Source organism: Xenopus tropicalis, chromosome 10 (assembly GCF_000004195.4).
Source record: "Xenopus tropicalis strain Nigerian chromosome 10, UCB_Xtro_10.0, whole genome shotgun sequence".
NCBI classification, from domain to species: Eukaryota; Metazoa; Chordata; class Amphibia; order Anura; family Pipidae; genus Xenopus; species Xenopus tropicalis.
Genome location: NC_030686.2, coordinates 38219596 through 38507953, shown reverse-complemented (window position 1 = coordinate 38507953; position 288358 = coordinate 38219596). Strand labels below are relative to the sequence as shown.

Here is a 288358-nt window from a genome sequence, read left to right as displayed (position 1 = left end):
TTTATTGCCATTGTCACCACTCCAAATCGTTGATAAGTGTGCATATTGGCACAGGGGAACCCTGGAGCTACTTCCCAGCTGACAATAACTCTGGTGCCCCCCCCCCCAGTGTCAATATACAAACAAAAAAGGTAAAGTAATCAATACCCTTAGTTTCCAAAGCATTCCTAGGTGTGGATGTTGAAATTTTGAAACATGCCAAGAATGTTTAACGCAGTTTCTACCAATTATAGTAAAAAATGCAATTTTGATGCAACTCCCCCTGGTGGCCACAATTATGCAGGGATTGCAGGAAAAATGCTGCATCCTGGGTAAAAAAAAAAAATGGCAAACTACATCTTAAATTGCACTTTGCACAGCACTTGTGGTCCCTTCAGTTATTGTGGGAAAATTCTCAGTGTAGGGAGTGATAAGGGTGATGTGGCTAGGGCTAGAAGCAGTGTGGGGCCAAGACTTCACAGGAAGACTAGGGACTAAATTTAATGGGCCATACAATTTATGGGTAATTCTCCAAAATACGACATTGCTCCATAGAATTCTCCTAAAAACCATCATATAAGCAACTAAAAATATGTCTTTTGAGTAGTTATCCTTGGATTACTATGTGGCATTGTGTTACAGAATCCCTGTGACATAGGATCCAAGATGGTGATGGGTGAAGGAGGCATCGGAACAAAAGTGATGTGGCTAGACAAACTGGCATATTAATTATAGTGTGTAAGCCAGCATCACTGGTGATGTTGCCCATACCAACCAATCAGCAATTGGATTTCAACAGTCACCTACAAGTTAGAATACAAAAGCAACAATATGATCGGTTGCTATGGGCAACATCACCGGTCATGCAGGCTTACACACTATAATAAATATGCCCCATGGTGTCCATCATCACCACTGTTTAGCTCTGCAACCGAAAGGTGGAAATTTTAAGTTGGGTACAATAGTAGTCACTGTGCACTGGGCAAGGTAAAATTAAAAAAAATACAGATGATTATCTAATTTGGTTGGAAACAAATCAAATATTTAGCTTATTGTTTACTAAAAATTAGATGGCGTCCTCCACAAAGTATAGGAGAAAATTTCTCTGTGAATTATTTGGGGAAATAACATTGCTTCCTCCCTGGACATTAGGGGAAAACGTTCTCCCTAAAATATAGGGGCAAATAAGGTGGTTTCCTTCCTGGAGTATAGGGGGAAATAAGATGGCTTCCTCCCCCGAGTGTAGGGCGAAAAGAGATGGCTTCCTTTCTGGAGTATAGGGGGGAATAAAATGGCTTCCTTCCTGGAGAATAGGGGAAAAATAAGGTGGCTTCCTTCCTGGTGTATAGGGGGAAATAAGATGGTTTCCTTCCTGGAGTATAGGGGCAAATAAGATTGTTTCCTTCCCGGAGTATAGGGGGAAATAAGAAGGCTTCCTTCCTGGAGTATAGGGGGAAATAAGAAGGCTTCCTTCCTGGTGTATAGGGGGAAATAAGATGGTTTCCTTCCTGGAGTATAGGGGCAAATAAGATTGTTTCCTTCCCGGAGTATAGGGGGAAATAAGAAGGCTTCCTTCCTGGTGTATAGGGGGAAATAAGATGGTTTCCTTCCTGGAGTATAGGGGCAAATAAGATTGTTTCCTTCCCGGAGTATAGGGGGAAATAAGAAGGCTTCCTTCCTGGAGTATAGGGGGAAATAAGAAGGCTTCCTTCCTGGTGTATAGGGGGAAATAAGATGGTTTCCTTCCTGGAGTATAGGGGCAAATAAGATTGTTTCCTTCCCGGAGTATAGGGGGAAATAAGATGGCTTCCTCCCCCGAGTATAGGGGGAAAAGAGATGGTTATAGGAGAAAATAAGATGCCTTTCTTCTGAGAATATGCCTTTCTGAAGTATAGGGGAACTTCCTGGAGTAAAGGGGGAAATAAAATGGTTTCCTTCCAAGAATATAAGGGGAAATAAGATGGCTTCCTTTCTGAAGTATGGGGGGGGGGAATAAAATGGCTTCCTCCCCCAGAGTATAGGGGGAAAAAAGATGGCTTCCTCCCCCAGAGTATAGGGGGAAAATAAAATGGCTTCCTGCCTGGAGAATAGGGGGAAAATAAGATGGCTTCCTTCTTGTAGTATAGGGGGGCATAAGATGGTTTCCTTTTGGGAGTATAGGGGGAAAATAAGATGGCTTCCTTCCTGGAGTATAGGGGGAAATAAGATGGCTTCCTTCCTGGAGTATAGGGGGAAATAAGATGGAAATTATATGGCTTTCTATTCAGAGTACTGGGGAAAATAAGATTGCTTCCTTTCTGAAAATGCCATATCTGCCTTAGCCTACAGCTTTTCTCTCTCCTCTGTCTCTATGCACTTCCCCTAGTAACTTCTGTTGTTTTGCTTCCTCTTATGCCCATCAGTGGTATAAATGTAACATATATTAAAGCCATAATATATATAATATATATATAAACATAATATATAACAGCTGTTTGTGTGTTTTTAATACACAATTGATCTTTTTTTAAATAAAACTCGGTGTTGCTGGGCTTTTTTTGTATATATATAACATATATATATACAGTACAGTATATATAGGATGACAGTAAATGCTAAGACTTGCATAAAGTTACTGGCTTGTTGGTTCAGCATCGCTCTCTCCCCCACATACAGAGGACTGGGCTCAGAACAATGGTTTCCATCTTGGCTTTCTGTTCAGAAGGAAATACAAATGAGCATATTATATTTAGCATAGTCATGTATTTATTAGAGAAAGCGCTGGCTTCAGAAATCCTGTTTGGAGGCTAAAGTGAAGCTATACCAACTGAACACTACGTGTTTCCGTAATATATCAGATTTAACAGTCCCTGTGTATAAACAAATAAACTGAGTATCGTTTTATTCCCAGAATTATTTGGAGAACTAGAGGTTGCCTGTCCTGAGCTCTGGGAGGCAAGGGGCAGGGGTGTGCCCACAGCAGGTCCCATAACTGGGGCAATAAAACAATTTCAGACCTGTTCTCTGTTTGCTTACCTCTCCCTTCCACAGGCCCAGAAAGATCCAGCCCTGGAGAGACCTAATGGCAAAAGACTGGCAGAGCTGAGTTAGAAAAGATAACAAATGCTGTTATTCCAATAATCACCATTGCTCTGTGCTATGTATATGTATTTATAATGATTTCCCTGCAATTATTGTTTCTCCATATTCACTCTTGGCTTCTGCTGGAGTCTCATTGGTATTCCTATGGTCTAATCATGGTGTGGTGCTTCCTCCACTATTTGGGGCATTGGGAATGATGGGATATCTTCTAATGATGCAGGGGATTCGAAAAAGTGGGAAAAATAGGGGGGAGTAAAGGAAAGGTGGAGAAGAATAGAAAGACGGGTCAGGACCACAAAAGGGATTGGTTGAGAGGGTACATTGATGTTATTTTCATTGGGAACTGGCCCTCAGACTGCTAGTTTACCTGTGAACCTTAAGTGATCAAGGCACCACTTTCCACATACTTGCTTCAATGTACAGGTACGGGAACTTTTATCTAGAATGCTCGAGACCTGGGGTTTTCTGGATAAGGGGTATTTCATTAATTTGGACCTCAAAAAATGTATTTAAACATTCATTAAACCCAATAGGATTATTATGCCTCCAAACTACTAAGAAATTACTTATATCTTAGTTGGGATCAAGTACAGGTACTGTTTTATTATTACAGAGAAAAGGGAATCATTTAACCATTAAATAAACCCAATAGGGCTGTTCTGCCCCCAATAAGGGGTAATTATATCTTAGTTGGGATCAAGTACAGGTACTGTTTTATTATTACAGAGAAAAGGGAATCATTTAACCATTAAATAAACCCAATAGGACTGTTCTGCCCCCAATAAGGGGTAATTATATCTTAGTTGGGATCAAGTACAGGTACTGTTTTATTATTACAGAGAAAAGGGAATCATTTAACCATTAAATAAACCCAATAGGACAGTTCTGCCCCCAATAAGGGGTAATTATATCTTAGTTGGGATCAAGTACAGGTACTGTTTTATTATTACAGAGAAAGGGGAATCATTTAACCATTAAATAAACCCAATAGGGCTGTTCTGCCCCAATAAGGGGTAATTATATCTTAGTTGGGATCAAGTACAGGTACTGTTTTATTATTACAGAGAAAGGGGAATCATTTAACCATTAAATAAACCCAATAGGACTGTTCTGCCCCCAATAAGGGGTAATTATATCTTAGTTGGGATCAAGTACAGGTACTGTTTTATTATTACAGAGAAAAGGGAATCATTTAACCATTAAATAAACCCAATAGGACAGTTCTGCCCCCAATAAGGGGTAATTATATCTTAGTTGGGATCAAGTACAGGAACTATTTTATTATTACAGAGAAAAGAGAATCATTTAACCATTAAATAAACCCAATAGGGCTGTTCTGCCCCAATAAGGGGTAATTATATCTTAGTTGGGATCAAGTACAGGTACTGTTTTATTATTAGAGAGAAAAAGAAAACCATTTTTAAAAATGTGAATTATTTGATTAAACTGGAGTCCGTGGGAGATGGCCTTCCAGAGCTTTCTGGACAACGGATTTCTGTATTATTGTGCTGATATTTGTATGGTTGCTGTGGACTTTAGCTACCAATAGCCACCTTTTCCAGAGCAAAATACCAGCTTTCCTTTATTTTAAACTTTGTTCCCTATTAATAACTTTGGCACTGGGCATAATTTTTACTAGCCAGGCTAGTAAAATAGCAGCCATGTGGCAACCCTAGTTATCCCTTCTAATAGGCAACTCTACAGAGAAATGTAATAACGCCTCCCAATTGACTTGGTGCTGCCTCTCTAAACCCGCCTGATGGATTGTTGCAGTAGGAGCTGAACTTGTCCTTTAAAAGTAAGCCACCAATTCAGCTATTCTCTGTGGCAATACAATGAATATTTGCTGCTAGGAGATTCCCTTGTTAATGAACTGGTAACAAGGAGTCCAGGGCTGAAATTGCTGTTCCGCAAAGCACCCACAGTAACCCTCAGCGCTGAAGGTGAGCCTTTGGAGGAACAAACAAATATAAAACTAAACCTTCTGTCTTTGTCTTGCCCTACTTATATTCTATGTAACTTTGACATCAGTTAAGAAAATGTTTAATTTAATAAAGGGTTGGAATTTTGTGATCTTAAACTGCAAGTTCATCTGTATTCAGAAAACACAGCATTCTCAAAATCTACCAGCAGGGGTCAGCATTGAGTACAAACAGAAGAGCTCTCAGAAGAACATTATTATTTTCATTCTGCTTGACAGCACTTACTGTGTTGAATACATTCATTGCTGGATATGGCAGCAACAGGATCTTTCTATTAAATAACAGTATTAATATTTTCTAATTATAGGAAACTGTGTACCCACTTTTCTTCTGCTGTTCCTTATGGCCGATCAAACACAGTCGGCAGAAAATTAAGTGTTTTGGGTTGTTTCTGTGCTCCAAAATGATGTTTATGAGAAGGGAAGAACCATTTGACATTTCTTTGGTCAGTTCTTTGGTCAACATTACCAGAACTTCTTTTTCCTCACTAACTTTCTGCTGACTGCAATTTTCCGATGGCCGTGGCCATTCAGCCGATCTGGACGATAGGTGGTGCTGCTGTTTCAAATTTATTATAGCAGTAGTGTAAATACTGCCAATATTTGAATGCAAAAGTGCTCAGCAGAGCTATTTTACCTTAATTCGTTTAGAGGGTTTACATCTCCTTTAATTTAAAGATACAAGTTTCCCTTTAAACCAGGGTGGACAGGCAAAGGCCACAACGTTTGCTATATACATGTAACAGGGCTAAATAAAAGTAACAAAATATTTATCCAGACACATTATTGCAGGTAACGGGGAACAAAAATATTTGCCCTGGGCTCTGCTGGTGGCTCAGTATTTGAACACAGATTTGCCTCAAATCAAGTTTCAACACAAAGAGATAATGCATTAAAAAAAAGTCTGTCACACTTTAACTTGGCTAATCCCTCAGCTCGAGCTCTGGGTTCAGCTGCCTTTAGAGAGTAAAGTGTCTTGGATAAATAATGAACTAAGTGGGAATAAATAACCATCTGACACAAGTGTTTGCTGACTCAGTGATAGCTTCTCCTAGCTCATTAGCTGCTGTGCACCCCTAGGCCTCCATAGTGGTAATGAGACACTAAATAACTCCTATTTTCCTGCAGAATTCTACCTAGAGCCGACAAATACGTACAGTAAGCTAGCAAGGGGCTGTTCCTGCTGAATTGTGCTTAGTACAAGGGAATCACTACTCTTTGTACAGACTATGAGCAAACCTAGGGGGCTGTTCCTGCTGAATTGTGCTTAGTACAGGGGAATACCTATGCTGCCATGGTTTTATGGCATCTCTCTGTACAGGCTATGAGCAAACTTAGGGGGCTGTTCCTGCTGAATTGTGCTTAGTACAGGGGAATCCCTATGCTGCCATAGTTTTATGGTATCTCTCTGTACAGGCTATGAGCAAACTTAGGGGGCTGTTTCTGCTGAATTGTGCTTAGTACAGGGGAATCCCTATGCTGCCATAGTTTTATGGTATCTCTCTGTACAGGCTATGAGCAAACTTAGGGGGCTGCTCCTGCTGAATTGTGCTTAGTACAGGGGAATCCCTATGCTGCCATAGTTTTATGGTATCTCTCTGTACAGGCTATGAGCAAACTTAGGGGGCTGTTTCTGCTGAATTGTGCTTAGTACAGGGGAATCCCTATGCTGCCATAGTTTTATGGTATCTCTCTGTACAGGCTATGAGCAAACTTAGGGGACTGTTCCTGCTGAATTGTGCTTAGTACAGGGGAATCCCTATGTGCCATAGTTTTATGGTATCTCTCTGTACAGGCTATGAGCAAACTTAGGGGCTGTTCCTGCTGAATTGTGCTTAGTACAGGGGAATCCCTATGTGCCATATTTTTATGGTATATCTCTGTACAGGCTATGAGCAAATTAGGGGGCTGTTCCTGCTGAATTGTGCTTAGTACAGGGGAATACCTATGCTGCCATAGCTTTATGGTATCTCTCTGTACAGGCTGTGAGCAAACTTAGGGGGCTGTTCCTGCTGAATTGTGCTTAGTACAGGGGAATACCTATGCTGCCATAGTTTTATGGTATCTCTCTGTACAGGCTATGAGCAAACTTAGGGGGCTGTTCCTGCTGAATTGTGCTTAGTACTTTCCATGAGAATGTATATTTCCTGCTTGGTTTGTGTAAAACAACAGCAGTCTCATTTGTTTTATGGGATTGTAGATAATATGGGGTCATTTACCTAAGGAAGGAAGTGTTCAAAATACTCATTTTACACACTGTCTTCCTTGTATGAAGAATTTCTGCAGTACTTTGCGCATTTAGACAGAACCCAAAAACCTGCAGCAGTGAATACAATGCTGCCTACATTTGAGGCACATATGCCTGCCAGAATAGGGGACGAAGTACGCAATAAATGAGCAATAAGGGGCACACTCTTGCTCCCCTTACTTTTATTAATTTATTTCTTGTTATTTATACGGTGCCGTTGCTTCTATGTAGAACAGCTGTGGGCAGAATCCTGATTTACTTTTCATTTTAAAATAACTTTTGTTTATAAATGCAGCAGTGAAATTTAATTTTAGCCCCTTAAATCTCAGTGTGAATAGAATTATGGGATTAATCCAGCCCAGCAGCCGTCCCAGCACCCAGCAACAACTATGACACATTGTTCCGTAGCAATGCAGTGATTTCTGGGATAAGACCGGCCCTGTGAAGGAGCACTGTGTGGCCCCGCTCCGGGAAATGGCCCTGAGTTAATATGGTTTCCTCTGCGCAGAGTGCAGGTACAAAGGTCTCTCCTTATCCCTTATCCCTTCACTTCGCCGTCTCATTCTATCCCACACTCAGGACAGATTTAGCGAATCCACCGCACACATAAAAAAGCAAATAAACGAGCGTTTAAATCCTGACACATTGTCGGTAGGTCCTTGCCGCTCTACAAAAAGTATGTGATTGGTAAATAGGTCTGTTCATGTTGTAATGCTGAATGCAACTGCATATTTTATCCTTTCTGCTATATTTCTGACTCATTCTAGCTAAGAAAAAAATATATGGTACACGTATAGGATCCCTTATCCGGAAACCCATTATCCAGAAAGTTCCGAATTATGGAAAGGCCATCTCCCATAGACTCCATTTTAATCAAATAATTCACATTTTTAAAAATGATTTCCTTTTTCTCTGTAATAATAAAACAGTACCTGTACTTGATCCCAACTAAGATATAATTACCCCTTATTGGGGCAGAACAGCCCTATTGGGTTTATTTAATGATTAAATGATTCCCTTTTCAAGTACAGGTACTGTTTTATTATTACAGAGAAAAGGGAATCATTTAACCATTAAATAAACCCAATAGGGCTGTTCTGCCCCCAATAAGGGGTAATTATATCTTAGTTGGGATCAAGTACAGGTACTGTTTTATTATTACAGAGAAAAGGGAATCATTTAACCATTAAATAAACCCAATAGGACTGTTCTGCCCCCAATAAGGGGTAATTATATCTTAGTTGGGATCAAGTACAGGTACTGTTTTATTATTACAGAGAAAAGGGAATCATTTAACCATTAAATAAACCCAATAGGGCTGTTCTGCCCCCAATAAGGGGTAATTATATCTTAGTTGGGATCAATTACAGGTACTGTTTTATTATTACAGAGAAAAGGGAATCATTTAACCATTAAATAAACCCAATAGGGCTGTTCTGCCCCAATAAGGGGTATTTATATCTTAGTTGGGATCAAGTACAGGTACTGTTTTATTATTACAGAGAAAAGGGAATCATTTAACCATTAAATAAACCCAATAGGGCTGTTCTGCCCCCAATAAGGGGTAATTATATCTTAGTTGGGATCAAGTACAGGTTCTGTTTTATTATTACAGAGAAAAAGAAAATCATTTTTAAAACTTAGAATAATTTGCTTATAATGGAGTCTATGGGAGATGGCCCAGTAATCAGAACTTTTTGGATAACGGGTTTCTGGATAAGGGATCCCATACCTGTATATGTATATATATATATAGAGAGAGAGAATTTCAAGTTACTGTAAAGCTATACCCTGAAACAATGTAGGTCTTTATAAAAAATATATTGCATAAACAGCTCATATGTAAAACCCTGCTTCTCCTAAAACCGTCTTCATAAAAATATACTTTTTAGTAGTATGTGTCATTGGGTAATCCCATTATTTTCTATCTCTGGGGGAGCACACAGACCATCACAAAATAGTGACTCAAGGCAAAAGGGCAATATTTACTGATGTATACACTTCAGTTTGGTAAGATACTTTAATAGGTCACTTAATATGATATAAGCTATGTGTTGGTTAAGTATTCATTTTGGGGGTATAGTTTTCCTTTAAAGGCTGCATTTTTTTCTTTAAGGTGCCATACAAGGCACTGCAAGTCAAAATGTTAATTTTAATATAATCAGACCAGTATTGCAGATTCAAGTAGTATCTCACTGAATCTAAATATTGTTGCTTCCCCTAGCCTGCTGATGGATCCTTCCTGCACAATTAGGCCACAGGCCTGGGTGAGGGTTACACTTTCCTACCTGTTCAACCCATGTGCATAGACTGTAGGCTAAGGGGACATGCCTAGATCAGTGCTTGTCATATCAGGCAACTTGATTGGCCAAATGGTGTATGTGTATACTGTATATACTCGAGTATAAGCCTAGTTTTTCAGCACCCAAAATGGGGTGCCATGGGTCCCTCTAGACTAGCACCCTCTCTCCTTTGTGTGCAAATTAGGCCACCTGCAACCAGACCCTCCAGTGCCATGGCCCGCTCCCACTAGCAATACTTATTTCCCCTTACATCTCCTCCGGGACTGGGTCTGCTGCCAGTTTGCCAATGTGCAATGAGCATGGGGTAGTACTCATATTGTTTTTGTTGACCCTCTTCTCCGCTTACAGAGCTAGTTTACTGTTGAAATATTGAAAAACATATACCCCATTGATGCCTCAATTAATGTAATTTTATTGGTATTTATTTTGATTATTAAAACTTAGCAGTAGCTGCTGCATTTCCCACCCTAGGCTTATACTCGAGTCAATACGTTTTTCCAGTTTTCTTAGGTAAAATTAGGTATACTCGAGTATATACAGTATATAGTAATGGGTATATTTATCTTGCTGTGTTGATGTTGCTCACAGCAGCCAATCAGATGTTTTGCTTTGGTTTTCTAACAGTTGAAATCTAATTGCTGATTGGTTGCCCTGGGTAACATCATCGGTAATGCTTCACTCCACTTTTTACACAGCATGATAAATATACCCCTATGTGTGTACCTGATATTTATCCTAAATGGTCAGCTCTGGTGCCGCACCTCCTGACATACCCTTATCTAGAGTCATCAGCTGATATCAGTGGGGTCAATGCCTGAGAGGTAAAAGCAGATCGTATCCATATAAATATTCCCGTTCTTGCTTTGCCTGAAAAATAAAAGCTCGGGTTTGTTAGCAAATACTTTCACCACAACTGTGCCGGACTCATTCCGAATTAAAAAAGAAAAATAAATAAAAATAGTGAAATATTATCAATATGAGAATAATTACAATTTTTATACTATAATTACTGTTTTAGTACTTTTCTGTGATTTCTTTTTTTTTTTTTTTACCCTGTACAGTATACTTATAGATCTATGGTGGAGAGTAAGGCAAAGCAGTGTTAAAGAAATAATAACTACATCTGATCCCGTACCTACAATCATTCCTCCTTTAGAATTTAGCCACACAAATCCCTGCCCATGTTAAGCCCCTACCTTAGGTTTTCAATGTCTAAATAGAACATTTGGGAGGTGTGTGATTCAGCTAAATGGCGCTACATCCCCAACAAATCTTCCTGGATTAAATATCTCTGCTTACGCCTATATCAAGCAGCTGCAGAGCTCTCCGCCATCTTGTTCCCGTCCATGGCACGTGCAGTCCATTTGTTTAGTTCCTCTCTTCAGAACAGGAAGTGGCATCATGGTAATGTGCATTTGTTTACTTCCTCTCTTCAGAACAGGAAGTGGCATCATGGTAATGTGGAACAAACATTTAGGATTATGCTCATAAGTTGTTAAGTATATATATTTATCTCACCGATGGGCCTGGGTGCTCATGCCCCAGACCTTCAGCTTGAGGGGACCATTTAGGAAATCCAAAAATTGAAAATGGCAGGCACTCCAGGACTTGAAGAAAAAGGTATCAGGCAGTAGACTCCAAAAATTAAAATAAAATCATAAGTTTATTTAATTAACACTAGATGCTACATGGCCTTACGCATCATCCATCATAGTAATGTGCATTTGTTTACTTTCTCTCTTCAGAACAGGAAGTGGCATCATGGTAATGTGCATTTGTTTACTTTCTCTCTTCAGAACAGGAAGTGGCATCTTTGTAAGGTGCATTTGTTTACTTCCTGTCTTCAGAACAGGAAGTGGCATCTTTGTAATGTGCATTTGTTTATTTCCTCTCTTCAGAACAGGAAGAGGCATCATAGTAATGTGCATTTGTTTATTTCCTTTCTTCAGAACAGGAAGTGGCATCTTTGTAAGGTGCATTTGTTTACTTTCTCTGTACAGAACAGGAAGAGGCATCTTTGTAATGCACTGCCTTATCTTCTTAATGTGTGACATCTCTGCCAATATAGGGACTTTTGGGAAGTGTGTGACCTGCCTAAATGACCACTATATCCTCCAAAAATCCTTCTATGGTAACAACTTCTGCTTACCTGGGAAATACATCTATATCAGGGGTTTATATCAGACTTTTTTCATCGGCGATCGTCCGATGACCGGGGGTGTGGTGTGAATGCGTACGGTGCTTTGCGTACGTATGCAATTACGCAGCACTTCCGCATCTCCGGCTTCATCACTGTCTACCTGAAATCCACGGGGTATCGACTGGTGGACCGCGATCGACATCTTGGCCACCCCTGATCTATATCAAGCGCCTCACAGGTCTTGATCAGTATTTAAGGCTATCTACTATCATGGTCCCCTTCATGGCGTGTACAGTACCTTTGTTTACTTCCTGTGTTAAGAACAGGAAGTGGTATCTTTGTATTGCACAATGTAGCTACAGCTGTACCGGGAGCGGTAAGGTTGCTTTTCCTGCCAAGAAGCCAGGTAATAAGAACAAGTGGTTTGCCATTTCTCTGATAATGGTCCCCATGACCTGGTTGGTCATTTACAGATTCATTAATGTGGCCCTGGTGTTTTGGGTGATAAAATAGTGAATTTAGATGTTCGACAAACAAGCTGTATATTTTCTCTTAAATATAACATAGAAAGCCTACAAATAAACAGTATATTTTCCCTTAAAAGCACTGAGGTCAAATATAATACACTGCAAATTTACAGAGCACATAACATGTTGCGTAAAGGTCTGCACAGGGGCGCACCAAATATTTGCACTTCCTTTTGTTGCGACAGAGCCCATTGCTGCTTATTTTCATTCTTGCAGCCTGCTATGTAGAAACAAAAAGAAAAATATATAAGAAAAGCACAACTATAATTATACACTTCATTTAATAATTAAAACCTGCCCTGATGGGACTCATTTGCCAGTAGCTAAATTAAAAGAAGACTTCACCCCCCAGCCAGAAGTTTTATAAACATAAATAAATCTTTCAGATAAGGAATCATTGGCAGATACGTCAACCCTGCTGGCCCTTTTTTCAGGAGCCACGCCCCATTAAGTAATGCTGGGTGGAGTTTAGTCCTTTTCAGTTGAAGAGTTAAAGTTAATTAACCTATAAGATGCCCATGATTTTGGTAAATTTGGCATTTACCCATGTACACCCTTAGTATAAAGCATGTTTAGGAAAAATTGCATCGTGGTTGTATGAAAATTTTGGGGTACGATCCAAAAGTTACGAAATTTTCATATCCGAACCATCGTAAACAGCGCAAAAAACTTTCTGACTTTGAACCTTCAGTTCATATTTTTGGAAGCCTCCCATAGAACTCAATGGCACTCTGCAGCTCCAACCTGGTCCAAGGAAAGTCACAATATCGAAGCTTGAATGAATAACGAAACTTTCGTACTCGTTGCGACACATATGATTTTGTCGCACAAATTGTCGCAAAGTACGAAAAAGTCACGGAAATTAAGGAAAAAGTCGCAGAAAATAAGCACAGTTCTAAAACTTAGAAAAAATAAGAATTTTTAGCATTCAGACACAATTGTACTTTAATGAATAGGCCCCATAGTTTATCCCAGTGCTGTCCAACCTCTGTGGTACTGAGGGCCGGAATTAATGGAAGCCAGTTTTGACCCCTCCCCTTTTTTAAACCGCACCCACTTCAACCATACCCATGTTATCACAAGAGCTTTTAAGACCATACCCACACTAATGGTGGTAGTGCAGCAAATACCCAAATGGTTGGTGCTAACTGTAGGGATATCACCCTTCATTTATATGTAAAAGAATTATATTATGTCATATTAAGCCACACCCTTAAATCCATATGGCTCCTCCTCCCCCGTGGATAGCACAGCAACCCCCAGCACATATGGACCATATAATGAATATTTCCCAATGCTAACAAACCCCTGCATATGTAAAGGTGCCACTGGACAGCCCAGTTCCATTAATTTTCTTACAGTCTCCTGTGCTTTGCTGCCCCTGAAAAGCAATTAACATACCTGGAACTTGATAAAATATTAATGTTTGAGTGTGACAAAGATTTGGCAAACAGTTCAGAGGCAGGCTGCCTTCAGCGTGCATGTGAATATCTAGTCCTGGCCTACGTGTGCTGTTTATCTACTTTTATCTCTCTTTAATTGCTCTGCCAGCCCCTCCCCAAATAGCTGGTTAACACGAGAACAGGGACAGTTGTATGTAGGCACTTAAAGGGAAGCTTGCATCCTTTAGAACAGGGATCCCCAAACTTTTGAGCCACACTCAAATGTAAAAAGAGTTGGGGAACAACACAAGCATTAAAAATGTTCATTGGGTGCCAAATAAGGGCTGTGATTGGCTACTTGGTAGCGCCTATGTGGACTGGCAGCCTCCAAGAGGCTCTGTTTGGCAGGACACCAGTTTTTTATGCAACCAAAACCTGGGGAGCAATATGTTGCTCAGCCAAAACACCCCTTATCACCCCCTTTGCCTTACACCAGGGATCCCCAACCAGTGGCTCAGGGGCAACATGTTGCTCCCCAACCCCTTGGATGTTGCTCTCAGTGCCCCCAAACCAGGGAGTTATTTTGAATTCCTGACTTGGGGGCAAGTTTTGGTTGAATAAAAACAAGATTTCCTACCAAATAAAGCCCCTGTAAGCTGATAGTGTGCATAGAGGCCCCTAATAGCCAATCTTAGCCCTTATTTGGCACCTCCATGAACTTTTATGGTGCTTGTGTTGCTCTCCAAGTCTTTTTACATTTGACTGTGGCTCACGAGTAAGAAAGGTTGGGGATCCCTGCCTTACACTGTAATTGCCTGTAAGCACTTGGCAGGCAATTTCCGGCCACCATTTCTAGAGAAGGGTTGGTAATTACAGTTTATAGGGGGGTAATTTGGGGCTTCTTAAAAATGATCCATCCAAAAAGCACTCTGTGTGCCCTTTACCTTTAGTCATAAACCATTGCTCTGCTAATAAGGAACCAGGGGGAGGTATTATTATGGGGCTGAATTTGCTGCTATGTGGCAGTTGCCAAATGGCTTCAGTAGGTGTCTAAAGCTGTGAAACCTCATTAGTAATTATGTGCAGTGTATGTGTGAATATAAATATATAAGGAGAAAAGTGCAGCTTTTCCCAGGCATCAAGTGCTGGTTAGCTGAGCGCTAAGGGGTGTGCTCTTGTGCCGCTTGGTGCTCTAGCACTTGTGCCCAAGGATAATGTAAATGATCCTTATTAAATGCTAGGGACAAAGAATTGATTCAGGGAGGGGGAACTTGGAAATTAATTAGCTTAAAACTTAGGGGCACATTTACTAAGCAATTTTGAGAAAATGTTGTTTTTTTTTTACTTCTAGATATTTTCGAGATTTACGAATTGGTTTTCACCAGTGTCCAATTTTTCCGATATTATTTCTCGACAAAGTTATTCTGAAATTTTCCCCCCAAAATTTGATTTTTTTTCTAAATTAACTCCCATGGAAGCGAATGTCAGTTTAAGCTCAAATTTTGCTCCAAAAATTTGTGATTTCCAAATGTAAACTCAAAATTGTTGTACGACCAATAACAGCATTATTGTGGCATTTTATATATACAGCAATGATCAAGTTTCATTCGAATTTATACCATGTCGAGTTTATACAACTTTGAAGGCCATAAAGAAATCATTTTAGTAAATCAGCCCCTTAGTATCTTCTCCTTACTCCACTGTTCTATAAGTTTTCTTACCGCAACATTGCCCAGTTAGATGTTAGGACTAGGGCAAGATGGTTGCACAGCAATTTAATGGTTGCTTTGGGGGCTAAAATAAAACCTAGTGGCAGCCAATTAGATGCTGTGCTGCTGAAACGTTTACTATACCTGTATACTAAAACTTGGGATTGAAACAGAACACATTAAATACATATAAAATATGACATATTGTCTGAGCAAAATTTGCCATTTACTTTGCAAGGATTCAGCCCTTAGGCTAGTGATCCCCAACCAGTGGCCCGGGGGCAACATGTTGCTCACCAACCCCTTGGATGTTGCTCTCAGTGCCCCCAAACCAGGTACAGGTATGGGACCTGTTATCCAGAATGCTCGGGACCTGGGGTTTTCTGGATACAGGACCTTTCCGTAATTTGGATCTCCATAACTTAAGTCTGCTAAAAATCATTAGGCTTTTTTTTGCCTCCAATAAGGATTAATTATATCTTAGTTGGGATCAAGTACAGGTACTGTTTTATTATTACAGAGAAAAGGGAATTATTTAACCATTAAATAAACCCAATAGGGCTATTCTGCCCCAATAAGGGGTAATTATATCTTAGTTGGGATCAAGTACAGGTACTGTTTTATTATTACAGAGAAAAGGGAATCATTTAACCATTAAATAAACCCAATAGGGCTGTTCTGCCCCCAATAAGGGGTAATTATATCTTAGTTGGGATCAATTACAGGTACTGTTTTATTATTACAGAGAAAAGGGAATAATTTAACCATTAAATAAACCCAATAGGGCTGTTCTGCCCCCAATAAGGGGTAATTATATCTTAGTTGGGATCAAGTACAGGTACTGTTTTATTATTACAGAGAAAAGGGAATCATTTAACCATTAAATAAACCCAATAGGGCTGTTCTGCCCCCAATAAGGGGTAATTATATCTTAGTTGGGATCAAGTACAAGGTACTGTTTTATTATTACAGAGAAAAAGGAAATCATTTTTTAAAACTAGAATTATTTGCTTATAATGTAGTCTATGAGAGATGGCCTTTCCGTAATTCTGAACTTTCTGGATATTGGGTTTCCGGATAAGGGATACCATGCCTGTAGTTATTTTTCAATTCCTGACTTGGGGGCAAGTTTTGGTTGAATAAAAACAAGATTTCCTACCAAATAAAGCCCCTGTAAGCTGATAGTGTGCATAGAGGCTGCCTAATAGCCAATCTTAGCCCTTATTTGGCTCCTCCATGAACTTTTATGGTGCTTGTGTTACTCTCCGAGTCTTTTTACATTTGACTTTGGCTCACGAGTAAGATTGGGAACCCCTGCCTTAGGGGCAGATTTATCAAAATAAAAAAAAAATAAAAGTTCTATTAATTTCTGTGGGACTTTTAGAAGTGTATTTATAAAAAGAACTTACCATTTGAGAAATACGCTTCTAAAAATCCCATAGCAATGAATAGAACTGGGTGAGTTTATATGTATTTAAGCTCTAAACACACATTTTGATAAATCTGCCCCTCCATTCCCTCCCCCCTAATGAAGACGTGGCAAGAAAACAAGTCTGCTTGCCAGGTTAAAGCACAACAAGGCAGCCCATGGTAAACTACTTCTGTTAATTTTGTTCATTGTGAAACTATAACTCTGAAGCAATCATTAGCAAAGTGGCAGATTTGAACCATAGTTTTAGATAAACAAGGCTCCTCGGGTCTCGGTTACCCATTTAACTGTGCGATTCTATTTGGGAGATTATTCCTAGTTTTAACAGATACTTCATGGAACATCAGTTCCTCGGTAATTCAATTATTTACCTTTTCTGAATACCAGTACATCTTTGGGTATCTTTGGCTTTAAATACAGCTGTGTATAGAAAATTTCCTCTTACTTGCCCTTATATTGTAAACATAAACAAAAACTTGTAATGTTATTATTTTATATATTTGCCTTATAAACAGGGAGATTAGGCACAACATGATTCGGGGAAGCTATGAATTAAAAGGCCAGTATACATTAATATACTGTAACTTAGGCTGATAATACATTCTTTAAATTAAAAAAATGCATATTTCTTTCAAATGCACTGTATAAACAACCCCCCCCCCCCCCCCGTACCTCTTTGTTATGTTTTGGCATACAAATAAGCAGAAGTCCAAAATGCAGTAGCATTAATTGCGCACTGGTAATTTTATAATCAACCTAGCAAGAACCAAACATGGAGTAGCTTCACTTTCCCATTTGCCTAAGTTTGGTCATTTTGGTTATTAAAGTCATAGGCAAAAAGTATGTTGAGCACAAGCCCCTATTGATTGAACTCATGTTGAACAAAAGGGGTGTACAGTCCTGTTAAACTGGGACACTGGAAGGCATTCACCTACATTAGGATTACATTTGGGGGACCTATTTTAATAGGTGTTTAATATAGACAAAGCTGTACCCATTAAAACTGCTAGTTAACAAATATAATTTGGATATTTTTGGGGATGGATTTAGTTGCTTGTACCTGGGGTCATATACAATTGTAGCTATTGCCCCCTTCTTCTTGCACAATATGGCCAATTAGCCCACTTGCCTATAAACTGTAAACCACTGAAACTGACCTCACCATATTTATGTTTATCCTTTATATAATACATGTACCAGCATATTAACTAAGCTTTACATTAGGGACCATTTCACTATGAGCCACGTGAGTTACAAGGACAGCATTGGACACCCAAGCCACCAATGCTACCTACAATTTCAGGTTGGGCATATTTATAGGCACAAATGTAAACAAAGTTAAATCAGTTTCACTATGCTAATCCCTAGGGATATTAAGGACACAGCTAATTGCAGTTCATTATGTCAAAATTAAAAAAAAAAATGTAAAATTGCCTTGTAAAGAACGTTAGCTAAATTGTGTTTGGACTCCCTGAATGTTTAACTAGAGATTGCACAAACGCCTGATTTCCCCATCACTTTCCTTATACTTGATTTCTGATAATGACATCCAAATGTTGCGTAAGTCCTGCTTTTAAAGGGCAAGAAACATAAAGGCTTTTTTTTTTTTTACATGGCATAAACCAACCAGCAGGGTATAATAGAGATCAAATGGAGCTTATAGTTTAAGCAACACGCACACTAGATTCAATTTCATTAGGAGCCAATATTCTTTATGTTCTAAGATTGTGGTTGGAAATCGACATGGGAAGAATATACAAACTCCGTGCAGGCAGCGCCCTGGTCAAAACTGAGCCCCATAGCAATGAGAGTTGATAATATTAAAGGGATGGTTCAACTTTGAGTTAAGATTAAGTGTGTTATAGAATGTCCTATTCCTAGCAACTCTGCATTTGGGTTTTATTATTTCTGCCTATTTCCAGCTTTCAAATAGGGCTCAATGACCCCGAAAGCCAAAATCTAATGCTCAAGCAAGCTACAATTATACTGTTATTTTTTATTCCTTATCTTTCTACGCAGGCCCTCTCATAATCATGATCCAATTTCTCGTTCAAACCATTGCCTTGTTGGTAGGGTAAATAAGACCCTGGCAACCAGATAGCAGCTAGAATACCAAACTGGAGCAAAGATCTAAATAACTGAAACACCATAAAAAATGCAGACCAATTGCAGATTGTCTCAGAATATCATTGTTTATATCATACCAAAAGTTAATTTAAAGATGAAACCGTTTGAGCGCACAAATGGAGCTTAATATGGGTGCATTCTGCTCCCTGGAAGACATTGACATTTAAAGACAAAAGGTGCTATCACTTGCTTACCCCCGTAGCCATCTATAGATGGGTTAAGCACCCCATAACATAAATGCGTGCAGAACCTATTTGTAGTTTGTAAAGGAAATAATATAACCCACTGTTCCATCTTTGATTCTATGATAACATCGAAGGAACTAAACTAAATACAGGTATGGGACCTATTATCCAGAATGCTCGGGACCTGGGATGCTTAGGAAATAATTTGGATCACCCTACCTTAAGTCTGCTAAAAAGAAAACCAATAGGGTTTTTTTTGGCACCCATATGGATTCATGCAGCTAGCAGCTAGTTAGGAGTACAAGGTGCTGTTTTATTATTACAGAGGAAAAAGGTAATCTGGATTCTATGGGAGATGGCCTTAATTCTGACCTTTCTGGATAACTGGTTTCTGGATAAGGAATCCCGTCATCATCATCAAAATTGTGAGTTCTCCAGACTTTAATTTTATTCTAATACAGTGATCCCCAACCAGTGGCTCGTGAGTAACATGTTGCTCCCCACCCCGTTGGATGTTGCTCCTAGTAGCCTCAAAGTAGGCACTCATTTTTGAATTCCTGGCTTTGAGGCAAGCTTGTTTTGCAAATAAAAACATATATACTGCCAGACAAAGCCTCCTGTAGGCTGCCAGGCTTCATAGGGGCTACCGATAGCCAATCACAGCCCAGGAACTTTTTTGCATGCTTATGTTGCTCTCCAACATGTTTTAACATTTAAATGTTGCTTACAGGTAAAAAAGGTTGGAGACCCCTGCTCTAATGGAGCAACAGAAACATCCATGTACAATGATTTCTTTTGAAAGTCTTTCTCTTTACATGGGAATTTATATATAGTGAGCGCTTGGCTTGAACTGTTATAAAAGCCCCTTGCAAAGTTGCTAGAGGCAAAGTTCATTAACTGTAATACAAAATCTGCAAAATATTGCAGAAAAAGTACCTGAATAACCGGCACAATGATGCTTATAGCCAAAGAGTAAGACAAAGATATTTGCTGTAATTGTTCCCTATATGCTACATAAGGCATATACCAACATGCCAGAACTATATACAACTTAAATACACTGTACAAAGTTAAACAAACAGCAATTCTACAGATCAGCCAACACTGCATTTACCACAATCTAGACTTGTCCATAGAAACATGTCTGTTTTGAGGTTTATGGCATCACCATGGTTGAGTGGCTTAATATTCAGGCTTCTCTCTGTAACAGTGTATATTGCTCTAGAGCAGGGGTCCCCAACCATCGGGCCGTGGACCGGTGCCAGGCCGCGGACTGTGCTGAACCGGGCCACCTGGTCTCCCACTGATTTTGTATTATGGTGAGCTGTATTATATTTTATAATGTAATAATAAACAATAACAATAAAGTGCATAATATAAAATGTAATAATGACATTTACATTATATATGTAATAATTAAATTATATACTATGAACTAGTTGTGCCCACCCCCAACCTCGGTCCTTGGAAAAATTGTCTTGCTTGAAACTGGGCCGTGGTGCAAAAAAGGTTGGGGACCACTGCTCTAGAGAGTTAGCTCTCCTGCTGCTCTCACATCTAGTGCCAAACGTTATATTATATTGCTGTACATGCCGAGGCCTGCATTGCAAGTAATATAGTGTCAGAATATAGCTTTTTAGGAGCAATCTGGTACCTATGTTTAGTCAGAGTGTGCTCTAGAATCAGCAGAAGGGCTTGGTCACACTAAGGAAAAGATACTGGATAGACCATAGTACCAGTACAAACACAGTACCTATGCCTCAGCCATTTAGACATATATAAATACGCCATCCATTCTCCATCTTGTCAGTTGTCCTCTGTTCATCTTAACAGAGCACCACACCCAGGGCACAACATATGCATCAAACTTGATACTATTCAGCCATTCCGAAAACATTTTGGGGACCCTACTGCACCAGAATGGGTGACCCTAGACCCCCATTTATGGGGCCTCCACGTTTCTGTTCCCCAAACAGCTGCTTCTGTTGTTATAGCCATTTGACTAGAGATAATTAGCAGAGAGAACTATATATACAACTCAAGTGCGGCCATAAGTTAGGCCTTTATTACCAATGAAATACTCCGATCCAACGAATTTGAAGGGTTAATAGAGAGGAATAAACCAATAAGATATATAGTGTTCCATACACAGTCGCTACAGATGCTTTTATGTTTATTGGTTGGTAATCCTCTTACTAAAACTCAGTACTGAGCAGCCTTTCCCAATACCCACAACTCACCTGCACTTCTTTCATGACCCAAAAAGCAAATCCTTAATATTATCCTCAGCCAGAAGCCCAGTCCCATGTTGCCTCCCTGCACAAGACTGCATGTGTTCCTGCCACGTCCAGAAACCAAACTAAGGAAAGTACAAACTTCCACAATGGATAAATAGGTAGTTACTCTGGAGTTTGGTCAGTGGTCGGAGATCCATATTCTAAAGCGAACAGGACTTTGTCCGCAAACTGGAATTTGAAATTTCATCTGGGCCACGGCAAACGCTTTCCCAGCTTCAAGAAAGCTCACCCGTTCATTTAACAGTTTCATGACTTTTGATCTTTATCGCGTGATAGTCTAATATGTGGGAATAAGACTTGCAGGATCAGAGGTTACAGAGAACGGGGGAGCCAGATTAGGTACAGACATGAAAAATAGGTGGTACCTACACTTATACACAGGCACGACAAAGGAAAATGCCGCTAAAGGGGAAGTAAAACCTTTCTTTAGAAATTGCTACATTTTAGGGTTTAGATTCATAGCATACATTAAAATAATGACTGAATGTTAACTCTTATTTAAAACAGATACATCTTTTTTATTTCATCGTTTTCGCTTCTGTGCAAAGATTTTGTTTACAGTATATCTGAGTTTCTGTTTTGTTTCTAATGATGCAGCAAAGTGTTTTTGCACTTTATGCTGTTTCATGTACACATTGAACGATGGTTGTGAGCTTGTCATTCAGAATGCACACAGGAGGAGCCCAGAGGATGCTAGGAACAAAGGAGTAAGTACTACTCCTTTATGCATAAGTGCAATTTATATAATCGATCTTACTGTGTACAGGTATGGGACCCGTATCCGGAAACCCATTATCCAGAAAGCTCCGAATTACAGAAAGCCAGTCTCCCATAGACTCCATTTTAATCAAATGATGCAGAATTGTAAAACTGATTTCCTTTTCTCTCTATTAATAAAACAGTACCTTGTAATTGATCCTAACTAAGATATAATTAATCCTTATTGGAGGCAAAACAATCCTATTGGGTTTATTTAATGGTTAAATGATTCCCTTTTCTCTGTAATAATAAAACAGTACCTGTACTTGATCCCAACTAAGATATAATTACCCCTTATTGGGGCAGAACAGCCCTATTGGGTTTATTTAATGGTTAAATGATTCCCTTTTCTCTGTAATAATAAAACAGTACCTGTACTTGATCCCAACTAAGATATAATTACCCCTTATTGGGGGCAGAACAGCCCTATTGGGTTTATTTAATGGTTAAATTATTCCCTTTTCTCTGTAATAATAAAACAGTACCTGTACTTGATCCCAACTAAGATATAATTACCCCTTATTGGGGGCAGAACAGTCCTTTTGGGTTTATTTAATGGTTAAATGATTCCCTTTTCTCTGTAATAATAAAACAGTACCTGTACTTGATCCCAACTAAGATATAATTACCCCTTATTGGGGGCAGAACAGCCCTATTGGGTTTATTTAATGGTTAAATGATTCCCTTTTCTCTGTATTAATAAAACAGTACCTTGTAATTGATCCTAACTAAGATATAATTAATCCTTATTGGAGGCAAAACAATCCTATTGGGTTTAATTAATGTTTTATTGATTTTTTAGTAGACTTAAGGTATGGAAATCCAGATTACAGAAAGATCCCTTATCCAGAATACCTTTGGTCCCAAGCATTCTGGATAACGGGTCCTATACCTGTATATGAATGCAATATATATATATATATATATATACACACATTAAAGGGACAATTTACAAGTCTAGGAGCGCTAAGGAACACCCCGTAGTACTCATTCACGGCAGAGGCAATAGTCAACTTTACACTTTGTGCCAAATTGGCAGGTGGTATGAACAGGGCCCCCTGTGGGCGAGAGGGGGGACGTCTATGGGCTTCCCCCTATCCCTCATAAATACAGAACTGCAAAAAGAGAAAGGCTATCATAGGCATTCATACAGATCTCCACCCCGCCCCCCCCCCCAGTCCAAAGAGAGTCCAAAGAGAGTCCAAAACAGAAACACTAAATCTTTTTCTGCCACTGAGTTATCCAAAATGACACTGGCAGATGAGCAGGAGGTTGAAGGGTTCCTGTATCCACTGAGCTTTATTGCACTGGGGCTGACAATTGGTGTGAAAAGAATGTAACCTATTATTGCAGATGAGGGGAAAACCTAGGGACAGTTTATCCAGGAGGGATCCCCAACCTTTTTTATTTGTGAGCCACGCTCAGATGAAAAAAAGTTTTGGTGAGCAACACAAGCATGAAAAAAGTTCCTTGCGGGTGTGAAATAAGGGCTGTGATTGGCTATTTAGTAGCCCCATGGGGAATGCTGGCCTGCAGGAGGCTTTGTGTGGCGTGAAACTATGTCCCAGTGATTCCAAACTTGCCTCCAAGCCAGAAATTTAAAAATGGCACCTACTTTGAGGCCACTGGGAGCAACATCCAAGGGGTTGGTGAGTAACATGTTGCCCCCGAGCCACTGGTTGGGGATCACTGCTCTACAGCTAGCCATCTTCCCTAGTCAGGAGAGTGGCCCCCAGTCTTATGGGCAGATGCTATACCTTCCTATAAGCAAACAATAGTTTTCAGTGCACATTTATACTGCTATGTATTCAAAGTTTGGTGCCACATCATGGCGCTTAATAATGTAGGGTCCTCTGTGGCTGTCCATCTTTCTGCTTTCAGTCGGGAGAGTGACTCCCAATCTGGTGTTGAATTAGGACTAACAGGGCATGAGGGATAAATGCTCCCTCTCTGAAACTGAATGTGTGTTGATAGGGGGCCTGGGGATTATCCATCTCTGAAGCCTTACCAACAACCATAATCTGATACATGAATTAACTGTGTTCCATGTGCAGAACAGGTCCAGGTTTGTGAAATGGATATCAGTACATCACCCAGCTGGAAGCCATGCCTATCCTCCCAAAAGTCCCCGTTTCATTGTATGGTTTGCAGCTCTATAAAACCAACCCTTCCCATAATCCCGTAAGTGACCATTCCTCTCTTCCTTACTATATGCAACAAAGACTATGGAAACCATGGGTAGGATGGACAGAAATGGGTTCTCTTTGGGCTGCAGAGGAGCAGGTGGGTCCTTTTACCTACACAACATCCCACTGCCCTAAACATTACTCAAATGGGAATAATCTCATGCAATGCAATAACAAACAGTTAAATTGTTATCTATGAGCTTAAGGACATTGCAATAGTGATGCTATCTTAGAAGTAATTCTGGCAGCCTAGCCCTTTGCTGATCAATGCTTTCTAACAGACTCTCTCATTACTTCAGCAAATAGTCTGATAGAGAGTCACACACTATCGTCACTTTATTAACCTCACATAGCGCTACCTTTGCCCCACTTACCTTTTCTATAGGGATCATACTTGGTAGTACTGTGTATGGCCTACTGCTGATTCCTTTCCTTTTAGTATTGGCCATACTACTCTACTGTGGTAAATCTCTTGTGGTTCCTCACACTTAAGGTCCCCATACACGTTAAGATTCGCTGGAGTGGATCTTAACTCGATATCCCCACCTATGGGTGGGCGATATCGGGGAGCGTGTAGGCTAATTATTATTATATTGGCGGCAATGGGGCAGTTGGTTCCGGGCCACATCAACGAGCCGATGCGGTCCCCGATCTGACTGAATTTTCTAACCTGGCCGATCGATATCTGGCAGGCCCCTCGTTTCTGCTCCTACATGGGCCGATAAGCTACCGAATCAGTCCAAGGGACCGATATCGGCAGCTACAATCGGCCCGTGTATGGGGAGCTTTAGCAAGGTCTCTGAAGAATGGAGGGGCTCATTTATTGATTCTCTCTCTCTGTCTCAGAATCACTATAACAGGCTAGCACCATCCCTAACCTTATATGCCAAATAACTAGAGTCTAATGCTGTTTTTATTCATTTGAGGTTCAAACCCCACTTTGTGGTCTAAAATGTGGTCAGACCCCTATGCTAACAAGATTACACATATACAGTGGAGGAAATAATTATTTGACCCCTCACTGATTTTGTAAGTTTGTCCAATGACAAAGAAATGAAAAGTCTCAGAACAGTATCATTTCAATGGTAGGTTTATTTTAACAGTGGCAGATAGCACATCAAAAGGAAAATCGAAAAAATAACTTTACATAAAAGATAGCAACTGATTTGCATTTCATTGAGTGAAATAAGTTTTTGAACCCTTTAACAAAAAAAGACTTAATACTTAGTGGAAAAACCCTTGTTTGCAAGCACAGAGGTCAAACGTTTCTTGTAATTGATGAGCAAGTTTGCGCACATTTTAGGAGGAATGTTGGTCCCACTCCTCTTTGCAGATCATCTCTAAATCCCTAAGGTTTCGAGGCTGTCTCTGTGCAACTCTGAGCTTGAGCTCCCTCCATAGGTTTTCTATTGGATTAAGGTCCGGAGACTGACTAGGCCACTCCATGACCTTAATGTGCTTCTTCTTGAGCCACTCCTTTGTTGCCTTTGCTGTATGTTTTGGGTCATTGTCGTGCTGGAACACCCATCCACGACCCATTTTCAGTTTCCTGGCAGAGGGAAGGAGGTTGTCGTTCAGGATTTCACGATACATGGCTCCGTCCATTTTCCCGTTAATGCGAATAAGTTGTCCTGTGCCCTTAGCAGAAAAACACCCCCAAAGCAAAATGTTTCCACCCCCATGCTTGACGGTGGGGACGGTGTTTTGGGGGTCATAGGCAGCATTTTTCTTCCTCCAAACACAGCGAGTTGAGTTAATGCCAAAGAGCTCTATTTTGGTCTCATCAGACCACATCACCTTCTCCCAGTCACTCACAGAATCATTCAGGTGTTCATTGGCAAACTTCAGACGGGCCTGCACATGTGCCTTCTTGAGCAGGGGGACCTTGCGAGCCCTGCAGGATTTTAATCCATTGCGGTGTAATGTGTTTCCAATGGTTTTCTTGGTGACTGTGGTCCCTGCTAATTTGAGGTCATTAACTAACTCCTCCCGTGTAGTTCTAGGATGCTTTTTCACCTTTCTCAGAATCATTGACACCCCACAAGGTGAGATCTTGCGTGGAGCCCCAGAGCGAGGTCGATTGATGGTCATTTTGTGCTCCTTCCATTTTCGAACAATCGCACCAACAGTTGTCACCTTCTCTCCCAGCTTCTTGCTAATGGTTTTGTAGCCCATTCCAGCCTTGTGCAGGTCTACAATTTTGTCTCTGACATCCTTGGACAGCTCTTTGGTCTTTCCCATGTTGGAGAGTTTGGAGTCTGCTTGATTGATTGATTCTGTGGACAGGTGTCTTTTATACAGGTGACTAGTTAAGACAGGTGTCCTTAATGAGGTTGACTAATTGAGTAGAAGTGTCTAACCACTCTGGGGGAGCCAGAACTCTTAATGGTTGGTAGGGGTTCAAAAACTTATTTCACTCAATGAAATGCAAATCAGTTGCTATCTTTTATTTAAAGTTATTTTTTTGATTTTCCTTTTGATGTGCTATCTGCCACTGTTAAAATAAACCTACCATTGAAATGATACTGTTCTGAGACTTTTCATTTCTTTGTCATTGGACAAACTTACAAAATCAGTGAGGGGTCAAATAATTATTTCCTCCACTGTATATAACATTGGTGGATATCCCCAAGTAAATTATTATTCACCCCCAAATCTTTCCCTACTTGGGTTTTAGACTGTTGCACTGAGCCCCCCTGAATGGGGAGGTTTGGAAACAACCACTGGGACTGTGCTGTGCAATAATCCACTATACCACCCATGCTATATGTATTAGTCATACAACAAGCTGTTTGTACTCTCCCGTGTCAAAAAGTAATGGGACTGATAAAATCACGTGCCCTTTCTCTTGCGTGACCACATCCTACAATTCAGATAAAGCCTGACCTACAAAATATGATTGTAGAGTCAAATGAGCAATGAATCTCTGATGTGCCACTAGTAATGTAAATGAATGCAACACCCCATTTGGCATGGCACCCCGTAGTGTAACTGAGCCCTAATTTGAGGTTGAAAGAAACCTCTCTCATCGAAGAAGGTAAAAGCAAATACTGGGTGATTAAAAACATAGCTTGGATTATCAGTATTGTAGGGAAATAAAGGAAGGCAAAGGGCATATTGAATCAATAAAGGCAGGAGAAGATTAGATATAGCTTGAAAGAAGATTTTATGGTTACTGCCAAAATGCACTTAATATGTCACGTTCCAATATATAATTTGTAATTTACGTTTGAATTATAGAACTTGAATAATTTCTATTTCTACTATACTGTACATCTGAGCTAATATCCACACTGCTACTACAGGCACCATCTCTCCCTACTATACCTGCTATCCCACAGCCCCAGTCCCTTCCCAGAGGCTATTATCCCCCCACTGCTACTATAGGCACCATCTCTCCCTACTATACCTGCTATCCCACAGCCACAGTCCCTTCCCAGAGGCTATTATCCCCCCACTGCTACTATAGGTACCATCTCTCCCTACTATACCTGCTATCCCACAGCCCCAGTCCCTTCCCAGAGGCTATTATCCCCCCACTGCTACTATAGGCACCATCTCTCCCTACTATACCTGCTATCCCACAGCCCCAGTCCCTTCCCAGAGGCTATTATCCCACTGCTACTATAGGCACCATCTCTCCCTACTATACCTGCTATCCCACAGCCCCAGTCCTTTCCCAGAGGATATTATCCCACTGCTACTATAGGCACCATCTTTCCCTACTATACCTGCTATCCCACAGCCCCAGTCCCTTCCCAGAGGCTATTATCCCACTGCTACTATAGGCACCATCTCTCCCTACTATACCTGCTATCCCACAGCCCCAGTCCCTTCCCAGAGGCTATTATCCCACTGCTACTATAGGCACCATCTCTCCCTACTATACCTGCTATCCCACAGCCCCAGTCCCTTCCCAGAGGCTATTATCCCCCACTGCTACTATAGGCACCATCTCTCCCTACTATACCTGCTATCCCACAGCCCCAGTCCCTTCCCAGAGGCTATTATCCCCCCACTGCTACTATAGGCACCATCTCTCCCTACTATACCTGCTATCCCACAGCCACAGTCCCTTCCCAGAGGCTATTATCCCCCCACTGCTACTATAGGCACTGACTTTCCCTACTATACCTGCTAACCCACAGCCCCAGTCCCTTTCCAAAGGCTATTATCCCCCCACTGCTACTATAATTTGTAATTTACGTTTGAATTATAGAACTTGAATAATTTCTATTTCTACTATACTGTACATCTGAGCTAATATCCACACTGCTACTACAGGCACCATCTCTCCCTACTATACCTGCTATCCCACAGCCCCAGTCCCTTCCCAGAGGCTATTATCCCCCCACTGCTACTATAGGCACCATCTCTCCCTACTATACCTGCTATCCCACAGCCCCAGTCCCTTCCCAGAGGCTATTATCCCCCCACTGCTACTATAGGCACCATCTCTCCCTACTATACCTGCTATCCCACAGCCCCAGTCCTTTCCCAGAGGATATTATCCCACTGCTACTATAGGCACCATCTTTCCCTACTATACCTGCTATCCCACAGCCCCAGTCCCTTCCCAGAGGCTATTATCCCACTGCTACTATAGGCACCATCTCTCCCTACTATACCTGCTATCCCACAGCCCCAGTCCCTTCCCAGAGGCTATTATCCCACTGCTACTATAGGCACCATCTCTCCCTACTATACCTGCTATCCCACAGCCCCAGTCCCTTCCCAGAGGCTATTATCCCCCCACTGCTACTATAGGCACCATCTCTCCCTACTATACCTGCTATCCCACAGCCCCAGTCCCTTCCCAGAGGCTATTATCCCACTGCTACTATAGGCACCATCTCTCCCTACTATACCTGCTATCCCACAGCCCCAGTCCCTTCCCAGAGGCTATTATCCCACTGCTACTATAGGCACCATCTCTCCCTACTATACCTGCTATCCCACAGCCCCAGTCCCTTCCCAGAGGCTATTATCCCACTGCTACTATAGGCACCATCTCTCCCTACTATACCTGCTATCCCACAGCCCCAGTCCCTTCCCAGAGGCTATTATCCCCCCACTGCTACTATAGGCACCATCTCTCCCTACTATACCTGCTATCCCACAGCCCCAGTCCCTTCCCAGAGGCTATTATCCCACTGCTACTATAGGCACCATCTCTCCCTACTATACCTGCTATCCCACAGCCCCAGTCCCTTCCCAGAGGCTATTATCCCCCACTGCTACTATAGGCACCATCTCTCCCTACTATACCTGCTATCCCACAGCCCCAGTCCCTTCCCAGAGGCTATTATCCCCCCACTGCTACTATAGGCACCATCTCTCCCTACTATACCTGCTATCCCACAGCCACAGTCCCTTCCCAGAGGCTATTATCCCCCCACTGCTACTATAGGCACTGACTTTCCCTACTATACCTGCTAACCCACAGCCCCAGTCCCTTTCCAAAGGCTATTATCCCCCCACTGCTACTATAGGCACCATCTCTCCCTACTATACCTGCTATCCCACAGCCACAGTCCCTTCCCAGAGGCTATTTTTCCACTGCTACTATAGGCACCATCTCTCCCTACTATACCTGCTATCCCACAGCCACATTCCCTTCCCAGAGGCTATTATCCCCCCACTGCTACTATAGGCACCATCTCTCCCTGCTATACCTGCTATCCCACAGCCCCAGTCCCTTCCCAGAGGCTATTATCCCCCCACTGCTACTATAGGCACCATCTCTCCCTACTATACCTGCTATCCCACAGCCCCAGTCCCTTCCCAGAGGCTATTATCCCCCACTGCTACTATAGGCACCATCTCTCCCTACTATACCTGCTATCCCACAGCCCCAGTCCCTTCCCAGAGGCTATTATCCCCCCACTGCTACTATAGGCACCATCTCTCCCTACTATACCTGCTATCCCACAGCCCCAGTCCCTTCCCAGAGGCTATTATCCCCCCACTGCTACTATAGGCACCATCTCTCCCTACTATACCTGCTATCCCACAGCCACAGTCCCTTCCCAGAGGCTATTATCCCCCCACTGTTACTATAGGCACCATCTCTCCCTACTATACTGTACCTGCTATCCCACAGTTATCAATAGAATTCCATTTGCATTTGTTCTAACTGCCTATCAAGCATATCAAATTACGAAGCCTAAATTATGCTATTTCTGTGTAGGGTGTCAGTATGTATAAAATAATTCACAATATGATGTCCCCCGCAGAATGAACCGAAAAACACCTTTTAAATAATAAATATATAAAGAGGTTAAACATTAGCTGAAATAGATAGACTGATAACTGAAAGTCACGAACAGTGGCGTCCAACCTTATCAGTAAGTTTTCATACTGTTCCTTATCAATGCGTTCTGTATCAGAAATGATCTGCTAATGACTTGGGGAACACCAATTATTAAGCAAGTGAGGCAAGTAAAAATCTAACCTAATATAACCTAAAGAAGTACAAGATCTTTGCAAATTGGAATGATGATGGACAGATTACTGAATACTACTTCTAATACCTTGGGTTCCATTCAGCAAGGGCTTAAAAGACTTTATAGATATGAAAGATCTTCTTTTCATTTGAGGCTGATACAGCAGTCTGTATGGTTTAAAAACTTATAGTTACCATATTAAATCATGGGGCACTTTAACATAAAAATATACATCCAAAAAGCTATTCATTGACATTTGATGTAGATATTTGTAGCAATTGTTGAGTAGAGCTGGTTGAGGTCATGTCATTCATTGGGTAAGGTCAAATAGAAAATGGGGTTACCCTGTCACAGAAGATGATGCTCCAGGGCTGATGATTAAATTCTGAAGTCTCTGAGCTGTCATGTAATATAAATGTCAATTAATTACTAATGATCCTTGACGTTTACATTATATACAGTATAGAAATACTACATGTTTTGAGTCAGAACCTAAGCCCCAGTGACAGCAGCCCAGAGCATACAGTGTGAATCAGCAGAAAAGAAAATGGACAGCTACTGGGGGGCATCTCCAGAGGTACAGATTTTTACCTATAAAGGGCTGTGGTCAGTGTTGGACTATGGTACCTGGGGCTCCCACCCCAACCACCATAGTGGCAGAGGTCCCCATCCTCCTCATTAAATCCCTCGCCATGAAACACACACAAACCCTGGCACGTAGTTTCTTTTGCTGCCACTGCTGCAAACTTTGCAGCTTTTGTTATCCCAGAATTCCAATGGAATTGCTGCCCTGAGGATGGGGAGGACTTGGTACTTTGTTTTAATTGTCTGATATGTCAGAACATGCATCATTGTGTAAGCGGGTTTTGAAAAATCAGATGCAGTTTTGCTAAAGATTGTCAGAGTTGGGATTTCCAGCAAATGGTGTCAAGATGAAATCTATACATGATTTTTTAGGTACAAGTAACTACCTCCCGCTTGAAGATGACAGTAGTTCCAGGGTTCCCCCGTGTCAAAAGTCAATCAGTATTCTTTAGGCTTATGTCACATTGGGCATTTTGACCACCACAATCCTTGTCCCACCCTCTTCCTCCATGCTAGCATTCCCTATGGCAGGAACTGCAGTTCAGGACCCCCGACGTGACCATTGTCTGCTTGAAGCTGCCTATACACTGGCTGATATTCTGATTGGTATCTAACTGGTAGGCCCACAGGACAAACATACTTATACAGTGCAAGTGCTCATACAAAATGGCCACCTTTTTATTGTTTCATTCAATTAGCCTGACAGCCTGACTGACTGAAACAACAGGAAGTGGCTCTTCATTACTTCCTCCTCTGTCAATGCACCATGCACTAATCAGCAGATGAAACATGACCAACCAACAAACCAAACAATTTCCATGACTATTGGTCAGGACCAGACATGGATTTGCGGTAATTTTCTGCGGTTCGCCATTCCCAAAGCAGGTGCAAAAATTAGCCACAGGAAAATTCATGGGCCCATTGCTGTGAACCAGCTGCTAGCAGGGAGTGAAGAGGAGAATTTGGATCATCATGGTTTCCTTATTGAAGGTACCAGAGTGTTAAAAAGGCCCAGTGTACCATAGGCCCAAAATGTAAAAAAAGAAAAAGATTTTTCTCCACATTAAAAAAATAGCTTTTTACAGTTTTATCTGCTTTTAAACTTTTTTTTTACATTATCAGTTTGTCGATGTGCCTCATATCAGAGGAGTTCAGTGACCTTGCTGTTGTTTACACAAGTTATATTTTTACTCTAGTCAGGTATTTGTGCAGAACATGATCTGCCTGGCAGAGGAACATGTATTTTTCAACCTTGCGTTCTGTTTTTCTTAACACATATCTTTTATTAGGGCAATTACATTATAAATAGCCCTTTGCTTTATCAAGTAAGGAGTCTTTCGGGTTTGTATAACAGGAGAGGATCTTGAGCTACACTTCCTGCTTGCCGTGCTGCTGGCCCAAAGGCAGACATTTTGCAAGATCAGATCTGATCGCTGGCAGTAATTTCAGGGTCCCTTTAGCAACTGACTTGTGGCAAGCAAATTGGATTAGCCATTTTTGATGGCAAGCACACTGGCACCCAACTTTTGTACTAGCAAGTCGTGATGGATGCAAGTTGTACTGTATATGAGCCCTCTGTTGTCCACTGTAGGGGTCCCCAACCTTTTCTACCTGTGAGCCACATTCAACTGGAAAATGATTTGGGGAGCAAAACAGGTATTACAAAAGTTCCTGGGGGTTCCCAATAAGTGCCATGATTGGCTTTCTGGTAGCACCTATGTAGACTGGCAGCCTATAGGAGGCAGTACCCCTGGTTTTTATGCAATTAAACTTGCCTTCAAGCCAGAAATTCAAAAATAAGCACCTGCTTTGAAGCCACTGGGAACAACATCCATGGAGTTGGTTACGATCCATTGGTTTGGGATCATTGGAACAAGGATCAGTTGCCAGTCCATACAAGGAGACTTCATAACCTACAGCAATAGAAAAATCCCACCAAAAAAAATTGTTGATAGTCTTCGTTGTGGGCCATCATTCATCTTGCTATAGTTTCTTTGTCCTCAGGTTGGCCATGTTGGGTTATTAAGGACAGGGGCAGTCTACCATTTGGGAAACATGCTCTAAGGCAGTGATCCCCAACCAGTCGCTTGTGAGCAACATGTCACTCACCAACCCCTTTGCGGTTGCTCCCACTGGCTTCAATGCAAGTGCTTATTTCTGACTGGGAGACAAGATTTGGAGACATAAGGCAATGTGTACTGCCTAATCTGCCAGTCCACATGGGCCTACCAAAAACTAATCACAGCCCTTATTTGACACCCCCATGGAACTTTTTTCATGCTTGCGCCGCTCCCCAATGTTTTTTATATTTAATTGTTGTTTACGATAAAAGAGCTTGGGGGCCCCTGGTCTAAGGTATTCCTAACTCAGATGGGTCCTATATAGAAGAGACTGCTGGTGTGATTTAGAAACCAAAATGGCTGCTCTTCTAAATCATCTAAACACATAGGAGCGGCTATAATCTAAAGCATTGTATGTGACTCCCCAGTAATCGATGAACACAACTCCCAGCATTCCAAAGAAACTGAGTTTTTGGACCTGTGGCTCAGCAACACCTGGTAAACAACAGGCTGAAGTCTTTATTATGGTTAGTTTAATCTAATAAAATATGATGGACCAGTTAGCTAAATATGTTGAGTTGTTTTAGAGGCATAAGGCAGTTATGGCAGTCACTTCCCATGAATGCTAAGGGTCTGTGTGTATCCATTTTCTGTTTACAGTCAGTCTTTTACTATTTTCACGTCTAAGGCTTCTCCGCCAGCAGAGAAATGCCTGTAACCCTTTACCACAGCTTTGTGTAGGTGTGAGTGCTTTTCCAACCAAATTGGTCACCACAGCATTTTTGAGCGGAAAAACCACTGATGCCTTTATTACTAAACATCCCCAGTTGAAGTTACTGGGAAGTGGGATTCTCTGCTGGTTGAAAAACACTGGCAAAGATTCCATGCCATGTGGGATATTAAGAACTTCCAGGAACCCATCTAACAACAACTTGGAATGGCATTTATGGCCCCTTTATCTTAGATTAGAGCAAAACCTAGCTCATATAGATAAGATGTTTTGTTGCACATTTTTACCAAAGACAACACCTTGACCATCATTAGTTGAAGAAGACACTGCAGACCATCATTAGTTGAAGTAGGTCCTGTGTTCCTTTGGGTGCCAAGGTGTCTAGAGGATCCAGGTGGGCCCTGGCTGATGACCAATTTCATTATATGTCTACACGGCCTATTTTGACCACTGCTTGTTTTTTACCGACTGCAAGGAAAATCTTTCTAACCTTCTTATATATATATATAAATATATGTAGCATCTTTCCAAATATGGAAATATTGTAAGCTCGAGTCCTAGAACTAGATTACATGCAAGCAGCCTTAGATTCCAAGAAAGTGCAAGCTGTACACATTCTTCCCTGACATTTCAGTGTCTTTAATGATTACCTATTTTTAAGGCCCCCATTAGATGAACCCTTCACCTTTAGTTAAATCAGCTAACAGATAAAGCATAACTTGTGCCTGCCCGGCAATTGATACATTTATGTAACGGACAGGGGCGCTGCCACCATGACGTGAGTTGAGAAACTTGCCTTAGGCGAAAGCGCCCGGCAGGTTACCAGGGACGGCAAAAAGCCCAACTTAAAGAGGTGAAATTCTGATTCTTAAATCAGAATTTCAGCTTTTCTGTTCCACTAATGATGCAGCCCACTTTGACGGAAAAAGCTAAGTGCCGGGGGAGCAAGGGGGGTGGCTAGGACCCCTAAGGTGGCACTGGTAACGGGTATATGTGTGAAAGGTACCTTCATCTGTACATTTGATTCTAGCAGCAGTACATACATGTTTCCTGGCCTGAGCAGAACCTTATCTGCAATTGCTGCCTATCAATGGCCATTCACTGAGCCCTGATAGTAGGTTGTTTGGGAATATGTTATTCTAAGAAACTCAATGACTTGCGTCAATAAGATAGGTATCTTTTAAAGATACCCTGCTTATAAAAATTGGTATCTTATCTACATGAGCATTATGCCTAATCATACCTGTGTGTCTGTAAATACATTTTTTAGGCTGCGTATCCATGGAGGATGGTGCTCTTCTTTCACGTTATTACTTGGAAAAACAGGCCTCTGTGAACTTAGGGGGGGGGGGGGGAAAGGCTTCCGGAGATTATTACTGGTTAAAACATCAGTTTGCTACCTAAATTATGGTCAGGCCCACTTAAGAAATGAAATAATGTTACAGATAAATGTTTATGAAGGTCTTCATGCTAGTCCTCCCATCCAATGCTTTGTGTTGGCCCTTGGACTGGAGCTTGGATGAAACCCTTGTCTATGGTGGCATTTTTGCAGTGGTTATAAACATTTGTGCTATTTATATTACAAATAAATAAATTATTTTTAAAAATTTGAATTATTGCCTAGTGATGAGCGAATCGTTTCGCCAGGCATGGATTCGCAGCGAATTTCCACATTTCGGCATTGGCGAATTGTTTCACGATACTTCCGTGAAAATTTGCTGCTGAAAAATTAGTCACACAGAATTTTTTTGTCACGCATCAAATTGGGGGTGGTTGCGTCAAAAAGGGCGCGGTTGCACCAAAACAGGCGCAGTCGCATTAAAAAAGGGCCGATCGCATCATAAAGTGCGATCATCAAAAAAAACGTGCCACAAATGCGTTTCGCTGATTTTATGGCTAAGTGAAACGGGACAGATTCGCTCATCACTATTATTGGCTTAAAGTGGACATTATGGGAGATGGCCTTCCTGTAATTCGGAGTTTTTTAAATAACAAGTTTCTGAGAAAGGCATCCCATATCTGTAGTTAGATGGCCACAAAGCAGAAGAGAACTGCTGCTTCTTGAGAAAAGGGGAAAAGGCATTAGTTTTACTCATTTATGAAGTCTCATAAAAGGCATAAAGCCACCTGCAACTTTGGTTCTACCCCCCTGCAGGTTTAGGGATGATACATCTGGGCAGGAACAACCTGTTCTGGATCCTGCGGCTTTTTATGCTCCTTGCTAATAATTTTATCAAGCCATAAACTGCACACCTTTTCTTTCCTAGAAACGAAGCACTTTTACTGCAACATGGAATTTTCCTAAATAGCCCTACCTACTGTATGTTAATGGCTTTTTGCTTGTATCTCAACAACATAATAAAATACACAATCCCCAAAGAAAGTGTTTTACCATTAACCCCATTAAAAAGTTGCCACCCTTGTGTGTGTGAGTGTGTAGGTCATTTGTCTATTAGGGCACAATCCAGTTGTTGCCAGATGAACAATGGGTTTTTAATGGGTTGTAGCCCCTGGATTGGGGGAGTCCTGCTGCTATGACTCTTAGGTTGCCATCAGGCAAGAGACTGGATCTACAGCAGTGGTTCTCAACCTTCCTAATGCCGCAACCCTTTAATACAGTTCCTCATGTTGTGATGACCACCAACCATAGAGGAGCATTGTCTCGGTTCCTAAGACCATTGGAAATATGTGTTTTCCGATGGTCTTAGGTGACCCCTGTGAAATGGTCGTTTGACCCCCAAAGGGGTCCCGACCCACAGGTTGAGAACTGCTGATCTACAGGAATAATAATGATGACATTAACTAGAAGTGGTTGCACATTAATAGTAGCATCAGGTACAGTGGGTCTACCAAGATGCCTACGGACACATCAACAAACATTTAGAATGGAATTTGCCTGATGTCACCAGTAATTAAATCACAGTAGATCTACAAAGTAATATGGTAGATGAGCTTAAATATAGACATATATTCATCAAGTTCAACCTATTGAACCTATTGTGAAACCTGCATTACTACTGGCTGATCCAGGAGAAGGCGACTTTCTTCTTGATACCAAAAGGGAAATCAGACCAGGTTGCCCTTGAGCAGGTTTAATTTTCTGCCAGTACCACCACGTGAAGAAAAAAATTCCACAACTTCACAGCTCTCACTCTTAGAAACCCTTTTTGCATTTTAAGATGGAACCTCCTTTCTGAATAGGAGACCTTGCCTCCACTGGAAGGATCTAATGATGATTAAAGCTTCATATTTAATGGTCCCCAAACGTATTAATACATTGTTATCATATCCCTCCATAAATGTCTCTCTGGTCATTCATTCCCTTTGTTTTGGATCTGTTGCTGTTACTGTTCATCTCCTGGTGTCTTGTTTACAGAGCCACCTCATGTTGCGTCTTTTATAGAGACTACTGGTGGCCAACATTACCAGCCAACATCAAAGCCACTCTTAAACCAATCAACAAAAGTTATTAGGCATGTTTTAAAATTACTATGGAGGACACTTTTATGCTCCCAGTGTTGGCCGGGGGGGGGAGGGCACCACCATTGGCCCACCACCTGAGTGGCCAGCATGCAAAATGAGCAAATGTTTTAATGTATGGCTAGTGATATACACTTAAAATAAAATAAAAATCGTTATAATCAGTGTTTAGTGATGTCATCAGTTATAATCAGTGCTTGGTGATGTCTTTTCTTTTCCATGACTCACTAATAAAGCTGTGTATTATAATAATTAATGCTTCCCCTGTAAAATATGAGGATATTAAGTCACCGAGGAGCATATGTAGCATAGTCATTGTGCTAAATATAAGTATTATATTACAACCATACATAGCAACAAACAGTAAATGCTATATACAAAGCCGCACCCTGATCTGATTTTGAGGAGCAGCCATATGATAAATGGAAAGTTGGCTGACACAACCCTGCCAGAATATACCAATATACTCACCGCTTCACTACTGAGAATAAACAGGAAATTTACACTCAGTAAAATTGCTCCACCTTTGTGACTTTACCCACAGAGCATATCCACGCTTCACACAAGATAAGGGTAGCTATATGGTTGTGATAAGCAGGATACATCCCACTATGAGTAGCTACCACTCCCCAGATCCAGCCCTCAGTACACCCACTATTGCCATTAGAAATCACTGGGTGCAATACTACTTAGTTGGCAGCCCCCAAGATTATTTCTGTCTCAATAAGCCACGCCCCTCATCTGCCCAGCCCTGCCCCTCATCTGCCCGGCCCTGCCCCTCATCTGCCCAGCCCTGCCCCTCATCTGCCCAGCCATGCCCCTCATCTGCCCAGCCCTGCCCCTCATCTGCCCAGCCCTGCCCCTCATCTGCCCGGCCATGCCCCTCATCTGCCCAGCCTTGCCCCTCATCTGCCCAGCCCTGCCCCCTTTCACCCAAACACACTCACAATACACTTTATTTCAAGCCCATTTCCATAACAGCTCCAACTAATTTGGGGACCCACAAAACTAGACTGTTGCATCTCACCACTCCCATTTGCACCCAAACCCCAATGGTGAAACTAATTGCAAAGTTTGACTTAAGGTGAACATACATAGATTTGGCTACTTCAGTCTGAGCCGACAGCTTATCTGCCTGTGTTTGGGGCACTCCGACAGGCCTACCCGACTAATATCTGCCCAAAAGTCAGTCGTACAGGTTTAAAAATCTCATGATGACTGCATCGGTTTGTTGATGCAGTCCTTGTCCAGATGGCCTGTATCCCTATTGTTGAGATATGATTGTTTGGCCATAGGGCCAAGTCAAGGCCATTATGGGGAAATATCTGCTCATTCTAGCTATCTGTATAACAGAGCATTCTGTCACAGTGGCACAGATCTTATCTGATACCCATTGTAAGCAGCAGTCCTGCCCTGCTTTATGGCTGAGATTCTAGCTATCTGTATAACAGAGCATTCTGTCACAGTGGCACAGATCCTATCTGATCCCCATTGTAAGCAGCAGTCCTGCCCTGCTTTATGGCTGAGATTCTAGCTATCTGTATAACAGAGCATTCTGTCACAGTGGCACAGATCCTATCTGATACCCCCATTGTAAGCAGCAGTCCTGCCCTGCTTTATGGCTGAGATTCTAGCTATCTGTATAACAGAGCATTCTGTCACAGTGGCACAGATCCTATCTGATCCCCATTGTAAGCAGCAGTCCTGCCCTGCTTTATGGCTGAGATTCTAGCTATCTGTATAACAGAGCATTCTGTCACAGTGGCACAGATCCTATCTGATACCCATTGGAAGCAGCAGTCCTGCCCTGCTTTATGGCTGAGATTCTAGCTATCTGTATAACAGAGCATTCTGTCACAGTGGCACAGATCCTATCTGATACCCATTGGAAGCAGCAGTCCTGCCCTGCTTTATGGCTGAGATTCTAGCTATCTGTATAACAGAGCATTCTGTCACAGTGGCACAAATCCTATCTGATCCCCATTGTAAGCAGCAGTCCTGCCCTGCTTTATGGCTGAGATTCTAGCTATCTGTATAACAAAGCATTCTGTCACAGTGGCACAAATCCTATCTGATACCCACACACATTATTGGCGGTGGGAAACCATTTTCGGGAGACTAGTCGCCTGCGGTAGAGCAGATTTATCGTTGGCAACTAATCTCACTATGTGCCATCAGTCTTAATGACTGGAGTGAAGATTATTGAAGCTAACTGTGCCTCATATTTCCAGATCAGAGGGCGAGTGGCACAATGATGGGCATCTCCAATCCACTGACTTTTAAGGTAACTGCCTTGATTCTGACGGTGGACTTTGGGTCAGGTGATGCTCAGTTATCTTCCATTCCTTTGTATTGCAGCTGTTTTCTCATTAGTAATTGAATTAATTTGTTTTAATTGAAGCCACCATTCCATTACACATATGATTCTAGACCCTATATAAAGTTCTAATAAAGCAATCTAACCCTGGGACACACCTGCCCTCCTGTGAAAGCCCCTATGCAGATTCCCAGTGGAAAGGATTTGGGAGATGAAAGGGCTAATAGTTTACTTATCAACATTGCAGCTCTTCTCAATTAGAAAGTATCTCGTTTTCACGCCGACAAACGTTCTGCTCTATTAACTTGGTTGACTAGATATGAAGATCACTCGGGCCCCATTACTTATTTAGAGAATTAAGGCCAATGATTATCGATTTAGGATAGTCTGGGATGACTTTCAATGGAAACACATACATTTTTTAAACTTTCCAATAGATTCTAAACAATTTTAGATAGTCGTCATCTTCTAACCCTGTTGCTGCAAAGCGCTCAGACCAGTAATTATCTGGGTTGTTCCCACTGCATTTTGTGCTGTGCATGTCGGTGATGAGACACTAATCTGCTTCTCAGAGGAAGACACTGTTTCCCACTTTAACGGTTGATCGATTATGGGGTCAATGGTGGTCACATCCCTTGGCTGTTGACAGGGTGGAACATATTGAGCACTGATAGCACTACCAGAAATTGCAAAACTGATCGGAAGAACATTTTGAGCAAATCTTCTATAATTTCAATGGACTATCCATTTATCCATATCAATTTATATGGATAGGCCAATGAAATATATCCATATAATAGTAGCACCGGCCAACTTGTCTAATCTAAACAAGCTCATTTTATGTTTTATTTCATTTGACCCCCCTTATATGGCATTAATTCCAATATGTAACCAGCCAGGTTCTGTAACACTATGTGGATACAGATATTTCAAAGGCAATACGGCCCCATTAAGATACACTTCATATAAAAAACACCTGAAAATGTGAGCACCAGGGGGCGCTAGCACTTGCACTAGACATAGTCATTTAAAGAGACTCCAGACCTAAGGTGCCCGGTAACTGCTACCTGCTGATTCTTTGCTGTTAGACCTCGTGCAAATGTTGTACTAATGACACAAAGCATTACCCATAACAATCAGGTCTCTGCTATGTTTAAATTCCAGTCAATTGTTGAAAATTTAGCTCTGAATTTAGAATTGGTTGCTATGGGCAACTGTGCTGGTGCAATTTTGCACCTCTGTTAGTAAATCATCACCCATGCCATAAGCTATACGTGCCAAATATTTGCTTTAAAAGTATGTTATATGGCGTGATCCATCTCAGCTCATAAATGAAATATTTGAGGTTTTTGCTTATCTTCCTCCCTGATTTGGAATGTTTGTCAGTCAACTGTGTCCTCTTCCCACAGCCCACCTGTCCTTGTGAGGGAGCCAGTAAATGTTTACCCCAGCGCTGCCAGTATACACACCTGAGAACATTACAAGTGATCTGACAATGAGCGGGTTAACCAAATCCATGCCAGAGCCTGCTGGTTTTACCCTTAGCCCGACTCTATGCTTGAAATACAGCTTCTAAATCACCATTTGGAGGGACTGGTTGACCAACCCTACCGGGGACCCAAGAAAAACTCTTATCCAAGTTTACTTCTGATTGGTGTAGGGATAAAATGACATTTTCTTTACTAGAACAAATCTGCTTCGCCCTATTGTTACAGCAAAGTCCTAAATAAAGTTTGTTGTAGGCCAAAACTGGAAAACATGCCCATAAATGCAGAGAACTTCTTGCAAACATTGTAAACATTACACTTGAAACACCCTTTATCTTTATAAGATAGCGAGACTGGAGAAGTGAATGCTGGGACTTGCATGCCTGAGCTTGCCCCAGGGTCTGGCACTATATGGAATATCAGACTGGGACCACATGACTGGCCTTATGGATGGCCCTGGGACATGTATAAAACGGGGCAATGTGCTAAGATGCTCCAGTCGAACCCTGTAGCTTACTGGGACTATGGGACTGCAATGGGACTGCTTCACATGTACATGGATCAGCTAGATGTGTATCAGTTTTATAAATCTAGTTGGACAGGAGCCAAAGATGACCATTCATTTGGTCCTTTCACAGCAGGTTTTGATAAGACCCTATTATAGCCCAGTCACTGGTCTAGGGCCAAACGATCTGATCAGGCCAATTTGGGCAAAGACCTACTCAAATCAGGTTACAACTTATGTGTGAATTCTTCTATTGTCACACTTGTGTTTGAGTTTTACCCCACAAGGCAGAGGAAGTCAGACTTCATGGGATTGGACTCCACTGGTCTGGCACTTGGCATTCCTGTCAATGGCGAGCAATTCCTGGTGGGTGCTGAAGCTATTTAACATAGTAAATTGGGAATTATCCCCTGAATCTCACCCTAATTATTGTCCAGGTCTCCAAAAAAACTTAACTGGGTACTCATAGAGTGGCCATGACCACATTTTGGGAACCACTGCCGTACCTGATTATTTTTCATAATAGCCCAAGATCATTATTCATCCTCCATCAAACCTCACAGTCAACATTATACATTCAGGCAACTGGTGTCCTTTTGGCATTTGCCAAACCCATACTTGGGAGGGAGGTGCCATGTGGTTTCCCCTTAAGGTAGCCATGCACATGCAAATTTCAGCTGCCAATTCAGGTCCTTAACATCAACTCGGCAGCTTATCTGCCCTTGTATGGGGCCCTCTGACAGGACTCCCTGAACAATATCTGGACAAAAATCGGGCAGATGTCAATTGAACAAACTTGGCATGAGGATATAGCTTATTGCGTGCCCAGAACATTCCTTCTCTGTATATTTGTATTTATACATATGGAAGTGAGGTGCCATATTGTTTCCCTTAGACAGTACAGTATGAGGGTACAGCTTATTGTGTGCCCAGAACATTCCTTCTCTGTATATTTGCATTTATACATATGGGAGGGAGGTGCCATATTGTTTCCCTTAGACAGTACAGTATGAGGGTACAGCTTATTGTGTGCCCAGAACATTCCTTCTCTGTATATTTGTATTTATACATATGGGAGGGAGGTGCCATATTGTTTCCCTTAGACAGTACAGTATGAGGGTACAGCTTATTGTGTGCCCAGAACATACCTTCTCTGTATATTTGTATTTATACATATGGGAGGGAGGTGCCATATTGTTTCCCTTAGACAGTACAGTATGAGGGTACAGCTTATTGTGTGCCCAGAACATTCCTTCTCTGTATATTTGTATTTATACATATGGGAGGGAGGTGCCATATTGTATTGATCCTTGCGCACTCTCAGTATTCAACTCTTGGAGTAATCATATTGCTTGCTTACAAAGTAATGTATACCCACACACTTCCAATAAATTGAAAACACACTCTGCTTTATATTTTAGTTTATTTTTCCTTTATTTGTTCCATCACTTTTCCATGGTAACAAGGGTGTTGAATAGACACATGCTTTCACTTGATTGTAGCGCTGTTTGTTGATTGGGTGTTGCAGTAGCTAAGAAGGAGGTAAAACTACATGTCAATTAAACTATAAACAGAGGTAACTAAATCAGAGATAGTCACTATCTGGAAGGAGAGGGGGAGCGAGGGATGGTTTATACATCAAGAGGTGGGTTGATTAAAAATTAACTCTGGGGACTCCACCCTAGAGCACTATAGGCCTTGGAGATAAACTCATCCCTTCCCAAGTCACTCTATTGTAAATCCATTGCAGCAGTGACACCGTGGAATCAATGCGGCTGACGGGTTAGGGGCCAATAACCTCAAAGTGGGGGGTCTGCTGGAATCGAGCCGCTGTTTGCAGATGATAATGAGATTGTCCAAAGCTCTGATAGACATGGATATGGCAGATTATACAGAAGCATTGGATCCAGCTTACACCACTCTGGAATTTGAAAATATGCAAGTTTTGTCTATTGGAACCGGTAAGGTCTGAAGAGAAATACATCTACTTTGTAACCTGTTTTTTTGGGGGTTCAAGCAGCGGCAACTGTTGTGGGCCCAGCATATAATGGAGACTTGTACATCAGCAGGTATAGTAGGGAGAGATGGTGCCTACAGTAGCAGTGGGATAATAGCCTCTGGGAAGGGACTGGGGCTGTGGGATAGCAGGTATAGTAGGGAGAGATGGTGCCTATAGTAGCAGTGGGGGGATAATAGCATCTGGGAAGGGACTGGGGCTGTGGGATAGCAGGTATAGTAGGGAGAGATGGTGCCTACAGTAGCAGTGGGGGGGATAATAGCCTCTGGGAAGGGACTGAGGCTGTGGGATAGCAGGTAAAGTAGGGAGAGATGGTGCCTATAGTAGCAGTGGGATAATAGCCTCTGGGAAGGGACTGTGGCTGTGGGATAGCAGGTATAGTAGGAGAGATGGTGCCTATAGTAGCAGTGGGGGGATAATAGCCTCTGGGAAGGGACTGGGGCTGTGGGATAGCAGGTATAGTAGGGAGAGATGGTGCCTATAGTAGCAGTGGGGGGATAATAGCTTCTGGGAAGGGACTGTGGCTGTGGGATAGCAGGTATAGTAGGGAGAGATGGTGCCTATAGTAGCAGTGGGGGGATAATAGCCTCTGGGAAGGGACTGTGGCTGTGGGATAGCAGGTATAGTAGGGAGAGATGGTGCCTATAGTAGCAGTGGGGGGATAATAGCTTCTGGGAAGGGACTGTGGTTGTGGGATAGCAGGTAGAGACAGTGCCTATGGCAGCAGTGGGGATAATAGCCTCTAAACTAAAATTATAGGGAGATTCAATGATGGTCTATTGCGGGTGAGTGAACCGCTCCGTCGGACATCCGCCTAATAATCAACAGAGCAGTTGGGCCACAAATTGTAATAAATACAATTATGTGGATGTAATTCTTCATTTGACATAAGCATTGGTTGCCCAATAAATAAAAATATCTGGATACACTGCTCATATGACAGTGAGAGCTGTTTTTTTTTTAATTAATAAAAAATCTTTTTTTGTCTTTTTGTGGATGATGTTACATTTGCATTCTGACCTGATGTACTTGGTAGGGCCAGGAATGTTGTTTGACTGTGCATGCTGGGAGTTGTGTGGGTGGTTGTATTGCAGCTTTTATGGCCATGTATGGGGCCCTCTCATGGGCCAAAAGGGTATACATTCCTCGCCCCGATGGCCTGTATCTCAGTTGTTCTGTTCAACCTGATATGGCCCAATTAATGTTGGAAACTAGGGGAAATATCCGCGTGTTTGCTAAGGTTGCCAAACAAGTGGATCTTATAGTGTATGGTCATCTCTTGGCATGTCACTGGGGCTTTGTGCCATAAAATAGTAGTGCTTGCTGATAAATGGGCACACTTTTTTTACCAATTTCATGTATTTAGAGTTTGCTACAGCAAAGTGCAGTTGTATTGGAGAAAAATTGCACAATTTAATGGCATTTTATTTGCCCTCCCAGCCAAAAGGAAGTGGCATATGTGGCACAGTTTTAGTATTGCATGCCGATAGGGTGCTACTACCCACCCCTCTGTTATATCAGGCGCTGCTAGACATTTAGTTTACTATTAAAAAATGTGTTAGACAAGAGCAGTGAGAGGGTGAGATTTACTTTCCTTGTGGTTTCTTGTAAAAGATAGCAGAATGGCTGCCTTATCTCCTTGCTTACACACAAGGCACTTAAGGTAAAGTACACAGCATTCAATCATAGCAAGGTCTATCTCCAACCTATGCCGACCTCTTCACCATAGGCATACAGCACACTGGCTATCAGGGCACACGGGATCCCAAATGTCCCTATTTAAAGGTGGCCATACACAGGCAGATTTAAATTCTCCCTGATAAATAACTGGCGGAAAATTGTCCAGATGTTGAAATTCCCATCGGATTGGGGACCGCATCGGCTCATTGATGCGGTCCTTGGCTGCTCGCTCCTATGCCTATTGTAATTTTATCTTTGGCCATAGGGCCAAACGATCTAATTAGCCCGATATCGCCCACCTTAGGTTTCTTGTCCTCAATACTAACGAAAAGTGCCCTGGCAGTTGCAGAGAGGTGGCAAAAATCTTGAGAGTGTGCATCCAATAGGTGGATTTACTATTATAAGGCACAATGAGGGGCCTGCAGTCTTGTGCCTTTATATGGTCACAGAACCCCTCAGTGACTTCTAATATCCTTACAATTTACAGAAGGGGGTACATTATCCCTTATAATACATGAGAGATACCCTGAGTTCCCTGTATAACTCAGCCTGCAGCCTTGTGCCTTTATATGGTCATAGAACCCCTCAGTGACTGCTAATATCCTTACCATTTACAGTAGGGGGTACATTATCCCTTATAATACATGAGTGATACTCAGAGTTCCCTGTATAACTTAGCCTGCAGTCTTGTGCCTTTATATGGGCACAGAACCCCTCAGTGACTGCTAATATCCTTACCATTTACAGTAGGGGGTACATTATCCCTTATAATACATGAGTGATACTCAGAGTTCCCTGTATAACTCAGCCTGCAGTCTTGTGCCTTTATATGGGCACAGAACCTCTCAATGACTGCTAATATCCTTATCATTTACAGTAGGGGGTACATTACCCCTTCTCATACATCAGTGATACCCTGAGTTCCCTGCATAACTTTTGTGGCTTTTACTCTGAATTTTTTTATTGGTCAAATGTTGTCGGATGTTGAATTTTGTTGGTTTGTATTCTGATTAGTTGCCAAGTTGCAGTAAAGTGCTGGAATGACTTGTTAGGTCAGGGAAATGGCAAAGTGAAACCAGTTCAGCCTATTTGTACCTGCTACAACTAAGGAATCCTGTCACATCATCATAAGTTCTTTTGGGCAGGGCTCTCTTCACCTCTTGTATCGGTTATTGATTGCTTTATATGTTACTCTGTATGTCCCATGTATGAAACCCACTTATTGTACAGCGCTGCGGGATATGGTGCCGCTTTATAAATAAATATTATTAATAATAATCATAGGGATGTATGCCAGGGGCAAAATATAGGTTTTGAAACATCTGATAAGAACATCATGAGAATGTATTAAACAGATTTATGTACAGGCCCTCATTTGTTTAATTACTGCCGCCTCCTATTGGAATTGCCATAACCCTTGTTATCCAGTTGGTGCAGTGGCATCCAAGTAAGGAGTCATCCACAGAGCCCAGTAAAAGTATTATGATCTCACCTGATCATTCACTCTGAGATCTCCATTGCACACATTTGCACTGGCATTTGGCCAGGATATAGTAAATAGGTGTCCCAACTACTGGCAAAGAACCAGTACCAGTAGGATCATAGTCACTATACTAATATGCATGGGGGTAAAAGGTGCCCAGTTTTAGCCATGCAGGGATGCTAATTTGTCTGGCATCCTTTTTAAGATGGTATCAACTACTTTTGGCATTGGATGGGTTCATTGTATTTGAAGTGCCTTTACTAACTACTGGGAAGGCATGGGATGAGTAAAGTCTTGGTTCAGAACATTAAACCCACCCCATGGCACAAAAATGTTATGCTGGATGCTGGATGTTGCTGCAGAACCATCAAGCCAGTTTGCCATCCAATCACATATTCACCTGTACGATTTGGTTAAGAAAAGTACCAGCGTGTCAGGTGGAAATACTCTTGTTCTAAAGGGAAAAACATAAGAAGATATTGACCAATTTGGTGGAAATAGTCCAACTTACTATACCACCAAATTCAAAGTTGGCCAAACACATGAAAGTTCTGCTTTTTTGGTGCTATCACCACACAAGAGGATCTTTGCCTGATTTGGCAACCAAGGTAGTGGAAGAAACCAGGCTGATTTGGCTGGCCGCTGGCCCAATGAATGATGAAGAACAATAGGTCAGAGGGGGAACACATCAACACAAGCTTTTACAATGTGAGTTCATGTATGATATGTGTCATTCATAGCATGGAACATAGCATGTATCCTCTGATTCTTTCCAACCAATGGGAAGTTACTGTTGACCCCTTGCTATTTTTTTTTAGCAAAGGAGTCAATGAGCTTCCCTTCTTTTGGACTTTCTCTGCTGAGCGCCACATATTCTATGCCCAGTTCTATAGCTTTATAGTAACAAGAGCCAGTGAGAGGTAGATTGATGACTATATTTAGCCTGTATGATCTAGTCTTCAGAGGAATTCTTTCAATTGCAAGTACTTGTTCAGTCCTTCCTTGTGAAATATAAATTATGCAAGATATGTTTTTATTTGTACTTCCCCAGTCATTTTATTGGTGTTAATGTTGTCTTTTCCAGCCCACCCCTTGTTGGTGCTACTGGGCCACCCCAGTGTATGACCTTGTACAGGCAGAACACAGTGCCATTTTATTAGTTTGCCCAAGTAGAAATGCTTCTGGTTTTACCTACCTTGTAATCAGCACTTTTATGGCTCCATCTCTCCCTACTATACCTGCTATCCCACAGCCACAGTCCCTTCCCAGAGGCTATTATCCCCCCACTGCTACTATAGGCACCATCTCTCCCTACTATACCTGCTATCCCACAGCCCCAGTCCCTTCCCAGAGGCTATTATCCCCCCCACTGCTATTATAGGCACCATATCTCCCTACTATACCTGCTATCCCACAGCCCCAGTCCCTTCCCAGAGCTATTATCCCCCCACTGCTACTATAGGCACCATCTCTCCCTACTATACCTGCTATCCCACAGCCCCAGTCCCTTCCCAGAGGTTATTATCCCCCCACTGCTACTATAGGCACCAACTCTCCCTACTATACCTGCTATCCCACAGCCCCAGTCCCTTCCCAGAGCTATTATCCCACTGCTACTATAGGCACCATCTCTCCCTACTATACCTGCTATCCCACAGCCCCAGTCCCTTCCCAGAGGTTATTATCCCCCCACTGCTACTATAGGCACCAACTCTCCCTACTATACCTGCTATCCCACAGCCCCAGTCCCTTCCCAAAAGCTATTATCCCCCCCACTGCTACTATAGGCACCATCTCTCCCTACTATACCTGCTATGCCACAGTCCCTTCCCAGAGGCTATTATCCCCCCACTGCTACTATAGGCACCATCTCTCCCTACTATACCTGCTATCCCACAGCCACAGTCCCTTCCTAGAGGCTATTATCCCCCACTGCTACCATAGGCACCATCTGTCCCTACTATACCTGCTATCCCACAGCCCCAGTCCCTTCCCAGAGGCTATTATCCCCCCCACTGCTACTATAGGCACCATCTCTCCCTACTATACCTGCTATCCCACAACCACAGTCCCTTCCCAGAGGCTATTATCCCCCCACAGCTACTATAAGCACCATCTCTCCCTACTATACCTGCTATCCCACAGCCCCAGTCCCTTCCCAGAGGCTATTATCCCCCCCACTGCTACTATAGGCACCATCTCTCCCTACTATACCTGCTATCCCACAGTCACAGTCTCTTCCCAGGGGCTATTATCCCCCCACTGCTACTATAGACACCATCTCTCCCTACTATACCTGCTATCCCACAGCCGCAGTCCCTTCCCAGAGGCTATTATCCCCCCCACCGCTACTATTCTCTACTATTCTCTTCTTGTGTATTTAATATTAGTTGGACATTTTTTGCACATACTAATACTCTTTATAATCCCTTCCTTCCAACAGATACATCCCCCTCAGATGTGACAAGTCTTAATGCCACGAATAGTATCGGTGTTAACTCTCTGTGTGCCATTTGTGGTGACAGAGCGACTGGCAAACACTATGGGGCTTCCAGCTGCGATGGCTGTAAGGGTTTCTTCAGGAGGAGTGTTAGGAAAAACCATATGTACTCATGCAGGTGAGACAGAATTCAACTTCTGATGCCCTAAGTTATATAGATTTTATAAGTGCATAAACATCACCTGACTGACAATATACTATTATTGGTTTATTTGCTATCTATCTCTAAAGGGAAAGGATGGGGGTGATCCAGAGCTTTTATATTTTCCCCCCTCCCATAATTGCTCAAAAACCCCACAAACTAAAAGTGAAGTGATCGGCCTCTTGATCCAGGAGACATTTTACAAGAAACTTTATCACTACAGAGATTAGATGATTTATTTCTCACTTCAGATACTGAGTACACACACCCCGGCTGGGACTAGATAACCACAAGATGAATGTGCCACTTAGTAAATAAGTGTGGGGGGGAACTGATTGTATATTTTCTGATGCTTACAAATTATCCTGAAAACAAATGCCCAGTTACTGCCTTAGTATAGGTCAATTGGACTGGTTTACAAACTTGGGTATCTGGTCAAAAATCGTTCAGTTGAAGTTTGCCACAGAATCAGCTTTGAAAGGAACAGTAACACAAAAAATGGAATTACAATGTACTGTTACCCAGCACTGGTGTGTTTGCCTCTGAAACCCAACCTTAGTATATATAACCAAAGCTGCTGTGTAGCCACGGGGCAGCCATTCAAAGAATAAAAGGCACAGGTTACATAGTTGATAACAGATAAAACGCTATTGTATTCTACAAAGGTTATCTGTTATCTGCTATGTGCCTGTGCCTTTTTTCCTTTGAATGGCTGCCCCTGTGGCTACACAGCACCTTATTTATATAAACTATAGCGAAAAAATGGGGAAAAATCCGCAAAACAAGTTTGATGCGCAAGCTTATTTTCCACAACCGCGCCCAGTTTGACACACGACAAATTTTTCTGTGCCGAATTTTGGCAGAAGTTTCGCAATACAATTCACCAATGGCAAAATGCGGAAATTCAATGCAAATCCATACCAGGCAAAACAATTAGCTCATCACTAATTCTGGCTCTTTTTGAATGGAATTCAATTGATACTGGGTAGTGATGAGTGAATTTTTTTGGGAGGCATGGATTCACAGTGAAGTTCTGCATTTTGCCATTGGCGAATTGTTTTGCAAAACTTCTGGGAAAATTTACCACAAAAAAATTTGATGCATGTCAAAAAAAAGTTTGCGTCAAATGGGCACTGTCACATCACAATAGGTGTGGTCAGGGCAAAATAGGCGTGTGAGACAAAAACAAAAGACACGGGATTCACAGATTTTTTGGCAAAGCGAAACGGGACAGATTCACTCATCACTAGTACAGTACTGGGGTTTCGTAAATTACTGAATCATTATGGACCAATCAGAATTGTGCCTATAATAAAGTTGCCCTTTACATCACTGTACAAAGCAGTTACCTAGAGTGACCAATCAGCAAGGAAACATCGGGTGGGTAACAAGGGCCAAGTGCATTGGTGCTGTGTTAGTAAATGAGCCCCTTGGAGTGTTCATTCTCACTGGAGTTTCCTTCCCATTGCAGGTTCAGCAGACAGTGTGTAGTCGATAAGGACAAAAGGAACCAATGTCGTTACTGCAGGCTGAAAAAGTGCTTCAGGGCGGGCATGAAGAAAGAAGGTGAGGCTGTAAAATCGGGTGGAATGTAGTGAATCTGCTTTATTGGTCATTAACCCTGACGTTGTTTGATTCTCGCAGACAACTGAAACAGCAGAATAGTTAGATTCAAGCTTGCTGGTCGCTTGTAAACTCAACTACATCCATCTTTTGCTTTATGGCACACAGCGCTATGTATGCTGAAGGGAAAGATGGCAAAATGGGGCTTTCTGCAGTGGCTCAATCGCACTGTGTTTCTTTAAGAATCCAGCCTGGATGTTGCTGAACTACAGCTCTAAGATTGCTTTGAACCCTATATAATAGGTTGGAGTAATTGGGAGATTTTGGGTGGAACTACATTGCTGTAGAAGGTTTATATCCCTTTTAATATTCATTCAAAGGTTTGCACCATCGACCAGATGTTAAAGCCAAACTACAACCCCCTTTAAGGTGCATAAATATTATTGGAACTTCCAAATCTGTTTGTGTGCTCACAGGTACCAGTTCCTCACCTCCTTAGGCTCACAGTGTAATCAAAGGGGAACTCCACCCAAACACGGCTTGAGCTTTTTGAAAAGGAAACAATGTCTAGCAACTTTGCAATATACATCAATTTAATAATACACAGCCTTTTCATGATTTTTAATATAATAATATGGTTTGGAGCAGTTACCTAAGCCCCGTCCCCTGCTGATCTGGCTGACTATTTTGAAACTCAAAACACCTGTAACAGTAGTCGACTGTCCTTATCCTACAAATCCCACAATTCCCTGCACATGTGATGTCATTAAGGAAAGGAACATCATAGTGCAATGCATTGTGGGTTATGTAGTTCCTGCATGCTGGCTGTAAAGCTGGCCATACACGTGGCGATCTGACGATATTTTGTGCGACCATCGGTCGCACGAAACATCGTCAGATCCGCCACACACCATTCAGGGCTGAATCGGCAGGTAAGGAGGTAGAAACAATAGGATTTCTACCTCCTTCTGCCGATTCAGCGCTGAAGGGAGATTTTGGTCAGGCGCCTTCTATGGCGCCTGATCAAAATTTTCAAACTGGTCCGATCGGCGAGTCGGCCGATATCAGCAGCTTCCTGCGATATTGGTCGACTCGCCGACATACCATACGTACGAATTATCGGTGCGTGTATGGCCACCTTAAGCTGTGGAGATGTTGTTACAAAATGTTTTAGTCCCTCCTCCCCTGCTAGGATGGTATTTATTTATACATTTTGAAGGAACAGATTACAGTGATAGGTATATTAGGGGTTTTTGTACTGTGTGGTTTATGGTTCAGAAGCCAAGATCCACTTTTAATGCAAACCCCTCCCTTACCCTGTTTAATTGTAAAGTGATGGATTCTGGGGGATGAAGTCCCTTGTTTTTTTTTGCTAGGAAAAGTAATTTTGAATTTTGATAATTCAGCCATAGGGGATTCACTTTTATTTAAAAGACTTGTGGGATACCTATGTCTGCTTTAAAAACTGGAAATACAGCTATAAGAAGACTCAGCTGAGGCACAATAAACAGCTTGAATACACGTGTGCAGTTTTTGCTGCAGTTAAACTTAATGACCGGTGGCACGGGTGTTTTTCCGCTGATGGAAAAACTGCCATTACAAATAACACAGGTCTATTAAAAGTGGTGTAAAACTATTACATGGTATCATAAAAAGGGGTGATGACACGATCTCTTTAAGCAAAAGTACAAACAGTGCCCCTTGTGGTTGCACACAGAAGTGCAAATGCACACAGCAGGACTATTCCGCGCACACAATAACCTATACTGGTGCCCTGTGCGTGCCATAACCATTCCATGCTTCAGTCAATGAACAATGAACTTTCTGATACGTAATAATACGTATAATAAAACTTTCTGATACGTTTAGAACAAGCAGGATGTTTATCCCATAGCGGAGCTGCATATGTGTTCCCAGAAGCCTCACCGCTGTCTGTTAATATTCAATAGATAGGGCATTAGTGCCATAGCCAAATAATACTGAGCAAACACATAGAGGGAACATCACAGAGAGTCTGAACTCAGCAGCTCAGCTGATAACACAGCCTGACCTTGGGGAGGCTCCCTATAGCCCTCTGCTCAGTATCACTGGAACCCAATGACCCGTATACTGCTTAGTCATTCATATATTAGCCAACCTATGTGAGTCATCTCCATGCCTCAGAGGGCTGCAACTGACAGGGGATGCTGGGATTTGTAGTTCACAAGGTTCCTTCCTAATACATTTTGCTGGATAGTAAAACACTTGCATGTATGAGAGTTTTCCTATTTAAAAAGCGAGGCATTTATATAGATTGTAAGCTCTACGGGGCAGGGACCTCCATCCTATTGTGTCTTTGACTCTTAACTTATTGCAACTGTATCTTGTATTTATTTGTATTTATTGTTATATCTATTATTATCTTAATAACCCCCTGTTTGTATTAATGTATTCTACTGTACAGCGCTGCGTACGTAAGTAGCGCTTTATAAATAAAGATATACATACATACATACATTTGTAAGGCTCAGCAAGCAGCCTTCCATGTTTAATGAATTTTGGACAGCAGAGGGTGCTGTTTTCATGAGGGCATAGAGGTTTCCTAATCTGAGCAATCATGGCTGTTTCAGCTGTTATGAATTAACACATTTATGCAGGTTTCCCATGCAGAGTAATCTAAGGCAATATGTTTAATAAGACGGTAATAAAAGGCACTAAGTTTGTCCAGAAGCAATAACTCATAGCAACCAATAAGATATTTGCTTTTAAATTGGTGACCGCTAAATGCTGCCTGCTGATTGGTTGCTATAGGTTACTGCTCCTGGGCAAACTACTGTGTCTTTTTAAGGATGCACAGAACCCTGAATCCTTCATGGAAGATTTCTCCAAATACCAAACCAAATCCTGTATTGCAATCTCTCTTTCAGCTGTACAGAATGAGCGGGACAGGATAAGTACGAGGAGGTCGAGTTATGAAGACAGCAGTTTACCGTCCATTAACGTCTTAATTCAAGCAGAGGTTCTTTCCCAACAGGTACAGCACACTGGCTGATTGATTGGCATTTTTCTGATTATTTTAGCCTCCAGGGGCAGTTGGGTAAAAATGGGACCCATTTGTGCTGAAAAGTTACTGCATTCTGTTACCTTGCATCCAATACTTTATGCACAATTTCTCTGTATATATATAATTTATACATATGGATATTTTGCTGCCCTAGGGTAGTTTTTCCCTTATGCAATACAATACATATTTTATAGTGTCCGTATCATTACTTTACATGCCTACCATTGACTCACATAAACATACTGGGGAGCCTTGGCTAATGAGATACTAAATGAAATATTTCCATTAGCTATCTTTTTTAATACAGCATTATGTCACAGTGACACAGAACCTACCTGATACCCACTGTAAGCAGCAGTCCTGCCCTGCTTTATGGCTGAGATTCTAGCTATCTGTATAACAGAGCATTCTGTCACAGTGGCACAGATCCTATCTGATACCCATTGTAAGCAGCAGTCCTGCCCTGCTTTATGGCTGAGATTCTAGCTATCTGTATAACAGAGCATTCTGTCACAGTGGCACAGATCCTATCTGACCCCCCCCCCCCCCCATTGTAAGCAGCAGTCCTGCCCTGCTTTATGGCTGAGATTCTAGCTATCTGTATAACAGAGCATTCTGTCAGTGGCACAGATCCTATCTGACCCCCCCATTGTAAGCAGCAGTCCTGCCCTGCTTTATGGCTGAGATTCTAGCTATCTGTATAACAGAGCATTCTGTCACAGTGGCACAGATCCTATCTGATCCCCATTGTAAGCAGCAGTCCTGCCCTGCTTTATGGCTGAGATTCTAGCTATCTATATAATAGAGCATTCTGTCACAGTGGCATAGATCCTATCTGATACCCATTGTAAGCAGCAGCCCTGCCCTGCTTTATGGCTGAGATTTTAGTTACCTTTCTGAAAGAACATTCAGTCACAGAAGTCACAGTATCCTATATGACAGTGTTGTCCAACTGATTACATGTAGTGGGCCAATTGCAGCAAGCAGTAGTTGTGCAAAGCTGGATATATCCCACTGAAACGTGGACAAATTTGAAACCCCTGATCACGTGTGTGTTCCTTGCAGATAACCTCCTCAGTGGGGGTGCTGAACACAGACATAAGAGGCAAGAAGATCGCCAGCATCACAGACGTGTGTGATTCTATGAAACAGCAGCTACTGGTTTTGGTGGAGTGGGCAAAATATATCCCTGCTTTCTGTGAGCTTCCGCTAGATGACCAGGTGGGTAAAGGTCCCCATACACTATAAGATCGCCAAGCGAGCGGATCTTCACCCGATATCCGCACCTACGGGTCGACGATATTGGGTAGCAAGTAGCCCTGGGGCCAAACGATCGAATTACATTTGCAGCCATGGGGCAGTCGGTTCGGGGACCGCATCAACGAGCCGATGCGGTCCCCGATCCGACTGGATTTTCTAACCTGGCCGATCGAGATCTGGGCAATTTCAGGCCAGATATCGGTCGGCCAGGCGGCTCGGTTCTGCCCATACACGGGCCGATTAGCTGCCGAATCAGTCCAAGGGACCGATATCGGAAGCTACTATCGGCCCGGGTATGGGGATCTTTACTCCTATCATTCAAAACTGGATATTTGGGTTGTGTCAGTGTCTGGTGGTTAAAGGGCAACTAACACTTAAAAAAATGCCTGTGTGTATGGGCCCCTAATCACACCAATTCTAGATCAGCCACGTAGCGAGATTCCCTTATGCCATTGTTTGGGGACTAATGATTAAACCTCTGTCCTTCCCAGACTTATTTTTTTAGCCAACACTTAATTTGTCGAATCATTAACCTTTGTGTCTGTCCGACCATGTGATGGCAACAGTGATGGGACTTACTCTGCACACACTGCCTTTGATTTTATTGTCCATCTTGCCCATAAATTGTCTTCTTAAATATGTACAGGCCCTGTAAGGAGAGACTTTCTAATTGAGAGATATCTTATTTACTGTATAACAGGCCTGGACTGGCAATCTGTGGGTTCTGGCAAATGCCAGAGGGGCTGCTGTAAGATGCCATAGACACTCACTATTTATTGGGCTGGGGGGGCTGTTTGGGCCTCTGGGTACTTGGAATGCCAGGACCCAGGCCCAGACTGGCAATCTGTGGGTTCTGGCAAATGCCAGAGGGGCTGCTGTAAGATGCCATAGACAGTCACTATTTATTGGGCTGGTGTGGGATGTTTGGGTCTCTGTGTACATGTAATGCCAGGGTCTGTTTTAAATCCCTGTTGTATAAGTAGGATTGTATATAACTTTACCTGTAACACAAAATAACTGTGTGCCCATCCCTTTAGTTAAATGTCTCTCTTATTTTGACAGGTGGCTCTGTTACGGGCACATGCGGGGGAACACTTGCTTCTTGGCGCTACAAAGAGGTCAATGATGTATAAAGACATATTGCTTCTTGGTAAGAAACTGGTATAAATGATTTACTACCAAAAACGTAATGTAAAAATTTATTTAGGTTAGTGTCCCACCAAAACACTTGTAGCAATTCCAGTTAGTACACCTACACCATCATCAACTGGCAAACTGTTGCCAGTGGCGCTGAACTGGAAATTCCACAGTTTTTATAGCCATCAGTCGCTTATACATCTGTATACCACAGAATAAAAAGCCAGACTCGACCAGCCCGCCATCTAAAATCATGTGATATCTATAAATAAATCCAAAAACCCAAAGATCATTCTTTTTTTGTTTCTCCTCACTAGGAAACGACCGAGTTATTCCACGGAATTGTCCAGAACTTGAAGTGGGTCGTGTGGCGGTGAGAATTCTGGATGAACTAGTTCTTCCCTTCCAAGAACTTCAAATTGATGACAACGAATACGCGTGCCTAAAAGCCATCATATTTTTTGACCCTGGTGAGGATGACTCTAAGGCAGTTTTAAGACTTCATTTGAAGCCTAAATTTTGGTCAGGGCCTCTCCATGGCTCTAACAAGGTTACAAATATACTGCTGTATTAGTAATTCAGCCACTATATTCTAGTGCAGCGAAGAAATGTTCGCCCTTAAACCTCACTTTAATAAACCTTTTAGGGTAATGTCCCAAGGGGAGATTAGTCGCCCGCAATAAATCTCTGCTGCCGGGGGCGACTAATCTCGCCCATTCCCTTGATTGCCGATGGAAAGGCTTTTCGGGAGATTAGTCGCCCACGGTAGCAGAGATTTATCTCAAGCAACTAATCTCCCCATAGGTCATTACCCTTAGGTAGGAAAACCTGAAGGGACAAATACACATTCTTTCTTAGTCTCAGACTAAGGCTTCAAAGTGAAGTGCATTTAGGAGAACTCAAGACTCCATGTTTGTTTCTTCAAGGGTGATGCTTTTATATAAGTGATGTTGGCTTGGTTCCTGCACCAGGAGTAAAGTAGAGCTAGCATTATCCTGACACATCTGGAACAAGAACCATATTTGATTTTCACCAGCCTGCACAACATACACCCTATGCCAGCCACACTATCTTGAGAAGTCTTTATCCCCACCCACCAATTCGATTGATCTATTGGCTCAACTAAGCATCTAACAAACTCTTTCCCTTTTTCATACCCCACTCTAGAAACAGCACCTATGTAGACTTCTAATATTTTTATATCTTACTACATTCTGTATGTCAAAATGGATAAACTGGGCAATAAAATATGAGCATTAAAAGAGTATTTATTCTCTTTCAGACGCCAAAGGTTTGAGCGATCCCACCAAGATCAAGAGAATGAGGTACCAGGTGCAGGTTAGCCTGGAAGATTACATCAATGATCGGCAGTATGACTCAAGAGGAAGGTTTGGGGAGCTACTCCTCTTGCTCCCTACACTGCAGAGCATCACATGGCAGATGATCGAGCAAATCCAGTTCGTTAAGCTATTTGGGATGGCCAAGATTGACAACCTGCTGCAGGAAATGCTCCTTGGGGGTGAGTATGTCTTCAGAAATATATGGTTTGGGATCGTCTAATAAAGTCATCCCATTTTGAGTCTCACTAGTGCACCATTTAAGTGCCTGTTACACAGAACCTAGTACGGTCTTTTTCTTTTGACTTACTACAGGTGTTGCTGAATCTTTCTTTGGTAACAGTGAGTGCTCACCTGTATCCATTAATATTTGGACTAACATATCAATTTAACTTCCATTTAGGTTCTGCGAATGAAGCCCCACACACCCATCACCCTTTGCACCCACACCTGGTTCAAGATCATCTAGCAACAAATGTTATTGTAGCCAACAACACACTGCCATCCCAGCTTCATAATGGACAGATGTGTAAGTACTTGTACATTTCCTTTTAACACCTCTGTGACCACTGGTCTACACTTACTCATATGATCAAGTCATAAGAATTCCTTGGCACTGTGAAATAGACTCTCATTAGATCAAGTCACCAGACCATTAGATTCAAGTCAACAGAAAGCTACAGTAAGAATAGGGTCAAGTACTGTGTTTGAAGGACATGGTACAGGTAAAGTGACGAGAAGAGAACAGCATAGCTAGTGAACAGAGCAAGCAACACAGAATCGTGGGAATGGGATTCATTTTGCATGGTTGAGGGCCATGGATAACATTTGTCCCATGGCTAATTCAAGTCTTAAAGATCCTAAATGTAAAATAGGTGTACCCAATATTTAGTGGTCCTTTTCTGTAGCATACTGAAGCAAAATGTTGCTGTAAAGGAAGTGGAGAGCAGAATGACTAGGCAAATAAGTGATTGAAATTGATTTTTCTAGCCAATAGCTACCTTAAAAGATAAAATGTAATATTAATGGTCATTAATATATTTTTTCAGCTACCCCAGAGACTCCCCAACCATCCCCACCTGCGGGCTCAGGGGCAGAGCAGTACAAAATCGTGCATGGAGCCATTGCATCGGTCAACAAACAGCCAACCTCCATTCCACAATCAACCATCACCAAACAGGAAGCTATGTAGGAACTGGCCATTGTACAGATAAAAAGACTTAATGGCTGTGGCTACTTAAACAACAGCAAAGAAAGTTAAAAAAAATGACAAAAACTTTGTTAATGGCCACAACATACTACACCTCTCTGGAGAAGCCTGGGGATTTTTGAAAAATGTTAAACGAAGATGAGGAGTGGGAGTTCTGGTCCCAGCTGCCAGTGATGGGGTTGTCTACAGTTTTTTTTGTGGTTAAGATCTTTTTTTGTATAGTCAGTTTTTTTAAGTTGATAATCTATGGGTATGTATAATACTTTTAAAGTAAGTAAATATATAACATATACAAACAGGTAGATATGAGCTGCCATTATACCTAATGCCAGCTCTACCAAGTCAATGCATCTTCTGTAGAAGCATTTACATCTACAGGGTGTTAAAAGTAAGGATAAAAGAGTTGTTATTGTATTTCTCTCTTATTTTGTCATTTTAATGATCTTTTTCCCAAACTTTCATAAACTTTGGGTACAAAAGTAGGTATATATTTATCGTACTGAGTTTACTACTAAAGTACCTAATGTACAGTACAGCTGGAATGTCTAAATGTTTGCTAAGGAGGCATCTTGCCCGGTTGTTAGGTGACTGGCAATAATTCCAACACCCAAATTTTCTTTCATGTTATAATCTGAATCATTCTAACTGAAATGGAAGAAAATGTCATATATACATACAGTATATATATACTGAAGTAGAAAGATGTCATCAATATATCGTATACTAGAGTCAAACAAAAAGATGTCATCAATATATCATAGTTATACAGTAGTCAAATATAGCTCTTCCCTAATCCCCATTTGTTAACATGAAAAAAAAATGCTGGAAAGAGTATTTTGTAACATATATAAATATTTCTGTAAATGTTTTACTGTTTTACATATAATGTCACCATTTGTTTTCCTAAACAATTTATTAGTGTATGTAACTTCAACATAAATGTACTGTTCTCTGTTACACAGGACACTGGGTTTTCACAAGATGATATATATATTATCATGGTTTCTCTGTATTTCCTCTTCATTCTAGCAAGGTCTCCCCAGACTGCACAAATGTAATTAGAAGAGACTTCTGTGATTCTGTTATAAAGTTATCTTGCATGTTAGACATAAATCATCAGAGAACTTTTTAGGTGCTTAGGGGAGGGTGTTTTCTTGTATTTGGGAGGCTAATTTAAGGCATTTTTGACACAGATTCATTCATATTATCCCAACGCCAATTTCACTTATAATACCCCAGAACATATGGCAGGACAAATGCAGTAGACATTTCATTTATAACACCCACCAGAACAAATTGCAGATAAACCTAGTGGCAGTTTGAAACATAATCCCCCAGAACACATTGCTGGATAAATACAGTACCAACTCCGTATATCAATACTCAAACAATACCTGGCAGGATAAATAATGTTCTATATTGAATATGTCCATTCTGTTTTATAGGAAATTGGTACTGGTTTGGTTTGACAGCCAACCCAAGCCTTTCAAAAGTTAATTAAATCTGAGTTTTTATGTATTTCTACAGTTTGGATACACTGAATCCAGAATTTAGTTGAGGATTAAACCAAATCCCATGTTTTGCAGGATTTTGCCAAATCCATAAGGTGGTCATTCACAGGAAGATTTGCTCGTTTGGCGAGGTTGCCAAGCGAGCAGATCTTCTCCCCACATGCCCACCTAAAGGTGGGCGATATTGGGTTAATTTGATCATTTGGCCCTAGAGCCAAACAATTGAATTACACTGCCAGGCAAAAGCACTGTCAAATCAAGGAACGCATCAACGAGCCGATGCGGCCCGATCCAACAGAAAATCAAACCTGCCTGATCGAGATCTCCCCAACTTTAGATATCAATTGGGTAGGCCCATTGGGGGTGCCCATACATGGGCAGATAAGCTGCCGAATCAGTCTGAAGGACAGGAATCGGCAGCTGAAATCTGCCCTAGTATGGCCATCTTTAGTGTTCAACCAAACCGAATGTAAACCCTAAAAGTTATGCGGCTTTAATGCCACCCAACTGAATTTTACAGCTAGTGGGGAGGCAGTCGAGGCAGGGCCATACATGGGCAAATAAACTACCAACTCAGTCTGCCCATATGTAGCCAGCTTTAGGGTTTAGATTCAATTCTGTATTCAGCTGTAGGAGGACAGATTTGGTGCATCCCTACTAAACATACTTAATGTAATATATTTCGGTGAAATCGTTTTTTTGAATATTTGTGAATGTTACAAAATATTCTTTCAACCTGGCATATTTTATCTTGTGCTTCCCTTTCAGATTTTTGGATGTGGTTTTACACCACATGGAGTGACTGCCTATTAAACTTTTCACTGCCAAATTTTCCACTTCCATTAAACCTAACCGCCCCTCTTCATGTACTCAGGTTGGACAGTACTTATTTGTGAACCCAGGAATATGGGTTAGGTTTGTCAAATCAGGGAGCATGTCGTCACATATGGGGATAACCTTGTGGCCCAAATGGGGCATGCTGGGAGTTAATGTGAAACTAATGCACAGAATGTGCCGCTGCCATGACCTTAATGCTGTTTACTATTCTGCTTGTAAATAGAAATGTGATGTTTTCAGTAATTTATTCTCCAATGAATGCACTGCTTAAATTATTTTTGTACATTGTGATGATTGTTGCAAATTAACAGTTTTCTATGGAAATAATTCAGAGCCTTTTTTTATTAAGAAAGTGTTTAATGTGTTTATTATTGCAATATCATGCTTTGCCTTTCTTGGAAATATACCTCCTCTATTAGTAGGGTTTATGGTTTCTGCCCCCAAACAGTACATTACAAAAGTATTGTTCATTTTAAGCCCACAACATGCCCTCTCTGTATTTTTATATACATAAGGATGGGAACTGCCACATTGCTTGCCTCATTGGAGACATTATAAATGGTTTGTATGCTTTCAATGGAAAGCAATATGGCAACTCATGTGCAAATACTTCTAATAATAAGCTCTACCCTTGTCATGTACTGTTAATAGGTAATATAATAAATAACCATGCTAACACGTTATTTTTGCCTTTATAGTAAAATACTATATATTTTACATGTAGCTGTTTGGCTAATTTTTGATAGTTACTGCATTTGAATGGAAAAAAATATTCCTGCCTATAGTTTATTATGAAATAAACGTGTTATTTTATAATTGTACGTATCTGTGGTTTTCATTCTAGACACCTGTATGAGAGCAGTTCCATTTGGGGTAAGGAGGCTGTAGGCAGTTGCTCAATACAAAATTTAGATAGCTAGAATGTCAGCCATAAAGCAGGGCAGGGCTGCTGCTTACATTGGGTACCAGGATCTCTGCCATAGAGAATATTTCGATGCTAATTTGTTTAACCTAACAAAAATATTTTGCTACCCTTTTCCCCATCATTGTCTCCACTGCTTTTTAGTAACGCCGTCAACTACATTTTTCCTTGGTGCTAGTTTGGAAATAAAACCCCCATAACTGCGGGTTACCGGCGCTTGTGCGCAAATTGTTATCTTTAAAACCCAGGAGAAATATCAGAACTGAGCAAATATTGCAGCCATAAATATCCGTCCCACGGGCGAACGGCTGTAAAACTGAGCTGGTGGCGGATTAAAAGCCAGGGACGTGGCAGTGCTGACTCTGTACTTCTGTACTGGGAAGGATAAGCATGGAATAAACAGGTGAAAGGGGTGATAATCTCAGCCTGGTTGGCATGAATACTAATAAAATACTGGGGCAGAGGTACCCATGCAGGCACGGCACTAACCACTGAGTCCGTTCTTTCTATTCCATATACTAGATTATACTCACTGGTAGCCCCCATATATATATTAGTCTGAGCTCTGTGACTGTGAGGTTTCTCCTGCACATAAGAGCAGGGCTGCAAATGACCTTGGGGGGGGGAGAGGAACCCAATATTGCTGGCACTCGGGGACGGGCAATAATGCTGACTCACGCAGGTTACAAAGTCGAGTGAGCGGAATAACAGTTTGTATTAACTTTCCCCAGAATAAACAGCCCAAACTGCTGGTTTTTAGCACAAGTATTAACAGGCTGCCGGATAGATGTGTAACCAGGAGCAGGTGTGCAAGTAAGGCCGGAGTGTTCTGTGATTCACTGGCTCAATAGGTAAGGGCAATTATCTATCTGCATGTATGTAAAGGGGCTTCCGGCTTGGTGCTGTATTATTTAAGGGGAAATATGCATTCAATTATAATTTGGACAACAGAAGCTATACCCCAAGCGTGTGATGAGCTATATTCTTATCCTGCACAGGGAAACAAAGGGGTACTGAAAGGAAAAAATATGGCAGCTCCTGCAAATATGTATTAATGCAAACATGTAGTAAAAGAATGCCCTGAACACATAACCCTCTAAGCCAGTGGTTCCACAGCTTTTTACCCTAGGGCAGTGAGCCCCAACCAGTGGCTCAGGGGCAACATGTTGCTCTCAGTGCCCCCAAACCAGGTAGTTATTTTTGAATTCCTGACTTGGTGGCAAGTTTTGGTTGAATAAAAACAAGATTTCCTACCAAAAAAAGCCCCCTGTAAACTGATAGTGTGCATAGAGGCTGCCTAATAGCCAATCACAGCCCTTATTTGGCTCCTCCATGAACTTTTATGGTGCTTGTGTTGCTCTCCAAGTCTTTTTATATTGACTGTGGCTTACGAGTAAGAAAGGCTGGGGACCCCTGCCCTAGGGGGCCTGAAGGATTGGGAAGACTAATATCACACTAGGGATGTATATTTATCATGCTGTGTAAAAAATGGAGTGAAGCATTAGTGGTGATGTTGCCCAGGGCAACCAATCAGCAATTAGATTTCAAGCTGGCCAAGCTTTCTATAGCATAGGGATTGCCATTACAATCTTGTCTGACAAGATGGTGATAGGACAGCAAAGAAATGGGTCTTTTAAAGCGCTGTCTGTGACTGCTGGCAAAAAACAGGGCTGTCCTAGAAAAAGTGCGCCACACAGAGTATGCAATTTCAGCATTTGTGTGAGGGATGTGGGGCCTTTAAATTGGTTAACAATTTCATTAAACTTGTTCTCATCATTCTTCTGAGGAAGATGTTTTACCCCCCAAGGCACAGCCACTGGCAAGTAAACCCAGGGCCAATTCTCCATCTCTACATGCCTAAAGGAGCCTGTATAACCTATGATTCCTTTCATTTTACTTCGCCCTAGTTTGCACAAATACACTTTTTTTGATCAAATTGTGAGGAAATGTAGAGTAATAGATTACTGTTAGTGCAATTTTCACTCAGTCTCCTCCTAAACAAGCACTTGTTTCGACCCCAAATGTGAAAAATCTGCCCATTGTTGGCACAAAAACACTTGGGCCCTCTGATGCCACTGCAAAAACAATGGCGTGAAATACTCAAGATTGCTTTTGGTGAATTTCACCCACTGCCTTCTCCTAAATTAGCCATTTTGTACAAAAAAAACCCTACAGATTACTGTCGGCGCCCATTCGATTCTCCTAAATTAGTCCTTACATTGCCCACTGAACCAGAACTTAAAATAAAGTCTGTTTATGAGTAATCACTGGGTGACAGCCGGTGGGGTCCAACACCTCTGTGACACAGGAGAAACCCCTGCCAGCACCGGTCTTCACCGACGCCCTTTTGGGGCCCCGGAACTTTCTGCTACGGAACTGACAAGGAACCTGCACACATTAGTTTGGACTGGAAAAACGAAAAAACTGTCGAAAAAACAAACTCTGACCCTCAACAAGGCACAGCCACTGGCAAGTAAACCCAGGGCCAATTCTCCATCTCCACGTGCCTAAAGGAGCCTATATAACCTATGATTCCTTTCATTTCACTTCGCCTTAGTTTGCACAAAAACACTACTTTTTGATCAAATTGTGAGGAAATGTAGAGTAATAGGTTACTGTTGGTAATTTCACTCAGTCTCCTCCTAAACAAGCACTTGTTTCGACCCCGAATGTGAAAAATCTGGCTATTATTGGCACAAAAACACTTGGGCCCTCTGATGCCACTGTAAAAACAAAGGCGTGAAAAACTTGATTACTTTTGGTGAATTTCACCCACTGCCTTCTCCTAAATTAGCCATTCTGTACAAAAAAAACCCTACAGATTACTGTCGGCGCCCATTCGATTCTCCTAAATTAGTCCTTACGTTGCCCACTGAACCAGAACTTAAAATAAAGTCTGTTTATGAGTAATCAGTGGGTGACAGCCGGTGGGGTCCAACACCTCTGTGACACAGGAGAAACCCCTGCCAGCACCGGTCTTCACCGACGCCCTTTTGGGGCCCCGGAACTTTCTGCTGCGGAACTGACAAGGAACCTGCACACATTAGTTTGGACTGGAATAACGAAAAGACTGTCGAAAAAACAAACTCTAACCCTCAACCTAAAAACACTTTTGAATAGGACTTATTTTAATCTTGCCCTAATTTACACAAAAATCCTTTTGGGGCCCTGGAAACTTCTGCTGAACTGACAAGGTACCGCACACTTTGGCTTTAGGCCCAGAGGAAGAGATTATTTTTGGTCAATTTCACCCAGTTTTCTCCTAATTCTGCTCTTATTGCTCCCCTGAATTGTGAAAAATCTGCCTGACACCCTCAAAGCACAAAAACCTCTCTGCTTTTTGGTCAAATTGGAACAAACACTTAGGCTGCAAGAACTGGAAGGAACCAAGAAAAAAAAAGTATTTTTTCATTCCCTAGAACAAGAGCAAAAAATTGTCAAAAAATATTGGAAGCTGAGGAACTGAGGGCACAGTATACCGCCAACACTAAAGAGCTACGCAAGTTACGCAAGTTACGCAGTCCCCGCTCGCCACGCCCACCAGGCGGCTCCGTGACGCCTCCGTGCGCTTACCTGTGGCGTGACGCCATAATCTCGCGTGATGAGACTTGCGGCTGCGGGATTTTGTGTAGCACAGGAGGCAAGGAGCGGGCGTTTGACAGCTTGTGTGGGAGGTGTAAGTAGCGATCCCGGAGTGCGGGCTGTGGGAGGGAAGTCGGTGCTGTTGGGCAGGATGCAGTTACTTGGAGTTTAGGTAAGGAGGGCGGCTGTCAGTGAGCGGCAGGTTCTTTCCTTCACACAGCTGCTTTCTGTACTGCACGTTTTGTCTCAGAGGGTTGTGTCGGTACAGCTGCACAGGGATAGTGTAAGGTAACGGGTGAGCCTATCTAATAACCAGGACTAAAACTTCTGTTACAAACCAGCAGTACAGTAAGCTGCGTATGGGAACGAACAGGCAGCACCCGAGAAACCCCCCTCCCAACCCTGCAGCTCACTGACAGCAGGAGGCAGGGCCAGCCTTAGCACCCAAACCCACATTTCCCTGACCTGCAGCCTTGTGCCTTTATATGGGCACAGAACCCCTCAGTGACTTCTAATATCCTTATCATTTACAGTAGGGGGTACATTATCCCTTATAATACATGAGTGATACTCAGAGTTCCCTGTATAACTCAGCCTGCAGCCTTGTGCCTTTATATGGGCACAGAACCCCTCAGTGACTGCTAATATCCTTATCATTTACAGTAGGGGGTACATTATCCCTTATAATACATGAGTGATACTCAGAGTTCCCCGTATAACTCAGCCTGCAGCCTTGTGCCTTTATATGGGCACAGAACCCCTCAGTGACTTCTAATATCCTTATCATTTACAGTAGGGGGTACATTATCCCTTATAATACATGAGTGATACTCAGAGTTCCCTGTATAACTCAGCCTGCAGCCTTGTGCCTTTATATGGGCACAGAACCCCTCAGTGACTGCTAATATCCTTATCATTTACAGTAGGGGGTACATTATCCCTTATAATACATGAGTGATACTCAGAGTTCCCTGTATAACTCAGCCTGCAGCCTTGTGCCTTTATATGGGCACAGAACCCCTCAGTGACTGCTAATATCCTTATCATTTACAGTAGGGGGTACATTATCCCTTATAATACATGAGTGATACTCAGAGTTCCCCGTATAACTCAGCCTGCAGCCTTGTGCCTTTATATGGGCACAGAACCCCTCAGGGACTGCTAATATCCTTATCATTTACAGTAGGGGGTACATTATCCCTTATAATACATGAGTGATACTCAGAGTTCCCTGTATAACTCAGCCTGCAGCCTTGTGCCTTCATATGGGCACAGAACCCCTCAGTGACTGCTAATATCCTTATCATTTACAGTAGGGGGTACATTATCCCTTATAATACATGAGTGATACTCAGAGTTCCCTGTATACCTCAGCCTGCAGCCTTGTGCCTTTATATGGGCACAGAACCCCTCAGTGACTTCTAATATCCTTATCATTTACAGTAGGGGGTGCATTATCCCTTATAATACATGAGTGATACTCAGAGTTCCCTGTATATCTCAGCCTGCAGCCTTGTGCCTTTATATGGTCACAGAACCCCTTAGTGATTTCTAATATCCTTATAACTTACAGTAGGGGGTACATTATCATTTACAGTAGTGATACTGAGGAGTCTTTGGCTTTACTTCTTTGGTTTTTAATATTCTGTTTTTGAATGACCCAAATAGGAGGAATATTCTGGTTCTGGGTGGTTGGTTATGCTGTGGGCTCCAGGATTATCTGTTGAATATCTGACTTTTGTGTTTATTTTGATTAATAGTTGACCTCTACTCAATGGCAGAAGACAATGAGACATCCTTAGGAAGTTCATCTGTTTCCACACCCCTTGAAGACCACTCTGCACCTCAGCAGGGTTACGTCTGCAGTCTGAGTCCAGAACTTGTCCTTAAAGCTCGGGAGGAACTACAAGAAAAGCCAGAATGGAGGCTACGTGATGTCCAGGCTCTGAGGGACATGGTATGGAAGGATTACCCCCACCTAAAGACTCGAGTGGATGATTCCTTCTTGCTTCGCTTTCTCAGAGCCAGGAAGTTTGATTATGACCGGGCCCTGCAGTTGCTGGTAAACTATTACAGTTGCCGGAAGGCTTGGCCAGAGGTTTTTACTGATTTGAGACCCTCAGCTGTTAAGCCCGTGTTGGACTCTGGCTTTCTAACAGTCCTGCCTCACACAGACACAGAGGGGCGCCGGATTGTCTGTATCCGTCCTGGTAGGTAGTGACTCATGCTGAGCCTCATTTATAAAAAGAGTGCTAGGTGCAAAAACAGGTGCTGTTAACAAGGTTGTTCACCTTTAATCAGCTCTCAGCATGATGTTAAAAACGATACTGTAAAAAAAATTGCAATTGGTCTTCATTTTTTATTATGTGTAGCTTTTGAATTATTTAGCTTTTTCTTCAGCAACTCTCCAGTGTGGAATTTCAACTGCACTCTGGTTGCTAGGGTTCAGATTTCCCTAGCAACTGAGCAGTGATGTGACTGAGAAACTGGAATATGAATAGGAGAGGCCTGAATAGAGAGATAAAGTAATACAGAACAATAGTTCTCAGGCTCAGTGACCCCCATTTAAAAGCTGAAGAGAGTCAAAAGAAGAAAGTAAGTAATTCAAAAATGGTAAAAACACAAATAATGAAGACTGATTGAAAGGTAAGAATTGCGACTTCTATAACGTACTAAAAGTTAACTTAAAGGTAACCCCTTTAAAGAACAACTAGATGAATATGAAATGCTGGCTTTTACATAGACAAAACAGCATATCATATATGGGGCATTGTAAATGATCCCTCGTATAGAAATTTTACTTCTTTGTTAAGATTTAGTCACACATAATGTGACAGGCGGAGGCCTTTGCAATATCCAGCTGAACAGGTTGGTTAAGAAGAGATTCTGCCAGTATTTATGTCAAGGTCACAATGATCATATTGTTTTCGGCAGGCGGGGTCTGCTGGATACGGCAGGCAGAATGCAAAAATGTTAATGGGCCAGTAACATCTTTCCTAACACTCGTTCTGTGTTATTAATATACATCATTAGAGTTAATAAATGTTGCTGCAGTTCATTACCAGCGTTTCTCTGCCGTGTTTTCATGGTCTTATAGTCACTAAACTCAGCGTGCGCTCCCTTGAGCCATAAATCTTTAAAACACAAAGGACAAACCCCCCCTTCTCTTAAAGTCAGACACTCTGCTTCATTCAATGCACGCAACTTCTAACTGCAATACATCTTTCTAGGGAAGTAACTGACACGCACGCTCTGCCACGTGACCAGTGTTGCAAGAGTAGCATGTTCCAGTTGAAGCAGAAGTAAATACCCTCATTGGTAATGTTTGGTGCAGAGAACCCCCCTCACCAGTGGAACTGTTGTGCCACCTGAAATTTGTCACTTTTGCTCCCAGCTTGCACTGCACTGACCCAGACCATGCACACTAAGCTAGGACTATGGGGCTTGTTCCAGTGCACATATGCCTGCCTGCCAATCAGTGGGCTCCAAACCGGGAACAAAGGTGATGTGGCAGATAAGCCACTTCAAACACCACTATGCTGATTTTCAGGAGGTACACTCAGTGAGTAATAAGTAGGGACGCTCCGAATACACTTTTTTGGATTCGGCTGAACCCCCAAATCCTTCGTAAAGGATTTGGACAAATAACGAATCCTTATTAGCATATGCTAATTTGGTTTTGGAAGGGTTAAATGCTGGCGCGAACTGTGCGCGCGGCAAAAATATTCGGGTTCGGTTTGGCCAGGAGCATGGATTCGGCCGAATCCGAATCGTGCCAAAAATGGCCGAATCTTGGCTGAATCCCGAACCGAATCCTGAATTCGGGGAATCCCTAATAATAAGCAGTGGTGGTGGTGTTGGTGGGAGGCGGGGATACAGATCAAAATGGGGTCTTCTGCACTGGCCCAGAAATGAAAAGATCAGTGGGAGGTTTACTTCCCCTTAAGCAGTTGTGGGCGGTCAGCAACTACATGGACCAGGAACGTTTAAGTCCTGCATGAGTGACCAAGAATATGGTGCTGTCGTTGCTCCTACTATTTTAAAATAGGGTGCCTTACTCACGAATATCTGTCTACTGATTCCCATCTTCCTATTGGCTGTTTCCTGTAGGCTGCTGGATTCCCAGAGATTATCCAATCACAGAGAACATCCGTGCCATATATCTCTCGTTGGAGAAGCTTGTGGAGTCTGAGGAGACTCAAGTTAATGGCATTGTGATCTTAGCCGACTACAATGGAGTGGGGTTGACACACGCTTCTCACTTTGGGCCCTTTATTGCCAAAAAAGTAATTGGAATTCTTCAGGTAGGTGACTAACCCATGGATACAAAGACCTCTTAACAGCATCCCTTTAAGACTTTTATTAAAGGCCATGTCAGTTTGCATATGAAAGCAAGTTACAGAGCAGGATGCACTCTGTTTCCATTTGTACCCCCCAGAATGACATTTTTTTGTCCTTTGCACGCAGGACGGCTTTCCTATCAGAATCAAGGCTGTCAATGTCATTAACGAGCCGAGAATATTTAAAGGCATATTTGCTATCCTGAAGCCCTTTCTGAAAGAAAAAATAGTAAAAAGGGTAAGTGCTGCAATTCTGTTCGGTATTATAGCACGCGGGGTCAGGCTGTTCTGAGCTTGGGAAATTCTGCCAATGATGTAACAACACTAAAAGCTGATGCAAGAGTCAAAGGGTCGGATTCACCGAAGGTCCATATTTCCTCATTTTTAAAGGTAGAATTGTAACATTTGTTTAAAGTGGTAAAATGTGGACCAACTGACTGGAAAAAAGCATCTATTTGCCCTGCTTTTAATGCATGATTTCAAGGTCAAAATGGCAGCTACCTGCAATGCATTGTAGGAACTAAAAGTTAAAAGTTGGTGTTGGTTATTGCTGTTAATATCACTAGCCAACCAGGCTAACCATGGGCTATAACCCTCTTGTCCCTTCCTAGTTCTTTCTCCATGGATCAGACTTGAATTCCCTTCATGCCAACATACCAAAGTCCATCCTACCTGAGGAATATGGCGGCACTGCTGGAAAGCTGGACACCACTGCATGGAGTCAGATACTATTAGATTCTGAGGAAGACTTTGCAGTACATTTTGGCCTGGCGCATCCCACGCGGGAAGGATCGCTGCAGGGCTTTCTCATGAACGATACGGAATCCGATTCTCTGCAGTTCGAGGAGTCCGCGCGGGGTGTGAAATCCCAGCTCTATTGTTACTGAGTTGTATATGATCTCAAGAGTATATTTTGCTAGCGCTTGATTGACCAATGTCTCAGTTATAGCTGTTTATCATTCATTTGCTCTCTCCTTATTCATCCATGTTCCTTGTGCACTGTCTGCCTTCTGCTGCTCATATGCCAACAAAAACTAACTGCCAAAATAAGCCAAAGCATAGTCATCCTTCACATTAAACATAAATTGAGTTAGTTGTAGGGCCTCCATTGTTATTGCAGAGTATGAAATTCAGGTCTGCAAAGCTGGTAGTCTCAAGCTAATACCCAATGTAAGAGGATGCTCCAATCAGAATTCAGCTTAGTCGCCACCATGCTGCCATGGAACATAGGGAGATTACTGTGCAGCTGATAATAGCCTGGAATTGAACATCAGGTTTAAACATGCTGATTTGCAGATATGGGGTTTTAGAGAAAACCATTAGCAATAATGGCATACACAAGGAACAGGGAGCCGGAGTACACAGAGAAGTCTGGATTCTCATTAGGATCATTTTGCATTCATTAGTAGGATCTTGTCAGTATTACTACTAATGGTGCAACACTGTTAATGAACACTGATCCCTGATGTTGCTAGAATACAGCTCTCAGCATGGATGAACCCTTGGTAATATGGTTGTCTGCTGGGCATTATAGTCCAGCAATATTTGGGTAATCCATGTTGAGTTTATGTTTGGCAGTGCTGCACTCAGGGCAATAGTTTAGTGACTGTCTCATTGAAGTTAGTGTTGACACTGGGGTACTCTTTTCCTACTGTTCAGATAGTGTGAAAGACCCTGCTCATATCAGTGTTTTACTTTTTAACTCCATCCTATAGTCACATATTTAAAAAAAAAAAAAAATATGCTCTTGTTTTTTATTCAATGGTTTCTTTAATGAATTGCCTTGTGTATGAATACTCGGCCATATCAGTGCCGTAAAGCCTACCTAACAAGCTATCCACGCTCCCTTTCTGACACAAGTGGAGGTGGAAATGAAGGGAAGTGCTCTCACATTCCTCCTGTTAGAGAAACAATTAGTAGGAGCACTTCTGCTAATTGTTCTAAGGGGGCCCCTAAGGGTGACTCAGGCAAAAGCCCCCTTTTCAAATTGATATCATCCTGCCCGGGATGCATTATTGCTGTGTGCGTTCTAAGAGATTGTTGATTGGTAGTGAGTAAAGTTTACTGTATAAAGCACAAAGTAGGGGCAGATTCCTAATATCTCAGGGCACGGGGGCGTTAGAGACCAAATGAATGGTGGTCTGCTTTGAGGGGGTTGATGCTTTTGGTGACAGAGCAAAAGCCTAAGATGCTTTGCTGGATTTTTGTTTATTATACATGTTCATTAAGGCCTAATGGGGCTGTTTAATTGTCACCCATTGCCTAAACATCTATTATAGGGTTAAGGGAACAGTTGTTGGCCATTGTTTCTCATTTTTTTTATTTCTGTTTTCATGGTTTGGGCCCAACATTCAGATGAGTGCAGTTACCATCTCAGCATTACATTGTGTACTGTTATAAGGCATAATGGCACAAGTATACTTGGCAATGCCAGGGGGCACTTTAGTACCTGTACAGGTTATGAAACAAAAATGTGTCAGTTGGTGCCTAACACACCCTTCCGTGATTATAGCTTTACGCTATTAAAATATGTATAGCATACTGTTAAGTGGGTTTTAGGAAAGCAGAGGAAATTCAAGTCCCAGAATCCATGACTTCAACACAAAGCAAGGTAGGGGAGGGGTACTTTACATAGTAGAAAATGTCATGTGGAAATCGGTAATTGCGAAGCACAAATAAAAGGGGGTTGTATTTGGTAGATGTTTTATATGGAATAGTTGCTGTTACTGTTCTTAAAGAGAAATTTGAGCTAAGACTGTGTTGATGATGATGAGGGAATTCTTATGACTTACTGGGGGTGCTGAGTGCATAGCTGTTGGACATCTCCACCTCCTTTGCCCTTCATAAGCCAATCACAAAAGCCCCAAATCACAAAGTCATTCCAGTGTAGTATAGTGTGTAGGGATTTATCCAGGTTCCATTCCGACCCCCCCCCCCCCCCCACAGTTGGCTGTGCTGTACTAGGCACCTCCATTAATGATCCATTGCCACCTTGCCCGAGAAAATAAATAAATTAAGCCTGTAACGTTCTAGCTATTAGGCTGCAACGCCCACCAAGCCTTCTGACTTTGGTAGTTTGGTAGTTGTAGTTCAATAACAGAGGTCTTGATAGAATGTCCTGTTACTGGGAAATTCCATACAGTTATAGGGGTTACAATCCAGTGTCAGTGCCATATTTATATAGTAGATGAACTGGCAGGGAATGGGTAAGTATGGAATATAAACTATAGCGCTCTTGGGGTATCTGTCATTAATGGGAAAGTAAGCTTCATTTAGCAACTGATGTTTGTATTATATTTATATGTTTTAGTTAAGGTCAGGTTGGACATAGTTATTAAAGCGGAAATAAAACTCCAAACATACTTATAATATTCCTTATAGCATAGGGTATCTATAGCTGCCAATAAGTGAAGCCGTAGCTTACCTTCCTGTTTTTTCCAGATATATTTGTCATTTGGAGATGTCAGATACATGAAGAATACACAGTGTGCTTGCCCTGAGGTGCAGGCATAAAAAACAAATATGGCTGGTGAAACCAAGAAAGAAGTGATATGGCTGCTGGTTGGGCAAATCAATGCTTCAGCCCTCCACCATAAATGTAAGATGAGGGCTTTAGTGCATAAAGGCAATATTACTGTGTGCTCAGAATATTTGTATGCTATGTAAGCCATAGGGCTTGTTTGGTTAGACTGATAGACAGCAGGCCCTGGAGGAGATTAAGTGCAGACAACAAAACCTCCAGTCCGCCATAGCCCTTAAAAAAGACTTCAGTAAAGACAAGCATTATGCAAGGAATGTTCTGGGCACACAATATAAACTATACCCACATACTGTATTTCTGTTAAGAGTAATTGGAATTGAAGCTCCATATATGTAGGAGAAAGGGAGGATGGTGGCAGACGGGTCTGTAACTGTGGCATATTGTGTATAGTAAGGCAAAGCAAACACTTCACCCATTGATTGTTGAGAATGTTGCATTTCCCTTTCTTAAACCCTAAGAATACAGAGGTAAAACATGAACGTCTCCTAAATGTATTATAATGAGATCTGCCCTCTGCTGTGAAGTAAGTCTGAGCAATATGGCTGCTGTACGGGTTGCTAGTATAGTGTAACATACAATAAATAGAACATTGTTTTAGAATTTTTGTGCTCAATGAAATGTTTATTTTTCTACCCTGGTTTATCCATCAACATTTTATATTGTATATAAAAGTGGCACTTGGGTCTCTTTCAAATGTCAGTTTATATGCATGGGTCAATCCAATAAAATCTACATGTTTATTCTCTGGCTGTTTCATTGGATTTGGCTCAGCTGTGGTACAAGCACTAGAATGCCCATGGAGGATAGAAGTGGGGTTGGTTCTTTTGTCCCTCTACAAAGGAAGTAAGAGCTACAAACTTTTGTGCGGAAGCAATTTAAAGGGCAAGTGCCAAATTTAAGACTTGTTCCCAGTAATTGCTATTGTAAGCAAGTGTTTCTTTTTACTCACTGTATATTCTGATTAGTCCAGAAGTTATGTACTTAACTCAGAGGTCTTTAGTACAAGGCAGGATGGACAGGAGCCCTCCGACAGTGAAGATCAGTTACTATGTAAGTGGCTACAGCAGCCTAGAGCACACCGAGTATATAAAGGTATGGGATCCTTTATCCGGAAACCAGTTATCCAGAAAGTTCCGAATTACGGAAAGCCTGTCTCCCATAGACTCCATTATAATCAAATAATTCAGATTTTTACAACGGATTTCCTTTTTCTCTGTAATAATAAAACAGTACCTGTACTTGATCCCAACTAAGATATAATTACCCCTTATTGGGGGCAGAACAGCCCTATTGGGTTTATTTAATGGTTAAATGATTCCCTTTTCTCTGTAATAATAAAACAGTACCTGTACTTGATCCCAACTAAGATATAATTACCCCTTATTGGGGGCAGAACAGTCCTATTGGGTTTATTTAATGGTTAAATGATTCCCTTTTCTCTGTAATAATAAAACAGTACCTGTACTTGATCCCAACTAAGATATAATTACCCCTTATTGGGGGCAGAACAGCCCTATTGGGTTTATTTAATGGTTGAATGATTCCCTTTTCTCTGTAATAATAATAAAACAGTACCTGTACTTGATCCCAACGAAGATACCATTGATCCTTATTGGATGCAAAATAATCCTATTGGGTTTAATTAATGTTTAAATTTTTTTTAGTAGACTTAAGATACGGAGATCCAAATTATGATAAGACCCCTTATCCAGAATACCCTTTGTCCCGAACATTCTGGATAGCGGGTCCTATACCTGTACAATGCTACAGGCACCTGGGAAAGGGGCCAGCCAAATCAGATCAATAGGGAGGAGGTATCTGGAAGCCACGGGTTTGGGTTTATTAGTCAGGACTACTCAGGCCATTTCTGTCAGTTCATTTATCTCTACAAAATGGGAGACATCAATTCTTTAATGTGCAAGTCAAATGAAACAAGACTTAAAGCCAAACAATGAGTTTATTTGTATATATTATACAGTGTTGATGTTCAACAAAAATATTTCGTAGTGCTAAAGTTGCCCTTGTACATTTTACAGCTATTTTCCTTCATATTTAGGCAGCGGCAGCACCTAGCTACACCTTTCCCCACACATGACCACTATTAATAAAGACAGGACAAAGACTGGTCCCAGTCTACGCTTGGGTGTTAGTAGCCAAGAATACTGCAATACACTGCATTACAAAACAAATTCCCCTCAAGGTTTATCATCCATCAATACTGAGTGTAGCAGGACAGGAACGTAAAAATATATAAACACAAATGTAGGAAAACAAAAGCAATGACATTAATTTGACTTAAAGAAAAGCAGTGCATCTGAACAAGGGGCATATAAAATATCCAACAGTGATTTCTTACTAGTATGAAATAGACTTAAATACTCTAGATCAGCTCAGCTGTGGCAAATAAAAAGGCAGCAATGTATATATATTATCAAGCTTTAAAGACAGGAAGTCAAAATCTGTTTAAAGTAAGAAAACAGCCAACAGTTTTACATTGGCTCGATTAAAGGTTTTCGATTATAGTCAAATAGTATTTGAGCAGAATTTGATGTTCTTGGAATGAGGTGGTTAGCTGAAGTCACGATTGGAGAGAACAATTGGAGCTATCAGCGTCCAGAAGTAGAGAAGCAGGCATACCCAGCTGGAGCTGATCTTAAACCACACGGCGGGCCATGTACTTGTCATGGTTTTGGTGTCTGCAGTTGGGCTGTATATGTAGAAATAAAGACAAGATGTGAACATTTGATATGCTAGTACACACTAGTAATACTCATTTTATGTTACTAGTTAACCTACCACCAGTGTGAGCCACATAAGTGTTTTCATGCACTGAGCTGGGAGTTATAAAGCATAGTACAGCGCTGCAGAATATGTTGGAGCTTTATAAATAAATGTTAATAATAATAATAATAATAATAGAACAAGCAATGTCCAAATTGTTAGTCACCCCCCACTGATTGATGGTTTACCTTACCCCAGGCTAGCCCCCCTCTTCTTAAAAAACTGTCCAGCCCCCTATCAAATTGGTAACCCGCCCCCTCTTCCCCTTTCCTTTAATAAAGCAGACTCAGATTTCTCACCTGTACCAATTAGTCAGAGTCATCATAATGTACAGAGAGGAGAGGCAGAGCATGAAAAGGAAGAGGGAATAGTTGTACTGGACGCCATCCTTCTCATTGTCTATAACGCGTTTCACTTCTCCATCTTCTGCATCGCTGGATCCTGTTGTGTCATCCAGGATGACGGTATCGTTGCTGGATAGGGTGAGCTTATTCACTTGGCTGTTGGTGGTGTTACGGATACTGCAAGAGAATACAAAGTTGGTGGTGTTACAGATACTGCAAGATAATACAATCGCAACTACGTACATGCAGCTGGTATCAGTCTGGGGCAGTTGCTGCATTGACGCAGTTATGCCAGCATTAGTAGATGAATCCAGATGTCCAAGCCCTATTAATCTACAGATATAAATCACTAACAACATTATTATGCTTACCTAGAGTACATAAGGCAGGCAACGAAGAGGATAAACCCAATGATGTTCTGAGAATCCCACCACTGCAGGGCTTTGATGGGTTCAGGCGTGGGTTCTAGTATTGTTTCATTAGAAGGGATGATCGCTGGCGAGTTTATTGTCGATATGATGCTCAGCAAGCTTGGGTTGCAAGATCGATCTACAGACAAACAAAATGACTATGAAAGAACGTAATGTACTTTAATGGGAGATGTGGAAGTGTATATGTGAGTGATTTTCAGTTCAAAAGAACTAAACCAGAACTAACCAGAACATTCTCAGACTGAAAGGCACTCACATCATCTTCTGTAAAATCCCCTAAAATCACTGTATACAGCCCCCAGAATAAAACACATTTCTCCCTGCATTCAGATTTATTTTGTTTCTCTATTACAGGCAGCAGCACAGCAGTAACTTCCTTGTCCAGTGTGAAGCTCCACCCCATTTTGTTTTCTAAATCCTCCTCTGAGGCGCCTACTGGGCATGCTCACTGCCTCTGCTCCAATTAAAATCATTCAGGCATGCCCAATAGGCAGCTGTTTGAGTTCATCATAGTCGTAGAGGAAAGGGGGGCTCAGAAAGCAAAAGGGGGCACAGCTTCACACTAGACAAGGACATCAGTAAAGAGCTATAGTTAAACAGACTGTAATAGAGAAATGAAATAAATCTGGATGCAGAGTAATTTTGGAGATTTTTTTTTTTTTAAAAAAAGGTTTCCTTATTCTTTAATCAAACAGCCTCTCAGTCAGTCAGTGTTTATGTTGAGGGATACCAGATACAGAATAGCAAGTCATCAATTTCCACTTCTATAATATAACAAATTCTGACTCCCCACCCTGGTCCATACAGATCAATAGCAGACTGTATACTCACCGGGTTCGTTGGACATTGAAGACCAAGTCAGATACATTGTATATAAAGTAATCACCGAGGACTGGAGAAGACCAGACCGTGGCTGATGCTCCTAAAATGCACAATAAAAGTGTTAATTTCCCTTACAATTACTAAACTATCAGCTACAGATCTTGGACAAATAAAGCACTATTACCAATACTGAAAGGGCAACAGAAAGCTCAGCGGTTACTTGCTCAAGCATTCCATAAACACCTATCCAACCCATTATTTAAAACAGCTTACAAAATGGTGGCACAGCGAGTATCAATAAAGTATAATAAATCATGGATATCTGTGTGCCCTGAGGAGCAGTTGTTCTGCTTCCACTATTAGACTGCAACTATCCTCATCCTCAAAGTAAAGCAGAGCAGTGACAATTAATGAAACGTTCCAAGCTGCATTGCTGTGACTTTTCCTTTGTGCCCCCCCCCCGTGGTGAGTGTCATTTATACGGTAACAGTTACTGTACCTGCACTTTTGGAAGGATGGAAATGACAGATACGATCACACACAGGATCATGTTGAAACTGATGAAGAATTTGTTCTCGGTGCAACCGTCGGACTTCGTGTAGTATACGTAGAGGAGGACAACGCCGATTATAGATAAAGAATAACATAAAATGGTAAAGGATAGTAACACTGAAAAAGAAAGAGAGGCATAATTACTACTAAGCAACGGTTTATATTTGTATTTTTACATTCATTTATGTTGTGCCGTATTGTTTCCGATGGTACAGTAAGAAGGTATTGCTCACTGAGTGCATAAAACATTAATTAGAAACTTGCTGCCATATTAATTGCCTTTCCTTACATATCCTGTGGTAAATAGCAAAGACAAACCTGATACAGGTATAGGACCCATTATCCAGAATTCTCGGGACCAAGGGTATTCCGGATAAGGGGTCTTTCCATAATTTGGATCTCCATACCTTAAGTCTACTAAAAAATCAATAAAACATTAATTAAACCCAATAGGATTGTTTTGCATCCAATAAGGATTATTTATATCTTAGTTGGGATCAATTACAAGGTTCTGTTTTATTTCTACATAAAAAAAAGAAATCAGTTTTAAATTTCTGAATTATTTGCTTATAATGGAGTCTATGGGAGATGGGCTTTCCGTAATTCGGAGCTTTCTGGATAACGGGTTTCCGGATAAGGGATCCGATACCTGTACTAACATCCACCAAAAATAAAAAAGGCAGGGAAATGGGGTCTGTTGTGATAGTGAAACTCTCACACCTTATATAAGTGAGAATAAACCCTATACAGAATGAAGGCGTAACCTCCTGACACAAATCATTGCTGAACGAATAGCAATACTTCACGCAGACTCGCTTTAGCATCTCGTACCTGCATACCAACACTTGGAGTTTCCGTCCTCCATGCGATTCACCCAGCTCTCGTTAAGTGAATGGGCAAAATCCACGAGCAGGATTAACTGGAAGATGATGAAACAACAGGCCCCACAAACGCCAATCCAGAACCAGGCTGACGAGGAAAAGAAATGGCACATTTAGTTAAAATTAAAGAACAAGGGTTAAACTTACCCCCCCCCCCCACCAAAAAAACCAAATTATAATTCTAAGCAAATTCTTTTTAAGTTATTTGCCCCTTTTTGCCCTAGTGGCTATGTCTCTTGAAGCAATGTAGCAGAAGTCAGACTTCCATGATGCTGCTACATTGTTTCAAAAGTCAGAAAAGCAGGGAGCAAACAGATAACTGCTTTCAGTAGCAAATATATTTATAAAATACCACTGAAAAACTGGAATCACAAGTTCTTTCAGTAAGATACATTCTATTTTTGGGATTTGCTTCCCCTTCAAGGACATAAGGCATGCACAAGGTCTGCCTCGTAAGGGGAATTCTTTAGCCGGTGTTTCCGGCTTGCATGGCAGCTACATGGTTATAAGTTGTATCTATTAACTAAATGGGCAGAAGTTTGTTTTTTGAGTAACAGTTAAAGTATAATATAAACCATTCTCCTACACAATTAAATATATTGTACTGAAATGTTATGAATATGAGTAGGTTTAAAGTCTTTACCGGATGTAAAATGTCCTTCTGGGATATAGAAAGCACCAACCATAATTCCAGCCAGAGCCAATACTTTAAAGAACCAAAACCTGAAACAAAGAAATAAGTCATCTTCCTACATAGGTATTAGACCTTATACCTTTATTTCCCAGAATTACATTTAATATATAAAGTCTACTATACACTTACAACTCCTTGCTGAATTGTGCTTAGTACAGGGGAATCCCTATGCTGCCATAGTTTTATGGTATCTCTCTGTACAGGCTATGAGCAAACTTAGGGGGCTGTTCCTGCTGAATTGTGCTTAGTACAGGGGGATCCCTATGCTGCCATAGTTTTATGGTATCTCTCTGTATAAACTATGAGCAAACTTAGGGGGCTATTCCTGCTGAATTGTGCTTAGTACAGGGGAATTCCTATGCTGCCATAGTTTTATAGTATCTCTCTGTACAGGCTATGAGCAAACTTAGGGGGCTATTCCTGCTGAATTGTGCTTAGTACAGGGGAATACCTACGCTGCCATAGTTTTATAGTATCTCTCTGTACAGGCTATGAACAAACTTAGGGGGCTGTTCCTGCTGAATTGTGCTTAGTACAGGGGAATCCCTATGTTGCCATAGTTTTATGGTATCTCTGTATAAACTATGAGCAAACTTAGGGGGCTATTCCTGCTGAATTGTGCTTAGTACAGGGGAATACCTACGCTGCCATAGTTTTATAGTATCTCTCTGTACAGGCTATAAACAAACTTAGGGGCTGTTCCTGCTGCATTGTGCCAAGTACAGGAGAATATTATACTTGCATAATTTGGAGCCTTCTAGATAACAGGTTTCCAGATAACAGATGGAAACTGTATTAGAAGCTTAAGCAAAGCTAAAACTAACCTTGACCCTACACCCTGACATCTTACAAAATCCAGCAGTGGAACAAACCATTTCACTATTAGGTTCTGCGTCAGGATACCCTTTAGAGGACCAGCCACACTTACCCATTGTGTATCGCAGCACGTGGATCTTTGCTTGTCTTGACTCCTAACATAAATATGCTCATGGCGAGGAAAAACAGGGTCATAGCGAAACTGACACGATAGACGGCCTTGTATCCAACCAGCACGTTACAGTTCACGTATCCATCAACGTGTGGTAATTGTGTCCCAAAGCCATCTTCACAAAATCCAGGAACCTGGTGGGAAACAGATAGGTGAATTCGGCACAAAAAACTGAGATTCTCCACCATTTCTTGTACTTTCTATATACACAAGGTTATGCCTTAAGCCAGGACTGTCCAACTGGAGGCCCGTGGGCCTGATGTAGCCCTGCAAAGCAATTAATGGCCCCCAGTCTGCTCAGAGGTTCCAGAGACTTCACTATATGACATCAACATTTTAATTTAATCTGGCCCTTTAGCATGCTGTATGACATAATTGGCCCACTGTAATAAGTTGGACAGCACTGCCTTAAGCTATGCCAAGTATGCCCAGGTCAGTAACTCACTGCAACCAATAGAGTTTGCTTTACTCTGACTGCGTTAGACCTGTATTAGCTAACTGCTGATTTGTTGTTATAGGTTAGAAACAATCTTAACCAACATACTATAACCCTATGGGCAGCACCTTAGCTCATAATATTGGTGACTTTTTCTCACTGTGCCAGAGACTGCACATTACATGTTAGAGGAAACCAGTTTGGCAAAATAAATATAAAACATGGCTGTTATTGAGGGTGGAAAAGCAATCAGACTGCCCCTACCACAAACCATACCAATACACTGGTTTTAAATGGTTGAAGTATATCAGGGCTCCCCAACTTTTCTTACTCGTGAGCCACAGTCAAATGTAAAAAGACTTGGAGAGCAACACAAGCACCATAAAAGTTCTAGGTGCCAAATAAGGGCTAAGATTGGCTATTAGGGGGCCTCTATGCACACTATCAGCTTACAGGGGGCTTTATTTGGTAGGAAATCTTGTTTTTATTCAACCAAAACTTGCCTCCAAGTCAGGAATTCAAAAATAACTCCCTGGTTTGGGGGCACTGAGAGCAACATCCAAGGGGTTGGTGAGCAACATGTTGCCCACGAGCAACTGGTTGGGGATCCCTGAAGTATATAATACAGTAAACTACTGTTCTGTATATGGCAAAAACTTTAGCAGAACAGTTTGCTGAAAGAAATGAGGGGTGGGAGTGTGGTGTTAAACCCCCTTGAGAGAATTTAAGATTCTTTATGCCTATGTTATCACAGTAATCTACTTTGTACATTAGAATTTGTGATTACTAAGGGGCGGCCTCTCTGCAGGTGTTCAAATGCAACCACTGACGTTACTGAGTGCAGTTCAATGCAGCATATATATTTAAGAAATATATTTTTCAGTAAAGGTTCATTTAAAAGGAACAGACTGAAAAGTTGTGCCACAAGGGTGTCAGGGGTTGAAGCCTAGTCCTTCTGCCTCATACAGTTAGCTGTACCTTCTTTAACTGGTCCGATATGCCTGGTGAGAGCATTATGCAAGAAAGGATGGCCCCAAGCAGCATCAGAAACGCATAGACAATACGGGTCACTGTCGAGTTGCCGGTATTCGGGCAGCAACGGCACAGCAGGCACGTCGCACTGCTGCATAGGCATGGTATCTAAAAGATAAAAGGATAAGAGAAGCAACATTAGGTTTTTAGAGTTGGTAGTGGCTTCCATTCTTAGATGGATTTATAATAATAAAGTAATATAAGATCAAGAGGTTCTACATCCAATACAACTCAGCATTTCTAGACAAGCTCCTCTTTGCCTTTGTAACCACCCCTCCCCTACTAACTCTTAGAAGAATGTTATCGGTGCTGCTAAGCCTGGCTGCTTTCCAAGGACACTGAGACAAAGCAAGAATTTATGAGAGTTTGGTGCACAGAATATTTCACTACTGAGAAACACATAAAAGCAATCATTTGCTATTCATATAAGTGCATGACTTTACTCTCTAGTATCTAGAACCAATCAATGAGTTATAGAATCCCCTGTGGGCCACCCCTCCAACCCAAATATCTGACATACAGCAGGATGTATGTAATATGCACAATAATCCAGGGCCTTAACAATACATTAATCTGGCCATACACTAATGGATAGATGGAATGCTTCCATCAGCGGCCTGACAGAGATACAAGCTGCTGAACAACAGCTGTACAGTCACTATTTATAAAAATAAAGAGCCCATACAGTCCCTATCATACATACATTTTCACCTATATACACACAAAGGCAGTGTATTTAATGTATTACTGCTTCCTGGTTACCATACTGTGCTACAGAATATTTGGAGGCATTGTAGACTTTTAAAAAGGGAAACTATAGGTGAACCGGGGCTTGCTTGGCCTTTAAAACCAGCAAAAGTGTATAATTTAGCGATGGGTAATTTATCCCAGATATAGTCCAACTGGTGTTGGGGGGATACAGCTTCTGGTTTTGGATTTTAGGAGCCACTAAATATTAGGTTACTGTAATAAAAGTCATTAAGTTTGAACTAAATCTAGACAGCCACGGCACCCAATCAGATGTATGCTTTTTACAACAAAAAAAGCAGACTGGTTGCTATGGGTGACTTTGTTTCCTTTATTACTTAAGGCTAACTAAATTATGGCCTGCTAGTTATTGCTATCTATCTACAAATCCCAACATCTACCACAATCCTTCAAAGTGGGACTATACCCTTAAGGTCCCCATACACGGGCCAATAGAAGCTGCCCATATCGGTCCCTTGGACTGACTCGGCAGCTTATCGGCCCGTGTATGGGCAGAAACGAGGTGCCTGGCCGACCGATATCTGGCCTGAAATTGGCCAGATCTCGATCGGCCAGGTTAGAAAATCCCGTCGGATCGGGGACCGCATCGGCTAGTTGATGCGGTCCCCGAACCGACTGCCCCATTGCCACGTGAAGAATTCGATCGTTTGGCCCCAGGGCCAAACGATCAAATTCACCTACATGCCTCCCCGATATCGCCACCCGTAGGTGGGGATATCGGGTGAAGATCCGCTCGCTTGGCGACATCACCAAGTGAGCGGATCTGCCCATGTATGGCCAGCTTTAGGGTGAAGACACACGGAGCTACTAGTTGCAGCTACTTGTCGTGGCTACTAAAACAGACAATGCTGATCATTTACTGATAATTGTCTCTGTGTGTTTTAGCAGAGGCAATTCTCAGTGTTGTCTATGGCAGGGGATTTTCTGGTGTTTAGTAGCTGCTACTAAGTAGCTCCGTGAAAATCTTCATAGACATAGCTGCTACTAAGTAGCTCCGTGTGTCTTCACCCTTAGGCTGCTGGGAATTGAAGCAGCGGAACGATCTCAGGCTGATTATACCCCTCAGATCCCAGATATCCTTGAGGCGAACGGCAGCCACTGCCCCAGGCTGATCCATTTCTAAAGCCACCGGCAGCGATTAAAACAGACCGGAAATATCTCCCCATGGTCATAGGAGACCCCCTGCTACTGGGCTAGTGAGGTACTAACACCGCCTTAGCCCCACCGAGCTATTAAACACTCGTTGTGGCTTCTTTACTTACCCAACTGGCGACAGAGCACAATCCCAACACCCCACCCATGGCTCAGACTCGGCTCCACCGGAGAGCAAACACAACAATATTTACTTCCGACAAGCTGGGCGGATATGCGCATGCGCGCCCAAGAATTCTCTTTTCTTTCCTCCTTCCGCAGTGCCTGGACATGCGCAGTAAATAGTCAGTCTCACTGTCAAGTACGCATGCGTCAGAACAATTGCCTGGCGCAATAAATCTGCCGCCTTTGCAAGTGAAAGTGCTTATACTCATCTGGCACCATTGTGAAAGTCTTTCATACAGCATTTATTTATTATTAATTCTTCAGAGTTTCTATGCTTTATTGGTTCTGCACATAGTTTCTCTGTAACTTTAAGTATTAATTTCTGAAAAGTACCACTTGAAGCCCTCTTAGCTGCTCAGAAGGTAGGGCCTCTTATATATTTTTTCTATACATATATTAATATAACTTATATTAATATCTATAACACTGTGCTGCAGTCTTGCAAAAGAATTTGGATAATAATGAGGCTGGAAGTGAATGTCCAAACAGGGGAGGATGTTGTTTGGCCCAGTCAGTCAGTCAGTGTGGAGGAATATCTGCTTGAGATATCTGCTGTGAATGAAATACCCATAGCATAGTCATAAGATATGAATATTATAGTACAGGAAAAATCCAGATAGAAAGGGAGTTGGAACAGAATTTATTGGGGCAGATGAGGACATAATATGGGGTAGGATAAAGGCAAAGACACACTGAGCTACTTAGTAGCAGCTACTTGTCACGGCTACTAAACAGCAGAAAATCCCCTGCCATAGACAATACTGAGAATTGCCTCTGCTAAAACACACGTAGAGACAGTTATCAGTAAATGATCAGCATTGTCTGTTTTAGTAGCCACGACAAGTAGCTGCTACTAGTAACTCTGTGTGTCTTCACCCTAAAGGTGCCCATACATGTGAAGATCTGCTCGCTTGGCGAAGTCGCCAAGCGAGCGGATCTTTACCCGGTATCCCCATCCTACGGGTGGGCAATATCGGGGAACATGTAGGCTAATTCTAATTGGCCCTGGGGCCAAACGATCAAATTATAATGGCGGCAATGGGGCAGTCAGTTCGGGGACCGCATCAACAAGCCCATGCATTCCCCGATCCGACTAAATCTTTTAACCTGCCCAATCGATATCTGGCCAATTTGAGGCCAGATATCGGTCGGGCAGGCCCATCGTTCGTGCCCCTACACGGCCCAATAATCGGCCCGTGTATGGCCACCTTAAGGATTGGAACAGACTGAATGGAGGTTTAGAACAGCTAATTCAATTTAATGAATTGTTTGGGAGAAATTGACATGGGATACAATGAGAGATCTGAGGAAATGCTGAGTTGTAGGGGGAGTAGGACTACAACTTAATACAAGTCTTAAGAGTTGCAAGAATAACGGGTGGTGGGAAGAAAATGGCATGGGGTGGAGACGTGAGAGAACCAGGGTGGTTGCCTGCTAGGGACACTAGGGCGATGTATGCTAAAGGAGGAGGGAGGTCTGAACTGTACAGGAAAGGATGATATACTACAGCAGCATGGGTATTGTCTGATATTATGCACATTTCAGCAGGATTTGCTGTTTAACTGTAAAGAGTTTGCTCTTTAACTGTAAAGAGTAATGCTATAAAAATATGCCAAGCAATATATATATTTTCCCATGTAGTAAGACACAATTCATCAGGAAAACATCATTGTCTGTACAGAGAGAAATTTAATGATCAGATATTGACCACTTATATGGGACCAACAAAAGTGAATTTAATTGCATGGTACTAATAATAAAAAAAAAATATGAAAAATATTCCCTGAAGGATCTTTCTTTGCTTTGAAACTTTCGGATTTTTGACTCTGTGAAGTGCTACACTTCAAAGAAGTAGAGGTTTTTGTGCGACAATTTGAAAAAGTTTTGTGACCTTTCTGTGACGGACTTTTTCAGTTCAGACTTTTTAGCAACACGTCAAACAGTTGTGGAAATTAGTTTATTCTTAATTTTGAAATTTAATATCTTGTACTTAACTAGGCGGGATCTGAGGTCAGTGGGGGGCACTGCCAGGGACTGGGTCTGGGTCGGTGGGTGTTCCTTTTGCCCAGTCCGACCCTGGATGTATTTTGTTAAAAATCTACAGTCTGAAACAGGCATAAAGGCAAATAGTCCTCTTGAGCTCTAGAGATTGCAATAAATCACGCAGTTCGGTCAGATGATCACTAGGTGTCACTGCTGTCTCACCTATTTTTAATTTTACAAAAAGACATTTTCGCTGGTTTTAGTGTTCTTATCTGATATTTTCAAACTTGCGCCATCTCAAATGTGATCTTAACTTTGGGTAATACGGAGAAAAGAGTCAGCGCTAGAACTGCAAGAATGCCTGACTCATGTTTACTCACCTAATTATTATAATTGCAAAGCACAGGCAGCTTAGTTTATTAACGCATATCTGCTTTTAATAATGTGTTACCAGAACAAACACAATATTTAATTTATATTTTTTGTTTCTGTTTGGCTTCTGTAGGTTACTGTAGGGTCAGTCCAGTTTTCCGCACTGCTGGCTAGTGAGTCCAGTGATATATTTCCTACTCCCTGAGTTTAATGTAATAATCGCTAGCTCAGAGAGAACTTACAAAAAGATGGGGAAAAATTGCACGTCATTCACACACAAGTTGTTGGAGAACCAGTGGGTGCAGGCCACAATGGACACCTGTTCTTGCCATCTAACCCCATGGGGGCTGAATGTAATACATGGGGGTCCTCTATGGACAAAGAAGGTGAATTTGGTGCGCAAATGCTTTCTTTTTGTTTGCTTAACAAGTGTACATGTTACTATATTACCCCTGTAAGCAAGGAAAGACATAGCAAAGCAAAACCGTTATGTCTAAATAAAAGTGTTAGTGTCGAGGTTGGTAAGAAAAAAAATGCTTTTAAAGCATTCAAGTTAGCTGGGGCAGCTGGGATTTTCATCAGGTACAAGGAAGCAAATAAAGCAGCAAAAAAGCTACCAGGCAAGCTAAAATAGAGATGGGAAGGGATATTGCAGCTAGGAGTAAAAAGAATCCAAAATTATTTTTTAAATATGTACATAGTAAAATAAGAGACAAGAAGGGGTGGGACCCTTATTATCACAGGGGGTCAGTTGGTTGATGAGAAAAAAAAAAAAGCAGAAAAAAAGCAGAAATTCTGAACTCTTATTTTTCATCTGTCACTAAGGAGCCAGCTAATGAAGGCTTCCCTTTTAATAGACCCAATTCTAGTAGTATAACATGGTGCATGGGTCACTCCGGAGGGAAAGAAACTTAAACATGTAAAGATAAACAAAGGTCCAGGACCGGATGGGATTCATCCCAGGGTACTAAACGAGCTTAGCTCTGTGATTGCCAAACCTCTTCACTTAATTTTTTTGATTCATTGAGGGCTGGCATGGTGCTGAGAGACTCTCGAATTGCTAATGTGGTGCCGTGATTCAAAAAGGGATCCAGTACATAATGGAAGCTTCATTTGAAGCAGCGTACGTGTTTTTTTCACGGTGAGGGCAGTGAGGTTGGGGAATGCCCTTCCTAGTGATGTTGTGATGACTTCAAGTCCAAGAATCCATTGCTTTGCAAATGGATAAGGTGAGGGAGGGGTTTCATTACACCATTTGCTTAAGATGGTGGGGAACTGGTCCCTGTGGGCAGACTATCATGGTTTCCTTTCATTCTTAGGAATTATATACATCTGTGTAAAAAAATACAGTTATATTTACTTTTGGTAGTTCAAATATCGTATATGCATCTTTTAGACATAACTTCAACTAAATGAGGGGGGTAATAAACACAACACAAAAGATGAGAGCTTTCTCTGATCCAATGGTAGATAATAATAATCAGGATACTAGTACAGGTATAGGATCCCTTATCCGGAAACCCGTTATCCAGAAAGCTCCGAATTACAGAAAGCCCGTCTCCCACAGACTCCATTATAAGCAAATAATTCATAATTTTAAAACTGATTTCCTTTTTCTCTGTAGTAATAAAACAGTACCTGTACTTGATCCCAACTAAGATATAATTACCCCTTATTGGGGGCAGAACAGCCCTATTGGGTTTATTTAATGGTTAAATGATTCCCTTTTCTCTGTAATAATAAAACAGTACCTGTACTTGATCCCAACTAAGATATAATTACCCCTTATTGGGGGCAGAACAGCCCTATTGGGTTTATTTAATGGTTAAATGATTCCCTTTTCTCTGTAATAATAAAACAGTACCTGTACTTGATCCCAACTAAGATATAATTACCCCTTATTGGGGGCAGAACAGCCCTATTGGGTTTATTTAATGATTAAATGATTCCCTTTTCTCTGTAATAATAAAACAGTACCTGTACTTGATCCCAACTAAGATATAATTACCCCTTATTGGGGGCAGAACAGCCCTATTGGGTTTATTTAATGGTTAAATTATTCCCTTTTCTCTGTAATAATAAAACAGTACCTTGTAATTGATCCCAAGTAAGATATAAATAATCCTTATTGGATGCAAAACAATCCTATTGGGTTTAATTAATGTTTTATTGATTTTTTTAGTAGACTTATTGTATGGAGATCCAAATTACGGAAAGACCCCTTATCCGGAATACCCTTGGTCCCGAGCATTCTGGATAATGGGTCCTATACCTGTACTAGATAGGGAAAGCCAATGTCATTGCAACTGAAAATATGTTTTTTTTCTCTCTTTGTTTCTGGTCTTTTTAAATTTCTGTTCCAGAGCTGGTTTTCTAAAGTTTCAGTGATTTATTACAAGGGTTTCAACATCTGATAGCGTTTCACAAAGCGGTTTGTTTCTTAACCCTGTACTTTTCTTTTAGTTTATGTGTCTATCAGCTATCTCTTCTTCCATCAGACAATTTGGGAAATAGCTGACTCAGAACATGTTCAACAAAAGGTAATTCTGTTCTGGAGCACATTCCGTGACGTACAACTGGACTACATAGTGCAGCCTGGACATTCCTTTTAGGTAGGAACATTGTTTGATTCCTCAGCATGAAGAAATTGATACCGTTACCATCCTGGAACTGCCAACCACTGGTTTTGGCAAGACTGGAAGACTTATTATGTAATACTGTTCATCATGTTCATGGCAAACCAAGGGTAGAATTCTAATGATATTTTACATGATATACTCAGATTGGGCTCTCATATATAATATGAAAGAGCTTTGTTTACAGCCATTAACTTTTCACACACACTCATTTCTGAGTTCCAGTCGTTTTGGAACATGGACATTTCATACAAGCTTTAACTTTTGGTAATAAGGAACTTTTCTAAATATATTAAAAAATTATTTCCCACTGTTAAAATGATTAATTTACTCTCAACAACCTGTCTCTCCTCATGCAGGAATTGGAGTGAGATTTTGATAGACACTTGGGTCACATCTATAGGTGTGTGCTTCATTTGCCTGGAAGATGTATTACAGCTGTCTTTCATAATAACCGACTCCGACACAAAGCTGCACGTAGAGAGAGATTGTACTGAAAAGGTGATTATTTCAAAAATGGTTCAGAATTTTTAAGTGCTTATTTTTAGAAAGTTTCTTATTTCTGTGAGATGAAGCTTATATTAAAACCTCATTTTCTTGATCCCAAATAATGCTCATGGAGATTTAAGGGATGCTTTAACTCAATGTATCCCCACCTATGTACCCTGCACTTAGCACCAGTGTCGGGACTGGGACTCCAGGAGCCCACTAGAAAACCTTGGACCATTGGCCCACTCTTCAAGCTTTTTTAAATCCTTCCATCTATTCTTCCATCTATTTCTCCTCTTTGTTCCCATTCAGAAATAGGGAATGACCATAAAGTAGGCCAAATGGCTAGGAGCAGGAGGGCCCACTGACCCCTAGGCTCACCCGGAGTTTTCCTAGTATCCTGGTGGGCCAGTCCAACACTGCTTAGCACACTCTCTATTGTGTGCTATTAAAGCACTTCTACTCAGGGATCTAACCCTAGGGATCACATCACTCAAGCTGAGGTACCCTGTCAACTGTGGGCTCACCACCAAAGTCCCAGAATGGCTCAAGGGCAATTTTGTACTATGGAAAGTGCAAGCCTTGGTCTTGGTCCAACCAATGGGCAGCTTTGGCCTATAGATTTGTGTTTCATTAAGTTCATTGTGTCTATATAGCAGTATTTAGTACATATAACATCTGCATTCCATAAATAATAGAAATGTATTATTGACGGACAAAACTTTTTAGAGGATTTGTAGATGGCTGCCAAGGGGGCAAAATATTAGGACATTGTGCAAGTTGCATATATGTACTCAATAGCTTGCCAGTAAACATTTATTGCAAGCATAAGAAATGTAATTTAGTTGTTTATTTAGATCAGCCATTAGTGGTATGAAACAGTTCTAAGAACAAATACACATGCTCAGTCTCTGACATAAGTAAGTAATAATAATGATGTTTATAATATAGTATAATCATATAGAAGGGAAATTGGGTTCAGCAAGTAAATAGAAAGGATTAAGCATGAAACTGCTCATTCTGGGTTTGCTTCATGTTCTAGATAACGTGTTGCAGATGTTCCAGGGCTGCTGAATGTCATCTTCACACTGGTACATTTATGCCTCTTTGTATAAATTGTGTATTTGTAGCACTTGTAGCTGTTGCACTGAATAAACAGTCAAATCCCTGAACACTTGGTGGTTGTGGCTTGAGTTGGTTCCTCTATGAGCATTGACCAAAATGATGCCTCATGGTGCGCCAAAGGCAAGTTCAGCACTTCATAGACGGTTACATGGTCGAGTCCCCTAAAGTGTTACGGTTGTATATCTTTACTCCAACCTCAAGATCGCTATGTAGACTAAATGTAAGTGAACATTATTATTTATGTGGCTTGGGTTCCCGGATTGTCAATAATGTTTACAGGATAGTTTGGTGTTAGCTTTAGCAGACACTGACTGCCACTGCCAAGAGTTGCAAAGCCTGTTGTACACAATAGGCCCAAATTCTTCTTAGTTAAGAAGCCTAGCATAGTTTCCGTGTACAACTCACATTTGTATTGTGTTTGCCCAAATGTATAACCTTGCTTTTATCAACATTCAGGGTCAGAATGGGATCTCCGGGGTCCCACCAGGACTGCTGCTTGGGGGCCCCTACCCCAGACACGACGTCAGTCCCCTCCCCTCCATTGCGTACTGCACTTGCAGATGCGATGGGGGTGGGGAGATGCACCAGTAAGTTTTTTCCTTAAATCATGGTCTCGAAGATGCAATTCTCAAAAGACAAAGGGCATACCTGTATAAAGTAGCCAGGAAGCTACTGATTATTGCATCCAAGGGAAGAAGGGATGAGTGTAGATTCATAACCAGAGCAGCACACAGGACTTTTATTCAATAAACAAATACAATTTGTTGAAATGTTAATATAATGGTAACTTAAACTGCTGAAATTCTGATTTTTAAATCCTCTCTGCACTAGCGGTGCAGTCCCCCCTCAGGGCAGCACAAGGGGCCGAAATCCCCTGCTGTGTATGCAAACCTTTCAGCAGTTGAAAAATGAAAAAAGGGACAAAAAGAAATGCCAGACATAGGGCAGCAAATTTTTTTGACATACATATTTACATTGTTAAGTTGGGTTAAAAAAATACCAAGTCCATCAAGTTCAGCCCTTCCAAGCAAACCCCATCGCACACACATAGACCCAAGCAAACCCCATCGCACACACATAGACCCATACCGACCTACCTATTCACTCACATAAATAAAATATATATACCAACGTCAAAACTAATTGGCATTCCACAACCTCACTGTCCTTACTGTCCTACTCTGCTTCAAATGAAAGTTCCTTTCCTCTGATTCTCCTTTTCCTCTGGTGCGCTGATTGTTTTTATGGGAAAAAAGAACATCCCCCATTTGCCTATAATCCCCTCTAATGTACTTGTACAGAGTAATCATGTCCCCTCGCAAGCGCCATTTTTCCACAGAAAACAACCCCAACCCTGACAGTCTCACCTCATAGTAAATCTTCCATGCCCTTTAGCAGCTCATTAATATCCTTCTTAAGGACTGGAGCCCAAAACCTAAGCAGTAATGCTAAAGAGCCGGTGCTGCCATCAAGTGGCAGTTGTCAAAGGTGCATGATTTAATGATAAGAAATGTCATGGGGGAATAAATAGACCTCTTCAAGGTCGGTTTGGGGTGTCCGAGGCCCACCAGGGCTGCTGCCTGGAGGCCCCCCACCCTAGACACAATGTCAAACCCCCTCCCCACCACCACAAAATGCACTTCCTCCTTGTGGTCGGGATGTGGGAAGATTCGCTGGTGTCCACAGTTGGCGAACGGAGTGGGCAGGGTTTTGTCCCAGTGCTCCGCCAGCCCAGTCCGACCCTGTCAACACTGAGCCTGATTAGCCAATTTTTGGCCTGGTCCTCCAGTTTATTGAGTACTCTGCAAAATAGAAGCATCCTGCATGATATCCATTGTTTTGTAAAATATAGTATCATTAGCAATCACTGAGACATACCTACCTGCCCTTTATATACCTGTAGGGACCCATAAGGGTTAGCTACCCTATGGCCTTAATCCTCTACCTCTTCACATCTTTACTGTTATTGGGCAAAGCCTTTGTACTCTGGTTTCAATTATGTAATTATCCCTTATTAGTTAGGTTGTTCACAAGCCATATTACCCCAGAGGACACCTTCCCTCTGGAGAAGTCAGAGACAGGGCCCTGTGAACGAGGTCTAGTAAGCACAGCAGGTCTGTTATAGCACTTTCTAGGAAAGTGATGTAGTTAGCACCTAGTAAGAAAGGGTAGTTTAATAGCCCCAACAAAGGAGAGTTAGCTCTGGGAGTATTTCTCTCTGGCAATGTTGCCTCAGTGTAGGGCCACGAAGTAGGGATAGTGATCCCTACTCACCCGGAGGACTCATATATTAGAGGTTATCAACATGAAGGATCAGATATCTACCCAGACTACCTCCACAAAGGGCATTGATCTGAAAGGTGTATTTACCCTGCCCAGACTCTAACAAGAGGTGGGATAAAACAGTGTACATCCTCTCTTCTTCCTCAGAGTGCACTATTACTTAACATCTACGTCTGCCTGTCTGTGAGTTTTTGATAACCCTGCTTGCAACTGTGTCTTGGACAATAAACCTGTATCATAGTTAAACAGCAAGAACCTTTCTGGCATCTATATTTCTACACCTGCACTACACAGCTACGGTGAGTGGTAGTTCAACTACACCCTCAGCTCCGTTCAGGTCTCTTCCTAAGCGAAGGCCCATCCTAAGAAAGGGAGTCGAATATAACCCATGCTTTCAATAACTACTAGCCTGGTGTTTACTTAAATATAGCCAAACAAGCGTTACATACCCTAATAAAAGAAGTCTCTATTGATGTTTTTTATTACTTCACTTTTTAATCCTCCAGTTTGGCCTATAGAAATGTAAAAAACTTATTTTATTTTTTCATTTCTCCAAAAATATTCTTAATTTCTTAATTTCATAATATGAACTAATATTTGACTTCAGTATCTTTCTAGAGTGATTAATTTTGGGGCAACTAATCCTGAAGGGATAAAAAAAATATACATTCTATGCGTGAGCCATGTTGTGTTTACATAGTGGCTCCTTATGGTTTAAGTTTGTAGATAATTCTTTAACTCTAACAAGAACCTAGAAATGATAACATAAGCATAATATATACTGTTGTGATGTAGTGCAGATAAACTTGACGTGGAGAATTACCAGGCACAACGGGGCAGGGGGTGAGACAACCAAGGGGGAAATCTGATTTGATTGGTTAACAATGCCTCAAAGGCACTGAGGGATGGGAACATTTCCACTGTGAAACCAAGCTTAGAAACTGCCCCTTTCTAATACATGGAATTGGCACTGTATTTATCCTGCCTTGTGTTCTGGGGTATTATACATGGAATTGGCACTGTATTTATTCTGCCGTGTGTTCTGGGGTATTATACATGGAATTTGCACTGTATTTATCCTGCCTTGTGTTCTGGGGTATTATACATGGAATTGGCACTGTATTTATCCTGCCTTGTGTTCTGGGGTATTATACATGGAATTGGCACTGTATTTATCCTGCCATGTGTTCTGGGGTATTATACATGGAATTGGCACTGTATTTATCCTGCCGTGTTCTGAGGTATTATACATGGAATTGGCACTGTATTTATCCTGCAGTGTGTTCTGGGGTATTATATATGGAATTGGCACTGTATTTATCCTGCTTTGTGTTCTGGGGTATTATACATGGAATTGGCACTGTATTTATCCTGCTTTGTGTTCTGGGGTATTATACATGGAATTGGCACTGTATTTATCCTGCTTTGTGTTCTGGGGTATTATACATGGAATTGGCACTGTATTTATCCTGCTGTGTGTTCTGGGGTATTATACATGGAATTTGCACTGTATTTATCCTGCCATGTGTTCTGGGGTATTATACATGGAATTTGCACTGTATTTATCCTGCCGTGTTCTGAGGTATTATACATGGAATTGTCACTGTATTTATCCTGCTGTTTGTTCTGGGGTATTATACATGGAATTGGCACTGTATTTATCCTGCTGTGTGTTCTGGGGTATTATACATGGAATTGGCACTGTATTTATTCTGCCGTGTGTTCTGGGATATTATACTGTACATGTAACTGGCGCTGTATTTATACTGCAATGTGTTCTGGGGTATTATACATGGAATGGTATTGTATTTATCCTAATGTGTGTTCTGGGGTATTATACATGGAATTGGCACTGTATTTTTCTTGATGTGTGTTCTGGGGTATTGAACATGGAATTGGCACTGTATATCTCTTGATGTGTGTTCAGGGGTATTATGTATGGAATTGGTACTGTATTTATACTACCATGTGTTCTGGGGTATTATACATGGAATATACTGTATTTATCCTAATGTGTGTTCTGGGGTATTATACATGGAATTGGCACTGTATTTATCCTAATGTGTGTTCTGGGGTATTATACATGGAATGGTACTATATTTACCCTAATGTGTGTTCTGTGGTATTTTATATGGAATTGGCACTGTATTTACCCTGCCGTGTGTTCTGGGGTATTATATATGGGAATAGTACTGTATTTATACTACCATGAGTTTTGGGGTATTATACATTGAATTGGCACTATAGTTATCATGCCCCTGGGGGTATATCTATAATCTCTTCCGTAAAGCAAGACAGAACTGTTGTTTTTGTCCAACTGGAAGTAAAGGTAGTCACATGAATACGTGGAAACACAATCCTGCAAAATAATCATTTTATTACATGCACATTACACAATACTGACAATCGATCTGAAGTTTACCCAAGCACATTTTATTTTGACAACCATATGCCTTTAAGGCGGACTGTTTGAAAGTTAAAATAACAGTGACTTGCAGTGACTAACGCACACCATTATGTGATGTAAGTGACCAGAATTCTATTTAGGCTAGTTACCAAGGGAACCAGAGAAATACAAACATCCGGTAATGAAATTTACATCTGATTAGTAATTTGATATGAAAATAATGTTTTATTAAATCGCACTTAATGGTAAATCCACCAGATAAACAAGATGTGCAATGCGGCGGCGTCAGGACTTTCTGCGAGTCAGATAATGTTGCATAGCGGCAAGAGACAAGTCACATTCCTATGGAAAGAAGTCCTCGGAATGTTGTTATCATTATTTTTTCAAGCCAAACCTATAGATACTCAAGTAATGTTGGTCGTTGTTTCCAAACATAATTCAGGGAAGGGCGGATACTACAAATATAGGTGCATAGAGCCATGTTTTGGTCCCTTGCACCCTGCCCTGTGGGTTTCGGTGCTTCCTATGGATAAAGTGCTGCCTATATTTGCCAGTGCTGTATTCAGGAGGGACAGGTGTTGGGTGGCACCTGGGATGTCCCTAGCTTGCATCATTATCGTACCCAAACCAAGGAGTACTGGGCACAAGATTCAGAAAAACCTTGTATTTAACTCCTGCCTGAAGTACAGGGCTGCAAAAAGCACTGTCCAACATTAGCAGTGTTCCATTTATGGACAAATTATTGAGACCTCAGAAGGCAATTCATGTGGAAGAATTCAATTATTCAAAAAACTTTAAGTTTTTCAAGCTCTAAATTTGGCTGAAGGTGGAAAGCCCAGCCTGTGCCAAAATCCTACCGACACAAAGGCTCTGGGCCGGAACTAGGGGTAGGCAGAAGAGGCACATATATAGGTGCAATACTTGGGGGGGGCAATAGGCAAGTACTTCTTCTACTCCCCTGCTTAATGCCTTCATCGCCCCACTGCTGGTTCATTTATGGACCTTGACACCGTGTTGTCATCATGTGCTGCGCTTGTCCTGGTACATTGCGTTTGCCCCTCACTATCTGCATGGGGCACTGACATAGAGAAGGGGGAGGGAGCAAAGGGTTGTACCATGGGTGAGGTAGCCAGCCGGGTTGCCTAGGCTAGGCCCAGCACTGCAAGGGTGCATGAAAGGGTCTTAAGGAGGCAGTTTTTTCCCAGCACTTGCACCCACGTGACTTGTCAATGAGGCCTACCAGGTTTGATTTCAAAGTGCAAAAATAGATGTAGTTCATCATGCTCCCTATCTCTGTGTATCTGTCAGTTCCTCTACTTATCTGATTTAGGGCAGGTTACCGGGATCTATGAAAAGAATACTTTATACATAAGAGAAAACATATGTGGAGTGAGGGGAATGCCCGAAAATTCCTTTCAGTTTATGAGGAGCCTGTGAAGCAGTATATCCTAAATGGGAGGACTTGGAAGGATATCTGGATTTAGCTACCCCTTAGCATTTCACTTCATCTCTTTCCAAGGAAACATGAAGGTGCCTAAGGACTATTGCCCCATATTTTGCACTTGTGTTCAGAAATGAGCCCATTAGAGGATTTGCGTGTCCAAATATAGGATCCCAATCTGTGGGTTTGGGACTTGGACACAGGGTTGCAGATGTGCTTGTGGTGCATAAGGTATTCATATGGATGCCCATTAGCTAACCATCATTCACACCCCTTACATGCCAGGTGCAGATAGTGCCTGCTAGAGGGCAGTTTGCTGTTAGCTGCATCTCTTTGTGCTTCATACTAAAGTCACACCTGACAACACTAGGAGCTACAAAGGGTGGTCTCCATCGGGCATAGCTGTTAATAGTAACAATATGGCAGCTTCTCTTCCCAAAATGTGTGTGATGCAGACATTACATTTCATTTCATGTTATAGAACAAATATGTTTCATCGCTGTTTTGAGAATACTGGGAGTTGCTCATCACAGCACCAAAAAGACAGGAATTCTGACAGATGAAATGATCTGGGCACAAGTCCAAGTGAAAAGGAATGTAAAAAAAATAGCCATTCGTGCAAAAGTGTCGTATGCCATGGAAAGTTGTTGGAATGGCTGCTTTTTAGGGTCAAGGGGGCCAAAGCAATAATGTGCCCTTGTTTATTTCCAGGGGCTATGTAAACATAAATGGAAAACACTGTCTGTTAAAGAGACTACAAGGCCTAATCACATACCCCATCAGCCATAAAGAGGGGATAAATAAGAAAAAAGGTGGTGGTTGCTTTAACAGTGTCATAGATTTCACATTATCTGCCTTTAGGGTGAAGACACACAGAGCTACTACGTGTAGCAGCAGCTACTTTTTCAGCTTACTAAATGCCAGAAAATCCCCTGCCATAGACAATACTGAGAATTGCCTCTGCTAAAATACACATAGAGACAGTCATCAGTAAATGATCAGCATTATCTATTTTAGTAGCCAAGACAAGTAGCTGCTACTAGTAGCTCTGTGTGTCTTCACCCTTAAGGGCTCTGGCACACGGGGGAGATTAGTCGCCCGCGATAAAACTCCCTGTTCGCGGGCGACTAATCTCCCCGAGTTGCCTACCCCTGCCATCCCACCGGCGAACATGTAAGTCGCCGGCGGGATGGCAGACGCGGTGGCGCGATTTCGCACAAATCGCCGAAAAAGACTCGCGAGTCTTTTTCGGCGATTCCCTGAAATTGCCCCGCCGCATCTGCCATTCTGCCGGCGACTTACATGTTCGCCGGTGGGATGGCAGGGGTAGGCAACTCGGGGAGATTAGTCGCCCGCGAACAGGGAGTTTTATCGCGGGGCGACTAATCTCCCCCGTGTGCCAGAGCCCTAAAGGGGACCCAAACCTTGGGACGCAGTCAGAATAATGTCTCTAACAGTCAGATACAAGAGGATGCTTGTAGTTAGCCACCCAAAATTCCATCTTGAATTCCACTTTAATCTGGCCAAGCCCTGCCAAGACAGCATGGTTCACATTTCTTTAAAAAAATTCAATTAAAATGTAAAAATGCTGATGAGAGATGCCTGGCTATCAGATGAAGGAATGCAGGGCTGGAGCTAATTAGGAACAAGATGTAGTGAGCACCATCTTCCCCTACGCATCTCTTCACCTGGATACCCCTATAATTCATTTTCTGCCATCCAACATCCCCCTAAAGAAACTATTCTACCCACTCCCCCAAGCTTAAGGCTGGCAATACTGCTTTAAAGGGATAGAATAGCCCTTTGCAAAGGCCTTGTACCAATAATATAACCCTTAAGCAAATCTGATGTGTTACTGAACCAATGCATTACTTACCCTGCTAAATGCACCCTGGCTAGGTTCTGGTTCTGTTAGATTTATGGAAGGAATTCTAGATCTACTCTTAGGACGCGGCACCCCCAGGGGCCCTGCTGCCATGAAGTGAGATGAGATATTCGCCTCAGACGGAAGCTCCCCTGAATTAACCAGCCGCTCCTGGTAACTTAAACAGCCAAAATTCAGATTTTTAAATGTCAGCTCTGCTAATGCAGGGAACGCTATTGCGCTCTCTGCAGTCATGTTTAATGACTTTTTTTTAGAAAATAATAAGCCCACCCACAGTGAAGGCATTCCCTTCCTACGCAAAGGTTATTTATGGCACTAGCATCCCAAATTGTTTGTCTCTCATCTACCTCTGCTTTCCCTTGACTCTGCTGGAAACAAACCAACACCAAATGGATATTGTTTGGTGCATGACTTTTATTCCTGTTCCCAGGGTCAGACTGGGCCACCGGGGCACCGGAAAAAAACAGGTGGGCCCAGACCCAATCTATGTTGGCATTCCCTCGGCCGCGGGGGCCCCTGCCAGTGGCTAGAGAGTTGTGGCAGGGGCTCTGTGGGGGGTGCGGGGGACACAGCCCGCTGGGGCAGCCCCAGTAGGCCCTGCGCCCCCTAATCCGACCCTGCCTGTTCCTTTGGTAGGATAATAACAAATCCTCTCCCAGCCTGTATTGCTTCCAGTCAGTTTTAAAGGGACCAGTGCATTCTGAATCAGATTTAAATAATATTTAGAAGCCTTATAACAGATTTATTTCATTTTCTAATGAATCAGACAATCCCTAAAGGTCCCCAGACACGAGCAGATCCGCTCGCTTGGCAAAGCGAGCGGATCTTCCCCCGATATCCCCACCTACGGGTGGGCGATATCGGGGAGCGTCTAGGTAAAAAAAAAAATAATTCGATCGTTTGGCCCTGGGGCCAAACGATCGGATTATGTGGGCGGCAATGGGGCACTCGGTTCGGGGACCGCATCAACGAGCCGATGCAGTCCCTGATCCGACTGAATTTTCTAACCTGGCCGATCGATATCTGCCCAATTTTAGACCAGATATTGGTCGGGCAGGCCCCTCGTTTCTGCCCCTACAGGGGCCAATAAGCTGCCGAATCGGTCCAAGGGACCCATATCAGCAGCTACAATCGGCCCATGTATGGGGACCTTTAGCTTAGTTTGCCAACAGCTGTCTAGAGCACACTGAGCATGTGTAGTGCCACTGACACACAAAAGATATCCTAACAAGATCCAAGATGGAGAGCTCCTATGGACAGCTTTAAAGGCATGGATCATTAATGTTATAGGGCTGCTGAACCTCTGGGTATATAAAATACAGCATTTTTAGCCATTTTTTTAGGCTTTAGTTTTCTTTTAAATTTACCCTGGCACCTATAGGGCCCCAAGCTGTAGATCATTCAGTCCCAGTGGGGCCCTGGATTATATAGCAAATATGATGTATGATACAGAACTGCTGCTAATCCTTATTATTACCAAGGCTTGATTCTGGGCTGGCTGAATTTTAGGGCTTTTACTTCAGTCCTAATTTAGAAAACATCTAAATATTTATGAGTGTCACAAATACTCATTTTCCATCCAAAGAGGTCGCATTTGGTTTCCTTGCTGCCCGATCCAGCAAATGTGTGTTTATTACCAATAAAAGATGAGAACACGCGTTTCTGTTGATGTAACAAAGAGAAGGGGCTTAAGCGTAATTTGTTCTAGAGACGCTGCTGCTAATTTTAAAGAGAAATTGAGCAAAATAACAGTAAAAGGGGATTATGTGTAAATGTCTCCCTGTGAGCATCTATAAATCTCAGAGAAATAAAATAACTTTATACAAGAACCAATGTATTAGCAAAGGCCCATGTCACACGCCTACAGATTAAGCGCACTTTGTTTTTAATCCAAAAGAAGGAATACTTTGAGATTTAAGTAGATCTGTCATTTATAGTGACATCTGTATATTTATAAAAGCTTTGTTTGGAAACATCCATAAATCAGGGCAGTCAGATTTTTTATTATTCCCAAACTTTCTTCTCTCTGTACAGGCTATGAGCAAACTTAGGGGACTGTTCCTGCTGAATTGTGCTTAGTACAGGGGAATCCCTATGCTGCCATAGTTTTATGGTATCTCTCTGTACAGGCTATGAGCAAACTTAGGGGGCTGTTCCTGCTGAATTGTGCTTAGTACAGGGGAATCCCTATGTGCCATAGTTTTATGGTATCTCTCTGTACAGGCTATGAGCAAACTTAGGGGGCTGTTCCTGCTGAATTGTGCTTAGTACAGGGGAAATTTTTGTTTATTGAGTTCTTGCATCCTAATACAATAAAGCTTAAAATAACATAACAAATAAGCAAAAGCATTAAATAGATTTACATGCAGTAAACATAATTAGCTTATCCTATAAACGTATCCGCTTGCTCTGTGGGCAACTGTACAAATGTTACAAAGCTGATGTATAGTCGCACCTGAGCTATACAACGCTGCTCAATTTCCAACTTTAACTCAACTTCAACGAGCGGCTCAGCCTGGCTGGGGGCCACTCTACTATAAACAACTATATACACAAAACATGGCTCTGACTCCAGGAAGGCAAAAGATTGGGCTACTCACCTAAAACTGTATGAAGCCCCATCAGAAAAATACGACGAAGGCAAAAATCTAAGGGGGGTGAAAAGAACTAGCCCAACACCAAAGAGACATCAGAATTAGCAAGAGACTCACGGTGGGTCAAACTGAATGCCCCTCCACAGACCCTTCCACCTTGCTTCATCCATTCTTTGTCTCTCCAAAGAGCGTATCTTCCCGAGCTCACCCAGTACCATATCCACCACCACTGGACAGGGGAGGACTTCCCGCCTGAGAGAAACCTTGCACCGTGCGTTCCAGGTGTAAAAGCGGACAACAGAGCTGACTAAGAAAAGAGTGCCCAAATCATACCCCCTGTGTCGCTTGAATGCCCCATAGGCCCACTCCTGGTAATTACAACCAGAGAGGCAAGGAATGCCCAAGGCAGCAGAGACTTGTTTGTAAACATCTATGTTAAAGGGGCACTGAAGCAAGAAGTGGTCCATCGTTTCCACTTCCCCAGAGCATTCCTCTCATGGGCAGTCACGGTCATCAGTGCGTCTGTACTTCAGATTCCCATTAACATAGAGCTTCCCGTGGAAGGAGCGCCAGACGACATCCCTGAGCTTCGGGGGAACCCTTGGGGAATTGACTAAAGAGAGCCCTGATCTCAACACCTCGTCTGGACAGTCTTTCAGGGCCAGTGATGCATGAAAGTAGGAACCCAAGACTCTCCTATCGATGTCCCTTCTTGGAGAAGCCCTGATCTCCCCAACAGACACACACCACCGCCTCATCACCTTCAGACTCACGGCAACATAAGGCGGGAGAGGGGCATGAGGAGCACGCACGCTCTTTACCAAGCCGCCTCTCTTCCAACACTCAAGAAAAGGAAGGGCCCAAACTCTGAAGATCTCCACCCACAAAGGAGGCTTCTCCAACAGGAGGTTGTTATAGTTATACTTAATAAAGGTGTTCACGAAGAACACAACGGGGTTCACCATACCGAGACCCCCCTCCTTCCTTTGTAGGTAGGTAATATTTCTTTTGATGAGGTTTGTCTTATTCCCCCATAACAGTTGGAAGAAGAGACCTTTGATCTTAACGTAGAAAGCTTCTGGCAAAAGGCACACATGGCTGAGATACAAAAAGATTGGAATCAGGTAGGTTTTGATAAGATCCACCCTTTCTCTGAGGGTAAATTTCAACCCTTTCCACCGGTTCACCAGAACAGATGCGGTTTCCAACTTGCCCTCCCAAATTTGCTTGGCATAATCGCCCTGGCCAAATTCGATACCAAGAATTTTAATTTTGGGCTGGGCCACTGGGAAGACATCCGGAAGATCGAAGGCAGGATCTCCCTTCCCCATCCAGAAAGTTTTGCACTTATTCTGATTAATCAAGGACCCAGAGGCCCTTGAGTAGTCCCTTAGCACCCGTGCCACAGTCTCTGCCTCCTCCCCACTAGACACGACTACTGTGACATCGTCTGCATAAGCGGAGACCTTCAGGGCCCTCCCGGGAGACAGAGGAACCCCTGCTAATGCATCGCACTCTATCCGCCTTATGAGGGGATCAATGGCAAATACATAAAGCAAAGGGCTCAAAGGACAGCCCTGTCGGACCCCAGAAGAAACCCCAAAGCTCTCCCCGGACCAACCATTCACAAGTGGGAAACTCTCGGCCCCTTTATACAAAATCTTTAGCCAATTAACAAATTTACCCGGAAGACCGTACCTGTCAAGGAGCAACCAGAGATACTCGTGGTTTACCCTATCAAAAGCCTTTGACTGATCCAAAGTCAGCAGATACTTACCCCACTCGCAGATCCTGCACCGCTCTAGGACCTCCCGGATGCCAAGGACAGCGGAAAAGGTGCTGCGGCCCTTCACTGTGCAGTGCTGAGAGGGGGAAAGAAGCCTTTCTGCAAAAGGAAAAAGGCGGTTGAACATGACCTTTGCCAGAATCTTTCGGTCTGTATTGAGAAGAGCGATGGGGCGCCAGTTCTCAACCTTAGACTGGTCCAAACCCTTGGTGAGGAGAATAAGAGCTGAGTGTCTCATAGAGGGAGGGAGTAGGCCCTCTTCCAGGGTGCTATTGAATACCTCTGTGAGACGAGGGGCCAGGACATCAACAAACTGTTTATAAAATTCGGCTGTTAAACCGTCAGGCCCTGGAGACTTTTTGAGGCCTAAGCCTTCAATTGCCTTCCTGACCTCCTCAACTCCAATCTCACACTCCAATTCGTCAAAAGAAATATTCTCATCTTGCAGAATAGGGGTCTCTTCCAGAAAGGAAGACATACTGGCCCGGGAGAGCCCCTGCCCCTTCAGGAGTTTAGCATAGTAGTTCTTAACAACTCTGAGAATACCAGGGACCGAAGTCTCTAGTACCCCAGCCTCATTTTGCAAGCCGTGTATGGACTTGCGGGAAAACACTTCCCGGCAGTTTTGGTAAGGGTCGGGCGAGTGGTGCTTCCCGTAGTCCCTCTCCAAAACCAGGGAAGAGTACCTGTCATACTGATACTCCTTCATGAGGGCACGGACCCTGGCAACTTCCCCACCTTGGGCCCCATCAGACACCAGTCTGTCTAACTTTCTCCTGAGAGATTGGTAGGCACGATCTTTATCAATTTGTATCTTGTTTGCTAGGCCTCGAAAGAGTCCTGCTGCCCTCTTTTTGACCATCTCCCACCACTCCGCCTTAGTGTTGCACAGATCTAATAAGGATTCCTGAGCCTGAAAGAACTCCCTGAAGGACTGATTTACACACTCCTCCCCCAGGAGGGCCGAATTCAGGCGCCAAAGACCCCTTCCCCTCTGAGGGGACTCTGAAACATTCAAGGACACACTCACCATACAGTGATCGGAGAACTCCACGGCTGTCACCTCAGGAGGAGACACTATGAAGTCCTGTTTAACAAAAAACCTGTCTATCCTACTTCTACATGTTCCTCTATAAAAAGTGAAACCCGTGCGGTCAGGGAAGTGGCGAATGTGCACATCCTCTAGGCCGGCCTGACTAACTATGCTATTCAGGTAAATGCTATCATAGCCCAGCCGACCTGCGGCACCTCCCCTATCCATAGGCCTAGTCACGGTGTTAAAGTCACCGCCAAAAATTATCGGCCGGGCTGTAAAAAGAAAGGGCTTAATCCTGCTAAACAGGTCCCTCCTCGCCTTTAGGGTCTGAGGACCGTACACATTAATAAGGCGAAGATTCTGCCCATTCAGCAGGACGTCTAAGACCATACATCTGCCCATCTCTACCTCAATCACCCGTTTGACTGTTACCTTACTGGTCTTAAAAAGGACCGCCACTCCGCTGTACATCTCGGCCGCAAGAGACCAGTAAGAAGGACCGTGCACCCATTCCTTCTTGGCCCTATGGAGCACCTGAAGATTGCATAATCTGGTCTCTTGCAAAAATAAAATGTCTGCCTCAACTCGGGAGAGAAAAAAGAAGGCCGTGTCTCTTGCACCTACAGACTTAACGCTCGCGACATTAATGGTCACGACGCGTATCGGAGGGGGAACAGCCATTTACAGGGTGATTAAGATGAGGAGGTTTCCACCCTCCTTTTTACCTTCCTATCATCGTCAGAGCATTCCCTCTTTGCAGAGAGACCAGATGGAAGCTTTTCAGCTTCAGCCGGACTTATGTACTCAAATTCCGAAGAGGAAGAGTTGGCGTTATCAGACCGTGCCAGCTCCCTGTTTAGCTCCTCCTCCTCCTCCAACTCTGCCCTCTCCCCCCAAGATAAAGGAGCAAATCTGTTTACAGATAAAGGAAAGGGATCAGCCCCCTCCTTTGCATGGGCACCCTCTGCCCTTTCCTCTTTCTTCCTGTGATTCCCCCCACTCGAGTTGGTAGCCTTTTGTTTGGCCAAGGTGGCTTTCTGGGGTTCGCCTACTTTAACCCAATCCCCCAATGTGTTGTTAGCCACACTAGGCCGCTCAGAAGGGGGGGTCTCCTGAACTACCCTTTGGGACATTAGTGACCGTCCACTAGGTTGTCCTCTCCCTCTGCCCCTTCCCCGTGTTGCCCTAACGGATGTGAAGGACTGCGGGGCCTGGGAAGACTGCAGGGCCCGGGAAGACTGTGGGGCCTGGGAAGACTGCAGGGCCCGGGAAGACTGTGGGGCCTGGGAAGACTGCAGGGCCCGGGAAGACTGTGGGGCCTGGGAAGACTGTGGGGCCTGGGAAGACTGCGGGGCCCGGGAAGGCTGGGGGCCCTGGGGAGGCTGGGGGCCCTGGGGAGGCTGAGATGAATTATGGGGGATGAACGGGGGGTCAGGATCAGGCACAGGCTGAGCTTCCCCAACCACCTGACCCTGTGTGGCCTCGGACTCCAGCACCCCCATTTCCTTGCGGTATTCCTCCTCAATGCTTTGCCACGACATAGGACAGGAACCATACGCATGGCCGAGCTCTCCGCACAAGTTGCACCGGATACTTTTGGGACAGTGCTTTGCCACATGACCTACGCCAAGGCACATGGCGCATTTCAGTACATCGCAACTAATACTGAAATGCCTGGTGGAGCCGCACTTCCAACATTCCCTGGGCTGCCCGGGATAAAAGCAGCAGACTAAATCCCGGCCAATGTATGCGGAGCTGGGGATGTGCTGGGTGACATTGCCTACTGTGCGTAGGCGTACCTTAGCCTGCCAGCCCCCCGTCCATATCCCCCTGTACCCAAAGTCCCTCTCCAGCTCCCCTATCACATCCCCATACCTCCTCAGCCAGATCTTAAAGTCTGCAGGGGGGATGGACTCGTTCTCTATGAGAATGGTGACCTTGCAGACCCCAGGCCTAGACACGGGCACTGCCCGAAACCCCTCCCACATCTCTGTGGCATCCCTAAACTTTTCCCAGAACTCGTCTAGCTCCTGGGGCCTCATGAAGCTGATGGTATAATCTTTGAACACTTTGTTATGCACAAAACAATAAATATCATTTGCAGTGAAGCCCATATCACAGATCTTATCAACGACAATATTTCCTTCAGGCAAGGGACCCTCCCCCTCCCACTGCAACCGCACCACATTCCTGCGCCTCCCCGAGTCTGCGGGGTAGATCCTCCCACGTCGGGGGTAATTCCCCACTGCAGGTTTGTCACTCACACGCGCCCCACTCACTGCCACCTTCGCCACATTCACACTGCCAGGCCCTTTAGCCTTGCCACGGACAATATTAGCAAAGCTTTGGCCACTCACTCCCGCCACCTCATTCACTGCACTCACACCCGCCGCTGTGGCATTAACTGCACCAGTTGGGTCATTCACCCCTGCACCCACAGCTCTTGTACCTGCACCCACAGCACTTGTACCTGCACCCACAGCACTCGTACCTGCACCCACAGCACTTGTACCTGCACCCACAGCACTCGTACCTGCACCCACAGCACTTGTACCTGCACCCACAGCACTCGTACCTGCACCCACAGCACTCGTACCTGCACCCACAACACTTGTATTTGCACCCACATTCACCTCTTGCACAACAGCATTTGACCCTTGCACAGTTGGACCCGAGCCCCCCAACACTTTCCCCCCAGACACATTTACACCCACAGAATTCACATTCCCAGTGCACTCACCAGCCTCAGGCAGTCGCTCACCGATCCCCTCACTGCAGTCACGCCCACACACACTTGCACCATTGGAAATGGCAGCAGTTGGAATTGCTGAACTACAAGAGTCCGCTGCAGAGTCTTTTGCAGCCGCCTTCTTCCTGCCAGATTTAGGAGCAGGCTTGGTCTCCTTCTTCTTGTTTCCCTTTCGCTGTTCCTCCTGCTGCTCAGCGACTGCAGCTTTGCCTTTATGGTTCCGCTCCGAGTTGTTCCCATCACAACTGGCTTTTTCCTGGTCTGGGAGAGACACAGTAGTGGATGTAGTGGCCTCTGGCTGCTGTGAGATGTCACCCTCAGGGCCCGCTTGTTGTTCTGCACCGATGTTTGCAGCAGTGTGGCAAACTGACTCCCTTTCAGCCATTTTCTGCGCCGGCTGCCCTGCATTTCTTCCCAGATGGCAGATTCTCACTGTTCCCTGCTGCAGCCACATTGGCATTTGCTTTTTGTGCCCAACTGGCCAACGCAGCAGGGGCTGACTGCACCCCAACATCCTCAGCTGACTGAGGGGCAGCCTGGGAGACACCCATAGACATAGGCTGATTTTGGGGTGAGGGCAGGACAGGGAAATCAGATTCTGTGTAGACAAAGCTACTTACTTCCAGCTGCTGTTTCTTTTCCTTTGCTTTCACCTTTTCCTTGGGGTCAATATCATCAATTTCTTCCAAAGAAAAGACCATTTTTTGCGGTCTCAGGGAGCAAGGAGACTCCGCCTGCCTGATCTCCCTTAGGAGGCCCGGTGTACCTGAGGGGGTACCAGTGGGGGTACCAGTAGGAGTGCCAGTGGGTGTTCCTTGGCACTTTGGAGCTGGCCGGTTTGGCTGGAGGGCCCCAGAGCTTTCAGGCTCCTCATCGCTGGACACCTCAGTTATGGCTCTGCTTCTCAGCGATGCCCTGTATTTTTCCTCCTGGCGCCTCTGCTCCATCTCCCGGAACCGCTCGGCATTATCAAACGATTCTTTTACCGCACCGATTCCCTTGCCAAGGAAGTCCAGCTCCCGCTCCAGAGTGCGCTGTTTGTCGCACAGGGCAGCAATCTCTACCTTCTTGCGGGGCCGGGCCAGGCTGTAGGCCTTAGCGCACTCGTACCTCTTGGTCTTTATTAGAGATTTCAGAGCCGCAAGCTCAGCCCTTTTCTCCTTAAACTTCTGAATTCCCTTGGCCAGATTTTCCTGGAATCCCGGTTCATGCGGCAGCATATCAGGGTTAAACCCCGCAACTTGCACTGGGGACTCCGCTTGGGGCCCCTCAGAAACTCCTCCTTCTGCAGAAGCACCCCGAGGCCTAGGTGACTCAGATGAGGCCTGGGGCTTTCCTGGATCAGCATCCTTGGGCGCACCACACCCTCCAGGGCTACAATTGCTCATGATTGAGCTCAACGAGCACCACACAACCTGCGATCAGCACCCAGCAGCACACACGGTCAGGTGAGCACTAGTGGGCGGTTCCTGCTGAATTGTGCTTAGTACAGGGGAATCCCTATGCTGCCATAGTTTTATGGTATCTCTCTGTACAGGCTATGAGCAAACTTAGGGGGCTGTTCCTGCTGAATTGTGCTTAGTACAGGGGAATCCCTATGCTGCCATAGTTTTATGGTATCTCTCTGTACAGGCTATGAGCAAACTTAGGGGGCTGTTCCTGCTGAATTGTGCTTAGTACAGGGGAATCCCTATGCTGCCATAGTTTTATGGTATCTCTATGTACAGGCTATGAGCAAACTTAGGGGGCTGTTCCTGCTGAATCATGTTTACAAGAAAGGTGGTACTTATTCTGGCATAATTGTATGGTATTTCTCTATACAAGCTATATATGAGCAAACTTATGGCTTCAGAACTTCTGTAAAGCTTCAGAATTTTCTGTAAAATTAAGAAGTTCTTTAAAATGATGCTCGGTTTAATTTAAAGAACAAGAAAAGCTAAAGTCATAGGGGGGGTGCTAATTTTTTGGGGACCAAGGATGCCCCAAGCCTGACCTGGTGCAAGACAGGGAAGAAGAGAGAGCATATAATCTGCCCATCCTATGGAGAGTTACTCTAGAGTTACCCTAGTCAAGGTAAGTAATAACCCACTGACTGGGTAAGTAATTAAGCTGTTCTTGCCCTTTAAGAACTATAGAGACATGAGTTGGTCACAGCCATGTGGATGGATCAGCTGGACTTTATCTGGTGTCATAGTTCTGTGTCCAAATCCCAATATCCTTCCACTTCAGAATACTAAATAAATACTTGTGAGTACTACAACAAAATAAACACCTCTGTTCATTGAATACAAGCTGCAAAGTTTGCCCCAAGTCCAGCAATCCATTGCTGCATATTAACAAGATGTACTGATTGGTCCCCTGGATGAATGCCAATATCTGCATGGTTGCCATGGGTTACTAGGCCACGTTTACATTTTGGGTCTTATGTTTGGTCACATTACCCTTGCAAGTGGCACGATATGGCCATAGATATGGCCAGATAGCACCCTTGAATGATAGGGAAAATGTGCACGGGCCAGTGGGTGCAATGGCTACTGAGTCGTGGCACCATGGTCATGGCATCTCCTCTCCACTTTGGGATATTTCCAACCCCGCGCACGTGTGTTCAGCTCGGCACTATCTGCGGAATGCGCGGGAGGGTTTCCTCCTATCTCTCGATTATTTTCTTTATAATATGTGCTTCCCTCTCAAAATAAACATGACTTCTGCCGACCATTCATCTGCAGTGCTAAATGGAGACAGTTCTCTGGCAGCCGGGCACAATGAAATCATTATCCCTAAGCCCATTTGAATTATAAGAGGTACTAAAAGCTATTAATTATGACTGTGCTGGAACAAGATCTATTCTACAGAACATTCCTTCTCCATATATTTGTATTTCTACATATAGATTGGAGCTGCCATATTGTTTCCCTAAGAGGTATAGTTATTATGCAGTGTAAAAAGTGGAGTGAAGCATTACCGGTGATGTTGCCAAGGGCAACCAATCAGCAATTAGATTTCAACAAAGCAAAGCATCTGATTTGCTGCTATGAGCAACATAATGTTTTTTACACAGCATGATCAATTTACCCCTACTGAGTATTCCTATGAACACTAGGGGTGCTGTTGTTATTGCTTGTGAAATATACCTTAGCAGAGACAAGCAATATGGCAGCTTGCATTTGTGCCATAGGTGATATTAAAAGGCCATGGCACATAGGAATTTATGTTAAAATTAAAATAATGGCTCCATAGCACCTTGGACCATTGGCCATAGCACCTCGGGCCATTGCCCTTCCCTAGCTCGTGTATCTGAATAACATGAAAGCTAGGGTAGCACCAAGGAGATGCCTACATACCACCCCCAGTCTGCCCCTCATGAATACAGTGCTGCCAAATGCAGGCAATACTGTATATATGAGTCAGGCACAGGTCTATGCACTCCATTATGGACCTCTGCCTATAGGTGAAATGCGTGAGTGCATGGTGCAAATGGCAAACATATAGTGGTTTGCTCCCTTCAATGGACTAATTTTATTTTCTTCTTCTCGATTCGAGTTTTTCTGCGCTTTAAAAACTCAAATTCGAGTTAAGATTCGGAAACTTGAATGTCTGGTATTTATTAAATGTAAAAAACCTTAAAACTCGAACGTATAAAGTCGCCATTTAAAAGCTTGCGAGTTTCCATAGAAGTCAATGGGGGTTGTCCTAGGCAAAGCCAAGTGTAGTCTCAAACTCAAATTTTTCGTGTTTTTTTTTCGAACGGCTTTTGCTTATTAATAAACAAGCCACCATTCGATATGCGAGTTTATTCATTTTAGAAAACAAACTCAATTTCACAATCAGTAAATAAGCCCCTAAGTGTCACATTGCTCTAAACTACCCCCGTTGCTATAAAGAGTTTTCTGCAGACTATGGGGGAGATTTACTAATCCACGAACGGTCCGAAGGCGTTTTTTTCATAATGATCGGTATTTTTGATCGACTTTTTTGCATGTTCCGCGACTTTTTCGTCGGCGTCGCAACTTTTTTGTATATTTTCCATTACTTTTTCGTCGCCATTGCGAAAAAATCGGATTGGTTTTTCCGCTGTTTACAACCGCTCAATACGAAAGAATCGCAATGGCGACGAAATAGTCGCGCAAAATTCAATAAAGTCGTGGCGGCGATGAAAAAGTTGCAACAAATACGAAAAAATCGCGACAGCGACGAAAAAGTCGCAAAATTTTTATTTCCAATCTGATTTTTTCCCTTTCGGGATTCGGATTCGTGGATTAGTAAATCTCCCCCTATGACTTGCATCACATTCCATTATATACTTGTTCAACTTTAACTTAACTTTACCTTTTATTTTTTCTTATTTGAGGTTTTTGAATCATTTAGCATTTTCTTCAGCATCTTTCGACAGCTATCTGGAATGTGACAGCTATATGGTTGCTAGGGTTCAATTTACCTTAGCAACCAGGCTGTGATTTGAATGAGAGTCAGGAATATGAATGGAATAGGGCCTAAATAAAGAGATAAGTCACAAAATGTAACAACAATAATAAAATGATGGCTTTACAGAGCAATCATTTTTTTGTCTGCTGGGATCATTGACCTCCATTCAAAAACTGGAAAGAGTTAGAAAATAAATAATTAAAAAAAACTCTAAAAAAGAAAAAAAATAAGACCAATTGAAAAATTGCTAAGAATAGGCCATTCTATAGCATACTAAAACTTAACCTGAAGCCGTGGGAGAGACACTGGGGTCCTGTCACTTTGGTGAGTTCTCAAGAAGCCCACCTTGCTAGCCCATGGGTGCCACCATGACATCAGATCACTAAGCCTTTCCATTCTTGGGTAAGGGGTGAGTAAGAGCACCTTATACATAACCCAGGACATGTTGCAATTAGTTTAAATAGCTGCTGCCCCCTCCCCTTCCAATGTCTCTATTTAGCCGAGGAGCTCCCAGCCAGAGTGCAGAAGTGAGTGGGATCCCCTCCCCTGCAGGATGGTATGGGCCGGTGTCTTCTCTCTGCTTCTCCTTATCCTCTGTATTGGCTTCTGCTACTACCGCTTTCTGCACAGAACCAGGTAGGTCTGTGGCGCTTCCACCTTAAAGAAACAGTAAAGCATCAAGGACAAGTTGATCTTATTTATCTGAGATATTCATCTATATGTTTCCATACATACTCCTGTGCCCTGTAGTGCCGGATCCGCCCTTCTGTTGGGATGTGGGAACATTTTAAATAGGAATGATGTATTATAATTAGTAAAACTTATTTTATTTTGCCTACAGTGCTACAGTAAGGTGTATAGGGAAACTTTAATTCAGGGTTATTTCTAAATCATCTATAAGCAGGATTCTTATTTCATTAGAATTTCCCACTGGGGGTCTGTGCATAGGTTTTAATGGATCCGGCGCACAATAAAATCCAGCTGGGAGTCAGTTAAAAGGGATATAAACCCCAAAATACATTTTCTTAAGGAAATATGTAATTCGAAGCTGGTTTCCTAAATACATTTACGATACCTTTTTACTGGTTCTAAGTTATATATATTTATATATATATATAATTCTCTTTCATCAGAAAAAGTTGCATTTTTAAAGTTTGCATGGTTGTTTCTGAGAGGGACAGGGAATATTTGTGAAATAGCTTTTCTTTTGCATCCTAAAGGGGAACTGCACCCCTCTCTGTATTCTGGTTCTGACTCCTGAAACTATGTAGGAGAAGTCAATTCTTCCAATTTAACTCATTTGTCAGAATCAGCAGTACAGTGAATATTACCAGCCAGACGGGCACTGGTTTTTAATAGCAAATACATTTACAAACTGTCACCCTTTATGCATTTATTTTGTGCCTGGGCAGTCTTCTCCAGGGACCAAGCTATATCACTGGGGATAAGGAGGCTACAGCCAGTAGTCTGTGTATTAGCCACAGGCTTGCCGAAGCCATCAGGCTACCAGGCATCTCCTCTCCATTAGTTTAACCCACCAAAAGTCTATTGTGTAACAAGTAACTGATATTATCAAATCATACATTGGGGCAGGCAGCCCATAGAAGTCCAGCTGGTATTGCTTGGATCTGCCCCTTAAGGCAACAAAAGAGTTAAAAAAAAGAGGAAAACGCAGACAACTTCCTGCCCACTGGGACTAGAGAATCTAAACATTATTTGTGTTTAACAAATGCACATATTCCCACTGGTGTCTGTACAGCTGCCTCCCTGCAGTGTGTTCCCTCCGAGTCACTAGAAATTAAAATAACTGTATGATTATAGAGCTAGGACAAAACTTAGGGGGCTGTTCCTGCTGAATTGTGCTTAGTACAGGGGAATACCTATGCTGCCATAGTTTTATGGTATCTCTCTGTACAGGCTATGAGCAAACTTATGGGGCTGTGCCTGCTGAATTGTGCTTAGTACAGGGGGATCCCTATGCTGCCATAGTTTTATGGTATCTCTCTGTACAGGCTATGAGCAAACTTAGGGGGTTGTTCCTGCTGAATTGTGCTTAGTAGAGGGGTTACAGATTGTAAGCTCCACTGGGGCAGGGACTGATGGGAATGTGATAGGGGCCTTAGATTGTAAGCTCACTGGGGCAGGGACTGATGGGAATGTGATAGGGACCTTAGATTGTAAGCTCCACTGGGGCAGGGACTGATGGGAATGTGATAGGGACCTTAGACTGTAAGCTCCACTGGGGCAGGGACTGATGGGAATGTGATAGGGACCTTAGACTGTAAGCTCCACTGGGGCAGGGACTGATGGGAATGTGATAGGGACCTTAGATTGTAAGCTCCACTGGGGCAGGGACTGATGGGAATGTGATAGGGACCTTAGATTGTAAGCTCCACTAGGGCAGGGACTGATGGGAATGTGATAGGGACCTTAGATTGTAAGCTCCACTGGGGCAGGGACTGATGGGAATGTGATAGGGACCTTAGATTGTAAGCTCCACTGGGGCAGGGACTGATGGGAATGTGATAGGGACCTTAGATTGTAAGCTCCACTGGGGCAGGGACTGATGGGAATGTGATAGGGACCTTAGATTGTAAGCTCACTGGGGCAGGGACTGATGGGAATGGGATAGGGACCTTAGATTGTAAGCTCCACTGGGGCAGGGACTGATGGGAATGGCATAGAGACCTTAGATTGTAAGCTCACTGGGGCAGGGACTGATGGGAATGGGATAGGGACCTTAGATTGTAAGCTCACTGGGGCAGGGACTGATGGGAATGGATAGGGACCTTAGATTGTAAGCTCCACTGGGGCAGGGACTGATGGGAATGGCATAGAGACCTTAGATTGTAAGCTCACTGGGGCAGGGGCTGATGGGAATGTGATAGGGACCTTAGATTGTAAGCTCCACTGGGGCAGGGACTGATGGGAATGGGATAGGGGCCTTAGATTGTAAGCTCCACTGGGGCAGGGACTGATGGGAATGGGATAGGGACCTTAGATTGTAAGCTCCACTGGGGCAGGGACTGATGGGAATGTGATAGAGACCTTAGATTGTAAGCTCCACTGGGGCAGGGGCTGATGGGAATGTGATAGAGACCTTAGATTGTAAGCTCCACTGGGGCAGGGGCTGATGGGAATGTGATAGAGGGTTTCTATGGTAGATCGGGTGATATAATTCAGTCTGCAGAGAGCTGCTGCATGTAATAACTTGTACAGCAGCCATTCGTATTAATACTCATCAGCTATGGCCATAAGTGACTCCTACGTGAGATCTTTTCAGCTATTAATGGGGCAGAGTATGAAAAGCTACTTTTATTAAATTAGTCCCATCATGTATAAAATAAACACTTTGTACTGCCTGTTCATGTATTGGGCACTTAGAGCTGCCTGATGATTACTGGCCAATTTCCTATTTTCTAGCATGTGACCCATACATAGGCCAGTAAGTTGCTGAATTGGTCTGTAGGGGCAACTTTTATCTTCCTTTTTATATTGGCAACTTTAGACAAGTGGACATGTCCTTAATTGGCTCCTGCTTTAAAGGGTCAGTTCACCTTGAATTACAGTGATATTCAGAGACAATTTTTGTGTTCATTTAATTATTTATTAAGAGGCTCTCCAGTTTGAAATTTCTACCAGCTATCTGGTTGCTAGGTTCCAGTTTACCCTAGCAACCAGGCAGTGATTTGAATGAGAACCTAAAAAGACGAGTAGGAGAGACCTGAATAGAGGGATCAGTAATAAAAAGTAACAGTAACTATAAAATTAGAGCCTCACAAGTGCTGGTTTTTGGCTCAGCGTGTTCATAGTACGTGGGCCTGTGATGGAATAGAGCATGTGTGTAGCCTAAGCATTCTATTGGCTGTATGTACCGAAAATCCCTGTAACATGTATATTTGTACTCTCAGACAGCCCAATGAGCCCCCGTTGGACCGCGGTTCCATTCCCTGGCTGGGCTATGCTTTGGAATTTGGCAAAGATGCTGCCAAGTTTCTGTCAGACATGAAAGAGAAGCACGGGGACATATTCACAGTGAGTAACGCTTCAGTGGCTTTCTGCTTTTTATTGGTTTTAGGCTAATGCCACACGTGGCTGCTACTCCATGTAAATGCAGGCTAACAGCCAAACCTCCCCATCCCTGCTGTTGTATTTAATGCCCCATTGTAGGAACAACCAACCAGAGATTCTGTTGTTGACTACAACTCCCAGCATCCCAGGCCCATAGCAGTATATTAGTGTTTTTAGATAAGAGGCTACCTCCATACTGCTTTCCTGCTCCGTACTGGTAAATCCAATGTTATTAGGGCATGGGTCAGAGCAAGGCACTGGCATTAGGGTTGTCTTTGGTAGTGGTGAGCCCTGGGGCAATAACAGACTTTGGCAGCACTCATGCAATTCCTCTACTCCTGCCATATTGGCCCCACCGTTGCCATTATTTCTTGCCACTGTTTCTACTGTCATCTTACCCATCTCTCGCCATCTTTTCCCACTGTTACCATCATGCCCTACTGTTGCCTTCTTACCCTTCTGCCTTCACTTTATCAGCCATTGGTTCATTTTTCCATTCTTCTGCTTTCTAAAACCATATCCTCTCATTAATGAACTGTCAGTGTGTAACTGTCATTTTCCTACAGATCCAAGTGGCTGGGAAGTTCATCACTGTTTTACTGGATCCGCATTCCTACGATGCAGTTTTCTGGGCACCAAGCAACCAGCTGGATTTTGGGAAATATGCACGGATGCTGATGGATCGGATGTTTGATGTTAGACTGCCCCCTTCTGGTGGAAATGAAGAGAAAACTTTACTCGCATTGTAAGTATTCTGTGCCATCCCTAATGGGTTCCCTTTGGCAATCTGAATTAATGGGTTGGGCAATATATAGATATATAGATATATATATAATACATGGTAATACAGGCACTCACGTATAATTCTGGAGCTAATGTGGCTGGGTGCTGTATAGCAGATAATATATATATAGTCAAAGGCAACCGGCACTCCCATCTAGGATCATTAGAACGCCTGGGTGCAGTATTCAAAAATGGTATAGAATAAAAAAGGAAAATGCTGCACTCACAGGTCTTAGTGAAAAAATTCAGCTTGTTTATTTCAAACGTCCATCTAACGTTTCGGCTGCTTCCACAGCCTTTTTGAAAAAATATAATATTTATATCTAGTATAAATAAATTTAAAGCAACTGGACTTGTTTGGTAATCATTGAAGACGTTTCAATCAATGATTACCAAACAAGTCCAGTTTCTTTAAATTTATTTATACTAGATATACCATGACCTGGATGAATGAAAATCTTCATAGACATAATATTTATAATATATTTATAGAATTATTTCATTTACAGGCACTTTCAGGGCTCTAATCTGACTAAACTGACAAGGTCCATGTTCCATAATCTCAGTACCATCTTACTAAAGGACAGACGGCTGCCAAACACTGAATGGACAGACCAGGGTTTATTTGATTTCATTTATGGCGTGATGCTAAGGTAACTAAATACATACTACAAGTTGCCAAATCCAAATTATTATTAATATCTTCCTCGCTCTCTATTCCCATTACAAAAAACTATTTTTTGGTATTGCACAGAGCCGGGTACCTAACTCTGTTTGGCACTGAATCGGAGCAGTACACAAGTACATATTCTCCTATGAGAGATCTGAAGCACTCAGAGGATGTCTACAAGGAATTTCGAAAACTGGATTGGCTGCTCATGAAGGCAGCACGGAACACTCTATCCACAGGTAGATGATGAGTGAGGTGGGAAATAGTTAGGTTAAAAGAGCTCACTTATAAAACATTAAATATCTCAACAACTATATGAAAAAAGGATATCATGTGACAGGGGTTCAGTAAAGATCCACTACAGACGGGTGCTGCGCTGACAGCTCCCATTTAACAGGTATTTGTCTTGAGATTCCAGATCTGGGAACATTGCAGGCCAAGTGGCTAATAGCTTTACAGCATGTGGTTTATATATAGATATATATCTAGCTGTAATGCTTTGTTATACACAAACATTCCCCAAATGCCAACCTGGCAGGGATTTATATGCCGTACTCAGTCTTCATTAACCCTGCTCACATGATAAGGGCAAATATTTCAGGAATCTGCCATCTTTATACAGACCCCTTATCATTCCATAGGAACAGGCAGAATACCAGGGGGTCAAAGGGGCCAAATTTTGCCCTTCATACGTCACTAGATCATTTATAATAAACAGTTAAAGGAAATACCTCCTTTGAAATCTAAAGGATTTTTGCAGGGATTTTTTTCGCCTGTAGGTGTCACTGTTACCACATGCTCTGTTATACTCGGAGCTCTTAAAATAATCTATTTTCATGGTTTGATATTTGCCATCTGTTTGTTGGCGGAACTGTGCTTTCCTTTTCTAGGTTCAATGTTTTAGGAATAATGACGTTGGCTGAAAAATTCAATATGTGTAAAAAAAAAAATTCTCAGCAGATATAAATAATGTGTATTTCCCCTGTACTAAGCACAATTCACAAGTTTTCTCATAGCCTGTACAGAGAGATACCATAAAACTATGGCAGCATAGGGATTCCCCTGTACTAAGCACAATTCAGCAGGAACAGCCCCCTAAGTTTGCTCATAGCCTGTACAGAGAGATACCATAAAACTATGGCAGCATAGGGATTCCCCTGTACTAAGCACAATTCAGCAGGAACAGCCCCCTAAGTTTGCTCATAGCCTGTACAGAGAGATACCATAAAACTATGGCAGCATAGGGATTCCCCTGTACTAAGCACAATTCAGCAGGAACAGCCCCCTAAGTTTGCTCATAGCCTGTACAGAGAGATACCATAAAACTATGGCAGCATAGGGATTCCCTGTACTAAGCACAATTCAGCAGGAACAGCCCCCTAAGTTTGCTCATAGCCTGTACAGAGAGATACCATAAAACTATGGCAGCATAGGGATTCCCCTGTACTAAGCACAATTCAGCAGGAACAGCCCCCTAAGTTTGCTCATAGCCTGTACAGAGAGATACCATAAAACTATGGCAGCATAGGGATTCCCCTGTACTAAGCACAATTCAGCAGGAACAGCCCCCTAAGTTTGCTCATAGCCTGTACAGAGAGATACCATAAAACTATGGCAGCATAGGGATTCTTCTGTACTAAGCACAATTCAGCAGGAACAGCTTCTTAAGCTTTTTCTATTCCTCCCTTCTGCTACTGAATTCACTCAAGGCCTCCCCAGCCTACCATATCCCAGTAGTACTATTTATGATAACAGAAATGGTCCCTTTTGATTTATTGCAGGAGAAAAGGAAGAGGCCTCTTTGGTGAAGAATCGTCTTCAGAAACTCATTTCCATAAAGAGCCACAAAGGAAAATGCTGTAAAAGTTCTTGGTTTGAGTATTACCAGCAGCACCTGGAGGAAATACAAGCAACTGAAGACATGCAGTCCAGAGCGTTGGTGTTACAGCTATGGGCTACCCAGGTATGAGAATTTATAGCCACACCCACCTGTGCTATGGCCAACCCACACAACCACTCTCACCCCCACCCAGGTCAGTTGGCAGATGACATTTACCCTGTAGCTGCCTTGTTGAATCACATCTGATATATTTATATATAGGTATGGGACCTGTTAACCAGAATGCTCGGGACCTGGGGTTTTCCGAATAAGAGATCTTTCTGTAATTTGGATCTCCATAACTTAAGTCTGCTAAGAATATTTTAAATATTGAATAAACCCAATAGACTTGTTTTTGCCTCCAATAAGGGGTAATTATATCTTAGTTGGGATCAAGTACAGGTACTGTTTTATTATTACAGAGAAAAGGTAATCATTTAACCATGAAATAAACCCAATAGGGCTGTTCTGCCCCCAATAAGGGGTAATTATATCTTAGTTGGGATCAAGTACAGGTACTGTTTTATTATTACAGAGAAAAGGGAATCATTTAACCATTAAATAAACCCAATAGGACTGTTCTGCCCCAATAAGGGGTAATTATATCTTAGTTGGGATCAAGTACAGGTACTGTTTTATTATTACAGAGAAAAGGGAATCATTTAACCATTAAATAAACCCAATAGGGCTGTTCTGCCCCCAATAAGGGGTAATTATATCTTAGTTGGGATCAAGTACAGGTACTGTTTTATTATTACAGAGAAAAGGGAATCATTTAACCATTAAATAAACCCAATAGGGCTGTTCTGCCCCCAATAAGGGGTAATTATATCTTAGTTGGGATCAAGTACAGGTACTGTTTTATTATTACAGAGAAAAGGGAATCATTTAAACATGAATTAAACCCAATAGGGCTGTTCTGCCCTCAATAAGGGGTAATTATATCTTAGTTGGGATCAAGTACAAGGTACTGTTATATAATTACAGAGAAATAGGAAATCATTTTTAAAAATTAGAATTATTTTCTTATAATGAAGTCTATGGGAGATGGACTTTCCGTAATTCAGAACATTCTGGATAATGGGTTTCCGGATAAGGGATCTCATACCTGTATATATAGAGAGAGAGAGAGAAATGTGGTGGTGCTGTTTTATTGCTCCATATGAAAAGGCTGGCAATGGTGAAATGTGGTATTGCAAGTAATATTGCACTCTTTGGATAATGGTAAAATTGAAACCAGGCTTCATAATCACTTCATAGTAATACTTACTCTTTAAAAATTATAAATATTAATTTAGTCATTTTCTGCCAAGTTTCATTAAAAATAACCATTATTTTGCTTTGAAGTGACAGTTCTCTCGTCTGTCCACTTGGTGGTGCTGTGTCACACAATAGAAAGGTGTTCATGCCCTTGCCCAAGGTGTCCCATTCCCCGGAGGGGTAACTCTTACACTCTGGCAGGGATTGCAGATGACAGTCTGTCTCCAGACATTTTACTTCCACTTTTCATCATCTGTGACTTTTCTGGGACTTCCTCGGTGACAGATCTTGTCTGAACAACTGCACCACATCAGCTTTGGGAAGGAGGAGAATTGAGCTGAACAAGAGCTGAATGCTGCTGAGGCCCAAGAGCCGGCAGGGCATTGAGATAATAATGGCAGCTCAAAGGATTCTGTAATGCCAAAGGGCAGTCCCATTCCCACAGGGTATCATGGAGATGCTTTAAAGGAAAACTATACCCAAAAACAATGTAGGTATCTAAAATATATTGCATAAACAAGCTTATGAGCAAAACCCTGCTTCATCTTAATAAACTATTTTCATAAAAATATACTTTTTTAGTAGTATGTGCTATTGGGTAATCCTAAATAGAAAACTGCCATTTTAAGAATTAAGGGCCGCCCCCTGGGATCATAGGAGTCACAGTGCACACAAACAAGCCAAGGCACACATACATGCTAGGCCCCATCAGCCAATCAATGGACAGAGTTCTGTCTGTTACTCCCACACTACTTCCTGTTACAGTTAGAGCTGCATTATTTCCTGTCAGGTGATCTGTCACAGCCCATCACAAAATGGCGGTTCAAGGGAAAGGATGTAAAAGGGCAATATTTACTGATATATATATTCCAGTTTTGGGAGATTCTTTAATAGGCAACTTAACATAATATAAACTATCTGTTGGTTACGTATTCATTCTGGGGGTATAGTTTACTAATGCCAGCCTGGCCTTGTATTATTAACCTTACAGTTTACCAATCAATAGATAATGCATGCTGGGAGCTGTAGTCCAGCAACACGAGGGAAAGATTTCTATAGAAATACAATCTCATTAAACGTTTCCCCATTGGGCCAGTGGCCCTTTGAGATTTCTGCCTTCTCCATATAGGCTGGGGGCACCCTGAGTAAAACTGACAAACACAACTTCCGCCTCCACTTGGCTATATGAAATGAAGCTGTGCAGGGATCAGCCCGAAAACCGGTTGCTGTGGGTTACTGCCCAGGTTTATAAATGAGCCCCAGTGGCTCCAAATACCTACTGAAGTGCTGGTGGGGCTGCCAGCTGAGAATCGGATCTCTGTTATTAGATTGGGGGAGCCGAATAGTTTTAGGGAACTTGAAAAAAAAAAAATAATGTCAATATTTAGCCCCTAAAGGGGGCACTTTGTCAAGAATAGGTTTAGGGTAGTGTTATGCCCTTTTAAAGACTCACAGGGGGTATTAAGAAGTATCCTACAAGCCTAGTAATTTTTTGCAGTATAAGGATAGATAGCAGCATGGCTAGGGTTACCTGGGGTATTTGGCCAGCCCCGCCAGTAAATCGCCAGCTAGAGGCAGAATTACACATTTACCAGCAACATAATTACTGTTATAATCCCCTCCAAATTGCTCCCTTCACTGACCCTCTCCGCTGATGGTTTACCCCCTTATAAAGCCATACCCACCTATGTTCAGCCCACTTCCCTGCCCACTTTGCCCATTTTGCTTCCCCATCTGACTCCCCCACCCCTAGGGCTTGGCAACCCTAAGCATGGCTGTCTCATAGGGACTGCAGGCTCATTAGCTCATATGAGATACAGGCTGCTGCTCCTGTCACTGAGACATACAGGCTGCTGGGAGTTCATAGTAAGGCCTTGCACATCTCCGGGCACTTTCCATATCGGAGGCCCTAATGCATTGTGATAGAATGCCCAACTGCAGCTCATCTTATCCATATTGTGACTCGTGATTCACATCTTCTACACACAAGCAATGTTTTTGCCCTGTCTCTAGCCTGTGTCTGGTTGCTAACTGTACTTTTCTAGCAACCAAATATTTATTCCAGGGAGCAGATTTAATATTATAGGGGGGGAAATTACAGTTTACCCCTTTTTCAGTTTTAAAATGATGCTCAAAATGAACTTCCCTCTTTAAAAGAGATACATTCACCCATTAAAAAATAACTATTTTTCTTCTTTAATAATTGGATGATTTAGTTGAGTCTGTCATTTCCTGTTCCTTTAAAAGTGAAGACTTGGGGCACAAGTGTCATTTTATAAAGGTCAAGTAAAAGTCTATAATTTTCTCACCTACCTATCCCATGGCAACTACTTACCTTATCACACCTATCTTCCCTATTTCATCTACCTTTCCTATGGCACCTACTTTCCTTATTGTACCTATCTTCCCTATTGCACCTACTTTCCTTATCACACCTATATTCCTTATTGCACCTACCTTATCTATGGCACCTACTTTCCTTATTGCACCTACCTTTCCTATAGCACCTACTTTCCTTATTGCGCCTACCTTTCCTATGGCACCTACTTTCCTTATTGCACCTACCTTTCCTTATTGCACCTACCTCTCCTATGGCACTTACTTTCCTTATCGCAATTATCTTCCCTATTGCACCTACTTTCCTTATTGCACCTACCTTTCCTATGGCACTTACTTTCCTTATCGCAATTATCTTCCCTATTGCACCTACTTTCCTTATTGCACCTACCTTTCCTATGGCACCTACTTTCCTTATCGCACTTATCTTCCCTATTGCACCTACCTTTCCTATGGCACCTACTTTCCCTATTGCACCTACCTCTCCTATGGCAATTATTTTCCTATCCCTACCTATCTTCCGTATTGCACCTACTTTCCCTATAGCACCTACCTTCCCTATGGCACCTACCTTTCCTATTGCAATTACCTTCCCTATGGCTCCTTCTCCCCACTGTTTTATAGCTGCTGCTGCCAGCTCGTAGCCTCCAGGAAAGCCTTAAAATAGAAATTCTGCCTTATCTCTCTCGGATATAATCTAGTTTTTCTTATGTGGCTCATCAATGTGACATGAAAGATATATCACCATCCGGCTGGGTCTTTAACGGTCTCATATAAATAGATGAACTGCTGGCTTGGTCTGACTGTGCTGGCTGTCTTTGGTGTGACCTGACTCAATAACACCCTTACACACTAATATCCCTGGCAGCCTGCAAGAGTAGCACTAAGGTCACAGAGCTTCTAGTCCTGCCCCTTAATGAAATTAAATAGAATTTAATTTAGAAAATGACATTTAATTTAAAGTGTTTTTCACCTTAAAATTAACTTTTAGTATGACGTAGAGCTTGATATTCTGAGACAATTTGCAATTGGTCTTCACATTTTATGTTATTTAAGTTTTTCTTCAGCAGCTCTCGAGTTTGGAATTTCAGCAGCAATCTGTTGCTAGGGGCCAAATCAACCTAGCAACCAGGCAGTGGTTTGAATTAGAGACTGGAATATGAATGGGAGAGGGGAATGAATAGAAAGAAAAGAAATAAGAAGTAGCAATTGCCTCACAGAGCAATAGTTTTTGTTTTATTAAAGGGGAAGCTAAGGGAATTCTCTCCCAGAAGTGACTGTACTGGCAGATACATTAGATAGATTTAAGTAAGGGATGAATACATATAGCATAGTTTTAATGAGGTTAAAATGAGGAAATTCAACTGAAATAGCTTTGATATTTTTTTTTTTTTTGTTAGGGATAATAATGTTTAATACAAGTGGTGGGATGTACTGCGGCTTTACTTTAATTAGCAGAGTTCAATGTGTTGGCATAGCCGTGTTTCTGGAAGTATTATGGACTGTTCTTACTGGAAAAGGATTTGCACATTGTGCTGAATGCTTAATATCCACTGTCAAATGGGTTTTGGTTTGTGAAAGCTAATGAGGTCATTTATAGTCTGTTTTTGTGCAGGAGATTATGGGAGATGCTACACATGGGGGGGTCATTCATCATGATTTGCCCCATTGGTGCTGATGTAGAGAGCACCTCTGTCCCGATTCTGTCTGCACCTCACACCTGGCACAGGCCTGCCCTGTACTTACCCCCTGCCGCCATAGGGGGGCAGTCACAAGTCTCAGTGCTCCTAAACGGTATCCATAGACTCACTGCAATTCTTTTAGGCAGGGTGCAAAAAAAATGACTTTATGGAAATACTGCTGATATATTAGAACGGAGAAAACTGAGCAATGTTTGCATTGGGAATGCAGTCAATAGCATCAAACAGTATGGAACCTTCTCAGTCTGTAGCTGAATCTTACAGTACAAACAGAACTTATTGAGGCTACAACTTGATTTTATTGGGCCCTGATTTTACGTGTTCTGGGGGCTCCCATCACACAGTCATTTCAGCATACGCTGACACAGAAGGGGTACTTTATAAACACTGGGCAAACTCATGATAACCAATCAGATGATTGCTTTCAGTGTTCAACCTGCTCTAGCTCAAATAGCCATACAATTATTGGTTGCTATGGGTTACTGCCCTTGTGCAAATGTGCACAGTGTTTATAAATGAGCCCCAGTGTCTCCAGTATATAATGCCATTGTGACCATATAATAATATGGGGTAGCACTGTGATCCCCAACATGTAGTGGCACAGAGATCCCCAACATATAATGGCACATATAATGCTCTGATAAACTTCAGTCACACTTTACTGCTGAGATGCAATTTGGAGTGATATCCCCCCCTCCCCCAATAGCCGATCAGCAGAACAATGGGAAGGGAGCAAGATAGCAGCTCCCAGTAGGTATCAGAATAGCACTCAATAGTAAGAAATCCAAGTCCGGCTTGGGACTCCTCCAGTTACATGGGAGTAGGAGAAACAATAGGTTAGCTGAAAGCAGTTCTAATGTGTAGCGCTGGCTGAAAGCTCAGACTCACAATGCACTGAGATGGCGCCTACACACCAATATTACTAAAACAAAATACATTTGTTGGTTCAAGAATAAAATTTTAAATGGCAGAGTAAATTTAGACATTTGCAGCATATATAGAGGGTGCAAAAAATGACTTTATGGAAATACTACTGACATATTGTTTGTGCTGTAACCTGTGCCCCCATAGCCGTTCCCTTACACGTGAGAACATCGTGCTCATTCTACATTTACTGAACTTCTCTCCAGCAGAACTGAGCCACTGAGCACTTTAGGATTCACACTTCCCAGTTAATCAACCAGCTTTGAAATCCTATCACACTTTTTTTATTAACACACTGAACAGTAGCTCATTTATCAATCCATTGCTTAGATGCACAGAAAACAATCAGGCCACATTGTATATTCTGAAAAGAGAACAGCTCTAATTAATAATGTATCCCCTAAGATATTCATGTCCGCACGTGGGCTCTGTGTATAACATCACTAACGATATATCATGGTGTTTTACTGGGCTTCCTGAAATCATATCCTAGGTCCTCTGCACACAAACCGCACACTGCAAGCTAATTGACCCCAGTGGTAAATATACCCCACTGTTATTACCCCTGATCCTGATCCACCCCAGCCATATATACCCTCAGTCTGCCCTCATTTGACATATAGGGCCTACAGCCACAGCACATCAGTCTGTAGGGAGCGCTTCACCTGGAACCTGCAGTACCACTTTTCACCAGCAGCAGGAGTCATATCCCTTCCATTTAAAGCAACAGCCACCACCTATAGTTAGGAAACAATAAATTATTAAAAAATGCAGTAACTTTACATAAAATCTCCTACAAATAGAAGAGGTCTTTAGCACACCTCAACCAAAGGTTATACTTGCCCTTTAGTAAGTAAAAAGTAAACTTTATTCACAGTTCTGCAGCCAGAGTTCTAGTTGTTTGTGTTGTATCTATTCCTATGTAGGGCAATGCCGGCCCAGCAACATTTTGGCTCGTTCTATATTTGCTGAAGCATCCTGAAGCCATGGCAGCCGTTCAAGCGGAATTTGAAAGTATATTTCAAAGGAATCTACAAGAAAAAAGGCATATCGAGGAAATGAATCAAGATCTGCTGGATAAAATGATCATCCTGGGTTAGTACTGGGTCAGGCCTAAACCCCAAGAGTCTGCAGCAAGGCATACAGAGTTCAATCTTCATTGGGAAAGAGATAAATAGACAAATAGATTTTGCTTATTTTCATGAACTAAACAATGCAGGAGACAAATGACCAACCACAGAGACTGGACGTAACAAGATATCACCAAGAGCATAGGAAGGGTTTGCTCCTAGTAAGGTTCTGCAATGTTCTTCTAGTAAGGTTCTGTAATATCCTCCTAGTAAGGTTCTGCAATGTTCTTCTAGTAAGGTTTTGTAATATCCTCCTAGTAAGGTTCTACAATACCCCCCTAGTAAGGTAGGTTCTGCCATATCCTCATAGTAAGGTTCTACAATATCCTCCTAGTATGGTAGGTTCTGCAATATCCTTCTAGTAAGGTTCTGCAATGTCTTCTAGTACGGTTCTGCAGTGTGCTTCTAGTAAGGTAGGTTCTGCAAAATCCTCCTAGTAAGGTTCTGCAATGTCCTTCTAGTAATGTTCTGTAGTGTGCTTCTAGTAAGGTAGGTTCTGCAAAATCCTCCTAGTAAGGTTCTGCAATGTCCTTCTAGTAATGTTCTGTAGTGTGCTTCTAGTAAGGTAGGTTCTGCAAAATCCTCCTAGTAAGGTTCTGCAATGTCCTTCTAGTAATGTTCTGTAGTGTGCTTCTAGTAAGGTAGGTTCTACAATATCCTTCTTGTAAGGTAGGTTCTGCAGTATCCTCCTAGTAAGGTAGGTTCTGCAATATCCTCCTAATCAGGTTCTGCAATATCCTTCTAGTAAGGGAAGGTTCTGCAATATCCTCCTAATCAGGTTCTGCAATATCCCCCTAGTAAGGTTCTGCAAGGTCCTCCCAGGAGAGTTCCCTATGACGATTCAGAGGTTGCAAGCCTTTCTAACATTTAATGAATGATTTGTCAGTAGAAATTTATCTAATCAGGAACCTTGGTGCACTTGCTGAGAGGTTTGCTTGCCTTCTTTTAAATCAGTTATAGATTTGTTAGGAACCTGCCAATGAACCAAAGCACCACCCTCCTGGCCCGGGCCAGAGTGCCTCTTCTATAAAAAATGCACAGGCCCATGGTATTAGCTTGGGACGTACCATGCCACCAACTTTTTCTTCTTGGAAGTCCTTGTGCGGGCTTGTGATGGACACTTGATAATAAAAGTCCTAGTGTGCCCCCCCAAAGCAGTGCATGGACTGTCTGGGAGAGGGGAAAGCCAATTACCACAATGACATTTCTCCACTTGACTTGCCAAGACCACATGGTGGCTTTAAACCCCTGGAGTCACCCTTTCTTTCTTTTTATAGAAATGGGGAATTTCCTATAAGACAAATTGGTTGTATTATTTCATATCTTCCTGACTGAGGCATTTCCTCTGTTTTTACTAATTGCAGACAACGTACTAAACGAGACCCTGAGGCTGACGGCAGCCCCCTTCATCTCCAGGGAGGTTCTCACAGACATGACTTTGAAGCTTGCAGATGGGCACCAGTACCAGCTCAGAAGAGGAGACAGGCTCTGTCTCTTTCCATTTGTGAGTCCCCAGATGGACCCAGAGGTTCACCAGCAGCCCGAGGTACCTGCCATCTTCAATCTGTATTCTATTTAGCCATTTACATATTCCAGTCTGTTAAATAAGAAAAAGACCCTAACGCTACTAGAACGCAGAAAGAATGAGTCCCACCAATCCTGTCTATTGGACAGATATTCAGTCTGCAGGAGAAAAGCAAAGGAACTAGCAAAATAGTCTGATGTTTGTAACTGAAGCCTGAAATAACTCATAGGTATATCCATTCTCTGCCCATAATCAAAATGGCTGCTACTGTGGCTGCTCCACAGCCCACACTCAGCCTTTAAGATTGCACCAAAAACTTCCCTTTGGTTTTTATTGTTTTTTTTTCTCTTTGTTGATGGACAAAGTCATATGAGACAAATGTTTTCCAGGTTTTTCAGCACAACCGCTTCCTAAACGCAGATGGAACGGAGAAAACTGAGTTTTACAAGAAGGGCAAAAGGCTGAAATACTACAACCTGCCATGGGGCGCGGGAAGCAATGTTTGCGTTGGGAAGAAGCATGCAGTCAATAGCATCAAACAGTAAGGAACCTTCTCAGTCTATAGCTGTATCTCCCGGTAGGAACAGAACTTGTTGAGGCTACAACTTGATTTTGTTGGGCCCTTATTTTAAGAATTATTGGGGCTCCCATCACACAGTAATTTCAGCATACGCTGACACAGAAGGGGTCATTTATAAACAATGGGCGAACTCATGATAACCAATCAGATGATTGCTTTCAGTGTTCAACCTGCACCTTGGTGCAAATGTGCCCAGTATTTATAAATGAGCCCCAGTGTCTCCAGAATATAATGTCTTTGTGACCATATAATAATATGGGGTAGCACTGTGATTCCCAGCATATAATGGCACAGTGATTCCCACCATAATATGGAACATTGATCCCCAGCATATAGTATAATGTATAATGAGACATTGAGCCCTAGAATGCAATGGCACAGGGATCCCCAGCATATAATGGCACAGGGATCCCCAGCATATAATGGCACAGTGATCCCCAGCATATAATGGCACAGGGATCCCCAGCACATAATGGCACAGGGATCCCCAGCGTATAATGGAACAGTGATCCCCAGCATATAATGGCACAGGCATCCCCAGCATATAATGGCACAGGGATCCCCAGCGTATAATGGCACAGGGATCCCCAAGATATAATGGCACAGGCATTCCCATCATATAATGGCACAGTGATCCCCAGCATATAATGGTACAGGGATCCTCAGCATATAATGGCACAGTGATCCCCAGCATATAATGGCACAGTGATCCCCAGCATATAATGGTACAGGGATCCTCAGCATATAATGGCACAGGCATTCCCATCATATAATGGCACAGTGATCCCCAGCATATAATGGCACAGTGATCCCCAGCATATAATGGCACAGTGATCCCCAGCATATAATGGCACAGTGATCCCCAGCATATAATGGCACAGTGATCCCCAGCATATAATGGCACGGGGATCCCCAGCATATAATGGCACAGGGATCCCCAGCATATAATGGCACAGGGAACCCCAGCATATAATGGCACATATAATGCTCTGATAAACTTTAGTCACACTTTACTGCTGAGATGCAAGTTGGAACGATATCCCCCCCCCAAGAGCCAATCAGCAGAACAATGGGAAGGGAGCAAGATAGCAGCTCCCAGTAGGTATCAGAATAGCACTTAATAGTAAGAAATCCAAGTCCAGCTTGGGACTCCTCCAGTTACATGGGAGTAGGAGAAACAATAGGTTAGCTGAAAGCAGTTCTAATGTGTAGTGCTGGCTGAAAGCTCAGACTCAGGCACAATGCACTGAGATGGCGCCTTGTACTCTTTCCTATGTGGTCTGAAACTCATCTTTTGTGCATTCGTGAATTTGGTATTATTTTTCCAATTTAGATTTGTCTGCCTCCTGCTTTTCTATTTTGATTTTGAACTGAAAACCCCTGCTGAGAAGATCCCAGAATTTAATCGAACCAGGTACGGATTTGGGCTGTTACAGCCAGAACACGATATCCTCTTCCGATACAGGAGAAAAGCCTGAGCAGGAGTCTGCCCGCACCGCACTACCAATGGCTAACGCGGGACCAGAAAGCTTTTCCAAGAATGAATTTTTTTTTTGTAAAAGACAAAAGATCATGAGAATTGGACCTGCTTTCATTACTGCCGATACCCTACTTAGGTCCCAATATTTGGGCCCAGTACAACCAGGAGGAATACAGCACTCTGGGATAGAAGTCTTCCACAGTCCAAATGGCAAGGTTTTATTAGGACGCCATGAAAAAGAAGCTTTATGGATGATGGTTTATGGATAATAGATCCCATATATCCCATGTATATAAACGTGATCTACCAATCAGGGTAATCGTTTGGGCCCAAGGCAAATAAATGTTCTCTGCCTAGCCCCACTAGTGTATCTGATTTAGCGATTTTTGCACCTTATTTCATAATATTTATACTACAGTGTATGTGTATTTATTATTCTATGTGCAAGTTGCTTGCCTTATATCTAATTGAGGTGTCTGATACAATATCTGTAGTTAATATATCTTTGGTTAATGATTTTGTTTTTGTTACTGGGTATCTACTGAACAATGTGCAGAATAAAATACACTTGACAAAACCCTTATTATTCAAGGGATTTTTTCCAGCCTGCCTTAAGTTATACAGGGAACTCTGAGTATAATATCATGTATTATAAGGGATAATGAACCCCTTACTGTAAATGATAAGGATATTAGAAGTCACTGAGGGGTTCTGTGCCCATATAAAGGCACAAGGCTGCAGGCTGAGTTATACAGGGAACTCTGAGTATCACTCATGTATTATAAGGGATAATGTACCCCCTACTGTAAATGATAAGGATATTAGCAGTCACTGAGGGTTCTGTGCCCATATAAAGGCACAAGGCTGCAGGCTGAGTTATACAGGGAACTGTGAGTATCACTCATGTATTATAAGGGATAATGTACCCCCACTGTAAATGATAAGGATATTAGCAGTCACTGAGGGGTTCTGTGACCATATAAAGGCACAAGGCTGCAGGCTGAGTTATACAGGGAACTGTGAGTATCACTCATATATTATAAGGGATAATGTACCCCCTACTGTAAATGATAAGGATATTAGCAGTCACTGAGGGGTTCTGTGACCATATAAAGGCACAAGGCTGCAGGCTGAGTTATACAGGGAACTCTGAGTATCACTTATGTATTATAAGGGATAATGTACCCCCACTGTAAATGATAAGGATATTAGAAGTCACTGAGGGGTTCTGTGACCATATAAAGGCACAAGACTGCAGGCTGAGTTATACAGGGAACTCTGAGTATCACTCATGTATTTTAAGGGATAATTTTGTGTACCAATGTTCCATGGAGAGATGTTTAAAGATAACTGGCATCGGTATCCTTACTGTACGAGACCTGTGTGCATTCTAAGGTGTATATTATCTATTAACATGTTTTACATTTTCTAACATGTTCTTTTTCATCTAAGCCGGATCCTTTCTGCTCTGCTGCTCAGCTATTTAATTGTTCTACACACGATATAATGGCGGGTGCTACCACCACAGGAGACCACCGCAAGAGAAGGAAATGAAACGTTACCGTTTGCCAGTAGGAAATTCGGTTGAGCCATAACGCAGGGCTAATAAAACTACAGCAGCCAAGTGTGACAGGGGAAGTGCATTTGCACTACAAACCCCATCCCACGAATCAAAAACACTAACAGGATAATGAGCCGCTCCATGAATAAATGATAAGGTGGATTATAAGACTCCAGAAGATACTAAAGTGATACTGATGTTATTGGCGGGGGCTCGGTGGGGGATTAGAGATGTAAATCGTTAAAAGGGAGATTTGCTGAACAGGTATTGGTTTGTGCTCAAGAGCTAATGCCTTTATATTTCTCAGAATAAAGAGGGAGTAAATATTTCTTGGGGGTGATGGTTTGTCCCTATGCCAGCTATAAGCCCTCTAATGAAAAGGACAAAATAGGGATGGAATTATTAATTTCTTCAGATATATGAGATCCCCCCCACCCCAGAAATGTACCCCTAATGCAGTGCTTCTCAACCTTCCTAATGCCGCGACCCTTTAATACAGTTCCTCATGCTGTGGTGACCCCCAACCATAAAAATATTCCTAAGACCATCGGAAATATGTGTTTTCCCAAAGGGGTCCCGACCCACAGGTTGAGAACCACTGCCCTAATGTAAGGCAGGAACATAGGCAAAGTGTGTCCCTCTGTATTAGCCTATAGCTAGTGATGGGCGAAATATTTAACCAGGCATGGATTCGCGGCGAATTTCCGCGTTTCGCCATAGGCGGATTGTTTCGCAAAATGGATGAAAAAATTTGCGCCCGAAAAATTCGCCACACATCCAAAAATTGTCGCGGGCGTCAAAAAAGAATAGTCGCGGGCGTCAAAAAAGAAAAGTCGTGGGCTTCAAAAGAATAGGCAGGCAACGAAATAATACCCATGCAACAAAATAGTAGCCACAGGTGACAAAATAATAGCCGCGGGCGACAATTTTTTTGCCGCACGACATTTTTGCCGTTTTTCGGCGAAACGGAACAGATGCGCTCATCACTACCTATAGCCACCAGGGAGACCTTGTACCAGGGTTGGACTGGGCCAGTTGGACACCAGGAAAAAACCCAGTGGGCCCCATAGCCCCTGCCGATCCAACCTGCTCCTCTCCCCGCAGATCCAATTCCCGGCTGGGGACTTGGTGGGCCCCTGACACCCCAGTCTGACACTGGTTGTACAATCAACATCACCACGTGCCTGATAGCTGGGATACCGTAGGCTACTGTCCCCATTAATATATAAGCTGCCTGTCTCGCCCGGAATTCCTTTTTTCTTTCCGCAAACAAACGGGGCGAGTGTTTAGAGTTGAGCGTAACACTGAGCAGGAGCGTGCTCCCTACGGAATTTGTCTACAGGAGATGGATGGCTCTGTAAGTCTGGGGAAGGTATGGCTGACTTCAGGGGGAATGTAAACCTAAACAGAAGCAAAAGCCTTCCTCATTACTCATCCTCATCATATATAGCCTGGTTCATCATGCTGTGCCTGGTTAAAGGGGAAACAAAGGCTTTGCATACTCCCCTCTGATAGAACCCTAAATATATATATATAGTCAGCCCTGATTCTTACTCAGCTTCAGAAGTCTGTTTGCTCCCATAGAGTTCTTTGTATTTAAGCTGCTCTAGTTCCATAAATACAATGGTTTTGGCTAAACTAGACATTGAGGCCTGGTGTGATATTTCTGCATCAGTTTGAATTTTAAATGGGTGGAGGGATTTCCACCATTTATAAAAATGGCTGAGATATACTGGGTTGAGGGGAGTGTAAAGGGCAGAGGTTGGACAGATCTGGAAAGTATCTATCCTAAAAGGGGTACAATACCTAAAATGGCTGCAAAATTTGTAATACCTGCCAAACTTGGCTGGTGTTTTACCAGCAAGGAATTTCTGTAACTATGTGGTTGCTAGGGTCCAAGATACCTCAGCAACCAGGCAACAAACTGGAATATGAATAGGAAAGGGCCTGAATAGAAAGATAATTAATAAATAATATAACAATAATATTGTAACCTCACAAAGCAATGGAATTTTTGGCTGCCAGGGTCAGCTTAACCCCACCCATTTGAAAGCTGGGAAGAGGCAGAAGGGGGAGGCATGTACTTTAGATTGTAAGCTCCACTGGGCCAGGGACTGTTGTAAATAATCTATAAAGCACTGTGGAAATCTGTCGCCGCTATGTGAATAACAATAAGTAAACTGAAATGCTATAACAAGCAAAAAACAACAATTAAAAAGAACTAGTGGAGCAAACTTAGGAGGCTGTTCCTGCTGAATTGTGCTTAGTACAGGGGAATCCCTATGCTGCCATAGTTTTATTGTATCTCTCTGTACAGGCTATGAGCAAACTTAAGGGATTGTTCCTGCTGAATTGTGCTTAGTACAGGGGAATCCCTATGCTGCCATAATTTTATGGTATCTCTCTGTACAGGCTATGAGCAAACTTAGGGGGCTGTTCCTGCTGAATTGTGCTTAGTACAGGGGGATCCCTATGTGCCATAGTTTTATAGTATCTCTCTGTACAGGCTATGAGCAAACTTAGGGGGCTGTTCCTGCTGAATTGTGCTTAGTACAGGGGAATCCCTATGCTGCCATAGTTTTATGGTATCTCTCTGTACAGGCTATGAGCAAACTTAGGGGGCTGTTCCTGCTGAATTGTGCTTAGTACAGGGGAATCCCTATGCTGCCATAGTTTTATAGTATCTCTCTGTACAGGCTATGAGCAAACTTAGGGGGCTGTTCCTGCTGAATTGTGCTTAGTACAGGGGAATCCCTATGCTGCCATAGTTTTATGGTATCTCTCTGTACAGGCTATGAGTAAACCTAGGGGGCTGTTCCTGCTGAATTGTGCTTAGTACAGGGGAATCCCTATGCTGTTTAGTCTCGTGGCACTCAGGAGCTGTCAGCAAAATTGTGTGTTTATATATATAGTGGGAGCTGCCATATTGTTTCCCCGGAACAGTACAGTATGAACATATTAGCATATAGTACACCCAGAACATTCCTTCTGTGCATTGTTGCATAATGGGATACACGCTATAAGTCATGTCCCTTTACTGTACAAGGAGAATAAATGAGAGGCAGACCCTGAAGATCTTCTGCCTTTACCTTCCATGCATTACCATGGAAACCACACTTCCAGGGGTGAAACCATTTCCATGCATTTTATACTAAGCTGGAATCTGCTCATCCCCGGCTAATTCTCCCACCAGACTCCGTCTCACTGAGGGCCTACACGCGGGGAGACATTTGCTTGGGACCTCCGGTGGAGATGTGGGAAAGATCACTCTAAAGCTTATTATGCGCTCATTCTTCAGCCTGGATTTAAGGCAAATAAATACTTTATAATATGTTTTTCCATTTAAGCTTTAGGCTAAGGATGGTTTTCAGGTGATGGCCACATGGGCTTGTTGATGGGCTCCTTGCTCCAAGGGCCTGTGTCCCTCTTATTGTAGTCCCTAGGGCCAAACGAACCTGAGCAGTCTGATATTCCCCACCCCAAGGTGAGGTATTGGGGAAAGATTTGCTTATTCAGCAACCTCACCAAACAAGCAGATCTTTTAATGTACGGCTAGCTTAAATTGGCCAAATGACTGAATAACAGGGCGGACCATCGCAGTCAGTTTGGGAAGTGGCCATGAATGTGTTACTGTCAATATTCAATGTGTCCATATGAATGTCTTTGATCTTAAACAGATTCTGACTGGCATGTTGGGCTGTATTTAGGTAGTCACCTGATATTTCATGTGACATGTAAGCACTCACCCCAAATCCCCCCCTAACTGGCCTTCAGGCTGGGCCCCCTTAGCCCATAACAAGGTTACAGATATATAGAAACATTGGGGTAACAGTCACCCTGCTATAGTTCCAGGGGTACCCAGGGCACAAATAAGCACCTACCCCAAATCCCCCCCTAACTCGCCTTCAGGCTGGGCCCCCTTAGCCCATAACAAGGTTACAGATATATAGAAACATTGGGGTAACAGTCACCCTGCTATAGTTCCAGGGGTACCCAGGGCACAAATAAGCACTCACCCCAAATCTCCCCCTAACTGGCCTTCAGGCTGGGCCCCCTTAGCTCATAACAAGGTTACAGATATATAGAAACATTGGGGTAACAGTCACCCTGCTATAGTTCCAGGGGTACCCAGGGCACAAATAAGCACTCACCCCAAATCTCCCCCTAACTGGCCTTCAGGCTGGGCCCCCTTAGCCCATAACAAGGTTACAGATATATAGAAACATTGGGGTAACAGTCACCCCACTAGAGTTCCAGGGGTACCCAGGGCACAAATAAGCACTCACCCCAAATCTCACCCTAACTGGCCTTCAGACATACAGATTAGCCTAAGGGTGAAGACACACTGAGCTACTAGTAGCAGCTACTTGTCACAGCTACTAAACTCCTTCCGTAGACAATACTGAGAATTGCCTCTGCTAAAACACACGTAGAGACAGTTATCAGTAAATGATCAGTATTGTCATTTTTAGTAGCCACGACAAGTAGCTGCTACTAGTAGCTCTGTGTGTCTTCACCCTAAGGAAAATCACTACTAATGGAGTGACTTTTCATATGGGATAAGTGTGCCATCAAACCTGCCAACACCCAGGATGCAGGTAATTGAAGTTCACTGTGGTGTAGGGCAGAGTACCATGCAGGGGTTAACAGTAGACAGAGACAGATGTCTTCATTGCCAACATTTTTCTGGGCAGCGAGGGAGCCAACTGGATTATTTTATTTCCAGTCTCGTTATAACCTCTGTAATCTCTTAATCTATCTCTGCACAACAATGGAAAGAGATAAAAGAGATTAGTCATGATCTAAATTCAGAAGTCCGGGGAGCGCATTTCGCCTCCTCGCTGATTTCTCTCGGGCTGGTTGGTTGGGCATGCCGCAGTATTTATGGAATGGTCATTTATCAGCACCCGAGACCAACCCACCCAAACCCCACTGACTTTAGTAGGAACCTTCTGACCCTGCTGGTACAGGGGAAAGGCTTTAATGTACAATTCTAGGCAGCGGCCGCCTGTACCTGCACTGTCTGAGGGTTTCTAGAGAAGTCAATGGCAGCCGGCAAAAGTAGTTTTGTTTTTTTTCTCCAGCAACAGAGAAAATACCCAGTGTGCCATCAGCCTTAAACATAATGATAGGCAGAGTCTCATTGCTGAGTACATAAGGACAGACAGGAAAACTAACAGGCTCATCCAGGCAGGATAAACAATATAGCAGGGGGCTCAAATCCCCCCTAAATATCCATCTTTTATGGCAATTTGCAAATACACTGGATTTCATCATCCTAAAATTGCTGTTTCCAATTGCACCGAGCCAGAAGCTGATTGGTGAGGTTTCTAAATGCGCTGCCTGCTGGGTCCCTTGTCACTGGTGATTACCAGGAAACATAGGCTCTCTCAGACATCCCCAGTGAGTGCCAATGTGCAGCCCTACAGTAGCACTCGCTCGAGTCCCAGACATCCCCAGTGAGTGCCAATGTGCAGCCCTACAGTAGCACTCGCTCGAGTCCCAGACATCCCCAGTGAGTGCCAATGTGCAGCCCTACAGTAGCGCTCGCTCGAGTCCCAGACATCCTCAGTGAGTGCCAATGTGCAGCCCTACAGTAGCACTCGCTCGAGTCCCAGACATCCCCAGTGAGTGCCAATGTGCAGCCCTACAGTAGCACTCGCTCGAGTCCCAGACATCCCCAGTGAGTGCCAATGTGCAGCCCTACAGTAGCGCTCGCTCGAGTCCCAGACATCCCCAGTGAGTGCCAATGTGCAGCCCTACAGTAGCGCTCGCTCGAGTCCTAGACATCCCCAGTGAGTGCCAATGCGCAGCCCTACAGTAGCGCTCGCTCGAGTCCCAGACATCCCCAGTGAGTGCCAATGCGCAGCCCTACAGTAGCGCTCGCTCGAGTCCCAGACATCCCCAGTGAGTGCCAATGTGCAGCCCTACAGTAGCGCTCGCTCGAGTCCCAGACATCCCCAGTGAGTGCCAATGTGCAGCCCTACAGTAGCGCTCGCTCGAGTCCCAGACATCCCCAGTGAGTGCCAATGTGCAGCCCTACAGTAGCGCTCGCTCGAGTCCCAGACATCCCCAGTGAGTGCCAATGTGCAGCCCTACAGTAGCACTCGCTCGAGTCCCAGACATCCCCAGTGAGTGCCAATGTGCAGCCCTACAGTAGCGCTCGCTCGAGTCCCAGACATCCCCAGTGAGTGCCAATGTGCAGCCCTACAGTAGCGCTCGCTCGAGTCCCAGACATCCCCAGTGAGTGCCAATGTCTGTAGCCTAACCCACTGTTCCTGATCACAGAGGGACAGAGCTGAGAGCATGGCTGGTGTATGAGAGGTCCCACTTACTGCATAATGAAGAATGGACATATATAGCTACTGCGGGGCTCTCAAAGTCCTCTGAAAATCAGCTATCTCCATAGAAATATATATTTCTAACTGATGAAAGAGAAGAAATGAAAGATACTAGGTGCTTTTCCTAGTGCCTAGTACTCCTACTAAAACCCAGTAATAGGCAAGAAAGGGACACGGAATAGTGGAGCACTTGCAAGAAAAGTACCCCAAGCGGGCACATTATTTAAGAAGAGTAGCATTGGCCCCTGGCATAGGAGGTAGGTGATTAGGATCACCAGGGGCACTTACCCAACTTGCCCCACTGTGCCCTGCTCCAGATTAAACATCCAGCTAAAGGGGCAGAGGGCAGCACTGTTGGGCACAAGGGGGCCCTTTTTAACCTCCTGCCATAAGCAAGCAATGAGTTTAGTGCCCCCCTAGCACCTTGCAACCCCTGGCACCCTAAAGCTGTTGCATTCTGAATGACACACATGCTAAGGGTGCTTTGGAGGATGCCCAAGTGCCACCCACCTCCCACCCCAGCTCCTATACTGATTCTGGAATAGATGAAAGCGGAAGCAAATCCCTATCTCTGCCTCCCAGAGCCCAAACTCGTTTGACATAGTCGAGGGTAATTAAACATCAGCAAATTAATCCTCTCCATTTCAGAGGCTGAAGGAGCTTGCAGGGGGAACATATGGATGGCGGAGATTACAGCGGGGCACAATTGGCACATTTATTTAAGAGAGCGACAATAAATTTGGCTGTTCTGTGTTTACACAGGGAGGGGAAGCTACTGATGCCTTGGGCCAGACATATTTACTGCCCACAAACTGCTTATGTGGCAGTGTTCCTTAGCGCTTTATGAGCGCTCACTTGGCAAATCTTTTTTTTTTTAAAAAAGGATATATTTGCAATTTTTACTTTGTGTGTTTTAAACAATCAGAAGGTGATATCTGGGGCATGTAATGTATGAGCTCCAAGGTATTTCTAGGGATAAACAGAATGCTTTTTATTTGTGCCTGAGGACTTGGCGCATTGATGAGTATATTGGTCTGGCCTTGTAAATCTCTCATGCCCTCTGCCCTGTAACTAAAGCTGCTACTACGCCCTCTGAGCTTATAAATGGCTGCCTAGCAGTATTAATGACTCAGGACCATATTAAATTCACAATTTAATATTTAATAGGTAGATGATAGATAGATAGATAGATGACAGATGATAGATACATAGATAGATAGATAGATGATAGATAGATAGATGATAGATAGATAGATAGATAGATGATAGATGATAGATACATAGATAGATAGATGATAGATAGATAGATGATAGATGATAGATAGATGATAGATAGATAGATGATAGATCGATAGATAGATAGATGATAGATGATCGATAGATAGATAGATGATAGATGATAGATAGATAGATAGATAGATAGATAGATGATAGATCGATAGATAGATAGATAGATAGATGATATATAGATGATAGATAGATAGATAGATAGATAGATAGATAGATAGTTGATAGATCGATAGATAGATAGATAGATAGATAGATGATAGATGATAGATAGATAGATAGATAGATAGATAGATAGATTATAGATAGATAGATAGATAGATAGATGATAGATCGATAGATAGATAGATAGATAGATGATAGATGATAGATAGATAGATGATAGATGATAGATCGATAGATAGATAGATGATAGATGATAGATAGATAGATAGATAGATAGTTGATAGATCGATAGATAGATAGATAGTTGATAGATCGATAGATAGATAGATAGATAGATAGATAGATAGATAGATGATAGATGATAGATAGATAGATGATAGATAGATAGATAGATAGATGATAGATCGATAGATAGATAGATAGATAGATGATAGATGATAGATAGATGATAGATAGATAGATGATAGATCGATAGATAGATAGATGATAGATGATAGATAGATAGATAGATAGATGATAGATCGATAGATAGATAGATGATAGATGATAGATAGATGATAGATAGATAGATAGATAGATAGATGATAGATCGATAGATAGATAGATGATAGATGATAGATAGATAGATGATAGATGATAGATAGATAGATAGATAGATAGATGATAGATCGATAGATAGATAGATGATAGATAGATAGATAGATTATAGATAGATAGATTATAGATAGATAGATAGATAGATAGATTATAGATAGATAGATAGATAGATAGATGATAGATGATAGATAGATAGATGATAGAGGATAGATGATAGATAGATAGATAGATGATAGATAGATGATAGATAGATAGATGATAGATGATAGATAGATGATAGATGATAGATAGATAGATAGATAGATAGATAGATAGATAGATGATAGATCGATAGATAGATAGATAGATAGATAGATAGATAGATAGATAGATAGATGATAGATAGATAGATAGATAGATAGATAGATGATAGATAGATAGATAGATAGATGATAGATAGATAGATAGATAGATAGATGATAGATGATAGATAGATAGATAGATTATAGATAGATAGATAGATTATAGATAGATAGATAGATTATAGATAGATAGATAAATAGATAGACAGACAGATAGAGCAAGAAGGGTTATGTTCTAGACTGGATGCTCAGGCCGGGGCTATGGCACAGTAATGACAGCACATCCACACTCTTATGGAAAAGTAAAACACATTTAAGTTTTCATAAGATAGCGAGCATGTAGTGTTCCTCGGGGAGCGCGGGAGCATGATTCCTTTTTTCCGTAAAATCCATTCCCTGCCTCTGGTGAGAAGCCTTTAACAGCTTCAACTAAGGGCAAGCCAAAGGGGCTTTTAATCCGCGCCTAATGGCTTTTCCAAGAAAAGGGGAAAAAACGAACAGGGAAGTTGCATAATCTCCTGTGATACTGCGCAACGGGAATATTAGCCCCCAAGCCCTAATCATATTATGAGTGGGGGGTAATGCACACCCAGCTTTCCTGCCATTCAGGCCTATGTCTAGCTCTTTAAAGGAACAGTGGGTATAGAAAGACAATATGTGGTCAACAACAGGGATCAGGCCCAGATTTGTGGCAAGGCCCGGGCATTGGGTGGCATATATTAAGGGGCTGCGTGCCGCTCATCCAGAGCATTGGGGATCTCTGCCCGCCCTGTCCCCTGCGCTCCTGGTGTAGGAACGAAGGGTGCGCATACGCACGAGCGTGTAGGGGGAGTGAGGGGGCAGTGGATACCAGGTGTGTAACTCTGGGTTTAGCTTTGGTGGCACTATGTGCTATCCAACCATGCAGCAGTGTGCAGTAAGGCAACTAGTGTGAGTACTAAGTTATATCAGAACCTGCAGCTGCTACTAATCTAACCGTCCGGCAGCCAAGGGTTTAGGCTAATGCCACACAGAGCCAAATTTTTGGCCCAAAAACGCTTGCCGAAAATACGCTCCATACGCTTCGTGTGGCATTAGCCTAAGGGAAATTGTGAGCTGTAGCTCTGCACTCCTACAGGGCATTTTGCCCCAGGGCCCATAGCTATTAAGGGCAGCCCTGGTCTCCCATATAAGATTCTGCACAGAGCATTAAGGATGTATTTATTAGCCAAGGACTGAAGCGTCCAGAATTCATACATTTCAAATAAACGCTGTGTTTCCTGTTGATAAATGTGAAGCGATTGTGATCTTTAAATAATTGATAAATATCCCCTTTGGGGCTGCAGCACTTGTGCAGTTGGTGTCTGTCTGTAGCAGGCTAAACAAGGCTACTTCTGGGGGCAGTCTGTGCTGCAGAGTCTGTCTGGCTTATCCCTTGGCCTAATGGTACATAGCGGGGCCCAGGGCAAATTCGATTTTTGTGGGGTTCATTTTCTGTACAAAGTAGAAATGCCCAAATTATGGCTCTTTTGCTGCTATTTATCTACAACTGGGATTTGCACTTCAGCAACAAACAGGCAGCAGGTTGGGCAACAATGCCATAAAGTGTTATTGTTATCATCTTGCCTTAATATTGCCATTTAACCCATCTTGTACCTACTATTTCCAAATCTTCCTCTCACAACTGCTTTATGGCAGGGACCCCCTTCTGTGGGGACCAGGGAGTCACATTACTCACACCTCCCTAAAGGCACGTCTGACTTTCAGGGGACACAAAGTAATAAATGGGTGAACCCAGCCAGAATTCCAGTAAGAATGAAATTAGGAATGAATGCTCTTGCTGTCTTAAATATTCCTGAAAGCATTGCCTGAAGGCCAGTTAGGGGGAGATTTGGGGTGAGTGCTTTTTTTTGCCCTGGGTACCCCTGGAACTATAGCAGGGTGACTGTTACCCCAATGTTTCTATATATCTGTAACCTTGTTATGAGCTAAGGGGGCCCAGCCTGAAGGCCAGTTAGGGGGGGATTTGGGGTGAGTGCTTATTTGTGCCCTGGGTACCCCTGGAACTATAGCAGGGTGACTGTTACCCCAATGTTTCTATATATCTGTAACCTTGTTATGGGCTAAGGGGGCCCAGCCTGAAGGCCAGTTAGGGGGAGATTTGGGGTGAGTGCTTATTTGTGCCCTGGGTACCCCTGGAACTATAGCAGGGTGACTGTTACCCCAATGTTTCTATATATCTGTAACCTTGTTATGGGCTAAGGGGGCCCAACCTGAAGGCCAGTTAGGGGGAGTGCTTATTTGTGCCATGGGGGTGCTAAGGTCTGTAACACTGCAGCCCCATATAGTATGCTCTTTTCTTGCATTTTACACTGGACTGAAAGCCTTGTGCACAGCTCAGAGTCAGCATTGGGGGGTTAAATACATTGCATTTTATGTATCCTGGCACTTTGGTGTGTGTGAGTTGTGAATAACACGCTAGGGAATGCCCCAGTGCTGCCCATATCCTGCCCTACCAACATGCAACACTGCCAAAGGCAGACACAACTGCATATAAACAAATTAGTTTGGGGCAAAGTGCAATAAATAGGGTGCATATTGCTCTTCTGTTTGTAAATCAGCCCAGTACAGTGTAAAGTGAGCAGCTTAAAGAGAAGGCCTTAACTATAAAGAGCCCTGATTAAACTAAAGTGCTTAGAATATTGATTTCCTGATAAAACCGTTACTTCTAATCCTCTTAAAAATTATTCCCCTCCCCGCCAACCTGCATATATGAATCTCTAGGCAGAAAGTATAGATACACTTCACCGGAGCTTGCAAAAAAATGACTTATTTATGGCAATACAATACAAGCAAAAGCATCCAGGATTACCAGTTGCTGCCAAACAATATACAATATCCTAAAATTGATCTCCTTCCCTAAGGAAAGGGTTAAGCAGCTCTGTGTTTCCAGGTTTGCACCAGCAGGGGGAGCTCTCTCCTTCTCTTCAAATCCTAACTTCAAATTCCCTCTCCATATATACAACTCTGGGAAGGATTGCAGAGGGGAGGAAAGGAAAAAAAAAAAAAACCTAAAGCATCAGGTTCAGACCAGACTTGTTGATCTCCATCAGGAGCCTGCAGGAAAAAAAAAAGGGAAAGATCATCTTTTATTTGTATCCACCTGCCTTCTACATGGTCCAGTGACAGCAAGAGGAGCCCAAGGGGCTGGTTCTGTCAAGGAAGATCCCACAAGGAGCAAGGGGGAATCTGCCTGCTGGGGAAGGAGAGGTTTCTCTGCATGCAAACTGGGCTACTGGGGTGCTGTGAAGGCTGGGAAGGAGGTATGCTCTGTATGTGCTATTTACTGTATGTGCTATTTACTGTATTCTCCCACTGCAATGCATAGGGACAGCATTCCCAGGGCTGCACACTGCCCATGGCTGCCAGCCCTACAGATGGCTAGCCTGTCGTAGAGAGCCAGTGTGTGACATTAGCCATGATCACAACACAAGCCAGGCTGCTGCTTACGTTTAAAGGCACAGCGCCTATTTATAAGACGCTGCTTGCATTATTGTGGCATTCTGCTATGGAGAGGCAGATCAGCGGGGAAAAGATGTAAACACAGCCTCATGAAAAAACATAGTGCTGGCTCAGGCAGGGCTGCTTATTATGGGAAAAGAATGTGTGGCACGGATGTGTTTTATCTGAACCTTGATTTCATTAGACCCTATATCATCAATAGGAAATAAGCATATTGATACTGAATATAAGATTCACCCTGTTATTGCTTCAGGATTCTAAGTTTACACTTTACATTTTTTTCAACTCTTATCTTGTCACTTTTAACTTGCCCTTTATTTATTTATTTTTCTAAAGATGCTGATTTAAATTGAAATAAGGAGAAGGATTAAGGGGATGGAAGGAACCCGTTAGGAGCTGCAGTACAGCCCCATGCCAATGTTGACACATCACAACATATAAAGTTAATTATACATGGGTGCCTGTGATATATAATTAAACTCTCCCTCTCTCCCGGCGTCTTTCACGCGAGCCTTGTTGTTCATTTGTAATCCTCCCATGTTATGTAATCGCTAAATAAAACATCTCTTCCCGGGACAGCAGAGCACCCTTGGTTATGTGTGTGTTTGTGGAGCAGTGGGGCTGATCGGGGGCTTAGGTTGAGGGGGGTAATGCAAGGCAGTGAGGAGCTCTGATTCCAGCACCAGAAGAGTGGACAGCGCCCTGTGTGTTTCTATTGAGTCAGGCTGCACAGCAAAGCTCCCCGGCTTGTCATGTCAGTGCTTGAGCAGATTACAGGAGCTATTTGTTCTCTGATTAATGGATAAACCACCTGACACATTGTGAAGGATGCTCTTGCTTATTTTGTAGGTCATCAGGATTCCACGGAGAAAATGTCCCGCCAGTTTGCCGCTTCCCTGCTGCTCTCGGAATGGAGGTGAAATGGAAAAAGTTGGCACCTCCATGTGACTTTTGATTCCCCCCCCCAACCCCCCGGCACCCCCAAGGTAGACGCTGTTCCTTAGACTTTAACGGAGAGGTTCCTTCCGCTCACAGCTATGCCTGGGTGGATGAATAAGCATGGATCTCGATCGACTACCTCGTTGCCTCCGGATCCCATGGATATTATCAGGAGCAAGGCTTGCTCTAGGAGGGTGAAGTTAAACGTTGGGGGGTTGGCACATGAAGTTTTATGGAGGACCCTGGATAGGTTACCGAGAACCCGGCTTGGGAAACTTAGAGACTGCAACACTCATGAATGCCTGATGGAAATATGCGACGACTACAACCTGGAGGAGAACGAGTATTTTTTTGACAGGCACCCCGGCGCCTTCACTTCGATATTGAACTTCTACCGTACTGGGAAATTGCACATGATGGAGGAGATGTGCGCGCTGTCCTTCAGCCAAGAGCTGGACTATTGGGGCATCGATGAGATCTACCTGGAGTCGTGCTGCCAGGCTCGATACCATCAGAAGAAGGAACAGATGAACGAAGAGCTCAAGCGAGAAGCGGAGACCCTGCGGGAGCGAGAAGGGGAAGAGTTTGATAACACCTGTTGCGCTGACAAGAGGAAAAAATTGTGGGATTTGTTGGAGAAACCAAACTCATCGGTAGCAGCCAAGGTACAGTGCTGGTCCATTGCTCTTTCACACAAAGTGTTAGCCTCTTGCATAAACAGATGGGTGCTTGTAGAGTTCTACTAATGATTAGTGATAAAGGGCAACCAGAGCCTTAGGGTTACGTAAATCTGCCCAATGGCTTAAGGCTGCTGTGCCACTTCGAGGGCTGGTTTTAGACGGTATTAGTTACCAGTAGCAGAGGTGTCCCCATGAAGAGAAAAATAGTTCTTGCAGTTTATATACATTAGAGCTCTGTGGCCCTATAACTTTCAGCAGCAATGGTGGGTCCTGTGAGTTTTAGTTTAGGCTTCTCCATTGTCTGGAACCAAATCTCCAGCATTGGCCATGTTCTACAACCAGTATCCCTTTAGCATAAACTATAAAGGCCATTGCCCCCTACTTACATTCCATGCCCTCCCTAGGTCAAGACTTAGTGCAGGACACAGGGTGCTTAATGGACATGCACAGCATCCTGGGAATAAGGAGATCATTGGCTGCAATGATACGATCTAGGGGCAATTTGGAGGACTCTATCTGTGGCTTGAGGCTTGTGGACATTGGAAATGTCATAAATGGCTGATCTTCTTATGAGCTTTTGTTACCTTTTAAAAATAACCAATAACGGGCAGAGGGTTAGTGACTCTTTTCAACTATTTCACTGTTGTCGCCTGTTCCTTATAAAAAGGAAACCCTGAGTATACCGCAACCCCGGGAATGCAGAGAGAACAGATGTGTTTAGCATATTCATCTAATCCATGGGCCTCAAGCTGTTGTTAAACTACAACTCCCAGTACACAAGCTCATGATAAGAGCTAAGACTTGTACTTTTACAACAGGGCTGTAGGTTGGACATTGCTGATTTAGAAAACTAGGAAATCTAGCCTTTATACAATGCCTGGGCCGCCCTTGAGAAGGTTCAGACACTGGTTAAATGGGAGATATTCCTGCAGCCAACAAAGTCCACCTCTGAGCAGATATTAACTGAGACACTAACTGGGGGGGCACTGGCAGAGTTTTGGGGGTGCCACAAGCAAGTTGTCTAGGTAACTAAGGTTCTGATGGCCATAGGTAGCATAAACCAGCACTGGCCATCCAACAGATGAGCATTATTTTGCATGGCAATACTTGGCAGTGCAACCTGTTGCACTGAACCATCCAGCAATGTCGGCAGAGAGATCACTGAGGGCCCCATTGGCTTGCTCCCCAGCAGATTACACTGTGTAATTTATGTACTGAGTTGCTATCTCTTTACTGGAGCTTCGTCAGATACAGCTAATCTCTAGGTTTTAGTTCTGTGCCAAACCTATACCTTTTGGAATTTGCTAAGAATATAGAATGGGAAAAATGCACTAAATTGCAATATGATGTTAGCCTTACACTGGCCATACACTGCCAGACTGGCTGGTAAGGTGCCCAAACTAGCATATCTGGGCCTGATTTGGCCACTCACATGCTGTGCCAAAGTGGGTTGATGGGCCAATGATTGCTTCATAAAGAGGGGCAACCAGGCCTGGCAGATAAAGACCACATTAAAGGTGGCCATACACGGCTGATTGTAGCTGCCAATATCGGTCCCTTGGACGGATTCATCAGCTTATCAGCCCGTGTAGGGGCAGGAACAAGGGGCATGCCCGACCAATATCTGGTCTCAAATCGGCCAGATATCGATCGGGCAGGTTAAAAGATTTAGTCGGATCAGGGACTGCATTGGCTTGTTGATGCGGTCTCCAAACTGACTGCCCCATTGCTGCCATTATAATGCGATTGTTTGGCCCCAGGGCCAAAGATTGCATTAGCCTACATGATCCCCGATATCGCCCACCCATAGGTGGGGATATTGGGTGAAAATCCGCTCGCTTGGCGACCTTTCGAGCAGATATCGGTCAGGCAGGCCTGTTGGTGGCCAATTAGCTGCCAACTTTGTCTGGAAGGACTTTTATTGGCCTGTGTATGGCCACCTTTAGTCTTTCATGAGCCATGGGCAGACAAATGTATAGTGAAATAACAGCCCTATTGTACCAATGCTTCCTGTCTCTTGTTAAGCAGTGCTAAGTATTGCTTTCATGGCCCTAAGAATAACAGGGCCCAATACACATTCAATCTCGTGTTTATTTAGTGCAGCTATTTGTCATGTTACCAATTTCAAGTGGCTGCCAATCAATATGTGCTGTGAGCGAAATCATTGGCTAAGACCACAGTGCACACGTGCCACGTCTCCTCATTTCTACCCTTTGACACAGGACAAGCATTAACTGAATGTGGGGCATTGATTAGCCAGTCCGGCAGCAAAAAGAGCCTATGGGGGAAACCTGCCATGCAATTTCATATGAGTGAGTGCAAGACTTTCCTATCAAAAGTGCACTGTTTGGCATGGCTGTTAGCAGCCCGCGTTTCGGAAATGTTATGAGCCGGCGGAGAACATCCATCATTAGTTCTAGACTTGTCTGACTTTTTAAGGATTGCACTTCTTATGTATAAACAGTGTTTGGTTCTACTTTCCTCTGCGGAACGTAGGAAGGTGGCAAGGCATAGACCCCTGAGTGATATACTGGATTTAAACAAATGAGACTGGTTCAGCTGTCCCTGAAAAGCCTGCTCAGATATATAGAAACGTGCATTGCTTCTAAGGCCTAGTGGGTGATTTATCACAATGTGTCTGGTTGGCCTTGGATATCATCACCGTTGCTAAGGGCCTCATTTGTTGGGATACCTTGGGGCATCAGGTTATCTAAGATAGTTCTTTGGCCCCAGTTGTTTCTACATAAGGCTATACTACATTAAATCTTTACTTGTCCGGAACGTCTACAAGACCACATGTGTACACCGATGTCATTCTCTTAACAGTTCAAACAGGGTGATTTTAATGTTTTGTTAGTGTCCCTACTGGGATTTGGCGCAATCTATCAGTTTTCATAAATGGGATTATCATTGTCAGTTGGAGCATCCTAGGTGCTTTCATATAGGGACCTATTATTTAGGATCAAGTTTGGCTTTAGGATGGTTATCTGCCTTCCTTGTTATCTGCAGATATGGCTGGGCTACAAGTCCTAAAGTCATGATAAACATGCCCGTCTTGTCATTGGTGCCCCCCCCCCCACACACACACACTTACAGAGACACACACATAGATCATGCAGGGCAGACCTCCATTTATTACAGTTGAGCTGTTGATAATAGGATAATATTCCTGAAATGGGAAGCTAATGAAACTAAATATGATATTTGATTGGTTGATTTGGAGAGTGCGTTGGTGCTTTGGATGCACATAACAAGGAAAATATGTCACAGGTCTCTTTGCTTTTAAGACCCTCTCAAGACCTTCTACACCTTTGAGGCTTTAACTTTCCAACCATGAGGATGTACCTTCCCAACTGGGAAGTTGTAGCTCTCCAACTGTGAGGCTGTACCTCTAGAACTGTGAGGCTGTACCTCTCCAACTATGAGACGGTACATCTCCAACTATGAGGGTGTACATCTAGAACTGTGAGACTGTACCTCTCTAACTATAAGGCTGTACATCTAGAACTGTGAGGCTGTACCTCTCCAACTATGAGACGGTACATCTCCAACTATGAGGGTGTACATCTAGAACTGTGAGACTGTACCTCTCTAACTATAAGGCTGTACATCTAGAACTGTGAGGCTGTACCTCTCCAACTATGAGACGGTACATCTCCAACTATGAGGGTGTACATCTAGAACTGTGAGACTGTACCTCTCTAACTATAAGGCTGTACATCTAGAACTGTGAGACTGTACCTCTCCAACTATGAGACGGTACATCTCCAACTATGAGGGTGTGCCTCTAGAACTGTGAGACTGTACCTCTCCAACTATAAGGCTGTGCCTCTAGAACTGTGAGACTGTACCTCTCTAACTATAAGGCTGTGCCTCTAGAACTGTGAGACTGTACCTCTCTAACTATAAGGCTGTGCCTCTAGAACTGTGAGACTGTACCTCTCTAACTATGAGGCTGTGCCTCTTAAACTGTGAGACTGTACCTCTCTAACTATAAGGCTGTGCCTCTAGAACTGTGAGACTGTACCTCTCTAACTATAAGGCTGTGCCTCTTAAACTGTGAGACTGTACCTCTCTAACTATAAGGCTGTGCCTCTAGAACTGTGAGACTGTACCTCTCTAACTATGAGGCTGTACCTCTAAAACTGTGAGACTGTACCTCTCTAACTATAAGGTTGTAGCTCTCCAACTATGAGGCTGTCCCTTCCTAACTATGAGGCTGTACCTCTAGAACTGTGAGACTGTACCTCTATAACTATGAGGCTGTACCTCTAGAACTGTGAGACTGTACCTCTCTATGAGGCTGTACCTCTAGAACTGTGAGACTGTACCTCTTTATGAGGCTGTACCTCTAGAACTGTGAGACTGTACCTCTCTATGAGGCTGTACCTCTAGAACTGTGAGACTGTACCTCTCTAACTATAAGGTTGTACTGTAGCTCTCCAACTGTGAGACTGTCCCTTCCCAACTGGGATGCTGTATGTCTCCAATTCTACATTTCTGCTACATCACTTGATCAAGTTACTCTCCTGAAACCAGTGCAGGCAAACTGTGGCCTTGCCGCTGTATCGGGGCCGCGCTAAGGAATGAAGCCGGTTCCACTCTTGGCAAAGGTAAAGCTAGAACACGACTGCCTTTACATGAAGGGGATTAAGACATTAATATTTAAAGGAAAGCAATGCGTGCAAATGAAAAGGAATGATGTATAATAGTGCCGGCACAGGGCTCCGGCCCCCTGAATATCTAGTGCCGGCTCAGTAAATGCACATTTAAAGGGGACATACACCTTATGCTCTGTGTGGTACTGCAGTTCTCTTGCATACTTGACCTCAGAGGGGTTAAACGCTTTCCCTTTAGTACTGAGCACAAAACCGAATATTCCTTCTGATTTGCGGTGTTTTTACCGTGCCGTGTTTCGTTCCCAAAGGAAACAGCCTTAGATACCACTTTAAAGGGGAAGCAATGGCTAGAATGAGTTTCTTAGAGCAAAAACAGATCTATAATAAGTGACCCTATGACATAACCATTATACTTATTGTCAGGAGCGACTATCACTTTATCCTGTATAAACAGTTTCCATTTACAGACCTGCATAGCAACCGCATCTCTGATTAATGGCGTTCCATTACTATAAGCGTTACATTTCCATATTTTTGGAGAGGTTTGTGTAACGGAACATGAGGAACCTTAATAAAAAAAAGTGGCATCTCCCTCTTATATAACTGATGTTTTATTACTGGATTCTGCACTGAAGTGACCCTTTAAATAATACAGGAGCTACATTAAGCAGCAGAGCTCCTCCTCCTATTAACCCTTTACTATTATACATATTCCCATTAAAGGAGAGGGGTTGGAATCAGCTGAAACTTCATCCAAACCTGTGGCCAAACATACAACTGGCAAACAGCATATAAAACATGGCTAAATTGTACCATATTCACTATTCATGGTTGCCTACTGGGTCCTCCTCTCCCTTGGGGACAGGTCTGGACTTGAATTCAGAATAGGTCCTGGCATTTCAAGTACACAGAGGCCCAAACAGCCCCCCCACCTAGGGTTGCCACCTTTCAACAGACTTAACTCTGGGTGGGGGCCAGGGACGTGACATCAGTGGGTGGGGAAGTGACATCACGCAATGGGATGGTGACATCACAGGGTTATAACGAGGCTATCAGCGATTGGCTGATCGCCTCGTAGGTTTTGGACAGTCAGGCAGTCTTGACTAGGACAGCCATTCCCTAAACTTGGCTGTTCGGATCAAAATGGAACAGATGGCAATCCTACCCCTACCAGCCCACTAAGTGACTGTCTATGGCATCTTACAGCAGCCCCTCTGGCATTTGCCTGAACCCACAGATTGCCAGTCTGGGCCTGGGTCCTGGCATTCCAAGTACCCAGAGACCCAAACAGCCCCCCCAGCCCAATAAATAGTGACTGTCTATGGCATCTTACAGCAGCCCCTCTGGCATTTGCCTGAACCCACAGATTGCCAGTCTGGGCCTGGGTCCTGGCATTCCAAGTACACAGAGGCCCAAACAGCCCCCCCAGCCCAATAAATAGTGAGTGTCTATGGCATCTTACAGCAGCCCCTCTGGCATTTGCCTGAACCCACAGATTGCCAGTCTGGGCCTGGGTCCTGGCATTCCAAGTACCCAGAGGCCCAAACAGCCCCCCCAGCCCAATAAATAGTGACTGTCTATGGCATCTTACAGCAGCCCCTCTGGCATTTGCCAGAATTCACAGGTTGCCAGTCCAGGTAATTTTACACCACAAAGACAGCCCCTTCCTATGGAGCCTTGTCGTAGGCCGTTGGGGGTTAATAAGATTAGCTGTACAGCAGCCCTCTCTGTCCGTAGTTCTGTTATCCCCAGGAAACCTACTCCAGTTCTGTTTTCACAGCCCGCCATGAATCAGCCTCTCGGTGCTGCAGAAAAATTTCAACTCCCTTCGCCTCAGGGACCTTAAATCTTTCCGCAGAAGGCAGAGGGTTGTGGCAATGTATACTGAGCAGCCGTGTCCTCAGCCAGAAATGCAACTTTGTTCTGTAACTCTGTATAAACTTTTATGGAGTTATGTAATAAAAGGCACTAAGTTTGCCAAGGAGCAGTAACCCATAGAAACCAATCAGCAGGTAGAATTTACTGGTCACCAGTTTAAAAACAAATATCTTACTGGTTGCCATGGGTTACTGCTCCTGGGCTTTACATTACATATGGGGGTAAAGCTTCAATGCTAAGCGCATTAAATGCATTGTTGTCTGTTAATGTAAATGTAAAGGGGAAGTTAACCTTAATCTGCCTCATTCCAATGTGCTACCTTAAGATCTTTCCCTTTTAGCCCTATACAATCGATTCTTTATTATAACATGCAGACAAATCCTGGGTTGCTAAGGTAATTTTTTCTGAAGTTTTGCCGGTGCCACGTGCAAGTTTAGGGAGACAGTGGGAGCTTAGGGAGCTAAATGAGTGGCTAAAGTCTTGGCGTAGGATGGAAGGGTTTGGGTTCCTAGAGCACTGGGCTGACTTTTCCTTGGGGTACAATCTGTATAGCCATGACGGATTGCACATCAATGAAAGGGGGTCCGCTGAAAGAATGGCTGGAGGAGTGTTTAAACTTGGCATGGGGGGGGCGAGCTAGAGTATTATGGGAAAGCTAGTGTAGACCTGGCAGAGGGATTAGTGAGGGGTTATGGGGGAGAAGTGAAGGGGACATAGAGTTTACCAGCTAAGGATATTCCTCTGTTACAAAGAAAACAGCATAATAGTAAACTTAGTGCTAACACTCCGTTACCTAATGTAAATATCAGAGGGAAAAGTAGGAATTAGGAATTGCTAATGTGGTTTTGTTATTCAAAAAGGGATCCCGTTCTCAGCCTAAAAACTATAGGCCTGTTAGTCTGACATCAATGGTAGGAAAGCTTTTGGAAGGGGTAATAGGGGAGAGGGTGCTTGAATACATTGCAAATCATAATGTATGGGATCCATTATCCAAAATGCTCAGGACCCGGATAAGGGATCTTTCTGTAATTTGGATCTCCTACCTTAAGTCTACTAAAAAAATATTAAGTAATTAAATAAAATAAAAATATTAAGTAATTAAACCCAGTAGGATGGTTTTTAGTCCAATAAGGATTAATTATATCTTATTTGGGATCAAGTACAGGTACTGTTTTATTATTACAGAGAAAAGGGAATCATTTAACCATTAAATAAACCCAATAGGGCTGTTCTGCCCCCAATAAGGGGTAATTATATCTTAGTTGGGATCAAGTACAGGTACTGTTTTATTATTACAGAGAAAAGGGAATCATTTAACCATTAAATAAACCCAATAGGACTGTTCTGCCCCCAATAAGGGGTAATTATATCTTAGTTGGGATCAAGTACAGGTACTGTTTTATTATTACAGAGAAAAGGGAATCATTTAACCATTAAATAAACCCAATAGGGCTGTTCTGCCCCCAATAAGGGGTAATTATATCTTAGTTGGGATCAAGTACAGGTACTGTTTTATTATTACAGAGAAAAGGGAATCATTTAACCATTAAATAAACCCAATAGGGCTGTTCTGCCCCAATAAGGGGTAATTATATCTTAGTTGGGATCAAGTACAGGTACTGTTTTATTATTACAGAGAAAATGGAATCATTTAACCATTAAATAAACCCAATAGGGCTGTTCTGCCCCCAATAAGGGGTAATTATATCTTAGTTGGGATCAAGTACAGGTACTGTTTTATTATTACAGAGAAAAGGGAATCATTTAACCATTAAATAAACCCAATAGGGCTGTTCTGCCCCAATAAGGGGTAATTATATCTTAGTTGGGATCAAGTACAGGTACTGTTTTATTATTACAGAGAAAAGGGAATCATTTAACCATTAAATAAACCCAATAGGGCTGTTCTGCCCCCAATAAGGGGTAATTATATCTTAGTTGGGATCAAGTACAGGTACTGTTTTATTATTACAGAGAAAAGGGAATCATTTAACCATTAAATAAACCCAATAGGGCTGTTCTGCCCCAATAAGGGGTAATTATATCTTAGTTGGGATCAAGTACAGGTACTGTTTTATTATTACAGAGAAAAGGGAATCATTTAACCATTAAATAAACCCAATAGGGCTGTTCTGCCCCCAATAAGGGGTAATTATATCTTAGTTGGGATCAAGTACAGGTACTGTTTTATTATTACAGAGAAAAAGAAAAGAAACCATTTTTAAAAATGTGAATTATTTGATTAAAATTGAGTCTATGGGAGATGGCCTTTCCGTAATTCGGAACTTTCTGGATAATGGGTTTCCGGATAAGAGGTCCAATACCTGTACTGTGAGTTTGTGCCAGCATGGTTTTATGCGTAGCAAATCTTGCCAGACTAATTTAGTTGCTTTGTATGAGGAGGTGAGCAGGAACCTCGACTCTGGGATGGCAGTGGACTTTGGACTTTTCTGAAGTGTTTCATACAGTACCTCACAGAATGTTGTGGAATATTGGCCTAGAACATAATATTTGTACTTGGATAGAGAACTGGCTGAAGGATAGATTACACAGAGTGAGGGTAAATGGAACATTTTCTAATTGGGCCAGTGTGGTTAGTGGGTACCGCAGGGGTCAGTCCTTGGGCCTTTGCTTTTTAACTTGTTTATTAATGACCCAGAGGTGCTGACAACACTAAATTGTGCAAAACTATAAGTTCCATGCAGGATGCTGCTGCTTTGCAGAGTCAAAATTGGAAAACTGGGCAGCAAACTGGAAAATGAGGTTCAGTATTGAAAAGTGCAAAGTTATTCATTTTGGTAGAAATAATATAGATGTGAGTTATACACTAAATGGTGGTGAGTTGGGGGTTTCCTTAATGGAGAAGGATTTGGGGGTCTATGTAGATAACAAGTTGTCTAATTCCAGGCAGTGTCATTCTGTGGCTACTAAAGCAAATAAAGTGCTGTCTTGTATAAAAAGGGCATTGACTCAAGGGATGAGAACATAATTTTGCCCCTTTATAGGTCCCTGGTAAGGCCTCACCGTGAGTATGGGGGGCAGTTTTGGGCTCCAGTCCTTAAGAAGGATATTAATGAGCTGGAGAGAGTGCAGAGACTGCAACTAAACAGGTTAAGGGGATGGAAGGGTTAAACTATGAGGTTAGACTGTCAGGGTTGGGGTTGATTTTTGTGGAAAAGAGGCGCTTGGGAGGGGACATGATTACTCTGTACAAGTACATTAGAGGGGATTATAGGCAGATGGGGGATGTTCTTTTTTCCCATAAAAACAATGATACTGTGATACTGAATTCTACAGTTAGTATTGATGTTGGTATATATGGTTTATGTATGTGAATAGATAGTGAGTGAATACTTACTCTGTTATAAGGGCTTTTTTTATTTTTTTGGGGGGTGGAAATATCAGGGTTTTAGGATAACTCTTAGGAAGTGCAATTAGCTGCATTTTCTATGAACAATCTGGAGAAAATGTCCTGAATGGTGTCTAATGAGCAGCTGCTTCTTACAAAGCCTGGTCCTTCCGTCATTCCACAGACGGTACAATATGATATGACTCCTGAATGTCTGGAGCTAATTCTTTAGGGATCATTTACTATGACCCCCCAAGATGCAAGTGCTATTGCACATTTGGGGTCCATGATGCAGGACTTAGGGATGAAAAATCTGGACCATTGGGAGGAATGTATTAACTCTTTTGCAGCCTGCTACTTTGAATTTTGCCGCTCTTCAAGCGTCCAGAAAAACTTGTGACATGGAATAGATCAAAAGGAGGCAGTGGTGTCCTCAATCCCTGCCAGGTTCACCTTCCACAGGCAGCATAGGGCAGGCAGAATATGGCACACACAGGCAGCATAGGGCAGACAGAGTATGGCACACAAAGGCAGCATAGGGCAGACAGAGTATGGCACACAGAGCCAGCATAGAGCAGGCAGAGTATGGCACACACAGGCAGCATAGGGCAGGCAGAGTATGGCACACACAGGCAGCATAGGGCAGGCAGAGTATGGCACACACAGGCAGCATAGGGCAGGCAGAGTATGGCACACACAGGCAGCATAGGGCAGGCAGAGTATGGCAAACACAGGCAGGGTAGGGCAGGCAGAGTATGGCACACAGGCAGCATAGGGCAGGCAGTGTATGGCACACACAGGCAGCATAGGGCAGGCAGAGTATGGCACACACAGGCAGCATAGGGCAGGCAGAGTATGGCAAACACAGGCAGGGTAGGGCAGGCAGAGTATGGCACACAGGCAGCATAGGGCAGGCAGAGTATCGCGCACACACACAGGCAGCATAGGGCAGGAAGAGTATGTCACACACACAGACAGCATAGGGCAGGCAGAGTATGGCAAACACAGGCAGCATAGGGCAAGCAGAGTATGGCACATACAGGCAGCATAGGGCAGGCAGAGTATGGCACACACAGGCAGTATAGGGCAGGCAGAGTATGGCACACACAGGCAGCATAGGGCAGGCAGAGTATTGCACACACAGGCAGCATAGGGTAGGCAGAGTATGGCACACACATGCAGCATAGGGCAGGCAGAGTATGGCACACACAGGCAGCATAGGGCAGGCATAGTATGGCACACACAGGCAGCATAGGGCAGACAGAGTATGGCACACACAGGCATCATAGGGCAGGCAGAGAATGACACACACAGGCAGCATAGGGCAGGCAGAGTATGGCACATACAGGCAGCATAGGGCAGGCAGAGTATGGCACACACAGGCAGCATAGGGCAGGCAGAGTATGGCACACACGCATTGTAGAGAAATGTGTATACATGGCAAAGGTATGGCAGCTTCAACAAATATATGAGAAGTAGTGATGTACAGGTGTATCCAAAACTGCAGGTAGGATGAGTTTGGGGTAATTGGCGCTACTAGTGCAGGTTTAGGTGGATGGCAGGTTCAGCTGTTGGTGTGGCCTGACCTACCACTTGGAGTCCCTGCGCAATACCTTCCGGCGAGCCCTGATACAAATATAAAGAGGTTTTCTCCAGGCAATAAGCTAAACCCCGTTTGTACAAGGGGATTGATATATAAGATACACATCCCTTTTAAACAAGTTGTATTGTTATTTTAAATTAGAAGTTTGTACCCTTAATTGGCAGCTCATGTAAACATGATTTCTGTTACATATCTGCTATAAGTGTGCGCCTTTGACTCCCATATTTCATGGCATAGCAGGGAGATTTACTTTGCAGGATTTAAGACTTGGGAGTGCAATTGATTATAGAGGCACATTTATGTGAGTATCCACATATCAATCATCCAGGAGAATGGCTGAGGTGCCGTACAAACTTCTCTGCACATTAATTAAAAGAAAGCAGAAAAGGCGAGCGCCTAGTTTAGAGAATAGAAGTCGGCAGAAGAAAGTGGTCAGATCATGACGCAGTATGGCAGCAGGCTCAGGGGAAATCTGAGGGAGTGTTATGTTACTGAAATATTGATGGACTGGTGGGACAACCTCTCAGAAGACGCAATAGGGGCCAATATAGTGAGCACTAGGCCTTGCTGTTAATGTATTTCAGTGACGTTTCACTCTGAGTCACTCAGTTCAAGTACAATAGGACAACATGGACACAGTAGGACAATATGGCCATAGTAGGACAACATGGACACAGTAGGACAATATGGCCATAGTAGGATAACATGGAAACAGTAGGACAATATGGCAATAGTAGGATAACATGGACACAGTAAGACAAGGTGGCGATAGTAGGATAACATGGAAACAGTAGGACAATATGGCAATAGTAGGGCAACATGGAAACAGTAGGACAAGGTGGTGAGAGTAGGATAACCTGAATACATGGACACAGTAGGACAAGGTGGTGAGAGTAGGATAACATGGAAACAGGACAACATGGAGACAGTAGCCAACAAAATGGTGAGAGTAGGGAAATGGTATAATGAGATGGTGACAGTAGGCAAAGGAAAAAAAGGGCAAGACAAAAGAACAATATAGCAAATGAACTTAAGGTTGATCTTGGTCTGTGAATGTTTTAAGACTTGGACTGATCTACACTTGTGCCTCGCTGATATATTCATTATGTGAATAGTTATCCAAATTTTGGAACCAGAAATATTCCCCTCTCAACTTTTACTCAAACCCTTCTAGGTTAGTTGTAGGCAATATATAGATACTGAAGGTGTTGAATAACTACCAACATTCCTGTAGTAGTCAAATGTAGGGCACTGTGAGAGCACAAAGCGCGGTTGTCTTTCACCCATCTTTACCGAATTCGGTTTGGTATTCAGCTGAATCTTTCACAAAGGATTGGGGGATTGGGTGCAGCCCTGCTCCAAACCAAAGTGCCTGCGTGCAATGACTTTATATGGTTCTGCAGTTGGTGCTAAAGTGTTTCCTAGACATGGTGTTTCCATCAAATAATAATCTGGACCCCGCCCCCCCCTTAATAACATAGTCCTGCGGGTTCCAGGAGTGATGATACCATATCTGTAGCTGCTGAGGAAATACGACATTAGGACAAGGCAGAGAAGCGCATCTGAGCCTTGTTACAAAGGTACATCTTGTTCTCCTCTCCAAGAAGAAGTCGGATCATTTCCATTCGCAACAATTCCCTTGTGTAATCAACAAAAATGTTCAGGTAAAACGATTCCTCCCACCTGCGCAACGTTCCCCTCCGCTGTTTCCCGGAATGAGCGGCTTTCAAGTGTTATTTCTGCTTTATATGTTAAAGGGGAACTCTGCACACTATTGTGTTCTCCATAATGAAGCAAAATATCATTGTGCTATCTATGGGTTTAGGTGCTCATTGGAAAGTTGCCTGTTATCTATACAGTGGTACCATGAATAGTGATGAGCGAATCTGTCCCGTTTCGCTTCGCCGAAAAATTCGCGAATCTCGAAATGGCGAAAAATTTGCGAAACAGCGAAAATGTCGTGCGGCAAAAAAAATTGATGCCCGCGACTATTCTTTTGTAGCCCACGGCTATTATTTTGTCACACGGCTATTTTTTTTTGTTGCCCATGGCTATTATTTTGTCGCGCAGCTATTCTTTTGACGCCCACGACTATTCTTTTGTAGCCCGCGGCTATTATTTTGTCGCACGGCTATTTTTTTTGTTGCCCATGGCTATTATTTTGTCGCGCAGCTATTCTTTTGACGCCCGCGACTATTCTTTTGTAGCCCGCGGCTATTATTTTGTCACACGGCTATTTTTTTTTGTTGCCCATGGCTATTATTTTGTCGCGCAGCTATTCTTTTGACGCCCGCGACTATTCTTTTGTAGCCCGCGGCTATTATTTTGTCGCACGGCTATTTTTTTTGTTGCCCATGGCTATTATTTTGTCGCGCAGCTATTCTTTTAACGCCCGCGACTATTCTTTTGTAGCCCGCGGCTATTATTTTGTCACACGGCTATTTTTTTTTGTTGCCCATGGCTATTATTTTGTCGCGCAGCTATTCTTTTGACGCCCGCGACTATTCTTTTGTAGCCCGCGGCTATTATTTTGTCACACGGCTATTTTTTTTTTGTTGCCCATGGCTATTATTTTGTCGCGCAGCTATTCTTTTGACGCCCGCGACTATTCTTTTGTAGCCCGCGGCTATTATTTTGTCACACGGCTATTTTTTTTTGTTGCCCATGGCTATTATTTTGTCGCGCAGCTATTCTTTTGACGCCCGCGACTATTCTTTTGTAGCCCGCGGCTATTATTTTGTCACATGGCTATTTTTTTTTGTTGCCCATGGCTATTATTTTGTCGCGCGGCTATTCTTTTGACGCCCGCGACTATTCTTTTGTAGCCCGCGGCTATTATTTTGTCGCACGGCTATTTTTTTTGTCGCCCGTGGCTATTATTTTGTTGCGCGGCTATTCATTTGACACCCGCAACTATTCTTTTTTGACGCTGGCGACAATTTTTGGACGTGCTGCGAATTTTTACGCGGCGAATTTTTTTATCCGTTTCACGAAACAATCCGCAAATGGTAAAACGTGGAAATTCGCCGCGAATCCATGCCTGGCGAAACATTTCGCCCATCACTAACCATGAATAGAATATCTAGCGAGCTTCACCCCTTGCTCCCAAAAACCACCTTTTTTAATGGAAAACAAATAAGGCAAGGTACCAGAATCTCAGTTTATGCCATGAAGTTGCATTTGCTTGCTTTCTTGGCAAATGGGAGGGAGTTTAGTTAATCAGTTATTAAAGGGGAACTCCACCCAAACACAACTTAAGTTATTTGAAAAGTAGCATGCACCGAATCCACTATTTTGGGATTTGGCCGAACTCCGAATCCTTGGTGAAAGATTTGGCTGAATACTGAACCACAGAAGGGTTAAAGAGAAAGAAACAATTTTTAACTTCTGTGTTTATGTGACAAAGTCACAGATTCAGTTTGGCCAGGCACATGGATCTATAATAATAATATGGTTTGGAATAGTTACAAAAAAAAAAATGTAACAGTAGTTGACTGTCCTCAGTTTGCCTTTAGCCTGCATTCTCCCAATCCCACAATTCCCTGCACACGTGATGTCAATAAGGAAAGGAACATCACAGTGCAATGCATTGTGGGTTATGTAGTTCCTGCTTGCTGTCTGTAAACTGTGGAGAAGTTGTTACAATTTATAACATCAATGTTTTAGTCCCTCCTCCCCTTCCAAGATTTGAAATGATGCAGAAAGAGAAAAACTTTTACAGTTGGATTTCAGCATATAAAAATGGTATTTATTCCTACTTTTTGAAGGAAGAAATTACAGTTATTTAGGTGTGGGGCGCAGTTTATAAACCAGAGTTTAGGGTCCGTGATGCATCCCTCCTTGTCCTATCCTTCTCCTACCATCGACTCTGGACCAGGTTTGATACCACTTCAAATATTGAGCCTGAATTAGGTGACTTGGCCAGTTTTCCACAGTTACAATTTTGATAAAATTCGGTTCGATTAATTCAAATTCAGATCCAGGCAGTAGAGGGAGCAGCCCTGTGACTGCTGGGGGCCCCTGGGGGGTACTGGGGCTCTGTGGGTACTGACTGAGAAGCAGTTTCTGTATACAGGTATAGGACCTGTTATCCAGAATGCTCAGGACCAAGGGTATTCCGGATAAGGGGTCTTTCTGTAATTTGGATCTCCATACCTTAATTCTACTAAAAAATCAATAAAACATTAATTAAACCCAACAGGATTGTTTTGGCTCCAATAAGGGGTAATTATATCTTAGTTGGGATCAAGTACAGGTACTGTTTTATTATTACAGAGAAAAGGGAATCATTTAACCATTAAATAAACCCAATAGGGCTGTTCTGCCCCCAATAAGGGGTAATTATATCTTAGTTGGGATCAAGTACAGGTACTGTTTTATTATTACAGAGAAAAGGGAATCATTTAACCATTAAATAAACCCAATAGGGCTGTTCTGCCCCAAATAAGGGGTAATTATATCTTAGTTGGGATCAAGTACAGGTGCTGTTTTATTACAGAGAAAAGGGAATCATTTAACCATTAAATAAACCCTATAGGACAGTTCTGCCCCAATAAGGGGTAATTATATCTTAGTTGGGATCAAGTACAGGTACTGTTTTATTATTAGGCTGATGCCACACGAGGCGTAGGGCTGAAATTTTCGGCAAGCGGATAAACGCTTGCCGAAAATTCAGCCCTACGCCTCCTACTTGTGCCTGCACTCGAATGAATGGGATACGCTCGGGTGCAGGCACATGTAGCCGATATACTCAAGAAAACGCGAGACTTTGCATTCTCTCGCGTTTTCATGCGTATATCGGCTACATGTGCCTGCACCCGAGCGTATCCCATTCATTCGGGTGCAGGCACAAGTAGCAGGCGTAGGGCTGATTTTTCGGCAAGCGTTTTTCCGCTTGCCGAAAAAATCAGCCCTACGCCGCGTGTGGCATCAGCCTTACAGAGAAAAGGGAATCATTTAACCATTAAATAAACCCAATAGGGCTGTTCTGCCCCCAATAAGGGGTAATTATATCTTAGTTGGGATCAAGTACAGGTACTGTTTTATTATTACAGAGAAAAGGGAATCATTTAACCATTAAATAAACCCAATAGGGCTGTTCTGCCCCCAATAAGGGTGAATTATATCTTAGTTGGGATCAAGTACAGGTACTGTTTTATTATTACAGAGAAAAGGGAATAATTTAACCATGAAATAAACCCAATAGGGCTGTTCTGCCCCAATAAGGGGTAATTATATCTTAGTTGGGATCAAGTACAGGTACTGTTTTATTATTACAGAGAAAAAGGAAATCAGTTTTAAAATTCTGAATTATTTGATTAAAATGGAGTCTATGGGAGACGGGCTTTCTGTAATTCGGAGCTTTCTGGATCATGGGTTTCCGGATAAGGGATCCCATACCTGTATATGCTTTTTTGGCCTCGGGGCCCCTGTAACGTCTACTGCTGCCACTGGATTTCAGTGTGATGCCTTTAAAAGCTGAAGCCTCTCTAATGAAAATATTTGGCAGCCCGCGTGGGTCTGAGCAAAGAGCCCGTTTAATCCTCTCCCTGGAAGACTCTTGCTGCTCTTTGGAGTAGGAAGGCGAAGCCAAGTTTCCAACTTTAATGGAACTTAGAATATAAAAACCCTGGTAATAAAGGAAAGTTAATTTGCACAATGATCTGTTTAGACATGTCATACTCACGGGGGGACCGATGGGGCATCATTGGACTCAAGTGGCGCTTAGCGAGGCGGGGGCAGGAATCCGCTCGGATTAATATCTCTGTAATACAGTTGATGTCTATTGAGCCAGACAGTCTTCTCCTTAGCAGGAATCTAATGACAACTGCTTTGCACGTGAATGCTTTGATTCTGTATTAAAACCTCCATAAAGAGACAAGGATTCCTATTCCATTAGGCAATTAGAACAGAACTTTCTCTCTCATGAAAGGGAATGGCTTATGAATATCTCCGGGGAAGTTGTTGGGAAGAGGGAAAGTGAATAGGTCTGGCAGGAAAGTGTACAGAAGAGCATAAAGATATAGTTACTAAGGGAGGGCAAAGGGCACACAATTTGGTTTTACCCACAGTGCAACATTCCGTCCCAGAATTACAGCGTTCCTGCTATATTCAAGATTTGGACTGGTTACTGAATTGTGTGTTATTGGCAGGCAGGGCATGGGAATGCACATATATACCTTTAACTACCGTGTCATTCAACTGGCACAGGATCAGGCACATAAAGGCACAACATGGATAGGGCACGTAGTTCTTACCACTTGGTTAAGGCAGGGATTGGGCATAGGGAACATTTGCACCCTTTGCCTTGCACCTTATGCACCAAAGTAAGCACAACTGGCACTGATTAGCACCCTTAGTATAAATGAGCACAAGTTGGTTCCAATATGTTGGATATTCCATCTACACTAAGTACATAATGAGCAGCTGGGGCAGGTACACAGGAAAATATCTATATAGTAAACAACCAATCATAATAAGCTGGGACTGGTACACTGGCAAATGGCTACATAGTGAGCAACCAATCATAATAAGCTGGGATTGGTACACTGGCAAAGGGCTACTTAGTGAGCAACCAATCATAATAAGCTGGGACTGGTACACTGGCAAAGGGCTACATAGTGAGCAACCAATCATAATAAGCTGGGACTGGTACACTGGCAAATGGCTACATAGTGAACAACCAATCATAATAAGCTGGGACTGGTACACTGGCAAATGGCTACATAGTGAACAACCAATCATAATAAGCTGGGACTGGTACACTGGCAAATGGCTACATAGTGAGCAACCAATCATAATAAGCTGGGACTGGTACACTGGCAAATGGCTACATAGTGAACAACCAATCATAATAAGCTGGGACTGGTACACTGGCAAATGGCTACATAGTGAGCAACCAATCATAATAAGCTGGGACTGGTACACTGGCAAATGGCTACATAGTGAGCAACCAATCATAATAAGCTGGGACTGGTACACTGGCAAATGGCTACATAGTGAGCAACCAATCATAATAAGCTGGGATTGGTACACTGGCAAATGGTTACATAGTGAGCAACCAATCATAATAAGCTGGGACTGGTACACTAGCAAATGGCTACATAGTGAGCAACCAATCATAATAAGCTGGGATTGGTACACTGGCAAATGGTTACATAGTGAGCAACCAATCATAACAAACTGGGATTGGTACTCTGGCAAATGGCTACATAGTGAGCAACCAATCATAATAAGCTGGGATTGGTACACTGGCAAATGGTTACATAGTGAGCAACCAATCATAACAAACTGGGATTGGTACTCTGGCAAATGGCTACATAGTGAGCAACCAATCATAATAAGCTGGGACTGGTACTCTGGCAAATGGCTACATAACGAACAACTAATCATAATAAGCTGGGACTGGTACACTGGCAAATGGCTACATAGTGAGCAACCAATCATAATAAGCTGGGACTGGTACACTAGCAAATGGCTACTAGAGATGTAGCGAACTGTTCGCCGGCGAACTAATTCGCGCGAACATCGGGTGTTCGCGTTCGCGAAAATTCGCGGACTTTTGCCAATGTTCGCCACTTTGGGTTCGCTGCGGTTTTTTTTGGCGCCGCGTTTTTTCGCCTTGGTTTTCCCGCCGCGTTTTTCCGCCGCGTTTTATCGCCTATGCATATACATAGGAATAGCTTGCGGTTTTTTTTTGGCGTTATTTTTTTGCGTTATTTTTTTTTTTGCGTTATTTTTTGGCTTTTTTTTTTTTGGCGCTTTTTTTTGGCGTTTTTTTTACAAGTATTTTTCTGAGAAGTTTTTGCCCTTGATCCCCCTCCTGCATGCCACTGTCCAGGTCGTGGCACCCTTTAAACAACTTTAAAATCATTTTTCTGGCCAGAAATGGCTTTTCTAGGTTTTAAAGTTCGCCTTCCCATTGAAGTCTATGGGGTTCGCAAAGTTCGCGAATATTCGCGAGTTTTGGCGAAAGTCCGCAAACGGGTTCGCGAACATTTTTGCGCGGGTTCGCTACATCCCTAATGGCTACATAGTGAGCAACCAAACATAATTGGCTGGTTATGCAACAGGAGCAGCCAATCACAGAGAGTCCCTCTGGGATCCCATCAGTTATGTCCTAGGCCATCTCCATGCTAACAGGGCAGACCCTTACTTTTTGACTGAGTTCTGGGCCCACTAGTGAAACAATTTAGAGTCCTTTCCATCTGCTAAAACTGTCTCTATGTCTTGATTTTCCAGCAGCCGCTGGGTCTGCTGTTCCGCTTCTTACCCCCTTAGTGGTGCCACATTGGCCTACAGAAATCGCCTATATAAACCAAGCAGGGGGTTACCTTCACCCTCAACACTGATCTCATACAACATTTTAACTCCCGCACTCCCAGACAGCTCTGCCCAGATGCAGACAGGGGGTTAAGTGGCTTTTTCCACTCAAACAGCAGTGCGCGGCTTCATTTCTCGAAGTGTCTGCCGCCAGCAATTACCCGCAGATTAAACCTTATGCAGTTCATCATTTCAATCTATTATTAACCTTCTAATCTTCCAGGGGGAAGCGGAGGGCTGATTGTGCCCAGCAGGTACGGTGCTATTCCAGTCCCTACTCCTGTGAGTTTGATAAATGGCGAGGCTGAGAATTAATAAATGGCATTAGAGCTGGCACCTCACGCTGGGCAACACTCGCCACTTGATATAATATTAGAAATATAATTGCACAAAGCGCGTGAATTAGGGCTGTGCTGCGTCATATCTGCAGGCTGCCTCGGCGCGGAGCGCCAACTCTACGCAAACAAAAATGAGGTGAAAGAAGAAATGTGAGAAACAGGTGAAAAGCAACCGAAATTCACAATAAATTTGCTCCTGACACATTTCTTGTATTTTACGATGTTAGAAAATTTCTGGGGGCAGTTGAGTAGTTAACAATGAGATTGGATCAGTCTACTGCAAGCTGGAAAATAAAAGGGATGATCTCATTGGTGGAAATAGTGTAACTGCACAGGTTGCTAAATTAGCAGCCTTTCTAATCAAGCTTAATCATCAAGACCTGATGAAGGACTTTAGTGGTGCATTTTTTTTTCTCTTAAAGACAGGCCACATCAGAGGGGTACAAGGGGTACAAGGGGTACAAGGGGTACTTGGGGGGGGGGAAAGGCACTCCCTGCACTAGTGATGTACCCCCCCTCGCACGTCTGTGGCGTTCGGAAAGAGGGGGGTTGGCATCTGAAAGACATCCTCAGGCTGCATTTATGCTGGAACCGCCCCTGGGCCTATGGCAGAAATGCAGAAGATTTGTGAGCTGTAAAGCACGGAGGGCTTGTGGGAAAGTGTACGAGGCTTTGAGCTTATTGTTTCTGTGTTTGGGGCTTGATGGGCCGTTTAGGGACTTGGCCAGTAGAACATTTCTATTAGACTTTTCTTGTTTTATCTCGGGTCCAAATCCGCTTAGTTGACAGCATCCACTTCTCATGGCTTAACTAGTTGGTGCCAGGCCCCCCTACAGAAAATCTTTGGAGGGGCCCTGCACTCTGTGACTCCTTCCTGGCTCCCCGCCAACGTCCCCAAAACCCGCCTGCAGGTAGGAGAAGAGCTGGGGAGGAGGGATTTCTTTACTATACAGGAAGCAGACCTTGCGGCCTGGGCTTCCTTGTCCCCCAGGCCTCCTACAACCATTGGGTCTGCTTCCTCTATAGTTACACCAGCAACCCGCTAACTAAGTAGTATGAGGTCACATGATTTCTGATGCCAGACCTGCTCAAAGTTTAAAAGAGGTTGTAAACCCAATCATAATTCTGTCCCACTGTCAAAACACTTAATTATAGATGCAAGAAAATCTACCAGTGAGCATTCTATTGGCCAAAAATCTCATTATAAATGCAAGAGAAGTGACCAATCAGAATGCTGATTCCCAGCACCATGTCAGGCATCTTCCTATTATTTTACATATAGAGATAATTATGTCATTATTTTTCTTCTTTATATGACACAGGAATCAGACATGAGAATAAAGGACAGACTAGTTCAGTGCTGGGAAACTGTGCTTATTGCTTCCAACTCCAATTGCAGGAACAGAGAACAGGGAGCCGGATTTACATGGAGTAGCTAGGATTCTCATTGGAGGATTTATTTTCCATTTTAATGCTGGAGATTTGGGGGAAAGTTTCAGGAAAAGTTTTGTTGTGCAATATTGCTTTAAGAATACAACCCTGATGTTGCTGGACTACAGCTCTCAGCATGCCTCAGCCTTCATTATATGTTACATTATTCTGGAGTCTGTAGTCCAGCAACAGCTGAGTAACGTTTGGTTGAGCCGTGCTGCAGAGTTTATGTCCCCTTTCAAGGAGAATGAAATGAAAATATTAACCTGCACCCCTCTCCCCAACTGCACCAAGGAGACCCTCCAAGAAGGACTGTGCATTCCCATACCTATATAGAGAATGCAGAGCTACACAGTGGGATTGGGGATTGGGGATTGGGGATTGGGGGCTGTCATGTCTGCTACGTCTGCTACATTGTTTCAGAGGTGTATTTAGGCAGGACAGCAGTAAAGGGAATAGGAATGGACAGACAGTTGCTGCTTTCAGTTGCAATTAACAAATAGCGTTACAACTATTGAACATTAGCAAAAAATACATGTATGTATGTATGTATAACTTTATTTATAAAGCGCCACAAGGGTACGCAGCGCTGTACAGTCTTACAATATACAGAATTACACACAGGCAGGACAAGTGTTATAACAAATAAATACAATAAATATATATATATATATATAAGTGCCATGTGGTATGAGACACAGTAGGAAGGAGGTCCCTGCCCCGTAGAGCTTACAGTCTAAGTTGCATAGAATGGGATTTTATTTCATTATATCTCCCAAAAAAAATGCTTTTGTTTCACTATTTAATGGCTATGAAATGGCATTTGCCCAGAGGAGTCATACTGCGACTTGCTGCCATATGAGCTCCATTGCGGTCGCTGGCCTGTGCAAGGACTGGGCTTATTCCTGAGCCCTGTGTGAGTGTCTGGGCCAGATCCCAGGCAGGTGTAGGAGTTGAAAGCCCGGCGCACGTATTCTCTCCGCAGCGCCAGTGACTCACTCCTTTCTAGTTGAAGTCCAGTGTGTAATTTATAGGCGGCTAATAATAAGCCTCTTTCAAAAGGTTTTATTACCCCCCTCCCAAGCTCTTGCTTCTAAATCACTGTACCTGCCGGCAACATGCCCCTGATCCTTATTTGTTTCTAAGTGTACTGGTAACCAATGGTAACCCTTAGTGACGGACCCAAAATCAAAAATGCACAGGCTTCTTTCAGCTTGGTTTGATTTTTTTTTTTTCCCCATCATGCAAAGTCACCAGTATGCTGTAATGGGCCTATTTATCACAATTAGAATTTGTAAGGTTTTTTTTTTTCTACTTCAAATAAACTCACAATTTAAAAAATACTCGAACGTACGCTTATTTATGTATATCTTTATTTATAAAGCGCTAGTTACGTACGCAGCGCTGTACAGTAGAATACATTAATACAAACGGGGGTATTGAGATAAATACAAAGTATTACAATAAACACAAATCAATAAAAGATACAGTTGCAATAAGTTAAGAGTCAAAGACACAAGAGGATGGAGCTCCCTGCCCCGTAGAGCTTACAATCTATATATAGTTTATGAAAAAAACCCAAATATAAAAAACTCAATTGAGTAAAATCATGGGAAAAAAAGCTTTTTTGTGCCTAATAAATACCAGAATTTTTTTTTTTTTTTTAATAGAATTAGAATTTGTGAGTGAGTTGTTGGGCATAAAAATTCAAATTGCGGAAAAGATTTGAGTTCAAGCATTGGCAAATCACCCCCTTAGTGTAGGATAGGGTGTATAATAAGGCAATATGGAAGCAGAAGGGCTGTATTTGTAGAATAGTGTAGTTACAGGCTTATGGGCAACTGGGCATTGGAGGATTAACTAATGAGCAATATTAAGTTGTCGGCTGCAACAGTTTCTATACAGCCATGCAGGATATGGATTCAACATGGGTCCAGTTTTCAAGGGGGGGGGAGCTGAAAGGCAAAACTTCTGTCTGCCACAATGAGCCTTACTTATACCTGTTTGGGACCAGGAATGAAGAGGTCATGCCAACAACACGCCAGACCATGCTCCCTTATGCCATGACCTATTCCCTTGCAGAAAGCACATTAGAATGTCACCTTATCCCTTAAACACTGGCCTGTTATGAAATATGCATGCTATAGGGCTGATGGGTACTTAGCAGAGATGCATGTTGTGGACTGCACTGGTCACTAATCATCCCTGCAGCATTTGGCAGAATAAAGTACAGGTATGGGACCTGTTATCCAGAATGCTCGGGACCTGGGGTTTTCCGATAAGGGGTCTTTCCGCAATTCGGATCTCCTATCTTAAGACTGCTAATAAAATGATTTAAACAGTAATTAAACCCAATAGGATTGTTTTGCCTCCAATAAGGATTATTTACATGAGTCTATGGGAGATGGCCTTTCCGTAATTCGGAACTTATAATAATGGGTTTCCGGATAAGGGGTCCGATACCTGTACTAATGAACTGACATGGGGATAGCAGAACTTCTATCAAATGTATTGAAACTGTATTCAGGGCTGCCATCAGTAATCATGGGGCCCCCATACTTCTATGTTACCAGGACCCTCCCCCCCCGAGGGGTTCCCAGTTATTAGCTCACCAGTCACCTGGGCCCCCTGGGTGGTGGAACCTTACATCAAGTAGAATGAGGGCCCCAATGATAAATGTGGCAGGTGTGGATGGTCATGCCCCTGATTTACCCCTTTACACCAAAACCCTGTCTGTGATCTGCCCATTCACCAATAAGCCCACCCCCTCCTATCTGCCCAGATATACCCCTGATCTGCCCCAATCCCCTCTCCCTTTAGATGTCACTTTCAGCACAATGGGAATATGTGTGTGCCAATATGAGAATGGCTACCAAAGGCAAGGATCCCCTGTATGCTATATGTGATATACTGTATATACCATATTTGAGCCCCTTTCTCTCCCCCTTTCCTGGCCTTTTAGCGGCTGCTGAATGCCTAGCAGAACACAATGGGTGCAAAGTGATAATGTCGCAGCCAAGTTATCTCCTGGCTGAATATTATTTGCGGAGCTGACATGCTGATTGACGTGTACACCTTACACGTTTACCCACAGAATGAAATTGCATATTGGTAATTTAAAACGTAGGACAATGGCAGCGAATGCAAGTGAAAGAGAATCCTGATGAAGGCCGGGCTATTGGATTCCACCAGGGGAAACAGAAAACCTTGGGCATGAATGGAACCCGACTGGCACCAGGACCAGCGGCTGATTGAGGCCTATTGACTCTGCCTTGATTATTTCCTTCGCTTTCGCCTTACATTTGTGTATGTCAGTACGACTAGGAAACAAATTAGGGGTTTGTGAGCCTTTCTCAGGGCCTTGGCTTACAGATACATGAGCAGCCCAGATTTATTGACCGCTTGTCCCTTCTCCAACCGCTGAAACATTGACAGCCGTGCCGCGTGTCTGAATGGAGCTCCTGTACAGGCGGCCATTGATTTTCTGCGCCGTGGATTAAGTGGGGGGGAAATAGATGAGTGTGATTCTGTGGGTGTGTGTTTGGATACAGAGACAGACAGACAGACAGATAGATAGAAAAAGAGCAAGAGAAGCATAAGTCTGTATCTATCTTTTTGGCAGTGAACATCTATAGTTCTACAGAGAGTCATCAATGGTTTATCTTCCTGTGTTAGAACTAAACCCATTGTATTCTACACTGCTATGTGCCCTATGGCCCTATTTGTCTGTCCCTATGGCTACGCAGCAGCTAATTCATATAAACAGTTGTAGTGGTTCTCAAGCAGTGTGGGGTTAATAGAACATTTTTATTTAAATGCATAGAACCTCCCTTTCATTTTTTGGTTTTACTGGTCCTTTAAAACTGTGGGGTCCCACAGCAGTCAAGTGATATAATTGGATGAATTTTGATTCATGTGGCTGATAATACTGCAGGCTCATGGGACCGCGCTGTGACAGGAGAAATAAAAAGGGCTTTCTGTATCACAAGCAGAGCGGGGTGTTCATGTTGGCGCATGTTTCTGGGTAGAAGTGCTGACACTTCTCAGGATCTCTAGTTTTTTTTCATGAAAGTTTAATAATTATTGATGTTTCCGTGTCAGGCAGCTGCTTCCCCATCATTGAACTGTCTTTTATCAATTAGATGTCGGCCACCTAATTTAGAGAGCCTTGAAGGAGCAGAGCAGGGTTTTATGGAAGGTTTATCTTACACAAATGTAATATAAAGAATGTTTCACCCACTGACAGTGACATATAAAACATATAAGTTTTAGTAATGGAGGAAAGTGTTGGGAATGTTGTATAGTGTTGGAATCTTGCATAATGATGGGAATGTTGTATAGTGTTGGAAATGTTGTATAGTGTTGGAAATGTTGTATAGTGTTGGGAATGTGGCATAATGTTGGGAATGGAGGATAGTGTTGGGAATAGGGAATATCATTGTGGATGGGGATAGAGTTAGGAATGTGAGATACTTTTGAGAAGGTGGAATAGTATTGGGAATAGGGGATTGTGATTTGAATGTGGGATCAGGTTGGAAATGGAGGGTATTGCTGGAAATGTGGGACAATGTTGGGAATAGTGATAGTGTTAAATGGGGGATAGTTTTGATAATGTTGGATAGTGTTGGGAATGGGGAATAATGTTTTGGATGGGGATTGTGTTGGGAAAGGGGATTGTGATGAGAATGGGGATTGTGTTGGGAATGGGGAATAATGTTGGGAAAGGGGATAGTGTTGGGAATGGGGAATAATGTTTTTGATGGTGATAGTTTTGGGGATGTGATTGTAACTTTCCTTCTCCTTTAATGTGAAATAGTGTTGGGAATGTAAGATGATGTGGGAAATGCAGGATATTGGTGGAAATGGGGATATTGTTAGTAAGTAAGTGTTGGGAAAGTGGGATATTTTTGAGGATGTGGAATTATATTGTGAATAGGCAGGCCCGGGCCTAGGGCGGCCGCCCCGCCGCACCACCAAGCATGCACGTGGGGGGGGGGGGGGGGAGGGGAAGTAGGGGTAGGGGGTGAATGGGGCTGATGTTGGGTTGCTCGGATTAGAAATTGAATAGTGTTTGATATATGGGAGAGTATTAGATATGCTGCCTGTGTGTGCCATACTCTGCCTGCCCTATGCTGCCCATGTGTGCCATACTCTGTCTGCCCTATGCTGCCTGTGTGTGCCATACTCTGCCTGCCCTATGCTGCCCATGTGTGCCATACTCTGTCTGCCCTATGCTGCCTGTGTGTGCCATACTCTGCCTGCCCTATGCTGCCTGTGTGTGCCATACTCTGCCTGCCCTATGCTGCCTGTGGGAGGTGAACCTGGCAGGGGTTTGTTCTGGGAGTTTGTTATAATTAGGAAATAGTTGTTAGGGGGTCTTTAAGGTGTGTAATTATGTGCTGTTCTGTCCCAGAGGGGAGAAGGAGGCATATGGAATTAAAGATATGTCTTAATATGACAATAAACTTCTTTCACATATGAGTGAAGGGTGATATCCCTGCAGTTAGCTCCAATTATTTGTTTTATTTTGCGCTATCACATTTAATGGGTATGGTCTAAAAAGCTCTTGTGATTACATGGGTGTGGTTTGAAGTGGGTGTGGTCTTGAAAGGGGAGTGGTCAAAACTGGCTTCCATTATCGGCCCTCCACCACGTAGGCCAGGAAAATTTCCTGGCTCTCAGTACCACAGAAGCTGTTCAGCACTGGTGTGGGGAATGGGTGTCAGTGTTTGGAATGTGGGATTGTGTGAGATATTGGGGATAGTGTTGGGAATGGGATTATTTGGGAAATGAGACATAGTGCTGGGAATATGAAGCATTATTGGGAGTGGGGGATAGATAGTAATTGTTGGATAGTTTTAAGAATGGGAGATATTGTTTCCTAATAAGATTTATCAGGCTGCTACTGCACTGATGGGTACAGCAGAACCTATCAATATCACTTATTAGTCTGCACTTCCATTGATCTCAGCCCTAATGCAATTGATCCACAGCAGCCATACCCTTGATTATACTAATTTGCATCTGCTGACAAATCCCACATTCCCCTGGGAACTTAGTGCTCACAAATTGTGTATAAAAAATATACCTGGACAGTATAAATCTTACAGCGCCAGATCTGGGTGTCAGACAGGCCTGCCAGAGGGGCTGCTGCTCTTGTCAATTTACATTTATATGTATGGGTTATAGCATCCATAATGTTTCCCTTAGACAGTACAGTATCAGGGTAGAGCTTATTGTGTGCCCAGAACATTCCTTCTCTGTATATTTGTATTTATACACATGGGAGGGAGGTGCCATATTGTTTCCCTTAGACAGTACAGTATGAGGGTACAGCTTATTGTGTGCCCAGAACATTCCTTCTCTGTATATTTGTATTTATACATATGGGAGGGAGGTGCCATATTGTTTCCCTTAGACAGTATAGTATGAGGGTACAGCTTATTGTGTGCCCAGAACATTTCTTCTCTGTATATTTGTATTTATACATATGGGAGGGAGGTGCCATAGTGTTTCCCTTAGACAGTACAGTATGGGGGTACAGCTTATTGATTGCCCAGAACATTCCTTCTCTGTATATTTGTATTTATACATATGGGAGGGAGGTGCCATATTGTTTCCCTTAGACGGTACAGTATGAGGGTACAGCTTATTGTGTGCCCAGAACATTTCTTCTCTGTATATTTGTATTTATACATATGGGAGGGAGGTGCCATAGTGTTTCCCTTAGACAGTACAGTATGGGGGTACAGCTTATTGTGCCCAGAACATTCCTTCTCTGTATATTTGTATTTATACATATGGGAGGGAGGTGCCATATTGTTTCCCTTAGACAGTACATTATGAGGGTACAGCTTATTGTGTGCCCAGAACATTCCTTCTCTGTATATTTGTATTTATACATATGGGAGGGAGGTGCCATAGTGTTTCCCTTAGACTGTACAGTATGAGGGTACAGGTTATTGTGCCCAGAACATTCCTTCTCTGTATATATATATATATATATATTTTTTTTTTGTATGCATACATGTATATAATGTAGTTACCATATAGTCTGCATAGATAACATTGGGGTTGTGTATATGTGTGTGAGTAACCTTACTAAGTATACAAAGAATTCAATTCATTGCCCTACAGAGCCCAGTACCTGTGAGCTAATGATAAGAGCTGTCTTTAGTTATGAATATCATTACTGGGAAAGAGCTTTTGATAAGCAGTGTGATGATTGCTGAAGATTTAGCCAATCAGGATGAATAATCTACAGGAAATGAGCAAATGGCCCCATTCTCTCTCCCAAGCCCCCGGCTGTGGGGCAAGTGCTGGCCAATAACCACTGCTAGAGCTTTATAGAGGATAGAATGGAACTTTTACTATGATATTGTATGGACAATATCTTAGTACAATTTCCATTCTAGAAAGAATATGGATACATGGCTACTGGCCAAAGAGTCCCTTTTATCTTTGTACTTGTGTTTACTCACAAGGGTAGAGGCGGCCACGATTCTTCCAGTACAGGGATCCCCAGCCTTTCTTACTCGTGAGCCACAGCCAAATGTAAAAAGACTTGGAGAGCAACACAAGCACCATAAAAGTTCATGGAGGAGCCAAATAAGGGCTGTGATTGGCTATTAGGCAGCCTCTATGCACACTATGAGCTTACAGGGGCTTTATTTGGTAGGAAATCTTGTTTTTATTCAACCAAAACTTGCCCCCAAGTCAGGAATTCAAAAATAACTCCCTGGTTTGGGGGCACTGAGAGCTACATCCAAGGGGTTGGGGAGCATCATGTTACCCTGAGCCACTGGTTGGGGATCACTGTTCCAGTACATAGATGGGTCCCCATGACCCCTGACACCCCAGAGATAGATGCTGCTGTTTTGCAGAGCCCCACAAATACCAGGGAGACGCTTGCTGAACACTCTCTGGGGAAGCCGTAATGCGGTTGGGGAACGGGGACATATGGATTGTGGGAGTGAAACAGAAGGAGATGCCTCAATCAGCGCCAGTTCCGGGATACACCAGGCAGCTGGTTCTGAAGGATTCCTTCTCTTTCAGGCAGACAGGTCAGTTAAGGTGATTGATCAGATTACGGAAAGTCTTGATCTGCCGGCAATATGCATGGCATCCAATCGTTGTGCATGGAGGCCACGAGCTGGGATCTGGTGTTCTACAGTACTGAGATAGAAGTCAGGAGCTTATTGGCCTGTGTATGGTTCTGCTGACAGACATGTTCCACTGATACTGGGATAAAAATCAGGAAGATATCAATAGGGCAGGGTTGAGAATCCCATTGGTTGAAGAGTGCATTGGTGTGTTGTGGTCCTTCTCCAACAGGTCTTAAGCCCCATTGATTTAACAGGATTAACTTGATTTGGCCTTGCAAATGGTTGGCCAAACTGGACCCAGATCTGCTCATCCACTTACTTCGCCTTGAGTTAATTTCTAATATGAAGAAGAGAGTAATATACTGAGACAACTTGCAATTGGTCTTCATTTTTTTTACTTTCAATTTTTGTTCAGCAGCTCTCCAGATTGCAGTTTCAGCAGCTATTCGGTTGCTAGGGTCCCTACGTACCTTAGCAATACCAGGGAGGGGGTTGAATGTGAGGCTGGTATATAAATAGCAGGACCTGAATAGAAAAATAAGTTATAAAAAGTAACAATAACAGTAACGTTGTAGCCTCACAGAGCCATAGTTTTTAGGCTGTCGGGGTCAATGACCCCCATTTGAAGGCAAATAATTCAAATACTATAGGAAATAAACAATGAAGACCAATTAAAAAGCTGGAAAAGAAAGTTCAGATGGCGCCGTGGTACCTACAATTTTGGCCTCACAGTAAAGTGGGCTTTCCTAGTCCTGATAACTTCTAGTTGCAGCCCTGTCTGCATTGATCAGTACAGAATCCCTTCAATCCATACAAAAGATTTTGTCCGTTAATAACAACTGAAGGGCAGCAAGTTGTTTATAGGTTCTTTTAGGCGTATTTTCCCTTTAATCAATGCTCTCTGGCAGCCCTGAGAGCGCTGGCGCTGGATGTGCATCCATATACTGATTATCATGTCTCCCTAGTTAAAAGATTAGGCCTCGCTTTACCTTCATGCTGGAAAGGCAAGACAGTCAGCGGAACACCGGGGCATTAATAGGGCTGTGAGATGTTTCCAGAGAGGTTTATACCCCCTCTTCCAACAGCAGCAACGGGGGGCCCTGTTTCTAGGCAGAGAAAAGAATCAATAGGGCCGGAATGGGCTTTAATGTAATCCGACAGGGAGATCACCGCTAGACTGCTACACGGGTAGATTTATCTTTACATCACCCACCCTTTGTATACTGTCATCTGCCTCCAGCATCTGCCCCTACAACTTTGGTTTGGTCACGTCAACTGCTGTCGGTGCATTCTCATTGGTCGAGAGTCAACCGAGTTCCTCCATCCAATTAACTTAAAGGTCCCCACAGCAAAACCATAATTGAAACTGCTTATAATTCATTGGCTGCTAGGTCCAGGGCCGGACTGGGCCGCTGGTGGGCCCCAGCTCTAGTGGGCCCAGACCCGACCCTTTCCGGCACTCCCCCTGCCCGACCGCTCCTGCCCTTCACCCCCCAGTCCATCCCTGGCTAGGTCCCTTATACATCCAGTTGAATGATCTGCTTCCTTTATAATAACTACCACCCCCCACCCCTGCAATTATATAGGGTACTGTGCCAGTTTTAGGACGTTTCCCTTGTGCCCTAAGTTCTTATGAAACCAAAAAGAGAAAGCCCAAAAGCCAAGTGTATTTTTTATAGCTGTAAACACAGGACTATATCTGTTCTTTGGTATTACCAAACCAGGATGATAAATGATCTCCCTATCAGCATGACTGATAGGTCCCATAGGGATGCTTGTCACTGGACAATCCTTTTGCATTTGTAATTAAGGCTGGGATTATATATACACTATATAAAAGTAGTCCGAGTTCTCCTTATTCCAAGGCACCAACAGATCATAGTGCGGAACTTTTCTAGCCTGAGGACCGATATACCTCTCTGTCCAACTAGGAAATCCTCTCAAGCCCTGTCCCCTCCCCTTCGTAAGAAATCTAGAAAACTATTTGTCACTAAATTGTCCCCAGATTCCACTTTCCAAACAGACTTTAAATCATGCTGACAGACTTCAGCAGCCGGCACTTTCTCATCGCCGTCTGGGTTTAAGAATGGCGCTCACTTTTAGCTCCGAGCCCCTGGAAATTGATTGGAGACAGACAGAATATTTATATGTCAAGATGACAAACATGTGCATGTTGTGGCTAGACTGGCTGTGATAAGGGGGGTCTCAGACCTTCATCTGTACTAACTGCTATTTAAAGGGGTTGAACTCACAAAAGAACATTTTGGGGAAAAAAATCATAATATAAAGTCATATAATTTTGCCTAACTTCAAGGACATGCAGTTCTTTGTCATTTATAGTGATGGTGTTCTTGTTATTGAGATTGTCTCATCTTACCTAACTAGTATGGCACCTCCCTCCCATATGTATAAATACAAATATACAGAGAAGGAATGTTCTGGGCACACAATAAGCTGTACCCTAATACTGTACTGTCTAAGGGAAACACTATGGCACCTCCCTCCCATATGTATAAATACAAATATACAGAGAAGGAATGTTCTGGGCACACAATAAGCTGTACCCTCATACTGTACTGTCTAAGGGAAACATTATGGCATCTCCCTCCCATATGTATAAATACAAATATACAGAGATGGAATGTTCTGGGCACACAATAAGCTGTACCCTCATACTGTACTGTCTAAGGGAAACAATATGGCACCTCCCTCCCATATGTATAAATACAAATATACAGAGAAGGAATGTTCTGGGCACACAATAAGCTGTACCCTCATACTGTACTGTCTAAGGGAAACAATATGGCACCTCCCTCCCATATGTATAAATACAAATATACAGAGAAGGAATGTTCTGGGCACACAATAAGCTGTACCCTCATACTGTACTGTCTAAGGGAAACGCTATGGCACCTCCCTCCCATATGTATAAATACAAATATACAGAGAAGGAATGTTCTGGGCACACAATAAGCTGTACCCTCATACTGTACTGTCTAAGGGAAACAATATGGCACCTCCAATTTGGCAGTATGGAGTTTTTTCCACCGGGTGCCTTCAAAGAGGTAAAATTCTGTTGTTTCTACTGGCATAGCTGATGATTTGCAGCAATCTGCAATTGGCCCTTTCCTGTGATGACGCTGCCCCGCCTCTTCCCTGCCCCATGATGTCACCACCCGTCCCTGTGACATCACCTTCCACCCCCTGCCTGCAGAAAAAAGCCGGTAGAGGTCGCAAACCTATGCAGATCACAATGGTAAGGGCACAAGCACCCTGTCTATGGGCCTGAGGGCCCCTTAGTGCTTGTGCCAATGGTAAATAAGACCCTTCGATGTTGTGCCACAACTGGAGCCCCAGTGACTCACTCGCATGCAATCGCCTAATTGCGAGGGAGACAAATAGATAAAGACACAGCTGCGTCTCCAGAGAGCGCCACCGACTCCATGATGATGATTAGGGCTGTCAGTGTGGGTGTAACTGTGGCCCAAGGATACACAAACCCCCTTGTGCAATGAAAAGTCTCCATCAAAGCAGCTTCTTTTCTCTTCCATTGTAACACAGTGTGAGGAACAGACAGTGCCGCAGGGTTGTACTGAGCAGCACAGCCCCATAAATCCTGCCGGGGCTTTATTACTCACTCTGGGGGCCACACAGTTATTATGTAGCATTAACAGCCGAGAGTGGTCACTTCTAGGGTGGAAACATATAAACAGGGCCATAATAAATAACTAGAGTACTATATTTCCTTGTATGCATATGTGGGAGCTGCCATATTGTTTCCCCTTAGTATAGTATGAGGTGAGGGGATTATGGCTTACTGTCTGCATAGAATATTTCTTCTTTGTATTTTTGCATTTATATGTGTAGGTTTGAACTGCCATATGTATTTTCACTGGCCAAGCTGCACAGTACCTGTCCATTTGGTTTCCCTTAGGTCATAAAATAAATGATTGATTTTTATGAGTAAACTCTAGTTAATGCATAGCCAGGACATAAGAGGACATAAATCTTCCTTATATCCAATGTGTGCCCCCTAGTGTTCCACAGAAGGCAGCACAAATGTAAGTGATACAAGGGGAATCCTCTGTTTGACAGTTATCCTTATCAGCCATCTTGTGCTTATCTAACATAGGGAGATTACTGCCTTGTCATATGAAACTAACAGAGATTCTATCCCTGATATTGCTATACTACAAGTCCCAGTGTGCTTAAAGGGGAACTCCACCCAAACACAACTTTTCGAAAAGTAAACATAATTTCAAGCAACTTTGTTATATACATCACTTAAAAAATATGCAGCCTTTTCATGATTTTTAATGGAATAATATGGTTTGGAACAGTTCCCTAAGCCCCGCCCCCTGTTCCCCTGCTGATCTGGCTGACCATGTGACCTGTGCTCTGATAAACTTCAGTCACACTTTACTGCTGCGTTGCGAGTTGGAGTGATATCCCCCCCCCCCCCAGCAGCCGATCAGCAGAACAATGGGAAGGGAGTAAGATAGCAGCTCCCAGTAGGTATCAGAATAGCACTCAATAGTAAGAAATCCAAGTCCAGCTTGGGACTCCTCCAGTTACATGGGAGTAGGAGAAACAATAGGTTAGCTGAAAGCAGTTCTAATGTGTAGCGCTGGCTCCTTCTGAAAGCTCAGACTCAGGCACAATGCACTGAGATGGCGCCTACACACCAATATTACAGCTAAAATACATTTGTTGGTTCAAGAATAAAATTTTAAATGGTAGAGTGAATTATTTGCTATGTAAACAGTGTAATTTAGAAATAAAAAGTACCCCATAAAAATCATGACAGTATCACTTTAACATTTTTAAAAAATGTAACAGTGGTCAACTGTCCTCAGCCTGCCTTCAGCCTGCCTCCTCCCAATCCCACAATTCCCTGCACATGTGATGTCAGTAAGAAAAGGAATATCACAGTGCAATGCATTGTGGGTTGTGTAGTTCCTGCATGCTGTCTGTAAACTGTGGAGAAGTTGATACAATTTGTAACATCAATGTTTTAGTCCCTCCTCCCCTGCCAGGATTTCAAACGATGCAGAAAGAGAAGAACTGTGTTGCAGCTGGATTTCAGCATATAAAAATGGTATTTATTCCTACTTTTTGAAGGAACAGATTACAGGGATAGGTATATTAGGGGTTTCTGTGTTGTGTGGGGCTCTTTAACAAATTTCGGTGTTGAAGCCGGAGCTCCCCTTTATATAATATCCTGAAAAATGCTGGGATTTGATGTACAGCCAAACTTGGGTGGAGCCACGTTGCTATGGAAGCTAGGTAGGGTGACTGTTGTCTAAGAATTATGGGAGCTGTAGTCTAGAATCATCCGAGTTCTTGACAGCAGCTTCATTATCATGCAAAAGAATCCTCCAATGGCAATCTCACCTGATTAGTGTAAACCTGGCGTTTTGTTCTTTATTCCTACAATTGTTGCTGGAAGCTTTTAACAGAGACCAACTAAACAGCAGTATGTCCTCGCGTGTGCTGTCTAATTAGAGAATTAAAGTGTAATATCAAGAAGCCAAAATCCCATAATAATCTCCCAATGGGAAATAACAGCAGGAGATGTTCTTCCAGTTGAAGCATCTTCTTGCGTCGTTAACATTGGCTGATCGACTTTGCAGCATAGGGAGGTGGGGAACATTTTATGAAAGGTTTATGTCACCTTTAACAAACCTTTCAGAAGGCAGGAACCCCCCGCCCCGCCTCAGCAGCTCTATGTAGACTTCATTTTCCATTAGCTGTATTCACTTAACAAAGAGCACTGACATGGAGCTGATTTTTTTTTTTTCCCGCGGCCCAGCTGGGGGTGGGTTGTCCTTTCCCTGTATAATTGGCTGGAATAATACTTTTGCGCAGTATCATAAGCTGCATTTAATTTGCAGCAATTTCATGGTGTTTCATTATATGTTAGAAATAAATCTGCTAGGCTTTGCCCTGAGTGCTAAGTGTTCTAAGAATCAAGCAGTGGCGGTGGCCTGTCGCTCTGCAAACAGAAAAATATCACATGTATTTATTTGGGAGATCTAGCTCTTCCTGCCGGAGGCACTAAAATAAATTGTAGGCTGTCGGGCGGCTGTACATTTTCTTGGTACATTTGCATCGCTACGCACCCGGCACAAAACAGCCTCTGAATTGTAACACATTATTCCAGTTGAGGTGATACTTATGCAAAAGGCAGCAGAAGCAGAAGACAGGACTTTATCCACCCTTCTGATGTTTAATTGCAGCGTTCTATTAAGTGAAATTGCAGTTATCTCCCTATGTTTGACAGCAGCATGATAACTGATGTTGCATTAGAAGGCAGAGTTCTTATTGGATAACCTTCTTGCATGTGTAATTAAGTTAGGCTTCACTTCCTGATCTCCTGATGCCCCTTGTCAACTGATATACTTTCCCTGCTACCTAGATATCATTTGGGATTATTCAGGCATCAGATACCATAGAGCATTTTGTATGATATTATTGGTGCATGAATGGACAACTATAGGGGTGGGGATAAACCAGGTAACACAGGAAGCATGGCAGGATCCAGGGAACTGGCTGAGCATGGTTGGTCTGTCCTTCCCTTCTTCACAATAAATTCTGCTATCGGAAGGCTTGGTACTGGTACCGGTCCCACGTTTTCATATCCACAAGTGACTGTGATATCATGGCATCAACACCAGACAGCAGGGTCGGACTGGGGGGTGCAGGGCCCACCGGGGCTCCCGCCCCTCCTGCCCCAGGGGCCCTGCAGGTGCCCCACCGGCCACGTCCCCAAACCTCCCCCCTCCGCAGGGGCCTCCCTAACCCCCCGCAAGGTCACCCACCCGACGTCCTCCCTTGAGCACACGTAAATTTAAAGCGTCAGGGGAGGAACGGTCTGGCAGAGGGAGCGCCGGTAAGGGTCGGGTCTGGGCCGCCCGGGCCCACTGGGATTTTTCCCTGTGTCCCGGCGGCCCAGTCTGACCCTGCCAGACAGGACTTGGTGGAGTGGATTATTAAGGGAGGAATGAATTCAGAGGGTCAGGCACATGTGGGGTGAAAGTATGCATGGCATTATTAACAGGGCTGGGTGCTAAGGAGATTCTTGGATAGGGTTGCCACCACTGGCAGCATTAGCCGGGCAGGGTGCGGGGGTGATGTCATAGGGGCGGGGCTGTGACATCACGGGGCGGGGAGGAGGCAGGCTGTGACATCACAGGAGCAGGGACTATGACTGATCGCCATTTCAGTGTTACTGGGTCCTGCTGGGTTTTCCTAATTTGGGAAACCGGGCTGGAGGTTTTGACCCCGCGGCCCTTTCAAAAAACCAGGCTGTCCGGGTCAAATTCAGACAGGTGGCAACCCTATTCTTGGACCAGACCCGGAAGATGCCATAGACAGTCATTATATTCTGTGCTAGTGTGGGGGGCTGTTTGGGCCTCTGTGTACCTGATATGTCATTTATTGAATCCCAGTCGGGGCCTGGCCAGGACAGTCGAGTGCAGACGTTTAATAACTTGGGACTTCTGTGTAATCTACTATGAGTAGAAGTATGAGCACCCCCACTGCAGTAATATAAGGTTATAGGTGTAGCCATAGCAGGATCTGCTGAGTTTGGTCTGATCCAGAGCACTCCAATAACACTTTAACAAACCTTCAATGAGCTTCAGTGTTTGGACTAAGTCGCCACTCCTCATTATTCTTTGTGGTTTTCAGTTTACACTCCTCACATACCACAGTTCATAAGGTTTGATGGAAGGCCAGGGGTGCAGGAATTCTCAAGTCTACGGCAGCCCAAGGAGCAGAGACCCATATATTCCTATTTTTTTACTGATGCAGTCAAAAGGCACAGCAGCAGCGGCAGAAGGTGTTGTGGTTAAAGTGATACTGACACTAAAAAAATTATTCTTCAAACTATGAATTACATTAAAAGCCCCTTATAGGTCATGTTTATAATTTTTCACTGATCAGTCGGCTTTTAATTGTTACTTGAAGTTCCTAAACCTGACTGGTTTCAACCAATGAAAGACAATGTTATGACAGTTGTGAAAAAAGGTTTAATTGCCGGTGTCAGTATCTCTTTAAGTTACCCTTTAACCGTGCTTATTTAGGAGTTGTTCTAGCATAGATCACTTGGTTTCTCTGCCTCAGTACCCAATGCAGACCCCTCTGGGGGTTCAGACATACCTTTGAAATATTGGGAAATAATTACTGCCGGGCAGATGCCTTTGCTTGTTGGCCATTCATATGTAGAACAGGGGCGTCCCTGGTGTCTGGCAGAAATCAGATTTACTGTATAGAAAGAAGGCAATCAAAACAACATAAAGAAGCGTGTTTGGCTCTCGGTCAGCAGAAGAGATTACATGGAGGGGGAATGGGAAAGACTGTCCTTGAGGAGGGAGAGAGCGTCACGTGGAACACAAATCTATAGCTCGCTCTTATCGGCTGTAAGATCCTATTATCCTGCCTTTGAATTGCCTGCATACAAATGGGTGCACGGTTTGATCTATACAGCCATGGAAGGAGCAGACTGCAAAGAAGGCGGGAGATGACTACGCCAGCCTGCATTAATGCACATGTCCCCCCCCATCCAGTGCCCACCGCCCACCATTTGTTTGTACCGCCGGCGTTACCCATAGGCAAACATTCCCTGCGATCGCTCACGTTGCTGCCAGAAATGAAGTTGAAGAAGAGGTCATGGTACCTAATGTTCTGTGCTTTCCACGGTTCTGTTTTCTTCTACTAGGTATACAGGGGAACTAAAATAAATCAGGTTCAGGCCTGTTATGTCTACCCTTTATTTCTTTATATGAAGCATGGCTAGCCTCCCCACATCCTTTACATGAAGCATGGCTAGCCTCCCCACATCCTTTACATGAAGCATGGCTAGCCTCCCAACATCCTTTACATGAAGCATGGCTAGCCTCCCCACATCCTTTACATGAAGCATGGCTAGCCTCCCCACATCCTTTACATGAAGCATGGCTAGCCTCCCAACATCCTTTACATGAAGCATGGCTAGCCTCCCCACATCCTTTACACGAAGCATGGCTAGCCTCCCCACATCCTTTACATGAAGCATGGCTAGCCTCCCCACATCCTTTACACGAAGCATGGCTAGCCTCCCCACATCCTTTACATGAAGCATGGCTAGCCTCCCAACATCCTTTACATGAAGCATGGCTAGCCTCCCAACATCCTTTACATGAAGCATGGCTAGCCTCCCAACATCCTTTACATGAAGCATGGCTAGCCTCCCAACATCCTTTACATGAAGCATGGCTAGCCTCCCAACATCCTTTACATGAAGCATGGCTAGCCTCCCAACATCCTTACAAGCATGGCTAGCCTCCCAACATCCTTTACACGAAGCATGGCTAGCCTCCCAACATCCTTTACACGAAGCATGGCTAGCCTCCCAACATCCTTACACGAAGCATGGCTAGCCTCCCACATCCTTTACATGAAGCATGGCTAGCCTCCCAACATCCTTTACATGAAGCATGGCTAGCCTCCCAACATCCTTTACATGAAGCATGGCTAGCCTCCCAACATCCTTTACATGAAGCATGGCTAGCCTCCCAACATCCTTTACATGAAGCATGGCTAGCCTCCCAACTTCCTTTACATGAAGCATGGCTAGCCTCCCAACATCCTTTACATGAAGCATGGCTAGCCTCCCAACTTCCTTTACATGAAGCATGGCTAGCCTCCCAACTTCCTTTACATGAAGCATGGCTAGCCTCCCAACAACCTTTACATGAAGCATGGCTAGCCTCCCAACATCCTTTACACGAAGCATGGCTAGCCTCCCCACATCCTTTACATGAAGCATGGCTAGCCTCCCAACATCCTTTACATGAAGCATGGCTAGCCTCCCAACATCCTTTACATGAAGCATGGCTAGCCTCCCAACTTCCTTTACATGAAGCATGGCTAGCCTCCCAACTTCCTTTACATGAAGCATGGCTAGCCTCCCAACAACCTTTACATGAAGCATGGCTAGCCTCCCAACATCCTTTACACGAAGCATGGCTAGCCTCCCCACATCCTTTACATGAAGCATGGCTAGCCTCCCAACATCCTTTACATGAAGCATGGCTAGCCTCCCAACATCCTCCGCCCGTCTCCGAGCCCTCTTGGGGCTGGTTCACATAGGACTGATTCTGATTATTCCTTTTGAGATCTGAGTACCTAAGCGTTGAAGTCATTGCCTCATTGTTGGATATGTACTTTGTCATTTAGATTCAAACTGTGTCATAGCAGCTGGTATGACTAGGAGGGAATCCTGGCTTATGTGCTTGATGACTAAAGGAAGATGTTTAAACCCTTCAGTGCCAGCATATTAGCAGGGATCTTAGCATGGAAGCTTTGACCTGGAAAATTCTCTTTATATCGTTACTGGACCAATGGAGCTTATCAGTAAACACTGATATCTTATGGCTATGGCACACATGGTGTTTTGACCAACTTGTTGTGCCAGTGCCATAAGCAGAGCGTTGCCCACGGAGTTCTAAGGGAAGCAGCTAAAGTCATTATGAACGCTGTGGTTCTTCCTAAAGACCCTGCCATCCAAAGACCACATGTGCCATAGCCCTAAAGGGTCCCTTAGACTGATTCAAGCCTGCCCTGAAATCGATCAGATATCGATCGGGCAGGTTAAAAAATCTAGTCAGATCGGGGAGCCGATGCAGTCCCTGAACCGACTTTGCCTATACCCGTCGTTATAATTATTAGCCTGGATGGGCGATATTGGGAGAGGATCCGCTCGCTTGGCAACATCGCCAAGCGAGCAGATCTGAAGGTGTATGGGGACCTTAACAGTGGTGGCCCCTGATAGAATCCCTAAATACAGTCATTATTGTATAGTGTATCTGTGGCCATGAGATTTGTTCATAACTTCATTCTCACTGTTTTGGGTTTGTGCACTTCTTCTTTTCCTTTCTTATTAGACTTTCATCAGCCTATAAATAAAAAAAATTGCTTAGCAGCCCCTTTCCCCCCCTTTGTTTAATGGTAGCGGTGAAATATTAAAGAGTTCAAAGAGCACTAATGAGAGCGACATATTTTTCGGGTCACTAGCTATCATACACGAGTGTCAGGGACACTTTTACAGTCAACATCTTGCAGAAAATTCAGTCTTGTAAAGGGAATGTGTAATGAGTCGACCAGAATGGGATACACAGAGGGGTTATGGGCATGGGGCACGCTCATATTGGCTGGAGCAGAGGTTTTAGGACTTTCTTCAACCCCACTTTGAGGTTCTTTATTTGTTTAGGATCCACCTTAGCTCCTGACAGGGTTACAGATACCTGAAAACACTGTTCTATTTGCCATTAAGGCTTGGTTCTAAGAATATTGCCATCTTGGAGTCAGGAAGGAATTTTTTCCCCTTTGCGGCACATTAGAGAGGCTTCAGATGGGTTTTTGCCTTCCTCTGGGGCAACTAGCAGTTAGGCAGGTTATATATCGGTATTATGGTTGAACTTGATGGACGTATGTCTTTTTTCAACATAACTTACTATGTTACTATGTATGTAATATCTAGGGCAGCAAATAAGTGTTCACCCATCTCTCGCCATCAAGTGCATCACCTACGGACTCGATCTCCATTGTAAAGTTCCACCATAGACTTGCTATTATATATTATACCCCAGATAAGTTTCCAAACATATCTCTGATGAGGGCATTTAAACAAATTCTCAATTAGAAAAGTAGAATATCTCAATAGCTTAAGTTTAAGTTGATAATGTAAGTTGCCAATTTGGTGTCCCCATATTTTTGTGGCCTCTGTTTTATTTAGTCCATCTCGGGTTGCATTGCTTAGTGTGTATGATAGAAACTCATCACTAATGCCCGTATGTCTCCATTTGTGTAGCCTTGTGTGATCCATATAGAGCTCTGGAAACATTCTAAAGATCTTATCTAACTATAGTACAAACTCTTAAGTGGTGGATATGTTTTAAGTAGAGACCCTTAGCTCCTGTTTTGGTGGTTTGTATTAATGTAAAGATTCTGAAGAACCCCTTCTGCTCTGTGTATATCTATGTAACCAATTAAAGACTTTTTCACCATATTGTTTTTCTCAATGGCTTCTTTATATACTGGTTTGTCTAAATTAAAACTGAACATTGTTGGCTTGTGTATTAGGTTGTGTAGAGGAAGAGTTGTCAGTCCTAATTTCAATTCCCTTTTTTTGATCCAGGATCCAGGCAATTGGAGATTATTTCTCCTGCCTCTGGATCATCTACAACTAAAGTTGGCTTAGCACGCACCAATATTATCGTACGAAATGAGGTTTCATATGATATTCGGTGCGAGTATGGTGGCAAAAGCCTTGGGTATCGGTCGCCTCGTCCATCGGGCGCTGTTGATCAAGATTGTTATTGTAACGTGTATGGCCAGCATTTACTTGGGAAAAAAGTTTGGTTCTTGCCAGACATTCAGTCTCAGCTACTATGTATTATAAGTAACTATGTAGTATTATTTTCCCTATCATTGCTGGCTGACCACAGCTTTTTTTATCATCTCTGTTACCCCTTTCTGTTGATGGAATTACTCTTAAAAGTAGTCAATTTCAGCCTTTTGTAATCCTCCATTATTTTTATGTTGGTTGGCTACAGACTTCATTATTACCCCTCCTTCCAAAGCCATATAAACTTCTTTCTACATATCGTTAGCAGGAAAGCCCCCTTTGTTTATTCCAAGTGTGTACAAAGAGATGTCATAAGACTATACCAGAAGGGATATTTTTCTAAATTAAACAAAGTTCGGCAGGAACAGCCTTCTAAGCACTTTTATACCCATATTCCCCTGTACTAAGCACAATTCATCAGAAACAACCCCTACGTTTGCTCATAGCCTGTACAGAGAGATTCCATAAAACTATGGCAGCATAGGGATTCCCCTGTACTAAGCACAATTCAGCAGGAACAGCCCCCTAAGTTAGCTCATAGCCTGTACAGAGAGATTCCATAAAACTATGGCAGCATAGGGATTCCCCTGTACTAAGCACAATTCAGCAGGAACAGCCCCCTAAGTTAGCTCATAGCCTGTACAGAGAGATACCATAAAGCTATGGCAGCATAGGGATTCCCCTTTACTAAGCACAATTCAGCAGGAACAGCCCCTAAGTTTGCTCACAGTCTGTACAGAGAGATACCATAAAACTATGGCAGCATAGGGATTCCCCTGTACTAAGCACAATTCAGCAGGAACTGTCCCCTAAGTTTGCTCATAGCCTGTACAGAGAGATACCATAAAACTATGGCAGCATAGGGATTCCCCTGTACCAAGCACAATTCAGCAGGAACAGCCCCCTAAGTTAGCTCATAGCCTGTACAGAGAGATACCATAAAGCTATGGCAGCATAGGGATTCCCCTGTACTAAGCACAATTCAGCAGGAACAGTCCCCTAAGTTTGCTCATAGCCTGTACAGAGAGATACCATAAAACTATGGCAGCATAGGGATTCCCCTGTACTAAGCACAATTCAGCAGGAACAGTCCCCTAAGTTTGCTCATAGCCTGTACAGAGAGATACCATAAAACTATGGCACATAGGGATTCCCCTGTACTAAGCACAATTCAGCAGGAACAGCCCCCTAAGTTTGCTCATAGCCTGTACAGAGAGATACCATAAAACTATGGCAGCATAGGGATTCCCCTGTACTAAGCACAATTCATCAAGAAAAGGAGTAGCCAATTAAATGTGAATGATTCTTGTAGACATGCCTAACTAATCTTTGTAATGTAATTTGTTCCATCCAGTGATCATAAAATGAAGCCATACACTCACTGTGCAGAAAAGTATGTTAGTAGTTCCATTTGTTGACAATAGCATTGCCTGGCAGGACATAGATGCACTACTGAGAAAGCTCAGAATCATACTATATATATATATATACTAGTATAAGCTAATGTCACACACACTAAACAGTGTTACAAGTGTATAAAGCAGGGCGCCGGGGCATCAGTTATGGCTCATCTCAAACAAAGCCTATATCTAATTCTTAAATAAACAGTATATTCAGTTCTTATGTCCATAGCCTTTTCCACAGACAGTATTAAAAAGGTATAGGTTAGGGTACACTATGGGATCTGGTCACTTCCACTCACACAGTAGAGATAACATGGACACACAATTGCCCTTGATTAATATATCAAGTTATTTAGGAACCCTTAATTGCTTCTCTGCATACTTCATGTGGAAAAAGGAGAAAAAGCACAGGTTACATAGCAGATAATCCATAATCTGGATTATTCTGTAGGACCAGAGGGCAGAAGTTTCATTCTAGAACATAGATTGATTTAGAAGATCAATGGCTGCCGTCTTGGCAGAATGCTGGCGACGTCACAATGGGCGTGTTTAATGCAAGGGAACCAGGGGAGAGGCGGAGCCATAGAACCCTCATTTCAAGTTTTTTCTTTGTCCAGTGAGTGTGCCCCGTTTGCTAAATGACAAGGGCAAATTGTTATTATAGTATGATTCTGAATGCTGGGCCTTGCAGGTAGCTGGTAGCTGTGCCCTGTCTTGTAAGGGAAACCCAACGGAAACTGATATTTTTACGCTGCACTTATCCGTTACTTTTTACAGTCTACAATTTAAGGACTGTGCCTTTTGAAGTAGACAGGCGCTGTTAAAGGAAGCCATATGCTTTGAGTTTCCATAGAGTTTTAGATGTATTTTATTGCACGCAGTTCCATTCTTTCAACATTCCCATCTAAATAGGGAGCCTATGGAAAATGCACTGTGTTGGGCTGTGCAGGAACGCATTTCTGCTGTTCCTGCTGAATTGTGCTTAGTCCAGGGGAATCCCTATGCTGCCATTGTTTTATGGTATCTCTCTGTACAGGCTATGAGCAAACTTAGGGGGCTGTTCCTGCTGAATTGTGCTTAGTACAGGGGAATACCTATGCTGCCATAGTTTTATGGTATCTCTCTGTACAGGCTATGAGCAAACTTAGGGGGCTGTTCCTGCTGAATTGTGCTTAGTACAGGGGAATCCCTATGCTGCCATAGTTTTATGGTATCTCTCTGTACAGACTATGAGCAAACTTAGGGGGCTGTTCCTGCTGAATTGTGCTTAGTACAGGGGAATCCCTATGCTTCCATAGTTTTATGGTATCTCTCTATACAGGCTATGAGCAAACTTAGGGGGCTGTTCCTGCTGAATTGTGCTTAGTACAGGGGAATCTCTATGCTGCCATAGCTTTATGGTATCTCTCTGTACAGGCTGTGAGCAAACTTAGGGGGCTGTTCCTGCTGAATTGTGCTTAGTACAGGGGAATCACTATGCTGCCATAGTTTTATGGTATCTCTCTGTACAGACTATGAGCAAACTTAGGGGGCTGTTCCTGCTGAATTGTGCTTAGTACAGGGGAATCCCTATGCTGCCATGGTTTTATGGTATCTCTCTATACAGGCTATGAGCAAAATAGGGGGCTGTTCCTGCTGAATTAGTACAGGGGAATATCTCTCTGTACAGGCTACAAGCACAACCAGGATATACAACTGGAGAGGCATATAGGGATATATAGGATAAAGGAATGTGACTGTGAATGAATGAGTATATTTGAAGCTATTAGCCCAATACTATAATCTCCAAGCTTATTGCTGTTGTGTTTAATTGTCTCCATAGAGATTACACCATGCTGCTGGCTCTGCGGCCAATATTGTCCTCTCTCTCCAATCTGCGAGACTGGCAGCCGGCTCCGGGGGAGCTGTATTGCGCTGCTGGCAGGCTATTTCTGCTGCGTCCCCTTGACCAAGTTCTAAAAAGGAATTATTTATGTTTCGTGCATATTTCTGCCCTTGACTGCCAAAAATGGCAAGTGGGACGGGGTGGGGTGGGGGGGGTTGCTGATAGCAGGGCTGCTGAAAGGCTTATGGGCTCTGATGTGGAAATAATGTTCTGTCTGGAACCCTCTGAAATTCCAAGTAACAAAAATCTTTGTATTCTGACAGAAAAATATGTGTTCCGGAGGCAACAGAGTAGCACAGGGATTTGAGCTCCTCAACGCCTACAGGATGTTGCTGAACTACTTACTCCCAGAACCTCCCATTCTATGCTTGAAAATGTATTTAATGCAGCCAGAAAAAAAATAAATCACATGAAATAAAACAGTAGTTGTGTATAGACAGAGCTAGAAGGATTCTCATTGGACGACCCATTTGTATTAAGTGGGCCAGGGACCCCGTGTTGGTGAGGATGGTACTCCAGCTCCCAGCATGCTTTACCCCTTACTAATATGTTTGTGTATGCTGCAAGCTATAGTAGGCAACACTGGGGTAACCGTTGTTTGAGCAATAGATACCAATTGATGGACACTTGAGGCGTTATGTAATAAAAGGCACTAAGTCATACCTCCCAACATTTGAAAAACGAAAAGAGGGACAAAAAGGCGGCAATTTTTTTGGTCACGCCCCCTTTGTGGCCACGCCCCAATTGCCACACCCCATTTTTAAAATAGAGCCCACGATGGCCCAATAGACAGCACCCCATAGAAAGTACCCTCCATACACAATGCCCCCATAGAAAGTGCCCCCCTACACAGTGCCCCCATACACAGTAGCCCTCCTTACACAGTGCCCCCCATACAGTGCCCCCAATACACAGTAGCCCTCCTTACACAGTGTCCCCCCATACACAGTGCCCCCCCATACACAGTGCCCCCCCATACACAGTGCCCCCCCATACAGAGTTCCCCCCATACACAGTGCCCCCATACACAGTGCCCCCCATACACAGTAGCCCTCCTTACACAGTGCCCCCCCATACACAGTAGCCCTTCATACACAGTTCCCCCCATACACAGTGCCCCCACCATACACAGTGCCCCCCCCATACACAGTAGCCCTCCTTACACAGTGTCCCCCCATACACAGTGCCCCCCCATAAACAGTAGCCCTCCTTACACAGTGTCCCCCCATACACAGTGCCCCCCCATACACAGTAGCCCTCCTTACACAGTGTCCCCCCATACACAGTGCCCCCCATACACAGTAGCCCTCCTTACACAGAGCCCCCCATACACAGAGCCCCCCCATACACAGTGCCCCCATACAGTGCCCCCCATACACAGTACCCCCCCAATTGCCCCCATAGTGAGTAACTCATACATAGCGGCCCCCATTGCGGCCCCCATAGACTTCTTGGGCTCCTGCTCCTTACTCTGCTCCTCGTAAGGCAGCGACAGGTCCTTTTATAAGGTTGCGCCCGTGTGACGTCACACGTACGCACGGGCGCAACCTTATAAAAGGACCTGTCGCCGCCGTACGAGGAGCCGAATAAGGAGCAGGAGCCCAAGAAGAAGGAGCCGGAGCGCAACCTTATAATGAATGTTCTGCATTTCCGTAATGCGGGACATTCATTGAACAATCCGGGACAGCGGGACGCGCTGTAAAAACCGGGACTGTCCCGCAAAAAGCGGGACAGTTGGGGGGTATGACTAAGTTTGCCCAGGAGCAGTAACCCATAACAACCAATCAGTAGGGCAAATTTTCTTGTAACTTGTTTAATAGCAAACTTCTTATTTGTTGCTATGGGTTACTGCTCCTGGGACAACTTAGTGCCTTTTATTGCATATGGAGGTTGGTCTTTTATCAGCTTCAGCTGCTACGTTATTGTGGATCCCTGGTTTGTGTGTTGCAGAGCTCCTATCCCTGCTACGTGCCGGCCGCTACTGAATTACCTGAATATTAATGTCCCCTCTGAAAGAAAAGATGTAAAATGATCAGAACTTTCCTAATTTAGATATCTATTTATATTCTGTGTCTGTCAGTGAAAATACATCCAACTTTTCATTGATTGGGGTAAAAAATAGAAAGCGGATTCTTTATGTATGAACCAGAGCTGAGAATTTGCCCTCTGGGATTGCGGCCCCAGCAGCCAGGGGGGGTTTGTGCAGTGCAGCAAAGACTTAGATACATCTCACTATGAGTAGCTACCACTGCCCACATCCAGCCCTCAGTACACCCACTATTGCCATTAGCAATCACTGGGTACAATACTACTTAGTTGGCAGCCCCCAAGATTATTTCTGTCTCGATAAGCCACGCCCCTCATCTGCCCAGCCCTGCCCCTCATCTGCCCAGCCCTGCTGCCCAGCCCTGCCCCTCATCTGCCCAGCCCTGCCCCTCATCTGCCCAGCCCTGCTGCCCAGCCCTGCCCCTCATCTGCCCAGCCCTGCCCCTCATCTGCCCAGCCCTGCTGCCCAGCCATGCCCCTCATCTGCCCAGCCCTGCCCCTCATCTGCCCAGCCCTGCTGCCCAGCCCTGCCCCTCATCTGCCCAGCCCTGCTGCCCAGCCATGCCCCTCATCTGCCCAGCCCTGCCCCTCATCTGCCCAGCCCTGCTGCCCAGCCATGCCCCTCATCTGCCCAGCCCTGCCCCTCATCTGCCCAGCCATGCCCCTCATCTGCCCAGCCATGCCCCTCATCTGCCCAGCCCTGCCCCCTTTCCCCCAAACACACTCACAATACTCTTTATTCCAACTAATTTGGGGACCCACAAAACTAGACTGTGGCATCTCACCACTCCCATTTGCACCCAAACCCCAATGGTGACACTAACTATTGCAAAGTTTGACTTAAGGTGAACATACATAGATTTGGCTACTTCAGTCTGAGCCGACAGCTTATCTGCCTGTGTATGGGGCACTCCGACTGGCCTACCCGACTAATATCTGCCCAAATGTCCTATCTGATACCCATGGTAAGCAGCAGTCCTGCCCTGCTTTATGGCTGAGATTCTAGCTATCTGTATAACAGAGCATTCTGTCACAGTGGCACAGATCCTATCTGATCCCCATTGTAAGCAGCAGTCCTGCCCTGCTTTATGGCTGAGATTCTAGCTATCTGTATAACAGAGCATTCTGTCACAGTGGCACAGATCCTATCTGATCCCCATTGTAAGCAGCAGTCCAGGCTTGGATCCTAGTTATCTTTCGGCCTATGGCACACATATGAGAATCACTGAATGCCTATCTGTGCCACAATCCATTGCATGAATGTAGAGTCCCTGTAGCTGCCAGCAGCAGGTGGTTTTCGGACTGAAAATGCACAATGCATTTAGGGCTGAATACTGCTTTTCACCAGGAATGACAGGCAGTTTCCATTCATGTAAATGACAGTTGGCACAGAGGGGTATCAAGCTTTTCTCCCCTAGCGTATGTCTGTAGGCGCAGATGCTGAAACTGTTTACATCGCTGCATTTTATTTGCATTTCTTCCCTCCCTGCAAAGAGTCCCGAGACCCGTTTCAAAGGCAGAGCAGGGAAAAATGAATATGGATATTGTAATTTCATGGGGCCGCAAAGCCTTCTGAGCTCACGCTATCTGCTCCTATTGGAAAAGCTTATTTGTTACAGTAAGAGCAGATGGAGCAGTAATGGCTAATAGTTGCCCTTGGGTGATTGACTTTCCACAGCGCAGCAAGCAGCCTGTCACCACTTATCTTCACCCCCCCCCCCCCCCCCCCCAATAATATTAGTTCTGATATGGCAGCCAAGGGCTGTGATCTATGGAGTGTCTGTAAATAGTCTTGTCTGAATTAATGATGCTTAGGACTGGGGGGAAGCTTCCATCTCTGGCTGTTAAAGGGAAAGTAAACTGCCAATAACAATCGTGGCTCACCTGAAGGACGCTGGACGGTAACTCCCAAGGTGAAAGCATGCTGGGAACCGTAGTCTGGATGTATCTGCTTTCAATGGCAGTTCCATTTATGTATATTGGAAAGCTTTAACATTTACTTTCACTGTACTGTGGCCAAAGCAATTGATCCAATATATACAGGTATGGGATCCCTTATCCGGAAACCCGTTATCCAGAAAGCTCCAAATTACGGAAAGCCCATCTCCCATAGACTCCATATGAATCAAATAATTCAGAATTTTTAAACTGATTTCCTTTTTCTCTGTAGAAATAAAACAGTATCTTGTAATTGGTCCCAACTAAGATATAATTACCCCTTATTGGGGGCAGAACAGTCCTATTGGGTTTATTTAATGGTTAAATGATTCCCTTTTCTCTGTAATAATAAAATAGTACCTGTACTTGATCCCAACTAAGATATAATTACCCCTTATTGGGGGCAGAACAGTCCTATTGGGTTTATTTAATGGTTAAATGATTCCCTTTTCTCTGTAATAATAAAACAGTACCTGTACTTGATCCCAACTAAGATATAATTACCCCTTATTGGGGGCAGAACAGCCCTATTGGGTTTATTTAATGGTTAAATGATTCCCTTTTCTCTGTAATAATAAAACAGTACCTGTACTTGATCCCAACTAAGATATAATTACCCCTTATTGGGGGCAGAACAGCCCTATTGGGTTTATTTAATGGTTAAATGATTCCCTTTTCTCTGTAATAATAAAACAGTACCTGTACTTGATCCCAACTAAGATATAATTACCCCTTATTGGGGGCAGAACAGCCCTATTGGGTTTATTTAATGTTTAAATGATTCCCTTTTCTCTGTAATAATAAAACAGTACCTGTACTTGATCCCAACTAAGATATAATTACCCCTTATTGGAGGCAAAACAGCCCTATTGGGTTTATTTAATGTTTAAATTATTTTTTTTAGTAGACAAGTATGGAGATCCAAATTACGCAAAGACCCCTCCGGAATACCCTTGGTCCCGAGCATTCTGGATAGCGGGTCCTATACCTGTATATATATTTTTGCTCCTAAATGCTCCGGCAGTTGTAGTAAGGGCAGTAATATATGAACCCTACTGTGCATTTCAGGGTCTAATAAGGAAGCATAGAAGGAATATATAATCTCTCTGCAGTCTATTCTCTGTCTCTCTCTCGCTCCGTCAGATACTCGGATGTTGCCTTATTCATTGAGACAGCGGACCTGCAAATTAGATTTTCCCAGGTGCTGAATGCTTAATATGAGCAGCTGTGAATTAAAAGATGAAACCACCAATTATTGCTCAGACAGGCGGGACAGAATTCCATGCACATACAGAACGAGCAGTGCTCTAATCAGCTTTTAATACATTTTCTATTCCCCTTTTAAGATAACAGGGATTGCGTGAAACGCGTGGCCCATTGTATTGGGCAAATACATAACTGGGAAAGAAATAACATAGAATGTATAAATGTATTTTGCTTTCACTGTTCCATTGCACTTACAATGTGGTTACATAGAATTTTTTTTCCATTTAATAAAGCTTTTTTTTCCCTGACATAGTAAAGTATGAGGGTACAGCTTATTGTGTGCCCAGAACATTCCTTCTCTGTATATTTGTAATTATACATATGGGAGGGAGGTGCCATATTGTTTCCCTTAGACAGTACAGTATGAGGGAACAGCTTATTGTGTGCCCAGAACATTCCTTCTCTGTATATTTGTATTTTTACATATGGGAGGGAGGTGTCATATTGATTCCCTTAGACAGTACAGTATGAGGGTACAGCTTATTGTGTGCCCAGAACATTCCTTCTCTGTATATTTGTATTTATACATATGGGAGGGAGGTGCCATATTGTTTCCCTTAGACAGTACAGTATGAGGGTACAATTTATTGTGTGCCCAGAACATTCCTTCTCTGTATATTTGTATTTATACATATGGGAGGGAGGTGTCATATTGATTCCCTTAGACAGTACAGTATGAGGGTACAGCTTATTGTGTGCCCAGAACATTCCTTCTCTGTATATTTGTATTTATACGTATGGGAGTGAGGTGCCATATTGTTTCCCTTAGACAGTACAGTATGAGGGTACAGCTTATTGTGCCCAGAACATTCCTACTCTGTATATCTGTATTTATACGTATGGGAGGGAGGTGCCATATTGTTTCCCTTAGACAGTACAGTATGAGGGTACAGCTTATTGTGTGCCCAGAACATTCCTATTCTGTATATCTGTATTTATACGTATGGGAGGGAGGTGCCATATGTCGGAGTTATATATATAATGCTCGTAATTCTATAATGACTCGTATCTATATACTCCAATGATCCTCCACTAGGGATATAGGATTCTCGCCCACAGTGAGTAAGTCGCTCTTGGATTTAAATAAATACTTACTCAAATCGAGCCTGGCCCCGAAGTTCCCCCTGGGCCTGACCTGAACCATTCAGATTCACAAAGGATATTAACCAGACAGCTTTATTAGAGGTATACATTAATACAGAGTATTACAATACAGAGTATTAAATAATAGCTCACACATCCTGAAAGCTCGTGAGGACGTGAGGGAACAAAGTCAAGTACAAAAATGTTGCCATTTAACCATTTCATCCTACATGGGGCTGATCCCATGGCAGCCAATCATTAGCCTTGTTTTAGCATAACTGTGTCTCTCTGTCCATCTTTAGGAAAGGCTCAAGTGTCTCACTGTCCCAGCACAATAGCCCAAAAAGGTATCTCTCTGGTAAGAAATCTACATCAGCGCAGTGTCCCAAATGGTATTTGTGCAGTTGGTGTTTCTGAGACTATTTGTGACATTCTTAACCTTGCACTAGGGATACTTGTGACAGGAGAGAACAGATGGATTCCTTGTTCTGTAAACATTCTAAGGCCCAAGTACAGTAAATAGAATGATCTCTGGTCTTGATGTCTAAAATCAACCTACAAGTGCAGTTGTTCTGTGCCTGTGTCCTATTCTAAATCTTTGTTCTTTGATAATAACTAAAATAAACGTGTTTATAGCATAAACCTAAAACACCAATATCTACACCATATTGTTTCCCTTAGACAGTACAGTATGAGGGTATAGCTTATTGTGTGCCCAGAACATTCCTTCTCTGTATATTTGTATTTATACATATGGGAGGGAGGTGCCATATTGTTTCCCTTAGACAGTACAGTATGAGGGTACAGCTTATTGTGTGCCCAGAACATTCCTTCTCTGTATATTTGTATTTATACATATGGGAGGGAGGTGCCATATTGTTTCCCTTAGACAATACAGTATGAGGGTACAGCTTATTGTGTGCCCAGAACATTCCTTCTCTGTATATTTGTATTTATACATATGGGAGGGAGGTGCCATATTAGACAATACAGTATGAGTGTATATAGCTATGATTTATTTAGCCAAGATAGTGATCAATTAATAGACTTGCTGGTTCCTACATTCACATCCCTCCACTAAATATTTGGTGTAAATTCAAATTATGAAAGAGATAATAATAAGCCAGTGCTTTGCACCTTTCAACTTCCCCTTGATAAAGTCTTGTTCTAAATTGGATTTTTCATGACTGTGCAGATAGGGTTGTTCCTGTAGCAGAAGGGAAGATTTTGCTTATCTTTGTTTATTCAAGCTTGTAATGAACGATAAAGGTTAATAGCAGCTAATTGGCAGAGATAAAGTTGTTTTGTTTTCTGCATTGAAATAGACTCGCTCCCCTTATCTCTGCCAGCTCACTTGCTTGTTGCCCAAGTTTCACCCCAACTTGCCATTTGTGTGTTGGGTCAAAATAAGCTGATCCAAGTGTTTTGCCCCTTGTCAAACAATTGGATTGGGCCTGTGGAGACCCAATCGGAAAGAAATACATCAGTGGGTTCAAATGTAGTTCTCACCTAACAAGGATATCCAAACCTCAGGTAGCCAGAATGCTTGTCTGCTGCCCTCCCCTCCCAGTGAGCCAATATTAGATTGTATTCCCACTGCTACTATATGCACCATCTCTCCCTACTATACCTGCTATCCCACAGCCCCAGTCCCTTCCCAGAGGCTATTATCCCCCCACTGCTACTATACGCACCATCTCTCCCTACTATACCTGCTATCCCACAGCCACAGTCCCTTCCCAGAGGCTATTATCCCCCCCACTGCTACTATAGGCACCATCTCTCCCTACTATACCTGCTATCCCACAGCCCCAGTCCCTTCCCAGAGGCTATTATCCCCCTACTGCTACTATAGGCACCATCTCTCCCTACTATACCTGCTATCCCACAGCCCCAGTCCCTTCCCAGAGGCTATTATCCCCCTACTGCTACTATACGCACCATCTCTCCCTACTATACCTGCTATCCCACAGCCACAGTCCCTTCCCAGAGGCTATTATCCCCCCACTACTACTATACGCACCATCTCTCCCTACTATACCTGCTATCCCACAGCCACAGTCTTTGGGGGGTATGTGGATGAATGTGCCAAATTTTTTCTCTGTACCTGGAAGTGACGTCCCAAGCAAATGCATCAAATGACGTCACTGAACACTTACTGTGCATGGGCGCTCAGAGCTTGCTGCAGGACTTCGTGAGAATTCAGAAAAAGCGGGATAACACTGCTGGGGGATAGGAGAAGAAATAGGGGGGTTCACAGCTACGTGCCCAGTGCTACCATAGGCACCATGTCTTTCTAAGTGTGATCACTTTGTAAATCAGTGTTCCCCAACCAGTGGCTCAGGAGCAAAATGTTGCCCACCAACCCCTTGGATGTTGCTCCCTGTGGCCTCAAAGCAGGTGCTCATTTTTTAATTTCTGATAAGGAGGAAAGTTTTGGTTGCATAAAAACCAAGGATAATGCCAAACAGGGCGTTCTGTAGGCTGCCAGTCCATGTAGGGGCTATTAAGTAGCCAATTATAGCTCTTATTGCTACCCCAGGAACCTTTTTCATGCTTGTGTTGCTCCCCAACTCTTTTTCCATTTAAATGTGGCTCATGGGTATAAAAGGTTGGGGATCCCTGATGTAAATCATTTCGACACTACTAAACATTATTCAGGAAAATGTTAGAATGGAGACATGGAAAGTGTATTCAGTTCTGAATGGATAAGATTCCACATGTCCTTTATTTAATATGTCCCTGAATACCCAAGAGTTGTCCATTTTCTTATCTAAGTATTAACTGTGCAGTAATAGGAAAGAGTACGAAGTCCAGACTGAAATGCTCAAGGTTCCCACAACTGGAGCTAAATTTAACTTCCACATGTGGCTTTATTGGCCGGATTGCCCGACGTCCTAAATAGACTGGGTCTGAGGAACAATGCTGCAGTCAATAAATGCTCTTGTTGTTTGTAGCAGCTGGTCATTTGCCAGGGAAAAAAGACATTATTTATTTGCGTGAGTTACTCATTTGGCTGTATGACTGCAAATCTATTTACTACGTCTCAAACATACATCTGTCAGGTATTTGACATGGATCAGAACTAGAGTGTTACAAGGCATTAGCTTAAACGCTGCTCTATGATTGCTGAACTTCTTTACTTCATTTTCCAGGATTCCTTGAGGCCTGGCATGGTGCCGAGAGATTGGAGAATTGCTATTGTGGTGTCACTGTTCAAAAAAGGGAGGAAAGCTTCTGGGAGGGAGAATAAGGGATATGATACTTAAATACTTTACAAATTACAGTACAGCTTGTACCAACAAGGTTTTATGTGTAATAGATCTTGTTAGACTAATAATTGCCTTCTATGACGAGGGGAACAGGAAACTAGACTCTGAGATGGCAGTGGATATGGTCTACTTTGCTAAAATACTTAATATGGTACCACACAGAAGGTTACTGGTTAAACTAAGGAATATCGGCATAAAACATAATATTTGAACAGGGATAGGGAACTGATTAAAGGATTGATAACTGTTACGAGTGTCGGGAGAATGGCGCGCACTCATACCTGCAGGCGTGTCGGTCCCTGGATTTGTCTTGGTGCTGATTAGGGTTGGCTCCGCATTGTCACGTCGGCGGATGTGCTGATGTCACTTAGGCGCCAAATTCAAACTTAAATAGCATGCCTTTGCTTGTTTTCATTGCCCAATATGTATCCAGACCTTAGCTAAGCCTTGTCTTTGTTCCACTGGTTTTGACTCTTCGCCCGGTTTTGTGATGCTGAATCTTCGCTGCCTGCCCTCAACCCTTTGCCTGACTCTGACGTTGTCTCTGCCTGACTCTGACGTTGTCTCTGCCTGACTCTGACGTTGTCTCTGCCTGACTCTGACGTTGTCTCTGCCTGACTCTGACGTTGTCTCTGCCTGTGCCGCGTTACTGTCACAACCTTGGAAGTGTATAGAATGCCTATCTTCCCCGCAGCAGAATGTCTGGAGCCCCAAAAGGCGCTCTTCTATTTCACCTAAAAGGTTGTTACTAGCAGTCTGAGAGCTTCCTCATATTACAGTCCTTAACAATAACAAAAAGAATGGTGGAAAATGGAACTTTCACTAACTGGACCATGGTTGTAAATGGCATATGGTAGGGGTCAGTCCTTGGCCCTTTGCTTTTTAATTTGGTTATTAATGACCTGGAGGTGGGCACTGTACATACTGGTTCTATTTTTCCTGATGATACTAAATTGTGCAATTGCCTTTTGGTAGAAATAATATAAATGTGAGTTATACACTAAATGGTAGTGTGTTGGGGGATCCTTAATGAACAATCTGGCGGGTTTTGTAGATAACAAGTTGTCTAATTCCAGGCAGTGTCATTCTGTGGCTACTAAAGCAAATAAAGTGCTGTCTTGTATAAAAAAGGGCATTGACTCAAGGGATGAGAACATAATTTTGCCCCTTTATAGGTCCCTGGTAAGGCCTCACCGTGAGTATGGGGGGCAGTTTTGGGCTCCAGTCCTTAAGAAGGATATTAATGAGCTGGAGAGAGTGCAGAGACTGCAACTAAACTGGTAAAGGGGATGGAAGGGTTAAACTATGAGGTGAGACTGTCGAGGTTGGGGTTGTTTTCTCTAGAAAAAAGGCGCTTGCGAGGGGACATGATTACTCTGTACAAGTACATTAGAGGGGATTATAGGCAGATAGTGAGGGATCTTTTTTCCATAGAACAGATCAACACACCGAAGGCAACCCATTTAGACTTGAAGAACTGAACTTCCATTTGCAGCAGCGTAGGGGGTTCTTTCCAGCGAGGGCAGTGAGGTTGGGGAATGCCCCCCTGTTGGGGGGAAGGTTCTAATAACCCCTTTAAGTGTAGCTTGGGTGATTTCTGGACCAGGTATAACGTCCAGTGCTATTGGGATTTTCAAGCTAAGAAAACTTAGATGACACACGGCAAACAAAACCGCTGTTGTGTTAAATAAATAAATATATATATACTTCAAATGTGGCCAAAAATAACAGAAAAGGTTTGATTTGTGTAAAAATCAAATAAGATGAATTGTTTTCTGCCTTAAGCCTTTAATGATAATATTTCTTTTGCCCAAAACACCTCCAGTCATACCTTGATAAATGGGTAATTCCTAAAGCAGTGTAATAGAGCTTATACTGATTTCTTTCGAATAATCAGTCTTTTGGAGATCTGCTGAATTTATTTGAAGTTATCTATCACTTGGGGTGTGTTGACATTTCTCATCTCACATACAAATGACTGTCAGCAGTTTTTCTTTAACCGCAGCAGAGGACATGGGGCATAGTAATGTTATACCTATGGAAATATTAGTATATATAATTAAGTGTATAAGTGTCACCTTATACTTAATTGTGTCAGGCCTTTATCTAGCTTTTGCTTATGTAGAATGCTTACAGTTTCAGTCTTTAATATTCAGAAGCTATAAGGCACCATCCCTCCCTACTATACCTGCTATCCCACAGCCCCAGTCCCTTCCCAGAGGCTATTATCCCCCCACTGCTACTATAGGCACCATCTCTCCCTACTATACCTGCTATCCCACAGCCACAGTCCCTTCCCAGAGGCTATTATCCCCCCCCACTGCTACTATAGGCACCATCTCTCCCTACTATACCTGCTATCCCACAGCCCCAGTCCCTTCCCAGAGGCTATTATCCCCCCACTGCTACTATAGGCACCATCTCTCCCTACTATACCTGCTATCCCACAGCCCCAGTCCCTTCCCAGAGGCTATTATCCCCCCACTGCTACTATGGGCACCACCTCTCCCTACTATACCTACTATACCTGCTATCCCACAGCCCCAGTCCCTTCCCAGAGGCTATTATCCCCCCACTGCTACTATAGGCACCATCTCTCCCTACTATACCTGCTATCCCACAGCCCCAGTCCCTTCCCAGAGGCTATTATCCCCCCACTGCTACTATAGGCACCATCTCTCCCTACTATACCTGCTATCCCACAGCCCCAGTCCCTTCCCAGAGGCTATTATCCCCCCACTGCTACTATAGGCACCATCTCTCCCTACTATACCTGCTATCCCACAGCCCCAGTCCCTTCCCAGAGGCTATTATCCCCCCACTGCTACTATAGGCACCATCTCTCCCTACTATACCTGCTATCCCACAGCCCCAGTCCCTTCCCAGAGGCTATTATCCCCCACTGCTACTATAGGCACCGTCTCTCCCTACTATACCTGCTATCCCACAGCCCCAGTCCCTTCCCAGAGGCTATTATCCCCCCACTGCTACTATAGGCACCATCTCTCCCTACTATACCTGCTATCCCACAGCCCCAGTCCCTTCCCAGAGGCTATTATCCCCCCACTGCTACTATAGGCACCATCTCTCCCTACTATACCTGCTATCCCTCAGCCCCAGTCCCTTCCCAGAGGCTATTATCCCACTGCTACTATAGGCACCATCTCTCCCTACTATACCTGCTATCCCACAGCCCCAGTCCCTTCCCAGCTATCTACCTGAAACCATGGGCCTAAGAGCAGTCTCCCATACATGAAGAACCCAACCCCCCCAGTACAGTCTCTCTCCCCCCATTCTGGTAGATATATGTGCTGTCAAGGTCAGAAAGTGTCTGCAGACAGAGCTGGAACTTTGGCAGCGACACACTGCAGATTTCTGTGAAACCCTAACCGTGTCTATAAATTATAGGAGGGTTTTTTCATTATACTAATGGCGAGGTAGAAACACTGCTCAGTTTTGTTACTGTTTGCTAAATATATAGCAGGAATCACCAGTCCCGCGTAGAGTTACAGTTTATGTTCATGCACTTGTTTGCCTACATACCGGCGAGGCTCTTAGGTGCTCTGAGGAATTTAAGTACTTACTCTTTCCTATTAGTAAACGAGCCCTAAATCTGTATTATAATATATTGATCACTTTTGCAAACAAGAAAATTCATTTGCAGTCCCCAGGCAGCCGTCCCTTTCACAGTCCGCGATATTTTCCTTTCAGCGTCTCGTTTGATTTAACTGTGATGTTAATTGTTCCATAAAATAGCTGTTCCCACACCAATTTCCTCTCACTTACACCGTGTACATGGCTCTCATTTTCATTAGGTATTTTAAAGTAATCAATAAAGTATTATATAATCCCTCTTTATTTCCAGGCACAATTGGCTCCTTGCTAATAATTACTCGTACCAATTTTACCTTTTCCCAACTTGTGTGAGTCCCTGAATCCAGTCCTGTTTGTACTGGCCAATCAGATGTCACTCAGAAGGGTGGACATAGGAAAGACACAGACATAGGGAATTCTCTTGCATTAAATGGGCTACCAGCCCCGCAGAGAGCTGGCAAAAAGGTTGACTATCTAGTCTTGCTTTAAATATATACTTATCATTCTTCTGTTCTATAAAGGAATACTGTCATGGGAAAACATGTTTTTTTCTAAACCCATCAGTTAATAGAGCTTTTCCAGCAGAATCTCCTGCATTGTAATCCATTTTTCAAAAACACAAACAGATTTTTTTTTATATCAGACCTGTGCTCTCATAAACTTCAGTCACACTTTACTGCTGAGCTGCAAGTTGGAGTGATATCCCCCCCCCCCCCCTCCCAGCAGCCGATCAGCAGAACAATGGGAAGGGAGCAAGATAGCAGCTCCCAGTAGGTATCAGAATAGCACTCAATAGTAAGAAATCCAAGTCCGGCTTGGGACTCCTCCAGTTACATGGGAGTAGGAGAAACAATAGGTTAGCTGAAAGCAGTTCTAATGTGTAGCGCTGGCTCCTTCTGTGCAGACCCAGTGTGTTGGAAGCGCATGAAAAATAAAAAATAAAAATACAAAATAGTGCAATATGTTTCAAAAGTTAATGAAACTGAAATGAAAGAGTTGTGCCTATAACTCCAAATAATAGCAAAGTGCACATAAAATATGCAAATGGCAGAGTGGTGTAGTTGCACACTCACCAGATGGTAGTTAAGATATGCAGAGGTAAGTGAAATCCACTGTTGATAGAGGTACAGTGGAGGAAATAATTATTTGACCCCTCACTGATTTTGTAAGTTTGTCCAATGACAAAGAAATGAAAAGTCTCAGAACAGTATCATTTCAATGGTAGGTTTATTTTAACAGTGGCAGATAGCACATCAAAAGGAAAATCGAAAAAATAACTTTAAATAAAAGATAGCAACTGATTTGCATTTCATTGAGTGAAATAAGTTTTTGAACCCCTACCAACCATTAAGAGTTCTGGCTCCCACAGAGTGGTTAGACACTTCTACTCAATTAGTCAACCTCATTAAGGACACCTGTCTTAACTAGTCACCTGTATAAAAGACACCTGTCCACAGAATCAATCAATCAAGCAGACTCCAAACTCTCCAACATGGGAAAGACCAAAGAGCTGTCCAAGGATGTCAGAGACAAAATTGTAGACCTGCACAAGGCTGGAATGGGCTACAAAACCATTAGCAAGAAGCTGGGAGAGAAGGTGACAACTGTTGGTGCGATTGTTCGAAAATGGAAGGAGCACAAAATGACCATCAATCGACCTCGCTCTGGGGCTCCACGCAAGATCTCACCTCGTGGGGTGTCAATGATTCTGAGAAAGGTGAAAAAGCATCCTAGAACTACACGGGAGGAGTTAGTTAATGACCTCAAATTAGCAGGGACCACAGTCACCAAGAAAACCATTGGAAACACATTACACCGCAATGGATTAAAATCCTGCAGGGCTCGCAAGGTCCCCCTGCTCAAGAAGGCACATGTGCAGGCCCGTCTGAAGTTTGCCAATGAACACCTGAATGATTCTGTGAGTGACTGGGAGAAGGTGCTGTGGTCTGATGAGACCAAAATAGAGCTCTTTGGCATTAACTCAACTCGCTGTGTTTGGAGGAAGAAAAATGCTGCCTATGACCCCCAAAACACCGTCCCCACCGTCAAGCATGGGGGTGGAAACATTTTGCTTTGGGGGTGTTTTTCTGCTAAGGGCACAGGACAACTTATTCGCATTAATGGGAAAATGGACGGAGCCATGTATCGTGAAATCCTGAACGACAACCTCCTTCCCTCTGCCAGGAAACTGAAAATGGGTCGTGGATGGGTGTTCCAGCACGACAATGACCCAAAACATACAGCAAAGGCAACAAAGGAGTGGCTCAAGAAGAAGCACATTAAGGTCATGGAGTGGCCTAGTCAGTCTCCGGACCTTAATCCAATAGAAAACCTATGGAGGGAGCTCAAGCTCAGAGTTGCACAGAGACAGCCTCGAAACCTTAGGGATTTAGAGATGATCTGCAAAGAGGAGTGGGACCAACATTCCTCCTAAAATGTGCGCAAACTTGCTCATCAATTACAAGAAACGTTTGACCTCTGTGCTTGCAAACAAGGGTTTTTCCACTAAGTATTAAGTCTTATTTTGTTAGAGGGTTCAAAAACTTATTTCACTCAATGAAATGCAAATCAGTTGCTATCTTTTATTTAAAGTTATTTTTTCGATTTTCCTTTTGATGTGCTATCTGCCACTGTTAAAATAAACCTACCATTGAAATGATACTGTTCTGAGACTTTTCATTTCTTTGTCATTGGACAAACTTAAAAATCAGTGAGGGGTCAAATAATTATTTCCTCCACTGTAGGTACAAGATCTCCATTCAGTTTGGGAAAGCAAAAGATAAAAACAGAATATAGTGTAATACCCTTTATTAAAAATAGTCCTGCTGCAGTACAGGCTACTTACAGTATCTGGATAAGAACAAAACATATCACAAATAGCTCTACGCGTTTCACGTGTCCACCACGCTTCATCAGGAGAAATAAAAATGTGATGTAAAAACAACATCTTAGGCTGATGCCACACGAGGCGTAGGGCTGAAATTTTCGGCAAGCGGAAAAACGCTTGCCGAAAATTCAGCCCTACGCCTGCTACTTGTGCCTGCACCCGAATGAATGGGATACGCTCGGGTGCAGGCACATGTAGCCGATATACTATAGACTTTGCATTCTCACGCGTTTTCATGCGTTTCATGTGCCTGCACCCGAGCGTATTCCATTCATTCAGGTGCAGGCACAAGTAGCAGGCGTAGGGCTGTATTTTCGGCAAGCGGAAAATTTCAGCCCTACGCCTCGTGTGGCATCAGCCTTATACTGGCAAATCACATACATAAAATGGTAATTAAGATGAGATACAACTGACCCAAAGAACATAGGCGCACATTAAGTATAAACCAATGGGGAAAGGAGGAGGGAGTAGTGACATAATCAATGTGGTTGTGATCCACCCACCATATAGAGGAGCTGCATACAAATCCCATGAGTCCCCCCCTGGCCAGATTATTTTTTTTTTCCCCCTTTTTCTCTATTTCCCACCCTTTTTTCGCTTTACCATTAATTCCTTTAACCTTCTCACCTTCCTTTCCTTCTCAAAAGTAAAAATAAAACAAAACACCAAATTGTACAAAAACAAAAGCTAAACTAAAATGCTACCAAATCTAGCTCTCTGTTTAAACCATGAGGTTGTAATGTGTTTAGTTTAAAAATCCAGTAGGTCTCACGCTGACGTAATCTAATGAATCTATCACCCCCTCTGATGTTAGAGGAGATTTGTTCTAATCCCAAAAACACCAGCCCAGTGGGATCGCAATTATGTACCATCGTAAAGTGTCGCAAGACCCCATGGTTATTTTTGCCTAACTTAATATTGCGTATGTGTTCCCTTATTCTAGTACCAATGGATCTGATGGTTCTCCCTATATACCACTTATTACAAGGACACACCAATAAATAAACCACATAAATGGAACCGTAGGTATACCCTCTATATGTAATTTCTTGGGGGCTACATAAGAACAAGTGGTGCATCTCTTTTTGCCACATTTATATGCCCCCTTCAAACCAAAGTTATTGATGCATTTCCTATCATCATTAATGCCCCATACTTTTGAAGGAGCTAACAAATTATTGAGAGTTTTAGATTTTTTAAAATAGACCTGCGGTTTCTCCCCAAGGTGTTCTCCTAAAATTGGGTCTGCAGTCAATACATTCCAATGTTTTTGTACAATCTTTTTAATATTATACGCCGCGGTGTTGAACTTGGTGTAAAAGTTACACTTATGTGACATTCGTGCGACAGGGTTTTTTTTCACCAATAAAGTATTCCTATCAGTATCATGTGCCAACTGTTTGGCTTCATTTAACCATGACTTTTTGTAACCCTTTTCCAGGGTCGGACTGGGCCGCCGGGACACCGGGAAAAATCCCGGTGGGCCCCGGCCCTAGTGGGCCCCAGCGGCCCAGTCCGACCCTTGCCGGTGCTCCCCCTACTGACTGTTCCTCCCCTGACGCGTTCAATTTATACGCGCTAGTGGAGGACGTTAGACGGGGAGCCTGCGGGGCGGGGTTAGGGGGGCCCCTGTGGGGGTTAGGGGACACGGCTGGGGCACCTGCAGGGCCCCTGGGGCGGGAGCCCCGGTGGGCCCTGCACCCCCCAGTCCGACCCTGCCCTTTTCTAGGAATCTATTTTCTAAGATCGAACACTCCTGTATAAAGTCAACTGCTCTGGAGCAATTCCTTCTAGCTCTAAGATACTGGCCTTCGGGGATATTCCTAATGCACTTATTATGATGGGCACTGTAATACACCATTCCTATCAGTAGTTTTACGGAAAAGCTTTCTCTCTATTCGGTCTCCATTACTAAATAGAGTAAGATCTAAATAGTTGATGCTGCCATCATTGATTTCGGTTGCAAACTGAAGATTATATGGATTGGCATTGATATGTATAATGAACGCATCAATAGTTTTAAGGGGGCCGTCCCAAATGAATAGCAAATCATCTATGTAACGAGTGTATAAGAGATATGTTCACTAAATATGGGAGAGTTCCACACAAACTCATCTTCCCATACTGCCATATAAAGATTCGCATACGAAGGAGCGAATTTACTGCCCATAGCGGTGCCCTTCTTCTGTAAATAAAATAATTTATCAAAAACAAAATAATTATGTGTTAGTATAAAACTAATACTTTCCAACAAAAAATTTTGAAAAGGCCCTGAGAGAGTACTCTCTGTGTGTAATTTATATCGTAAGGCATCAAGTCCCTTATCATGTGGTATGCAGGTATATAAAGAAGGCACATCACATGTGACCCATTTATAAGTGTCCTTCCAAGTTATGTGTTTGACTTTATTCAATAAATCCATAGTATCCCTCAGATATGACCTTTGTTTCTTAACCACCTCTTGTAAGAAGCGGTCAACATATTCCGATAGGTTACTAGATAGGGAATCGATACCCGAAATTATAGGTCTCCCTGGGGGAACCAAGGGACCTTTATGTATCTTGGGCAGATGGTAGTAAATCGCCAGCCTAGGGAATCGAGTGATAAGAAAATCAGCTTCTTTGTCCTGTATAATACCCGCATGTTTCGCTGGCTCCTTCTGAAAGCTCAGACTCAGGCACAATGCACTGAGATGGCGCCTACACACCAACAGGGCCGCCATCAGAAATCACGGGGCCCCTCACAAAAAAATTTTCTGGTCCCCCCCTCCTCCCACACCCCCAATGGCCCCTCCCCCAGTGACCCCCCCCATCAATACAAAAGACATACAGACATTGGTAGCCAGGGGTTACGTTTTGCATTGGTGCCAGGGCAGGTACCCCCTAAATCATTGCTAGCCAGCCCAGGGCCCCCTAAACATCGGTGGTCCTCCCCCAAATTACTCATACCCCAGGGCACCCCCAGCATCCTTCAGCTTCCCCCAGGCCCCCCCAAGCATCCTCCTGCTTCCCCCAGGGCCCCCCAAAGCATCCTTCAGCTTCCTCCAGGGCCCCCCCCAAGCATCCTTCAGCTTCCCCCAGGCCATCCTTCAGTTTCCCCCAGGGCATCCTTCAGTTTCCCCCAGGGCATCCTTCAGCTTCCCCCAGGGCCCCCCAAGTATCCTTCAGTTTCCCCCAGGGCATCCTTCAGCTTCCCCCAGGGCATCCTTCAGCTTCCCCCAGGGCCCCCCAAGTATCCTTCAGTTTCCCCCAGGGCATCCTTCAGCTTCCCCCAGGGCATCCTTCAGCTTCCCCCAGGGCCCCCCAAGTATCCTTCAGCTTCCCCCAGGGCATCCTTCAGCTTCCCCTAGGGCCCCCAAGCACCTTCCATTTCCTCCCAGCGGCCTCCAGCTCCTGTGATGTCCTCCTCTATGTGCCGCGGCTCTCAGCGGCTTCTCTGCTTTTATAAGGTTGCGCTCCGTGCGTGTGACGTCAGTACGCACGGGCGCAACCTTATAAAAGCGAGGATGCAGCACAGAGCCGCGGCACATAGAGGAAGACGGAAGCAAAGATTGGGCCCGGGCCGGGCTTGATGAAAGGGGGCCCGGGAAACTCTAGCGCGGCCGGGCCCCCTTTAAAGCTAAAAACGCTCGGGCCCGGGACAGTCGTACCCCCTGTGCCCCCCTGATGGCGGCCCTGCACACCAATATTAAAAATCATGATCATCTTAAACACCAGAATGTCCTGTAATAAGGTCTAACAAGTGCACCACTTAAGGAACCCAACTTTCCCAACCCAACTTTCCTCCCAAAATTACACAGCTTCAAACTTGTTAGAAGATCAAAGACCGTATATTTATGTCTGCAAAATGAGCTCCAAAGATTAGAGAGTAATATTGCACTCCCCTACCCTTTGCTTAGCTAGCGTGAGATCATTTTATCTGATCGGCGTGCATAGATTTATTTAACATTACTCGCTTTCCCTGGGGAATTATATAGGTTTCAGAAATTACCCAGCAGCCCCCTAGCTGATATAAGCAGAAGAAAAACTAGCGGAGGGTGAGAAGAGTGTAAAGATCAATCAATAGGATTAGGGGTGAAAAATGGACTATGTCCCCCTTTCTGATGTTTGATTATGATTTAATATCAGCAAGTACTGCTTACGGTACTCTCCCTATGTTAAAAGCAGCAAGATACATACAATTCTTATGGCTCTGGGCCATTTGTTTGTTAAAGTTGAATGCTCTGGGCCAGAAATGGAAGAGGAAACTTTCCTCCTATGTTTGGCATAACAGGTTAAAATATATTCTTCAATGGAAATCATGTCTATGAGTTCTACTGGCAAGAATGTAAATCACTGGTGAGATGGTATATGCATCGCTTTAGTTGGCCAAAGCTGCCTCGCAAGAAAACTTCGGGCAATTTTGGAAAACCGAAGTGACGCCTGTGTCATCCCACCGGTGAGTTACATTCTTGCCGGTGGGATGGCATTTCGGGGAGATTAGTTGCCCACAATAGCGAAGATTTATCGCAGGTGACCAATCTCCCCGTGTGCCACTGCCCTTAGGGTGAAGAGACACAAAGCTACTAGTAGCAGCTACTTTTCCATGGCTACTAAACGCCAGAAAATCCCCCGCCATAGACTATACTGAGAATTGCCTCTGCTAAAACACACGTAGAGTTATCAGTAAATGATCAGCAATGGCTATTTTAGTAGCCGCGACAATTAGCTGCTACTAGTATCTCTGTGTGTCTTCTTCCATAGGGCAGTTTGTAAGCAAGCCGGTCGGGCGAGCAACTAGGGATTAGTAATAGTGGCCCCACAGAGCTGGCACTGTATTTATATTATTGCCATGTGTTTTGGGGGTATTATACATAAACTTGGCAATTCATTATGCTGGAAAGTGTTCTGGGGTATCATAGGTGGAACTATTCTCATTCCACGTGTTCTGGGGGTATTATACTTTATACATGATATTGCCCCTGGGGCATGATACATGGAATAGGTGTTGAGTTTATCTTGGCATGTGTTCTAGGAGGTATTATTAGGAGGCACTGTACCTACATTATCATTTGTTCTGGGGTAGAATACGTTACATTTGTCCTGCCATGTGCGTAGGGATCTATTATACATGGTGTTGGCGCAGGGATACTATGAAGGGATACATGTAAAACATCCTCCCCAAACACAAAACTCACCCTCTGGGTGGCAATGTGATAACTAAGCCCGTCAGCAGCACTCAGTACACCCCATATGTGATTTACAGGCCATTTACAGCCCCTGCCACTTTGACAGCTGGCAATAGAAGCTTACAGTTTTTGGAAGCCCCGCTACTGCCCATGCCCAGCGATTCTGATTTTTACTAATCTCATTCTCTGAACTGGGTTTAATCCAGTTCACCAACTGTCATTATGGGCTTGGTGAAAAGTAACCCTCAGATTTCATTATGGATTTCCAGTTTAAAAGCAGGGCGGGGGAGTGGGGTGCACCCATTTGACTTATGAAGAATAGCAATAACATAATTCTATGGAATATTCATTTTTAACCATTATTGTTTGACTCATGTGTGCAAATGTATGGGAAAAAATAGGTTTAATATTAGGAAGTGTTTATCAGTGGGCTGGGCAAATACCATTTTTAATATACATATAGGCACCCAAAGGCCGGCCACAGGGCCAGACTAGAGACCACATGTACAATTACCACTTGACCCAACTCTTGCTGCCACTTGGAAGCTGCCACCCTAGGAACATGCTTTGGGTGCCTATATAGAATACAGACTCAGGGTTGAACTGGTCTACTTGAGTACCAGGGTTCTGGCCCAGGTTTGAGTGGGCCCCAGCCTAAAACATATCCCATCAGCCCATCCTTATTTCCACCAGTTGGATTTATAAAAACCTATACCACAGGGGTCCTCAAACTATGGCCCACTCCTGCATTCTCTTCCAGCACCCACCCAACCCCGCCCCCCCACTCCCGCTCATGCGTTCGTTCCATCCATCCGACCACCCTCCCGCTGCCAGCTGAGTCCTCCCTCTGCCCACTGAGTCCTACCTCTTCCATCTTCCCCCGCTCCGTCCGTCTTCCCAGCTTCCCGTCTCTCTCCCCGCTGAGTCTTTTCTCTCCACTGCCAGGGGTGAGGACGCAGCAGGGGGCTGGATAAATTACCCTGGCGGGCCATAGTTATACCATATGATACTATATCTAATTGGGTGTCAGGTTCTCTGGTGGGCCCCTAGGAGTCCCAGTCTATTGCTGTTAACCTTTGCCAGTACTGATATCTGGACCTACATGAACCCAAGCCATCTACCCCCCCCCCCCAAACATTTGGTATATAGAGGGTTTTGGGTGAACCCATGCATGACTGTATGTTACTCCAACAGGATTATTAAAAAACCCCACAGTGAATTCTGGCTTCCCTCTTGGATACAGGTGACGCTTGTCTCCCATGATTGATTTATGCCTTGTGTTGTGCATCGCCCGCTCCTATTGACTTCCTGTCATCATTAAAATGTGGCTGCTTTCATTCCATTCGCCCTGCGCTCTTCCTTCCGTTCCTCTCGGGGAGCCATGGGCTCACGTTTTAATATCCCCTTGGGAGGAAATTAAAAAGAAGGCATCATCATCTGTGTTTGTGATGCGCTTCGATTCCGGCCACTGCCAATCAATACGGCCATAACTGGTTTCAGCGGAATTAATCCGCAAATTGATGTATCAATCTGTTAAACTAGTCTGTGATTCACATGCGTTCCCCCTGTGACAGGGTTATGCGCAGGGACTTTGTTTCCCACTGTGGTTTTATTATAGTTGGGAACTATTATTGTCTGTTTCCGGAGAAGTGATAACTTGCGGTTTCAGCCTTGCTTTAGCTGCCTTTGTCTCCCAGGCTGGCTAGACACAGGCTTCCTTGTTTCCCATAGCTCCTTATAATCCTATTAACTTGGCTTTTGGGTCTTTTTGAGTTCAGGCTCCTCTTGTGACCTAATACCTGGCCAGGAGCCCCCTCCCTGTACTTGATTACAGACCATTGGGGCCCTAGATGCGGCTCTAAAATTCCTGGCACGTATGTATATAGCCCAAGTCATACTGCAGCCACCCCTTATCCTGCTCCCCCCCCTCTCTATACTCCATTTTGGTTCCCCCTCGCAGGGCCATCCCAACAGTTTGGGAGCTAGGGTTGTTACCTTTTACCAAAAGGGGGTGGACTTTGTGACATTAGAGTCATTGCTGTTGGGGGTGGGTTGAAGACAAATGGGGAAACGCTTTGTCCAAGGTCAAACTGGGCCGGTGGGAGACTGGGATAAAACCTGGGGGACCTTTGCCTTCGCCAACACAGGCCCTTCCTGCCGGTAACTGTGGGAGCTGCCACACTCTATCCCTGATTAGGCATGTGTGGGGGTGGCATTGGGTTTGCCGTTTGCATGAGTTTGTGACAGGGGTGGGGGGTGGAGGTGGCAGCCTCAGTGGGCCACAGACACCCTAGTCCAACAATGGGTCTGTTTGGTTTCAGGCCTTTATTCCCTATAAAATAGGGTCACCAAGATTAGGAAGAGTAACCCTTCTCACCAAGGGTGCCATGCGCCAGATATGAACCAGAAAGTACAGTTTTTATAGTAGGGTGACCAGATCACTTGAAAATTCAGGGACACGTCTAATAAATGCATGTCGCAGGGCTTCACTGATTGCATTTAATTTACATTTAATTTACATTTAATTTACACTTATTTGCAATCAGAGCAGCCCTTCTAGCTGGGACTTGTCCCTGAATTTTCAAGTGATCCCATTGTTGGACTAGGGTGTCTGTGGCCCACTGAGGCTGCCACCTCCACCCCCACCCCTGTCACAAACTCATGCAAACGGCAAACCCAATGCCAACCCAAAAAACACTCCTAATCAGGGATAGAGTGTGGCAGTTCCCACAGTTACCGGCAGGAAGGGCCTGTGTTGGCGAAGGCCAAGGTCCCCCAGGTTTTATCCCAGTGTCCCACCGGCCCAGTTTGACCTTGGACAAAGCATTGCCCCATATGTCTTCAACCCACCCCCAACAGCAATGACTCTAATGTCACACAATCCACCCCCTTTTGGTAAAAGGTGACAACCCTAGCTCCCAAACTGTCGGGATGGCCCTGCGAGGGGGAACCAAAGTGGTGTATAAGAGAGGGGGGGGGGGGGGCAGGATATGGGGTGGCTGCAGTACGACTTGGGCTCCATATAGAGAAGCTGACATCAAGGGCCCACTTTAACAGTGACTTAACATAGACAGTGCTGAATGCAATAGGTGTTATACACAGTAGTAGGGAGCAGACCTCTGCAACCATTGGGGACCTGGTAACGACCTGTGGCCCCAGCCCTGCGATCCCTGTACTAGCCTCCAGCGTCCCACGATCCCTATTCCAACCTGCCAATCCTGGCCTCGTTTATAGTACCACGGAATAAGCAGAATGCCGGTTATAAAAGGAACATATTTCTCCTTAACATTCTACCCCAGTGCCAACACATCAGGTTCCTGCGCTTACCAGGCGTGAATATTTCAGGATAAAGTACATAGAGAGAAGGGAGCCCCAAACCAATTACAGGCCCACGCCTGTTGTTTCCTGTGACAATTATTCATCCAGCGCCCAAGTGGCTGACCTTCTGCCAATGCCAAGGTGGCACCAGTACCGGCACAGAGTGCTTGCCCCGCGCCGAGGCACAAGTCAGCCTGCTCAGACAAAGTGACCTTGTTGCTATACATTTTGCAGCAAAAAGCAGAGTTCAAACAGAAAACACAGGTCTCCGCAAGGCTGGTTGGAGAATGAATAGAAATCAATAGCGTTTGTAGGAATGTGTCCCTTCATACACTCTACCTTGTCACTGTCACACAGCGAGTGGCCTAATGAATAAAGCATGACGCCCGGTGTTTGGTGAGAGTCCCAGCGCAGTGCTCACCGCAGAATACATTTACTATCTCAGGAGCTGCTAAATAATAATGATCCTCAGCCTTCTCTCTGTATCTCTGGGAATCTTCTCTTGTACATGCCTAGGTTTGTTTTTAAAGGGCAATTTCAATACAATTATTTTATATATGTTCTCCTATACACTTAGGATAGTTAATGTTTTATTGCTTAGTTAGATCCATCTAGCGGCTTTTTCCTGCTGCAAGCAAATCATTCATGCTGTCAGTCCCAGACTAATGGAAGAATCCATTGGTGGTACCAAGTAAGATTTGTTACCTTGAGGGAACCTGGGTCTGGGATTTCACCGGTCTAACAAGCTCAATTACCTCAAATTACCTTACTAGGAAGTGCTTAGTCCTTGGGGATAAATAAGTTGCCGTATTTTTATGGTATCTCCATTTACAAAATAAAGCCCAGCCATGGAGAGTCACTCCCCGACTGCTTGGCCATTGTCCCCTCTGGCTTTTGGAAGTGTCGGAGTGGGATACAAGGGCCCACCAGGGAACATGGAGACTAGGGATGCACCGAATCCACTATTTGCAGATTTGGCTGAACCCCAAATCCTTTCTAAAGCATTTGGCCGAATACCGAATGGAACCCTAAGTTACAGATTGGGATATAGAAGGCTTAAAGAGCGCAGCCGGGATTTGGTTTGGCCAGGAGCATGGATTTGGCCCAATCTGAATCCTGGATTCAGTGTAACCCTCATGTATCCATGACCCTAGTTAGATAGGGATAACATTTATTGGTGCAAAAATGGAAAGACTGATGGAAATTACTCTTGGCTTAGGCACATTAGCACCTTTCTGGTAGACATTTACCAGCATTCATGGGGTGGTACTAACTGGTGGCTTCGTATGGAATGGGAAAATGGGCAGGTTGGGGGGGGGGGTTGGAGAATGTAAGAAATGTGAGGGGGGGTTTAAAAGGCAGGGGGTATCAGTAAAACACCCGTTAGGGCCTGGGCTTGTCGAAAAATCCTCTGGTACCTCTTGCATGGCAGTCTGACTATAGCTTTCCATAGGGCATTTGGTGTTCTTTACTGGTGGTGCCCAGACTAAAGGCCAGTTAGTAGAGATGTAGCGAACTGTTCGCCGGAGAACTAATTTGCACGAAAATCAGGTGTTCGCAAGTTTGCAAGTTCGCGAACTTTTAGCAATTTTGGGTTCGCCTTAGCTGGAGCCAAATTTTGACCTCTCACCCCAGAGCCAGCAGATACATGGCAGCCAATCAGGCAGCTCTCCCTCCTGGACCACCCCCGGACCACTCCCTTCCATATATAAACCGAAGCCCAGCAGCCATTTTACATTCTGCCTGTGTGTGCTTGATGAGTTAGCATAGGGAGAGAGCTGTGCAGGGGTTTGAGGGAGAGTTTAGGTAGCTTTGCTGACTAGTAATCTACTTTCTACTGCTCTGTATGTAGCTGCTGTGGGCAGCTGTCCTGCTGATCTCATCTGCTGTAACCCAATAGTCCTTGTAAAAGCAGTTTATTACACAAGTTTAGAAATGTAGTGTGATTTCTGCCCTTTACAGCACAAAACGCTACGCTGTGTCAACAACGTATTTTTCAGAGAAATTTTTGCCCTTGATCCTCCTCCGGCATGTCACTGTCCAGGTCGTGGCACCCTTTAAACAACTTTAAAATCAGTTTTCTGGCCAGAAATGGCTTTTCTAGTTTTTAAAGTTCGCCTTCCCATTGAAGTCTATGGGGTTCGCAAAGTTCGCAAAAGTTCGCACTTTTTGGCAGAAGTTTGCGAACGGGTTCGCGAACTTTTTTTGTGAGGTTCGCTACATCTCTACCAGTTAGGAGAGATTTTGGGATAAGGACTATCATCTTCCTGAAGTTCTCATAGAAGTCCAGTCTTAGAAGGTCAATTCATGTGAGATTTGGTTGTGCACACTTGTGCACACAGATATTCTAGGGATTAAGGCTAGATGGGCGATAATGATCTATATGTATGTCAGTAACCTTGGTATGAGCTAAGTAAATGTTGGATCTCAATGGTGGGCCTGACCCTGAAAAGTCTGGAAACCACTGCTGTAAATAGATTAAACATGATAGAATACCTACGGCATCTGAGCAGGTTCAATCTAGTGGGAGAACCAGTTCTACATCACAGGACCTACAGGAAATAAATGGAAAGTAGAATAATTCTACATTTAGGTGATAATATTTCCATAAAGCAAATCAAAGGGATGAAAAGGTGTAGGATTAGGATCATTTCATTTTAAATGGTTTCTTTTCGCTCTGACCTTGTGTCTGAGTGGCGAATAGGCATCCATCTTTATATTTCCCAAGCACAGCCGGGACAGAAGGTGATTGGCCTTAATTCTGAGACCGGCTAAATATAGATTTATCATTTATAGCGCTCGGATCACGTAGGGGAGAGGTGCCAGCGAATTAGAGAGATTCATTTCCCAGTTTAGCAGTGGGATAAAATATCATTAAGGATATAAATGTGCAAGATTTTGATCAGGAATGTGCAGCCGTAGGCAGAAGGATTGATTTCTACAGGAACAGCCCCCTAAGTTTGCTCATAGCCTGTACAGAGAGATACCATAAAACTATGGCAGCATAGGGATTCCCCTGTACTAAGCACAATTCAGCAGGAACAGCCCCCTAAGTTTGCTCATTGCCTGTACAGAGAGATACCATAAAACTATGGCAGCATAGGGATTCCCCTGTACTAAGCACAATTCAGCAGGAACAGCCCCCTAAGTTTGCTCATTGCCTGTACAGAGAGATACCATAAAACTATGGCAGCATAGGGATTCCCCTGTACTAAGCACAATTCAGCAGGAACAGCCCCCTAAGTTTGCTCACAGCCTGTACAGAGAGATTCCATAAAACTATGGCAGCATAGGGATTCCCCTGTACTAAGCACAATTCAGCAGGAACAGCCCCCTAAGTTTGCTCATAGCCTGTACAGAGAGATACCATAAAACTATGGCAGCATAGGGATTCCCCTGTACTAAGCACAATTCAGCAGGAACAGCCCCCTAAGTTTGCTCATAGCCTGTACAGAGAGATACCATAAAACTATGGCAGCATAGGGATTCCCCTGTACTAAGCACAATTCAGCAGGAACAGCCCCCTAAGTTTGCTCATAGCCTGTACAGAGAGATACCATAAAACTATGGCAGCATAGGGATTCCCCTGTACTAAGCACAATTCAGCAGGAACAGCCCCCTAAATACATGCCAGCAAAGGTACAAAGCACAATTCTATAAGACATTTTAAGCATATAGAGGCCATTTTAAAACTTGTGCAGGTATTTCCTATTTATTAGGAAACAGAGTAATATTATCCCCCCGGCAAACAAGTAGCGTAATTAAACCGCAGAGTGAAAGATGTAACTCTGCTCCCCAGGGAGCTCATCACAAAACATGCATCTCCAGTGTGGGATTTGCTGAATTATTTGGTCTAATTACTCCGAATGTTACATCCTGCTCCGACTCCTCTCATAGGAAACCACAGAGTCTTCAGAGGGTAATTCCTGTTGATCAGCATAACCGCACAAAGAACTTATTTATCTCATCCGGAGGCTCCATACTGTGCCGCTCCTGCCGAGAGACTTGGGCCAGCCTCTGATCTGGGGTAGGGGGCCCATCAGCGAAACGCTGTTCCATGCAAAGGAACTAGATCATTCCTATAAACCAACTGTTATTCAGAGATATCAGTATTTATCATACTATGTAGGAAATGCCATGGTTGGCTATTATTATTATTAACATTTATTTATAAAGCACCAACATATTCCGCTGCGCTGTACAATAAGTGGGTTTCATACATTGGACATACAGAGTAACATATAAAGCAACCAATAACCAATACAAGAGGTGAAGAGAGCCCTGCCCAAAAGAGCTTACAATCTACAAGGAATATTATTATTTTTCAGATGGGGCTTCTAAGCTAAAGGGCAAGTAAATCCAAAAATACAATAATACATAATGAACGGAAATATAATTCACTTTACAGCGTTCATTACACATTTTCACTGGTTTTAGTGAAATGTAATTGCTATTGCCTGTCCCTCTCTGTTCTCTGGTTCAGAATGTAGTAGAATACAGAACCACCAGGCATATAGAAGTTACCAAATTTTTATTTAACACAATACTTCTGGCAAGCCATTTACTTGCCAAAAAGCACTAGTGGCTATCACGGTTGTACCATGGAACTGGGAAACCCCTGGTCCTTGGCACAAACTCCCTGCATTCCAGCATACTGCAACAGCAGTTCTGGTTGGCCCCTGGTACCCAGTCCAACGCTGGTGGCTATTCCAGGGTTACCTAGCACCGATATGTCAAACTCAAAAGCAATAAATCAAACAATATGTATATAAATGCTGAATTAGAAAGCAAACGTTGATCAATGATAGCTATACAGGTTCTACTGATGCCTGCGGCAGAAATCAAATTGTACGGAATGTGAAGTAAAGACCTGGGCGTTTAAAACCCCAGGTCTGTCGCCCAAATGGGAGGCAATCAGGAAAATCACAAAATAATGAAGTGTATGATGAAAAGAGTTCACTGTAGTCCGAAAGTGGTCTGGCTGCTCAGGGCCCTGAACCCGTAGCCAAGGAAGAATAACGAACTTGAATAAGTTAGATATGTGCACTATTCATGAGAGTAGGCTAGGCTGGCACATTGGCCATGGTCGGAACTAGGGGTAAGCAGAATAGGCATATGCCTAGGGTGCAATGGTGGGGGGTGCTAGGCATGTACATATGTTGCCCACCCTTAGTCTGGGCCTTTGTCTCCCCACCACCCACTCATCATTTACTCAACCCGCTGCGCCACTACAGCACGTGTACATTTGAATGCTCGGTGGGGTTGAGGTGGCTTGCCCAGCTGGGTTGCCTATGGCTTGGCCTGGCATTGGCACCTTCTGCAAGTGCAAGGAGCATGTATGGGTGCCCCCTATACAAACTATTGTATGTGCAGTAGTGCAGCTGTGACAGTTAGGGGGTAAGTGTTGGCTGGGGTGGCACAGGCTGCCTGCATGGGAGATGAGGGGCCCAGTGTCGGACTGGGACCCCAGGGGCCCACCAGGAAAAATTTAGACCATTGGCCCCATTCCAAATAATTTTCCCTCCTTTCCCCACCCAGCCTCTTTCTTATCCTTGTATCTTTTATTTACATGCTAGCATCTATCCTTCCATCTATTTCTCCACTTTGTTCCCATTCAGAATTAGGGAATGACCATGAAAGAGGCCAAATGATCAGGAGCAGGAGGGCCCACTGACACCTGGGCCCACCGGGAGTTTTCCTGGTATCCTGGTGGAGGGGCCACATATGCACTTGGCTATGGCAGTACAGGGGAAGCACAGTGCCTTGCCAGCCCCCCTCTCCCAATTATATAGTGTGTTTATCTTTTATTGTGCAAAACTTTAGGGTGGGGGAGCGCATCTTCCTATGAGAGGGCAGATCTTTCATGTATCATGCAAGAAGCACTGCTGCTTTTTAATAATTCAGGGCAAAAGCAGAGTCTAGTAGGGGCGTCTCTGTGAGATGCACTGCTGGGCACCACTCCACACTCAGTAAATCTCCAGCAGAACACCAGGGGCTTCTTTTTAGGATTATTCATCCTAAACAAAAAAAACCCAAGGCTGCTTAATTGGATGTAGCTCGTACGGTAATTATTATTCAGGTCTGTTGCTTCAGCAGAGAAAGAGAACATTTGATTTAAAAAAAGAGCCTTAAGCAGTTTATTTTCTCAGAAGCCAAAAAAATGTGATTTAAAGGCTACATTTTATTCCAGTCCAAAATCTGTTCGGCGGTCGCTCATCAAAACCCAATTTTTTCAGTTCCCTTCGGGCACCGGCAGTCTGTTTGTTTGGGGTTTTTTGTCACTTGCACAAGGTTAAATGCTGGAAATGCAGGTAATTTCTCACTGAATAAACCGTAAGTTTAAATTACCAAACGGAGAACGAACTGAATGGAAAAGGAAAGGCCACCAGTGGGGGGGGGGGGGGGGGGGGGGGAATATGGCAGGGCTTCTTTCATGGCCCCATTGAATTGTGGGCACAGGCTGCCAAGAAACAGGCCCAGACTGGCAATCTGTGGGTTCAGGCAAATGCCAGAGGGGCTGCTGTAAGATGCCATAGACAGTCACTATTTATAGGGCTGGGGGGGGCTGTTTGGGCCTCTGGGTACTTGGAATGCCAGGACCCAGGCCCAGACTGGCAATCTGTGGGTTCAGACAAATGCCAGAGGGGCTGCTGTAAGATGCCATAGACAGTCACTATTTATTGGGTTGGGGGGGCTGTTTGGGCCTCTGGGTACTTGGAATGGCAGGACCAGGCCCAGACTGGCAATCTGTGGGTTCAGGCAAATGCCAGAGGGGCTGCTGTAAGATGCCACAGACACTATTTATTGGGCTGGGGGGGGAGGCTGTTTGTGCCTCTGGGTACTTGGAATGCCAGGACCCAGGCCCAGACTGGCAATCTGTGGGTTCAGACAAATGCCAGAGGGGCTGCTGTAAGATGCCATAGACAGTCACTATTTATTGGGCTGGGGGGGCTGTTTGGGCCTCTGGGTACTTGGAATGCCAGGACCCAGGCCCAGACTGGCAATCTGTGGGTTCAGACAAATGCCAGAGGGGCTGCTGTAAGATGCCATAGACAGTCACTATTTATTGGGCTGGGGGGGGGGCTGTTTGGGCCTCTGGGTACTTGGAATGCCAGGACCCAGGCCCAGACTGGCAATCTGTGGGTTCAGACAAATGCCAGAGGGGCTGCTGTAAGATGCCATAGACAGTCACTATTTATTGGGCTGGGGGGGCTGTTTGGGGCTCTGGGTACTTGGAATGCCAGGACCCAGGCCCAGACTGGCAATCTGTGGGTTCAGGCAAATGCCAGAGGGGCTGCTGTAAGATGCCACAGACACTATTTATTGGGCCTGTGGGGGGGCTAATTGGGCCTCTGTGTACTTGAAATGCTAGGGCCTATTTTGTACCCCAGCCCGTGAAGGGATTGGGCAGATTGTGGGCATGACCAAGCAGGTGTACATGGACAAATAATTCATTTTGGCAAGCCGGGGTGTGACTTTTCTTTATGAGCAAAGGGGCCATAACACTGACTGCTAGTAAGACCATCCTTGACTAAGTCAGTTGCCTTTTGCAGGGTTACCATCAAAAACTAGGGACAAGGGACCTCCAGTGCCCTATTAAACTGTCATAAATATTGGTTTTTGATGGTCCCCAACAACTTTACACCTTTACTCTTACTTTACTACCATAGGGTAGGCAGTACATACAGGCACTAAATGCACCATCACACCTTAACTTGCACCCATTTCTTGGAAGCCCATACCCACGCCTCCCTTATTCTGCCCCTCATGAATACAGTGCTACCAAACACAGGCAGAGCGGAATTCACTGGGGCCCCTGCAGTTCTCTGTGCTTTAAAATAGAGAGTAGTGTCAACTAGAGTAGAGGGGAGGGTGCAAAGTGCAAAAAATGGAGGATTGTGTCCCTTGTCTGTACTTTACATTGGGAAAAGTAGGGTGTTTTTCAGTGAGCGGCCAAGTTCAATGAGATTGAGTTGAAGAAAGCCTACAGCCCCCCTCCCCCTGCGACTTGGCTGCCCGCTTGTTTGCACTGGTGGCTAAGTTGAAGGCGAAGATGTGGCCAAGAAGGGCGACTACCATAAAGCAGATTATTCTTCTGGTTGGACCACCCTGAACCCAGGGCCCTTTCTGGCCATTCTGCCACCCAAGATTTCCATAGATATTATCCTTGGGCGCTTCCGTTATGATTATCTACACAGATTTGCCTGTATAGGGTTAAATACATCTCAGAGCCTCTCAGTGCAATCCTTCATCATTAGAGACACGACTATGAGCAGAAATACAGCTGTTATGGCTCATAAATTCTGAGTATGAATAGATATGAACATTTAAAGGGGATGTTCACGAATAGTATGGAAATACTTCTTTTTTATAATTTTTTTTAAAGAAAATATAATTCTTAGCAACTTTCCATTATGGATTTATTGCATGTTTCCCATGGATTTGAAGTTATTTGTGAATGTAATTAATACTGACAGCAGTGTCTGTCTCTTGCTCTTCCCTGACTACTTGTACCAGTGTAACACAGGATCACTAATCAGTTTTCCTCCATCCGCAGCTCCAGGCCCCATAATGCTTTGCATGTTCTGTGATTGATGGATCTGACTACTGACACATTAGTGGTCATTTACTATAAGCAGGGCACTATGCTATGTATAAACAAACATTGCTATATGTCTCTGTGCTCCAAAATGGAGTGCCAGGATTGTGTTTGTAAGGGGGCTTTGGCAAGGGGGCACTCTGCGGCAAATTAGAGAGGCTTCAGATGGGTTTTTTTGCCTTCCTCTGGATCAACTAGAAGTTAGGCAGGTTATATATAGGCATTATGGTTGAACGTGATGGACGTATGTCTTTTTTCAACCCAACTTACTATGTTACATAGGCATAAGGACAGGGCTTCTGTAATTTTTAAAGTAGCACTAAAGGTCCCCATACACGGGCCGATTGTAGCTGCCGATATCGTCCCTTGGACCGATTCGGCAGCTTATCGGCCCGTGTAGGGGCAGAAACGAGGGGCCTGGCTGACCGATATCTGGCCTGAAATTGGCCAGATATCGATCGGCCAGGTTAGAAAATTCAGTTGGATCAGGGACTGCATCGGCTCATTGATGCGGTCCCCGAACCGACTGCCCCATTGCCGCCGTTAGAATTCAATCGTTTGGCCCCAGGGCCAAACGATCGATTTTGTCTACATGTTACCCGATATCGGCACCCATAGGTGGGGATATCGGGTGAAGATCCACTCGCTTGGATCTGCCCGTGTATGGGCAGCTTAAGGGCTTTTGCACTGTGGGTTCAAAGTGTTGACAAAGAGGGCTCATTTACCTGTGCCAAGTGCAAAATTGTACCCATCAGCGTGTGTCTCTTTTGCAACCTTGTGTCTTTAATAGCCCCTCCCTCTGGTGCAATGCACAAAGCAGTGTACTCAGGCACTAGGGGCTACTTACTTAATGCCTGCCCTTCCTATGTCCATCATTCATAATGGGCTAGTAGGGAGGGCTCCATGGCACGCACAGGTCCAGCCCATGTGTCTTCCCTCCAATGTGCCGGGCTGGCTCCATTCAAAGACTTTATTCAACAGAGTCAACAGAAGGCACATTTCCTGGGGTGCAGATGCATTATGGGTCAAAAACTACCTTGCACTTTTTTTTGCCCCAGGGTGATTTACATCATATATAAATTGACTCTTGTAATTTACTAGAGGATGATCAGTAGTGTAAAGGCCATAAAATTACCATTGTTGCCTGTTGCGCCGCTTGAGGGTTAAGCCGGTTGAATTTCTTGCGAAGTGGGTGTGTATTTATGGCGGTATTTATTTGGGAGCTACTGTGAGTCACTATGGCAGGCATCAGGGTAATACGTTATACCTGATGGGCACAAGAGACAAACAGTGGCACCGCAGATGGACTTCCTGGCACAAACGCCTGGGGTTCCATTGCCAGCTGCACTGTCCTGCCCAGCACATACTTTCTAATGAGAAATGACCCTATAAAATATCAAGCTGACTATAAAACTTTTTTTATTCGCTTCGTCTGTTTTACCAGCTCTAACCTGTGCTGCGATCAGGGGCTGCCTTGTGCTAGAACGCAGTTTTGGATGGGTACCCCCTGAAAAGCCATACGTTCTACTGTACTGTCTATAGCAGCTCCATTTGATGAGCTAATAATATACTGTACGGTTATTCAGTACTACCTAAGGTCTATTTTCCTTTTAAATGACTGCGCTCTACAAATCCTATCTACCTCAAGGCTCTAAGAGAGGTATTATGTTGGAATGGGCTCATTTGCAGGCTCCTAAGTAGATCTATATGTGAGCGTCGTGCCTTATTAAAAGTTGGAACGTGCCTGTCCATCCTGTCTAGTGCAGTGACAAACTTCATTTAGCGGATGCCTTTGCACTGAGCGCTCTTGACACCGAGTTAAAAAGCACCAGAAGAGTCAATTATATCTGATACAAGTGCACGCTCCCTCGGGGAGAGGGGGTTGCCATTAAAAATGTACAAGACCTTAAAACTATCTCCCATTTATTGAATTGTGGCAGGAAGGTAGGAAGAAGCAGGAGAGACCAGAGGTGGGTAAGAGACACATATACATGCAAATATTATGGCATGTGGGAATAAACATACATCTAATCCCATGTTAAAGGTATAGGTCCCCTTACTGGGTTATAATCACCGTTTGAGGTGTGCTAGGTTAGGACAATCCCATAGGAAAATGAGAATGTCCCCACTAAAAGAACCTGTAGGCAGTGTCATATGAAGTGTCATTTGAGTGCTAGGAAATGCCCCCCATTAATGGTAATGGTCTAGGCCCTGCTAGTGTCCTCACTGAGTGAAGCCATAACCATTAAATTCAATCAAAGGAGATTTCTGGCATTCTGCTGTACGTTGAGTTGGAAATCCCTCAAGAGGTCTACTCAGATAGGTTTAAAGTAGATTATCTAGGAGTCCAACCAGTGTAGTTAAACCTTAATTGGTCTATATCAACCGGCAGGCAACGGCTGCCATGGTTGAATATGCCTAAACCACTGGCCCAGCTATTGGAGCACTGAATATAATATATACGTATATAATCCCAGGCCTAAAGCAGATGTGTTTCCCACCAGGCTTTTGGCTCCCACCAACCTAAACCTAAAAAGTGCCCTAATGTCATTTTTTTCCCACCTCTATATTGTCCTTGTATCGATGCCAACTGAAAATTGGCCCCAAGTTAAAGAAAAACACTCAGGATCATTTGTCATGTTCAGCAGGGTAGCCTGTGCTACTATATATGAATATATATATATATTTTTCCAGTCGCAGAGTATATACTGTTATTTTCTGGATCGCCCGGTGAAACGGCTGCTAGGTCGAGCGTTGCCATGGCTACCCATGCACTGATTCATGCAGGATGCATGATTACGTTACCCCTTGAGTGGGAAAAGGCTTCCGCTGCTGATCATGTTTAAAAGCGTGACTCATGGATAAACAGATCGCCGATACTATTCCGGTGTTTGCCTCGCCGCTCAGGTGTAGCAAAGAAATCAGACAAGTTCTTTTTGTTTCCCATGTAATGTGTTTCTACTACAGCTCCCAGGCCTAAGCCAGCAGGACACAAGGGGTAGTAGTTCTTTCAGATCTTTTAGGGAGGTCTTTTAGTTGGTACTTGGAATAATATCAAACTGGACAAATATAAAATCCACATTCTATATTGTTGATTAAATTACATTGGATGAATGCTGCAGACCGAGGTGATTTCTGTGCTGCAATGCAGGATAGAAGCCATGAACTACAACTCCCATAATTCTCCATAGTCTTCTCCAAAGGTTAAAGCATGCTGGTAGCTGAGTTCCTAGAGCAACTTTGTTTGATAAAACTTACCAGCAAACCAGAATTGCACTGTTCTCTCCCTATGTTAGATAAGAACAAGATGGCTGTAGCACTAAAGGGTAGAGAATCTGTTTGCATAGGGAGAGCTGAGAAGAATAACCAAAGGAGTTATGGAATGCCCTTTGAATAAAATAAAAGCCATGAACTACAACTCCCATAATTCTCCATAGTCTCCTCCAAAGGTTAAAGCATGCTGGTAGCTGTAGCCCAACAATATCGGAGGTGGGTTCCTAGAGCAACTTTGTTTGATAAAACGTACCAGCAAACCAGAAATGCACTGATCTCTCCCTATGTTAGATAAGAACAAGATGGCTGTAGCACTAAAGGGTAGAGAATCTGTTTGCATAGGGAGAGCTGAGGAGAATAACCAAAGGAGTTATGGAATGCCCTTTGAATAAAATAAAAGCCATGAACTACAACTCCCATAATTCTCCTAATCTTCTCCAAAGGTTAAAGCATGCTGGTAGCTGTAGCCCAACAATATCGGAGGTGGGTTCCTAGAGCAACTTTGTTTGATAAAACTTACCAGCAAACCAGAATTGCACTGTTCTCTCCCTATGTTAGATAAGAACAAGATGGCTGTAGCACTAAAAAGTAGAGAATCTGTTTGCATAGGGAGAGCTGAGGAGAATAACCAAAGGAGTTATGGAATGCCCTTTGAATAAAATAAGGTCTTACAATTAGTCTTTTGGTTTAAGCTGGATGCTTCTATCCACCAGTTAGACATGCCTGATTGCCAGAAGTCCGGAACCCGTTGCCTAAACCCAAGAATCTCTAGCACAATGCAGCTACAATACATTTGCCTTCATAGAAACCCATTAGAGCAAGATAAATGGCTGCGTAAAATCTGATTTATGATTGCACTTTTTATTTGTGGTTGCACAGCAAGGCTTTAAACCAGGCTTATTTCTCTGTTTCTTGGTAAGAAAGATTAGTGTTATTAATTACAATGAAACCGGCGCAGCGGAAATGTAGCGGAAATTAAACGCAAGCGTCACACCTGTGCCTTTTTGCTTGTTTTGAGGCCCAACCAGAATTTTTTCAAATGCTGATACTTTAAAGGAGAAGGAAAGGTAAAAACTAAGTAAGCTTTATCAGAAAGGTCTATGTAAATACAGCCATAAGCACTTACAGTAATTCTGCACTGAGTTCTCTGTCAAAAGATTTGTCGTGTCTGTTTTCCTCTGCCAGAGACACACAGCTCTCTGCTCTCTCAACTCTCCTGCTTCCCCCTCCCTCAAGAATGCTAAGAACTCACCCCCCCCTTAGGAATGTGATTCTGAGCCAATCAGCAGGAAGCTGACTCATGGTCTTACTAACTGAGCATGTACACCGGTCTTGGTGCAGGAGTGAGGCATTATGGGAACTTTCTTTACCCAGCTCAGCGTTTTTTCTTCCTGTTTGGCTTCTGATCATCTGAACAGGTGAAATATGGGGAGACTTAAGGGCACTATTGAGAGAACTGAAGGTATGCCTGCAGCTTGAGATTAACTCTTTATTAGCCTTTCCTTCTACTTTAAAGGGGATCTAAATTCCATATAAAACTCTCCTACTGTTCCCCCTAGATCTCTAAAGCAAATGACCAAAAATATAATTACATATGCAGGAGAATTGACCAATGACACAATGATCTCCCTATGTTAAATAACAGACAGCTTGACCAATATGTCTGTTATTTAACATAGGGAGATCATTGTGTCATTTTTGGCTTTTTACTATATTACCCTGTAATCAAACATCAGGAGGGATGACATACTGCTTTTTAGTTGTATTGTGTTTTATATTCAGTTGCAGAAGCAAAGAACAGGCATCAACCTACCAGATCACGGATATGCAAATGAATAGCGCATGTGCAGTGGAGAGAAATTATCCATTATACCTTATTTCAGGGAATTATGGGAAGCAGCTTTCATTTAAATATTTTCTAATAAATTGGTTGCCTAAAGGTGGCCATACACGGGCATGTCGCCAAGGGAGCGGATCTTCACCCGATATCCCCACCTACGGGTGGGTGATATCGGGGAGGCATGTCGGTGAATTCGATCGTTTGGCTTCTGCAAGCGGCAATGGGGCAGTCGGTTCGGGGACCGCATCAACGAGCCGATGCGGTCCCCGATCCGACAGGATTTTCTAACCTGCCCGATCGATATCTGGCCAATTTCAGGCCAGATATTGGTCGGCCAGTCCGATCGTTTCTGCCCCTACACGGGCCGATAAGCTGCCGAGTCGGTCCAAGGGACCCATATCGGCAGTTTCTATCGGTCCGTGTATGGGGACCTTAATCCTTGAATTCTATTTGTTTCTCATGGAATGAGCAAACTAATGGCAGCACTCATTCACCTGGATCCTAATTATGTTTGGGTTTCTATTAAATGTGATGGCTGTTTGAAGGGGAAGATTGTGCCAGGTTTCTAGTCGCACAGAGCTGGATATTTATAAAGCTAATGGGCGGATATGTTACAATAAAGCGATTGTGTTGCCTTCGGCGGTGCAGGGAAACCTACTTTTTATACCAGCAGGCAACGAGAGAGGCAGAATGGGGCCGAGTCGTTAGGAAAGAGACGCGCTCCGGGCTTTTCATTTTAGTTTCTCCATAATTCGGTCGGTGTAGCTAATATCGTTCTTTGTTTTCTAGGCTGATCCCAGAGAGGTTATCTAAGGGGAAATATTTATGTGTATCTGTATTTAATACACAGGTAGGGCCTGCCATATTGTTTCTCTTGTTGTATAAAGGATAACTAAAGCCTAAAAAAGAATCCGGCTAGAAATGCTGTATCACTGAACTTACAGTACCAGCCCAGAGGTTTAGCAGCCCCATGGCACTAATGGTCTAGGCCAGGGGTCCTCAAACTTCTGACCCAAGGGGCCGTATCAAGACTGCTGGGGGGCCGGACCACCATCTCAGACTGCTGGGGGGACGGACCTCCATCAACAGCACCACCACCCCCCCCCCCCCCCCCCCCCGGCGCTCCATTTGGTCCTACCTGCTGTCCTCCCTCTCAGCTCCCCCGTCCCGCTCCCCGCTGAATCCTCTCTCCGCTGCCAGGGGTGAGGACGCAGCGGGGGGCCGGGTAAATTCCCCTGGGGGGGCCGGATGCGGCCCGCAGTCCGTAGTTTGGGGACCGCTGGTCTAGGCCTTCAAAGTTGTCCACAGGAGCCAGGACCTTGTTGGACAGTAGTTTGAGTGTCAGTGACACTGCACGTGCTCAGTATGCTCTGGGCAGCTATTGAAAAACTAAGTTTAGGGAAATTAACCCCATTAGCAGAAAGTAACAGATACAGGGCAGCCATATAGGTAGGAGTTGCCATGTTATTTTTCTTATGATTATTGTGTATCAAGGACATTCATTCTTTGTTTAATAGTTGCACAGAAGATGAGGTTGAAAAAAGACACATGTCCAAGTTCAGCCTTATTGTCCAAGTCAAACCTACCTACTAACTCCAAAAACACAACTGGGCCAATCCATGGATCAAAACTGACTTAATGTAAAGAGTTAATGTATCTGTCAGTATCTTCAGAGAGAGAGAGAGAACTCCGCAGCTTCACACCTCTCACTGATAAATACCCTTTTCACACCTTAATATGGAACCTTTTTCCTCTTATCTCAAGGGATGCCCTTGTGTATTATGCCTTTTATTGATTTGCAAATGTGAGCTCTCAGGGCTACTAAGGTCCACTCTTAATTAGTTAGTTTGCATGTGATTGACAGGGATTGCTTTCACTGAATGAAACAGCGCCTCCTGTGGTCAGTTGCTCTATTCTCTGTTAGGGACAAGCAATATGGCAGTTTCAGCGCTTCTTCTCTCTAACCATTTGCTATGTAGGTACCCCTAGGCACCCTATAAATAAAGGGTGTTGCTTTGTACAGTGCTGTATTCAGTATTCTGTACGGGGGCCAAGCCGACTCTTCAATCTATTAGGCTGAGATTTATTGGAGATCTACCAGTTTCCTAATACTATTTAAACTTTCATTAGCTTTTTGCAAAGTAGGTCAGATTTCAGCTCTCGCTAGGCACAGCGGAATAGATGAGACAACATTGGCCCGGTCTCTCTCCATGTAATTACCCAGAGTACTTGGCTATGTAAAATATCCACCCCAGCTAACACAGAATATTCCAGGCTTGTATAGAACAGAGGAGATACATGAGTTTTGCCCTTCTTTTTGCCACATGTTAAAGTGGATGTAAAGCTCCCAATAACAAGTTTTGTCTGATCCCTTTTTGCTCTCCAAACAAGGTGCAGAGACATCAACTAACCCCTTGCTTATGGGGTGATAATGATCCTGTCCTGGATTTTTTAATTCCTAATTCCTATTTACTCTAATAGGTAACGTGAAATAAGGCATTAGAAGCTCTAATGAACTTCAAACCCACCCAACAGCACCAAGTATATTCCAACAAGCTTTCAAGGCTTATAGCATGCTGGGACGTGAAGATTGCACTCTTATAGTGACACTGCTCCATACACGTTTAGGAGAAAGGGGGACATTCACAAAATGTACAATAAGACCGGACAGAAAGCTGTTTAGATGCTGCATGGATGGGCAGCAGTCAGTTCAAGCGTCACAGCAGGGTCCCCAACCTTCCTTACTTGTGAGCCACAGTCAAATGCAAAAAGACTTGGAGAGCAACACAAGCACCATAAAAGTTCATGGAGGTGCCAAATAAGGGCTAAAGGTGGCCAGACACGGGCCAATTCTAGCTGTCGATATCGGTCCTTTAGACTGATTCGGCAGCTTATCTGCCCCTTATCTGCCCATGTATGGGCACTAACGATGGGTCTGCCCGACCAACATCTGGCCTGAAATCGATCGGGCAGGTTTGATTTTTCGTCGGATCGGGGACCACATCAGCTCTTGAATGTGGTCCCCGAACCGACAGTGCCTATACCTGTTGTTCTAATTAGCCTGATATCACCCACCCGTATGTGGGGATATCAGGAAAGGTTCACTCACTCGCCAAACGAGTGGATCTTAGCGTGTATGGCCACTTTAAGATTGGCTATTAGGCAGCCTCTATGCACGCCATCAGCTTACAGGGGGCTTTATTTGGTAGGAAATCTTGTTTTTATTCAACCAAAACTTGCCCCCAAGTCAGGAATTCAAAAATAACTCCCTGGTTTGGGGGCACTGAGAGCAACATCCAAGGGGTTGGGGAGCAACATGTTGCCCTGAGGCACTGGTTGGGGATCACTGCGCTATGGGAATGGAGAACAAGTAGTTCATGTGCTAAAGAACCAGACAGCAATCAGTTCAGGTGTCACGGAACCGGGAAGCAATCGGTTCAGGTATGACAGGTCTAGGTAACATTTGGTTCGGGACCAGGCAGGAAATAGTTCAGGTACTGCAGGACTGGATAGCAGTTAGTTCAGGTACTGCAGGACTGGATGGCAGTTAGTTCAGGTACTGCAGGACTGGATAGCAGTTAGTTCAGGTACTGCAGGACTGGATGGCAGTTAGTTCAGGTACTGCAGGACTGGATGGCAGTTAGTTCAGGTACCGCAGGACTGGATGGCAGTTAGTTCAGGTACTGCAGGACTGGATGGCAGTTAGCTCAGGTACTGCAGGACTGGATGGCAGTTAGTTCAGGTACTGCAGGACTGGATAGCAGTTAGTTCAGGTACTGCAGGACTGGATGGCAGTTAGTTCAGGTACTGCAGGACTGGATGGCAGTTAGTTCAGGTACTGCAGGACTGGATGGCAGTTAGTTCAGGTACTGCAGGACTGGATGGCAGTTAGTTCAGGTACTGCAGGACTGGATGGCAGTTAGCTCAGGTACTGCAGGACTGGATGGCAGTTAGTTCAGGTACTGCAGGACTGGATAGCAGTTAGTTCAGGTACTGCAGGACTGGATGGCAGTTAGTTCAGGTACTGCAGGACTGGATGGCAGTTAGTTCAGGTACTGCAGGACTGGATAGCAGTTAGTTCAGGTACTGCAGGACTGGATAGCAGTAAGTAAGACAGAAACCAGTTCAAGTGATTGAGGGCCAGACAGCAACCATTAAAGTAGCTGCCCGGCTGAGGAGCAGTGTTTCCTCTGTATTATGTGCTTAAATTCACTTCTGGGTCGAACCCACCCGCAGTCTCTAAAAAGCAGTCGCTGGCGATAATTTGAGCCTGCGAGCTGCAGTTAATTAGTATTCAGGGCAGTCGGGTCATTATATTGCAGCGCAATAACCAACAAGTGAGTCTGGGAAGCACAATATATACAAATGGTGTCGGAATACCCCGGATTGTGTGTTGTTGTACACAGTGACCTTTGGATCTGCCTTCTAAGCTCCTTACACAATAAAAATACAGATGTAAAAATTAATCTTCTTACTCGCGGAGGTACAGACACGGGGAGGGTTCTCTAAGGGTCATTTGCAAGGGTTTAAAGTCAGTGCCCTCTTTCTGCCTCAAAGTGATCTCTTCAAAATGCAGTTTTTTACTAAATATATACAGTTTTCAGAAAATTAACTCTTAAGATTAAGATAAGCTTTCTTAGCTCAGTCTCTCTGGTAATGAATCCTGTTAAGGGCTCAAAGCGCTGCTGCGATGTAAACAATGAGTTTCACATGCAATCAGCAAGTCTTTTACCCACCGTACAGCATTTCCCCCTAGAATTCCAGTGTGTAATACACACTGTGTTGTATCCAAATCAATGTGACAGAATGCTCTGTTATACAGATAGCTAGAATCTCAGCCATAAAGCAGGGCAGGACTGCTGCTCACAATGGGTATCAGATAGGATCTGTGCCACTGTGACAGAATGCTCTGTTATACAGATAGCTAGAATCTCAGCCATAAAGCAGGACAGGACTGCTGCTCACAATGGGTATCAGATAGGATCTGTGCCACTGTGACAGAATGCTCTGTTATACAGATAGCTAGAATCTCAGCCATAAAGCAGGGCAGGACTGCTGCTCACAATGGGTATCAGATAGGATCTGTGCCACTGTGACAGAATGCTCTGTTATACAGATAGCTAGAATCTCAGCCATAAAGCAGGACAGGACTGCTGCTCACAATGGGTATCAGATAGGATCTGTGCCACTGTGACAGAATGCTCTGTTATACAGATAGCTAGAATCTCAGCCATAAAGCAGGGCAGGACTGCTGCTCACAATGGGTATCAGATAGGATCTGTGCCACTGTGACAGAATGCTCTGTTATACAGATAGCTAGAATCTCAGCCATAAAGCAGGACAGGACTGCTGCTCACAATGGGTATCAGATAGGATCTGTGCCACTGTGACAGAATGCTCTGTTATACAGATAGCTAGAATCTCAGCCATAAAGCAGGGCAGGACTGCTGCTTACAATGGGTATCAGATAGGATCTGTGCCACTGTGACAGAATGCTCTGTTATACAGATAGCTAGAATCTCAGCCATAAAGCAGGGCAGGACTGCTGCTTACAATGAGGATCAGATAGGATCTGTGCCACTGTGACAGAATGCTCTGTTATACAGATAGCTAGAATCTCAGCCATAAAGCAGGGCAGGACTGCTGCTTACAATGGGGATCAGATAGGATCTGTGCCACTGTGACAGAATGCTCTGTTATACAGATAGCTAGAATCTCAGCCATAAAGCAGGGCAGGACTGCTGCTTACAATGGGTATCAGATTGGATCTGTGCCACTGTGACAGAATGCTTTGTTATACAGATAGCTAGAATCTCAGCCATAAAGCAGGGCAGGACTGCTGCTTACAATGGGTATCAGATTGGATCTGTGCCACTGTGACAGAATGCTCTGTTATACAGATAGCTAGAATCTCAGCCATAAAGCAGGGCAGGACTGCTGCTTACAATGGGTATCAGATTGGATCTGTGCCACTGTGACAGAATGCTTTGTTATACAGATAGCTAGAATCTCAGCTTTTGTTGGGGAAGGATTGGGATATACCAGCTTTCTTTATTTCCACGTACAGATTGTGCAGCAAGTGAATGGCAGCCAGTTGGGCTCTTTTTTAATATATACCACCAGTGGGTCACCCTTCTGAAGCTGATACTCTGGGGATGAACCCTAGGATGTCTGTATATAAAATACAGCCTGGGCCTTGCTACCCTTTGTTTTAGCAACCCCCCCCCCCCCCCCCCCCCAGCCATGAATATTGGGTTAAGATTTCAAATGCCTATATTATTTTATTTTATAGCACAGAACTTTAGATGGAAAAAAAAAACTGTAATTACTTTTTACCTTATTGTTAATTATGTAAGAGGAGAAATAGACGGGAATCTGCAGGGACTCGCAGGAAGGGATTCAAGGTCATTACTTAAGTTCCAAGTTGTTTATTCCATTCATAATTAGCATTTGGAGAGCAATACCCCAAGGTGGAATCCATATGAACCAAGGCCAGCAATAATAATATGCACAGCTTTAATAAATAGTGCATGTGAGGGAGTTAACACGGGGGCACTGGGGGGCACTACTGGTTAATGCAGCTGTATTTATTTACTACTCAAAGGCAGGTCTTGGGGAGGTCAGGGGTATGCCGGGAGGGCATGGAAATCCAAGAAAAATAAAACTCAGAGTTCAAAATATATCAGGGACTGCAGGACACTGCTGCGTACTTGACTGCAATATTCACCTGAATGGTAATTGCTTGGACCCTTGTATTTATATCAGGGGCGGGCCAAGCCGACCGGGCGCCCTAGGCAACCCGGTCGGCCAACTCCGCCCACCTCCCCGCCCCCCGAACGGCGCATACGCGCCAAAGCACAGGAGGCTGTGCAGGGGGGGCGGTGCGATTAGATCGGTCATTGCCTCCGCCGCTAATGACAAGCGGCGGAGGCAATGACAAAGTAGCACTAGGGGTAGGCAGGAGAGGTACCTGCCTGGCGCCCCCCAATCGTTGCGCCCTAGGCAGCTGCCTCTTCTGCCTACCCCTAGTTCTGGCCCTGATTTATATATAGGCACTGTAGGTGGCAGCTTTTGGGGGCGGCACTTAGATGCCTATATATTTTTTTTAATGTTTAAATACCCCCTGCACCCAAATCTGGCAGAGAAGCTACGGGGAAGAACCCATATCATTGGGTTGCACGGGCAATAATTACCCAAGGGGGCAGTGGGCAGTCCAAGACCCAGAGCCTAGGGTGGCACCGGTAAGAAATTCAGTCCTTGCAGCAGTAAAAAGTTATAGGTAGTTCATTTAGTTCAATTGATGGGTTATTGTAAACATTTTAATGCATGCTGAGCTGGATTTTGGGCAGTCACCAAGACTTGCTCATGTCCGTTGCCCTTAGAATTTTGCATTTAGAATTCAGCCTGGCATTACAAGCATCAGGTTTTAGAGAGACAAAAGAAAGGAGAAGGAAAGGCTAATAAAGAGTTAATCTCAAGCTGCAGGCATACCTTCAGTTGTCTCAATAGTGCCCTTAAGTCTCCCCATATTTCTCCCGTTCAGATGATCAGAAGCCAAACAGGAAGAAAAAAACGCTGAGCTGTGTAAAGAAACTTCCCATAATGCCTCGCTCCTGCACTGAGACCCAGACCAGTGTACATGCTCAGTTAGTAAGACTATGGGGCAGATTTACAAAATCACGAGTTCGATTCCCGAATGGGAAAAATTCGGATTGGAAACGAAAATTTCTGAAGATCGCAAATATAACGAAAATGCTTACGAAAAAATCGTATTAGTCACGATAATATCGTATTGGCGATCCGAAAGTCACAAAATTTGCGTACCGTACAATTGCAAACAGCGGTAAAACCTTTCCGATTTTTTCGTGCAAGTGTACGAAAAAGTCGTGCGGCGTACCAAAAGTTTGGCGTACGACAAAATCATGCGGACGCCCGAAAAATACGCCGAAAATACGCTCGGAGCATTCGTGCATTTGTAAATGTGCCCCTATGAGTCAGCTTCCTGCTGATTGGCTCAAATCCACATTCCTAAGGGGGGGGAGTGAGTTCTTCATTCTTGAGGGAGGGGGGAGCAGGAGAGGGGAGAGAGCAGAGAGCTGCGTGTCTCTGGAACAGGAAAACAGATACAACAAATCCTTTGACAGGGAAGTCAGTGCAGCGTTCCTGTGAGTGCTTATGGCTGTAATTACATAGGCCTTTCTGATAAAGCTTACTTAGTTTTTACCTTTCCTTCTCCTTTAAAGCTGGGCACCCCAGTTATAATAAGCTCTCTCATACCTCGGTTGGTTTGCATGAATATCTGAGCCTCTGGCTTTACGGCTCTTTCCTGCCCTGCTGAACCAATCTCTGAAGGCACGGTACTTACATCATTGATGCAAAGAACAAAAAGTGCCAGCATCTCTCGAACGGGTCAAAGCGGCTCAGTGACGGAGCTCAGCCATAAAGCTCTGTCAGGCTTTCTGACCCTTTGATTGCGGCCACAAAAGTAATCAGCACGTGGAATGACAGAGTGCGCTTGGGCACAAAAGAGGAGCCAAAGATATATATAATAGCTTCAACGTAGAGCTCTGTGTGCACCTTCCTAATGTTTGATTTCAGAGTGATACTGGCAAGCCAAAAATTATCCAGTAATCTCCCCATGTTTAAAGGAGAAGGAAAGTCATTTTGGCATTTTACGATTTGCCACATTAGTGCCACCTAGAACGCTATATTTATTCTGCAGAAAGCATTACCATACCTGAGTAAAGAACCCTAGAAGCTCCCTCGGTTTGTTTAAGATTGCAGCTGCCATTTTAGCTTGGTCTACATAGCTTCCTGCTGCAGCTCTAGACGTTGGTAGCTCAGATTACACATTCCTAAGGGAGGGGGAGTGAGTTTTATAAATTCTTATGGGAGGGGGGAGCAGGAGAAGGGAGAGAGGAGAGAACTGCACAGACTCAGGACCTGGGAATAAAGGATTTTTCTGAGAGATACTTAATAACATGTTTACAAAAAAGGAGACAAGAAATCCTGTGTTTCTTTTGATAGAGGACTCTCTGTGAGTGTAAGTGCTTACGGCTATATTTACATAGGCCTTTCTGATAAAGCTTACTGAGTTTTTACCGTTCCTTCTCCTTAAGAGTGATTTGTCCAGCCTAGCATATTGCATCATGGTCATAAGATGATAGGATAAATGCAACACTTTCAGTATGCTACTAAAATAATAATCTTTGTATATTTCCCTTACGCTAATGGTGCAAAGTCCATATTCTTATAAAGGCATGTTTAAAAAAGAAAGACATCCTGCCACCTCCAGTTGTCTTTAGTGTGAACTGCCAGTAGTTGCAGATTTTGGCCTTAAAACGGGCATTAGATTTGGGGGTGATTGTGGATAACAGACTGTGCAGCTCTAGGCAATGTCTGCTAAATTTAACAAGGTAGTCCTGTATTCAAAGGGGCATTTATGCAATAATATTACTGAGCTTGAAAAAGTGCAGAGATTGCATTGGTAGGGAATTATTAAACTACAAGGCTCCTTGTCTCAAGCTGAATACCTATAATAGCTTTATGTAGAGCTCTGTGTGCACCTTCCTAATGTTTGATTTTAGCATTATATTGGCAGCCAAAAATGATCCATTAATCTCCCTGTGTTTAATAAGAGTGAAAGGTCTGACCTTGCAGGTGGGTAGGATTTTTATTATAGCATCATCTTGCATTAGGTAAATGGTGATCATGGCCATATGGGGTAAATGCAACATCTTAATTATGCTACTAAAGTATAAATCTCTATATATTTCCCTGATACTGATGGCACAAAGTCCATATTCTAACCCTGGCATATTAAAGATTTGGGGGTGATTGTGGATAACAGACTGTGCAACTCTAGGCAGTGTCTGCTAAAGTTAACAAGGTAGTCCTGTATTCAAAGGGGCATTGATGCAATAATATGACTGAGCTTGAAAAAGTGAAGAGAGGTGCGGCTGCATTGGTGAAGGGAATTATTAAGCTACGAAGAACACTGTCCTTATCTTAAGCTGAATACCTATAATAGCTTAATGTAGAGCTCTGTGAGCACCTTTCTAATGTTTGATTTCAGCATTATATTGGCAGCCAAAAATGATCTTGCATTAGGTAAATGGTGATCATGGCCATGAGATTATGGGGTAAATGTAACATCTTAAATATGCTACTAAAGTATAAATCTCTGTATATTTCCCTGATACTGATGGCACAAGGTCCATATTCTAACCCTGGCATATTTAAGATTTGGGGGTCATTGTGGATAACAGACTGTGCAACTCTAGGCAGTATCTGCTAAAGTTAACAAACTTGTCCTTTATTCAAAGGGGCATTGATACAGTAATATTAATGGGCTTGAAAAAGTGCAGAGATATGCGGCTGCATTGGTGAAGGGAAATATTAAACTACAAGGAACATGGTCTTTGTTTCAAGCCAAATATAACAGTATATGGTTGCATGGAGGCATAAGGCATATTTTCTGTAGGACCAGTCTAATCAGCTTTGCCAGAATTGCATTCATCTCTCTATACTGGATAAGCGCAAGTTGGCAGACATAGGGCTGGAAGGCAGTATTGTCATTGGCTGCCTACTTTGGAGCATTGGAGGGTTTACATTCCCTTTAAGTGCTATTTTTCAAAAAGGGTTGTGTGTTGAGAAGACAGTTGTGTGGTAAGACTCTGCGCCTCGGTGTCCTTCACCTACCCTCTGCTTCGTGCCTCTCCCTGGGTTGCTTAGTGACAGTAGAGAGTTTACGACTGTGTTTGTGAATCCAAGCGGACAGAAGGAAAAACCCTTGTAAGGTCTTAAAGTCAATATTAGAGCAAATAAAATCACTGGAACATACCCACTGAATCAATAAATCAGATAGCAATGTTGAGCCGGCCTTACATACAGCAATGCACAATATACCAGCGTTTCTAAGGAACAGGACAGATTAGTCCATTAGGAGAGGGTTTAAAGTGCCAGCACATTAACCCTTTCACAGACAGAGGAGCTCTGTTATACTCTATGTATAAGGGGCTAATTACAAGGCTCTCTAATGCATATCCCTAACCCTATGGACCCTTTACTTGGGTTGATCTGATTACTCTAGTTGTATATACGTTGGTGCCTGACATACTACAACAGTTGCCGGGGATTCTGGGAATTGTAGCAGCTTAAGGGCCACAGCTGCTTTTTTGTAACTCTGTATCCTATCAGATGAGGAGCCAGACCCTCCTGCATTATTCTCCCTTCTTATCAAACTGGGAAAATGCTCCATTTGCTCCATTTCTTTAAAATATCCAGAGTGTTGCTGAATCCTGGAGGAAGCGAGAGAATAAAGCGCTGATTGATTCTGGGATTTCAGACCTTTTTTTTTTTTTTAGGGAGACGCAGCTGAATTGGATCCGATTTACATTTTGTAATTAGTCGACGCTGTGCAGCCATCAATGGCGAGTGTAGCTCTGAATAGGCAGATACCTCCGCCACTTAATTACTCCCCTTTTATTCCGCCAGGAACAATGGCATTCTTTGGGAAATTGCGTTTATTTCGCCTGCTTAGCCGTATATATTTTTAGAATCCCATCCTCCCGATGATTGTATTCGGCTCTGGATACTTTATTCCTGACACATATTCCCTTGTTAGATGGGAAAACCTGAATTAAAGGGAAACTTGCAGTGTACATATAGTAAGTTATATCTAGGCGGCCCTGTAGTAGGAGGGCAGGTAGAATGCCAGCCAAGACCAGGGCCAGTATGGCCTCCCTTGGCCTGCCCCAATCCCCTATCCCAGCTCCCTCTCTATCTCCTTTGGCTGTTCCCTTCTCTTTCCTACCTCTTCAGTAGTATAAATATAAACAACGTAAAGCAAGAGGCTATTTCATCTTGCCGTGGAACTTGTCAAATTGTGCTCTGAATATAATGAGCATGTAAAAAGTAGCCTTTAAAATATATATTTTTTGCACATTTGCGTTTGGCCTCTATCTCAGGTTAGGGATAAACAGGGAACTCCCTCTCTCCTTTGGCTGTTCCCTTCTCTTTCCTACCTCTTCAGTAGTATAAATGTAAACAACATAAAGCAAGAGGCTATTAATTCTTGCCATGAAACTTGTCAAATTGTGCTCTGAATATAATGAGCATGTAAAAAGTAGGCTTTAAAATATATATTTTTTGCACATTTGCGTTTGGCCTCGATCTCAGGTTAGGGATAAACAGTAGGGATGTAGCGAACCTCAAAAAAAAAGTTTGCGAACCTGTTCGCGAACTTCCGCCGAAAATTGCGAATATTCGCGAACTTTGCGAACCCCATAGACTTCAATGGGAAGGCGAACTTTAAAACCTAGAAAAGCCATTTCTGCCCAGAAAACTGATTTTAAAGTTGTTTAAAGAGTGCCACGACCTGGACAGTGGCATGCAGGAGGGGGATCAAGGGCAAAAACCTCTGAAAAATTGACACACGCCGTTTTTCAAAATGATCGGTAATTTTGCGACTTTTTCGTATTTTCCGGCGCTTTCGTAAAGTTATTGTAAGTTTTGCGACTTTTTCGGAGCATTCGTAACGTTATCGTAAGTTTTGCGACTTTTTCGGAGCATTCGTAACGTTATCGTAAGTTTTGCGACTTTTTCGGAGCATTCGTAACGTTATCGTAAGTTTTGCGACTTTTTCGGAGCATTCGTAACGTTATCGTAAGTTTTGCGACTTTTTCGGAGCATTCGTAACGTTATCGTAAGTTTTGCGACTTTTTCGGAGCATTCGTAACGTTATCGTAAGTTTTGCGACTTTTTCGGAGCATTCGTAACGTTATCGTAAGTTTTGCGACTTTTTCGGAGCATTCGTAACGTTATCGTAAGTTTTGCGATTTTTTCGGTGCCGGCGAACCCAAATTGCGAACATCACGAAAAGTTCGCGAATTTGCGGACTTGCGAACACCCGATGTTCGCGCGAATTAGTTTGCCGGCGAACAGTTCGCTACATCTCTAATAAACAGAGAACTCCCTCTCTCCTTTGGCTGTTCCCTTCTCTTTCCTACCTCTTCAGTAGTAAAAATGTAAACAACGTAAAGCAAGAGGCTATTTCATCTTGCCGTGGAACTTGTCAAATTGTGCTCTGAATATAATGAGCATGTAAAAAGTAGGCTTTAAAATATATATTTTTTTGCACATTTGCGTTTGGCCTCTATCTCAGGTTAGGGATAAACAGAGAATGTGATTTGCGGTTATGAGGAAGGCGTGTAAGTGATGTCTTATGGTTTATTTACATTGCCTTTAGAGTCCTGGGCACTCAGGCATTGGCAGACTTACTAGAAATGCCTCATTTCCTTTTCATTTCATGTATAATCAGAGGGACAAATGTATTCCTTTTCCACGTTACAAATTCTGCTATTTTTATCCCGTATTAGTCCGGCTATGACGCAGAAGCAGGGAGTTATACGGGCCCTCATGCGTGTGGCATCCCGGGAACATTCTAAGCAGCAGAATGAAGTCAGACACTTGGCCGGCGTTCAGTTTCTCCAAATGAAAGAACCAGCGCTGAGAGGCAGCTTATAAAATATTAATGGGGGTTTCTGTAGAAAAGGAAGCCTGGCAAAACGCTGGGGCAGGACAGAAAATACGCGGCGCTCTCGTTAAAGATCTGACCTAAATGTTAGAGTTTATGTTATGCCTTGCTGGGGCTGTCTTTGAAGACAGGATTACGCTCCTATACAGCAGTAGCATCAAGCAAACCTGGATATAGTGGAAGAGACTAGGATTCCTGGCACACTTAGGGGCCATTTTATAGAGATCACAAATAGCCCTGATATGCTTGATCAATGGTGGCTTTGATTATCTTACTACAGCTTGCCACCAAGATAACTGCTTATGGCAATTTATAGTCCCTTCTCGCACCTCCTTTGGGTGCCAAATCAAGGTTCCTTTGTGTTGCCACCTTCAGTGTCGGACTGGCCCACCAGGATACCAGGAAAAGTCCCGGTGGGCCCAGGTGTCAGTGGGCCCTCCTGCTCCTAACTATTTGGCCTACTTCATGGTCATTCCCTATTTCAGAATGGGAATAAATAGGAAAAATAGATGGGGAACAATACTATGGACAGTGGGCCCATGGTCTAAGGTTTCCTGGTGGGCCCCTGGGGTTCCAGTCCAACGCTGGCCACCTTGCCAGTATTTCACTGGCCTAATCTGTAAATTACCAGATAGCACCAGCATAACACAGGTACCGGCAATGTACTTTTGCTGGTAAATTTGTTCCGTGCCCCCCCTTCTCCCAACCTGTTTCCGCCCCACCTGACCTGCCCATTCCCACCCATGTGACATCGCTTAGTTCCAGTCCCCCACCCACAGGATGATAATAGAATGAAAGAAAACATGGCAACCTTGTATTAGGGTTCCCTAGCTAATTAGATTACTCTAATGGATGATGTACACTTCCTCTTGTCCAATCACCTTTCAGACATGTTAAGGCATCCGCTGGCAGCCCAGGACAAACTGGACGATGGGCATCAGTTTAGGCAGAAATAACTCAATGTTTATACAGATATCACACAGCTTCTATTGGCTATCTATACAACATGTGACCATTATGTCACCACTATGCCACCTCTTAGCCCAAGATGTCTTTTAGGGTGACACACGGAGCTACTAGTAGCAGCTACTTGTCGTGGCTACTAAAACAGACAATGCTGATCATTTACTGATAATTGTCTCTACGTGTGTTTTAGCAGAGGCAGTTCTCAGTATTGTCTATGGCAGGGTTTAGTAGCCATGGAAAAGTAGCTGCTACTAGTAGCTCTGTGTGTCTTCACCCTTAGGCTTTGGACTGGTGAGGAGAAGAGAGCACTTGTTTCACCACTCGAGCCTGTACTTAGCTGGGGATTACTTGCTCTTTCAAACCTGTATAACAGAGACTTTGAACAATCCTGACAGCCCATCTGAATCCACCAGGCACCACTGCCCATGGTTATCGATACTTTTATCCCAGGTTTGATAAACCAACTATGTGCCCGATCGTGCGTAAGCGCTGACTGCTTTAATTATATTGCCGGAACATTCCTTGTTAAACTAAACAACTCCAGTTAATTACAGGCATTGATATATTATTTATCTTAATTGTAAAGCCTTGCTCAGAACCTACCCTCATTCATATTGTAGGGTGCGGACACACTTGCATTTCCTCAGCTCATTTTTCACTCGCCTTAGGAAAAAAATCGGATTCTGTCCAGCTACTATGGTAGCATCCATGTTATCATCTTGATATAAACATTTCCAGAATCAGTTATATTTATCTGACATTTTTAATCTTAATATGTCTTCTTAAAGGTCATGGAAACCCTATACATGCTTTTTTTAGATATAGCATACTTGTACCTAAAGAGATACACCTAGAGTTGTGTGTAGAGAGAATGGATACTCTAGGGACGTAACCCATGATTCTAACATTTCCATTGCCTTGGGACCCCCTATAGGCCGAAGTATAATTCCGGGGATGTAACCCATGATTCTAACATTTCCATTGCCTTGGGACCCCCTATAGGCTGAAGCATGAATCCGGGGACGTAACCCATGATCATTACATTTCCATTGTCTTGGAACCCCCTTATAGGCTGAAGCATAAATCCAGGGGCGTAACCCATGATTCTAACATTTCCATTGTCTTGGAACCCCCCTATAGGCTGAAGCATGAATCTGGGGACGTAACCCATGATCATTACATTTCCATTGTCTTGGAACCCCCTTATAGGCTGAAGTATAAATCCAGGGGCGTAACCCATGATTCTAACATTTCCATTGTCTTGGAACCCCCCTATAGGCTGAAGCATGAATCTGGGGACGTAACCCATGATCATTACATTTCCATTGTCTTGAAACCCCCCTATAGGCTGAAGCATAAATCCGGGGAATTAAGCCATGATTCTAACATTTCCATTGTCTTGGAACCCCCCTATAGGCTGAAGCATAAATCCGGGGAATTAACCCATGATTCTAACATTTCCATTGTCTTGGAACCCCCCTATAGGCTGATGCATGAATCCGGGGACATAACCCATGATTCTAACACTTCTATTGTCTTGGAACCCCCCTATAGGCTGAAGCATGAATCCAGGGACATTACCCATGATTCTAACATTTCCATTGTCTTGGAACCCCCCTATAGGCTGAAGCATAAATCTGGGGACGTAACCCATGATCATTACATTTCCATTGTCTTGGAACCCCCCTATAGGCTGAAGCATGAATCTGGGGAAGTAACCCATGATCATTACATTTCCATTGTCTTGGAACCCCCCTATAGGCTGAAGCATAAATCTGGGGAAGTAACCCATGATCATTACATTTCCATTGTCTTGGAACCCCCCTATAGGCTGAAGCATGAATCTGGGGAAGTAACCCATGATCATTACATTTCCATTGTCTTGGAACCCCCCTATAGGCTGAAGCATGAATCTGGGGAAGTAACCCATGATCATTACATTTCCATTGTCTTGGAACCCCCCTATAGGCTGAAGCATAAATCTGGGGAAGTAACCCATGATCATTACATTTCCATTGTCTTGGAACCCCCCTATAGGCTGAAGCATGAATCTGGGGACGTAACCCATGATCATTACATTTCCATTGTCTTGGAACCCCCCTATAGGCTGATGCATGAATCCGGGGACATTACCCATGATTCTAACATTTCCTTTGTCTTGGAACCCCCCTATAGGCTGAAGCATGAATCCAGGGACATTACCCATGATTCTAACATTTCCATTGTCTTGGAACCCCCCAATAGGCTGAAGCATAAATCTGGGGACGTAACCCATGATCATTACATTTCCATTGTCTTGGAACCCCCCTATAGGCTGAAGCATGAATCCAGGGACGTAACCCATGATTCTAACATTTCCATTGTCTTGGAACCCCCTATAGGCTGATGCATGAATCTGAGGAAGTAACCCATGATCATTTCATTTCCATTGCCTTGGGGCCCGCTATAGGCTGAAGCATGAATCTGGGGGAGTAGCCCTTGATCCTAAGGTTTCTGTTGCTTTTGAATACCTTATAGGCTGAAGCATTTCAGATATTGTAGACACAGCTCAAAATACTTATTGTTTTGGGTATTTGCTATTTATTGTATGGTTGTATGCAGGGAGAGAAGAGCTATAATGTTTATATGCAATATCTGAGTGTGTTTAGTTGTTCTTGTCAGTTGTGTGACTATGTTAAGGTGCCTGACGGCGCGCCCGTGGGAGCCTGCTAGCACACTCAGTATGTTCTGCGTCCCGTCTCTGACAGAGCCCATCAATTTCCAAGGCTCTGGATCATATTCCAACATTTCCAACTTTTATATTATCCAGAGAGAACTCATTTCATTCTTTCTGCAGTTTATTCCCTTATTAAGGTTGCTTTCCCAAGGTTACTGGAGCTGTCCTTTACATGGTATTCTTTAGAGAAAGCTTTGATTGGAAGTTACCGCTGACAACTTTACTACACAAAAGACAGAACACATGGTTGGACTGGGGGGGTACAGGGCCCACCCGGGGATTCTGAGTTAGGGGCCCCTGCACCCCTAAATGATGGCCCTTGCCGCCTTCACACCCATCCCCCACCCCCCCTTGTGCCCCGGCGGCCAAGTTCGACCTCACCTTCCCTGTTCTTTGTGCCCTCTTGGCCTGCTTCCTACTCTTTTCTTCACTTCTGTTTTGGAATGGGTAGGTGTCATGTATTGATATAATTATCACATAGTTTTGTGATGATCTTATTAAGGACATCTATATCATCTAGAATGAAAGATCCAGCATTCTGAAATGCCAAAACCGATCCTCTTAACTGGGGCCGCATATGGCAACAACAGCTCAGCCGAGCTCAAGGCCCAAAATGACACAATAAAATGAAGACATGACCAGTATTATAGTTCTAAGAACTATAATACTCCACAACTAATATAAGGTTTTGGACATCCCTGATATAATTAGTTACTTGGCAGAAATGGAAGTCGCCTTAGGTCAACAGTCATCCCTCATAAAAACGTATAATCTTATACAGGAAAATCATACAACTCCATGGTGACCCTAACTGTTCTGAGCTTACCCCATTGACTTTATTGTATGTTGGGTTTTTTATATCAGAATATACAAATGTATTTAACTGCCCCTAGATAGTTACATAGGGTTGAAAAAAGACCAGAGTCCATCAAGTTCAAACCTTCCAAGTAAACCCAGCACACCTAACCCACACCTACCAATCTATACACTCACATACATAAACTATATATACAAACACTAATACTAACTGTAGATATTAGTATCACAATAGCCTTGGATATTCTGATTGTTCAAGAACTCATCCAGGCCCCTCTTATAGGCATTAACAGAATCTGCCATTACCCCATCACTAGGAAGGGCATTCCCCAACCTCACTGCCCTCACCGTGAGGAACCCCCTACGCTGCTTCCAATGGAAGCTCTGTTCCTCTAATCTAAAGGGGGGGCCTCTGGTGCGCTGATTGTTTTTATGGGAAAAAAGAACATCCCCCGACTGCCTATAATCCCCTCTAATGTACTTGTACAGAGTAATCATGTCCCCTCCCAAACTTCTTTTTCCCCTGCGGTACTCCACAACACCGGCCCAATTAGAAAATGTTTGCTTATACAGTTACAGTAGTGTGGAAAGGACATGCATGCATGGAAACAGTCCATAGAGTTGGGTTGAACTTTTTCCAATTCCTCAAGAAAGCTATGAGACAAAGTATATATAGGAGAACACAGCACCACGCCTAATGGAAAAAATCCATTAAAGTGTCATGGAGCTGGTCAAGTAAAACAACTCTTCTTGTTATGTTGTGACTAATGTCCAAAGGAGGAGGGGGGTTATTTTTAAATATATGTTGAATCATTGAAATGTCACTGCCACCACTTAGTAAATGTGGGTCTCTCATGTGACTGCCTTCTCCAGTTCCTTTACATTGTTTCAATTATCCTTCCTCAGTAAGTGACATACAAAAATAAAGTGTAAATGGTTTCGGCTAAAGCAGATTGTATTTCCAGGAGACAATTATCCCATTCAGAAGAATATCATCACGACTGGGTGCTTCACAGCTCCATTTATGAACGGTGGTCTAAGAATGGTTTGGGAATATCATCGATATAACTTCCAGTTTTAGAGTTCCAGTTGCTTCTAAACTAAAATTATTTGTATCATTTGCACGGAAGCTACTTCTCTTCATTAAACTGTAATTGGACCAGTCACATATTTGACCCCGCCTACAGGTGTCGTGACTAATAACCGAAGGAGACATTTTCAAGTAGGTGTTACATTATTTACGTGTCACTGCTGCTTCTTAGTAAATGAGTCTGACTTGTGAAGACCTTCTATCGTTTCTCCACTGTCTTTGGAGTTTGAGAACTTTAATCAGCAAATGACAATAAAGGATGGGTGCTATCTGTTAAAGGCAAAGCTTTCTTACTCATTATTGTTAATAATAATAATTTGTTATCATTATTGTCAAAACAGCCCAGTATAAGTATTTAGGGTTACTTTACCTCGCTGAATAGTACAGGTATAGGACCCATTATCCAGAATGCTTGGTACCTAGGGTATTCCGGATAAGGGGTCTTTCCGTAATTTGGAACTCCATACCTAAAAAATCAATAAAACATTAATTAAACCCAATAGGCTTGTTTTGCATCCAATAAGGATTAATTATATCTTAGCTGGGATCAAGTACAGGTACAGTTTTATTATTACAGAGAAAAGGGAATCATTTAACAATTAAATAAACCCAATAGGGCTGTTCTGCCCCAATAAGGGGTAATTATATCTTAGTTGGGATCAAGTACAGTTACTGTTTTATTATTACAGAGAAAAGGGAATCATTTAACCATTAAATAAACCCAATAGGACTGTTCTGCCCCCAATAAGGGGTAATTATATCTTAGTTGGGATCAAGTACAGTTACTGTTTTATTATTACAGAGAAAAGGGAATCATTTAACCATTAAATAAACCCAATAGGACTGTTCTGCCCCCAATAAGGGGTAATTATATCTTAGTTGGGATCAAGTACAGTTACTGTTTTATTATTACAGAGAAAAGGGAATCATTTAACCATTAAATAAACCCAATAGGACTGTTCTGCCCCCAATAAGGGGTAATTATATCTTAGTTGGGATCAAGTACAGGTACTGTTTTATTATTACAGAGAAAAGGGAATAATTTAACCATTAAATAAACCCAATAGGGCTGTTCTGCCCCCAATAAGGGGTAATTATATCTTAGCTGGAGCCAAGTACAAGGTACTGTTTTATTACTATAGGGAAAAAGGAAATCATTTTTAAAATTCTGAATTATTTGATAAAAATGGAGTCTATGGGAGATGGGCGTTCCGTAATTCTGAGCTTTCTGGATAACGGGTTTCCGGATAACGGATCCCATACCTGTATTACTTTGGTTCATGCTATAAATAGACAATATACACTGGATCCTTCCTAACTAGTTCTTAAAAGCAGCTGTGGAAGTAGAAGACAGAAGCCAATTAAAATACCCCTTCTTGTTGACCTCTCCATATAAAGAACTCCACCTAAAGCACAGGCACCATCTATGGTAGGGACTCATTATACAAGTGGATATGAATATTTTTATAACAAAGACTTGGCACAAGTACACATTTCCAACACAAACCCTTTTATTTGGTTTAGGCAGAACCAAGACATATATTGCCCATTTAGAAAATGATTAAGACATCAACCAAAACCTTTGTCTAAAGATGTCACCTTTTTTTAAATAACCCATTAGATCGCTGGTTTAGATTGCACATCATGGAATTAATTATTAATTAATATATACTTTACAGCTCTGTGTCCTACGTGATTCAGTTCATGCCTACCCTCTACGCCTTGACGAGGAATGTCATCAACGTACCTTCTACTTTAACCCCACCTCCTCCATTTTAGCGCTACTGTACATGCAGCTTTGCCTATTTGTTATTGCTTTGGAAGACAAATTATTCCAACCTGAAGAATGTTGTTGATATTAGTTTAATGATAATGCCTTGGCAAGAAATATGTGCCTGTTCATACTGTGTATATACATCAAAATCTATAAAGAAAGACTTTTCAGCTACCCTCGCACTGTTTTGTATAGTGGTGGACTGGGGTGCCAGGAGCCATCAGAGAAGGTGATGCCCCCAAATACTGACATATAGGGCCTGATTCACTAAAGTGCGATAAAATGTGCGCTATTTTTAGCGTGCGCTATAAATTTTACCGCGTCTTAATTTTGGCGATTTTTCGCACGATTCACTATAAGCATACTTGCGTTTTTTTACGTGCGATATTGCATGCGTTATTTAACTCGCGAAGACTATTTCAATGCGGTATTTGCCGGTACATGCGCTAAATTACGCACGTGAATAGTCGCCGCATATGAATGGTAGCATAGAAATAGTGTATAAAATTGTCGCCGCATATAAATGGTGTATATAAATATTAGCCACATATAAATGGTATCATATAAATGGTAGCATATAAATGGTAGCATATAAATGGTAGCATATAAATGGTAGCATATAAATGGTATCATATAAATAGTAGATGCTTATAAATAGTAGCCACTAGTGATGAGCAAATGTGTTCTAGTTTCTTTAGTGAAAAATTAGCAAATCTTTCGAAAGATCCACGAAACGGCAAAAATGTTGTGCGGGCAAAAAAATTGTTGCCCGTGACTATTATTTTTTGACGCTTGTATAAATTTTTTGATGTGCATTGAATTTTTGCGTGGCGAATTTTTTCATGCGTTTTGCAAAACGCATGAAAAAATCCGCCGCGAAAAAATTCAACGCACGTCCAAAAATTTGCTGCGAATCCATGCCTGGCGAAACATTTCATCACTTGTAGCCAAATATAAATAGTCGCGCAAATGAACGCACGCCGTTAGCCATACACGCCAATACTTGCGGAAAATTACTGTATTAAAAATGACCATTTCGCTGCAAACTGGCGGCTGCGTCACTCTAGGGGAAACACAGACTTGAATAAATAACACTGTAAGTCCATATTTTATTGCAAAAAAATAATTTACTGTACTTTTCTATAATTTTTCGCCTGCCTGTAGTAGGAGTTAATTTTCGCATAGCCGAATGCGATATTTAGCGTGCAAAAGTTATAGTGAATCATGCGATCGTATTCTTTTCAGCACGGAAATTAACGCATGCGGTAAAACTAGTGCGAGAAATACTGCATGCGAAAATGGCGATTTATCGCACGCAATAATACTATTGTGAATCGCGCGCAAATTATCGCATCTTTTTTACCCCAAAGAAGCGTGCGATAATTTTTATCGCACTTTAGTGAATCAGGCCCATACTCTTTAATGATATCTTTGGCACTCCTTCATGTGGAATTGGCAATGACAGGGTTGGCTTGTACACACAAGTAATGGGCCAGCAGCACTTCATTGATAAGGACTTGGGAATCTTATAGATACATTAAGCAGAGGGCCCACCAGGATATTTCCATTTTGATTTCCCACCACTATCTAGTTCTTAGGTTAACTGGAACCCTGGCAACTGGGCAGCCAATGAAAATCCAAAATTAGATCTCAATTCACAGGTAAGTACCTGTCACTTGGAGCTGATTGGTCAGATCATGTGCCATAAGAGGCATTGTACAGCACTTTAGTGCAATTATTGCAACTGCGACATAGATCTTGGCACCGAATTCACTGCTATGTGCAAAAAGGAGACGGGGAAAAAATCAATGCTATCCATTAGTGTCTATTGTATGGAGTCATAATTAAAGCAGCATAATAAATGGTACGGCATCAAGGGGCTGGACGCATTTTCAATGTGGACCTCCTAGCAAAATATTCAAGAGGAATGGGATAAGAGGCCACGTTCCTGAGACTTTCCAGAAGATTGCTGCATGTAACATTCTGCAAAATATTATTTATTTGGCTATTTACTGCTATTATTAGAAAGAATATATATCTTGTTCATTAGCAACATTTAGCCCCCATTCCTTTGTAACTTTGTATGTAGGCATAGGAGCTGCCATATTGATACTGTACTGCAGTGATCCCCAACCAGTGGCTCAGGGACAACATGTTGCTCCCCAACCCCTTGGGTGTTGCTCTCAGTGCCCCCAAACCAGGGAGTTATTTTTGAATTCCTGACTTGGGGGCAAGTTTTGGTTGAATAAAAACAAGATTTCCTACCAAATAAAGCCCCTGTAAGCTGATAGTGTGCATAGAGGCTGCCTAATAGCCAATCACAGCCCTTATTTGGCTCCTCCATGAACTTTTATGGTGCTTGTGTTGCTCCCCAAGTCTTTTTACATTTGACTGTGGCTCACGAGTAAGAAAGGTTGGGGATCCCTGCTGTACAGTATGTCCCTATATGCACAATAAACAATACCCTTCAGTCTACGCTGTTTATAAAAAAAAAAGTCCAAGCAGGTAATAACAGTCACTAAAAGAAAGTGATGGCAGTGCTGCTGTGGAACGGCATAGTAATAAATCACCTCCTACATATCACTCTGTGCCTAACGGTGCTACACTCACTTTGGCACTTACTCTGGGCTTGTTATGAAAATAAATCTGTGCTGTGAGAATACGCAGACACCGGCAGACTGACGAACGCAGGGTGACATTGCACGCATGTGCATAAGGGGTGATACAGAGAAATAAAATAGCTGGTGTGTTGCCCTATTGTGGTGTAATGAATAGGGCACTTATTTGTCATTGCTTGGTACAGTGGCAGGGTGACAGTGTCTATTTGCTCTCCTAGATGCACCAATGGTAAAGGTCAACCAATAGTAAGGCAAATGAAGCACCACATTGACATTATGGTATGCTGTGCTTATATTGGTTTCACTGGGACTACTGGGAGCACCAGTTAGCCTTGATCACGGACTAAGGCGACATGACCCTAGCGTCCTTCTGTAAGAACCAACATCTATTCTTTAATTCTCTTTTAGGAGGCTGAGAGCTTTGCCCAGTAAGTCCCATCCCTGCAGTGCTCAGAGGTCCATATTTCCAGGAAGGAATTCACAATGATATTTTTCCTCCTAAGAGATTTACCCTTTGAACCAGACAGGTCCTGCCTGTATCAAAGCCAAGCGTAAAACAAACCAGATCCATAAAGCACCTCTCGCATTTTTAATGTGTGACCCGACTTGGCAGACGCGCTGCGCTATGGTAAATGTCATCTGCTAACAGCACCATCCGTCTCCTGGCGGCTTCACACATTCCGTGATTATTTGCTTCAATATATGCAGCAAAAATGCTGTTTGGCCAAGGAGCCAGATTTCTTTGTCTGTAATGCGAGCTGGATAAGTTGCCAGCAATACACGCTTATAAGATATAGATACCCCCCCAGCTAGGAGATATTTGGGGTGACTACCTATTTGCTGTCCTAGATATAAATAGGGCTATGGATGATCTTGTTATAACCTAATTATGAGTTAAGGGGGACCCTGAACAAAGATGTGTCCTTTATGGGGGTCTTGATCCAATAAAGTCCATTGACCATTGGCCTTTAATCATAAGCATACTATGTGTTAGGCTTCCTTTCATGTCTTCTTAATCAATCAACTGTTCCTTTTCCAAGAGACTACAATTTTAATTTTGGTTTGTGACACCTCATCTTATGAGTTCAAAATGAATTTCCATGATTGGGGACTTCAGTGAGATATTTTACATTCCTAATTTCACCCTAAAGCAAGCAAAACCAATAAATGAAAGATGGGGGTACTTAAAAAGCATACTAATAATATCTACAGTTAGTAATAGTGGTTGTATATATATAGTTTATGTATGTGAGTGTATAGATTGGTAAGTATAGGTTGTGGGTGCTGGGTTTACTTGAATGGGTTGAACTTGATGGACTCTGGTCTTTTTTCAACCCTATGTAACTATGTGTACTGGAGTTCAGCACCCAGTTGGCGGATATGCTTTAGTTACCTTCTGGACCATATACCCCAAGTGTTTAACCCTAGCAGCAGGCCAGGGTTCCAAGTTCCCTTACTGCTGAAGGTAGGGGAGGTTCTCATACATGGGGTCTGTTTATATCAAAGGGAAGGTTCTAAATGTATGGTCAGCTTGAACCTCACAAGATCATCCTGTTTCTAGAGCAGCAGTTGGTCTGTGGCAAAATCTAGTTGGTTGGCAAAAGAAATAAAGTATAAAGTTAAATAGGGCCAGTCCTGCCCATGTCCATCATGTTCCCCAGCCCCACAGAAATTCTCTTACTGACATCTCAAGTCTTTTATTGTGCTAGGGACTAGGAGTAGGCAGCAGAGGCATAGTAACATAGTAAGTTAGGTTGAAAAAAGATGTTCGCCCATCATGTTCAACCATAATGCCTATATATAACCTGTCTAACTGCTAGTTGCCCCAGAGGAAGGCAAAACCCCACCTGAAGCCTCTCTAATATAGGCAGAGGGGAAAAAATTCCTTCCTGACTCCAAGATGGCAATCGGACCAGTCCCTGGGGCAACTAGTACTAAGAGCTATCTCCCCTACCCCTGTATTCCCTCACTTGTACTGAGAGCTATCTCCCCTACCCCTGTATTCCCTCACTTGTACTGAGAGCTATCTCCCCTACCCCTGTATTCCCTCACTTGTACTGAGAGCTATCTCCCCTACCCCTGTATTCCCTCACTTGTACTGAGAGCTATCTCCCCTACCCCTGTATTCCCTCACTTGTACTGAGAGCTATCTCCCCTACCCCTGTATTCCCTCACTTGTACTGAGAGCTATCTCCCCTACCCCTGTATTCCCTCACTTGTACTGAGAGCTATCTCCCATACCCCTGTATTCCCTCACTTGTACTGAGAGCTATCTCCCATACCCCTGTATTCCCTCACTTGTACTGAGAGCTATCTCCCATACCCCTGTATTCCCTCACTTGTACTGAGAGCTATCTCCCATACCCCTGTATTCCCTCACTTGTACTGAGAGCTATCTCCCATACCCTTCCCCTGTACTGGCTATCCCCTACCCCTTCCCTCACTTGTACTGAGAGCTATCTCCCCTACCCCTGTATTCCCTCACTTGTACTGAGAGCTATCTCCCTACCCCTGTATTCCCTCACTTGTACTGAGAGCTATCTCCCCTACCCCTGTATTCCCTCACTTGTACTGAGAGCTATCTCCCATACCCCTGTATTCCCTCACTTGTACTGAGAGCTATCTCCCCTACCCCTGTATTCCCTCACTTGTACTGAGAGCTATCTCCCATAACCCTGTATTCCCTCACTTGTACTGAGAGCTATCTCCCATAACCCTGTATTCCCTCACTTGTACTGAGAGCTATCTCCCATACCCCTGTATTCCCTCACTTGTACTGAGAGCTATCCCCCCTACCCCTGTATTCCCTCACTTGTACTGAGAGCTATCTCCCCTACCCCTGTATTCCCTCACTTGTACTGAGAGCTATCTCCCATACCCCTGTATTCCCTCACTTGTACTGAGAGCTATCTCCCCTACCCCTGTATTCCCTCACTTGTACTGAGAGCTATCTCCCATACCCCTGTATTCCCTCACTTGTACTGAGAGCTATCTCCCATACCCCTGTATTCCCTCACTTGTACTGAGAGCTATCTCCCATACCCCTGTATTCCCTCACTTGTACTGAGAGCTACCTCCCATACCCCTGTATTCCCTCACTTGTACTGAGAGCTATCTCCCCTACCCCTGTATTCCCTCACTTGTACTGAGAGCTATCTCCCATAACCCTGTATTCCCTCACTTGTACTGAGAGCTATCTCCCCTACCCCTGTATTCCCTCACTTGTACTGAGAGCTATCCCCCCTACCCCTGTATTCCCTCACTTGTACTGAGAGCTATCTCCCATACCCCTGTATTCCCTCACTTGTACTGAGAGCTATCTCCCCTACCCCTGTATTCCCTCACTTGTACTGAGAGCTATCTCCCATACCCCTGTATTCCCTCACTTGTACTGAGAGCTATCTCCCCTACCCCTGTATTCCCTCACTTGTACTGAGAGCTATCTCCCATACCCCTGTATTCCCTCACTTGTACTGAGAGCTATCTCCCCTACCCCTGTATTCCCTCACTTGTACTGAGAGCTATCTCCCCTACCCCTGTATTCCCTCACTTGTACTGAGAGCTATCTCCCCTACCCCTGTATTCCCTCACTTGTACTGAGAGCTATCTCCCCTACCCCTGTATTCCCTCACTTGTACTGAGAGCTATCTCCCCTACCCCTGTATTCCCTCACTTGTACTGAGAGCTATCTCCCATACCCCTGTATTCCCTCACTTGTACTGAGAGCTATCCCCCCTACCCCTGTATTCCCTCACTTGTACTGAGAGCTATCCCCCCTACCCCTGTATTCCCTCACTTGTACTGAGAGCTATCTCCCCTACCCCTGTATTCCCTCACTTGTACTGAGAGCTATCCCCAATACCCCTGTATTCCCTCACTTGTACTGAGAGCTATCTCCCCTACCCCTGTATTCCCTCACTTGTACTGAGAGCTATCTCCCCTACCCCTGTATTCCCTCACTTGTACTGAGAGCTATCTCCCCTACCCCTGTATTCCCTCACTTGTACTGAGAGCTATCCCCCCTACCCCTGTATTCCCTCACTTGTACTGAGAGCTATCCCCCCTACCCCTGTATTCCCTCACTTGTACTGAGAGCTATCTCCCATAACCCTGTATTCCCTCACTTGTACTGAGAGCTATCTCCCCTACCCCTGTATTCCCTCACTTGTACTGAGAGCTATCCCCCCTACCCCTGTATTCCCTCACTTGTACTGAGAGCTATCCCCCCTACCCCTGTATTCCCTCACTTGTACTGAGAGCTATCCCCCCTACCCCTGTATTCCCTCACTTGTACTGAGAGCTATCTCCCATAACCCTGTATTCCTTCACTTGTACTGAGAGCTATCTCCCATACCCCTGTATTCCCTCACTTGCTAAGAATCCATCCAGCCCCTTCTTAAAGTTATATAATGTATCAGCCAGTACGACTGATTCGGGGAGGGAATTCTGCATAAGGAGCAGCCATTTGGGAAAAGGAATTCCAGAAAATATGTTGATTGCTGCATGCATAGCAGCACACTGTATGGTCAGCTCCTGGTCCGTACCCTTCCTCAGGTCTATTTCCACCACTACCTCTTCCAGACAGGGGTTAATGGTGTGGTGGAACCAGAGGAGTGAAGAACGTTACCCTGGCCTTGGGTGCCAAAGAGCCGTGTCCCAGCTCTAAACATAAGGGCTAGTGGGGGGAAATAGACTTTCATTGAGGGACTATATTGGTGGAAGAAGAAAAAAGCTTGGAAAGAAGGGAGATACTACAATGTTGGCGGGAAAGAAAGGCTTATTGATTAGAACTGTGGTTATGGCTATTATTTTCAGTGTCCTGTGCCCAGATACAGTAAACAAACCCATTAAACGCAGGCCACAAATGCTATTGAGAAAGATAAATGGGTCAAACCAAACAGAGGAAGCATCACTTTTGGGAAAATGAAATTAAGACTAATTGCACACATGGAGGAGGGGGGTGCTCAGGGGCATATTTACCATATAGAAACTCGAGGGCACGTGCCTAGGGTAATAAGGTCAATAACATTTTTCACAAAACAAAAACAAATCCCCCCCGCAGGTGGGGTTATAGTTGGCTGGGCCAATGCACAAACCAGAGTAATATAATGCTCACGTGCATACACCTTGCATCACTTCTGTACTGAGCACGGGGAGCGCTGAGGTTCGGTGCCTAAGGCGGCATTCGGCCAAAATTCAGTTCCAAGGGCAGGGATAGATACCAGCAGGGTCAGACTGGGGGGTGCAGGGCCCTCCAGGGCTTCTGCATTCAGGGGCCCCTGCACCCCTCAATGATGGCCCCCACCGCCTTCACACCTTCCCCCCCCCCCCACAGGGGCCCCCAACACCTGTCCAACCTCCTCCCCTGAGCGCGCCTAAATGAAACTTACCTGCAGTGCATCGGGGGAGGGAGACGGCGGATAAGTGGAGCGCCCTGCAGGGATTGGGTCTGGTCCCCCCACCTTCACCACTCCCCTTCCCCGCAGGGGCCCCAAACACCCGTCCGACCCCCTTCCCCGAGCACACCTAAATTAAACTTACCTGCAGTGCGTCGGGGAGGGAGACGGCGGATCAGTGGAGCACCCTGCTGGGATCGGGTCTGGGCCGCTGGGGCCCACCGGGTTTTTTCCCAGTGTCCTAGTAACCCAGTCCGACGCTGGATACCAGCCATCTGGTTTAAAGCATCAAAAATTACACTAGATTAATGGCATAAAACGCTGCATTGTGGGTATAAAATGGCAATCTGCTCACTGTACATGACCCCCTAAAATGAACTTTTTTGGCCCAGCTGAACTATAACTCCACACTGTAACTCTGTGCGGCGAGTTTGCCAAGAGGGAAACAAATGAAAAAAATGAAATTTTTGACAAACTTGAAATATTCGTTATTAATAATTGACACGTTTTCTCTTTGAGATGAGTCACTGCCGGGCTTTGCTGAGTTATGTAAAAATACACGAAAGCGCCGAGTAACGCAGCATTGTTTGTCTTGGCAGAGATAGGGATGAAATCATGTAATAATGGCGCTGGCACAGAATGCAATCGATTCCCAGGAGCAGGAAAAATAACCTTTTATCTCTGATTTACACAGCAGGGAGTGTGTTTCTAGAGAGGAGTTTATTGTTCAGACACAGCATTTCTTCTCTGAGTGTATTTGTATATATGGGGGCTGCCATATTGGTTCCCTTACAATACAGTACAAGGGCATTCATTATAAGGGTAGTGTGTTATAGAATGTCCTGTTGTTAGCAACTTTCCAGTTGGTCTTCTTTTTTTATTTTGTTTACAGTTCAGTGCCGCAGTACAGTAGCGCCAAAATGTTAGCTACAACTTTCATTATTTTCTACCCTGTCTGTGTACAGTTGCATTCATTAAAGTGCACCGACCCCAACTGCCGCAGACAGAACTCTCTGGGCCGCCATGGTTATGCAAGTGGGGGAAAACCCTCAGCATTCTGGGTAAAAAAAATGGCCATTTGCAGTTTCCACTTAAATATATATTTTTTGTATAGGAGGCACAATAATGGGTATACAGGTGTAGGACACCCTTATCCGGAAACCTGTTATCCAGAAAGTTCTATAATAATTCTAATTTTTGAAAATGATTCCCTTTTCTCTGTAATAATAAAACAGTACCTGTACTTGATCCCAACTAAGATATAATTACCCCTTATTGGGGGCAGAACAGCCCTATTGGGTTTATTTAATGGTTAAATGATTCCCTTTTCTCTGTAATAATAAAACAGTACCTGTACTTGATCCCAACTAAGATATAATTACCCCTTATTGGGGCAGAACAGCCCTATTGGGTTTATTTAATGGTTAAATGATTCCCTTTTCTCTGTAATAATAAAACAGTACCTGTACTTGATCCCAACTAAGATATAATTACCCCTTATTGGGGGCAGAACAGCCCTATTGGGTTTATTTCATGGTTAAATGATTCCCTTTTCTCTGTAATAATAAAACAGTACCTGTACTTGATCCCAACTAAGATATAATTACCCCTTATTGGGGGCAGAACAGCCCTATTGGGTTTATTTAATGGTTAAATGATTCCCTTTTCTCTGTAATAATAAAACAGTACCTGTACTTGATCCCAACTAAGATATAATTACCCCTTATTGGGGGAAGAACAGTCCTATTGGGTTTATTTAACGTTTAAATGATTTTTTAGTAAACATAAACGTATGGAAAGATCCCTTATCCGGAAGACCCCAGGTCCCAAGCATTCTGGATAACAGATCCCATACCTGTTGTATTTTATCAACCTTCCCCCCTCCAGCCGCACATGGTTTCTCTCTGCTTTCCTATTAGTATGGGCTGCTGGGAAAGAGTATTATACCAGGAGACAGGGGGAATTACTGACATTGCTACAAACAAGCTTGTAAAATCTAAACCAGATGTCTTGGAGCCTTTATTGCAGGAAGCACAAATGTCACTGGCTACTTCCATGATTGGATTTGGCTAATTAATACAGAGTAATGCAATGAAAATATGATATACAGTTGGCCTGGACAAAGTCTGTAATGTAGTAAAACCTTCAAAACAGAATCATTTTTTATACACAAATGCTCAAAGGGGAGCGATGCCTCGTATTCTTTTCCTTTATCCTTCAGCAACAGTTATGGCAGCTGATTAAACAGGGCATTGTATGAAGTGGCCTTCCAGCCTCAAACTAATGTTTATTATCTGCTTTTATTTTAATTGAGTAATAAATGTATGTCTGTACGTCTGTATACTAACCAGGCATCTGTTGCCATCATGTTCTCTGTACAGGCTATGAGTAAACTTAGGGGGCTGTTCCTGCTGAATTGTGCTTAGTACAGGGGAATCCCTATGCTGCCATAGTTTTATGGTATCTCTCTGTACAGGCTATGAGTAAACTTAGGGGGCTGTTCCTGCTGAATTGTGCTTAGTACAGGGGAATCCATATGCTGCCATAGTTTTATCGTATCTCTTTGTACAGGCTATAAGCAAACTTACGTGCTGTTCCTGCTGAATTGTGCTTAGTACAGGGGAATACCTATGCTGCCATAGTTTTATGGTATCTCTCTGTACAGGCTATGAGCACACTTGGGGGCTGTTCCTGCTGAATTGGGCTTAGTACAGAGGATACCTATGCTGCCATAGTTTTATGGTATCTCTCTGTAGAGGCTATGAGCAAACTTAGGGGGCTGTTCCTGCTGAATTGTGCTTAGTACAGGGGAATCCCTATGCTGCCATAGTTTTATGGTATCTCTCTGTACAGGCTATGAGCAAACTTAGGGGGCTGTTCCTGCTGAATTGTGCTTAGTACAGGGGAATCCCTATGCTGCCATAGTTTTATGGTATCTCTCTGTACAGGCTATGAGCAAACTTAGGGGGCTGTTCCTGCTGAATTGTGCTTAGTACAGGGGAATCCCTACTCTGCCATAGTTTTATGGTATCTCTCTGTACAGGCTATGAGCAAACTTAGGGGCTGTTCCTGCTGAATTGTGCTTAGTACAGGGGAATCCCTATGCTGCCATAGTTTTATGGTATCTCTCTGTACAGGCTATGAGCAAACTTAGGAGGCTGTTCCTGCTGAATTGTGCTTAGTACAGGGGAATCCCTATGCTGCCATAGTTTTATGGTATCTCTCTGTACAGGCTATGAGTAAACTTAGGGGGCTGTTCCTGCTGAATTGTGCTTAGTACAGGGGAATCCCTATGCTGCCATAGTTTTATGGTATCTCTCTGTACAGGCTATGAGCAAACTTAGGGGGCTGTTCCTGCTGAATTGTGCTTAGTACAGGGGTATCTCTCTCTTTAGGGTATGATCATACTTATGGGACTGCATCATACTAAAAGTTAGTTATTAGTTTAACCTCCCCTTTACCCCTTTTGTTCCACTTTGGAGTATTGCTTGCCATTAGCGGATGAAATCACTAAAAACAATGAAAATCTGGACCCACCTTATGCCGCTATAGGGTTGATATACCCCCCCCCGATGGTACTGAATAGCACGGATACACTGTATATTGACAATGGGTGTGGGGAGGAGTGGGGAGATTCAGTTGCTAGAGATAAATAAATCTGGTGGAATAATGAAGCCGCTGTGCCAAGCTGCAAACCACTACCTGTCTGTCAGCACCTGGGTCTGACGGGAACATTATATGCCATCAAGCGGGCCCACCCACATTCCAAGCCTGTCACTAGTGGAGGCCGCAATTATCTCCCAGCGCTGCCCAGTTCCTAGGCCAGTGATTGAGTGTCCCAGCCCACATTTATTTTTACATCGATCCCTGTCATGAGACGTCTGCTCCTTAAACGTGTGGAGACTGTTGCTGAGGGGTTTTCTTTTATTCCATTTAAAGGGGCAGAATATGTAAGTGCTATCTTTATTGAGCCCTTCGAAAAATACTCCATTTGTTTTTTTTTAGTACAGCTGTTAAACCTCAGCTGCAGAGTGTCGTCTGGATCTCTAAAGTAAATGAGAAAACACCTAATTAAATATGCAAGGCAATACACCAATGATAATGCTCAATCACCTATGCTGTTATTATACATAGGGAGATTACGGGGTCATAATTATATGGTTGTATGCTGTGACCCTATACGCTGCCTATGGGGTCCTGACCACCTGAGTCGGCCAAGTTGATGCTGCCCCCCCCCCCCCCGCATCGCTAGCAATAGTGCTCTCTGCACTAGAAGAGCCAAAATTCTGATTTAAAAATTGCCCCTGCTCCTGTATAAACTATAGCAAATTTGTTGTGCTCACAACTACATTTTAAACAATTAAGTGGGGGTGCATTGAGGCTGTGACCACTACGTTTGTATAAACAGCAAGATCCTCTGCACTCACCCAGTTACGCAGATCAGGTGGGATTCCCATTGGACCAATCACTTGCATTTTAATGAAGCTGCAACAAAATCCCTGCAATATATGCAGGATTTTGATTCAGCTGAATATTTGGGGGCTAATTTATCAAAATTCGTGTTTTCGTTTCTTTCAAGATTCGATAAAAAACTTGCCAAAAAAAGCAAACGCGGATATGCTTGAGAATATTCCTAAGAATGATGAATAGTTTGTGTTTATCAAAGAAAAAATCTGCAAAACAAAAGCTGGGGAGGTTCAATAGAAGTCAATGAGAATTGTCTCTAACAACTTTATTTATTTTCCCCATTTTAGGTTTTTTGCCTTGAAAATGAATGGAACAATGTGATTCTCGCTATAACCTTTTTTCTGAAGCAAAACATGAGCAGGAATATTCTGTAGCATTTTTTTTCTTAAATAAACTAGCATTCGAGAAGAAACATCTCATGAATTTTGTTTTTTTCCCCACTAAAAGCTTTGATTGCATACAAATCCAGTGCAATTGGCAAGCAGAGCCTTCTGTAGGCTTCCAGTCCCCATAGGCTAGTGATCCCCAACCAGTGGCTCGGGGGCAACATGTTACTCACCAACCCCTTGGATGTTGTTCTCAGGGGCCTCAAGGTAGGGGCTTATTTTTGAATTCCTGACTTGGGGGCAAGTTTTGGTTTCATAAAACCCAGTGTAAAGCCAAACAGAGCCTTCTATAGCCTGCCAGTCCACATAGGGGCTATCAAATAGCCAATTAAAACTCTTATTTGCAGCCCCAGGAATTTTTCCATGCTTGTGTTGCTCCCCCACACTTTTTCCATTTGAATGTGGCTCACAAGTATAAAAGGTTGGGGATCCCTGATACAGGGGCTATCAAATAGCCAATTATAGTTCTTATTGGCACTATCAATAACTTTTTTCATGTTTTTGCGGCTCTCCAAAACTTTTTCCGTTTGAATGTGGTTTGCTGGTATAAAATGTTGGGGATCCCTGGTCTAACCTAAAGGGGTGGCCTCTGGTGCGCTGTTTTTTTTTGCTTTAGTTGCCACAGAATGACACTGCTTGGAATTAGACAACTTGTTATCCACAAAAACCCCCAAATCCTTCTCCATTAAGGATCCCCCAACAAACTACCATTTAGTGTATAACTCGCATCTATATTATTTCTACCAAAGGGCAAAACTTTTCAACATTGAACCTCATTTCCCAGTTTGCTGCCCAGTTTTCCAATTTTGTCAAATCTCCCTGCAAAGCGGCAGCATCCTGCATGGAACTTATAGTTTTGCACAATTTTGTGTCATCAGCAAAAATAGAAACAGTACTGTCTATGCCCACCTCCAGGTCATTAATAAACAAGTTAAAAAGCAAAGGACCAAGGACTGACCCCTGCGGTACCCACTAACCACACTGGTCCAATTAGAGAATGTTCCATTTACCCCCACTCTGTGTAATCTATCCTTCAACCAGTTCTCTATCCAATTACAGATATTATGTTCTAGGCCAATATTCCTTAATTTGAAAAATAAGTGTTCAGAATTTCTGCTATTTACTTATTTAAAAAATAATTTTGGATTCATCATGATAATGAAAGCCCAAGTTATATAGAGAGATTTGGGCAGCGATGCTCTGGTCATCTATCTGCCTTGTCTTTCTGCAGGCCAAGAGCAAGACACTGATGGTGGATTAGGGCCTCTGCCTATATTCATTCCCAATTAACTCTAATTAACTCCGGCACATTCTGAACACATAACTAATCCAGGGCTGAAATGAAATCATGGTCTCTTGGATATAATGGGAGCCCTTTTAGAAACAGTAATCATATAAATAACTATATATTTAATGGATTTGTACATTATTTTTTGGGGGTGGGGGTTAAAATTGGGTGATTATAAAGCATCAAATACAATTATCTCTTTATTGATATAAAAGGAGAAATAGTTGAAATGAAAATTATTTAGAAATATTGTGCTCTGAAGGAAAGCTCATTATTTACATCATATTTCGCTGGTTTATGGGGTCTATATTACTAATTTTGCCAAAAATCAATTAATTCCCTTCCTTAATAATGGGAGGTCCAGTTCTGTAAAGGAGAATAAATCTCTATCATTTTTATATTACCATAAATAACTGTGTATGATCTCAGTAATTACCAGGCATTACCTTCCCACCTACCCCAGCCCATCTCCAAACCTTGTTCCACTACATTGCTATCCATCATCCTTATCCTGATCTCCACCCCATATCCTCACCTCTCCCCTTGTTCTTATCTCCAAGTCTTATCTCCATCCAATCTCTTACCTATGTTCACACTCTTCTGAACCTCAATTCCACACCCCACTCCCCCCAAATGTTCTATTTCCACCTTCACCCCCATTCCAATCTTCACCCCCTATCCTCACCTCATCGCGCCATCCTTTGTATCATGTCTTATTATACCCAATCTGCACCTCAATTCCACACCCTATCTCCATGTTCCTACTTCATCACCAACGCTGATCACCATCTAGGGTTGCCATTGCTGTGTCATTTAAAGAGCATCCTAAATTGAAAAACCAGCCTGTCTAGGTCAAAATCAGACAGGTCTCTTCACCCCTTCCTTATTTCCACATCTATCCCCCACCATATCTTGACACCTTAAATCTACCTTAGTAAGGCCTCCTATTCCCTTACTTATTTCCACCCATTTCCGCCAACCAATATCTGCCCCTTGAGTCCCTCTCTTATACTAGTCTACAAATGTATCCTTATCCCCATTTCCAGTGCTTACCTTTACCCAAACCTTTCACTCCAGTCCCCTTATCCATGATTTTATCAATCCACTAATTCTCTCTTGCCCCAACCTTGTCTCAGCAATCTGCCCTTCCTCCACCTCTTCAATGAATTTGCCAAGTCCCTCATTCCTTCCCTGCCCCACATCTCCACCCATTGCTTAAGCACAAGCAGCATTACCAATGTCCTGGAATCCCACCCCCCAAGTTAATTTCTTACCCTGTTCTTTCTAAAAACATTATCTTCTTAGCATATTCCTTCAAGCTCATCCACCCATAATGCCCAAGCCTTTCTTCCCTCCACTCAAAATACCAGTCCAGTTATATCTCATACCAGTACTAGATGGTGATGGAAAAGCTTTGCCTTTAGGACAATGGTATGTATAATGTATAATGTAGTAGTGAGAAACTCTATGGGTGAAGACACACAGAGCTACTAGTAGCAGCTACTTGTCACGGCTACTAAAATAGACAATGCTGATCATTTACTGATAACTGTTTCTACATGTGTTTTAGCAGAGACAGTTCTCAGTATTGTCTATGGCAGGGGATTTTCTGTCGTTTAGTAGCCATGAAAAAGTAGCTGCTACTAAGTAGTCCAGCGTGTCTTCACCCTAAAACACAATCAACATATATAGTATATTGTCAGTATATTTAACACAAGAAATGTAAATTTCAGGTTAAAAAAAAAAACCTGTATGGCGCTAACTACATTATTATTAGATTTTAATTAATCTCTGTGACTAGAGGGCTTGTGAAAGTTGATTATTATCTATATAATTTGGGAAAAGTATAGTATTCTTTTTACATCTCACATTATGGCTAAGGGCTTTCTAGCAGTTAAATGGCTACGTGTCCTGGGGGCAGATCTCTCCAGTACAGTGGTTGGTGGAAAGGTGGCCAGCCAATTAGAACTATAAAAACTGCGCAGGAGTGAGCGGCCAGCTGAATCATTACTGCTTATGTGGCATCTAATGGGAATCTTGCTCTGAATAATTTCCCTAACGACGGTGTGATAGATGGAGTGCGTGTAATTGCATTATGCTAATGGTGTTTACCTTTGTGTTGATGTGATAACTTCTTCATTGTGTCCCTAATTTAGTAACGAGAGTGGCTTTATTTCATTAATGTCCTGCAGTTTCCTGACATTCCTGGAAGGTTAGGGCCACACGGGGTGGAATCATCTTGGCCTGTGGATAAACACCAAGAATTTGCCCCATGCTTGAAAAATCTGATGCTTGTGGCTTTAGTTTTGTGTCAAATTCCACTTTTTTCAAGCATAGGTGCAGATTCTCGGCCTGCGTTTATTCAGGGAACTCTGAGTATCACTCATGTATTATAAGGGATAATGTACCCCCTACTGTAAATGATAAGGATATTAGCAGTCACTGAGGGGTTCTGTGCCCATATAAAGGCACAAGGCTGCAGGCTGAGTTATACAGGGAACTCTGAGTATCACTCATGTATTATAAGGGATAATGTACCCCCTACTGTAAATGATAAGGATATTAGCAGTCACTGAGGGGTTCTGTGCCCATATAAAGGCACAAGGCTGCAGGCTGAGTTATACAGGGAACTCTGAGTATCACTCATGTATTATAAGGGGTAATGTACCCCCTACTGTAAATGATAAGGATATTAGCAGTCACTGAGGGTTCTGTGCCCATATAAAGGCACAAGGCTGCAGGCTGAGTTATACAGGGAACTCTGAGTATCACTCATGTATTATAAGGGGTAATGTACCCCCTACTGTAAATGATAAGGATATTAGCAGTCACTGAGGGTTCTGTGCCCATATAAAGGCACAAGGCTGCAGGCTGAGTTATACAGGGAACTGTGAGTATCACTCATGTATTATAAGGGATAATGTACCCCCTACTGTAAATGATAAGGATATTAGCAGTCACTGAGGGGTTCTGTGCCCATATAAAGGCACAAGGCTGCAGGCTGAGTTATACAGGGAACTCTGAGTAATACTCATGTATTATAAGGGATAATGTACCCCCTACTGTAAATGATAAGGATATTAGCAGTCACTGAGGGGTTCTGTGCCCATATAAAGACACAAGGCTGCAGGCTGAGTTATACAGGGAACTCTGAGTATCACTCATGTATTATAAGGGATAATGTACCCCCTACTGTAAATTATAAGGATATTAGAAGTCACTGAGGGACAATGGCAGAATCATCTCCTAAATGAGCTCATAGCCTTTTCAGAGAGAGAACCCATGAGATTTCAGCCTAGACGTTCCCCTGTACTAATTACAGTTCTGCAACCTTCCCTTAACCTGCTGGCCTATGGCTGAGGCTTTCCCACAGGTCACAGGCCTGGGAGGGCAGGAAGAATGGAAAGATCCACATCCCCAAGGAAATGTATATAAGCCTGTTACTAAGAAGCCAGTAATCACTCACACGACCACATTCACTTTAGTTCAACTGTAAAACGTTTATCCACTGATTGGGATTACCCTATGGGCCATTGCTTCTTATGTTCTAATCCTTCCAAGAAAGCCATTTCTGCTCGCTATAGGCGTCCTTGCAAAGCAATTCCAACACCTGGCTAAATGGCTGGCCGTCTCCCTCTGGCCTTGTTAGGGCTTGAAAGCAACACTTTAGCGCGTGAAACGGGTATCTGTGGCCACTGTACATACATGGAAATGTTTCTAATATTCTGCTCCCATTTTGCCCTTCCCCACAGATTATAGTTAATGCTTTTCCTGAGTAAACCTGCCCAAAATGGGAGCCCTCTAATGCTGCTCTTTGTGCCTGAAATCCACTCAGCTTATTGCCAGTGGGCTGTGAAAGGCGAGCAAAGGCAAAGTCAGAGCAAGAGAGGATAAAAATTAGCACAATCGTAAGATTCTGCATGTGTTGTTATAGCTTAATCCACCATATTAACAGGGCTAAAGTAGTGGGGAGCTGTAGTTCAGAAACATCAGGGATGCTTGTTTGATTGAATGTTATTTGGTTTCCCTCTTCACTTCCATCTTCTGAGTTTGGATGACCACAACCTTCCATATTACCTCCCACCACACCCCTATTGTGTTATAATATCCACATACATAGCAAACTAATCCAGTATCAATGGGGGCATGACCAGGGTCGGACTGGGGGGTGCAGGGCCCACCGGGGCTACCGCTGAGCCTCCCTTAACCCCTGCAGGGGCCCCCGCTGAGCCTCCCTAACCCCCCGCAGGGTCCCCCACCTGATGCCTCCCCTTTAGTTTAGCACTCAGGGGAGAAACAGTCAGCCAGGAGAGCGCCGCCAAGGGTTGGGTCTGGGCCGCCGGGGCCCACCAGGTTTTTTCCTGGTGTCCCGGCAGCCCAGTCCCACCCTGGGCATGACCTGCCAAATGTCACATGATAAGAAGGAATCTAACGTCATTACTTTAGCAGGAATTACCACTAGTGATGAGCGAATCTGTCCCGTTTCGCTTCACCGAAAAATTCGCGAATCTTTCAATTAGCGAAACAGCGAAAAATTAGCGAAACGGCGAAAATGACGCGCGTCAAAAAAAATTGCCATCCGCGGCTATTATTTCGTCGCCCGTGGCTATTATTTCGTTGTGTGGCTATTATTTTGTCGCGCGGCTATAATTTCGTCGTGCGGCTATTATTTTGTCGCCCGCGGCTATTATTTCGTCGTGTGGCTATTATTTTGTCGCCCGCGGCTATTATTTTGTCGCCCGCGGCTATTATTTCGTTGTGCGGCTATTATTTTGTCGCCCGCGGCTATTATTTTGTTGTGCGGCTATTATTTTGTCGCTCGCGGCTATTATTTAGTCGTGCAGCTATTATTTTGTCGCCCGCGGCTATTATTTCGTCGTGCGGCTATTATTTTGTCGCCCGTGGCTATTATTTCGTTGTGCGGCTATTATTTTGTCGCCCGCGGCTATTATTTCGTCGCGCGGCTATTATTTTGTCGCACGCGGCTATTATTTCGTCGTGCGGCTATTATTTTGTCGCCCGCGGCTATTATTTCGTTGTGTGGCTATTATTTTGTCGCCCGCGGCTATTATTTTGTCGCCCGCGGCTATTATTTCGTTGTGCGGCTATTATTTTGTCGCCCGCGGCTATTATTTCGTTGTGCGGCTATTATTTTGTCGCCCGCGGCTATTATTTCGTCGTGCGGCTATTATTTTGTCGCCCGCAGCTATTATTTCGTCGTGTGGCTATTATTTTGTCGCCCGCGGCTATTATTTCGTTGTGCGGCTATTATTTTGTCGCCCGCGGCTATTATTTCGTCGTGCGGCTATTATTTTGTCGCCCGCGGCTATTATTTTGTCGTGCGGCTATTATTTTGTCGCCCGCGGCTATTATTTCTTTGTGCGGCTATTATTTAGTCGCGCGGCTATTATTTCGGCCCCCGCGGCTATTCTTTTGACGCCTGCAACAATTTTTGGACGCACGGCGAATTTTTCCGCTGCCAATTTTTTCATCCGTTTCTCGAAACAATCCGCCACGAATCCATGCCTGGCGAAACATTTTGCCCATCACTAATTACCACCTGTTTGGATATAGGAAGACAAATAGTGACATTAGGGCAATATTAATATATACTTGTCAATATTTTGTGTACATATGAACAGACATGCAAAAATCAATCTTTGGGGAGGGGGGTGCTTGGCCTATACAACACATAGAGAACTTAGCACCTACAATGTTTTATTATGAGAGTGTGCCCTTTATAGTATCATTATCAGTGTGCCCTTTATATTATGTTCTCTGGTGGCCTTAGAGACCCATTAGAACGCTGCCTACGTAACCAATGAATATTAGAAATTTGACTTTCCTTGTCCTGTAAGCCAAGTCCAAAAGGCTTTCCTATTGTGGCAACAACACTGGCCTGGAGATGTGTAGGAGTGATTTTTTCCAAGAGCACCAGTATGTGACCTTGTACAGTTCCTGCTTCTAATTGGGATCTGACTCCCAAACGTTTCTCTTCCACTCCCAAGTGGGTCAGATCCTTATCGGGCTGCATTATTCGTACAGAGAGGGAAATCAAACTCTTTGAATAAAAGGATAAAAGGACAGAGGTGGCATTGAGGGGGAGTTACCAGGGGCGGCAAAAAGACCCCTAGTAACGTTAATAGCCGAAATTCCAATTTTTAAATCAGAATTTCAGCTTTTATAGTGCAGAGAGTGACATTTTGCTCTCTGCACTAGCGGCGTGGCACCCCTCGGAATGGTAAGCGCAGGGTGCATGGGGGGGGGCAGCATGTGAAAGACCACCCCAGGGCAGCCAAGGGGCCAGGAATGCCCCTGCTTGTACCCCAGGAAAGTAGCAGCTCAAGATAAAAAGAATTAGATTGATTTCTGATAAACATAGGTTACCTGGGAAATCGCTGCTATTGACGCAGTGACGCAGCACTAGGGCACAGCAGGCTCTCTCAAGGTCATATGGGTTTGAAAGGTAAGAAAAATGAGAATATATAAGTATTTACATTCCCTGTAGAAAAGCAAAATATAGACTATTTGTAAGATGGCACCTCCCTCCCATATGTATAAATACAAATATACAGAGAAGGAATGTTCTGGGCACACAATAAGCTGTACCCCCATACTGTACTGTCTAAGGGAAACACTATGGCACCTCCCTCCCATATGTATAAATACAAATATACAGAGAAGGAATGTTCTGGGCACACAATAAGCTCTACCCTGATACTGTACTGTCTAAGGGAAACAATATGGCACCTCCCTCCCATATGTATAAATACAAATATACAGAGAAGGAATGTTCTGGGCACACAATAAGCTGTACCCTCATACTGTACTGTCTAAGGGAAACAATATGGCACCTCCATCCTATATGTATCAATACAAATATACAGAGAAGGAATGTTCTGGGCACACAATAAGCTGTACCCTCATACTGTACTGTCTAAGGGAAACAATATGGCACCTCCATCCTATATGTATCAATACAAATATACAGAGAAGGAATGTTCTGGGCACACAATAAGCTGTACCCTCATACTGTACTGTCTAAGGGAAACAATATGGCACCTCCATCCTATATGTATCAATACAAATATACCGAGAAGGAATGTTCTGGGCACACAATAAGCTGTACCCTCAAACTGTACTGTCTAAGGGAAACAATATGGCACCTCCCTCCCATATGTATAAATACAAATATACAGAGAAGGAATGTTCTGGGCACACAATAAGCTGTACCCTCATACTGTACTGTCTAAGGGAAACAATATGGCACCTCCCTCCCATATGTATAAATACAAATATACAGAGAAGGAATGTTCTGGGCACACAATAAGCTGTACCCTCAAACTGTACTGTCTAAGGGAAACAATATGGCACCTCCCTCCCATATGTATAAATACAAATATACAGAGAAGGAATGTTCTGGGCACACAATAAGCTATACCCTCAAACTGTACCATCAAAAGCAAACAGTATGACCCTCCCAGCTTGTACCTACATTAAATTAAAATGAATAAAATAGTGTCTGGAGCACAGGATATTTATTTACTGTTTTTTTTCATATGTCATGTTGCCATACAGCATAAAGGCACAGTTATGGAGTGCATAGAATATGATGGTCACTGACCCTGAGAACACAGAGCAATTTGAATGCATGCATTTGGGTGAGCTATTGTCAGGCAACAGTGGTTACTTTCCCTTTTTGACTCCAAGGTACATGAAAGGCTTGGATCTTATCTATATCTCCAGCTTGACCTCCCACATAGCCCAGTAATCAATGTGGCATTCACATGCCAAGCTGCTCCCTGCTATCTGCCTATTGCCCTGTCAGCCATTGTGTTTAACAGCCCATTACACTGACAAACGACGGAGTCAGAAAACAATACATGCTCCAGGTGCCTTACTTACTGATTTCAACAGCCCTGTGTCCTTGCCCCACAGGCAAACCTGTTGCTTAGCCAATGCACAAGGTGGGTGGTGGGTTGGGAAGCATTGGCAGCAGGCAGGGGGTGAGGGGTGGGCAGCGGCGGGCCCTGTAGGTTGGGTCCTCAGGTGGAAGCCTGGACTGGCTATCAATAGATTGAGGGGCTGCTGTAAGATGCCATAGACAGTCACTATTTATTGGGCTGGGGGGGCTGTTTGGGCCTCTGTGTACTTGGAATGCCAGGACCCAGGCCCAGACTGGCAATCTGTGGGTTCAGGCAAATGCCAGAGGGGCTGCTGTAAGATGCCATAGACACTCACTATTTATTGGGCTGGGGGGGGGCTGTTTGGGCCTCTGTGTACTTGGAATGCCAGGACCCAGGCCCAGACTGGCAATCTGTGGGTTCAGGCAAATGCCAGAGGGGCTGCTGTAAGGTGCCATAGACAGTCACTATTTATTGGGCTGGGGGGGCTGTTTGGGTCTCTGGGTACTTGGAATGCCAGGACCCAGGCCCAGACTGGCAATCTGTGGGTTCAGGCAAATGCCAGAGGGGCTGCTGTAAGGTGCCATAGACAGTCACTATTTATTGGGCTGGGGGGGGCTGTTTGGGCCTCTGTGAACTTGGAATGCCAGGGACCAGGCCCAGACTGGCAATCTGTGGGTTCAGGCAAATGCCAGAGGGGCTGCTGTAAGGTGCCATAGACAGTCACTATTTATTGGGCTGGGGGGGCTGTTTGGGTCTCTGGGTACTTGGAATGCCAGGACCCAGGCCGAGACTGGCAATCTGTGGGTTCAGGCAAATGCCAGAGGGGCTGCTGTAAGATGCCATAGACAGTCACTATTTATTGGGCTGGGGGGGCTGTTTGGGCCTCTGGGTACTTGGAATGCCAGGACCCAGGCCCAGACTGGCAATCTGTGGGTTCAGGCAAATGCCAGAGGGGCTGCTGTAAGATGCCATAGACAGTCACTATTTATTGGGCTGGGGGGCTGTTTGGGCCTCTGGGTACTTGGAATGCCAGAGGGGCTGCTGTAAGGTGCCATAGACAGTAACTATTTATTGGGCTGGGGGGGGCTGTTTGGGCCTCTATATACTTGAAATGCCAGGGCCTATTTTGAATCCCAGTCCAGACCTGCTCAGGTGTGCCCTTGGGTCTCTATTCTAGCACCGACGATCACCATACTGCCCAAACACACTTGCTGTCATTCATTCTTCCTAGATACAAATGCTACAAATGCTGTGGAAGCTTACTATGCCCAAGGCTATTGCAATGGTTTTGCCCTCAAAAGTCAGTGTTGCCCCAAATAACATTTCTAACTTTATTATCCTTAGTATAAAATTGGGCAATTGTAGTTTTGGCCACTTACTGTGCAGGAGTGATAAGTTGGCCGCATACTCCATACAAAATATTCCATTAATTATTGATTGGTCGGATGTACAGAAAATAAGCATACGCTGGCCAATACTTTCCAGTATCCGAGCAGCTTGGCCATGGGCTGAAAGGTTAGTGGCCATACACAAATATGAGCTCCTTTTTATTTTACATTAATTTGGGCTGAATGGAAGTGAAGAGATGGAACGGTCAGTGCAGAGAATAGCAACACATACATTCATTTTTGATCTATGAAGAGTGACCAGTGGGAGCGGCCCCAGGTCTAGACCAATTGCAGGATTTGGATCGGGAAGGGAGCTGTACCAGCAAAAATGGATTTCCCTTAATTATTTAAAGGGGGAAAAGTAACAGAATGTTCTGTGGATGCAGTAAATGTTTTCACCTCTCCAAATAGCTCAGCAGTCTGTGCAAATAGCAAATGGTATTGCTGTGCTACGGTCCCTTGAAGCTGCTGGTACCGGGCCCTATTAATAGACTGGAACAATGACATCCCCAAAGATCCCTTTCTCTCCTGAGAGTGACGTCTTGATTATGTTATACGCACAGCGCTCTAAACATAAACTTTTCTTTTGTCCTAATGAAGGAGATACAGTGTATAGTTCTACCCACCCCATAGGTTGAAAAACATGGCACATCTCTGTCTATGGCCCAGCTTTTCCTCTTTATAATATAATCCCTGGGTAAATCACATTTCTTAACCTAAAAAATTGTTGTATGGGTAAAGGGGAGAGATGGTGCCTATAGTAGCAGTGGGGGGATAATAGCCTCTGGGAAGGGACTGTGGCTGTGGGATAGCAGGTATAGTAGGGAGAGATGGTGCCTATAGTAGCAGTGGGATAATAGCCTCTGGGAAGGGACTGTGGCTGTGGGATAGCAGGTATAGTAGGGAGAGATGGTGCCTATAGTAGCAGTGGGGGATAATAGCCTCTGGGAAGGGACTGTGGCTGTGGGATAGCAGGTATAGTAGGGAGAGATGGTGCCTATAGTAGCAGTGGGGGGATAATAGCCTCTGGGAAGGGACTGTGGCTGTGGGATAGCAGGTATAGTAGGGAGAGATGGTGCCTATAGTAGCAGTGGGATAATAGCCTCTGGGAAGGGACTGGGGCTGTGGGATAGCAGGTATAGTAGGGAGAGATGGTGCCTATAGTAGCAGTGGGGGGATAATAGCCTCTGGGAAGGGACTGTGGCTGTGGGATAGCAGGTATAGTAGGGAGAGATGGTGCCTATAGTAGCAGTGGGGGGATAATAGCCTCTGGGAAGGGACTGGGGCTGTGGGATAGCAGGTATAGTAGGGAGAGATGGTGCCTATAGTAGCAGTGGGGGGATAATAGCTTCTGGGAAGGGACTGGGGCTGTGGGATAGCAGGTATAGTATGGAGAGATGGTGCCTATAGTAGCAGTGGGATAATAGCCTCTGGGAAGGGACTGGGGCTGTGGGATAGCAGGTATAGTAGGGAGAGATGGTGCCTATAGTAGCAGTGGGGGATAATAGCCTCTGGGAAGGGACTGGGGCTGTGGGATAGCAGGTATAGTAGGGAGAGATGGTGCCTATAGTAGCAGTGGGATAATAGCCTCTGGGAAGGGACTGGGGCTGTGGGATAGCAGGTATAGTAGGGAGAGATGGTGCCTATAGTAGCAGTGGGGGATAATAGCCTCTGGGAAGGGACTGGGGCTGTGGGATAGCAGGTATAGTAGGGAGAGATGGTGCCTATAGTAGCAGTGGGGGGATAATAGCCTCTGGGAAGGGACTGGGGCTGTGGGATAGCAGGTATAGTAGGGAGAGATGGTGCCTATAGTAGCAGTGGGGGGATAATAGCCTCTGGGAAGGGACTGGGGCTGTGGGATAGCAGGTATAGTAGGGAGAGATGGTGCCTATAGTAGCAGTGGGGGATAATAGCCTCTGGGAAGGGACTGGGGCTGTGGGATAGCAGGTATAGTAGGGAGAGATGGTGCCTATAGTAGCAGTGGGGGGATAATAGCCTCTGGGAAGGGACTGTGGCTGTGGGATAGCAGATATAATAGGGAGAGATGGTGCCTATAGTAACAGTGGGGGGATAATAGCCTCTGGGAAGGGACTGGGGCTGTGGGATAACAGGTATAGTAGGGAGAGATGGTGCCTATAGTAGCAGTGGGATAATAGCCTCTGGGAAGGGACTGTGGCTGTGGGATAGCAGATATAATAGGGGGAGATGGTGCCTATAGTAACAGTGGGGGGATAATAGCCTCTGGGAAGGGACTGGGGCTGTGGGATAACAGGTATAGTAGGGAGAGATGGTGCCTATAGTAGCAGTGGGATAATAGCCTCTGGGAAGGGACTGGGGCTGTGGGATAGCAGGTATAGTAGGGAGAGATGGTGCCTATAGTAGCAGTGGGGGGATAATAGCCTCTGGGAAGGGACTGTGGCTGTGGGATAGCAGGTATAGTAGGGAGAGATGGTGCCTATAGTAGCAGTGGGATAATAGCCTCTGGGAAGGGACTGAGGCTGTGGGATAGCAGATATAATAGGGAGAGATGGTGCCTATAGTAGCAGTGGGGATAACAGTCTCTGTGAAGATTAGATTATTGAGAGTTGAGTAAAGATACCTTGCTGAATTCCACTACTTTTGGTAGAGGTCTTAAAATGCACCTGACTTTAAATCAATTTTAAGTGGAAAAGCTGAATTCTAGAGGGAATTACTTGATGTATAGATACATAGAAATGAGACAGTAACATATGTCTCTAGAGACACTTGAGTGGTACAAGGAGTGACCTCCTGTTGGTATGTCAGGGTAATGCAGGCCTTCTGTGATTTCAGGAACATTCAATGCATCACTGGAATTCCATTTTGGGAAAGGCTCTTGGGAGTTGGAGAATGGCAATTAGCACGACATGCAGTACTGTAGAATAAATATATGTGCATAGTAATGTAATATCTTGATCTATAGCACCAGTTCCTCTTATGACCTTGGAACCAGTTAATAAGATAACTAGATTGTAAGCTCCACTGGGGCAGGGACTAAACAGAATGATGGATAATGTTCAGAAGGTGCTGCTGAATATCTTGGCCCTATAGAAATAAAAGTTGATAATAGTATTAATAATGTCATTTCTGTGTTGGTGTAACAGTTCGGAGAAACCGTGCAGCCAGTAAGATTATATGAATACTTACCTGGCTGGATCAACCTGCAGCCAATCAGAGCATTAGAACATTTGCACAACTGGAAAGGGTCTAGTAACGCATAGCAACCAATCAGTAGGTAGCATTTACTTTTTTTAAATATTGCATGCGCGGAATATTCTGCGCCCTATAATTACATATCAGTGAGGTGCCAGTTGTACAGGGGAATACATATTCAGTTCAGGTGAGTGTATATGGAAAGATATTGCGTCCGTACCCTGAGCGCGAGTACTTCCTGGCTTACGTGTCTCTATATAGCAACTTCAATCCTATTACACTTATCCTTAACTGTCCTCTACCCAGCAGGGAAATGAACTTTGGAGAATGGTGAAGCCTAATTAGACATTCAAGCTTTTCCAAAGCCGAGTTAACTAGGCATCTTTATATGGAGAGTGGCCATTTATATGGACTGGGCAGAACAGGCTTCATCTAGACATACTCTTTAGGCTTGTGTTGCGCATATGAACGCCATATTGTTTGTTCACATTAGTGCAACACAGTGTTTGTAAGAAGGGTTTAACTGTAATTATTTTGCAGTAAGATACAACAGAATAGTATACTTTCTGTGTATTTATATATATATATATATATATATATATAGGTTTTTGTTTGAATAAACTACTCTATTTTTCTACACTAAGCCCTGTGAGTGCGGCATTCTTCCATTTTTGCTCTCTCTATATACATATATATGTCCCCAGCCTGCCAATGATCCACCTTCTATCCCCTCTCCCACCTCCCAGCTCCCTTTTGTAGCCTGCCCCGCTCACTATTTCCCCTTATATGCCCTTATATGCAGCCCACCAAAGTCATACCAACCCCCATTCACATCAGAGCTCCACCCCTTATATCACAGACACGCAGGGTCGGACTGGGCCGCCGGGACACCGGTGGGCCCTGGCTGTAGTGGGCCCCAGCAGCCCAGATGGGCACCTGCAGAGCCCCTGGGGTGGGCAGCGCAGGCACCTGCAGGGCCCCTGGGGCAGGAGCCCCTTCACCCCCCAGTCTGACCCTGCAGGCACGCCCCTACTGTTACCGGTAAAAAGAGGAAAGTTGGCAACACTAGCCACTGTTTGCTGTAGCCACTGCATCATATATTGCTGGGGCAACTGTGTCATATATTGCTGGGGCCACTGTGTCATATATTGCTGGGGCCACTGTGTCATATATTGCTGGGGCAACTGTGTCATATATTGCTGGGGCCACTGTGTCATATATTGCTGGGGCCACTGTGTAATATATTGCTGGGGCCACTGTGTCATATATTGCTGGGGCCACTGTGTCATATATTGCTGGGGCCACTGTGTCATATATTGCTGGGGCCACTGTGTTGAAATGCTGCATATTACAGAAATGTTCTGAAATTGTGCATATAACTTTCAAAGTAGGTGTGGCTAGATATGGGGGTGTGATTTCAAATATGCTTGCCTCATTCCGTTCCACCACTGTTTTAAGCTACTTCCACCAGTAGAGTTAATTCTGTCTGATGCCAAGGGAACTTGCCTTTGCCCTCACCTCGCCGAACGCCCTATCCTGTAAGTGTGGCATAGCCATCCTTTTTTTAGCCCTGTAAAGCAGCAGAGAGGAAAAAAGACTTGTATTAGAACCATCTTTTATTGTTATTAATACGTGTAGAAATGACACTTGATACCTACGGAATCCCGCTGGGTATATCCCCAATCCTAGTGAAATGCAACATTCGGAGAGGGCGGGGGGGCCCTTCCTGGGAGACGTGTAGCCTGGAATTGGCAAGATTTATGAATTCTTTATTCCTCAGTGTGCATCATGTGGTGCATCTGCCCCACTTTATAAGCTGATAGGCTTTGATAGGAGCGGCTGGGTGATACTCCGGTGAGCTGTCAGGCTGTACAGGCCGCGTCATTAGCCTCGCGCTCTACTTTTATTTATTGATTCTGTTTCATTTTATCACTGTCCAGAAAATGCACTGCCTGCACTGCACTACTTTCATGGGAAAGTAATCTACCATAAAACGTCATGGTGCCCCCCTCCCAATGGTCTCAATTTAAGAGGTATAGTCCCAAACTAGGCCACCATCAGAAATCACAAAACCCATACTACTTAGATGGGAAGGTCCTGACAAAAAGGGGGCCGAGTTCTTAGCCCTCTTTCCTGCCAGGCCCTTCTGTCTCTCCTCCGTTTTATTGGTGGGGGATAAAGGCCACAGCTGATTTATTAACTCAGATAAACTAAATTAACCAATAGGATGCATTTATGAATAAAGCTGTTAACCTTCACCGCTGCCCCAGTGTCCGATTGCGTGCGTGCCATATGGTGCTTTCATTATAAATTAACCCATAACCCATCTGTATACATAACTTGTTGACTTACCAGAATGCTGACAAATACATTGCACTGGCCAGCCCTTGTTGACTGATAGCCAGCAGGCCGGCTTAAAGCCCCCAGGCACCATGGGAAGTGAAGACGGCACCATGGCTTATTACCCAAAAGAACTGAGACAACAAAGGCTTCAGCTGATTTATTAGCTCAGATGAACTAATTTAAACAAATCACCCAACTCTATACATAACTTGTTCATTTACCAGAATGCTGACAAATACATTGCACTGGCCAGCCCCTGTTAACTGGTAGCCAGCAGGTCACCTTTTACCATAACTCTAACTCCATGCCAAGACCAATTAACACATGAACTGGGCATGGCCTAATTCCACCAGGACAAAGCTCTCTCAAGGGTATCCTTTATGCCCATATTAAAGATATCTAGCCCGATATTTGACAAGTGTATCCTTTCTGCTGCATAGACCCATTCGCTAATTCAAAATGGCGATGAACCAAAATATTAAGCGACTTAGCAAAATTTGCCAAAGCAAAATTAAGTTTTCTGGGGTATTTATCTAAAGGTCACACATGGAATTCTCATAGCCAGTTTAACCTGGGAATTACTTCAAACCATGGCAAACATCATGGCTCTAATAAGATCAATAGTTTTGCACTTGCCTCTGTCATTGCCATCTACATGTACAAAGATTACTGCTGGAAAGCCCCATTTTGCTTTCATTTATGGTGTTATGGGAATAAAATCCACCCTTTTTAAACTGCAGATCCCCATCCATTCAATCCAAAAACATTATCTGAACCTAAACTGCTGGTATAATTATGATCTTCAGCACAAATCTTTGCACGTTGCATATATGAATGGCTGATCAACCAAATGAGTGGCAGAGACACTAAAAAATAGGATATATCAACTAGAACAGGGATCCCCAAACTTTTATACACATGAGCCACATTCAAATGAAAAAAGTGTTGGGGAGCAACACAAGCATGAAAAAGGTTCCTGGGGGGACAATAAGAGCTGTAATTGGCTACTTAATAGCCCCTATGTGGACTGGCAGCCTACAGAAGGCTCTGTTTGGCATTATACTTGGTTTTTATGCAACCAAAACTTACCTCCTTACCAGAAATTCAAAAATGAGAACTTGCTCTAAGGCCACTGGGAGCAACATCCAAAGGGTTGGAGAGCAACATGTTACTCACGAGCCACTGGTTGGGGATCACTGAACTAGAACATACAGCTGAAAACACTTAGATGTCCACCTGTCTGATTTCTTGTCACGTTATCACTAAAACCCAGTAAGAACACCTGAGTGGCCCCTCCCCTAACAAGACCACCTAGAGCAGGGGTCCCCAACCTTTCTTACCCGTGAGCAACATTTAAATGTAAAAAAATGTTGAGGAGCAAGACAACCATGAAAAAAAATTCTAGGGGATGACCAATGATAACTGGCAGACTACAGAAGGCTCTGCTTGACAGTACACATGGTCTTTATGCCTCTTTATGCCTATATTGTCTTCTACTCAGAAATTCAAAAATAGAATCCTGCTTTGAGGCCACTGTTGCCACTGAGGCAACATCAGAAGGGTTGGTGAGTAACATGTTCCTCGCGAGTCACTGGTTGGGGATCACTGACCTAGAGACTACATGTAAAGCCTCGCTGTCACTTTCCCAATCGCCTAAAGACTTAAAGCCCCCAGGCACCATTAAGGCAGGAACCATAAATAAACTTCCACCTTCCACCAAAACTTTTCATCCAGGTAAACAAAACAGGGCTGGGAACAGTTGGTATCTCCTGGACACTCACTGTTTTGGAAACACAAAGTCTATGACTGCCAAGTACTGCAGTGCAACCTATCAACAGTCTCTAGATGTAAGCTGTCCTATTGGTTCTCCCACTGCAGCATGAGGATTATTGTGGTCCCAGAACATTTCTCTTAGGGGTTATTCTCCCCAGACATGATCAATAGTGAAAATATATATTATATTCCTCTTTGTGCCTCAACATCAGGCTTTTGAGCAAAATAGCAATCGGTGTATTTTGGCAAATGCCAAAGGGGCTGCTGTAAGATGCCATAGACAGTCACTATTTATTGGGCTGGGGGGGCTGTTTGGGCCTCTGGGTACTTGGAATGCCAGGACCCAGGCCCAGACTGGCAATCTGTGGGTTCAGGCAAATGCCAGAGGGGCTGCTGTAAGATGCCATAGACAGTCACTATTTATTGGGCTGGGGGGGCTGTTTGGGCCTCTGGGTACTTGGAATGCCAGGACCCAGGCCCAGACTGGCAATCTGTGGGTTCAGGCAAATGCCAGAGGGGCTGCTGTAAGATGCCATAGACAGTCACTATTTATTGGGCTGGGGGGGCTGTTTGGGTCTCTGGGTACTTGGAATGCCAGGACCCAGGCCCAGACTGGCAATCTGTGGGTTCTGCCAAATGCCAGAGGGGCTGCTGTACGATGCCATAGACAGTCACTATTTATTGGGCTGGGGGGCTGTTTGGGCCTCTGGGTACTTGGAATGCCAGGACCCAGGCCCAGACTGGCAATCTGTGGGTTCAGGCAAATGCCAGAGAGGCTGCTGTAAGATGCCATAGACACTCACTATTTATTGGGCTGGGGGGGCTGTTTGGGTCTCTGGGTACTTGGAATGCCAGGACCTACTTGAATCCCAGTCTAGGTCTGCCAGGAAGCCCCAGCTAGAAATAAAAAATAGGGCATATGTATTGTAATTCAGACCTCATGCGAGTCCTATTAGACTTTTCTCATATAAATCAGAGAGAGTAGAATCTTGGGAGTCAGTTGCTATTCTGAGGGATCACATGGGAACTTGAAAGGCTTCCTATTGGTGGCTACTAATATAACAGCTGCTCTGATCAAACACCCCTCACTTATTTGTTCTGTAAGTAACACAAAACAATAACACATTCATCACATGGTAATCTGCAAAACTACAATTCCCATAATACTTGGGCAGGGAGCAGGGAAGTATGTTTTCCGCTGTAATTATTGAAGTAGCTTATTGACCACTTGCATGTATATATATATATAGATCATCTGTTCCTATGGGCTGAGCCAACCACTGATGTATTTGCTCGCCCAGAAAACACAGCCGAGTCTAGGTTATCCCTCAATGCAATTCTAATGGGAAGAAGAATATAGAGTCAGTGACGCCACTGCAGCCATAAGCAGATTAGAGTGATCTTTCTTCTTACAATTTGTTGCAAGGGACATTGTGGGTTTAAGGTCAAGGAAAATAACCCGCGATGACCAAAAAGTCCACATTAGCAATAAAATGAAGGAAAATACAAATGGCAGCATGCGTAAACATTGTACTAGGGATTTTAAGTAGGCTTGGAACTGCAGTCCAGCAACATCAGGAATGGATTCTTATGTCCGACCATGTCTTGCCCAGATTTTACTGGACTAGCCTACTGAAACATATTTTTAAGGGTTAAATCATGGTGGGAGATCACTATTAATGCTGAATAGAATTATAATGACGGGCAATGATAGGCAAAGTCGGTCCAGGGACCGCTTAACCGAGCCAATGAGGTCCCCGATCTGACTAGATTTTCTAACCTGCCCGATCGAGATCTGCCCGATTTCAGGCCAGATATCAGTCGGGCAGGCCTGTCAGGAGTGCCCATACACGGGCCGATAATCTGCCGAATCGGTCCAAGGGACCCATATCGGCAGCTACTATCGGCCCGTGTATGGGGACCTTTAAACATTGTATTAGGGATTTTAAGTAGGCTTGGAACTGCAGTCCAGCAACATCAGGAATGGATTCTTATGCCCGACCATGTCTTGCCCAGATTGTACTGGACCACAAATCTGAACATACTGAAACATATTTTTAAGGGTTAAATCATGCTGGGAGCTGTAGTCACTATTAATGTTGTATTCTTAAACCAACATTGGCCAATAAAACTCCTCCAGATCTCCATGGCCTGTGGCCCAATAACCAGAGTAGCATCGTAATATCAGACAAAAGCAAGTTGGCTGCTGAAGTGCTTGCAAGTTGCATTCTCACTGGTGAATTCTTTTGCATCTAGAATTAAATTTTAGCAATTATTTGAAAAAATAAAAACTTGCAGGGAAGCAGATTAACATCTTTATGGAGCATTTAGATTCTGATATAGCACTATTGCTTGATAAAACTTTTCCCCAGCTCTCCCGGGTCAGTGGCCTACTTAATGCAAGAGGCTCCTCCAATGAGACTCCTTCCTGTTTCATGTACGCCCAGCTCCCTGTTCTTTGTTCACATGGAGGAACTGAACACAATTTTTTTTGTAGCTCTGAACACCTAGACAACACTTCTATTAGCTCTCCTTATATATATTTGCCTACAATGTAATATTAGCAAGACAACACTGCACAGTAATATCCCTATGTTTGATAAGATGGGTGATATAGTGCTGGTAGGCCAGATTCTCATTAGAGAATACAGTTGTAAAATGGGCAGATCTAGTGAGAAAAAGTCCTATAAAGGTATAGGACCCGTTATCCAGAATGCTCGGGACCAAGGGTATTCCGGATAAGGGGTCTTTCCATAATTTGGATCTCCATACCTTAAGTCTACTAAAAAATCAATAAAACATTAATTAAACCTAACAGGATTGTTTTGCATCCAATAAGGATTATTTATGTCTTAGTTGGGATCAAGTACAGGTACTGTTTTATTATTACAGAGAAAGGGGAATCATTTAACCATTAAATAAACCCAATAGGGCTGTTCTGCCCCCAATAAGGGGTAATTATATCTTAGTTGGGATCAAGTACAGGTACTGTTTTATTATTACAGAGAAAAGGGAATCATTTAACCATTAAATAAACCCAATAGGGCTGTTCTGCCCCCAATAAGGGGTAATTATATCTTAGTTGGGATCAAGTACAGGTACTGTTTTATTATTACAGAGAAAAGGGAATCATTTAACCATGAAATAAACCCAATAGGGCTGTTCTGCCCCAATAAGGGGTAATTATATCTTAGTTAGGATCAAGTACAGGTACTGTTTTATTATTACAGAGAAAAGGGAATCATTTAACCATTAAATAAACCCAATAGGGCTGTTCTGCCCCCAATAAGGGGTAATTATATCTTAGTTGGGATCAAGTACAGGTACTGTTTTATTATTACAGAGAAAAAGGAAATCAGTTTTAAAATTCTGAATTATTTGATTAAAATGAAGTCTATGGGAGACGGGCTTTCTGTAATTTGGAGCTTTCTGGATAAGGGATCCCATACCTGTATATCTCTTGTTGAGTTAGAAAGCACTTATGTTAGTAAAGGTTTTGGCCAGCTCTTAGCATAAATTGATTGTTGTATTTGTTTTATTACCGTACTGTTTTGCATTTATAGACCGGTCAAATGGCTTACACGTCTCTCTTTTCTTTTCAGATCTTGGCAATTATATCCATCCTCTTCATTGTATTATCTACGATTGCCTTGTCACTAAACACACTTCCAGATCTACAAGGTATAGATGAATTTGGACAAACCACAGACAATCCTCAGCTGGCACATGTGGAAGCTGTCTGTATCGCATGGTTTACAATGGAATACCTCTTGAGATTTTTGTCTTCACCAAATAAGTGGAAGTTTTTTAAGGGACCACTAAACGTCATTGACTTGCTAGCGATCTTACCGTATTATGTCACAATATTCCTCACGGAATCAAACAAAAGTGTACTTCAGTTCCAAAATGTCCGACGGGTGGTGCAGATATTCCGAATCATGAGAATACTTCGAATTCTTAAATTGGCCAGGCACTCTACCGGTCTGCAGTCCTTGGGTTTCACCTTAAGAAGGAGTTACAATGAACTAGGGTTGCTCATTTTGTTTTTGGCTATGGGCATCATGATATTTTCCAGCTTAGTGTTTTTTGCAGAGAAGGATGAGGAAGATACAAAGTTTAAAAGCATACCAGCCTCGTTTTGGTGGGCTACAATCACGATGACAACGGTTGGATATGGCGACATCTACCCTAAGACGCTTTTGGGGAAAATAGTAGGAGGTTTATGTTGTATTGCGGGGGTGTTGGTAATAGCTCTGCCGATCCCTATTATAGTCAACAATTTTTCTGAGTTCTACAAAGAACAGAAGAGGCAGGAGAAAGCCATCAAGCGTAGGGAGGCACTGGAAAGAGCCAAACGAAACGGTAGCATTGTTTCCATGAACATGAAAGATGCCTTTGCTCGTAGCGTAGAACTTATGGACGTTGTCGTTGAAAAGACAGATGACAACTCGGGAAGGAAAGACAAAGTCCAAGATAACCACTTATCGCCTAGCCGATGGAAATGGACAAAAAGGACCTTGTCAGAGACAAGTTCTAATAAATCTTTTGATGCAAAAGAGCAAGGATCTCCAGAGAAGGCTCGATGCAGCTCCAGTCCTCAGCACCTCAATGTCCAGCAGTTAGAGGACATTTACAACAAAATGGCAAAAACACAATCCCAGCCAGTACTTAACTCTAAAGATTCAAATCAGCCTAGCAAACCAGCAGAGGAGCTTGAGATGGAAGCAATCCCTGGTCCAACAGTACCAATGTTAGCAACTCACCGAGAGGGAATTATCGACATGAGAAGCATGTCAAGCATAGACAGTTTCATAAGCTGCACTGCTGAATTCCCAGAGACCGGTAGGTTCTCACACAGCCCCCTTGCCATTCTTCCATACAAGATAAATATAAATCCAGGGCAGAACACTTCTCATGGGTATAAACAAAGTCGCGATAGGCCATTATCCTCAGACGTTAGCAGAGAGAGCTTCACAGAAATTCCCCCCAAAACTGATTTGGGCCGTCATTCTACATTTATTTTGGAAAGCCCAAAAAGTTTAGTGAAGGTCAAAAACCCTTTAATGTTGAGGTCTCTCAAAGTCAACTTTTTAGAAGGTGATACTGGCACACTGCTACCTGCCCCAAATGTATTGAGCTCCACGTCACATATGCAGGAAGGCCCATCCAAGCTAGACACGTCCTTCATGTCTGAGCATTCCGTGCGGAGCCCAGAAACATCCCTGTACACCACGGCTAGTGCAAGGACCCCCTCCAAATCCCCCGAAAAACACATGGCAATAGCTTTTACATTTCACGACGCTAATGTACATAAATACATAGATGCTGACACTGATGATGAGGGACAACTGCTAGACGGATTGGATTCCAGTCCTTCCAAAGAATTGCTAGGGACCATGAGCCCCAAATATAACATAACGAATAGCGGCCATCGAACGCAGAGGGATAACGTCCATAGAGGGGAAAAGAACCACTTAGAGAGTGCTCCTTTCTCGAGTTCTTCGAGGTATGTCGGTCAAAACTGCATCTACTCTACAGAAGGCGTGACTGGAAGAGGTCAGGGAAATCTGGAGACTATCAAGATGGAAAATCACATTTCACCAGAAGTTCACGTGCTACCCGGTGGTGGCGGACATTCAAATAAACATGATCCCAGCATCTGATCTACAGACGTTATGAGAACTGCTCACTCGTGCACACAGAGCTTCTGCATGGCATAAACATGAACCGGAACTAGCATCCTCTCCCTTTAGTCAGAGGGAAGGCATTCAGAGGAGAACAATGAACAAATTCTTCTCTTTGAGGATGTTTTCTAAACCATGCTAGAGATGTCAGCCACCACTTTGGTAGAAAAAACAAAATTGCTATTATTTGATCTCCTTTAATGAACGCTCTCTCTCTCTCTTGAAAGCCATTGTGACCAAATACCCCTCTACGTAACAGGAACCTGCTTTTTTTATTTATATAATATTTCATTTTATGACAAAGGTAAGAAGAGACAACAGGAATATTCAGGTCTTGTGGATAGCTGGGATTAGAAATGCTTTGAATGACTTTTCCGTTTCAACCCCGGTCACACAGTCCTACAGAGGAAGAAGGAAAAGAAAAAAAAAAAGCAGGGACGGAATAGAACTGCGTTTATCCATTTCTCGTATTTTTTTTGTATTTATTTGTAATTGAATCAATGCTAGTCAAGGCGAGTTGCACCAGTTGATCCGTATTAAGAAAACAAATGATACAAAGTGTTCACGTCTCTGGTTTGGTTTGAAAGAATATTATTGGGGGGGAGGTCGGGACATTAACACTCAGTACTAGATCATTCTAACAGATGGAAAATTCACCTAGACAAGTTTTCCTGCCTTTTTTTGGTAACATTTTCATGCGGGACATGATAATTACCAGAAATTTTATTCTTAGGCAAATTGCTTGGGCTGGTGTAGAAAGAAATGCCTAATTAACAAGGCAAATGTCAATGCCTTAAAGAATTAAACAAAAATATATATTAGTCGAGGGAGAGTTCTCCCTAACGGGCATGAAAACTCATCGAAAAAAAGGTGGAAGAGTTGGCTAGGCAAGTTATTCTCCTGTTTGTAAATCTAGCCCTTATCTTTTTTGTTTCAGAGACACATTCATTATAAATAGTGTAAATAATTTCTATCTGCATATTTGACTTCACAGACAGGGCTGTCTTTTGGGGTTATGGAGTACTGTTATTAAAGCAGGGAGAGGGAACATCTTACATAAAATAAACATATTATCCCACTGTTACTATAGGCACCATCTCTCCCTACTATACCTGCTATCCCACAGCCCCAGTCCCTTCCCAGAGGCTATTATCCCCCCACTGCTACTATAGGCACCATCTCTCCCTACTATACCTGCTATCCCACAGCCCCAGTCCCTTCCCAGAGGCTATTATCCCCCCACTGCTACTATAGGCACCATCTCTCCCTACTATACCTGCTATCCCACAGCCCCAGTCCCTTCCCAGAGGCTATTATCCCACTGCTACTATAGGCACCATCTCTCCCTACTATACCTGCTATCCCACAGCCCCAGTCC

General features: G+C 43.5%; 5 protein-coding genes and 1 long non-coding RNA gene across 11 annotated transcripts in view; 4 read left to right on the top strand and 2 right to left on the bottom strand.

The window, feature by feature from the left end:
- Positions 1 to 21602, bottom strand: part of LOC116408046 — a 25026-nt gene extending 3424 nt beyond the window's left edge. The window contains exon 1 of the long non-coding RNA XR_004220692.1: positions 21332 to 21602. This is a non-coding gene — a long non-coding RNA (uncharacterized LOC116408046). The remainder of the gene's footprint in view (positions 1 to 21331) is intronic.
- Positions 1 to 62484, top strand: part of hnf4a (hepatocyte nuclear factor 4 alpha) — a 73815-nt gene extending 11331 nt beyond the window's left edge. Inside the window, exons 1-10 of one of the 2 annotated variants that reach the window (XM_002933183.5) lie at positions 43632 to 43904; positions 49567 to 49741; positions 51237 to 51331; positions 54235 to 54341; positions 55437 to 55592; positions 56694 to 56781; positions 57086 to 57238; positions 58051 to 58287; positions 58509 to 58634; positions 59155 to 62484. In XM_002933183.5, coding sequence (XP_002933229.2) covers positions 43784 to 43904; positions 49567 to 49741; positions 51237 to 51331; positions 54235 to 54341; positions 55437 to 55592; positions 56694 to 56781; positions 57086 to 57238; positions 58051 to 58287; positions 58509 to 58634; positions 59155 to 59297 — 1401 coding nt within the window. In that variant the 5' untranslated portion in view covers positions 43632 to 43783 and the 3' untranslated portion in view covers positions 59298 to 62484. Of the gene's footprint in view, positions 1 to 43631; positions 43905 to 49566; positions 49742 to 51236; positions 51332 to 54234; positions 54342 to 55436; positions 55593 to 56693; positions 56782 to 57085; positions 57239 to 58050; positions 58288 to 58508; positions 58635 to 59154 lie in introns of those variants that run through there. The other variant, XM_004918548.3, reaches the window with a different exon arrangement.
- An 848-nt stretch (positions 62485 to 63332) lies between these two features.
- Positions 63333 to 74793, top strand: ttpal (tocopherol (alpha) transfer protein-like). Of its 4 annotated transcripts, none has more exons than XM_012971760.3 (5): positions 63333 to 63436; positions 67928 to 68377; positions 70278 to 70471; positions 70635 to 70745; positions 71119 to 74793. In XM_012971760.3, the coding sequence occupies exons 2-5, from the start codon at positions 67942 to 67944 to the stop codon at positions 71392 to 71394; spliced, it is 1017 nt and encodes a 338-aa protein (XP_012827214.1). In that variant the 5' UTR covers positions 63333 to 63436; positions 67928 to 67941; the 3' UTR covers positions 71395 to 74793.
- A 1193-nt stretch (positions 74794 to 75986) lies between these two features.
- serinc3 (serine incorporator 3) lies at positions 75987 to 85085 on the bottom strand. Its single transcript, NM_001016331.2, has 10 exons — positions 85040 to 85085; positions 82956 to 83117; positions 81482 to 81675; positions 80503 to 80582; positions 79810 to 79947; positions 78926 to 79095; positions 78436 to 78526; positions 77545 to 77722; positions 77129 to 77350; positions 75987 to 76755 (listed from the first exon to the last, which is right to left on the bottom strand). Exons 1-10 carry the CDS (start codon positions 85076 to 85078, stop codon positions 76617 to 76619), a joined length of 1413 nt encoding a protein of 470 aa, NP_001016331.1. The 5' UTR covers positions 85079 to 85085; the 3' UTR covers positions 75987 to 76616.
- A 24490-nt stretch (positions 85086 to 109575) lies between these two features.
- ptgis (prostaglandin I2 (prostacyclin) synthase) lies at positions 109576 to 131228 on the top strand. Of its 2 annotated transcripts, none has more exons than XM_004918549.4 (10): positions 109576 to 109953; positions 116214 to 116337; positions 116940 to 117118; positions 117666 to 117809; positions 117911 to 118065; positions 119608 to 119789; positions 126853 to 127021; positions 128421 to 128602; positions 128971 to 129122; positions 130495 to 131228. In XM_004918549.4, the coding sequence occupies exons 2-10, from the start codon at positions 116308 to 116310 to the stop codon at positions 130637 to 130639; spliced, it is 1338 nt and encodes a 445-aa protein (XP_004918606.2). In that variant the 5' UTR covers positions 109576 to 109953; positions 116214 to 116307; the 3' UTR covers positions 130640 to 131228. The 2 variants fall into 2 exon arrangements, with proteins under 2 accessions (XP_004918606.2, XP_002933228.3); XM_002933182.4 differs by lacking the exon at positions 109576 to 109953 and adding an exon at positions 112596 to 112938.
- Positions 131229 to 143982: 12754 nt separating this feature from the next.
- kcnb1 (potassium channel, voltage gated Shab related subfamily B, member 1) lies at positions 143983 to 288106 on the top strand. Its single transcript, XM_031894790.1, has 3 exons — positions 143983 to 144235; positions 145284 to 146038; positions 284899 to 288106. The coding sequence occupies exons 2-3, from the start codon at positions 145472 to 145474 to the stop codon at positions 286957 to 286959; spliced, it is 2628 nt and encodes an 875-aa protein (XP_031750650.1). The 5' UTR covers positions 143983 to 144235; positions 145284 to 145471; the 3' UTR covers positions 286960 to 288106.
- The last annotated feature ends 252 nt before the right edge of the window (positions 288107 to 288358 follow it).

Excerpts from the sequence above, each read along its gene's own strand:
- ttpal (XM_012971760.3), top strand. The coding sequence starts at position 67,942 with ATGGCAGAAGACAATGAGACATCCTTAGGAAGTTCATCTGTTTCCACA. Across the intron at positions 68,378-70,277 it reads GATTGTCTGTATCCGTCCTG|GCTGCTGGATTCCCAGAGAT; the intron begins GTAGGTAGTGAC and ends TGTTTCCTGTAG. Across the intron at positions 70,472-70,634 it reads AAGTAATTGGAATTCTTCAG|GACGGCTTTCCTATCAGAAT; the intron begins GTAGGTGACTAA and ends CTTTGCACGCAG.
- serinc3 (NM_001016331.2), bottom strand. The coding sequence starts at position 85,078 with ATGGGTGGGGTGTTGGGATTGTGCTCTGTCGCCAGTTGG. Across the intron at positions 83,118-85,039 it reads TGTGCTCTGTCGCCAGTTGG|ATACCATGCCTATGCAGCAG; the intron begins GTAAGTAAAGAA and ends TTTATCTTTTAG. Across the intron at positions 77,351-77,544 it reads GCCTGCCTTATGTACTCTAG|TATCCGTAACACCACCAACA; the intron begins GTAAGCATAATA and ends ATTCTCTTGCAG.
- ptgis (XM_002933182.4), top strand. The coding sequence starts at position 112,856 with ATGGTATGGGCCGGTGTCTTCTCTCTGCTTCTCCTTATCCTCTGTATT. Across the intron at positions 118,066-119,607 it reads ACGGAACACTCTATCCACAG|GAGAAAAGGAAGAGGCCTCT; the intron begins GTAGATGATGAG and ends GATTTATTGCAG. Across the intron at positions 129,123-130,494 it reads GCAGTCAATAGCATCAAACA|ATTTGTCTGCCTCCTGCTTT; the intron begins GTAAGGAACCTT and ends TTTCCAATTTAG.
- kcnb1 (XM_031894790.1), top strand. The coding sequence starts at position 145,472 with ATGCCTGGGTGGATGAATAAGCATGGATCTCGATCGACTACCTCGTTG. Across the intron at positions 146,039-284,898 it reads ACTCATCGGTAGCAGCCAAG|ATCTTGGCAATTATATCCAT; the intron begins GTACAGTGCTGG and ends TTTTCTTTTCAG.